The sequence below is a fragment of the Copidosoma floridanum genome, unplaced genomic scaffold, assembly GCF_036245765.1.
Source record: "Copidosoma floridanum isolate Cflo_tuat_1 unplaced genomic scaffold, Cflo_Japanese_pri ptg000004l, whole genome shotgun sequence".
NCBI lineage: Eukaryota > Metazoa > Arthropoda > Insecta > Hymenoptera > Encyrtidae > Copidosoma > Copidosoma floridanum.
Genome location: NW_028321881.1, coordinates 7,041,234 through 7,285,026, shown reverse-complemented (window position 1 = coordinate 7,285,026; position 243,793 = coordinate 7,041,234). Strand labels below are relative to the sequence as shown.

General features: G+C 34.1%; 2 protein-coding genes across 3 annotated transcripts; both read left to right on the top strand.

The window, feature by feature from the left end:
• The first annotated feature begins 461 nt into the window (after window positions 1-461).
• Window positions 462-1,418, top strand: LOC106641806 (uncharacterized). Its single transcript, XM_089595908.1, has one exon. It carries the CDS (start codon window positions 462-464, stop codon window positions 1,416-1,418), a length of 957 nt encoding a protein of 318 aa, XP_089452034.1.
• Window positions 1,419-11,778: 10,360 nt separating this feature from the next.
• grp (serine/threonine-protein kinase grp) lies at window positions 11,779-223,966 on the top strand. 2 transcript variants are annotated; one of them, XM_089595863.1, is made up of 7 exons: window positions 11,779-12,106; window positions 92,224-92,447; window positions 92,524-92,844; window positions 92,935-93,138; window positions 150,135-150,358; window positions 150,445-150,576; window positions 223,784-223,966. In XM_089595863.1, the coding sequence occupies exons 1-7, from the start codon at window positions 12,039-12,041 to the stop codon at window positions 223,958-223,960; spliced, it is 1,350 nt and encodes a 449-aa protein (XP_089451989.1). In that variant the 5' UTR covers window positions 11,779-12,038; the 3' UTR covers window positions 223,961-223,966. The 2 variants fall into 2 exon arrangements, with proteins under 2 accessions (XP_089451989.1, XP_089451991.1); XM_089595865.1 differs by lacking the exon at window positions 92,935-93,138.
• The last annotated feature ends 19,827 nt before the right edge of the window (window positions 223,967-243,793 follow it).

The window sequence follows — 243,793 nt, the reverse complement described above, 5'->3', positions numbered from 1 at the left end:
CAGCAAAATCAGTACGTCCACTGTCTTGTGCAGAACTTGCGGAGGCAGAAATCCGAATCTTTTTAATGATTCAACGTGATAGTTTTGCTCAAAAATTTCGCCGGTTGTCTCCCACTTCTGACAAACCAAAAACCAACACAAAACCTTTTTGACAGGGGACTCGCTTTGATGATCTACATCCGTTTATCGATGATAGGGGACTTCTACGTGTCAGCGGGCGCTTGAAGAAATCGGAGCTTCCATACAACTAAAAACACCCGATCTTGCTTCCTAGCAAACATCCTATCACCGATACGATCATCCATCGAACACATCATGCCAATTTACATGCTGGCATTCAAACTACCCTCTACGCTATTCGTGAAAGATTCTGGATCTTGAATGGAAAGGACCAAGTTAGGAAAATCATCCATCAGTGCATTGACTGTATTCGTAATCGGCCTAAAATCGCTCATGCTCAAATGGCCGATTTATCTGAAGTTCGAGTCAACGAATCACCAGCTTTTTGTCATACAGGGGTCGATTTCTTCGGTCCTATCTTGATCAAAGAGAAAAAAGATCGAAACCGGTCTTTCCTGAAAACATATGGTTGTGTGTTCATCTGCCTTGTATCCAAAGTGGTACACATCGAACTAGCTATGGATTTTTCTTCCGAAGGTTTTCTAGCTGCTTTTCGTAGGTTCGTTGGCCGAAGAGGCGTTCCAGAACAGGTCTATTCCGATAATGGCACAAATTTCGTCGGCGCGAACAACGAACTCCGTGAAATCTACGATCTGTTTTATACCTCCGAGTTCAGAGAAGCGATAGGAAATTATGTTCTATCTATGAGAATCGTGTGGCATTTTAACCCACCGTTATCTCCCTACTTTGGCGGGATTTGGGAAGCTGCTGTAAAGAGTTTTAAACATCACTTGAAACGCATTTTAAAGGATCACAAGCTTACATATGAGCAAGTTAACACCTTAATAATCGAAATTAAAGCGATTTTGAACTCGCGACCTTTATGCCCTCTTTCAGCAGATCCTAATGACCCTTTAGCGATAACGTCAGCACATTTATTGATAGGCCGCCCGTTCAATGCCTTACCCGAGAAATCTTTGCTTTCAGTGCCAGACAATCGACTCTCTACTTACAACTTTATTTCCAAGGCCAAACAGGACTTTTGGAAAAAGTGGCACAAGGAGTATCTTCACGAACTCCAGACTCGCCAAAAATGGCATGAATCGACAGCTGAGTTAAAACCTGGATCAGTTGTTATTCTCATGGACGATGTGACGCATTGTGCTAGATGGCCACTGGGTGTGATTCTCGAGGTGTTTCCTGGGAGCGACGGTATCGCCCGCGTTGCATTGATCAAGACTGCGAATGGCGTGTTTAACAGCAACATTACTCGTCTTTGTATGCTTCTGGTCAATTAGCTTTACGAAAAAAAAAAAAAAAAAAAAACACTGTACACATGTTACTTCTAGAATCATTTTAAAATCTCTCAATCGTTTGTGCTAATTTGTCTAATCAGCGAAGCAGTCCCTCCAACGGAAACTGATTCAATTTACTTGTCTAGTCTTCGGCTGTCAAGTTACCGAAGATTCTCGTTAATTTCAGTCATGATTGTTAATAAGTAAATCTGTGTTGTAAGTTTGCGGTTCATAAGCTAACTCTTGTTATTATATTCTGTATTTTTTTTAAATTGATGTACCAATCTGCTTCACATCGCTACTTTGTTACTCTGTGTCGCAGCTTCCGCCGGGAGTATGTTATGTCATAACATGAACGGAGTGCGCGTGCGCAATGTGTGAGTGAGTTCGCGGCGTGTTCGCATGCGCGCGATGTTTGATGGCAGCACTGCTCTCGCGCTGCTTCCACTCGATCCCACGTATTCACGCACATTTTTACTCAGTCGACTACTGTTACTGTTAGCGTGCGGAGCTCCCTCGCGCATCTAATCGTTCTGATCGTTTCGATTATCGTTATTGTTATAACTGCGAATCAGATCGAGGATCCAAGATTCTCAGTCGCACCGCGACTTTAAACCTGTTTTTTTATTACCAACCAAAACGCAAGACAATGGATCGCGCAATTTATTTTCGATCCAACGATCGAGTGCCTCTTAGGCATCTGTCAACGCCTTCCGGGCAATTCAATTCGTGTCCTTGCTTTCCAGGCATTTTATCAACGCCTGTTGAACAATTTATCGGTTGGTTTTAAGTGTGTGTGTATGTGTGTGATCGCGGGTGTGCAGTGCCTGTGAATCTTCGATGACAGGGCTGTAGCTGTACAACCTCGCGGTGATAGTTCGACCGATAGTTTTTCGCGCCCGAACTGTAACGGCCATTTTGAGTGGGTACGCGAGAGTGCGATACATTTTGCGTGCGACACGGACGTCACTCCGTTCTCTTTTTCCACGAACTGTTTACCGTTTTTTTTTGCTTTAGCTCTAAATTTTCATTGTATCTTTACTTCGTCTGTATTTTAATAAATCAGGGTTTTTTATACCGTTCCGGTTTCTTTTTCCCTTAGATTTTGTATTTTATCATCGCTTTTCTTGGTAATTTAATTATTCGAATTGCATTTAAAGGTTTAACAACATAACTGTTGGCATGTACGACTTTTCAATAGGCTGTATATATAGTATGTGAGACAGCGCCACAGGCAAGGTGATACTTGCGGGCCCTGTAGTCAGTACAGTGTAAGCCACCGTGCCTTCCACACCTCTCGTCGTTTCTAGATTCATTGTCTTTGTCTGATAAGTCGGTTATAAGTCTGTAAAGTCTGTGAATTGTATCTGTTGTGTTCTACGTCGGTCGGCAGTTTTTATTAAATAAACTTTTTGTTTATCTTGTAATACTAGTTTTTATTATTTCGCGCACCCCCTTTACTCACACCTCTACAGGTTACGGGCCCCAGACTCGCTTCCACCGCGCGTGATCTTTGTTTTGTGTGGGCGAAAGTGATAAAAGGGAGGATGGCGGAAAGGGCTGAAACAGCAAGAGATGGACGGGAGAGTCCGATCGAGGAAGCGGCCGAGAGAGTGACTCCTGGTGACCAGACCGAGTCCGTTGTCGACCAGGCGTTGTCGACGCCGGTCGAGGAAAGGGGAGCAAATTTGGACGCCGGAACCGAGATCAGCGGTAGGTCAACACTTTGTCTTTTTCTTGAGTGATGCCTAGGTTGGACGCTACGACGTCAGGTCAAAAAAGGGGATTTCTTGTGCATTCTGAGAAATGCGCGGGATTCCAAAAAAAAACACGTGGCGTCGGTAGCGCGACACGCGCATGCAAGAGCGGGGTGGATCGAGAGGGGGACAACATAAGGCAGCTGAGGAAAGAGTTCGGTCTCTCTCTCTCCCTCTCGTGATGACGCGAGGCTTTTTGACTGAAGGCATATTACGAGGCCGTTTGTGTTTTGTTTTCGTGCTTTCTCGCGTCTCTTGTTCTTGTCGCCTCGACTGTTGTGTGCGCGTTACAATATAAATGTCTGAACTGGGAAAGTTTGAACGTGTGTTGGCAGAAAATTATATATGGCCTTTTCCGGTGTTTTTAATTGATTGAACTCTAGGCAATAAATATTCAAGGCGGTTTTCAGATTTAGTCAGAAAAGGCTGATATTTTAAAAGTTTACATTTTCTTTTAGACGAGCAAACTATCGATGCTCTGTCGAGAATATGTCGGGGAATTTCATCCCAAGTCAAGTCAGAGGGGCGACAACAAGCTGCTATCTTGTTGGTGGATAAAAGGGGAATAATGGCATGTGTCGGGCAAAGGGATATTCCCGCCAAAGGTGTGTAAACGAAATTATTTTCCGTGTGACTCGCACAGTCACGTTAGACTTGTGTTCGGTCGCGCGCGGCTGTGTGAGTGCCCAGCGTGCAATCGTGCTTTGTGTTCGAGCACGAGAATACGCTTCGGGCCACGTTGACTAGATTCGGCTTGCGTTCGGTCGATTTCTAGTTGACTCCCTGAAAACAATGTCCGTCTTTTGTTTTAGATTACCTGATCGGTGACGATTACAAATACATCGTTGAATTCCTTTGTAAAAAGGGAGGCAAAGTGACGTTGCCAGAAAATCTATTCAGGGAAGACGGGGAATGCGAGGAACCTGCTCGTGATAAACCCGGGTTATTTGAAAAGTCGGTCGATGTGTTTAAAATGTCAGATGAGAAAAAGTCCGAAATGTCAGAAGTCCGAAACTTTGATGAGATAAATGTAGACAGTGAAAATCTTTGGCAGAAATTAGGCGGAAATGAGTCTGTACACGAAGCACCCCCCTCTTCCCCGTCGCGCACACCGGAAAATACCCAACTTAAAATAAAGAAAGTGCAAACCATTGAAAACAAATATAAATGGATAAACGTCAGCAAAACGAAGTTGCATATGGCAGATAAACAGAAAAATGAAAATTTTTCAGAAAACACCATGCTGGCCAGGTTCGACTCAATGTTGGCCGCGATTAGTCAGATGATCGAAAGGCAGGAGAAAGCAAACGAGGAGGCAAGGAAGGCAGAGGAAGAACGGGCAAGGAAGGCAGAGGAAGAAAGGCAGGAGGCTGAGAGAACAAGGGAGGAGATATTTATGGTCATGCGCAATTTTGACCAGAGGTTGTCCCGGTTGGGCGAGCGGGTGAACAGGGTCGAGTCATCCGAGGCCCAATCGTCAACCGGGGCACCCCTGCAGTCATCAACTCCTCGCAACGACAGAAGACGGGTGAGTCTGCAAGACAAATTGAAAATGTTCTTGAATGACACAAAAAATGAAAATCTGTCAAAAGGCAGCGCGGAACTTCTCGCGACAACCATCAGTCAAATACATAAATTCGGCCGTGATACTCAACACATATACAATTACCATCTGTCTAAAGATATGAAGTTCGAAGTTTTTCTCGATAAATTTAAGTCTGAACTCCGGTCTAAAGGATTATTATATGTCATTGATTCTTCGATTAAAAATACGGAATTTACTAACGAAGACATGATCAAAGAAGACAAATTAAAAGTCAGAGATATTTTATTAAATAGAGTAACAGAAAAATATCATTTAAGAACTTTTCATCTGCAAGATCCGGTAGTAATATTAGAAAGTCTGAAAGAACTTAAAAAGGGGGAGACGCCCCTTACAACGGCCGCGATTCGTAAAAAATTGCATGAAATTAAATTTTACAAAGGGAAAGAATCCGTTGCTAAATTCATAGAAAAATTTGAGGAACTGGTCAGAAATTATGAGACTGTAAGTACGTCTGGTCCCTTTTCTGAAGAAGAAAAGCGAGATGCTTTTTATACTGCCGTAATCGGAGCGGTACCTTGCGTGCAGGTGACAGACTTTACGCTTAAAATGCAAAGCAGAGATGGAAAGGGTATGACATATGAAAACCTCATGTCATACATGTTAAAGGTCGAGTCAGAAGGCCTAGCAGAAGCCACTGGAGGTCGCCCCACGAGGGCAGCTTTGACTGCCTCTTGGCCCCAGGACCGTCTCCGTTGCTTCAACTGTGATGACTGGGACCACATGGCTGACAAGTGTCCGAAGGCAGGTACCGGACTCAAGAAGTGTTACACGTGTGGCACGTTCGTGTATGACATCCCGGCTCACAAGAGAAGCAGCCCGAGATGTGGTGAGCAAAATAAGTCTGATTCATGGGATTTTAAAAGGCAGGGCCGTAGAAGTCAAGGGAATCGAGGTGGCCGCGGCGGTGGCCGTGGCAGTGGCCGAGGCCGCTCCAATTCCCGAAACTTTGGGCAGAAAAGGGACTCTAGCAACGTCAGGGACGAAAAAGATCCCAAAAGGCAGAAAGTTTCTGACCAGGGCCGGGAGACGAAGGGAAAACGAGATGCTTCAGGGTCAAATAAAGGTGAGTCTCTGACGTTGATCGAGCCCCCCAATACTCTGTTTTCAAGTTCTGCAGGTTGGGTAAATAATTCAGAATCGGATGGAGAAAATAAAATTAAATTTATCGCTGATTCGGGAGCTACTGATCATTTTGCGAAGTCAGAAAAATTATTTACAAATATTGACAGAAACAAAATTGGTAAAATAAAATGTGCAAACTCAGACTTATCCGCAGACTTGAAAACGGAGGGAGTGGGAAATTTGCTGCTTAAAAATTGCAATAACGACGTTGAGTTGCAGGGAGTGGTGTGTGCTCGCGACTTGATCGGGAATTTATTGTCGCTTCGGAAATTTGCTGATATGGGCTTGTCAATCTATTTAGATGACAAGGAGATTAGCATTTTCGATCCTAATACGGAAAATGTCTGGATATCGGGAATATATGAAAAACCCTATTGGAAGGTTGAATTTGTTAAGTCGGACAACAAAAGAATGAAAGTCTTGACGGCTGAGTCAAAAGCACACACTATTCCTGAAAATTCAACTGCAGATATAAAATTAAATAATACGTCGGAAAATTCAGAGAGCTCGGTCGGTAAGTTAAATAATGACAGTTTTGAAGATGTATTTTTAATAAATGACAGAAAATTTCATGAAGTCGGAAAAGTCCTGACCGAAGAAATAAAAGACATTCAAAGTCCGTTTAGCGAAAATTATAAAAAATTCAAAGATAACAACGGGGCCATGCTGTGGCATGTCAGACTGGGCCATGCTTCGTTGGGGTATCTAAGGGAACTGCAGAAAAACTATCCGGAAGTAAAAAGTCTGAAAGAAGCCATATTTGATGATGTGATTAAGACTTGTGATGTGTGTTTAAGAACAAAATCCCAAAAACTGCCTTTCCCTTCGGTACGCGAACGAGCATCCCAACCTCTACAAATAATTCATTCAGATACAATGGGAATTATTAGTCCACCCTCTTACCCAAAAAGATACAGATTTATTTCGGTATTTATTGATGATTATTCCAAATTTGCAATTGCTTACCCGATGAAAAACAAAAGTGATACGGGTGAATGTTTAGATAATTTTGTTAAAGGCTGTAGAAATCTTCTTGGGTTTGAAGCTAAAGTGTGTTATCTGAGGTCTGATCAGGGTACCGAGTACACGGGAGGCTCCGTGCGAAAAATATTAAATGACCTTGGAGCTGAACCCCAACTGAGTTGTCCGGATACCCCTGAACATAATGGCACGTCAGAAAGGCTGAACAAAACAATTCAAATGAAAGTCCGAGCTCTGATATGTGATTCGGGACTCCCGGAAAACATGTGGGACTTGGCACTAAACGCAGCTGTATTTGCGTACAATCGTACTCCGCATCGCTCAAATAACATGGAAATCCCTTTAATGAAGCTGGCTCCGAATAAAAGGACAGACCTAAGTCAGATGAAAAGATTCGGCTGCATCGCGTATTTGAGAGTTCAGAGAAACACTGAAACTAAATTCCATGCAAAAGGGAAACGAGCAGTTATGGTAGGATACACGCCGACAGGGTATCGTCTGCTTTGTCCGGACGAAGGAAAGTTTTATGAAAGTCGGGACGTCAGATTTAACGAGCGTTTTGTGTATGGAGACGTTTTTGGTAAAAATTCAATTAAAAACTGGGAAACTGTGACTGTAGATATTAAATTAGACGAGTGGTTTTTAAAATTTGAAAAGGAAAGAGAAGAGACAGTGTCATCGGAGGAAGCGCCCCCGGTGGTACAACGGAAAAGAGGAAGGCCGAAAAGGCTGATAGAAACAATGGAGGCCAACTTGGTCCAAGAAAGTCGTGTAAAGGACGTCAGCTTTGCGGGCTTAGCTCTCGGGGAAGAATTAACAAAAGACCTAATTTTTAAGAACGGTGATACTGAAACGTCAGGAAATAATGCCATTTATGCGGAAGATCTAGTTTACCACTCTTTGCTGGCAGAAATAAATAAAGATCCAGCTTCATATAAAGAAGCAATGAAGGCCGTGGATAAAGAAGGCTGGAATCAAGCCATCCAAGAAGAACTTGACTCAATGGCAAAGAATCAAGTCTGGAAGTTGGTAAACAGACCTGCAGGACTGGTAAATGGTAAACGTCCGAATATCATCGATTCTCGATGGGTTCTTAAGAAAAAGGTAGATGCTCAAGGATGTGAGAAACACAAAGCACGGCAGGTAATACGGGGTTTTAAAGATAAAAATGAGTATGATCTTACGGAGACTTACGCCCCGGTGTCAAGACTGACTTTAATAAGGACTGCTTTGGCTGTAATCAATAAATTAAATTTAGATACATGTCAGCTTGACGTTAAAACGGCATTTTTAAATGGTACTCTTGACGACGAGATATATATGGAGTTACCAGAAGGTTTGGTCTGTTCCGATCTGGAAAAACAAAGCAAGGTATGCAAGCTTCAGAGAGCCCTCTACGGCCTTAAAGTCAGTCCGAAAAAATGGCATGAAAGATTCTCTGAGGCAGCAACGAAAATAGGTCTGAGATCTCATATCTTGGAACCTTGCCTGTTTACTTGGCATGAGGCAGACAAAATCCTGATATTGGTTCTCTATGTTGATGACATGCTTATAGCAAGTAATGATTCTGGCAAATTGAAGTCTGTGAAGGAAAGACTGCAAAGTGAGTTTGAAATGACTGACCTAGGAGAAGTTAAATCGTTTTTAGGCATTGAAGTCAGAAGAGACAGAGAAAACCAAGTTCTAACTTTAACCCAGACCAATTACATAAATAAGATACTTAAAAAGTTTGGGTTTGATGATTCTAAGCCAGTGAAAACTCCTATGGTCACAGGTCACGTGTTAAATCAACAAAGAAAACAAAGAGAGCAATCAGAAAGGCAGATTGACTTGAATGAGTCCAGATCGACTGAAAGCGTTCCCTACCGGGAGGCTGTTGGGAGCTTATTATATGCTGCCAATACTGTACGTCCGGATATAAGCTATGCAGTGAATGTGCTGAGTAGGCATCAAATAAGTCCGACTAACGAAGACTGGAATATGGTTAAAAGAGTGTTTCGGTATCTGGCAGGGACCAAATCTTATGGTCTAAGATATTGTGGAAGGCAGCAAGGGCTGGAAGCATTCTCCGATGCCAGTTTTGGCGACTGTAAAGGGTCTCTAACCACAAGCGGTTACGTAATTAAAATCTTTGGAGACTCAGTGGCATGGAGAACTCACAAACAAACGTATGTGTCTTTGTCAACATGTCAGGCAGAGTATGTGTCGCTCAGTGAAGCATGTAGAGAAATGATGGCAGTTGATAATTCGATTAAAATCATACTGAATAATACTTTGTGTCCGGCAGATCTATGGTGCGACAATAAGGCAGCTGCGCAAAATGCTAAAATTATAGGCAGTGGTAAATTAAGACATATGACAGAAATTCATGAGCATTATGTTAAAGAATGTGTAAATTATGGTAGAGTAAACGTGTCAGATGGCTGAATACTAAAGAACAGATGGCCGATATATTCACAAAACCTCTACCGATCGAGCTCCATGAAAAATTTGCTAGCAGAATCGCGAACAGCTTTTGCGAATCTGACTGGTAACTAATAAGTTGTCTCTGTTTCAGATAGGCGATAAAGGAGCCATGGATTACTTGGGTGCATTCCCAGAGCCGTGGAGCCGAGTCAAGAACACACATTTATTTGTCTATTTATCCATTTTAAATTACAATTTTTGTCTAATATACTTAGCTATCTTAAGTCGGGAGGAAGTGTTGGCATGTACGACTTTTCAATAGGCTGTATATATAGTATGTGAGACAGCGCCACAGGCAAGGTGATACTTGCGGGCCCTGTAGTCAGTACAGTGTAAGCCACCGTGCCTTCCACACCTCTCGTCGTTTCTAGATTCATTGTCTTTGTCTGATAAGTCGGTTATAAGTCTGTAAAGTCTGTGAATTGTATCTGTTGTGTTCTACGTCGGTCGGCAGTTTTTATTAAATAAACTTTTTGTTTATCTCGTAATACTAGTTTTTATTATTTCGCGCACCCCCTTTACTCACACCTCTACAATAACAATGAATAAAAATAACGCATTAAATCAATCTTTTGAAATTAATTGTAAACTAAATTATGAACTGTAACTCAACATCTCAAAATTAGTAATCATTCTTATACAAATTTGAAATTTCAACACAGCTACAGTTACCATCCATGGTAAAGTGGCCTTATAGCGTCAAAACACAAAATTTTGTAACTTCTTTTTATATGTTTCCTACAGTTTACTACGTTGCTTACAGTTTCTCAGTTTCTTACAAATATACGGTAGAATACTAAAAATTTTGTAGAAAACCCATCCCTGGAAATTACAGATAGAGATATCTATAATATTCTTATGGTGACAAACTGACAAGTCAGGTTGTAACTATAGGGCTAGGAAAAGTATAGCAAAATTGACTTGTAGAAAATCTAAAAATTTATGCATAATAAATATTAAATAATTTAGATATTCATTATTATATTAGGTCTTAAATTTACATATCAGTACTGTTTTAAACTATTTATAAAAAAATGTAAACGAAGTAACTGTGCCAGGTAAGATATTTAGGATCAAACGTTACTCTAAAAATCCCATTTTTATTTAAGCCACATATTTTTATTTACTTATCGTAAGAATATTAGCTCATTCAAATGCTGAGGTGACAAGCGGCCCAGGAGTGGTATTTCATAACTCGTTTGCTGTACATCAACCTATGCTACAACATAAGCTCACACAGTAAAAAAAGTTACAGAATACCACTCCAGAATCCTGTTTGCATTATTTAAAGCACTAACTGTTTTGCATAGACATTTAAGAAATATAGACGGCTCGTTGTTAGTTGTTACGTACGGCGCTGAAGCACAAGTAGAAGGAGATACAGCATCGAACGTGGGCACTGGTCTCTTTCGCACATTGCCAAAGGAAGAAATGTGTGAAAGAGACAGATACCCACGTTCCATGTTGTGTCTCCTACTTGTGCTTTAGCGCCGTACATGAAAACGGGCAGTCTATATTTCTCATATGTGTATGCTGTTTTTAGGTATATGAATTCAAAACCAATAGACGAAGAGCTGAGGCCGAAAGGTGGTCAAAATTTTAACCAGCCGCCACTTTTAGCAAAATTCAAAAATCTCATGATTCGTGGATACTTGAAATATTTTGGTCATATTTTATTGCGGTCAATAGTTATGTGGTAATTTTAGTTGTGCCACACGATGTTTTTTAATCAACCAGCCGCAACTTACACCAATAGATGGAAAATAAGAAGTTGTTAACTGAAAGTGCCATTTGCGACAAGATTAGAATGCATCTTGTACCCGAAAATCGACTTCAAAAAAATTAAAAAATTTTTTTTAATAAAATAACTCCGTTTTTTAAATCAGCGAGTAAGTTTCAGCTGATAAAAATTGTGTGATATACGTTAGGTGTAGCCTTTCTGTAAACTGTAGTTTGTATCGGTTAACAAGCAAATAAAATAATTTTTTTTATCGCCCCATATCTCGGTTCTCGATGAATGGGGAGCATTAGTTAAAGCGGACGAAAGGTTAGAAATTGCTTCTACTGCAATGTTGTCAAGTGTCATCCGATTATTTTGATGATGCTATAATTACGCATCATTGCTCTAACTATACTACCTGTCTTGGCTTGCACCGTGACCTTAAGGCTGCAGTCACATGGAGCGCAATAGAGCGAGCAGGATAGGAATTTCTTCGTAAGCGGCTGTGTTAAGTCTATTGCGCCGCGCAATAGGGCTATTCTGCAGCGCAATAGACTTAACACAGCCGCTTATGGAGGAATTCCTACCCTGCTGACGTGCTGACCCTGCTCGCTCTTATTGCGCTCCATGTGACTGCAGCCTTAGAGACGTCAGCTCGATTCTAAAAAGTCGATTTTTTTTAGTGAAAGATCGACCTTCGACTGAGGTCAGAGTCGACTTTTTTAACCCTAGTCGTAACATATGTGAATCAGTGAATGGTACACCGGGGGTTACTCAAAACCGGCCTTCTTGTATTCTAATAATCTTTTGAACTCAACTCCATGATTCATATTAATGAACATTTAATTTTTCTTTATGCCAGAAGACCATAGATATAACGAACGTTAATCTTCTATATTAGACACACATTATTAGTAGCGTATTGATGGAAATGGAATTGAACTATTATTATCATTAATTTGAAGCGTAACATGAAAATGACAGAATTCGTAGATGGATGGATTCTTGGTGAAGTATTAGGTGAAGGTGCATATGGAGAGTAAGTATTGCTTCACAATTATGTGAAGTCCTCACTTCGTAATTAGTTGTTTATTTGTTAACTAGTAAATATGAAGGATATACTGACACCTTTTAATGATAAGTTAAACATAACAATATATGAAACCTGTACTTGTTGAAAGAGCATTTATTTATTCCTAATAAGTTGAGTATCTATACAGTATGGCAATAATTAATTATACCAACCCTGTCATCTCAAGTTAAAAAAACGATACGTAGTTTGAGATGTAACAAAGTCGTATAGTTACACCTCTCAATTTTACTTAATTGAGAAGAAACCCGGTTAACTTAATTGTAAGGATACCCTAAGGGTAATTTATTTGACGGTATGGCTGCTGGAACTTGTCTGCTAGTTTCAGCTTCCCGATTTCAGTACAGAAATCAAGAATTTTTGCAAGGTATTTGACATGCAAGTGAACTTTTTAACAGTACTTTTTAGATCTACCATCCATTACAATAATAGCTTGAAAATATTCATGCAATATTCTTGATGGCATTGAATTCTTACACAAATTCTCTGATGAAGTGGAAACTAGACGACAAATTTCAGCAGCAATACCCTCAAACAACAAATGCTATCTTGAGTACTCTTTAAACCAAAATGTGTACCCCTTTTTTAACTAAATTACAAAGGTACCTAGTCTAGTTTTAAGGGTACCCTAAGTAGAATTTTTTTATTTGACGATATGGCTGCTGGAATTCGCCTGCTAGTTTCAGCCTCATAATTTTCTTCTGGTTTTGAAAGTTATCAAAATGAAAATTTTAATTGTGAGCACCTATCTAAGAATTTATTTACTTTATGTGCATCTTGTGCAAAAAAATTACTTGTAATGAGATCATTATCTGTACACTAATTGAATTGAATACATTACTTAAAAGAAAAAATAGTATGATACCATATTGATAATTTTGTATAGTAGGGAATAGGTCACAAGAACAAAATTTTCTACTTAAAGTATTAGTCTCCTTTTAGTGCATCTGTTATACTTTAAAAATATAGCTTTCTCAACAGATAAACAACAAGCATGCAGATGTATTAAAAAATTAATTTGAATTATTAAAATTTTGGAAATTTCTTCATATTATATCATAGACGTAAAATGGTCTCTGATTGGGACAAAAAAGTATTAGTAATATAATGTATTTTTAATAAATAGCTAGTGCTAAATTTTATATTGCTTATTGTAACAATCTATACAAGAACTTGCAATAATTTATTATTTGCCATTAAAAATAAATTAATGGTAAGAAATTTTGCCGCAAAAATGCATACATATTCATATGTTACGTCGGCGCGACGAATTATTTTAGTCTAAGCTTGCGCTTAATCACTCTGAACTCACACTGGGCGCGTAGGTGTGACGGATAGTTGAATTACGTGGCAGAGTATTCGAAAACAGGGTACGAATGTTTTCAAGGAAAGGTAATTAAGTTGCAATAACTCGAAGCGGTTGTTGTGCTGCAACCCGATGCTCTCACTTGCGGTGCGACTAAGAGTTGTCAATATTACTCAGACCGGCGTATTGAAGATTTCCCGTTCGCGATCTAAAAACTGCCAGTACCGTCACACGTAAAGGTGTCGTTCTAGAGTTTACGTAAGGGAGCAAATTGTGGTTTAATTCGCCACCAGTCTACAAGCCACCAATACTGTCATGAGTAATGGTGTATGTTCTAGATGTTACGTGTTGAACAGTCGATTATTTATTTCCCGGGGATCAGAGGGTACCGAAATACTGTCGTGACTATAGGTGTGCACGTTTGACTCTATGCCCGCGCCGAAAAGAATAGAAGGAAAAGAAATCGGAAACATTCAATAAATTTTACTTTACACTTACTTTTATTTAATTTTTTATAAGGAAACAATTGTACATGCGTCAAACCAGCGCGGGATGTCCGAAATCAAAATACAAACCGCGCTCATGGAAGTCCAAATAGCAAAGGTGGACTCTGGCTACCCAGTCGACCGTTAAAGGATAAAAACAAGCTGTGTCTTCACCTCATAGTAGACTGGGAGGTAGTAGAGGCAGACTCTTACTACTCAGTCTTATACCGTTTGACGGGTGAAAATACAAGCAGTCGATTAATTGTTTGTCTCCTTTTTTTAACAATGCAGCTCTCTGTTCTCTGTTAAGAATAGCAAGAGCCTTAAAAATTGCTTTGTACTTTCTTTCACAAAGAGCTTCGTGAGACTCGTCTATGTCTACTAAATACATTTTGAGAAGCTTGTACGTTAAATACCACGTAATGGTGGTTGCGACGGTACGGTGACGTAGTTAATACTTACACGTTTACATGTTTGTATACTCATATCTATAAATGTACATCTAAATGTAAATCTACACATGTGTTTTTTAACTTAGTTTCCGTCCGAACTCGAAAAAAAGGGTATAGTCTTCGTCCGGGACCAAAAAAAGGGCATAGTTTTCGTCCAGGACCAAAAAAAGGGCATAGTTTTCATCCGGGTTTGAGAAAAGTGCATAGTCTACGCCCGGGCTCGAAAAAAAGGGTATAGTCTTCGTCCGGGACCAAAAAAAGGGCATAGTTTTCGTCCGGGTTTGAGAAAAGTGCATAGTCTACGCCCGGGCTCGAAAAAAAGGGTATAGTCTTTGTCCGGGACCAAAAAACGGGCATAGTCTTCGTCGGGGACCAAAAAAGGGCATAGTTTTCGTCCGGACTAGAAAAAAGGGCATAGTCTTCGCCCGGGACGTCGAAAGGGCATAGTTTTCGTCCAGGGACAATTAGGGAATAGTCTTCGCCCGGGGCGTCGATATGTTTGAGAAAACCAAGCGTTGGCCGCATGCATGCGTCATGGTCATGGTCAAAAGTTTGATGCCGACCGCAATCTTCAGAGCGCTTCTTTATCAGCGCCACTGCCTTCCAAGCTGTAAACTGTCGCTGTGAACTGTATACAGATATGTGCATATGCGTACATCAGCGATAGTTCACAGCTTGGCCGGTGGTGGCGCTGATAAAGAAGCGCTCTGAAGGTTACAGTCAGCATCAAACTTTTGACCATCGCGGCCAACGCTGAGAAAACCATCAATACTACGGATATGAGATTAACTGTGTTGGAATAATATGTATGCAAACTTTTTTGTCACAGATCTTTCCTTCTCTCTCTCTCTCTGTCTTTCTCTCGCTTTTATCTTAACTAGCCCTTTCAAAAATATCATAAAATTGATAATGTTATTATTAAAAGAGATAAAAAAAGCAAGTGACTTACCTTTCAAGACTTTAATTATCGTGGTTTCTTCTTCTACGACGTTGGTATATACTATATGTTTAGTATCCAAATTTTATAAGAATATATAAAAGTAGGGAAAAATAAAAGGTTTCACATTCATGTTGGAGAAAAATTCTATTTATTAACAAATTTAAAAAATTATTATTACAATACATTATATCTTTATCTTTCACAAGTGAATACCAACAGACGCACACCAGTTATTTTGACAATCATCATCCTGTATTGCTATCACATAAATATCTGTTATTATATTTGTGTTAATTTTAAACAAAATTTTCGCAATAGTAATATTCTTAAATTCTTGAATATAATCGTTATACTCCACAGAACCATGATAATTTATCACACTTGAACTTTTAAAATGACCTATAAATTTTACATGGAACATGCTATCTGAAAGTTGTTTCATCATGTGTATATTTTTTCATACGATTGGCGGTAGGCGCATATCTGCTTTTTATTTTTTAATTCTATCAATGTGTGAAACAATGAATGCCACGATAAGCCTTGCAACGTCTGGCGAAAAGATGGAAAGCGTACGCATTCGGGAAATTTACAAACTTTTTAAAACATAAATATTCTGATAAAAAACAGAATGTCTTAATCATGCTCAAGAAATCTATAACAAACAAATTAAGGTATCGAACTAGTTTAATCAAGTAATTGTCATATACATACAAACAAATTTTTTTTCAGAATTTATTTTCCAATAATCTTAGTTTACGTCTAGGTTTAACTACGTCAATCCATCAGTTTTGGTATGTTCTTTTTATCAAATGACCTTGTCGACATTTATAAATTATACCGTCATCCCGGTGCTCTTTATCTAAACGTCAGATTTTATGAGAATGAATTCATATAATACGATTTGTATCGATTAGATGCAAGAGTTCCAATTTTCTAATATTTAAAAAAGTATGCGCATCTAACAGCTTATTATGCAGTACAGCATTTAACTGATGGTCGAGTTCCAAATTTTCAACAGGTTTTTGAACTCTCCATATGACGTTTGATTCGTTAAAATACCTCAGTACTCTTACACATTCGAAAGACATCTTAAAATAATTAAACTTAAATAGATTTTCATACATTTGATGATACGTTTAAACTTTTCTATTTGCTTTGAGTTTAACAAGTGTATGTAAAAAGGAGTGCCATGCTAATCCTTTAAAAGAGAATTTATCGGGAGGATACTACTTGCACGTTTTCACATGACAACAGTACCGATGACAATCATAATTTCTGCCAGCACAGACTTTTTTGATTACACGTACTGTATCTGTAACAAAAAAGATTTATTCATTTTTGTTTATTTTTTATAACAGTCAGACTTTCAACTATCGTATTTTTAATTCTTATTGTGTTATCTGATCCTACATTATTTTCATTCCATCGTTTGTCCATAGTTACAATAGAATCGAAATATATTTTTAACGAATTTTCGTAGTTTAACTTGATACCCTTAACTTTGCATACGTTATGAAAACTCCCCAGTAGCTGTACGGACGCAGTATGCATGAAATTTAGGACCTTCCGAAACAAAGGTCTTTATATATGTTCCTTCGCCATACACCTCTCATTTATCAGTTAACTGTCCCAATAATGTACCCGGTACACTGAAAAAAAGTTGGAAGCGACGCTCACCCAAAATCCCTCTAGCGGCTCACCCAAGTAATTGGTTCGACTGTTCTCCCGGTTTGGGTGAGCAGTTCACCCAAGACAGAAAAGCAGCAGCACCAAGATCTTGAGTGAGCAGACGCCGCAATTTTCGTTAAACAGCTTTACCAAAATACAATTGACTATTTGTACACCTCTGTTCATCATTATTTTTAATCACATATATTAATTTTGTTTCAATCTAAATGGGAGATACGCAAGATATGTAGATAAAAAATTTTGTAAGCATAAAGAAATCATTTAAATTTTTTAAAAGTACGCAAAGCTGTATACGCTCGATCGAATCAAGTTAAGAAAATACATTTAAAATACAATTTACAAAGCATACATGTTATAATTAGTCGTTATTAAAAGTAAAAAAATATTTACATAGGAATTAATTAGGTTACACAAATAAATGTTGTTTTTTTTCGCATGTCATTGGTATTAAAATTAGTATTTTACTTGCTTTCAATCGTCTAGGACTCTTATAAAAATTGAAGTAGAACTGATTTTCTTTGATTCATTTGTTAATACTTATTAGATTCATAAATTTCATTTACTGATACTTACGTAACTAAAACTTTTTTTTGTGCGTGTAAAAGTAAATTAAAAATAATTTCTGTAATTGAAGTGGTTATGTACATGTTCAAAAAAAATTTGAAAATCGTTTATTAAAAAATTTTTATTCACTAAGGATAAAACCTATTTTAAATTACAAAAAATATTTTGTTACAATATAATGGTTATCGCTAGCTCGTATTGAAAAACACGTAGCTACTTTTGGTATATCATTATACTTAATTATTTTACTTAAATAACTTATTTTTTCTACAACGTAAGCATGAAAATGCTCATCAAAAGCTATTTCATTGTAAATTTTTACATCAAAATAAATATCATCATTATATACTATTATTTTGTGAATCTCTCCAAAAATTTTATCAACCAACATCTCAACTACAATAAAAGAGCCTATTTTATAGAAAGTACCATCTATATCAATGTAATTATAACATTCGATCTGTTCCGCATTATTAAAGTAGCTATTCATCGGTATTGTGTAACTGCTTTTATCAAATTTTCCAAATTTGATGTTGTTTTCAATGTCATAATTATAAAACGTTTTGCTCATTTGAAGAACTTGTTTTGTAGTGATTGTTTGCATTAAGTTTTTACTGCCACTTACTGATTGAGCACCTACTTTAATTTTACGATGATAAGCTTCGAATCGCATGCACCATAAATGGACAGGCGGTCCATTTTTTAATAATAATCTAGGGTAATGTGTGAATACGTGGAATTTAAATGCTAATGATCCGTATAGCTTTAAATACAAAGTATGATGATCGTTGATTAATTTTTTTAACACATTAGCATCTGGTCTCGTGATGCGAGGGGACATGATTATATCCATAATGCGCCTTAAACATTTATAAAAATTCCAATGCTCATCATCTCTATCAATTTTATCACCAACGAGAATTCCAAAGAAATTTAAAAATGTTATGCATTCTGCTGCCGACATTTTCAAACCAGATTTTTGTTTTAATCTATTCGCGGAAATTATTGGAGGCTTATTAACACAATCGTCACTAGTAAATTTTAATGTTGCAATCTTCAAATTCAGGAATTCTAAGCTGAAATTGTTTTTTTCAAAAATATATGTGTAAATTAGTGACTGTAAATCATCAGTACAAAGACCCTCTAAACAGTCATGCATCATATCTATACTAATATTATCTAGAATGTGAAAGTCATTAATATTATTAAATGTCCATTTTTCTTTAATACCACTTTCTTGTTGATTTAGTTTTAATAAATCTAATTCATAATTTTCTTTGGTCCTCAGTAGCGCTTCATTTTCTTCAGTTAAACTTTGTATTTGTTCTAAGTTAGCTTTACAAATTCGACAGCAGTAAGAAGTATTAAATGATTGAATAAAACCAAACATAGAATTGAGTCCAAGGTTATCACCAAGTACCAGTATAGTTTGAAATTTAACGTTTGTTACTTTACCATCAATATTAAAATTAATTCCTTTAGTTTGAAGTATATTTAGTTCATCAATAACTATTTGAAAAATATTTTGGTTAGAAAATTTTTTTATATCTTCGCTACTAATGAGTATAGAAAATAAAATACTACGAAGTTGTGACGCTATAAATGGAGGCAATGTGGCTATAGAAATGTAACCTGCGCCAAACTTATTGGTACCACTATGGCTCCCTAGAGCGTTTCCCGTTTCTAACTCGTCAAAAAAATACAGTAAAGGAAGGACTAATTGATTTGAAAACTTTTTCGCGTACTTAGAGATCCACAAATCTCCTTGAATTATGTTGGATATTATGATGTGTTCTTTTATTAAGTTATTTATGTAAGTAAAAATTTTTCTACACATACCGGGGATTTCTAAAAATTTTTGCAAGGACGTTTTTAAAGAAACACACATTCCATACCGTGGTTCTGGTACATAAAGTGTACTATTGCCGACAATTTTTTTGTTTAAATGCTGACCAATAAGAAATTTTTGTGGATTAAATAATACCCCTCTATTTTTTAAAAACGTAAATCTTCTTGACTCCGTCATAAAATCTTCAAAGATACACTCGTATTCTTTAAAACATAGATCTAATTCTGAGTTATTTATATTACAATTATTTTTTTCCAATAAAGTAATAATATCATTCTTTAAATTGATTAATAGAGCGTTGCGAATAAAATCATTCATAAAATCAACTATTTCTTGTACGATTTTGCGTGGGTAGTTAGAATTTGTATAGAATGATAAAATGTACTTCATGAGAAAGTCAAATATTATTATTTCATTCATTGTTACAATGACTTTGTTCAATTAAGAAATATATAGGAACTTACAGGTTTTGACAAACTTACAATCACAATTACACTTGTTTTTTTACCTCTTGTCCTAACTTAGTCACAGCTGCATAACATTTTTTGATTGGAATTTGAATCGTGTATTTAGATATGAACATCCAAATATAATCTGTAAGATATGGCCATAATTCCAAAGCAGTTAAACATTTAAAACAAGCTTCTACAGCTTTAACCAACGTAGAAAAATAAATTTTTTCCCTATTTAAAACTATGTATACGTATTTTATGCAATCTACTTCACCCGTGAAAACAATATATGGATGTACAATTTGCTTATTAGACTGAAGCCAAGATTCAAAATCTAAAAGGATTTGTTTTTCTGCATTTATATCCTAAAAAATAGATGAAAACTTATACCAAGGTGTAATACTCCAATTTTATACGAAGAAGCATGTGCATGGATTGTTTTAAATTATAATAATAGACACTTGTATAGAAATAAAAATATTATAATCTCAACTTAATGAGTTTGGCAAGTAATGCAAGAACTCATTTGACTACTGTTTTAATGAATCAAAGCATATTATGCAATTTAAATACTTTTAATATGAAGATCGCCAATCAAGAGCAAATTATGGGTATGTATATATATTGCCACACACTATAAAAGTTTCCCGCACAAGTATATCGTTTAGTAACAATCGTGTCTACAAATTAAAAATATTACCTTAATTTGTAAAATAAATGATTTCTGAATTTCGCCTTTACTTATGTTAACGGATCCTGTAGGATTCCTTACAGATTTTGCAACAGTAATGCAAATGGGCAGCAACAGCAGGGCGAGGTCATCATTATGTTTTTCTACGGAGAATGAAAGACATTACATGTTATAATTGTTGTTGTATATAAAGATTTTAAAAAACCATAGAAAAAGGCAGCATCATACGTGATGTAATTCAATTAGAATAAGTAGTGTAAAACTGCTTTACTTCAACAATTTTAGATTTTTTTAAATAAAGAAGAAGCTTTGGAGCTATGGTAGGCCACCTATCTGAGAATGCTGTGTTGTACACTGACTCTGAAATGATGTTCGAATCTTCTTTAGACGTTTCCAGGCAAGATATTCGTTGAAAATCTGATTCTAGCTATATAAAAATAATAATTACTTTTTAAGTTGGTTTTTGCCAATGCACACGAAAATAAAATCATTTACTTACCAACGAGACGCCCCATGAAGTGCAAAGGCATGGAAAACTTTTAAAGTATTCATTCAAAAACTCTGTGCTTCTTTTTTTGTTATTAATTATTCGATACCTCTCAGCAAAACTAGCTTTCCATTCTTGTAATATAACTTCTAAGGATTGGTTATTTGTATCTTGACTTCTAATAGAATCGTAATTTTGATGATCTGTTATCACTGCGTAAATTTATAAAATATTGCCGTTAAAAAATTAAAAATATTTATTTTCCAATACTTAAATGGAATCATTCTACTCACATGGCTCCAAAACATTATCTTGGGGAGATTCTCCCAATTGGCCTGTAATTCTCAATCGTGTTCTCCAGTATTTGTACGTATCATATAAGCAACCTCCAGCACTTACTACTTGCTTATTTTCACCTGTGTAATGTGGTCTGTACAAGTATTGCTTATCCTCGCTTGGAAAAAGTTCAATAAACTGTTGACTGAGCTCACAGAATCTTTCGTTACTTATTCTGTAAATAAATTTTACACCTCAGTCCAAATATTTTATTGTTGAAACTTGTTTTTATTTAATGTCACAATATGAAGGAAAACTCTTTGAACAATAAATTCTTGAAAAATTAAAATGTTATTTGGTCAATGATGCTAATAATACCTTTTTTTCACTTATCACAAAATAAGCACACTCAGAGATTAATAACTATGAGTATATATAAAACGATTTGAACTATGAGGCTTCATAGTATTATTTTATCTTAGGCATGAACATCACCTTTTTTCAGAGTGACGATGAATTTTTAGTTTCAACAATCATACAACTTACTTGAAGAATGGCTCATTTTTTTCCAATTCATGCAAAATAATAATATCTTTTACACGATGATAGTCTACTTTATTAGTTTGAACATATAAATCTAGAAGAATTTTTCCTAACATGCCCTTTGATAAAATTATTTCATACAACTCATTTTTTACGTATTCAGTACCTATGTAAATAATAAATAAAACATATAAATAAAGAATTTTTTTAACGTGTTATGAAAATAAACGTCACAAATTGGTGAAAAAGGTTGTTATGAATTTTACGTGAATTTGAAAGGGAAGTATCTTCATCAGATTTTTGTTGAGGTATGGGATTATGGTGTGAAGCAGGTATCTTCTCTGAACATGAATTATTAACTTCAACCTCAGCTTCAACTTGCATTTCTTCTAGTCTCACATTCGATTCATCGTTACCATCATCGTTAATCATAATCATTTCGTCATCTTCCACAAAAGAATATTGAGTATTACCTAAGGAAATGTAACATGCCCATCGAAACTTGAATGGAACCTTTTTTTACGTACCAGCAGTAATATTTTTTGCATTTTTTTCATGTGAAACGCATGCATGCTTGCTGTTATGTATTCGGAAATACACGCTTATGTAAAAACATACGTTGTAAGTAATTGACTTGGCATGTTATTTGTACACAAGTAATGATATACAATAAAACAAAACTCGGACTTTGAACAAGTAATAACTGCCACAGAAAGCTAACCTTCAAATACAGCTATTAAGATTCACCTTACACAATACACATATACCCAAACTGTTAACAAGTAGATATCACTTACTGAATTCCGCAGTGCTGACAGGAATATCTGGCGCTTCCATTGCATCATCCATAATAAAATAATTAAACTTAAACAAACAACAAGCTATAGCGTAATGTGTTGATCTGACGGTTCCATCCAAAGCTGCGGCGTCTGCAGATTTTGAGTGAGCGTCGCTTCCAACCATGCGGCGTCTGCTCACCCAAGGTCTTGGTGCTGCTGCTATTCTGTCTTGGGTGAACTGCTCACCCAAACCGGGAGAACAGTCGAACCAATTACTTGGGTGAGCCGCTAGAGGGATTTTGGGTGAGCGTCGCTTCCAACTTTTTTCCAGTGTAGGTGGTTGATATTCACTGACATTTTCATTATTGCTTGTAAATATTACTGAGTCTGTATTATAATACAAAATCTTCTATCGAGTTTTTCCAAGTATGAGTATAGTTTTAAACGTGCTTGAGCTGTCGTATATGCAGCTTCAGCAACGTTTTTACAGGATGAAGAAAGTGCTACTTTTTCTTTATATTGCCACGTTACATACATACCGCTGTTATTCGCTGGTAGACAATTTTCTATATACTTTTTATCATCGCATAATACCTTTAGTAATTCTTTATAATCATTGACTATACTAGTTTAAGGTAAATTTCCCCTTTGACCGAATTTTCCTTAAAACGAATTGAAACATAATTTTGCTACAGAACGCAGACCCGAATTATTTAAATGTTGCAGAAATCTAACTTAATACCTTCTTTATGGTCGTAATTATTATTGTATTCTAGATTTGTTTTTCCGTCTCAACTGTACTGGGCCACCCACTTGCTTGTTTAATTTTTAAGAAAGTGTCTATGTACTCTGTAAATAAACCACCACTTTAAGAAATAGAATCGTATTTAGCAACTTCATATTGCTAAATGACATTAATTTTTAATAATTTAGACCCTAGTTATAGAGCTTTTTTTATTTCGACGGATACACACATACCTGATAAGCCCTTTCTGACACTAATTCGTAAATACATTCTTCCTGATAGAATGTTACCGTACACACGCGGCACAACCCAAAAAGTAAACGACTATTCATTTTTGTTGTAAGTTTAATATAAAAGATATTTTGTGGCGGTGAAATGGTGCATTTTACTATACCCTCGACTTTTTCTTTAAAATATTCACAGTTTTTCCTTGATAATACTAAACAGTCATTACCAGTATAAATTTTTGGATGTCTAAGTGAAAATGTACCTGTCTTACGAATGTAAGGGTATATATAGTGAGCAAACGTTTAAATATTTCATCCTTTCATTATCACATTAACCGTATAATGTGTAATGATATTCCCCGTACGGCCACCGTAACAGGCATCTCGAGGGTTTGAAGTACAGATTTCCGCAATGGGACGATTTCTCATATGGTCTAAATACTCGCTATTGTTTTTTGGGATTGTTTGTATCGTTTCGTGAAAGTTTCAATATTATTCAATTTTTGATATCGATCTCTAAGAAAACAACGAATACAACTATAAAAATAACACCCATGAAACTGACACACAGTTCCTTTCGAATTTGTTGTTTCTAATTGAGGTTTTAAATAACCACCAACGAGAGGACTTTCTATTGGACGATATTCTCGCGATCTACCTGCATGGATCATCTCTACATTTCTTAATTTTTCTTCCCACAAAAGCCAGTGGATGCATTTCTTAGAACATCCCCCCTGTGTGTGTATACCCGGTTGCAGGAATAATCCCGATTGTATCTTTTTTATGATCGGTATGTGTACACACGTGTTAGCGGTATCATGTAATTCTATAACGCTTTTACACTCTTTGCAATATCATGCTTACCTTTAGCTAAGTTTATAAGCTTGTCACATACATAACAAATTCTAACTACATCGCTTATGCTTCTTGTCGCTCTTTTGTGATTTTTTGTACGCGCAAATGACCCTTTTATCTTATGAGTTTTACAGCATTGATCTCTGTAAAGTTCTCTCCTACAATCATTACAAGATTTTTTTTAACGTATCGTTGGTGTCATTACAATTTGGTGACCCGTTGCATACAGGGCAAACCGATTTACAAACATGCTTACCTACGCGCTTGTCATTTTTATTGAACGTTGCACAAAAATACATTGATTTTACGATTAAAAAATCTTTAATTGAGTTATAGTTTCCTACGTCATCATAATACATGATATTTATAAATACTGTGCAATATGCTGCTCCGTCATGAGCACCGTCGTATCTAAGAGCTGTATCATCACCAAAAGACTCATATACAAATATCCTAATACATACGTTATATTGTTCAAAATATCGCAGAAATTTAGAAAATTCTACATACCTATACCATTGTTGATTATTTATTTCAATCTCACACTCTTGCATTAATTTAATAGCCTCTGGCTTTAGTTCATTTTAGGTTTTAATTTTTTTACATTGTTGGGACCAATTAGTTGAATAATTTTTCATGGTCAAAACTTTACCACATACAAGAGCCCTAGCTAAACATAGATTATATTTATTATTTATCAGCAAAATGCCTTTTTTACTTAAATTATTTAATACATCTTCCGGCGCACCTCACCCTTAAGGGAGTTTGACATATGTAACTTTAACTACCAAAGTTTTCGCCATGTCAATGATCTGTTTGCTTTGTTCGATTTTGTCACACAAACCCCAGATATCGTCGATACTTATTTGTTTGATAAGTTTGTAGTAAATACCCGCCGATCCTTCGGTTAACGCGTACGAGTGCAAGTTTATTCCCAAAAGATGAATACTAGAAGAGTATCTCTTTTTAATAACAGTTATAAGTTCATGAAAAGCATTCTTAACTCACTCTAATGTGTTTGCCGTATCCATAGGGTTAGTAATTTTGAATTTTATATCGCGACATACTGTTTTAAATGATTTTGTAAATTTTTTTTATCGCTTTCTAAAATTATATATATTGTACCTCTTGACGTGTCTGGTTCCTCCTCGGTCTGCACAGCGCCGCTCGCCACGCCTCTTCCATCTTGATGATCATGATGCCAAGGGGGATGTTCCTGGGGTTGTTTGATAGGAGCACTTAAATCCATCGGTTCTATCTGTAGAATACAAAATAGCTTTAAAAATAATATAATACAAGGTTTTTGAGAAATACAAAATTTATTAGTTAAGGTAAATGTCCCTATCAAGGAATATTGTCCCTATGGCAGAACGATTTCTTATTTTTTGTACCAAAATTTTTATTGCTTATTTATAAGTTTACAAAAATTACAATAAATAGCTTAAAATATCTTTAAAACTTTTTTAAAAATTTTATCTGAATTCACCGATATGAGAAGTAAATAAAAAATAATTTAAAAACGTGCACTTTCTGCATCTAAAATTTACGAGGATAAGTGACACTTTCTATGAAGAGAGAGGATTTCTTTACCCATGCTGTAATAATTATTAAGCATTATATGAGCTCGGAGTTAAATTTTTTTGCATGTATTGAAGCTATACTTTCGATTTATATGTATAGTTTGATGAAAAACTGAATATTTTTATTAATTTTCGCATGTTCCGTTCCATGTTCATTGTCGGTCAAAATGTACATAAGAAGGAACAGCCAAAATAACGCGTTCCTCATTACCTGCGTAAACAAGACATCTTGTCCCCATCGTGAAGCACACTTTACTGGTCGTTATTATAACGTATTGAACAATTTCGCAGTGTTGAAAGTACTATTTGTTTGTTTAATAAGATCAGATTTGTCATTGCTCATCTTAAATTAATTGGTAAGTAATGTTAAATCACAATAACTTGAAAACATAAAACTTAACCTTAAAACTCTATTCAACATAAAGTATCACTTATTTATTTTAGATTTAAGTATACAAAAATGGCAAACATGGGTGCCAAAAAAACAAAAAAAAAATAAGCAGAGCCTTTAAATTTAAACTCTCCTGAGATACAGTTGCATTTCGACGCCTCGTATGAAGACCAGCACAGTTTAGATTTTGCAATGTTATTTTAAACGGGAAAATCTGAACTGTACGAATCTTCGTGCGAGGCGTCAATATAATATTGAACCTTAACTTGGTATTTTAGACCCCTACAAATTATTTTGAATAATCACACAAGAATTTCAAAAAATATCTTTCTCTCTGTTTCTCTTACTTTGTTTCAAACACTTCAAAATAATCCAACATACACGAAAGCAATAAATCTTTGGAAATGCTTAACAACATTTTTACACTGCCTGAAAAGTGTTTGCCAACAAAAAAAAAAGGAAAAGTAAAATTTGTCGCTGCATGCAAATCTGATCCGTGGTATAACATCCATAAACAAAAGGAAGATAAGGAAGCTGAATAAAAAAGATGCAAGAAAAGAAGAAAGATTTAGTTGTTAAAAAAAACAGATATAGAAATCAAGGAGATCGAAATCAAAATATTACTAAAAACAGGTGATGGAAAAAAAAATTGCAAGAAGAAAAAAAGTCTTAGAATGATACAAAGAAAGAGTTAGACTTGCAAATTAAAGCTATTTTATTAAATATCAAACAAGAAAAACCGTAGATAGTTTATTATAATTTATTTGAATCTAAGATTTTATACTGAAATGTACTCAAACTGGAAATATTTTGATAAAAAAAAATTTAACTAATGTAAAAAGGAAATAAGAATAAACAATAATTTTTAGTAATAAAAAGAAATAAATAAGAAATTTATAAAATAAAAAGTAAATCATATATATTTTACCTTGTCTTACCCCCTCTCATTTATTATTACCTTTAAATTACGTATAAATAATTTGAAAGTTCTATGTATATTGATTTCAAGTCATGTTCCGCGATAGGGACAATGACTGCGGAACAGTGCTGCCTAACTACTGCAGACGTTCCGTTTAATGTACATTTTAATCACCTTCTTATTTATCACATAAATTTTTTAATTCGAAATTTTTTAATTTAATAATCGAAATTTTATGATCAAACATTAAAAAAAATTTTTTATCTGTAATAAATGTAAATCGGCACCAAAATTCGTTCCGTGGTAGGGACATTTACCTTACCTGTGTGTTGGTGTAATGTATTGTAGTTAAACCCGACGAACCGGGTGTCGGTTCGAATACCTCTTCTAGCGAGCAGTCAGACTGGTTTTCTACGCAACGTTTTAAAATAAATATAATTTAAATGTTAAAATCAATGATAAAAAAAGACACGCACGTACAAGTTTTAATTTACCTGGAGATATTTTTTTCTTCTTGTAAGAAAGTCCCACTCTTGACAGTCTAGGCTTTTCATCGTCCAAGGGGTCCTCCTGCTTTCTCTTAAGTGTACCGTTAACGTTTGGAAAATTTTCGGAATCTCTAAAACATATGTTGGCAGCTAAAAAAGTATTTCGTTTGATTTTTACCTATCATATTAAATTTTTTAAGCATACAAAAAATTTTGAAAAACTACCATATATTACCAATTTCATTGTACGCCTTGTACATTTCCTATATTATACCGATGTTCCTAGCGTTAGACGGTAGACACTGTACTACTGCTTGGATGGCTATAGGACTACTAATAAGATCAAAAAGGTACAACACAACTGCGTGCACTCCTGCCAGGTAAACGGAAAAAGCTCCTGCAATACTTCTATTAATTCGTTAACAGTCTATGCAGGTAGCACGTCGCTAAACCACTTGTCGGTGTACACTTTACGCACATCTTCCAATACGATAGTCGTGTATCGCGCACAAGAACACAATAGCTTAAACAAAGCAGCGAACATACTTTAAGCATACACAAAAAATACAGTGTACAAAACTTTGAAGTAAATTGAAAATGTTAAAAACTTTGAACAAGATACGACATCTAAAGTTATATCAGCGTATCAGCAAGAAAATATGATTCGGCTGAGAGTGTTGGATAAGGACTGAGTTACTTAAACGTTTTCTTTTTTTCTCTGCCTACTTCTATACTTCCCCTTTTCTTTTTCGCCAAAATTTTGGCCAATGTATGGTAAACGTAAAAGGTGTACACAAGCAAATCACTCTACTCTTGTCAGTGCATGGGAAATTGTCCAGGATCAGTATGACGTCAAAAATTACTATCGAGAGACATCACGCACTTTTACCGCTATTACTTATAGTTCTTCATTTTTTGAAAAAGATTAAAAATATTGTTGCTGAGGGACAGTAAATAAATTGCAGCTGAGGGACCATTGCGTACTTTCCAGCTGTTATCACTTACTCTTATTTATATTTTAAGAAAGAATGTAGGAAAAGCCCTACATCTATTCGCGAATACTTGTTGGATGATTAAAAGAAATACCAATATAGGTTGACGCTCGTGTTACAGCATGTTTTAGCAGGTTTATTTTCGTAGAATTCTACGTGATAGAAATAAATGATGTACTATCTATAGGACATCTTTACGATTCATGTGTCTACAAAAATTCGAGAGAAAGAGTGCAGCTGAATTGAAAGTTTTTACCGTTAGGGTATCATTTTTTCATGAGACTACCAATTACCCTCACAGCATAGATAACGGCAGACGCGTAGAAAACGTTTACGTTGCTTGCAAGTGCGTATTTCTTTAAATTTTTAAGCAAAGTGTTGTTTGATTTAAATTTACTGCGACACATCGATCTGCAAAATGGATCTATTCATACAGAAACAAAAACATTTCTTAACGAGTGATAGTGATAAACCAGGATCCAATTTTGTTGGAAATACAACAGGCATTGGAAGCGCTATCATATTAACTACAAAAGTATCGCTTTATACGTAACCACTCCACAAGACGGCTACGAAAAAATTCGTTGTGGGGCTTTGCTACAATACGCATCATCAGTGTTTCGAGCCTTCCTTACAGTTTCCCAAATATCAGTTTACTGGAGGTGTAATTATAAATGCGCATGTATGGAGAGAACTTAAAGATCATTTTGCTGCTATAAATGATGACTTTAATGATAAAAACATCAGTCAAATAAAACGGATGCAAGTGGGTAATATTGAGTTGATATTCGCATCATCTTGCGCCCTCGGATCACACTTTGCGCCCTCGGAATCACTTTGGGCCCACGGGCAAAAGTTTTTTGCACCCTCCAGGCCCAAAGTGATTTACCGGACGCAAAGTGTGCCCATGGATACAAAATTGGACTTTGCGCCCTTGGTAAGAAAAACATTATACGCGACTCGGGCACCAACATACAACAATCGTGCCTTTCGGGGGCTCATGTTTGTACTTTGTGCTCTAGTGACGTAATGTACCATTTACCGACCTAGCAGTGTTAGTAGTCGAATTCAAATTCCGCACGAAATCCGGCTCCATTAATTACAAATTTTGGGGGTTATTGGTTTGAATTCCCCACAGCTCCGGTCACGTGACGTCTGTCTAAAATAAGACCCCGGGCCAAGCCTTCGGTGCCGGACGTATGACATATGTATATACCAGCCGTATGACATACATCGATGAAACTGACTGGCAATATAGTACCCTTACTACTCTAGTGACTATGTGTGGCACGCAAGATAGTCAAAGGCGGAAAATATTACAGTATTCTGCAGTTATTTCCAGATGATAAAATTTTTTTCCTTTCTTCAATTTTGTAATTGCACTTGTTTTTTCACATAGAAATACATACGGCATTACCAGTCTAAAACCCCTTACGTAAAGCCGTACATGAAACCACATGTAATGCCGTGCGTCTGCTTTCCTGAAGTAATTATTTTAAGAACTCCGTCATCCCATAAAAATACCTTTTGACAAATCACAAAGGTAAGTTAAGTTTGATGTGTTGACTTAATATTTTAAAACGAATTTCTGAAGCCTTGATACACTGGAAATGAGGAGTATTTTGCTTACTGAATCTGTAGCCTTAAAAAGTTCTGAAATCAAAATTAAAAAACGGTAATGTTTTTCTTTTTGTACTACATACATTTTGTATGACTCTCGTAGTATAATGCTGTTTAGTATTCGTACTTGAATAAAATCAAATAAGTAATATTGACTTTTGACTGGTACTTCCTGCAAACCTCACATCAAATACATTAATGCCTTGCGATGTCGAAAGTTTATGAAAATATTAGGGCAGAAGTGAATATTACTCGGTTTTATTTTGTTAAAGAACGAGTACTAAACAGTATTATAGTACGAAAATCATACAAAATGTATGCTAAACAAAAAAAAACTTTACCTTTTTTATATTTTGATTTTAGAACTTTTCAAGGCTACAGATTCATTAGGAAAAATACTATTTATAGTCAGTGAATAAAGGCTTCAGAAATTCTTTACAAAATATTCATTCATTACATCAAACTTACCTAACTTTTTTTGTTTTGTTAAAAAGTATTTTAAAGAAGATATTATAACTTTTTAGGAAAATACTGTTTTTTAAATATTTATTTCAAAAAATATAATAACATTAGGCATTGCTCATACTAGAAAGTACTGAATGTAAACAAAGCATGTACAACATAGCTACAGTGATCTTCAATGGTCCTACAAAATTTCTACTTAAAGTGTTTCGCCAGTCAACCTGAATGTCTCACGAACTGGATGAAATTTTGAAAGGTTGTTACAGAAGTTCCAATGTACCTACGCTCAAAATTTCAGACCCGCTTAGCGTGGAGAATTTGGCGTAAAAGTTCTACGAAAATTATACTTACAAGCCGGTTGACATACGAAGGGTGATTGATTTTTATCAAACCAGATAAATATAACCATAAAAACGCTCATGACAGTAAAATAAAAATGACAGATTTATAGCTAAGATCATGAGCTTTCTCCTCGTACTTAAAAAGTTGATGCTAAGCGTGGATTTTACTGAGATATTTAATGGAGAAGTGGATTATTTGTTGATTTTATCGTCTTTTTACCTATGTAAGGTTATATAGCATTTTACACCTTACGCTTCTTGCGCATGCGCACAACGAGAGCGCAAGATCTCGATGAATGTATTGTATGTACATGTATCAAGTTGCTTCTACTGTGAACAAACCCACTGGCGAACCACCTTAAAGTGGCTGATGTTAAGATGTTTTGTATATATAAATGTGTGTAGAGCTTTATTGCACAAATAACTCATAAATTTTCCGAATGAAATATATAGTTTTAAGGTTTCTTTTTCTCTCTTTTACTAAACCACTTTATTGTATAATTCTTAGCAATTTTTTTCTTTAAACTAATTACAGAAATTAAATACTCTTTCCAACAAAATTTTAAAATAAAATAGTTTGTAATTATACGCATCAAGACTCCCAAATGTGTCATTTTTTCAACTAGCTTTTATTCTTATGTCTTTTTTACGTATGATAAAATCCAAACATACCAAATTACAGTTTTTCAATAACTAAGTAATACTCACAACATATTGTTATTATAAAAATACGTACAAAAACCGTAAAAGCGATTTACAAGTTACATAAAAATTGGTTTTTATCACATAATTTCTCATTTTACTACTACTTAGAACATTGATTAGCAATATATGATTATTAACTACCCAAATCGCTGAGTTAAATGAGTCTTAGGTGTACAGTTTGTTATTCGGGGCACTTCGAAAAATAGTAAGAGTTCCTATATTATCGATCAGATTATGTTAATACTATTACAGCTGTGTTATATAAATGATTGTAAGTAGCTGATTTACTGAGCACCACGTAAATCAGTAAAATTCTTGATTAGATCTTTGACTTATGACACACGGTTAAAAGAAATGAAAAATAAGGTTGTGTTTTAATTATCTATCATCTTATTTTTCTCCTTGAGCTCGAAATTATGTTGCCAAATGTGGGCTTTATTAATTATGAAAACAGTATAGTTAAGTGGTAATACGTTTCTTTAAAAAAAAAAACCGTAATTTTTTTAATGAATTTAGTTAATTAAGTTATTACTTAAATGGATCCTATTCTTAAAGTAGAAAAATTAAATTTTATTCGAATTATCCATTATTTATTATCTATAACTAGCGGCCCCCCCCGTCTCGGCTTCGCCCGAGCTTACTAAATGAAACACCGTAGTGTGTTGACATGTAATGTGAAACGTTTACAGTTACAAATTTTACATCTATTCCTGACACTTCTCAGAACAAAAATCTTCTTATTAAAAACATATTTGTTCGCAATCCATACAGTTTATTTGGTCAAGTAATAAGCTGTAGAAACTAAAAAAAAATTTAATCATGCTGAAATGTACCGTGAGTTCCTGATGCCATAAAATAATCGTTGGCTATAAGGAGCCGTTAATTTGCAGTTTCTCACGTATAATTTACGAAAAGGGCTATTTTTAAAATCTGTTAAGATTTTAAACTCCAAAAAAATATATATTGAAAAAAATTTTTTTTCTCTCATCCCACAACTTTATTACCAGAGGAACTAAATCCTGGAGATTAATCTTTACATTTTTCATTGCCACTTAAATACAAAAACAGTGGCTAAATTCTTTTTTCTTTCATAGCCGTTTGGTTCGCCCAGCACAGACCTTGGAGAAGATTAGTGATTCCTGGTTTAATGGTTAAAGTCGAGAGGATAATATAGGGTCGTCGGTCACCGGGGTTCCCAGCCTTGCGATGAACAACTCTGCTCGTGACGTCTGCCAGTGAGTGACTGACTTTGTTTAACAGTGGCTGGCTTTACATAGTTTTTTAGTTGACGAATAACGTTTCTGGAAATGGTAGTAAAAATGTATTCGTTGGCAAGGTAGTTTAAACTTATGTGGCCCTTAAAACAACAGATGAGATTGATGGTTAATTAGGGAACCACCTACACCCCAGCCTGCAAAGTGTTGTGTATACAAAAATAAAAAATAATGTCAAGTACACTTGACATTCACGCATGCGCACGTCCCGACTATTTCCTAGATTATTGCTGGATGTACAATTTCTATCAATCAATTATGTATATTAACGAATCTGTTATCAAACTCAACGAAGCAATTAAGAAGAGGTCAAAGGCAGTTCATTAGCGGTAGAAGCAATTCAAAGTGTTCCGTATTTATTGCGTAATCACCTGTTAAAGATAAGCCAATTTTTCTTCTTAAAAATATTTTTTTTTGCTATTTTGAGACAGAAGCAATTAAAACTTTATGCATAGGTCGTCGAAACAATTGAAAATATACTACTCTTTAATTTTTCATTTTTGTATACACAACACTTTGCAGGCTGAGGTGTAGGTGGTAAGTAGGGAACGTAAATACTTATATTGGCCCTGAAAAGGGCCAGTTGTGAAATTTCCAGTTATTCCTTATTATTATTCTTGATGATGGAGAGCCAGCTGCGGGTAGCTTGATTCTTACTCTTGGAGTCTCTGTGCACGGAGACCGTACATGAGGAAGATACGATGCTGACCAAAGAATATCTCGTCTTCAGGTTGTTCCCCGGATAACCAACTGCTCATAGTTAGTTGAGAAAGCTAGCCTGGAGAATACCTTCTCTGTAGGTATGCCGTTGGAACGACCACTAAGAAGTTGACCGTTGTGGCTGCCCGTATTCTTTAGGGCTGTCTTCCCTAGCTTACATTTGTAGTAAAAAATTCCCTGGCGGCACCAGGCCAGATTGTGGTACGGCCACATAACTCTGAAGTTTTGGAGCAGGTTGTGCTCTGGCTAAACTCGTCTCCTGGTACTCCACCGGAGACGTTATCGGTTAGAATAAAATTTTTATTGGTAGCACTCGTCAATCCTGGTGGTTTAGGGTGAAAGTAGACCTAGGTTACTTGCTTATTGGAGAAGAACGTCGTCGGTCACCGAGATACCCAGCTGCACGACTATAATCTACATTCTGATGCAACTCAGTGACATGCCAGTAAACGACGGCGGAAATTTCCGAAACACTCCGGCGTATTATAACCACACTTATTTAATTCTGTTGCAGGTAGCTTCGATTTTATGTCGACGCCACCTAGTGGATTCTACTGAACTAACGTGAAAAGCTGGCGTATTTTTGCTAAACTTTAAGCTTATTTATTGCTATTGTTATTAAATTTTTCAAGATAAAAACTATACTAAAACCATCTGGAAAGTGTCAAGAATCGGTATGCAAAATTTCAGCAAAATCGGTGTACTAGTTTTCGCGGTTAGCGATTACAACGGTTTTAGCGACTTTGCTTTGTATAATAGTAAGATTTATATTTATTGTAAAAATTAAACTCTTTCTACAGCTAATGCGTGTTTACCTACTACGAAGACCGTTGAAACGGTGCAAGTAATGACTTAACACCGTTATTGAAAAATTTTTAATTTATCGATGATAATTAATTCATTCATTACAAATTTTACTTCAGATACTGAAATTAATGTGTTCACGTTTAAGGAGCACGAAATTTAGGGTCAAGATGATAGGAAATTGATGTATTCGAGGTATAAAAATTTTCATGCATCGTTTAATATATGCAGCCAAGTAAGTATCCTACCTTAGCAATGCCACGTCTTGTTTGGCTTTGTTCAATGGTTGCGGGTACACACACACGTACATACGACTTCGATTGCCCACCTTTCATTATTTGTGTAACTTATGAGACGATTTTACCATAAAAGAGTTATTTACCCACCCTCTCTTTTGAGGTATCTTTGTTCTTCACGGGCTCCAGCCGACAAGCAAGCGCTCTAACATCTTAGCCACTCAGAACTCCCAACGCTGCGTCATATCTACTGTGGCATTAGGAAATACCTATAGCCAACATCACACTGTTGGTAACTCTGCTTAATTTTGACAACATGCCGATCCCAATTATACATAGGGAAAATTTGGCTTGCAGCTGACTTAATGATAAGACCACTTTTCGTAAAGGCTGAGCCAGGAGAAATTTGGGAAATGAATTTGAGGGTTTTGAGATTCACTGGCCTCATTTTCGTTGTTTTAACGAATGTAAAGCCTTATTTTTGTAAGTAAAGTTGTGAAATGTAAATAAAGAGACTGAATTAAATCAAAATACATCAGGCATACTGGCAATAATACTCAATTTTTGATATTTGAAAGTTCGAGGATACAAATCTGAAGTAAATAGTAGCGTGGTCGCCAAGGCTCTGTCTGCTTTCTCAAACTTACCTTGTCGCGCTCCCGTGCGATTTGCTATTAGTATTTTTCATTATACTGTATTTTTTAATCTTTGATTATAAATGTGTGGAATGTCAACTTTCTGACTTATGAGAAAATGAAACGAGTCCGATGCAAGCCGCTTACTCAGAGCTGCTGATGTGAGATTTACAGAGTTTCTAACCAGGATTCCAAGCATCAAGAATTGCCCTAACAAATCAATGCACAGTGCACAAGCACATCTAAATACTGTATGTACATTTTATATATACAGCTGCAGCACATGGACGTGACCTCATATATCATTATTTAACAAAAATGAATGCTTACCCAAGTTTTTGCATAAGAACACTCTGCAGGAAAAATTGATAATGAAATTAAGGAGCCCATCTACGTTGAAAAAATAGCTGATGACTGTTTAAAATGACAGTAGCTTTAGAACTAAGAGTCTTTTTTTTATGACAATCGTTCTTGTAGGAAAATCCAAGTGTCTTTAGCGTAAAAGCATAGTTTTAGCAAGAAAACACTTTCCAGAAAAACATTATAAGCAAATTAAGAAGCCGCACCGATACGATGGCTCAGTGACAGAGTCGCAGTCCCGTCGATCACCGAAGTTAAGCAGCATTTGCCGTGGTTAGTACTTAGATGGGTGACTGTTCAAGTTTCGCCGTTTCGCCTTCGATGTTTGCTTCGTGGATAGATTGACTGTTACTTTGTCTCTTTGACATCGTGAGCGGGAGGTGTGTCAAATTTCTGCCCCGTTGTCTAAGTCTGCAGCTTAGACACCAGGTCAGAAATAAGGCAGATACACCGGGCTCTTGCGGGTTAGGTTTTTCTGACGTGATATTTTGTGGGGTTTTCCTTATCCACATGACAATCGTCGTGGGCGAATGCGGAGCAGTTGTTAGGGCCCTTGCCCCTTCCAATCCCATCCCAATTCCTTCCCAATCCCAAATTTGAAGTGCCCTAAGTAGTGCCTTTCCAAGAGAGCCTGACGTAAAGCACTATAATATAAAAAAAAAAAAAAAAAAAAAAAAAAAAAAAAAAAAAAAAAAGAAAGAAAAAAAAAAGTAGGAAGCCCTTCCACGTCACTGCCAAATCAGCCAATAACTACTAAAAATTACCGTAGCTTCGAAACTAGAGCGGTTTTCTTCGTAAAAATTATTCTTACAGTTTATTCGAAAGTCTTAAGTGTTTAACCAAAGTTTTAACGAAATAACACTTTTCAAAAAAAAGTTACAAACAAATTAAGAAGCCCTTCGACGTTACCGCCAAATTAGCCAATGACTACTACAAATCACTGTAGTTACGAAATTAGTACGGTTTTTTTTATTAAAAATATTAAGATACTTGAATAATCTTAGTGTCACAAAGCATGTTCGAAGTTTCAGCAAAAGAACACCCTCTGGCAAAAAGTTATAAACGAATTCAGAAGCCTTTCCATTCAGACGAACAGCTAATGACTGCTAAAAATTACCATACTAAGTCTCATGGTGTTTGGTTAATAAAAATTCCCTTTATGGTTAATTCTAGACTTACAAAACAGCATGTACAGTTATGGCAAAAGAACACCCTCTAAAAAAAATGTTAAACAAATTAAGGAGTCTTTCCATGTTGCCGAATTAGCTAATGACCATCAAAACTCGCTATAGCTTTAAGGATTATAGTGTTCTTTGTGTAAAATCGTTCTAACAGTTATTTTTATTGTCACAAAAAAGCGTGCAAAGTTTCAGAAAAAAATACTCTCCACAAAAAAGTAATGTATCTAAAGTTTCAAACGTATGAATCCAACGAAAATTCGAAATTTTTTTTTTTCGTTTGATAACTAAAATAATCCACAAATATACATCAAACTAACGGATGATTATTGACTGTGTACTTCAGTACAACTATACCTCAAGAATAACCACACAATCTCCCGAATGAGCAACATAACCTCCATTATTTGTGTGTATAAAAGTTCGAAAAAAAGTAAGGAATCCGAATTTTTTGTCATTAGTGTTACATTAGACAATAGTTCTGATGTGAAATGACGTAAATTATTAAGTCAACGTATAATTACATTGCTACAAATATTTTTGACGCCCGCAAGTCTAACCTCACCCTGCTATACATGATGAAAATACCACATTATGTAAAAATTAACATTTTCAGCGATTCTCTTCGATTTGTCATTGATAAAAGTACAATATAATTTGATAACTTTTTTTCATACACTACCACAACTAATGCATAAGTATCTCTCCATCCGCCGTCATAAACTTTATCAGTTTCCGTGCATTTACAGCCCAAAAATGCCAAAATTTACACACTTTTGGTGGTATTTTTTCGTTTCCCAATGTTATAAATGTAAAAAAAACTTTCTTATTATCCTTATACACCAGTACAACTATAGTACAAGCATTTTCCTCCGCAATCGTAAACTCTATCAGCTACATATATTCAGGACCCAAAAATGCAAAAATTCATGTTTCTTTGGCGAAAGTTTTTCATACGCCAAGGATAAAAGTATAGAAAAGTTTTTTTTTTGTACTCATAAATCAATACAAGTATATCACAAGCATCTCCATCCGCAATTATGACCTCTGTCAGTTATGTGCACTTAAGGCTTAAAAAATGCAAAAATTCACACATTTTCGGTGGTACTCTTCTAGTCGCCAGTAATGCAATACAAAAAAAATTTTTTAAAAACTTTTTCTGCGATTATACAACTGCAGCAAAAGCATTTCTATCCGCAATAATAACCTTTATTAGTTATGTACACTTAGAGCCTAAAAAATGAGAAAAATTTAAATATTCTAGGTGATAGTTTTCCATTTGCTAATAAAAAAATGTAAAGAAAAATTTGTTTCAAAACTCCTTAAACACTGATACAACTTAAGCACTAGCATCTCTATCCGCAATTATAATGCCTATCCGCTATATAATATGGTTGTATCAGAGTATGTGAAGTATAAAAATTTTTTAAATATATTTCTATCATTTGCAAACAAAAAGCTATTACCGAAAGTATTTAAATTTTTTACATTTCTTAGGCTTTAAGTCTACATAACTGATTGAGGTAATGATTGTACAGAACGATGCTTGTGCTGTATTAGTGACTACTAAAAGTTACTGTAGCTTCCAAACTAATACTTTTTTTTTTTTTTACAGAAAATTTGAATACTTAATCTAAGCGTCACAAAAAAACGTGTGAAGTTTCAGTAAAAGGACACTCCAGTTACAAGTTATGAACAAATTCAGAAGTCACGTAGACGAATCAGCTAATGACTGCTAAATATCACTAAAGCTATTAGACTAATGGTGTTATTTTATGAAAAATCGTTTTGGTGGTTAATGCTAGCCTCAAAAAACAGTGTGTACAGTTATGATAAAAAAACACCCTCCAGAAAAAGTTGTAACAAATTAAGGAGTCTTTTCACATCACTAAATTAGTGAATGACCGTAAAAACTCACTATAGCATTAACAATAATAGTGTTCTTTATACAAAAATCTTTTTGATAGCTAGTTTTAGTATCACAAAAAGCTTGTTAAGTTTTAGCAAAAAAAGGCTCTCCAGAAAAAGGCTTGGTCACATTTTATTGTAAATGTCTTGAAAGTTACAGAAAAAAAATTCTTTAGTGCAGTAACAAAATTTTATATTCATAATGGTAATCGTCAAATTTGTAAACTAAATAATCTAGTTTTGAATTTGATGATAAATAATTTGAACTGCAGCATATATATAAGTTACTCTTTGTGAACGAATGACCCTCCCAAAATTGGTTTAATTTATTTAAGTTCTGTAGGTCGTCAAAAAAAAGGTCTGAGCATCTAGTTTTTAATACTGAGTGGCATATACATTGAGTCAACATTCCTGATCCAATATGGCTGCCTGAACCACGTAACCTAAAGATTTTCTTCAATAAAACTACTTTATATTTCGCAGCATGGACCCTGCAGGAGTCAAAAAAGGCTTTAATAGAAAGTCTTGAGCTCTTCTATCAAAAAAAGGAAAAAAAAATTTTTTTTCTGCTTTAAAATTCAAAATGGTGGCAATAACACGTGACCTACAGCTTATTTTCAAGAAAACTACTATAAACCCCGCAGCATAAACCCTACAGGGGTCTTAAAAGGCCTAAATAAAAAGTCTTGAGCTCTTCTATCAAATGTTGTGTAGAAGAAATTTTTTTTGCTATAAAATATAAAATCGTCGCAATAACACGTGACCAACAGCTTTAAGGACTAAAGCTTTTCTATTAATAGTTGTATAAAAAAAATTTTTTGTCTGCTATAAAATCCGAAATGGCCGTAAAAACACGTTACCTACAGCTTTTTTATTCATAAGCTACTATAAGTCTCGTGGCATAAACCCTACAAGGGTTTACAAACCCTTAAATGAAAGGTCTTGAGCTCTTATATCAAAAGCTGTGTATTTCTTGTTAGCTGTACAATTTAAAATGGCAGCAAAACACGTGACCTACACCTGATTTTTACTAAAACTATCATGAATATGCTGCATTCACCCGACTGGGGCCTACAGAGATTTGAATGACAGTTCTTAGTTTCATTCTCAGAAATCAGTCTGAAAAGAGTCTTTGTTACACTTAAAATTAAAAACGGCGTCAAAAACATGTGGCATATGCGTCTTTTTAAACAATTGTAGGATACAAATTTTTTTGTTTTACTCAGGTCCTAATAAAGCTGCAGTAATCATTTATTATATACGATGATTGTGTAAACTTTGAAAATATATAAATGCCGTGGTTTCAAACTTGACATGATATTATTAGTTCTACACTGATGTATCAAAGCTATAATACAAACAAATAGAGGTATACTCTAAGTAAAGTATAGTTTTATGATTTTTTATATTATTCATTGTCAATATGGCAGCATTAACCACGCTATACTAGTATTTTTAGTATGAAACGCATTCCAATAATCATTTTTTCTGGTTTATAAGGATGTATAGTAGCAGGAAAGAGATATACAATGTTATTTAAAATAAAAAGTATTATATGATAGTCTCTCGAACGAACTCGTAGCCAAAAACAAGTTATATTTGAAATTCCTTGACTAACCCAATAACTGTTGTCAGATATTTTTATAATGGTACACAACAGAACTTATGTTTTGAATCATGAAATTAGAAACAGTTATTAAATTTTAAGGAATACTAATTTATTTATACAATAGTTCGATGCTTTCACGCGCATCCGAATATTTTTTCATAATCAATTTGTTTTGTTAAACAATAAAAGCATGGTTTATTGAAATTTTTTGTAAACCCCTATAGGGTTCATGCTCCGAGATTTACAGTTCACTGAAAAAAAGGTGTAAGTCACGTAATTTGGCATCATTTTAGATGTCATATAAGACAAACTAATTTTTCTATTCGATGTCTTTCTACAGCGATTTTGCATTTTATAGCAGACAGAAAATTTTTTTATACATATTTTGATAGAAGAGCTCAAGACTTTTCAAATAAGCCTTTTTAGACCTTTGTAGGGTTCATACTGTGAGTTTCTTAGTAGTTTGATTGAAAAAAAACCCGCAAGTCACGTGTTTTTACGGCCATTTTAAATTTTACAACAGACAAAACATTTTCTTTATACTTTTTTTTGATAGAAGAGCTGAAAAATTTTAATTGAAGCCTTTTTAGATGGCTGTAGGGCTTATGTCGCGAGACTTATAGTAGTTTTATGCAAAAAAGTCTGAAGGTCACGTGTTTTAACGGCCATTTTGGATTTTTTAGCAGATGAAAACATTTTTTTTATACACCTTTCGATAGGAGAGCTCAAGACTTATTATTCAAGCCTTTTTAGATCCCTGTAGGGTTTATGCAGCGAGGTTTATAGTAGTTTTCTTGAAAAAAAGCTGTAAGTCACGTGTTATTGTTGCCATTTTGGATTTTGTAGTAAACAAATAAATTTTTTTCATACTTATTTCGATAAAAAGGCTCAAGACTTTTAATTTAAGCCTTTTTAACCCCTGCAGGGTCCATGCCTCGAGGTTTATAGTAGTTTTATTGAAGAAAATCTGTAGGTCATGTAGTTCAGGCAGCCATATTGGATCAGGAATGTTGACTCAATATGTATGGCACTCGGCATGAAAAACTAGATGCTGAGATCTTTCATTTGACTATCTACAGAACCTAAATAAATCAAATCAATTTTGGGGAAGTGGGGGTCATTCGTTTACAAAGAATACCTTAAATGTGTATAAATACACATATGTGGAGACCATATATTTACAGTTTTTATCTATTAACAACAATATTTATTTATTTATTTTACTAATGTGCTAAAGACCCAATTATATAAGCTTACAATTTGGTTTGTAGTTGTATCGCCGGGCGTAAACAAGAAAAATTTTAAATACGTAACAACATAACAAAAAACCATTTGAAATAAAGTTTAAAAACTTCATATAAAGTAAAATAAAAGTTGACTAACGATACAAAACCAAACGAAGCAAAAATCTCAATGTATTTAAATAATGTAGTAACGGGATGAAGTCTAAAGAAAAAAAAGGGGTAGGATAATAAAGACGTTTAGTTCGAAAGGCTTTGTTGAGCAGAAATAAGAGTGTGAAAATTTGATTTAAAATGTAATATATTATCAGTGTTAGGTAAATGTTGAAAGTTGGAGTTAAAAAGTTTTCTTGAGTAAGGTAATGGTAAGTAGTGTAGGTGATTATTGTGTAGGTTTGCTCAGCCATAGTCCGAGCTTTTCTTAGATTGTGGTGCAGCTTTTTAGATAAGAAGAGAGTAGATAGCTTACGTCAGTGTATGTGATTATGTGTAGGTTTGAATGAGAAGAGGCAGTCGTGTTATTAATGTAAGAATTTTATGGATGGTAAGGAAAATTTGTTTAGTAAAAAGCAAGTAGTTATGTTCATAACTAAAGCATAAATAAGTTGAGGCAGGACCAGAGATTTGAACAAGTGTATGATGGATTTAGGCCTGATAAAATCATGTGTAGACCTATGGATAAATCTTAGGGTTCTTAGAAATTTGGCAACTATTTTGTTAATATGATTGTTAAAGTTCTAAGTAGATTTGAGAGTAACTTCTAGGTCGAATAATAATATAACCTTATCAATAGGTGCGCCAGAAATTGCGTAATTTAAGGAGCTTGTAGTTTTTGATTTGGTAGCTGATAGTATTTTGCATTTCTTCTCTTGAACAGTGAAACCATTATGTGTGCACCAGATGACAGCTCTGGTAAGATTTGTCTGAAGGCCGATAAAATCAGAGTATTGGTTTTTCTGTACAATTTTATATCATCAGCACAAATCAAGCAAGATAAAGTGGAGAGAGCAATGGAAAAATATTCATGACCATGGAAAAGAATAATGGACTGATGTGAGAGCCCTGAGGAACACCAAAAGAGGTGGAAAATTCTTCAGATGTTGGCCCAAAAACTGTTACCATTGAGGTTTTGTCGTAGAGAAAAGAGGCCAACCATTTTAAGAAGTTGCCCCCAAGACCGAAATCAGTAGCTCTAGATAGTAGAACATCATATGGCACCCTATAGAATTCCTTGGCCATGTCTAAAGAGATGGTAATAACTTGACATTCCTTTTCAAACGCTGATCAAGCAAAATGACTTAGAGTAAGTAAATTAGTTGTAGTGGAGCAACCCTCCACAAACGCATGTTCTTTATGACAGATTGAGGTAACGCGATAGGGGACAGTCTTTGGTGGATTAGATGGTCAAAAAGTTTAGGTATCGAACTGGGTCGGATTATTGGCCGAAAACTGTAGGTAAGTAAAGGATCACCTGACTTATAAATCGGGAATACATTTAAGGATTTCTTAGCATTACGGAAAGTGCCTTCACTGAGTGATTTAGCAAAAAGTGAGGCCAAGAGGGGAGATAAAGAATGACAGCAATTAATGATGAATGAAGTAGAAATGTATCGTGGTCAGAAAGATTTGATGGTTTTAGGTGTGTAATGGTGGTGTAGCTTTGAACAAAGGAAAACAATAGATCTATATTTAATGAAGTGTATAGCGTAAAGAGAGAGAGAGAGAGAGAGATAAAATGGTGGAGTTTTTAAAAAATGAGGAGAAATATCTAGTGAATAGTTGACATTTATCACGAGGTCATGCAGCTGTCTTCTGGCCTAAGTGAACAACGTCAGGGATCAGGCTAGAGTCAGAAAGGGCTCAAATAAAGCTCCAAAATCGATGTACAGGCCAAGTTTGGATAATAAACGAAGTCCCGATACAGAGTACGAGATAATATGACACGTTTATTTATTCAATCTATGCTTTTTGAATTAAATATATTCTCTTAGTAAGTTACTTGATTTCCAAGCAAGGTGTGCCAATCTCTTTCAGCGTATCAGCCCCAGAAACTCTTAAGTGAACCATATAAGAGACTTAAAACTAGAAACATAATGTATTGGAGTCAATTTATTAATAATTTTGTAAATAATATTTTAGAAATATGAAACAGTCATTATGGGTTTTATCACGAAACAAGTTGGTCTAATCGATATCACTCAATGCACTATATATATATATATATATATATATATATATATATATATATATGTGTATATATATATATCAGAGTAATTATTACGTTTGAAGTCTCTGTTCTCAGTTATGTTCACTTGTTTGTGTATACCAATGTTAGATGTATAAAAAGCACTATGTGAGTGGTGTTGGTTTGATGGTAGAGTTATTTCTAGTGTGTTGGCAATAGCTATTGATTGAGAAAGGGGAAAAAGCAGATCTAGGGGTAAATGAGGGTATTATTGCAGGGTTTTTTTAGTGGTTAGCTTTAAACGTTTGCCTAAGAAATTCAGTTTGTCCGTAGTGTGTAATAATATTCGGTGGTAAGTGTAAGCAGTTGTTGAAGATCAATAGCGTTGCAGGTATGGAGTAATAGGGTTGTTGGTCCATAAGATATTGGACAAGTTAAAGTCACCACATATTATGCTTGCAGAAAACAAATTCATCATGGAGTACCTCCGTAAGGTCACAACACTACTTCAGCTACTAGTATATAGCTAACCTCTGTTTGCTTCATATGCACCACCACACATTCTAAATTATGATCAATCGGTACTCTACTTTATGTAAGACGTTTGCTGACCGCTACAAAAACACCTCCATCACGTCTATGAGATAACTCTACCACTTACCTATATTGTCTGTAAATAGAGTAGTAGTGCAGTGGTAGTTCAGATTCAAGAGTATAAGGTTGAAGGCCATATTTAATTATTTTTTTCAGTCAAGGATTTGCTGCGTTATGTTGTTTTACTTGGTTCACCAGTTTAGCAAGACGTGCACATTGGTCCTTTGTCTTATCAGTTGATATGGTTACTTCAGGTAGTAGCTTGGTCCTTTATTAAATAGAATAGCTTATGTCCTTATTACTTTCCATAGCAATAAAGAAAGGCCTTGGTTTGGCAGGTGTAGGGATTTCGCCTAGCCGTAATACGTAATCAATAGTACTAACTCCAATTTTTATAAGCATATAATTTACCCATACAAAATCAGTAATAGAATGAGTCATGGATTCAGCAACATTGTATAAGATCCTGTTCGTAGACCTATATATCTAATCTTCAATCTGTTCAATAAGCCCATCGGCGGGTTGAACAGGTGAGTAAGTAGAATTCTCTAGTGTAATAAGTCTGTTATGAAACTCAGCAAAGCACTGAACTGTGGGTTGAGCAGTCCCTCAAATACTAAACCTTCTATTGATGCCTTAAACTGTGCTAGATAAAGCTTGAATTTTTTTGAAGCCTTCATTCAATGTCTCGATATTTTTAAACAAGGCATTGCTACAATCAACCAGCTTATTGTCAAGTGTAGTAATTTTTTTAAACATTGAGTTAGTACTCTGCTCAATAAGTTTTTACGCAATAGTGTGCGGAAAATAGATGTTTTCCGCACTGATATTAGTGTGAAAAATCGATTTTCCCACATAGTGTGCGGGAAATATTTTCCGCTCAGTGTGTGGAAAAGGTGTGTGGCAAAGGTTTTTCCGCACAAGATTTAAAATGGCAGAGGTTTCCTGGTACGTACAAAAAGCTTTACTAAAAAAACACTCTTTTGTTGGATTCCTAGTCAAAGGAAAGTTTAGGAACGATGACAGTGATTTTCTTATCTTAGAGCAGCGATAAATACCAAGAGTAAATGTAGTTCTGTGTAGTGTACAAGAACTATGATAGGCTTGTGTGCAACTGCTGCACCGTGTGCTGGTTCCCACTGTCTTTTTACAATATCCACAGTTGTCTGAGGACATGCAGTCATATAACACTAGAAATTTCCTACAGTATAAGGTGTTGTATATAACGCCACCAACACACACACACACACACGCACACACAAACATAGAGAGTGAGAGAGAGAGAGAGAAAGAGAGAAGATGTGTTTCAGTAGTTTCAATGGACCTCCTGTCTCACATTATCCCTGGCCAATTGTAAAATAAAAAATACAAAAATAAATTTCAAATGAAAAAAAAAATTAAGAGTCTGCCTTCCTCTTACGAGAACATTATGTAGAAGAATGCGATAAATATGGGTTTATAGGAATCAAGTGGATTGCCTCTAAAGAACAAATTGCCAACATTCTAACTAAAGCCTTTTACTGAAGCCTTACGAATTACATAGAAGGCAGACTCTTAATTTTTTTTTTTTTTTTTCATTGTAAATTTATTTTTGTATTTTTTATTTTACAATTGGCCAAGGATAATGTGAGACAAGTGGTCCATTAAAACTTAAGAGAGTGTCGGAATGGAAGTTCATATACAGCAGAATCTGTGCATATGTGTAAATACTATGTGTGTACACGTCCAATTCTGTAGATCGGGCGCGTTGAGTTGATTGCTAGCCGTTAGCCAGTAAGCACACGACACGATAAGCTCAGTAAAAAACGGTAAGCGGTACAATAAACACGACAGCACCTTACAAATAAAATCTGTTCTAATTTCTTAATTAAGTGTTCAGTGGTTTTTCCTTTAGTTTAGCTTTGTACTTTTCTCCAAAGTCTAAGAGCCTTGCGCAGTGGAATTAAGTATGCCAACAGAAAGAGATCATTTAATAATTATTTTATAAAAGCTGAGATGTGAAGATAATTTTTTTCGTTAACTAAATTTTCATTGCACTTAAACATCTTACAATTAGTATAACAAAAATTTTTGGTAAAATTTTTATTTGTCTTGCAGTAAATTTTTTTTTTGTACAAATTTACTTTCAATAATATCGTCATCCTTACATTATGTAAGTATTCTACGTACCAATAACTTTCATACTGACAAACAAACAATTTCACAAGCTTAAAAAATATTTACATGGCTATCGACAAACGAGTCAAATATGTAACAATTCAATTGCAGATTGATTTATATTTTGAGTGCTTTCATCAGTTGTAATTGTTTTAATTCTTTTAATAGCTGCTTTTATAACATGATTTAAGCATACATTAATAACTGTCGATTCGTTATTAATAATAGACTTTTCAGCAATATTACACATAATATCCAGATAAAAACCTGATTCCAATTGTTAAATGATTTACAAGACAATTGGATGATAGCTTTACTTAAACTTCTACCTGTATATCTAGGTACGATTGTTTACTTCGGACAAAATGCTCATCAGTAATCAATTCACACACTGCTGTAGATGGACGGACTGCAGCCCCTTCCGTAATAAGTGAATGATAAATAATTTTTGCTTTTGATTCAAATGGTTGCACAAATACAGATTCAGTAGCATCAAAATGTAAACTAAATTTTCTCTCTTTAGCAGTATCAACAAGCAATAAAACTACTGTTTTACACTAAGTATTACGTTGAACGTGGGGTATGTCATATATACACCTGTATAAAATCGTTTCCATACTGCTCGTTTAAACTTACATCGTCTATTAATTTGTTTCTTAAATTTAATAAAAATACACACAAATTATTATTTAGACCAATTTTTCTCCCATTTGGAATTCAATTTACGTTAAATTTGTGCTGATGGTGCATTATTTCGATTTCCACTAGCGAATTGGTTTTTAGGTAGGTTAGTCAGCACTCTACCTGCTAAAATGTATGCGTAGTTAAATTAGAACTTTTTAGCTGTATCAATTTTTCAGTCACCCTGTATAAACTGATGCTCACAAACGTCTGCTGAATTATTATAAGAACCATAATTCTTGACACACACAATGTTCTAAACATCAAGTTTTTTTATGTTAGGGCGTTACTTCTCGCAGTCTATGTCTTTCTACAAATATAACATATTTTTTCTTAAAAAATGTAAGGTTCAAATTCTGTAGTTCATCCATTTTCAAACCTACCACCACTCTTTCAAAATTTAAGTAGAAATAATTTTATCATCTTTTGTTAATTGAAATAAATGCTCTTCAAGGGTGTTTAACAATAAGTTATCAACCTTGATACCATCCTCAAGATTCGACTAGCTGTTACTCGTGTCATAATTATAATCAACTTTATGACAACTTATTTTAATATTATTTGTACGACTGGTTGTGGGCAACATTTTCAATACGAAAACCCTTTTTATCACACGTCATTCAGATCCTAAAGTTCTGTTTGCACGACAATTTCCGTTTTGTTGTATTTTAGTACACCAACTACTGAAACACATCTCTCTCTCTCTTTCTCTCTCTCTCTCTCTCTCTCTCTCTCTCTGTGTGTGTATTTGTGTTGGTGGCATTAGATACAACACCTTATACTGTAAGAAATTTCCAGTGTTATATGACTGCATGTCCTCAGACAACTGTGGATATTGTAAAAAGACAGTGGGAACCAGCACACGGTGCAGCAGTTGCACACAAGCCTATCATAATCCTTGTACACTACACAGAACTACATTCACTCAGGGTATTTATCGCTGCTGTAAGATAAGAAAATCACTGTCATCGTCCCTAAACTTTCCTTTGACTAGGAATCCAACAAAAGAGTGTTTTTTTAGTAAAGCTTTTTGTACGTTCCAGAAAACCTCTGCCATTTTAAATCCTTAACAGGCTAGTCTACCGCAGTCTTTGGAATACAATTTAGATATGGGTGATCCAACAACACTTGATATAAAAAAACTTATTGAGCAGAGTACTAACTCAATGTTTAAAAAAATTACTACACTTGACAATAAAGCTGGTGGATTGTAGTAATGCCTAGTTTTAAAGTGTGCTTACTTCACAAAGTATTTTAGGAATGTCCATAAACCTTCGGAGGATATACTGCTTGGACCAGACCCCTGGCATTGCAGATTACCTCAATAAAGACAAGTTGAGAGCAGATCACTTTTTCTACGTGAGCTTTACCACCCTTATTTGTAAAAAACAGCTTATACTTTATTTCTTGAAAAAAGCAGGCCTGTAATTTTTACCAAGTCTCCTTCGCAAAACACCTTTTTTAAGTAATTTTAAGAAATGTTGTAGTCTTCTCAATCTGGTAGGATCTAGTCAAACATATTTTTTTTGGCTACTAAATTAAAAATATAAATAATTTTTTATGGCCAAATAAAATTAAAATGCAACACTTATTCTTAAAAAATCAGACTTATTGCATAATCTGTTAGTGGACGTTAATGCGCGAAGCACGCAGGAGACGGAACGCACTAATTTGGTCATAAATAAACATGTTTGTATTACTGGATTAATTAATTCAATTGTATGAACAACTAAATATATTTCTTTGCATGTTTATTAGTTTATTTCAATAATGCATACGGATTTCAAAATTTTAACCATCAAATTGTTTCATTATATTAAAAAACGAGTTGTAAAATTATCAAAAGAATCAATCGCTAAACTTGTTAATTTATAAGTCACACTTTAACTTGTATTCAGTGATTCTTTGATCAGTGATGCAAACTTACATCATTACTGTTTCAATACCTCAATTGCACTTGTTAGAAAAAAATTAATGGGTTTTGTATTACTGTTATTTTCTAATGTATAAGATCACAACATGAACTATCATCGTCATTTCAACTTACTATTTTTAATATCAATGCAGTTTTGCAAGAATATTGATATTTAAAAGGAACTAAAAATAAATTTAACGACTATAATGATGTCAGTCTAGTCTTTTCAGTCCAATTTCATGGGCATCCATAGTCTCGAACTACGTTAAGGAGTGGGGCACCGAAAAAAATGCCTATCAAATGTAATTTTGGCGATAGCAAATAAAGCAGAAACCGCAACAACCTTATTTTTCAGCATCAAATACGTTCGTGTAGTTTAAAAAACAACGGAAAAGTACAGCAAGAAACACAAGGAAACTTCGAAGCAGCAACATCAAACAGTGATCAATGTAAGATAGTTATCAGTAATATAATACATACTGAAACTTGTTAATGATAGCCTATTAATTCCGTTTCAACCAATAAATGATTTTTATTCGGCTTAATAAGAAAATTAAATAACTGATTTCATTCACATCATTAAAATTTAAACCTTAAAAATCGAAATTATTTCATGTCAGCATAATTACTTTCAGTGTGCGAGACTCTTTGGACTAGGGATATTGTGAGTATGTAAATAATGACTAATAAACGTCACAGTACACTTTAAAAAGAATATAAGATGAGTTTAGTATACTTAGCTGTATTTTCGTTCTACAAAAGCTTACAATATTAACTTAACTGTCTTTAAGGCACACTCTGGTTAACAGCTTGTATACGACTAAATAGGCCGATGTGCAGCAACGGTCAAGCATTTAGAGATGACTTATACATATATACAGGTGGTGCTCTGAGTAAACTCTACTGGCCACACTCCCTTTAGTTTCACGGAGCGCCAATCTCTAGTTGACTTTAGATGATTGCCTTAGTACTAATTTGTACTTTTTTGTTTTATTCAACATTATTAGGAATCATAAGACAATAGATAAAAGGAAATATATAGTAAAAGTTACGGCCTTTTTCTGGTAGTCTTCCAAGGCTCCTTTAACGATTGATGCCTAAAATAGATTTAAACAATGAAAATTAGTTTTAAAAGATATAGCTAAGTTTACTGTCCAATAATGATGTCGGTCACTTAGCAATTTTCCAATCCTTTCTCATGTTATTTAATTGGTAAAGATTTGGTAAAAATGTCGGCAATCTGATCTTTAGAAGCTAATTATTTGATTTCTATAAACCCATACTTAGCACATGCTTTAACATAATGTTTACGCACTGATGACATGTGTTGAAGTTAAGTTACAGCTGTCACGGTGTTTCTTAGATCTATGAGTTCTTAGCACGATGGTTCAGTAAAAGACAGAGCAAACTCAGATAATTTGTGAAAGAGGAGGTAATTCAAAATTTGGGTTGAGAAAGCAGTCAACTGAGATTTGGCTTGAAAAAAAGCCAACTCGGGTTCAGGTTGAAGAAGCAGCCAACTCGAAAGTGATTTTTTTTCATAAAGTTTTGTCGTGGTAGACTGACATTCAGAATAAAGTTATACCTACATGAACAAACAAAGATTTTTTAATAATTTAAAGTTTCAGAAAAATAATTCATCTTGTTTTAACAGAGCGTACTATATTAATTAAATTGTGTTATCTACTATTCTGCTGTGACTATAGGAGAAAGAGAAAACGTTAAATCAACATGATTGTAACGTTATATGCGAACGTACATACACATAAATATACTTTCAAAAATATTAAATTGTACTGTATGATACCTTTTCACTTTTGTATAAGAATATCACTGTTCTTATAAGAATATTATAAAAAAGGATGCTGCGCTGACATAAAATAATTGTACTTAGTTATGAGGAGGAAATGAAAAAGTATAATAACTCTGTATACTAAAGGTAAAAAAAAAGACTGAAAAAAGTTTTAAAATACAAAAAATTACCTTAAAATTTTTTAAATAACACTCAAAATGATTTGGGTCCACAGTAATCATAGAATTACATCTAATCACAGCAGACTTGTATAGCACATAATTTAATGAGTATAGTGCTCTCTATTACAAAAACGTAATTTTATTCATGAAACACTAGATTATTAAAAAATCTTTGATTTGTTTAATAGGTGTGAATTTATTATAAATGTCAGTGCTCTAACGACAAATCTCGTTAAAAAAAAATACGCCCGAATTTGCTGGTTCTTCAACCCCAACCTAAAATGGTTCCTTTTTTAAGCCAAATCTGAGTTGACTGCTTTTTCAACCCAAATTTCGAGTTGGCTCCTTTTTTAGTAGTTATCTAAGTTTGCTCTGTCTTCTACCAAGCCACTAATATGTTTGATTGTGCATTTTCCAGGATATTAAATCGCCAAACAGTTTTATGACGTATCTACTTGTCGTGTGTGAATCTTCACAATCCGTAAAGCTTGCATCTGAATAGACAGTCATGTTTTTAGTGTTTTCTTTCACTGACAGTCCTTTCTTTATAGTAACATTGTTATAGCCATCAGCATGTCATCTACATACAGGTATAGGATTAGGAACTTGTCGTCGTGTCTTCACAGAAGGCAAGGCTCACTAGAATGTTCCATTTGTCCTATTTTTGTAGCTGTCTTGAAAAATCTTTTATACTAACGTTTAGGACTGATTATAAGACGGTACACAAATTTTTTTAACTTGCAAACTTTGGTCTTCCTTAGTTCTTGAGCACAAGGGATACCGTCTGGTATTTTCATTTATATCTCATCCTTTAGTGTACCATTCAGGAACGCAGTCCTTACATCAAGCTATTGTGTTTTTAAGTTATATTTGTTGATTACTGACAATAATATTCGGTTTATAGCCAGTCAGGAGACTGAGGCATACGTTTTTAATTAATCTTATTGGTTTCTGTCTGTAAATCTATATGTTACTGATCTGGCTTTGTTTTTGTTTTTTCAGTTATTTTCTTTGTTTTTAAAAACCCATTAAGAATCAATTGTATTCAGCTCTTTGTCTTTATTATCAGTCGTCGGTTTGTCAACAATCTTCCAGATATTGTTGTCGTTCATTGATTATAGATCTCCTTCTATGGCTTTCTGCTGTTCTGTAGTATGCTCGCTCTTTAGAAATTTTTGATAGCTGGTTAGGTATTTACAAATTCCAGCCAACAATGCATGGTAAGTTATCCGTACAATAATCTATTATCATTTGTTTATTCACGAGTGTTAGAATAAAAGCTTACATATAGTGCCATCTGTATACATGTATTTAAATATGCTAACAGGTTATTGGCCCAGCACGCTTCCACTTCTCAGGGTTCTTAGTGACAAGTAATCTCGGGCCAGAATTTTATGTTTCCAATCTCTTTCTCTCTCTCTTTGTGTCTCTTTATGTCGACCAGGATTGGCGTGCTTTTTTCTATTTAAAAGAATTTCTTTATTTCTCAAATAATCATGAGTAAGAGTGAATAGAGCGTTCCACTCGAACCCAAACTCGAGGTTGAGGTAGCCTCATAAGAATCGGGAAGTGGGGCCGAAAGCAGCGTGGAGTCACAAGGAGTGTCACCGCAGAAAGGGGTGACGAGGGATGGCGAAAAGGGATGACGAGAGGAAGACAAGGGCACGTCCATAAAGGACGCAGCGTGCTAAGTTAACAGTAAGTTGTTTCCTTTGTTGTAGTTGCAAGTTGTTGAAGACATGTTTGCATATATGCGTCGCTTCTTTTCTATTCGTTGCCCCTGGCCGATTCTTGCCCCAGGAAAGGAGGTGAGGGGGCGTTGAAACGGATTGGCGATGCCGCACCATGATTGCTGACGTGGGTTGCTGGGGCCTCAGGTTGGAACCGGGGACGCCTAGTTTTGTCTGTGCATCGGAACATCGTCACCGCGTCGTAATCATGGCGATCGGCTCGTTTCCTCTCTGCAGTGCCGAAATAGGCGTGCATGTGTTGTGTCTACATACGTGTGTGAACGCATGGGCAGCTCGTACGCCATCTTTTCTCTCTCCAACCATATCCTGTCGTACCAGACAGCATGTGTTCTGCGTTTTTTGTGTACGCCGGGGAGGGGGGAGGGGCAGCCTGACTTGGCTGCTGCTCGCGAGCGTAATGGTTGCATATATTATGTGCGTGGATAACTGTGATGCTTGTATATTTCCGTTTGTATTTCTTTTTGAAAGTAGACAGGTATACTCAAGTAAACTTTGTTTTATTTTAGATGAGTATGTGACTGACGCGTATATGCATCTTTTAACTTGGTGCGGATATTTGCAGAGAAAATCTTGTAAGGGAATAACCCGTAAGACTAGATGACAGATTATTAATATACGCAAATAATAAAAAATCGATTGCAGTCACCTCAAAGAGTAATTTTGAGCCATTAGAGTTAAATAAAATATCACATGCAATTAAAAACTTTAGAAGCGTAATATTTCTACCTACTAAAAATACCGAAAGTTAGAAAACTCTTGGAAGCTTGCACGCGCTTAATTGCTCGCCAGGGTAATCAAAGAAAGCACCATCTAAAACGTCAGAATTGAAAAAGACTGAACTTCTGACTGATGGAAATACAGATGATGAGATTGTTGATGAAATGCATTTTGGTTAAAATGATGACAGAACCCTGACAGAGAAATCAGCGATCCTAGCTGTTCCATAAAAGCTGGAGATCAGGAAAGACGTAAAGATTGCCTTAAAATATGACCGGGAAAAAGACAAACTTGTCATTCAAACCCAGATTATTTATAACTACTCTAGACAGACAACTGATGACAGTGAATTTCTAGCTAAAAAAAGTGCGGCTACGGAGGAAAAGGGGAGTCTGTGGTGCCGTATAGGCTGACTGAAGGAAAGACAGAGGACGGAGAATCTGACAGCAGTGCAGACTACGACCGAGAACGTCCATCAGATAAGGGCTCTTGAAGAAGCAGTGTTGGCTATCTACAGCTTGTCTGAACGACTAGAGGCATTTATGACAGCGCAAAAGGTAGGTCAATTAAATCCTTAAGTAGATGCCTTTAATTTTACTATTGTGTATTAATTGAAACGAGACCGCAAATATAAAATTATTATTTTCTCGGAAAAGCGCTTTGATTTCACACTGCATGACAGAATTACTGACCTTGATCAAAGTAAAAGGTTTCAACTTGAACTGTTAAACATAGATTTGTCTTCTCATTACGACTATAAATTAACCCCTGAAATGAAGGTAGAACCGTTTCTTGCTAAATTGTTTTCAGAATGGAAAATTAAAAAACTACTATATGTATTGAATGATAATGTTGAGTTTTCCGCATTTCTGTCCGCAAAAGAATTAGATAATCATAAAGAAAGGGTACGACGTATATTAATTATTATAGCAGTCCTTAAGTGACAAAAATCATCAATGTCATTAATTATAATTAATGACATTGATGATTTTTGTCACTTAAAGACTGCTTATTATTCTAACCATAAGAAACTGATCGATAAATTAAAAGAAATTAAAAGAAATGAAACTAACTTGTCGTCAAATAAAATCAGTCGAAAACTGTAAACTTTCCGGTATTTTCCTAATAAAACGACAGGGGCAGACTCCATTGACAAATTTAAAGAGTTCGTTAAAAGCTACGAAAATTTATGAGGGAAATAATCCGTGTCCGAGGAAGAGATACGTGACGCATTCGATACAGTCATTAACAATGTATCACAGATTGAAACCATTGACACCATGATCAAAGACGCGTAAGAAAAAAAAAGACCTATGACCGCTTAAAATCTTTCTTTTTGAGACCGAATTCGGATGACAAAGAACTGGAGCAGCTGGAGGAACTGCTCCTGCAACGACGCTGAGGTTGCACCAGCCAAACTCTACCCACGATAATGCCTGGTGTTAACAGTGTAATGACACTGGGCACCACTCATACAATTGCCTGGTCAATGCAGAACTAAGAAAGTGCTACTCTTACGGAAGGCTCAAAAAAAACTTTGTGGAGCACAAAAAGCACTGCAAGGGTGCCTTAGTAGGTGAGAAGAAGATTGGGATCTTATAAGACAGGAAAATAAAGAAGATCATGGATCAAAGAACACTCCAAATAAAAAGGGAAAAAGGGAACATGACAGTGAACAAAAAAATCAAAATAAAAGACAGAAAAAGAACAGTAACAAAAGTAAAAAAAATGGAAATTAAACTAAAAAACAAGGTAAAAACACAAATGACAAGAAAAATTAAGATACAGAATATAACAAGAAGGAAAAGACTGTTTTTAGGCAAAGCGATGTTGCCTCTTTACTGTTTTCAAGATCTGTGAATAACCTAAATACTGACAATTACAACCTAATTAAATCTATTTCTGACTCAAAAAAGACCGACCTTTTACTGAATTTTCGGCTGGTATTTAAGAGCTTGAATCACGAGACAGGCTAAATTAAGTGTGCAAATAGTAATCCTGTAGCAGACTGGAAAATGAAAGGAGAAGGTACAGTTGTTAGGAGAAACAATAATAATGACCTGACACTTAACAACGTGATTTGCTCCAAATCTCTGTCAAAAAACTTACTCTCTTTGAGAGAATTCGTATATTTGAGCTTGGCTATATAACTTGATAACAATATAATCGACATATTCGAGCCGACATCTAAAGAGTCATTTACCACAGAAGTCTACCAACAGCCGTACTGCCTTGTTGAGTTGAACGTTCACGACTAAGAGCGAAGTAAGGTTGCCAGGAAATTTGCAAACCTAGTGGCAAATGGCTTGGGCGAATATATATGGTATAAAACATGAAGCAAAGCTATAACAAAAGACGGCAAACAAGACAGAAATACTAGTAAAAATGATGAGCAAGAGGAAGTTACTAAGAATTCAAATATGCCACTTCCCATAGCTTAAATACTCTTCTCTTACTTTAAATACTCAAATAATGACCGTAAGCTTCTAAATCCAGATGAAATAAATGTGGGAAATGCACCCACTAATCACAGTTACAGAACTCTTTAACAGACAAAGCCTATTAACAAAGCTATCTTATGGCACGTTTCATAAGGACATGCTTCCCTCAATCATCTTAAAGCGTTTCAAAAGAAATTTCCAAATAACAAAGATTTGGAAAAAATTATATTTAATGACAGTATATCTATTCGTAACGTATTTTTAAAAACAAAGTTCAACAAACTCCCAACAAAGACAGTAAGAGTGAGAGCTAAGGCTCCTTTTAAACTCATTTATTCAGATACTATGGGTTCAATCAGCCCAACCTCAATTTATAAACGCTACAGATTTGTGTCGGTGTTTGTGGACGATTACTTTAAACTGACCATGGCATATCCAATGGAAGCTAAAAGTAATACAGGAACAATTTTGTTCGAAGCTCCAGAAACATCTGAGGGTACGACGCGAAGTTCTGCTACCTTAGGTCTGACCAAGGAACAAAGTTTACTGGTGGATGACTAAGGCTTGCAACGTTGCGTGCAAGAAAAATAAAAAATAATTTTTTTTTTTTTTCTTAAATAAAATGCTTTAAACTCTTCAACAAGTAATAAAAAAAGGCTTCCGTCAATTTAAAGATCATAAAAATGTACCATTCTCATTATATAAGAGTTAAAAGATTGATTTTAGTGTATTTATTAAGTTTGTCATTAAAAAACAGACCAAAAATACCTATATTCCAAAGGAATCTGATATCATAAGCTGCACGCCACTGATAATGTATAAACGTACACTGATATAATGAGGTACATATTAAGAAGAGGAGTTGCTGAGACCTCGATGGCGAAATTGGTAACGCACTTTCCCGACAAGAAAAGAGTTCCACGTTAAAGTCCTGGTTGACGTGACATTTTTTTTTTTTAATTACTACTTATGACAATAGTTCTACAAACTGTAGTTTTAACTGAAAAACTCAAGTTGCTTTGGCAATCGTGAGTTGTATAGAAAATGTCGATAAATTCCAATACTCGCATTTAATACTTACCCATCGAAAAGTGAGAGTAAATTCTAATATTCTAACATACCATAAGTACACTGATACTATTAGGTTTATATAGAAGTAATAAGTTTCAACAATTTTCGTCTTCCGGAAATATTGATTTCGAGTGTAGTATTGCAAAAATGACCAAAAAATCCAGAAACTTAGGAAAAATTTATTGTCATGGGCTGTACACCGCTGAAAATGCATAGACATTTATAAAAATATATTACTCAGTACATATAAAAGTAATAAGTTCCAACAATTTTTGCCTTCCAGGATTATTAATTTTGAATGTTTCATCGTAAAAATGATCGAAAAATACAGAAATTTAGGGAAATTTATTGTCACAGGCTGAACGCCACTTATAATACATAAAAATTCTTTGATATTACTCAGTATATATTATAAGAGTTACCAGTTCCATTATTTATTGTCGTTCGAAATTATTCATTTTAAGTTTACCATTAGCAAAAATACCGTAAAATACGTAAATCGAAAAAAACTTTATTATCACAGGCTTTACGTTTCTCATAATGCATAGACATTGATTGATATAACCTAGTACATATAATAGTTATAAGTTCGAATGATTTTGATCACCTAGAATGATTTATTTCAAGTGTTATATCGCAAAATTGACCGAAAAACAAAAATTTAGGAAAAATTCATTATCACAGGATGTACGCCACTAATAATGCATAGAAATTTATTAATAATACTGAGTACATGTTATAGTTGTGAGTTCAAATAATTTTCGTTTTCTAGAATTGATAATATTGTTATTGCAATTGAAATATTGTATCTTCTAAAACTTGTTATTTACTAAGTTTGTCATTTAAAAAAAAAACTAAAAAATACCTGCATTTCACAGAAATTTAAAATCACAAGCTGCACTCCACTAATAATGCCTAAACGTACACTGATATTAAATGCGAGTAGTTCAAGTTATCGACATTTCCCATCCAACACACGATTGCCAAGGCAACTCAAATTTTTCAGTTAAAACTACAGTTTGTAGAAACATTGTCATACGTAGCAATTGAGAAAAGTGCTACCTCGACCAGGACTTGAACTTGGAACTCTTTTCTTGCCGGGAAAGTGAGTTACCAATTTTGCCATCAAGGTCTCGGCGACTCTTCTTCTAAATTGCTTTACTTTGTACTTTTTGGGTGATTTTTTTAGTCCAACGAATTGCTCATATAGTATGTAAGGATATTAGAATTTACTCTAATTTATTATTGGGTAAGTATTAAATGTGAGTGACTGAATTTATCGACATTTCCCATCCAACACACGATTGCCAAGGTAACTCGAATTTTTCAGTTAAAACTACCGTTTGTAGAAACATTGTCATACGTAGCAATTGAAAAGAAGTGCAACTACGACCAGGACTTCAACGTTGTACTCTTTTCTTGCTGAAAAAGTGCGTTACCAATTTCGCCATCAAGGCCTCGGCGACTCCTCTTTTTAATTGCTACAATTTATACTTTTTTCCGCAATTTTTTTTTTTTTTTTTTTTTTTTTTTTTTTCTTTTTTTTTAGTCTCACGCCTTGCTTATATGGTATGTAAGGATATTATAATCTACTCTAATTTATCGATGAGTAAGTATTAAATGCTTGGTAGATATTGGAGTAAATTCTAATATTCTTGCATACCATAAAAGCAAGGCTTCGAACGGAAGAAATTGCCGAACGAAGTATAAATTGTACTAATTAGGAAGAGGAGTCACCGAGACTCCGATGGCAAAATTGGTAACAAATTTTCCCGGGAAGAAAAGAGTTCTAGGTTCCAGGCCTTTCGATGCTGTATTGGACGCATCAAGTGCAATCTTCTGCCTGTATAAAGTCGAGCTCAGGACTGTTATACCTCAAAGAGGTGGTTGAACACAAACAGTCCAATCACCTAGGCTGTTTAAGTACCAAAATATTTTCTGTGTATAAGTGGCGTACAGCCGGTAATAACAAATTTTTCGGACATTTTTCCTATATAACCCTTGAAATAAATAATTCAGAAAGACAAAAATTGTTCTAACTTATAAATCTTATATGTTGTAAGTAATACCATCTAATGTTTTTGCATTATCAGTGGCATGCAGCCTGTGATAATAAATTTTCCTTCAATTTCTGTTTTATTTCTGACATTGAGAATTCTGGAAGACGAAAATTTTCGAAATTTATTACTTACATATGTATCAAGTAACATAAATAAATGTCTATGCATTATTAGTGGCGGACAGTCCGTGACAATAAATTTTTTCCACATTTCCACACTTCTCGGTCATTTTTGCGATATCACACTCGAAATTAATATTTTTGGAAAACGAAAATTGTTAAAACTTTTTACTTCTATACAAACCTCATAGTATCAGTGTACTTATGGTATGTTAGAATATTAGAATTTACTCTTACTTTTCGATGGGTAAGTATTGAATGCGAATATTGGAATTTAATGCCATTTCCTATGTAACACATGACTGCCAAAGCAACTTAAGTTTTTCAGTTAAAACTACAGTTTGCAGAGCTATTGCCATACGTAGAGATTGAAAAAAAAAATTGTCACCTCGACCAGGACTTGAACGTGAAATTTTTTTCTTGCCAGGAAAGTGCGTAAACAATTTCGCCACCGAGGTCACGGTGACTCCTCTTCTTAATTTCTACAATTTACATTTTTTTCGGTGATTTTTTTAGTCCGAGACTTTGCTCATACGGTATGTAAGAATACAAGAATTTACTGTAATTTATCGATGGGTACGTATTAATTGCGACTCATTAAATTTAGCGACATTTCCCATCCATCACACGATTGCCAAGGCAACTCAAGTTTTTTAGTTAAAACTACAGTTTGTAGAAATATTGTCATACGTAGCAATTGAAAAAAAGTGCCACTTCGACCAAGACTTAAACCTGGAACTCTTTTCTTCCCGGGAAAATTTGTTACCAATTTTGCCATCGGAGTCTCAGTGACTCCTCTTCCTAATTAGTACAATTTATACTTCGTTCGGCAATTTCTTCCGTTCGAAGCCTTGCTTTTATGGTATGCAAGAATATTAGAATTTACTCCAATATCTACCAAGCATTTAATACTTACTCATCGATAAATTAGAGTAGATTATAATATCCTTACATACCATATAAGCAAGGCGTGAGACTAAAAAAAAGAAAAAAAAAAAAAAAAAAAAAAAAAAATTGCGGAAAAAATTATAAATTGTAGCAATTAAAAAGAGGAGTCGCCGAGGCCTTGATGGCGAAATTGGTAGCGCACTTTCTCAGCAAGAAAAGAGTACTAGGTTGAAGTCCTGGTCGTAGTTGCACTTCTTTTCAATTGCTACGTATGACAATGTTTCTACAAACGGTAGTTTTAACTGAAAAATTTGAGTTACTTTGGCAATCGTGTGTTGGATGGGAAATGTCGATAAATTCAGTCACTCACATTTAATACTTACCCAATAATAAATTAGAGTAAATTCTAATATCCTTACATACTATATGAGCAATTCGTTGGACTAAAAAAATCACCCAAAAAGTACAAAGTAAAGCAATTTAGAAGAAGAGTCGCCGAGACCTTGATGGCAAAATTGGTAACTCACTTTCCTGGCAAGAAAAGAGTTCCAAGTTCAAGTCCTGGTCGAGGTAGCACTTTTCTTAATTGCTACGTATTACAATGTTTCTACAAACTGTAGTTTTAACTGAAAAATTTGAGTTGCCTTGGCAATCGTGTGTTGGATGGGAAATGTCGATAACTTGAACTACTCGCATTTAATATCAGTGTACGTTTAGGCATTATTAGTGGCGTGCAGCTTGTGATTTTAAATTTCTGTGAAATGCAGGTATTTCTTAGTTTTTTTTTTAAATGACAAACTTAATAAATAACAAGTTTTAGAAGACAAAATATGCTTTAGTTATTGTACGTCCTTTTTTAATTATTTCGTTTGTCCTGATATCACTGATGGCGTACAGTCTTTCTAATTAGAATGTCTCGAAGTTTTGGTTTATTACGGTCATTTCTATAATTTAATATATAATATATTAAGTTTTCGAAGATGGGGTGTATATAATTTCAGTTATTTTATTTTATTCAAACTTAAAATATAGTTTTGGTATTGATTATTTTTTATTTTTTAAGTCGTTTGTACATGCGTATACAGCCTGTTTCATGCTTGTTGGGTTATTTTGGTCATTGCTATTTCGTGACGGTATCATAGCGAGAAGCTGTTTTTTTCGTGGTTCTTATGAGTCATTTCGTAGACAAATACTTACTTGGATTTATATAGATTATACGAATCTTTCTTTAATAGTTGTAAAGGCCTAAGCGGATTTTTAACGCTTATACACTTGAATCAATCTTTAAACTCTTGTATCTTGAGAATGGTACATTAGTATGATCTAACAATGGATGGGATCCTTCCTTGTTACTTGTTTAAGCGTTGAAAGGATTTTAATTAAAACAAGAAAAAGAAAATATCCTAGAACATTATGGAGTCCTCTCTAGAGAAAGGCTTCACAGTGGCAAGCGGATCCGATGCATTGTTGGTGCAGAGAGCGTCAGCTTAACTGGCAAGGTGTTCCACCGGAGATTCTCACACTGTTCCCATGGATTCAGGTATGATATCAGTAAAAAGGGTTGGAAATGGGTGCGACAATACCCCCCCACACATAGGTGGTGAGTGGGTGGCTCCGGCTACTAGGCCAATAGGCTGTCGTGGTTACCCGGTAAATATATATATCTCAAAAGCTAAGTGACATCCCACATATCCTACCTATAAATTTATTCGATTCATATTCTTTGTCATGTATTGTAAGAATAATTGTTAACTGACCAAAACATATATTCTTATTATTAATTTTGAGATTAGTAGAAATTAGTTATAATCACGAGTACATTCTAATATTTAATTTAAAAAAATTATAGGAAACGTATTGGAAAAATTATTACAACTTTACGATGACAAATAACTATATGTCTATTTTTTTCTTTTATCTCAGTCTGATAGAGAAGATAATTTTACTTTGATGGTAGGAAACATTAAAAAAAATTGTTTCATTTGTCGGATACAATGCGTCCAACAAGAATGGATTGTACATATATAATGTCACATCAAATGCACGGGACAGTATGGTAAAAATTCTTGTTTTTCTCTGCATTATATGACCAACAATTAGTGCATGTATTAATTCATATATCACAATATATCACAGCAAACATGGAAGTACTTAGGAAGCACGAATCACGTTTAACTCAAGTAGTATGTATATGTATATGTATATGTAATTAAGGTGACATATTATATGTATGCATAAGCAGTGGTTGATTCCATCAGCAAAACACAGAAAAATTACCGTATTTAGGGGGTTGAGCTGAGTCAGAGATAGGAGCAGCGGGGATGGGTCAGTTGTTGCCTCGAAACCATACAATTGTACAAAATGTTGATATACTATTGGAGCTTTCCCCCTCTTGTATGCAAAGTAGGAGTCGTATAGTTAAAAATAACTAGTTCAATTTGAATCTTTAATTATGTCTTATGTTATTTCATACTTGAAAAAGGAATGCATATTGCATACAAATATTTTTATGACAAGAAATAGAGTTTTGGAACAAAAGTGAAACTAAAAAGTTCTGTTAAAATTTATAACATTTTCGTAACATTTAAATATTGAAATTGAAATTTTACATATCGTGTTGAAAATAATTATGACTTTTTACAGTATAATAATGTCAAAATTCAGAAATAACTATAGAAAATTATACACAAAAACTATTATAATTCTAAATAAACAAAGTTGCAAGACATGACAATTTCTTTTAGAAAAAGAAAAATTTGTCACAAATAGCAATATAAAATAAAAAATAATAGTTCGGGAAAAAAATGCGTCAATATAGAAAATAGATACAAATTAAAAATGTTATATGCACATAATATAAATTTATAAAAACTAGCTATTGTAGCAAACGTTTTTCTGAAAAAATGAGGACATTATACATATAATTGACTGTCAATAAATCATTACAATTGTTTGTAAGAGAATTAGGTGTCATGTGACAAACTTGACCTCAAATTTTTATGTAATAATTTCCTATTTTTCTTTACTTACGAAATTATCACCAAATAATGCAAACAAATAAAGATTATTGTAATATCGAATCAAATATTAAAAATTGTCATGAATTATGTTGTTGATTCAATTTATTAGCATATAGACTTGAAACAGGCAATCATATTCGTCCACGTTTATAACAACAATATTTTTGTCTTCCACATTTCCAAAATTTTGCACACCAAAATTAGTTATGTTAGTATTCTAGAATACTTGTATTTTAATTGAGTATCAGAAACTTAGCCAAAACTGGAGAGTTCGAAATAATTTAACATTAGGTTGACTCAACATAGTGTCTCCTACGGACTCGGAGTGTTTTTTTTTTTAAACTAATTTTAAATTGCATCGATAGAGTAACAGTTTTCTAAATGTTTCAAACAGTTGACAGAATACTTTATAATACAGTTAAAGATACTGCTATTGCTTCAGGTTTAGTGGAACACAGTATCCACATTTATAATATTTTGGAATAATCATGTAACGTTATGCTGCCATGCCAATTGAGAAATATTTTTGCGTGGATTTTAATGTTTAAAAAAATTTGAAGCAAAAGTTAATGGGAAAAGTTTAAACAACTTGTTATTAAAGATTTCAAAATAAGAAAAAAAATGCTTTAATACAGCAACGTTTAATTTTTAAATTAAAAGAAAACTCACATAAATTCCAAAATAACTCTTTGAAATAGTTAAAAGAGCATTGCGTGATTGATTTGATATAAATATCCACTTTAGTGATAAATTAATTGTTTTAGAAATATATTTTAGACAGGTTCTTCTTGTTTAGGAGAAAATAGAAACATGATTATACAAAAAAGTGATTAATAAAAAATAAACTCATGTTAATACTAATATTCTTGGTAAAGATATAAACTTTTTAATTAATAACATTATACTTCAATAAATAGTGCTCTAAATTTGGATATAAAACATGACTGTATTTTAATAAAAATTCAAAAATGCTAATATTTTGACATCCTTCAGGTTTTCTCTTTAGGGCTACGTGGTATTAAAAAAATATAAAAATATTTGAAGATAATGTTAATTAAAACAAATATAACATGAAACTAAAAATATACAATACCAATTCATGTTGGGGGATATAACAAATAATTACATTGCACAAAGTGTGCAAACAAAAATCAGTATAACATAGCTTGTGGATAATTTAACAACGCTAAACAACAAAACTGCATAATTTATACATACATAGATAAAAACCCTTTAGGTAAGGTGAAAGTAAGAACATGGTATAAGAAACTGTAGAGGCTTAATACTATGTCAGGGACAAACAGAGAGGGTGTAAAAAACATTTGAATAGGATGGTTCATACGTGCAATACGTGAAAAATAAAATTATGCAGTAGAAACAAACTAAAAATAAATGGACTTGCAGAAATTTGTGTTTAACATCAATCAAAAACTTCTTATGTACAGGATTTGACTTTTTAGTACCAAGCTATCGATTCACATTATTATTGTGGATTGTAATATAAATTGTCTCAAAAAATCACTTTCTGAATTTAGTCTTCTCTTGATGCAACATCCCTACTTCGTCAAAGTCAAAAGAGTATCGAAATTTATTAGAATATAGAGCTATTACAGACCTAGGATCATGTTTCTTAACTGATCTAACGTATTTATTTATGTGAACATCTAGTTGTCTCTTGCTCTGGCCAATATAACAAATTCCACACTTTAAGAATACAATTTAAACTATGCCACTTAAGTGTGATAATATTATTTCACAAGAAAAGTTTCCATCCAATAAATATACAAAATACAATAAACATGGTTTTAATTCTGCTAAGTCATATAAAGAGAATCTTCATATTTTCAAACAGTTTGAAAAAAAGGTTGTTTCTAAATTTGTTAATAATACAACATATGTGGACCTTCCTAAATATGTACAATTTATTCTTCGACTCTTTCCAAGATTTAATTCATCCACCTTAACTTAAATTCAAATATGACTTTCAATTTTGTGAAGTTTATTTTCACTTCACACATGGCTTTTTACCTGTTTTATTTATTTACTATAGAATTTTACCTTATTTAGTGGTAGTCCAAAAGGTGGTAAGGGCGTTAGAGGGGTGTTGTGTTGAATGACTCTTCAAAATCACTGGATAATATATGAAGGTACATATAAATATCTTTCTATATTATATAAAGTTATCTTAGTGGGTCTGTGCACACATCTCCACACCCCTGCTAACCCCTCACAGAAGCCTTCTATGCCTCTCTTCTGAGAGTTTAGTGCCCCCACTACCCCCTATAAAAACTTTGAATGTTTTCAGGAAACGTTAAAATTATCCTTTTTCTGACTCGCCCACACCCCTTTTCTGGTCCAAATTGTGGGTGTCTCTTTAACAGGCCCCCACACTGAAACTTAGTGAAAATATGTAGCAGAATGATACATATTTATTAACTTGCTAATCCCATAGCTCCCCTACAGAAACTTGGATGATATTGTAAAGATACTTTATCATAGGGTAATTATGAGTTATTAACCCCCATATTCCCTCTACACCCCTCTCTCCCACATTATCTTAAAATTTTTTGTGAAATGACTTCCGGATAGAGTCAAGACAGGCTAATCTTCCACCCCCTTTATTAAAAAATCGGAATTGTACTTTGATACCTGTCATTTTTATATTTGTCTATATCTCACCTCCACTGTTAAGTAAATTCAATTTGTGTTTATTTTGTTTCATTCGTCTCTGTTTAAATAACAATAAAATTGATTATAATTAAAACTATTTGAACAAATGTAGTTTATGAGGTAGAAAGGCTCGATGCTATGTTGAATTACATTACGTTTAAGTCTTCCTATAATATATACTTATTTTAGTTGGTATGTCTACACCTTTTCCTCACACCCTTTTCTAAAAACATCTTGGTCTACTGTTTTTTGATGCTCACCATAAAATAAGGAGAAAAAAAACTTTTTCATTAGGGGGATTCTTTTCTATATGAAAGAACACCCTAATTCATTTCAATGTAACTATTCCTTTATTTTTATTGTCACCTGACATCTTTCGAAATTGTATGGTCCGTGTTTATTGTTACTTGGAACAGTAGAGAATTTTTGATGCGCAACGTGCATTCGATGGTGCCAATTTTAAAATTTTATTGTTTAAACAACGCTTCATGTACTTCTCTGATTCAATTAGCTACTGCACTCAGTCGTTTTTGTCAGGTAGATCTCAAGCGGCTAAATTGTTGGATGGGTCTATGTCAGGTTGGCTTGATCGGGTAGCTGGTGTCCCACAGGGTTTTCTCTGGGGACGTCTGTGAAGTTGGCACGCCACTTTTTCTTAACAGCTTTCTGATTGGCACAGGAATTTGCAGTTTTTTTGCATTTAATTTGCAGATCAAATCCCAATCTTGCAGTTGTTTATAAAAACAATAACAACTAAGGCACTGCCAACTTCACAGGAAGTTAGCAGTCCACTTACCTCTGCAACGATAATCAAGCCGACTGCAAAATTCTGCATGGGCTAGGAATTTGCAGTTTTTTTGCATTTCTCCGAATTGCCTGATGCCGATTTTGACAATCCTTTTATTTAAATTATCAATAATTATTGCTGATACTTTGACGTGTAACAAGACAATTACACTTGCATGTAAGGGCGTCTTACTGTACAATTCTATAGGATGAAGGTTCGATTAAAAGCTCAGTATTATTACCGAGACTCTCTAGTTTCTTACAGTTTTTGTCAAATGTTGATAAGTTTTGTTGGTTTAAAAAAAAAAATTATAACCTGGAAATTCTAGGTTCACTCGATACATATGTGATAATAATCTTTAAAAATCTAGAATTTTTCATTGTACTGTCATGCAGTAACTTTTCAGGAACATGTTTACGAAATTCCAGATCAAAAGATCAAAAAAACATGAGAAGCAGTTAGGTGAAAAAAAAATTTTCGGATTTTATTCAGTACCTCGAGAAGTGTTGCAGTAAGATTTGGTGGGTATGATTCTTTACAAAAATTTAGTTTTACAAAAAATTTTGAAGAAAAATTTGATCGTCTTAACAAGCAAAAATGAGACAATAGGCAAATGTAGTAAAACATTAAAAATAGTGCTTGGAGTGATTTAAATGTAATGAGAATCGCGTATGCTGCAGTTTTTTATATGCTTAAACATTTGCTCCCAGTCTGACAACAAAATTTTTAAATGACGGCTTAATACAAAATTGTTGAAAAAATTTTTTTTACCAGGTTACTGCGTTACCCTTTTGGCCTAGTCACTGGGGCTACCCACTCACCACCTATATGTGGAAGTGTATTACTGTACCCATTTTACCAATCTTCGAACTATTGTTATACCTTGTCATAACCATGGCCACAGTGGAAATTTCTCCGGTAAATTACCTTGCCAGTTAGGCTGTCTCTCTCGTCACACCAATGGTGCATCGGTACCACTAGTCACTGTGTAGCCTTTTCCCAGAGAAGACTTAATATTTTAGGACCTCCACTCCTCGCCGGTTAACCCGGCGCTCTCTGCCAAAGCATCGCATCCAGGCTAATTAGCATCCCTATAGATAAGCCCCATGTTGCAGGAACCACTCTTCACCGGTAAGGCCGGCGCTCCATGTCCCAGGGCCTGGAATCGGATCCGCTTATTTCTGCCTATAGCCCTAACACTGTTTCGCATTCACTCAGGCCCGAATACCTGTGGGGCAAGGAAAAAACTCTGAAATCACTCTGACGAAAAATTCAACGGAAAAACCCGCCCTGAAACAGATATGGCTTGATAGGAACTTAAACCGATGAAAAAAATTTTTGAAAAAATTTGGATTCACCGAGAATCGAAACCACAACCCTTAGAACGGTGTTGTATCAGTACCAAGCACTCTTACCATTGAGCCAACACCGCTACTTTGCAAAATTGTTTATTAAAAATTTCGATTTCTGTACACTTAGTACGATATGAATCTGTACTCTTGATACAATATGGACATATATAAATCGAGATCTACTTTGCTGCAATCGGTACATGTATCTAAAAAATTTTTAGCAATCCCTTAAAAATCAAGATTTCTATATAAATAAACAAAAAATTTTTTGAAAAATCCTATTACCAAGAACTGTAATGTCATCGCTTTGGAACATGAAGCTTGAAAACAAAGTGCATTCAATTTTGATGGTAAAAGCAACGGTACAGTTATTGATAATTTAAATAAAAGGATTGTCAAAATCGGCATCAGGCAATTCGGAGAAATGCAAAAAAACTGCAAATTCCTAGCCCATGCAGAATTTTTCAGTCGGCTTGATTATCGTTGCAGAGGTAAGTGGACTGCTAACTTTCTGTGAAGTAGGCAGCGCACGTCGTTATTTTGAAAAAAATAAATAAATGCAAAATCGACATCGGGCTATTCGGAGAAATGCAAAAAAAACTGCAAATTCCTAAACCCATGCAGAATTTTGTAGTTGGCATAGTTGTCGTTGTAGAGGTAAGTGGACTGCTAACTTCCTGTGAAGTTGGCAGTGCCTTAGTTGTTTTTGTTTCAATAAACAACTGTCAAATTGGGATTCAAACTGCAAATTAAATGCAAAAAAACTGAAAATTTCTGTGCCAATAAGAAAGCTGTTATTAAAAAGTGCCGTGCCAACTTGACAGACGTTCTCTGTGGGCTCATCCTATTTTTGCTCTTTAGAAATGTTTTGCCCTCAGTTTCATTGCATTGTAAGTGCCGTATATATGCTTATGAATTTTCACTGGTGTGTTATGGTGCTGTGTTTGATGTCTCAAATATAGTTTCGATTGTCAATTCTAATCTTGGTTATGTCTTTAATTGGTGAAGTAAAATTTTGATATTTATATCGCTAAAACTAATGTGGTTTGCTTCTCGTGCTCATAAGATTGGTGTCAGTAGTATAGTTAACAATGCACCCTCTCTTAATAGTAAACTTATGAAATTATATGCATCAAATTATTTTCTTGGAGTCATTTTTGATAACACAATTTCTTGGAAGCCCTTTCGCAGTCAAAACTGCTAGAAAAAGTTACGCATCACTGACACGGCTCTGAAGATATCAAGATTCTTTGCCTCGTTTGTTGAGATTAACCTTGGTAAAGTCCCTAGTCTTCCAATATTTTAAATATCATTTCAGTGTTCTCCTAAATCTATCAAATTTTTGTGTACTCAGTTGTCGCACTGTAAAAAAGCTGCTTAAAGATTTGTTACAGTAGTTAAGAAATGTGACCATATCATGCCAACATACACATCACTATGAATTTTATTTTTTCGCGAGCGTTGCATATACCTTGCTCTATGTTTATTTGGTTCCATTTTAAAATCTAAAAAACCTTTATGCTTAGAATTGAGATTGCAGTTTAGGCCTCCCAATGATCGTGGCAATCGGGGCCAATCCTATTACGATTGATCAAATGTTATACATGCACTTACTTTTACGATGATGCATTTTATATTGCCACACCACGTACATAGAACAATTTGCCTACCGATTTGAAATCCTTGTTTAATTGAACTATTTCTGGATCTTACCTCCATAAACATCTATTAAATTCTGCTTTTAATTTATAATTGTCTTCCATTAATGTATCGTTTCACTATTTTGCAATGCGTAAGTTAGTTTTTATTGACCGTTTGTGATTATTTTTATTATTACTATGTTTTATTAGTTATAATCATAATTTATTATTACTACTATTATTGTTTTTTCATTTTTTAAAATTTTTATTACTATTATCATTATTATCATTATTATTATTATTATGATTATTATTATTATTATTGTTATTATTATTATTATTATTCTTATTGTTTTTTATAATAACAACTGTTTCTAAACTTGTTACACCTTGTACGTTGTTGCTTATGTGCCAGCCCAACCATCATATTGTTTCCATTAATTAGCTCAGGCGATATAAGGCCTTGAACTTTTAGTCTTAACAATAAATCCAAATTCATCTACAATTTCCAAAAATAAAAATATTGAATAATTCAAAGGTAACATTACTTTGACTTTTATATATAAATATATCTCCCTATATTATATAGTTATTTGTGTGGAGCATTCCACATATCCCCCCCCACAGACACTCTACAGCCTCCTACATACACCCTCCACAGCCCCCCCCACAAATAAGCTGAAATTCAACCGTTTTCATCGCTAGTTTGACATTTTCTATCTTTTTCTGTAGACTCTCCTACAGCCCACCCACAGCCCCCCACACAATTTTTCCTGTCCCTCTACAGGCCCCCCACACCATTTTTCTTACATCATGTAATGTACACTTGTTAAATGATGAAATATTAATAAGTGACTTTCAATTTATTACCATAAATATTGCCGATTTATCTATAAAAATCATCAAGTACAGTCAATAAATTATGTAAAAATCGCTTTTCAAACAAAATTTTCTATTTTTGTATTTTTTTGCCTTTCTACTTAAATGAATAAATTTTTTTTATTTTTGCATCTTGATAAAGCCACATATAATTGACCAAGAGAAAATAAGGGTTTTTTTAAATACAAACCTACATTATCGAAACTTTGACCTTAGATTTGCTTATTGTCATAGCAAATGCCACAACAATGGGAAATTGTTTACGATACAAAATAAACGGTAATGTTAAGGAGTTTCCTGTGTCGAAAGTTATTCTTAGAATGAAGACTCTATTTCCATTTTTCTCTCCAGTTATTATTTCTCCTTCTATATTATACTGTAATAATTTTGTGATTTGTTAACGTGTTCCATTACAGAGTCCATCTGATATACTTCAATTTCTCAGTAACATTACTATTGTATCAATTTTTAAATTTAGTTTATGAGGTGGTAATCCTCCACGAACATTGTTATAACATTTACACCGGAAAGTTTAAATAAGTATTATCTTCTGATTTATCGACCCCTTTATAAGTTGCGTTTTCTATACTATAGTAAGTTTTAATTCTTCCAGTTAATTTTTTAAGAATTTTATTATTCAAATAAGAAGTGTTCTCGTTATGCGATGTAAGTATAACACTATTCATCGAATAATTATAGATATTAGAAGATATTTAAGGGGGCTCCTTCGCGAAAGTCCCCAAACAGAGATGTATTATTTCTTGTAAATAAAAGTCTACTGAATTTGATGGTGGTCTAAATTTAAATTATATTTCGAATGGGTCAAAATTTTGAGAAATCCGAGCTCAAAGTTGTAACTATTAGCACGTGTTCCTATGGGGCAGCGTGAAAAACAATTTGTTTTCGTTTATAATAAACCTAAATTAAAAGTCCCAGCAGACTGAATATATACGTTTTGTAGATGAAGTCTTCCTCTGTAATATGCTGTATTAAAAATTGTGGATAAAGGACCATTTTAGCGAGATATTTGTGATGGAAATAAATAAATAGTGTCCGGGAGGTCAGGAGGTCACGTGGGTAGCAGACGTACTTGTTCACGACATACATATATACCATATACCTATATATTACATCGCTATACTACACCAACACAGGTGGTCTGGTCTGGTGGTGTACCCTCGTATGCACTAGACTGGTCAAAGCAATAATTAATTTTTCGTACAAAGTTAAACTGCACACATAAATATCATTTTTCCCACTTCATACATTATTAAAAATATCATAATGATTTTCAGACACATTTGTTTATTGAAAAACAAAACTTTATTTTTTGTTTGTCTTTGACCTCAGCAGTAGTCGTAGGAGCCCCCTTAAGAACATACATCATTTGAGATGCAATTTTTAGGAATGTTGAAAGTTTTTATTTCCCCTTCCCCAATTTTTAATAAAAATTTTTAATGAAAATTCTTAATCGTTAGAACCAATATTGATATCTAATTTTAAAATTTGGAATGAGTTCCATAAAAATAAAGATTTAATAGTTTGTTCAAGTATAATTTTTCCGTTACTGTTTTTTATCACTGGGAGAATCTGACAAAAACCACCTCCTTAAATAATTAATTTATTTCCAGAATATTTTTCAGTATTACATAAATCTTTTAAAGTTCTGTCTACGATTTCCAATGCTTTTTTTAGAATCATTAAAGCCTGATCCTAAATAATTAAATCAACTTCTCTTAATTCTTTTCATCCAACTCGAATTCTAAAAATGCACTTTCTATATTATTTTATATATATAAAGGATGTTTAAAAGTTCTATGACTGGTCATCCCCTTTAGAAGCAAAATTAAAGCTATGCCAGTCCATGCCATTGACATGATTTTTTCATTTTGAGAAATACAAAAATAAATTAACGTTTCATATGAATAAGTTTTTTCTGACCCTCCAGGACCATCTATAGAGAAAATGTTATTTTTTTGTTCGCAAATAATATAAAATATATTTTTCTGGTTATTATTCAAACTTTTATACATCGAGTTAAACAGTTCTTTACTGAAACGTATTTCATCATCTATATCTTCTTTTTCACTCTCCATTTTTTTGGTCTAGGTAAATAAAAGCATCCACATGATTTATCTTTTGATTCTAAAATTTGGTTATTATATCAAAGAGCTAAATTATCTTTATTATTAGGCAAACCCTTTGTAAAAAATTCTTTGTATGTATTCCATATTTTATAACTTTAAACGTTTTCTGAAATTAAAGACCAATCAAAAAATTGCCTTAATTAATATGGAAACATAACAGCAATTGCTTCTTTAATAATTTAATGAATTTTTTTATCATTGTCTATTAAACTCATTAAAATTGCAGTATCTTTAAAAGTTTCATAAGTTATTCCTTTATATGTTCTTATGTCTTCGAACGATGTTGAACCAGTTACTTTATTTAATACAAGTTTTAAAAAAAATCTTTCATGATCTTTTGAAGATACAATATTTAATCGACCAATTGCAATATTTTTTATTATAGTTTTCCTCCAAGATTTATTTTTAGTTTAAGATTACTATTTGAATTTTCATATGTTTGAATATCGTTGTTCGAGATATAAACTATAACGTGAACATGTAATAAATCTGAGAAGCTTTTAATTTCAATACTTGTACCATAAGTTCCACTTTTTGACAGTGTGTTAATATATTCATCACTACTTTTTACATTTTGATAATAATCGTTTCCTACTATAAATTCATAATAACTTTGCCATTCATTTACAACATTATTGATTACTACAGAACAAGCTCTCATGTGGAAATTCTCGTCACTATACAGAAAATAAGAAAAAGTTCTGAATAAACAATTTCCGTCCCCTTTGACGCTCTTTTATATTGTTTATTTTTAAAAGTTTTAAAAACATTAAATTTAATTTTAAATCAAATTTTAATTGTACAAAGTACAAACGACTTTTTAAATTTACAGTGTGGAATACTGTAAAAAATTTATTTCCGTGTTTGTCATTGAATCTGAAAATGAAAAATTTTTTGCCGCCCTCGGGTGGTTTTCGAAGGCTGGTACTTCCTCGGGCAAAAAAACAGTTTTCCGATACTCGTTCAAAAAGTCTTCTTTACGAACCTCGTTACGGACCTCGCCTTCGGCTCGGGCCGCAAACCTCTCGGTTCGTAAACAAAGACTTTTCAAACTCGTAGGAAAACTACTATTCTATACATTTATATAAATTGATAAAATATAGAATGCATAATAGTAACAAAAATAATATAAAGTATATGTTATATAATATTTAAATAATTTATATGTGTTTGAAGTAATTGAAACTTTTTGTTATTCAGAATGTAATCAATAAAGAAATAATGTATACCTTTTTTCTGTAAACATAACAAAGAGTTCCAAAAAAAACTCTCAACGTACTACAATAGTACCTACTGGGCGGTGTGGAAATTTACTGATTTATATATAAAGCTAATGCTTTACGATGTAAATCAAAAACTTTTTTTCCTCACGTAATTCTGGGCACCAACCTCTTCCCACTAATAGATGAAATAAAGACTCTCCTTTTCAGTTAGAACAGTAGGAGGTTGGCGCGCGAAGCGCGCAGGGAGGCGAAGCTCCACTAGTATATATATATAAGAAGTTGACTTATGCAGACTTTATATGCGTTTAAGGGATATGTTAGTTACATTGGCAAGTTATTTGGACTGTCCCCATAAGTCACCTTTAGTTAAGCCACACGCACACACACTTGCGTATATACTTACATGAATATATCGATGGTTGAGAGGAAGACAATTCCAGCGTGACATCACTCCGTGTTATTTCAAGTGGAGTGACGTCACGCTGGTGTCTTCCTCTCAACCATCGATATATATTCTTAATAGTGGGGCTTCGCTCCCTCCCCCCCTACGCACTAACCCCCCAATTTTATAAATATCAGTAAGATACTCTATCATTCTACTTTGCCTTATAAAGTTAAAAAATTACAAAATGACGAAATAAAAAGTATTGTTGAAATTAACAAATGTAAAGTTAGAGTATTTTTGAAAAGTGAAAAAAAAACATTTATACATTTAGAAATTTCAAAATGATGTGAAATTGACTTTATTTTTCACGAGAAACTTTTATTCAGGTCATCATGATATTTTAAAATATCAAAATTTTAATACTACCAATGATTTAAATAGAATAATAATTCAATTATAAAATTAAAATAAAACAAAAAACAGTTATACGTAGATCAAAAATTACGACAATATTAAAAAATTAAAAAGTTATTTTAATAAAAAAAAAATTGTAGGTGACTGAAAAAAATTATTAAAATTTTTTTTTATAATACTCTTGTGTGATGATGATTATTATTTCATGCTAGTAAGATTATTAATGATGGTAAAAAATATTGTCATTCAGTGGCAATATTGAAAAGCTTCATTTATAGAAACGATTCCTTTGTAAATGTAATATTTAGTAACAATTATATTGATTTGATGTCACAAAGTGGACTTTTTGCTACTGCAATTGAAATTCAATGTTTTGTAAAAATGTTCCATGTATACATTAAAATAACAATTGAAGATTTAAGTCACGCTATAATTTTTGGTAATTATCCTAGTCATTAAGAATTAAGTATATCATTTTCTGGTGACATTTATTTTGGTATAGTTACTTTCAAGACTTTTCAAAATTTCAAACATAAAAAAAAAGAATTTAAGAAATTATACATATGATTTATCAAAAAAAAAAAAAGTTCAAAAAATAATAAAAACTCATCGTAATAAGAATTATGATCGTTTTAGTACAACGAATAATCATATAATAAATCCCAAGTGGAACCTTTTTTGCTACGGTGAAATGAGTTACAAATGTAAGTATTCTTCAGTAAAGTTTTGGACTGAAAAACGTGAGGAATATAGCTGTTGTTACAATGGCAAAAACTTTTTGATTCCTTTCAGTGAATATGACAAGAAACTGAAAAATTTTCTTTTTTATGATAAAACCTTAGAATACTGATTAAATAATACAATTATATGTTTAGTTTTCCATAGTTTCTAAGTTGTAAGATAGAACAAAAAGTTAAATCTATTTATAACATAATTATTCAAGGATATATGATTAATCATACACATATAGGCGATCAAGTGGCAACTAAACAAGAATTAAATGTATGTAAGAACAATATCCTGATTAAAAATCACACAAAAATCTTGACTTTCATTACAAAAAAGGCTTAAACCTAAAAACTATAAATACTTAAATCAAATTGCTTATGTAAAAAAAATTCCTAACTATAAAATGGTTTTTTGAAGAAAAAGTAAAAAAAAATATACCAACTTTAAATTTTTAACTGCTGGATGTAGAGAAATTATTGTTTCAGACTCAGGATTACCGGAGAATTTAAAAATATGTGTCTATCCTAAGGATTTAACAAAAAACCATCCAAAAAAAAATATCCTAATGAACTCTCTTATTTTGTTGATCCAATGGTTTTTTTGATTGATGTTTCCGTCAGGCGACTAAAGATGTAGCACTTATTACTCTAAATATTGTTTTGATCATGATAATAATAATAATAATAATAATAATAATAATAATAATAATAATAAAAATGATAATAATAACTGTTCGAAATCGAACTCAGTAAGATAGTGGACTGTATATTTTTTTTATATCGCACGCCAGATTTGGGGGAGCGTGAAAAAGGATGTAATTAAAGGACACTGTAATAATGCACAACACACTTTTGAACACTTTAGCCGTTTATTATAAAAAACAATCTCTCTATTTAATTCTACCTTAACAAGTCAAAATACTTGCTTACATGCAAGATAAAAAAAGGCAGACTAATATTTTGAGTCAAACTGAGTAATTACGTGTCAATCTAAATTGTGAATCGTTTTCGTTACAATAATCTTACATAAAACGATACACGTGAAAATTATAAACACGAGCGCAAAGCGACTTACTGAAAAGGGCGTTTGAGGCTGACAAATCTCATAAACTAAATCTTCTATTTACATCAGTATAATTTTACTGATGTTGCACATAGTCCCAAGGTTGATAGACAGAAGTGTAACGAATGTATATCAATAACAAGTCTTAGAAGGGCAAAAGGGTGGATCGCATTCCACTTACAAAAATTCTAAATAATGAAAGGTTTTTTTTTTTTTAATATAATGACATTCAGCCGGTAACAATCAGTAATACTGATGTTTTACATAGTCCCAAGGTTGATGGACAGGCGGATGGAATAACATACAATTAAGTATCATGTGTTTAAAGCAGTGGAACGCTTTCCACGTACAATAGCAAATAATTCGAAAAATAAAATTAAAAAAAAACTAACAAACAAATTACTGATAATTTTATATATATTTTCGCAATTTTTGTAACTTTTAGATATAAGATTTAATAATCATAATAGTAAATTAAAGAAAATAAATTAATCTAAATAAGACTAATTATTATTGTGTCCTGACTCAAGCTCAAATACGGTACGCAATAATATTAGTTTGTGTATTGGCCTTACAAAACTAGATGAAACGGTTCTAATCTTGGCAACTCTGACAAGAGACTTGGCATCCTTATAGACTTCAACAACCATGCCTAAAGGCCATTTACCAGGTGGAGAAGACACGTTTTTTATGAGCACGAGATCACCAGGCTTAACCGAGCGTTGAGGATTCAACCACTTGCAACGACTTTGTAAAGTAGAAAGGTATTCAAGTGACCACCTTTTCCAGAAGACTTGAAGAGATTGTGTCACTAGCTTCCAGCGTTCAAGTGGCGATACCTTTTCAGTAGAAATATTGGGCTCTGGCACAAGAAATGAAGACCTCATGATCAAAAAATGAGCAGGGGTAAGAGGATCAAGCTCAGAGGAATCATCATTAAGGCGAGCCAAGGGCCGAGAGTTGAGGCATGCCTCTATTCTACAATTCTTAGAAATAAATCTGTTAAAGGCAGCTATAAATGCCTCCTTTGTATAATCCTCCACAACTTCAAGATGTACTGCACGAGTTGACATGCAGATGAAAACTGCAATGTAACCCTTGAAAGTTCCTTTACCCTTGTGTTTTGACAAGCGTATTGGAAAAGGGCCAGCATAATCGATCCCTGATTTCTGAAAAGGAGGACTCTGAGTAATACGAGAACAAGGCAATTCTCCCATTAACTGAGTTTGTGGTTTAGACTTGTATCTTTTACAAGTGATGCTACGAGTAAGCTCAGCTCTTACAGTCCGTCTACCACTTACAATCCAGTACGTTTGACGGAGTGTAATAATCGTCAACTGCACTCCACCATGTAAAGTTGATCGGTGATAATAGTCAATAAGCATGAATGTCAACTGATCTCTATCTGTTAGTATCAAGGGATGTTTGGCATCATCATCAAGTAGGGCTCTACTCAATCTACCCCCAACTCTTATCAATCCGCAGTTTATAAACGGCGTAAGATTAAGCAAACGGCTAGATCGAAGTAGTGGTAAGCTGTCTTCTAAACTACGATCTTGATTTTGAGTTAGTACCTTGAACTCAGCGGAAAAGTGACATTGTTGATGCTGATTAACTAGACACAGTCTACCACAATCAATTTCTGATGTTAAAGGTGAATCGAGTCAACTTCAATAAAAGTATACAAGTCTATAAACTGTAAACTAGCCTGTAAAGGGGGCTTAAGATCTCCAGCTATATGTAAATATGAATTCTTTTGTTTAACTTTATGTAAATAACGGTAAGGAAAACGAAGGCAATATGCTGTTACTCTTAGCAACCGTTCCCACTTGGAACAACGAGTTATTAGAGTCATATAAAAGGACTCAGAACTATTTACAAAACTATTTACAGAAGGCATTGAACTATTTACATTTATAGAGGTTGGGGCAATCATTTCTACTCCAAACTCTGGATAATTAGGGTGCAATTCATGAAGAATCTTAGGGCCCTGAAACCATAATATTTGATTCAGCAATTGGCCCGGAAGAACACCTCTAGAAGCTACATCAGCTAGATTTTGCTTTGACGTGATATAATGCCACTTAGCATATGGAGTCAATTCATGAATCTTTGAACACCTATTAGCTATCAAAACTGGCCATTTGGAAGGAAGTCCATTGAGCCAATATATTACATTCCTAGAATCGGACCACATGTAACTGGTATTTCTTTCAATGAATTAACATCAACGAAATGACTAACTACTGTGGATAACAATTCTGCAGCACATAGCTCTAGTCTTGGAATACTTAGCGCTTTAATCGGGCTACTTTCGTTTTGGCTAATTGAAGATGTACAAATATCTCACCCTCGCGTACAACGCGTAAATAAACAGCCGCTGCATAGGCGTTTTTAGAAGCGTCGGCAAAACCATGAAGTTCGAGAGATTCACAGTCTAGCGAAAAATGATTCCATCTAGGTATTCGAACTTCGTTCAACAAAGGTGTTTCATTTAACCAATGAGTCCAGGTTTTAACCAAATCAGGTGACAGAGAATCATCCCAAGACACTTGCAACAACCAAAGAGATTGAAATAGTATTTTAGCAAAAATTGTCGTTGGAGCCAACCATCCTAAAGGGTCAAAAAATTTTGACAAATGCGCTAACAAAGTACGTTTGGTCCAGCGAACGGGTGTGTCAACGTTTACTGTAACGAAAAATCGAAACTCGTCACTACTAGGATTCCAATACAAGCCTAAAACAGAAACAATTGGTTCATCATCACTTAGGATCTTTGGCTTACTAGATAAGTGGCTTACTGGTAACTCAGCTATCAACTCAGATGAATTGGCTGACCATTTTCTCAGTGGAAATTGACCTAATTCACACAATTCAATTAGTTGCTGACATTTAAACTTAGCATCTTCTAACGTATGGCTACCAGACAAACAATCATCCACATAGAAGTCTTCACAAAAAACTTGAGCAGCTATAGGATAAGATTCAGTGTAATCCTTGGCAAGTTGTCTTAAATCACGTGTGGCCAAGTAAGGTGAACTTGTCAAACCAAATGTAACAGTGTTTAAGACGTAAGATCGAATAGGTACAGATGCATTAGGTCTCCATACTATGGCCTGAAACTCATGATCTTCAGGAGCTACCAAAACTTGTCGGAACATTTTCTCAATGTCAGTAGTAAAGACAAATCGGTAAAATCTCCATCTAATAATAATATCAAATAAGCTAAGCAACAAATTCTCTTCAGAGTGTAAAATGGAATTGAGCGAGGAACTAGAATTACAAGAAGCTGATCCATTAAAAACTACTCGCAACTTGATGTTTTTAAAAACTCTATGATGAGGTAGATAACAAGCTGCTTATTTGTCAACCGGTAATTCCTTCATATGGCCCAAAGATAAATAATCAGACATGAATGCTTAATAAGCATCATGTAGAGACTTATTTATCACAAACCTCCGTTCTAAATGGTGAAAAACTGCCAACGTTGATTGGTACGATTGTCTTTGTAGTTCAGGAAAAGTTTTGGGATTAACTTTGAAAGGAAGCCGTACAACATGACTGCCTGTAGAATCTCGAGAATGTGAATTGATGAAAATCTCATCACAGGCTATCTCGTCTTTACTCAAAATTTTTCGAGGCTTGAGAGGTTCCTCAATAATCCAAAACCGCTGAACTAACTCATTAAGCTGAGTTTCCTCAACATTAACCATAACTAATAATTTTTGTGACAAGTTGGATCCTGAACCAAAGGGTATCTGACCCGACAACAACCAACCAATTTGCGAAGCAGAGGCAATTGGGTAGTCAGGGGCTAATTTGCGAACTTCCTGACCGATAATAATTGCATGGACAGATGCATCTAACAAAATATTAATTTTATCTAAACTGTAAAATTCTGGATCTGCTAGAATTACATCCTTCCCATGATCTAAATTTGCCAAACAACTACCTAGAGGTGGTTCGTAGGAAGAAATTTTTGGCACGGCTAACGCATCAACAAAGTGCTCAAAACCAGACTCAAAATGAGGCCTAAATTTGAAAGCAACAGACTTACTAGCGTCCATGGAAATTAGTCCACCCACTCCTGACAGAGTCGTACTTACTGATCTCGGTTTCAAATGCAGCATATCACAAAGAGATTTAGTAATAAGACAACTCTGTGAGCACTGATCCATGAGAGCTCGTACCAATATGCGAGATCCATCAGTGGCATACACGAAAACACGAGCAGTAGCTAAAAGCACCTTGGGTGAGACGATTTTATTACTACTACATGACTGTACATTCACACTAGACTCTGAAGAAATCTGAGCTTGGTTTTGTACAGTAAAGGAGTTAGTCAAGTTATTTACAGATTTTGTTTGCTTATTTTTTGTAGAGACAGATGTAAAGCTGGACTTATCCCCTCTGTGCATAATAGTGTGATGCTTTTGGTTGCAGTGTGAACACTTACTATTACCAGAGCACTCCCAATTAAGGTGAGGACCAAAACAATTAACACAGAGACGACGGTACTTCAGAAATTTTCATTTATCGCTCCACTCCTGTGATTAAAATGAATCACAAGAGACGAGATGATGTTTGTGATTACAGAATTGGCAAACAATAGAATCTGAAACAACTATCTGATGTGCAGTAACACCAGATATAGGCTTACCACTAGAAGATCCCATATTTTTAAAAGGAGTAGTTGCTCAAATATTTACAATCTTATTAACAGGTTTACAAGGAAACGATTCCATTGTAATGATTTGTGCCGAAATGAAGTCTCGTAGTTGACCTAAAGTAGGAGGATCACTGCTACTACCTAACATTTTTTGCCAATCTTTGTTCGTTAAAAATCAAATCCACTTACTACAAGAGCGATAAATATGTCAGCATCTCCTACTGCTCTCTCTCTAAAGATATCAAGGAATCAACAGAACTTATCATCTCCTTAGATAGCCTCTCATAGCTTGACAACTGAGAATAGTAGTTGTATACGTATTAATGAGACGATGTTTATTATCATGATACCGGGTTATGGTATCCCAGGCCTGTATATAACTCTCTTTAGACAAGGATATATTTTTAATGAGGTCTGAAGCTTCACCCTTTAGATGCGCCCTAAGATGTTGATATTAAAAAATAGCTGGTAATTCTTGCTTCCTATGGACTATAGCCCTATAAACATCGCGAAAATTCTCCCAGTTAGCAAAATCACCATCAAAATATGGCAAGTCTATTGGAGGTAAAGAAGAGAAACTCTAAAACGAACTACCATTGGCATTAGTAGGAGGTAATGTGCCTGTTGGATTCGAATGATCATTAAGCGAATTGAAAAAATCGTCAAAATCACCCTGAACTGAATAAACAGTATCCTCTCCCACTTCAAAGCACTCATTTTTAAAATAATCATGAGTTGTGGGTAAAGGTTTTATATTCATAATGTTATCATGAGTGGATTTAAACTGTTCAAAAGTATCTCTGAGTTGATAAAGCCTAGAGTCAGCCTGACCCCTGGTCATTTTCACCTGGCCAAGTTTCTTAAAGTTTGTAAAGGAACCTTTAATTTTGTTAAACAGTTTAACTTGTACCTCATAAAGGTTATCCATTTTGATAAGGTAAATTTCAATTCAATTAATAAATATTCAATAAATAAATACAAACCGCGCACCGTAGCCAAATTTTAGTCAGACACAAGCTAACTAATTCAACAATAACGCTAAACGACGGTAGTGTTCTTAATTTTTACAAGTGCTTACATAAAATAAGGTTCGCAAAAATATATTCAAGTCAATCGGTAACAAAAAAAACAAAAAACTATAAGGAACTGATGTTACAAACCAAAAATATACAATTTTACAAACCGTGTAAACAGGACCAAGTATTCGTAGTTATGTTGAGTTCGAAAGACCTGCAGTGCTTGACAGCAGTGGTGCCGACTCAATAGCCTGCCGAGACAGGCAGCAGCAAACGCTGACGACGAAAGGACCCGTAGAGCCAGCAGCAGCAGTTGTCTCAATAGCCTGCAGAGGCAGGCAGCAGCACACGCTGACGACGAAAGGACCCGTGGAGCCAGCAGCAGCAGCGGTGTTGTCTCAATAGCCTGCAGAGGCACGCAGCAGCACACGCTAACGACGAAAGGACCCGTGGAGCCAGCAGCAGCAGCGGTGTTGTCTCAATAGCATGCAGAAGCAGGCAGCAGCACGCGCTGATGACGACCAAAGCACGAGCAGAAGCAGCGGTGTTGTCACAATAGCCTGCAGAAGCAGGCAGCAGCACGCGCTGATGACGACCAAAGCACGAGCAGTAGCAGCGGTGTTGTCACAATAGCCTGCAGAGACAGGCAGCAGCACACGCTGACGACGAAAGGACCTGTGGAGCCAGCAGCAGCAGCGGTGTTGGCACAATAGCCTGCAGAGGCAGGCAGCAGCACACGCTGACGACGAAAGGACCCGTGAAACCAGCAGCAGCAGCGGTGTTGGCACAATAGCCTGCAGAGGCAGGCAGCAGCACACGCTGACGACAACGGAAGCACGAGCAGTAGCAGCGGTGTTGTCACAATAGCCTGCAGAGACAGGCAGCAGCACATGCTGACGACGAAAGGACCCGTGGAGCCAGCAGCAGCAGCGGTATTGTCTCAATAGCCTGCAGAAGCAGGCATCAGCACGCGCTAATGACGACCAAAGCACGAGCAGTAGCAGCGGTGTTGTCACAATAGCCTGCAGAGACAGGCAGCAGCACACGCTGACGACGAAAGGACCCGTGGAGCCAGCAGCAGCAGCGGTGTTGGCACAATAGCCTGCATAGGCAGGCAGCAGCACACGCTGACGACGACCGAAGCACGAGCAGTAGCAGCGGTGTTGTCACAATAGCCTGCAGAGACAGGCAGCAGCACACGCTGACGATGAAAGGACCCGTGGAGCCAGCAGCAGCAGCGGTGTTGTCTCAATAGCCTGCAGAGGCAGGTAGCAGCACACGCTGATGATGACCAAAGCACGAGCAGCAGCAGCGAGTCCCCTAAATAAACAATGGACTCGCTCGCACCCGACGACAAACGAACAAAGAAAAGAGAGAAAGATATATGGCTATATGTGTGTGTGTGTGTGTGTGTGCGTACGGACTACGCGCCGGCGCGTTGACCGCGTCAGCTTTGTCGCCCGAGAACGTGAAAAGAAGCCAAGATGGCCGATAAAATGACCACGTGTCTTACACAAAAGGAAAATGTCCTACACCTATATTTCACCTCCCCAGCATCCGGCTCGAAGGGCCATGTTCGAAATTGAACTCAGTAAGATAGTGGACTGTATATTTTTTTTATATCGCACGCCGGATTCGGGGGAGCGTGAAAAAGGATGTAATTAAAGGACACTGTAATAATGCACAACACACTTTTAAACACTTTAGCCGTTTATTATAAAAAATAATCTCTCTATTTAATTCTACCTTAACAAGTCAAAATACTTGCTTACATGCAAGATTAAAAAAGGCAGACTAATATTTTGAGTCAAACTGAGTAATTACGTGTCAATCTAAATTGTGAATCGTCTTCGTTACAATAATCTTACATAAAACGATACACGTGAAAATTATAAACACGAGCGCAAAGCGACTTACCGAAAAGGGCGTTTGAGGCTGACTGACGATAACCGCAGCAGCAGCAAGCTGCTGGACAAAAGTAAGTATAAACAGAGTCTATTGGTGTATTAATAGACGCGCGCACGCTTATGATTGGCCCTTATAGGTAAGAGAATATTTTAAAGCGCGAGATTTCAAATCTCATAAACTAAATCTTCTATTCACATCAGTATAATTTTACTGATGTTGCACATAACATAACAATAATGATAGTAATGATCATAACGATAATGGTTATAATAATAATTATAATATTATTATTATTAATAATAATTATTATAATAATAATAATACTAATAGTTGTAATGATAGTTATGATAATAATAAGAACGATTAAGATGATCCTTCTGTTTCAGTATTATTCATCTAGATAATCGTACAGATTTAACATAAAGTATTTTATTTATCCATTGTATGCCAGAAGAGTATCTTAAAAATTTTTGCTACGTGCACACTTTACGATGCAAATAATAGACCAATTTATTTAAGAAATAATCAAACAAACTGGGGAATTAAATGTTATGAAGGTTCATAAGATGCATTAAAAGTAAAACGCTTAATTATATTAAAACATTTTGAAAATGAAGAGAAAATTGGAGACGTAGTTAAGGAACTTAAAAGAAGAAAACATTATCAAGATGCTATGGTTACAATCAGAAAGTGTGGTAGACTAGATTTATTTAAAATTGTATCGTGCAATCCTAAATGGAAAGGATTGAAAACGGTTCTGGCTAAAAAAAAAAAAATATCTTAGCTTATATTCACTCAATAGAGTTCCAAAAACGTGAACTACCGCATGTACATGCACTCATAACATTTCATTCTAATGATGAAATAAGTACTCCTGACGGTATAAATAGTGTAATATCTGCTAGGATTGCTTGAAATAGCAAAAAAACTTACAAAATTAATTATCAAACATATGCTCCATTTTCCATACAAATTTTATAATGCAATGTTCAAATTTTTTGAGAATTTAAATAAAACCCGAGCGCCATAGCACTATCTGAAAAGTAGTGTGGAAATGTGCTTACAAACATATATATAGATAAAAATGTTATTGAGAGAGTGATGGAAAATTGCTGTAAATGGTACGAGTACTTTGGAGCTTTCTTCAAACTGTTAGGAGTGTTAAAGGGGATGATGCACCAAGTAATATAATTTAAAATAACAAAAATCGATATAATTTTACCTTAAAGATGTGGCTGGTGGGTGTCAGGAAGGAGTTCTTTAAAATTGTTTTGGGTTATACTGTTATTACCTTATAAAATTGGGAGGGGTCTGAGAGGGTCTAAACAAAATTGGGTTGGGGTATACTGTTATTGGGCTATAAAATTGGGTGGGGAGGTGAGGGGGGTTAAAAAATTAAATCAACTAACACGGGGGTATTAATGGGTCATGGGACCCACGGTAAGAACGAAGTTCTTTTAACATGAGATGGGTATGGACACAATTTCTCAGGTATCAAGGGGGTTGCCAGACCCACAGGAAGAACGAAGCTCTGTAAACGTTAGTACTGCATTCATGTTGCTTACTAAAACAAAAACTTGAAAAACGGATGAAAAAAAAAAAAAAACAATAAGTAGTTTAGTACTTACGATGGTTGATCAGTAAGAGCTAATTTAGGAGTGAGAATAAAAACTCCAAAGTCAGGTGTTAGTTTAAGCAACGTTTCGTTGGTCTTAACGCCAACCTCATCAGGCTCACTTTATTGACAGAAAAAACACAACAAATTTCATAAATTATATTGCAGGGCCAATATTTACAAATATCTACATTAATGCAAAATTAATTGTAAGTAAGTAGTCACGAATAAAATAGTAGTATAAATAATTATCAAATTGAACAATTACTCACGTCCATATCGTTAAGACGATCGTTACAGACTGTTTACCTAGATGTTATTGGTTGCCAAAAATACATAAACCTTCCCTTTCATTTAGACCAATTATTTTATCCATTAATTTTGCTGCACACACACTCGCCTCAATTCTCTATAATTCTCTTTCTTAACTATTTGAAAAACCTTCTTCACATTTGAATAATAGCGTTGAACTTATAAAACAAATTAAAAATCTTAAAATACCGGAAAATCATATTTTTATTTCTTTGGATGTTATTTCTCTATTTACCAATATTTCGTTAGAATCAGTCATAAATAGTTTGGAAAAAAGATACATGCAAATCCACAGATTATCAAAAATTCCTTTTCATGAAATTATAGAATGCACAAAATTTTTTTTCAATAATGTTTACTTCACCTTTCATAAAAAATTTTATAAACAGATTTTTGGTAGCCCTATGGGCTCTCCTGTCTCTCCACTATTCGCTGACTTAGTTTTAGAAGATCTTGAGACAGAAGGCCTACGCGTGTTAGAAGAAAATCATAATCGCGTTTCCTTCATATATAAAAGATACGTCGACGACACTCTCATATGTGTACATAAAGATCAGGCACAATTATTTTTACAGATTTTCAACAAACAGGACAATCACTTAAAATTTACCTGCGAAGTAGAGAAAAACAATTGTTTTAATTTCTTAGACATAACAATTACACATATCTTTTAAAACTTAAAAATAATCACGAATTGGTACGTCAAGCCAATTTCATCGAATAGATTAATTAATTTCAATTCTAACCACCCCCGATCTTTAAAAGTCAATGCAGTATACAGTTTGGTTGATCGAGCTATTCTTTTGTCTGACAAATCATACCACAGGAAGAATATTCTCATGGCAAAAAGAATTTTACGTGATAATGATTATACTTAACTTTTCATACAAAAATATATCAAGAAAAGACTTTACCAAATAAAAAATACTAATAATGACAATAACAACCTACGTGATAAAATAGAAACTTCTATTCCATAAAACCCTGTATTCTTTAAATTTTGTTTAAAAATTTTGAAAAAATTAAATATACAAATTTACCCTATTATTCAAAATGAATTAGACAGTGTTATCATTCTTGGGAAAGACAAGATTGATAAGCTCGATCAAACCAATGTTGTGTATCATTTTGCATGTGATTCTTGCTCTGCATCATATGTAGGTGAAACAAAGAGAGCATTGAAAAAACGCCTGAATGAACATAAAAGTACCAAGAAAGATGAACTTGTTGTCGCTTTACACATGAAAAAATTCAACCATAATTTTAATTTTTCTCTAACAAAGATTCTAGACCGTGAACCTAATAGACAAAAAAAATTAATATCTGAAATGCTATACATACACTTTACTAATTACACTATTAATAAGAAAGAAAATACCTTACTTCTCAATAACATATATAAAGATTTTATAAGTAATCTTTCTAAATAATACAATGTAGTTATGTACTGCTGTTATCTATATTCGTAAGAAGCGTACATTTACTGTTCATATGTATATGCGTAAATACATACATGTTTGACACATACGTTATTCGTTCGAGGCACCCAACAGTCTGTAACGATCGTTCTAACGATATGGACGTGAGTAATTGTTCAATTTGAAAATTATTTATATTACTATTTTATTCGTGACTACTTACTTACAATTAATTTTGCATTAATGTAGATATTTGTAAATATTGGCCCTGCAATGTAATTTATGAAATTTGTTGTGTTTTTTCTGTCAATAAAGTGAGCCTGATGAGGTTGACGTTAAGACCAACGAAACGTTGCTCAAACTAACACCTGACTTTGGAGTTTTTATTCTCACTCCTAAATTAGCTCTTACTGATCGTGTATTTATGCACTAAACCTTAAGAAATCATCTATTCTATACATGTTTATTTTAATTTTTTTTTTTTCTTCTTCTTCTTTTTTTTTTTTTTTTTTAGATGTATTTAGAAAACAAATACATTATTTATAAAACAAATACATAATTAAATGTATTATCAGTGAATACATTTAAAAATGGAATGTTATAGTTACGAACCGCACCATAAGTACAAAAAACCGAGTTCCTATAGTCGGCAGCACTTTTTTTTAATTTTATTTAGAATTGTAAAAGAAAAAAATTCAAAGTCAAATAAAAATTATTGTGGGAAAATAAAATTAAAATTTGTTTAAAAATTTATTGCTTGGGAGTGTGAGGGGGAATGGTGGGTAAAGGTGTGCAGAAGAGTAACACGGCACGGTTGGCAGATATACATATATAGTGGGGAGAGGGGAAGTGTATGGAGAACAGTAGGTAAGGGGGACGTGGTAAGGGGGACGAGGTAAGGGGGGAAACTTGAGAGGAAGAGATTCTGGGTAAACCACTTTCGTTTCAAAAAAAAAAAAATCTGTCGGTTTTAAAATTCCAGCCCCCCGAGTAACGTGACATAAAGAACTTCGTTCTAAAAATAATTTACCTTAATTCAAGTAAGACAAAAACTAATAGAATTTTACCTTTTTTAGAGTGTGGCTCAGGGGGGTGGATGCGTAACATCCCGAGTTGATACAGACGAAGTATATTATAAGTAAAAACTCAATTTATCTGTTGAATTTGTATATGGTATATTGTGTACATACACAAGCTCATATGATAAGTGGAGCTCAAAAGTCACTTATACGCATGTATGTGTAACAGCCTTGAGGTAAACATTTCATAATATGCTGACATATAATACGACTAGCCTCGTTGTAAGAATGCATGTATATATTGAAATCGTACGTCACATGTATGAATGCATTAATTTGAATTGTATGTATAAATTAATACTCTTCTTGTGCATTGATTGTCCATCAAGAGAAAAAATTACTTTTCCGCCCTCGGGTGGTTTTGGGAGGCTGGTACTTCCTCGGGCAAAAAAGCAGTTTTCCGGAACTCGTTCGAAAAGTCTCCTTTACGAACTTCGTTACGTCCCTTGCCTTCGGCTTGGGCCGCAAACCTCTCTGTTCGCAAACAAAGACTTTTTAAACTCGTAGGAAAACTACTATTTCTCACGTCTGTCACCTGTTCTCTAAGGTTTTGATCTATTCTTGATTCCCATGACTTGCGAGTACCTTACGTACGTATAGCGTAACGTGTTGGCTGCAACATCTTACTGTCCACGAACTCATTCCTGTAGTTTAAGGAACCACTGAAAAATACTGTTCAAAGCATTAGGGGACTCTGAAGCAGAAGTAACAAAAATCAGTAATAGATGTGAGTTAATTATTAACGATAAAGTAAACAATGAATCTTTTTCAATTGACCCAAGTAAATTGTATTTAAAAGAATAAATTATTTTGAATTGTTTCAATAAAAGAATCCATTAATGAAAATCATCTACATCAGGTAAAGAAAGATTTTTACGATACTAAAAAAAACAAGTAAAGCTCATGAGCTGAATCCTCAGAGACAACACGAATGACAATACAATAAAAAGTTGAAGACGTTACTCAAAACAAGTCTGATCGTAACAAGTGGAGAAAGGGCTGAGAGGGGGCTCATCAAATGCGAGCGGTGGGTGTCAGTGGGGGTGTAAGGGGGTTATTGAAAAATTCAACCCAATCGAAATAACGTACAAACTGTTAGAACACCACCTTATTGTAGGGGAAGCTGAGGAGTGGTGCAAGTTTTGTTGAATGACCCTCCAAAACCACTATATAATACAGTACGATTTTATATATAATGTACATTGTATGTGCATTCCAACTTTGAGACTAATCGTATTACGTGTATAAAAATATGTCATATTACATATCTCATATGATATATTTTTATACCTTTTGTAGAGATGCCATTTGAACTTGCGTACTAACACTATAACATCTTGCAAAAATGTCATAAACAAAATATGCTTGTTCTTGTTGTATGATCTGTCTGTATCAATATGAAATGTAACAAATAATTATAAAGAAAGCACTATTGTGCTATTTTTTTGTAAATTTCATCACTCTAAGTATTGGGATCAATTCAACTCATAGTGATTGCAGTATCGCTTTATACTTGATATTGTTATGCGTTGGTAATACTGTAAGTATTATTGCTCGATGTTTTGTATTTAATCGGAACTTTTAAATAATTGCTTTTTGTCTCTAATAGTTACTATATTTAATTTGACTGTACTTTTTGACATTTTTTCAATTTTTTCTTCAAAATTGGGGGCTATTATTTCAAATGTTCAAAACTATTTTAAAAGTTTTCATGTTTCATTGCGGACTTGAATGATCTTGTAAAATTATACATTGTATTTATCGAAATTTTAAAATGTGTTTGTAAATTTGCTTTTGAATATTAAGTCTTGTTTATTCTGATAATTTATGGCTCTAGTTACTATTTGTGACTTTTATGAGAAAAATATAGTGTACATAAAGTGATGAAATTTTATATAATGAAACAAAATAAGATTCTCAATAATTTTTTTATACATTTTTTGCATTTTATTAATGACCAAAATCATTCTTACAACTCAAAATAGTTTTTAGTATGATAGTTAATAACTAAAAAGGAAGCCTTCCATGAAGTTTTGATGAATTTGAAGTCGTAATTGCAAAGAACAATCTATCTTACATGTACGACACAAATACAAATCTTGTTTTTAATGATAATTTAAATCTAATTCTTTAATATCGTATTTATATCTCTATACGTATTTTGATTCGCTTTTACTTCAATCATCATTTATTGTAAATGAATATTTCCACACAAAACGTTGAAAACGAATTAACTAAAATTAGCTACGTATATGGAAATATGCCCTCTTCCGCTGGGTTTGCGAACCGTTAAAAGTGTTGACTCATTCTGCCATCTGCAATTGCCATGTACAAGACTCTGCCAGTCTATGTTTTTTCTCAGCATTTTGTCTGCCAGTTCAGTAGGAGTGCGAAGAAGCTTCTTTATTTTCACCACATCTTTCGCAACTTATGCATTTTACTTAAGACTCATGTGGTGAAATTGCCGTATTTTGTATTGTATTGAACTAGTTGTTACTGTTTATTTAGCATTAGATCACTGAGTGCACTTAAGCAGCAACGTTCGTATTTTAAAATATATTAAGACTTCGGAAGATGGAATGAAATTATTTTTAAAATAAGTTTTCATAACAATAGCTGTTTTGCTCTATTCGAAAATTGAAGGTGGGTGTGAAGTAGTTTTTACGCTGTTTGCTGTGGCGGCTTAGTAAAGCATGATGTTTGCGCTTGCTAGGCCGAGCACCAGGCAAGAGACAGGATTTAGTTGGCCAGGCAAAACCACTGACACAAAAAAAGTTATTTCGATGGATTTACACTTTATTTATTATTAAGTTCTTACTACCTTCAGTCAAAAACAAGGCGTGCTCAAGTTAAATGAGACTTTTGCAAGCGTGCGTGTCTCGGGCGCCGTGCAATCATAATTTGAAGTGCTCATAATGCCCAAGACTCACGAGTATCTGACATGATTGATGATCAATGGAAGCCGATAATTGATCCTCAGCAAGCCTGAAACGCTCTAAATGTAAACGGCCGTAACAAGTAGTGATAAATGTACGCAGAAAGAGAGGGGCCATGTAAAATAAACTGAAGAAGTGGTAGAGGGCGAACCTTGAGGGCTTACATGTAAAACTTACGTCATATGTATGGCATACATTTATTTAAAAAAAAAAAATATATATATATATTTATATAACATGATAAGGTGACAAATCCAATTTCTCATTCTTCCAAGCACGTTTAAGCCGCAAAAAAATAAGAATGATTCTAATTTCTACATGTTACAAAATTTATAGCTAGTTTTTACACACATATATTTAGAAAAGTTACTAATAAATTTTTTAATTTTCTATATTTCTATAAATTTTTAACTTGGACATACAGTTTTAATAATTTATTTGATTTGTAGAGTGCGGCTGGTCATAAATAAGGTGAATGGGGAAGCTGTAGCCATGAAAATGGTTGATCTTAATAAACATCCAGATGCACGATGTAATGTTCGTAAAGAGACAACTATTCATAGAATGCTTTCTAATCCTAATATTATTCAGTATTTCGGACAGCGCAGTGAGTTAAATGTTGAATATATTTTTCTAGAGTACGCGTCTGGTGGAGAACTTTTTGATCGGATCGGTATGATGAGTCTGTTACATATCTTTTAAAAGTAAACCTTCTATTTTAAAAATTTAAGTACATTTATGTTATACAGAACCAGACGTTGGAATGCCACTCGTAGAAGCACGGAAATATTTTAGGCAGTTAATAATGGCTGTTGAATACTTACATAAAAGAGGTGTTGCGCATAGAGATTTGAAACCAGAAAATTTATTGCTGGACGCTCACAATAATTTAAAAGTTTCTGATTTTGGCTTAGCAACTGTATATCGATTTCAAGGTAAAGAACGCCGCCTGGATAAAAAATGTGGAACTTTACCTTACGTAGCACCAGAAGTCTTAGAAGTACCGTATAATGCAGAACCTGCTGACATTTGGTCTTGTGGTATTATCTTAACTGCTTTACTAGCAGGAGGTAATTTTTTCTATGTGGATTATTATTTGAAGTGATTCTTGTATTTTTTTTTCTTCTTTTTTTTCAATCAATGAATTCTTACATTATTAGAGTTGCCTTGGGATCAAGCTTGCATGAGTTGTTTGGAGTATGTTGCTTGGAAGGATTATAAATATGAACAGCTTACACCATGGAAAAAGTTAGATGAACAATCATTATCACTAATAAGAAAAATCTTGAACCACATTCCATCATCACGATACACATTATTTGACATAAAAAGACATATTTGGTACAACATTCGATTTTCGGAAGGTAGTAAAATTTTATTGCATTCAAGTTTTTTATTAAAACTATTAATCATTTTTCTTACAATTGGCAGTACACTGTTATTGATAATTGACTGTAACGTACAGAAGTATAGGTGAGACTCTAGGCGTCCTCTCCTTGCATCTCGTAACAAAATGCCTTAGGGCCAAAGGAAGAAACGAGAGAGCAAAAAAAAGGCTTTTGGGGAACTTTCTTTGCCTTATGAGAGCGATATCTTGAATAATGATCTTTAACGTAATAAATATTAATCAATTCCGTGACGCGTCTCTTTACCAATCTCTTTTCCACATAACAGTTTTAGTGCTAAGAGTGGGGTACGATAAAGGTCAGATTGTTTTCTTATTTTTCTTAATTTAGAAATTAATTCCGCCAAGAAGCACACACAGTGCAGTGCTGTGGAGTTATGACAGTTAAAGATCGAAAGGCCCTGGATCAGATCAAAGACGACATTGCCGGTCATAATCTACCAGCAGCGATGATAACAGATCAGCAGTCAACAGGACTAGGGCACTGATTAAAATATATCTTATTATCAAGGCAGACAAATGGCGAGTGCTGAAGAGAAATGTTGTTCAACATATTACTCGTGCTGGTGTGCATATTAACTATCACGTGAGTACATAAGTTAAAAAAATAATTTTTTTCACACATTTATTACTTTATCCGCTTTTATTTTATGACGCAAAAATTCAACGAGTTGGACGGAAACAAGAAGGTACAGAGACCTGAGGAAAAAGAGAAAGGTGTTTCTATGAACATAATATCATAAATCATGGTGGGCACTGAAAGCAGGCAAACTCTCTACCCTTCGTTTTCTCTTAACTGCCGCAGCAACGTAAAAGGAATCGAATATCAGGACCTAGCCACAACATATAGCCTAACGAACTCTATTAAAAGAGACCTGAAGCGTTAAATCTTCAGATTCAATAATTCCATGCGTCTACACTGTACTACACTGACTCAGGGCAAGCTGAATTTTTCGAATAGGAGCATGGTATATCGTGCGAGCAAACCAGATACATTTAAGAAAATCCAAACTGCAGACACAGCAAATGTGTATTTTTTTGAAGATACTTACTAGAACGCTGCAAATGGTAAGGACACAATAAATGACGATAGGGCTGAGATATGCAATTTATTTAACAAAGGAAAACAAGGAAAAGATATAAGGCAATAAATGCTGAAATTAGAAGTAAAACCAAGTCAGTATGTAAAGTTAGACGTGTTAGATGAGAAAAACTAGAGCAGTAGAGGTGGTGGTTTTTGCCACAATGAAAGCAAAATTAATAAGACAACTTGGAGAAAAGAAGTAGATAATCTACCAGGCAAAGCATCAACAGTCATTGTAAAAACGGGGGCTCTGATAAAAAAATAGGAAGGCTAAACTAAGGAATATGAGAGTAGACAAGGCAGAGGTAGAGAATAACGGCAGTACGAGACAGAAAAAACGTAGTTAAATAAAAGAACGGTGAAAATTTTAGGCGGCTTAGGCGAAATAAGTAGGTCCTCAAAGAATGCCAGGAAATTCAGACATTTTTTGGTGGCCTCACTTACTGGCTTACATTAAGAGTGGAGAGGCATGAGGAGCATGAGAGTGGAAAATGATGGAAGACGTCACCTAGAAAGCTGAGTTAAAAAAATAAGCAAAGAACTAGAGTAAACTCAATACGAAAGAGTTCAAGAATTTTTTGGGGGAAATTTCAAACAGATATAGCACTATAAATGACTCAGATACTTTAATGACACAACTAAACGTAATCAAACAACAACATTAGAAATCAATTTACTACAGCAGGGGGGTGCAACATCTGTACAATAGGCTGACGATGCTGTACGGTTTCAACCCGAGCCTATTGCCAATTAAAAAAATAGTGGACAGTGGGTGCTTAGGTACCTAAGTATGAAGTTACACTTCTATGAAGTTATATGAAAAACAATACCATTAAGAGTATAAATGAAAATACCTTCTATGAAACAATATTGTGTACAAAGGTCGTGCAATTATCGTATAGATGAGTATACCCACGTTGATTAGGTACATACTTATAAAACACATACATGTTTTCAATTAATATTTTAATATTTAATAAATTAACGACTATAAACAATATATTAAGGCACAATACAATATAAACAACTCAGGCTAGTCAGTACAAGACCGTGGGCTTTTATCGAATTTTCCGATTATTTTAGAACAACTTCCATGTCCGTTTAGAACGTTATCAGCTATATATTTTTTTTTACATATGTTATTTAAACATCAACCGTATATTCAAAATAGAAAAAAAAAATACCAACAAAAAACAAAAAATTGCAGATTGTTCAACTATACCTATACCCTTTTTCATATGTTTGATTTAAAAAAATCTCAAGGTAACATATAACCTTACAAAAAATTCACGTAATATTGTATTTATATGATCTGTTGAAATCTCCCAATTTTTTTGGTACAGAAGATTACTTCTAGATAAACCTGTTGAGTTTTAAAAGAAATTTATAATTTAAATTTTTTTTTTTTTTTTTTTTTTTTTTTTTTTTTTTTTTTTTTTTTTCAACAACACAAGAAAGAAGGGATCAAGTATGCGTAAGAGCATGTATGTAAGTACATCCATATGAGAAAAACAATTGATTCTCTCAATTCTCTGAACTTTTCCCCCGGTAACTATGTGAAGAACGTCCTTAAGTCTAAAAATCACTTAATTCGGGAATGGAAAAATTGTGAAAGAATAGAACACAAAAAAAATCCATTATTTTATTTGCAACATACAAAAATTTATTTTTCAATTTTTGAAAATTTTGAAAAAATAAGCAAGAATTGTATAAACAGTTATATATTTATTCTGAAAGTAACAAATTAATGATAAGTAAATAAAGGTTTATTAATACACAGGAAAGTTGCTCTGCTAAAATACTTTAATTTCCAAGTTTTCGAAAATACATCTATCTTAAAAATTGATTGTAATAGATAAATTATTAATTTTTTTAATTTATAATAAAACCAAATAAATAATTTTATAGTAAACGAAAATTTATATCAAAAATAAGTAACGAACTACATCATAACATGCAGTAATCGAATTTTCTATGTTGGGACCGCTCTAAGGGCCTCGGCTATCGTAAAGAAGGTTGGGGGTTCAAATTTCTTTGGAAACTAGCTACTTTTTTTAGAAATTGGTTAATACAAAAAGAAATAATAAATCATTTAATTCAAAACGTGTGGTGTGGTGGCGTTGTGTATTGTGGGGGACTGAAAGTACGTCACAGGAAGTGGGAAAAAGGGGGAAGAATCAAGCAAAATCTACTTTCATCACACTTTTTTATGAGGCCACAAATCTAAAATTGTTAATTTACCTTCACGCATTATGCACCTATAGAAGTATAACTTTAACAAGTCATGAAAGAAATCATGAAAGTGGAGGCAATTAAACACTTTACTTACGGCTAGCATCGAAGATTAAGGTGCAGAGTTACAAGTTTTAACCCAAAGACCCTCTGTGAAGCAATAATAGAATCACTGAAAATCGAAAGCGACCTTAGTTTACGGTACGTAATACTAGTAAGGACTAGTACGCATCCTACGTACAATAATGCAACTACTGAGTGGTGACCACTTGTCAACCTTGCACGGAAAGGAGAGAACATGGAAGAAGTCACTAGTGAGACACAAAAAGCAGTAGCAGCAAACGAATGAGGCTGTATATAATGCAACGGCTAAATCGGGCATTTGGTTGAAGAATGTCGAAAACTACTTGTGTTAATAAACAACAGAAAGGCTTCAAGAGAGTTAAAATAAAAATCGAAATGAGAAAAATGCTGGAACAAGAGATAATCACGCTTTTTACCTTCCTATATAGCTCAAATACTTTAATAGTAGCAAAACAACCGGGGCCAAACAACGAAAAAAGGTTCAGATCAGTCACAGATTTTTGACTCCTTAACGAAGTCATAGTAGGTTCATGTTACCCGCTACTGTTTCAGAGAGACATCTTAGAGAACCTAGCATTGGTACGTTACATCACTGTAATAGATCTTTAATCGGGAGTTTTTCAGGTAGAAATATCCAAAGATGCTAGATATAAAACGGTGTTTTTGGGTCCAGACGAGCATTATCAATACATAAGGATACTAATGGGGCCAAACACATTTCTAAGGGCAATTGCATAAGCACTCGAGGGTTACAAGGTCATTAAATGGGAGTGTAGCTTGATGACAATGATTTTTGCCCCGGACCTTAAGGAACACGGAAAACGATCTATGAAACTGTTGGAACGGCTGGCAGCTGCAAATCTTACTACTGAACTCTTTCTAGATTACACTGTAGGAAAAGTTTAAGTGGCCAGAAGTTACCCTTGACTGACCAACGTAAAGAAAGTAAAACAGTGTCTGAGATTTTTAGGGTACTAGAAAGCAGTTTATTAAAAATTATTTACAAATTTTTCAACCTCTATAAAGACTTTAAATAACGGGCACCAGATTTCAATGGGGCAACCAAGAGGAGGAGGCGTTCAGAATCCTCGTGGATACACTGTACAGTGGACCTGTACTCATCATCCCAGATTTAGAAAAATCATTCACCGTGATAACAGATGCATCAGACTAGGCGCTGGGTGCAACCCTCAGTCTAATGAGCAGTTTAGACCTTATTTATATGGATGCAAGTTTACAGTGATCACGGGTCACGAACCTCTGAAACATTTTTACTCAGCAAGGCAACCAGATGTTTGGTTTAGTAGACTTAAAGCAGAACTTCAAAGTTATGAATTTAAAGGCATACATCACCTGAGTATACTAAAGAGGCCAGCTGACCCGCTTTTTTGGAACCCGATAATACACAAATAGGAAACCAACTTAGAGTGTCCTAGTGCCAGGAAACGAAAATGAAATAACGATACTAACCTTTACGAAAAGAAATTTTTCGTAATTTTTTAATCACACCACAAAAGGCAGATATGAGAACAAATACAGAAGTGATCACCGAAAAATAGGAAACATAGTGGGAAAAACAATGTAAATACGGAACGGGTTACTAACCCTTTAATGGACATGGAAGAAAAAGGGACCGGATGCATATATATACATATATGTATGATATATTAGGAGGCAAATCTGATGAACTTTAGCCTAAATTAGTTATTGGTATTGAAAGACGCGATGGAGAATGTAGGCCAAGAATAAGGATTGATGTATGGGATCCTAAGGATTTGGTACCTGTAGAAAAAGTGGCATTACAGATGAGAAGGGACGTGAATGACATTCTACACAACTGGAACGAGGAGATCAAGTCACATCATTATGAGACCTAAGCAAAAAGTGAACTTTAAGAACCATTCAGACCACTACACTACTAGATAAGTGGTTGAAAACTCTAAGAGACAAAATGTGAAAGGAAACTTGTGAATGCGGACAACCTGGTAGAATCTTGGTAAGAATGTCAGAAATACCATCTGGCCTGCCTGAAAACTGTTCCATTGTCTTATATGTGCATTTAGTCTTGACCGGGTAGCTGTGAATAATACTGTTTAGTTCTTATTTATTACAAAAATGCAGAGAGTCGAAGAAGACAGAATTGATATTACATTTACAAACAGCAACAAATGGTAGTAAATTTGATCTCTTACATCCAGAAAGCATCAGTGAAAACGAACACTATACTTCTCTTAAACATGCCTCTCACACAGTCAACTCTCATTGTTAGCCAGAAAAAGGGCTGATAGAACATTACCACATCACCAGAAAGGGAGACCAGGAAAGCGGAAAAGAAGATAAGAGGACAGACAGGGGGAAACAGGAAAAAATTTTAAAAGGCCGCTAGGAGTGAAGCAGGACCAAGTGAGGAAAAAACAAGCCTAGATGAGCACACTAGAAAATGAATGAAAGAAAACATATCAGTGATAGGAGACAGCTTTGACCACGTCGAAGTACAGGACAAGGGGGACACCAACGATTTGATTAAAGCGCTTCGCGAAATAGATAGCTAAAATGAAAAATCGAAGGGCCAAGATAGTCCCACATCTACCATACATGGGAAAGTATAGAGTATGTAGGATGCGGTTATCAACCGATATTTTACCATGGGCACCAAGGGAAGAGGAAGATCTACATGTACTATAAAAACTAAACAAGATTGAAGGCCACTCATTCAATTAGTTAGACAATCAAGCGCTTATGACAGTGACAGAATGGTATTTAATACAAAGGCCATAGGCCATCTCGTGCTCTGCACGAGAAAAGACTCATAATCTGACACCCATAAACAACGAAGAAAGAAGCGTTAGAGAATCAAAAGTGGCAAATCATAAAAAAGTTACCATTGTGCACATGTATGTAAAGTAGAATTTCGACGAAACGGCGCTTACATTATACATTACAAAGTGTATTTAAACCCCTTAAAAAAGTAGTAGTGGCAAAAAAAATTAAAACGATTAGGATCGTCAGAGACCTAGTGATCCTCAATCTGACCCAGTGGAAATACTTTGTCGATAATTTTGAGGAAATTTTCAAAGATATTATACCAGTAACGGTACGTTACACGAACACATTAGTAATCCTACCAGCAGATCAAAGATCCAAAATCATGAAAGAATACTACGTGGTGGCAACATGTGGACATAAGGGAATGAGCAAGACATAACAGAATTGCTAAAGACTTCTAATGGAGGAACACGCACTCAGATGTAAGACAAGTCATTCTGGGATGCAAGTCATCGTGCCAAACGAAAAAACTCAACATTTATTGTTGGGTTGGAACACTTATTTCATGAATGAAAGCATGGATGAACTTGCTAGGTGGTTTGAAACAGACAAAATGGGCAGCACAGTATGAACTTATACAATACAACGGACCATGAGGGTGTGGCATACGTACCACACGAACTTATTTAGAGACAAAAAGCTAGAACGCTACCTAGTATCAAACTGCTACCGAAGGCCCAGACTTCGAACAAATATTTCAAAGAGTTAGATGAGACCCTGACAGAAATTAGAACTATCACAGCAATAAACCGAGTTAAGGTGAAGTCGAACGTCCCGAGATAGGACATATATACATATTTCAGATTCAGATACGCAGGCTTACGAAAAAATAAAAAAAGAACTTAATTGGGAGGTGAGCATAAACAAAACATTAATCTATAGTAGAATCTGCACATTATAAATGAAAAAGAAACAACAAAGTGAGGGAAAGTGCGCGTATGGCACTCTTTAATAATAAAACATCCTTTAGTAGGTGTAGAATTATCTTAGGAGTCAAATATACAGATTCTTAATTGTAAAATACTAAAAATACAATTGAAAAAAAGTATGCATTTATGAAGAACAAGCATGTGTCATTATTTGTACTCTATGTTTTAGTGTCGTAAAAATTAAAAACTAAATTTTTTTATCTTTCATAATTAATTTAAAAATAGAAACCAACAAGTTATACTGATTTTATTATTAGAAAAAAAACCTGGCCTAAAGAAATGCTTTGTCGATAAAAAATCCTGAACAAAAAAATTTGATCTGTAACTTTTTTAACGCTCAAAGTTTTTTTGATTTTGGAGAAATCTTGAGCGCTGCATGTATAAGCTAAAAAAGTATGATTCAATTCAGTGTCAACTTGGCTGCTGCATCTTCTGTAGCCTTTCTCCCCTCTGCCATGTATACTTTAACTCCTATACTTGCATTGCATGCAACGGAGCATGAATAGGGTATAGTTTTGACCCGCCGCCACCGCTTGCTGTCCGGTGGCCCCCTCCTTCTCACTTATTCTTACAGTAAAAGACAAAAAAATTCTTACAATTGTAGAATTTTAATCGATAGCAAATTTTTTTCCCTACACGCTGATATTTCTATTTTTGGTGTGTCTATTACCGTTCACAACATACAGGTTCAATAAAATTTTAAGCACGTTTTTTATTAAAACGCTGATCGTTTTATGAGCTTATTTTTTTTTCTTATTCCAAAGTATTGAATTATTTTGTAAGTAAAATTGTGATGATTGTCATTCTCAAACAATCAGTATGTGAGACTTAATTATCATCAGTAGACTTTCGAATAAAATAGTTGAAAAAAATTTTGTTAGTATTTCATTGTCAACTTTAAATGTTAATATATAGCAAATGATTTTATCAGTTTGTGTGATGTACGCAAATGCATCAAAGGTTATATAAAGTACTATTAAAAACATTTTAAAACATCTTGTTTTCAGTAGTCATGTGAGAAAACAAGGAGATAAGTGTGGTTGTATCGAAGGATGTTAAAGTTGATGGACTTAAAACTATTATTTGATGGCGAAAACATTAGTACAAAGTAAGGTTTATAGAAATCAGTGGCAAGTAACAGTTTGGTATTTCCTTATAATTCAGCTGTAAAAAATACATTGCTTCCAGCACTATTTGTTTGTTTGCTAATGCATGATCGAATTGACCGTGCCAGTAAAATTAGCTGCAAATAAAATTTAATGAATATTTTTTTATTAGTCTGGAGATTGCTGTGAACTGCATGCAAGTGTAGCTGGTCTACATATTACAGTTGTTCTGCTTCTAAATTACGATTGTATAATCGCGCTTGGCTACATCTGCTTCGTTAATTAGCATGCCTCTAGTCTTTGCTTGTTGCCCATCTGACATATGCGTCTCATGCATACAAGTAAGGGTGGGTAGACCGTTCTTGGCATAGTAAAAGTAAACGCTCATCAAAACAATGATCCATGGCAAAGACACATAATCGATATTGTTGAATTATTGTCAAACATTGAAAAAATAATTATATAGGTTTCTAGGCTCATTACTCAACCTAACATGAATTTTTTTATTAAAAGTGAAGTAGTTTCAGTGAGTATTTTAACACCATTAAAACAAATAATTATTAATTGAGTTTTTGATTAAATTATAAGATTGTGTTTGAATATAAGCAATACTTAATTCTTGTCTCTATAATATTAATTATAAGGCAATACTTTGTTATGGTTTATCTGTATTAACAGCTTCAAGAGCTGACAACTACTAACCATTACTCTACGTTTTTTTTTTTTCTTTTTTTTTCTCCAAATAAATTGTTTGATACGAATGATGTGTATAAAAAACTTATCTCAAACTTATTCTTCTACTGTTAAAATAGTGACTAAGTACGTTAAGTTGACATGGAAACAAACGTGTGCTGCAGTGAAAGCTTCCTGCTACACAAACCCCACCAGTGTGGACAAATTTACTCCACATTCATTCTTTGTAAATTAAATATATCTAGTGTTCTACCATTAAAAAAAAAATAAATAAATACTTAGAAGGAATTTCATTTTTATTATTCAATTTAGATAAATTCATTAGTCTATTTGTATTACTATTCAATGATTTTTCAATCCTTTACAAACCGCTCTCGAATAGAAAACTTCAAAACTTTTTTTTTAAACTGAATAATTGTTAAAAAAAGTAAAATCATTAATAAAAAGCTTATACGAGTGATTTTTTATTAATAATTTTTATTAACAAATCATTTTAATAAAAAAATATTCAGGTAGCTTAGCTCATTTGAGTGGCCAAAAATGACCCGTGTTCTCCTGACGTTGTATCTTTATTTCAATAGGTAGGAAGGAACCCTCTGGCTATCCATGCCCAAATTTCATTTTCACTCATGGGTACTGAGTGTCAAAAAAAAAATCATTTTTATTTCGTGTTTTTTACTCATAGTAAGCAATGTACCATTTCTCTGGGATGCCGAGGATCATTAACGTGACATGTGAGCGTGGCTGGTGCATGTTTGTACCTCAGTGGTAATGATAATTCTTTTTTTTCTCATGGCACTAAGTTTTTTTTGCACCTATAGGCATACTTTGTGCCAGGTAATTAATCTGCCGTGCTTTGTACCCATACTAAGAAATAATAATTTTTGTCACATAAACGCAATAGTCGTCAATAATATGACATGGCTCAAATGACCTACGAAGAAAATCGTTTCTGTAGCGAATTATATTTCTTGTGATAGCGAATGAAACTTATTTCATGGCCCTTATAGAAAAAGTAATTCATAAAAGATGGTAGCAAGTCATCAGTGGTTGTAAAGTGTTCATGCAGGCCCAAAAACTACAATAAGATCTTTCAGTAAAAAAAAAAAAAGAAATAATAGCTACCAGGACAAAAATGTAAAAAATGTCACTAGGCGATCTTAACGGAATGTACTACTATTTATAGAGAATTATTGGTACATTTAAACATTCAATACATTCTAATACTATATTTTATTTAAAATGACCCAAGTTATTTACAAGGATTAACTGTCTTGCCTAATGATACTTGCATTCGTGACAACAAGTCTGCTAAAGGTCTTACTTCTTATATTTAAACGACGTATGCTTATTTACTTTATACGATGAAGTAATACGTTACTAACTTGCATAAAATAGACTTTATAAAATAGGTTTCTCAACATATCCGAATCTGACTACAACAGTCGAATAACTGCAGACCAATCGATGCAAAGTATTTTTTTTTTCTATGTTTACATATGTATTGATCACTTAATACATTACTAATATGTGGAATTTTATAAAGATGAGATCGGTGACTTCCACGTGCTACAGATAAAACCAACGCAATTCAAGCAATATACATAAAGTAATTATTGATATGAATAATCTTATTATGTACGTTATTATCAGTCAGCCTACTTTGCTGAAACAGAGACTATATCTACAAAAATACAAAACAAAAAGAATACAGTCTCATACTAAATATTACAGAACTTACAGTACGTCAAGTTTCTTAAAGATCTTAATTAAAAAAAAGTTACTTTAAAGTCTCCATAATGAGTCCATATTCAGTCAAAAAAATTTTTTTACATCACACTTCTATTTAAAACAATAATTTTATTTTATACACAACATGATTACTATAATATAATTAAAAAATAAAACTCCTGAGCTTACAGTACCTGCAGTACTCTATACAGCTTATCTATATTGGAGTCGATTAAATGTCTATTTAAAAAATTTATACAACTCATGTAAAATTTTAACTATAGTAAAATTTATTCTCGCTGTTTTTATTATATGAGACGATTATCTAACTCAATGTATAACTTAAGATATTGCAATTCCTTACTTTTTCTTATTTAATTCGCCAAGATTTTGTAGCTTGCACGGAATATATACACATGCTTAGTAAACTACAATTTTACACTCACTTTATTACAATGTACAACGTACTACACATAGTGTTAAATTTTTGTCAGGATATTCACAACTTAATTAGCATACCATTAACCTCATTTTTGGTTAGTTATATTCCACACTGCCGTTTTTACTGTCTGTTCGATAGTTTTCTCATAATTAACTTCACAAAATTGCTTGGACACTTTATACCATTACGCACACTGTCAAAATGTACACTTTTACCAACAAGTTTTATACTTTCAACTTCTTTGAAACTATCGTTTTTGTCATTATTGACAAAATTTTTTAAATTTTCTTCTCTTTTCTCGTCATAGACATTTCTATAAATATGCTGTTCTTGTCCCGTGCTTATCTTGGTGGTATGATCTACGCTCCCCATAGGCAAAAGTGAAAATTAAATGGTTAAATGAGCAAAATTAAGAAAGCTGACAGTTTAATCTATTTAACTGAAGACACGAATCTAATAGAAACATCAACATGTTATAATATTTTAAAATATAATTTCCAGTTTATAAAGCCAAGTATAAGTATTTATTTTTACATCATATGACAGACAAATATAGTTGAGAATATGAATATACCTTCTATAAAACGAAATTGAGTACGAAGGTGGTGTAATAATCGTTCGACTGAGTGTACCTACGTTCATTTGACTTAGTTTCAATAAATATTTTGATACGTAATGAACAATTGATTATAAACAAAATATTACGGCACAATACAACATAAAAAATACATAATCTGGCCAGTATAATATTGTAAGCTTTCATTAAATCTTCCAATGATTTCAAGAAAACTTTCTATCGCCTACGCTGATTACATCCTTAACGTCACGCTTACATGGGTTGCATACATACTTATTACTACTTCATATTTAATACCACAACTGTAATAGTATACAAAAAATTAAAAAAAAAATATCCTGACGTACCACTGTCACTAATAAGGTAGTATTACATGTCAGTGAATGTCCCTTGAAGACGTCCATCACACGTAGGTTTTTTTGACACATTTTATTTAAACATTAAACGTATATTAGATGATCTGTAGAAATCTCTCAATTTTTTTTCGGTATGAAAGATAAATTTTAGATGAATCTAAAAAAAATTTGTGTAGGTCTACTCCTTGCTCTTTTTCAATAACACAAAAAGAGGTGGAGTATGTGTAAAAGCGTGTATGAAAATAGGTCCATATGAGAAACACAACTTACTGTCATCGTGCGTTGCTGAATACATTAGCGCTTCTCTGACCTCTCTGAACTTTTCGTCCGCTGATTGTCATAAACGTCCTTAAGCCAAAAAATCACTTTGAACACAAATGGAAATACTGTCAAAAAACAAAACGCAAAAAAATTAGTTAATGTATTCATATAATACAAAAACCAGCCGTGAACGGTCTACGGACCCCCGGTCGGAACGAAGCTTCATTCGCTTTTTTTGTAGACGTTAGCTATGTACAGTCATAATGTATACCATAAAATATCAAGCTTATTAAATAAAAGAATTAATGATGAAATAAATTAATTATGTATAAAATAAGTAACGATGATTTACAGGAACATTAAAAAAAACAACACATTATTAGGAGTGAATCGACCAAAAGAGTTAGTGATTTGGGTACATAGTAGGTTCAAGTGCAGTAATAAATTTTGTTTGGTGTTGGCACATGTTCTATGAGATCAGAGAAAAATAAAAACATGAATTGTGACTGTGTCAACGCAACAGCACAATAATTCTAGTAAACCCACCATAAATTTTGCAATGACACTTGAAAGTATCACTTTAAAAAATTAATTAACAAAAAACGAATAATTATTCTATAATTTTATAAATAGCCTCTTATTATGCAACGTTATATCTATTTTTCACGGTGACTTTCGAATTGATATGGTAGTTTTTTTTTTTTACGCCAATCGGAAGCTTTTCGGTTTAAATAATTTTTTTTTGCCTTTTGCTACCATAAGTATGTTATGACAATAAATAATAAATTTTCAAAGATGTATATTCTGTAGGAAACTTGATGAAAAAAAGGTTGACGGTCATATAGGGTATCTGTCCCAATTGTAGATCCTGTCCCTATCGTGGACCCGTTTTCACATTATTAATAATAAGTTAAACGAGTGTTTCAATAGCACAATGAATTATTTTTTAAGTTGTTATTTTCTCTCTAATTCACCATACTAATGACAAATAATAGCATTTAAATAATGTTATATCATTAAAAAAATATATTAAAAAGTTACACAACGCTTTTGACTATTTTCTTCATCATGCCTTGTTGAAAACCGTAAGATACTCATATTTTTGAAATGCTGTATAAAAAATTAGGAGTATTATTTGAACTCAAAAAATTGTTTAATATATCAATAAGACTTTCAGAAAAATTATAAAAACAAATTATACTCCTAAAAAGTACATTTATACACATAATTAGACCAATACACCACAATACAGCCATGATTATCGGCTCTGTCTCTATTATGGACCCTTATTCCGCCAGTATTGAGTGCACACATAACCTTCAACTTCATAACTTCGAGCTGTTGTTTTCATTCTAAAAGTAAAGAAAGAACAACAAAAAATGCCTCTTAAAAAATGCACCAACAAGACTAAACAAGTATAACAAAGTCATAAAAAATGTAAGATTACTATAATAAAAAAAAGTAATAGTAATTATCACAAAATTAGTTTTGTATAAAAATTTGTTCTTAAAAACTTATCTCAAAAAGTGCCTAGTCATATATTTTGTGAAAAGTGTGAGGAGTACTTATAAATAAATCTTAAATGTTTATTTAATTACATACAAATTTTTTTTTACATTATGGACAGGGTCCATAATAAGAAGGTCCACATTATTGGCAGGGTCCACGATTGGTTCTAAGTCCATCGAGGGGGTCCATAATACGGACAAAATTTTTTTTTCTTGTTTCATCATTAAAATAAAAATAACAAAACTTTGAAAAAATAAAAAAATTTGATGTTGTTTAAAAAGAATCAAACGACTTATACGTTATTATACAAGGTGTAGTTCTATTGACCGTTAGACACAAAATAAAGTTGAGCTCGAAATTTTTCTTAAAGGGTCCATAATTGGGACAGATACCCCTAATCATTCTATGAGCAATAGAAGCGGAGATATAAGCAAACATGTATATAAAAAGTTAAAAACTGATCATAAATTTTTAAATAAATTAACAAAGTCAACTTCTGATTTGGAAAAAACTATTTTTTCCGTATTCCTGGGAATATTCTGTTGGGAAAAGATCAATTTTTCTCTACTAAATAACATAAGATTGAATCGTATGTTTTGTTTTTGGGCACTGGACTAAACAGCCACTTTTATAGCCAGTGCTGTCTGTGCAACAGCGCGTGGTGCCAGCGTTGGGATATAGTTCCTTTAAAATTCGGGAAATCTCTAGGCCTAACCTTCCTAACGTGGGAAATGACTAGATCTGAAACGAGCCTCTGGTGATATTATGATTGTTTGTGGAACAGATCTATTCTTCTGAATCTGTTGGTAGTTCGTCGGTAGTCTCTTTTCGTGTTTCGCCAATCGATACTTGAGTATCGTAGGTTGATAACGTACATTACTGTGACTATCATTATAATGTACTAAAAATAGCTAGCCTCCATCCACTCCACATTAAGGTGGTCATTCACGCTAAACCCGTTGTCATTAATAAAATTCATAATAATAACGATTTTATATAATTATTTATAATTAAAGTATGTTCAACAATGATTTAAGAAATGGTATCTGTTAATATAATTGCAACGATCGCTTGAAACTAAAAAGAATTAAAATTAGTATTCAAAAGTTTTAAGACATGTAGTCGTCTGTTTTTTTTTTTATAAAATACTACCTTAAAATATTTAAACCTAAGCACAAATAGTACTATCAACAACAGACCAATATACCCTCCCCCATAAACAGTTTTGCATATAGCAAACGTTACATAATTTTTTTTGCTGTAAAATAATTTCATGCCTTTTTTTTATTTTAATGGATTCGTATTTATAGAAAAAGACAAATTATGTTGTAAGTATTTCAAATTGTTATTGTTTAGATCATTTAGCTATAACCACCAATAGTTGTAACTACATCCCTGCCTGCAACTATCAGGTGAAATCTCACCGGAAATCTTAGGTACGTATCTCATGACAAAAACTTACCTATGAACATATATAGAAAAACAGCTTTTTAAAATTGTTCTGAGTTCATATTTTACAGATTAAATAATTTTTTTTAAATTTTTAGGTGACATCTTATCTGTTATTTTATCTGAGAAAGCACCTAAGATCTTACCTGAGAATTAAAGATATTTATTTCATTTTTTAAAAATTGACATAAAACACTATTAAAGTTATGCATTTCGATGTACCATCAAAATAGTAACGTCATTGGGGTATCCTTAAATACTGTAAAATCGTTTTGAATTTTTTTTTGTTTGATAATACTAAAACATCTCACCTAAAATCTCAGGTTACCTTTTGGCATATGATAATTACTGGAGATATCAAGGGAGATCTCACCTGGTGATCGTAGACTGGGATTAAACTACAAAGTGGCTATTAAGACCTACAAATTTCAGCTATAAAATGTGGGTGCTTACAGCATTAAATTTTGCGTGAACCTTGAAACAATAAAAGTTGTTTTTAATCTGATTTTTCTAAAGGTATATCAGCAGTAATTGGCATGATCATCCGTACTACAAAAAAAAGGTAGAATTCCACAATTTCAATTCTTCTTTATCGATTTGGTTTAGAGAACTTGAAGCTTAGTTTTCGTGTTACCATACGGATAATACCACCTGATCCATATGATGTAATTTAAAAAAACAAATTTAAAAATAATTTACGTATTTGAAATTTGCGCAAAATTTGTAGCTATAAATACCTACTAGTAATCGCTAAAATTCCAGGTTCTTACAGTTACTTTGAAGTCAAATACAGTTATAGTTGTTAAAAGTTGAGGAGATTATGTACAACTGTGACTATACGTAGAAATATTTCACTGAAATGTAACATACATTTCATATCACACCCTCATTTTTCTTCATTTTTTTTTTTACTTTTTTTCATTCTTCCTACTCTTTTCCATTGGCCGTTTTTTTTTCTTCTTCAGCATCCGACCCTGTGCTTCATTTTCATTGCCATACTCAAACACTTGAGTTTGCAGGCTTGTGGAGCTCCTAAAGTTTATTGCTGTATCTGAAAATAAGGTGTTACATTCAGTTGGAACATCTTCTTGATGAAACACAACTATATGAAAAAGGTACCCTCTATCACAAGAGCTAAAATAATTTTATTATCTTCAATCTATCATATACTTGTCGAGTTTTTTTGGGGTGTACAATAAACATTCAACAAGGACATAGTAAAAACTGTATTTTTTACATTATACTTTCGTGTCAAATTTCTTGGAACTCCTGGATGGTTAATTGATCTTAACAAATTACCATTTTCTTCACACATCAAAATTTTTAACTTTTTTTTCCATTTCCATTTTTCTTTTATTAAGTATAATTTTTGAGGTCACATTCCCCTTTTTTTTATATCTATACCGCTTTTTAAACTTAGATAATATAAACTTCACACTGACTAAAAAAGAACTCGGTGAGCGGTCGGCTTTATGACCGTTTCTACAACAGCCTTTTTTCCGACGTCAAAAATAAAATTATATTACAAAATATCTCTAAGACTTATAGAAGTGAAGTAATTAATAATCCAAAAAGGGCGATTTTTACGGTTTTTAATTTTTCACGCAAAAAGTAATTGTTCGAAAATTATTCTTAAACGCCCATCAATTCATTTTTTATTAGCACTACAAGTGTATATTTTTTTGTATTCTAACTGTCTTTGTTTAAGCCCTTTTTATGCCAAAAATTCGTTTTCGGCATCTTCTCAACTTTTTTCCAACAATGTTACTATTATATTGTTAGTAATATATTATTTAATTTTTATTTATTCCAGATATTCTACATTGCATTCTTACAATTTTCCTTATATTTATTGCGGTAATAAACTCCACGGCAATAAGGTTTTTGAAAAATTCAATGATTTTTTGCTCCCATCCCTGTATTTATATAATTGTTAATGTATTCTAATAACGTACTTTCAGGAGCGCGTGGTGGCTCGGTCGGCTGGTTTGTGGGATGACACGCGGGAGACTGCGAGTTCGATTCCTGGCTAGCGCGTGACGCTCCTGAGCAAGTACCTCTGTGATTTTTCACATGTGCTTTTTCACCACCCCATGCTCCTCGTGAAGGGTTTGGGCGACCTTCTCGCAGCAAAAATTGCCTACTACATAGATCCTTCGCTCTCGAGGTGGTCTATGTGATATCATCACCGTACCAACAAACTACAAAGTGTATCTAATAATGTGTAACCAATAATGTAATATGTAACCATTACTTGTAATATGTAACAAACATAATGCAAAAATGTGCCTTACTGTGTATCAAGGCTATATGTACTCGTTTACAATAAAGCCTAAAAATAAATACACTACGTAAGTAAGTATTTATTAAAAAAAAAAAAAAAAAAAAAAAAAAAAAAAAAAAAAAAAAAAAAAAAAACGTACTTTCAATTACTCCTCGTCCAACAGCTATAATGCTTGGTACAACTTCGTTACATTGCCGCTGAAAAGCCTTCTGACGCCTTCATTACACAAATCTACCACTTCGGGGACCTTTGCAGTGCCCACCTACAACTTTGTTCTTTAAATTTTACAAATTAGTAGTATTCTTAATGTACACTCGATCGTATGGAGCTAAAACTAGCCCCAGGTTGATGTAGCCTCACTAGAGACAAATCGTGCCTGAGGGGCCCTGGGGCTAGATTATTTTTTTTTATTAGCTTTATCCAGTGGAAAAACGTAACAAATGGTTGTAACTCTACGCAATCTCTATAAATTTTTTAAGCCATGAAGAGCCGCCAGGTTTAGAAAATGAACAGTTCAGGTATGTACACATGCGTATTCACACAAAATAAGAAAAAAATTATTTATTTTGTTAGAGCTCTTGAGTCGCATAAAAAATGAATAGAATACAGTTCTATTACTTCGACACATAATTTTTATAAGTTTTTGAAGCCGTACAAGGCCCGCCTGGTTAGAAAAAAGAGGGCTTTCCGTAGGTTTATATGTACGTGGAAAAATAAAAAATTGCAAAAGAATTTTGAACCTAGTTTTGAGTTTTTCTGCCGGACAAACAAGATATTTTTTTTTTTATTAAACGTGGCATCAGAGCTCTAAATAAACTTAAAATTATTTTCCAGATTTTTTTTCCATATACATACGTATCTATGGTAAATTCTTTATTTTCAAAGTCGGATGGCCTTTTTTACCTAGGCAAGTCCGTAGGGATTGTGTATAAAAGTCAGAAAAATGTATTTTATTTATTATTAACGTAGCACAGGAGCTAAAAAAAAATCATCAACTTTTTATTGATTCTTTTCATATACGTGTTTATACGTATCTAAAAAAAACTTTTTTTTTCTCGCAGATTTTCTTTATGAATAGAAATATATTTTATTTATTTTGAAGGTGGCACAAGAGCTCCAAAAAAATTGTAAATTTTTTTCCGGTTTTTTTTGTACAATGTATCATGCATTTTGTACAAATGCTTATACATGTATCTGCGCAAAACTCTTAATTTTCCAAGCTTGTCGGCCGTTTATGGCTCAAAACCTACAGGGGTTATGTACATGAGTAATCAAAATGTATTGTATTTATTTATAACGTGGTACAAGAGCTTATGAAAAGTTTTCAATTTTTTTTCGACTTTTTTGTTCACGCGTATGTACAAATCTACGAAAATCTCTAATTTTAGAAAGCAATTATTTTCAAGCAACGAAATTCGGATCTTATCGCTTAAAAAAGCATTAAATTCCAGTACCAGACATAACTAGTCTCATTTAATTTTTATTTATTAAAATTTTTAAGCTCTTAACGAACCAAATTACGGTTCTGAGTTATTACTGTGTAAAAGTAAGTTTGTTTTCGAAGAAGAGATGAAATAAATGCGGGTGTCGAATTTACTTCATAGTTACATATATTGATGTTGGTTCTAAATTACTTTTTAAAAATTAATTAAAATTTTTACTTTAAGAAGCTCGCATTTCGTTTACATTTTTATCAAAATCTTATTTTTTGGAATGTGTGTCTTTTTTTATGAATGTATAAACCAGAACAAAAAACAAACTTTCACCTTGTCTTTCAAAATTTTGGTCTCGATACACTTCTCTTCTCCCGATGTGAGACTGCTTTTTCTCTAAAATAACATGTAAGGCAGTTAATTGTAGGATATAGTTGGTGTAGAAAAAGCTTCATGATTGTTCGACGATTTCCTTGGAGCCCATGAAAATACGAGGTACTTTGAAATTAATTTCCAGCGCAGTAAAAAAAAGGTGACTTTCTTTGGTAACTAAAAGTACAAAATAATTCTTAAAATTAATCTCATAACATTTTTTTTCAACTCTATTCAGCCTTCTTCTGTAATAGAATGACTCGTATGATCTTTGTACGTACTACATTATCGGTACAGAGGGGGTTCATTTCCATTTTTTTTTTTTTTTTTTTTTTTCATAAATACTGTAATAAACTATTAGAAACATAGAGTTGTGTCAAGTAATAGAGTTTTTTTATAAACTAACGAATAATTTACAACATAGTATCCCATGAAATGTAAATCTTTGTAACCCTCATCATGTAATTAAATTCGTAGATCATCTGTTATCAGGCTAATTAGAGTCAATTTATGTTAATGCATAGATAACCTATTATTTGTGGCGTACCGTTAAAGAGTGTAGCCTTCAGAATGTCTACTCTACTTTTTCGCTATAGTGTGTCGAAAATAGGTATTGACCGCACTGCTTTTAATATGAAGAATCGATTTTTTATGGAATTAAAGCTGGCGTACAAATGTGTATGAATTACAAATTAATAATTCATAAAAAGATTGCGTATGAGAAATAGAAAGTCCATGTATTAATTTATTACAAATTATTTTGTCACATATATATATATATATATATATATATATATATATATATATATATATGTGTGTGTGTGTGTGTGTGTGTATATACTAGTGTGGCTCCGCCCCCCTGCGCGCTCTGCGCGCCAACCCCCCCTTTCATTGTGTTATAAGTGTATTTTTTTCAAAATTAGGTTTGTATTAATATTTTTTAAGGCCTTAAAAAATGATAAAATTAATTGTTAGTATGAAAATAATATGTTAAAGTATATTTTACAGAATTCGGAAGACTATGGCATTTTTCGAAAATACTCGGGAATAAATTTTCTACGCTGGAGTATGATTACTGTTTTGTTTTTAAAGAAATATGAAGAACAAGCTGCTAATTTCAAATAAAAGTGGTAAAGTTTATATAGACAGAGATATGTGCCCTTGACATTTTGTTGGTAAGCTTTATTATTTCTTCTAGTGGCTCCCTTCTTTAAATGAGCTGTCTATGCTGTATGTGTCAATAGATATTTCTAAGCTCTTATAACTATATATGCCCCCTGCGCGCTCTGCGCACCAACCCCCGTAATTGCAAATTAGATTTACGGAGTATGGAAAAATACCCGAATTATAATAATTGTTACTTAAAATTTATATATGTATTAAATGTATATTGATCATAATTAATTACATGAATTTTTAACAATCACTTTTTATTTTCCCTCATTAATAACAGCTTTTTCTATGGGATTAGTAGAACACGATTTTCAAAACAATTTAATTTTTAAAGAAGCATGTAACGTTATGCTGCCTTTTCAACTACGAAAATTTTTTGCATGGTTTATTATGTCTGAAAATTTTTTTGGTAATATTATTTGGAATAAATACAAAAAATTTTTCATTAAAAATTGTGAAGATGATCAAAATAAAGCTCGTTTACATTTAAACGAAATTTTTAATTCTGAAAATGTGTCTTGTAAAGATTTCAGTTTACCAGAACCAACAGAAACGATGAGAAAAAATATTGATACTGACAATGATAAAAGAATATTTTGTAAACATAAATCCATGAAATGTTTTTACAACTCAATCATCAATGATTAATGTCGAATTCTTCAAGAAATAATGAAATTAAAAAAAAAAAATTTTTTAATCGATGGTCCTGGTAGATCTGAAAAAACTTTTCTGTACAAAAGATTAATTTATTATTTTGTATCAATTGAAAAAAAATTCTTACAATGGCTTAAACAGGTATTGCTTCTATTCTGCTTCCAAAGGGAATGACCTCTTACAGAACTTTCAGACTTCTTTTGGAATTAAGCACTATAGAAAGTGCATTCTTCCAGTTTGAGCCAGATAAACAAAAATACGTAATGTAAAAGTAATCATTTGGGATAAAGCTTCTATGGTACCGAAAAAAGCGTTAGAAATTGTTGATAGGACTTTAAAGATTTATCTAGTGGTAATAAACATTTTCGAAATACAATAATAATTTTAGGTGGAGACTTTCGTCAAATTCTCCCAGTAGTAAAAAACGGAAGCAAAATTACTATTGTTCAAGAAACCATAAAATTTTCCAATTTTTGGCCTTTATTTAATATTTTTTATTTAAAAAATACTAAACGTTCAATTGATAAAAGATTTTCTTTATTGTTACTGGATATAGAAAAAGGCAAAATTAAAACTTTTATAATTCCTCAGCCATGGAAAACAAATGATATATGTTCTTAAATTTTTAATAATGATGATGTTTCTTTTATAATTAAAGCTATATTAACATCTCACAATAAATACACTCACTTTTTAAACAAAAAAATTTAAAATAATATGGTAAGAATATTAGTAACGTACTATAGTATTGATAAAGCAAATCACAAAGGAGTAGATTAATTAGACGATAATATATATACTTATTTCTCTACAGAATATTTAAATAGTAGTAAACAAAGTCTTTTTACACGAATTAGATTCAAAAATCAACGCTATTGTTAAGTTAATACGAAACTTAAACATATCTGAAGGACTTTGCAATGGTACAAGATTATGAATTACAAAATTATTTAAGGGGGCTCCAGCGAGCACTGGTACCAACCCGAAAACTATTCGGTTAGTTGGTATCACTTCTGTGAGTATATATCTATTCATACGTGTATATATAAGCGAACACCATAAGATGATATAGATATATGTATGATGTGTCCGTACCTATGGTAAACAAACAGCAGCTTCTGTCACATACAGAGCGTTTTATTTAGAATTAGTTTTTTTGTGTTATAAAAAATGAAAGAAATCACACATCACTGTAAGAGTCATCAAGACTTGCAGGATGCTGAAATGATTTTGCAACAGCAAAAAAGAAATAAAAAAGTAATTGATGATAACAAACAAAAATTAATATTATTAAAAGGTATTATTAATGATAAGATAATTTATAAAATGGCCAAAGAATCGATATCAATAGAAGTATTAGTAGATGCACATAAAAAAGATCCTACAAATGGCATCACCTCATTATTATCTATGAGTGTAAATAATAAAGTAAGAGTTACTTCAAATAAAAAAATTATTGACGCAATTTTTGATAAAATAAAAAGTAATTGCAGTTAAAATTTTTCAATGTTCTATTTTATTTAAAAAAAACAAGTGTAAGTAATCTATAGGAGAACACGATTAAAAAAGAGTTACAAATGACATGAAACTTATGTAAGTACATGCAGTGTTATTCTGAAATATTCAAAAGCGTGCGCCTTACAAACAACAAGATGACATCCCGTCATGACCCTGCTAATTCAATGACTTGATCAATACTTTACAAAATATATCAAATATTTCCAGGCTTACCTATATTTTTGAAGGTACCATCTGGAAGCTGAGATGTTTTTCTATAAAACAGTTACAGTCCTGACATGTAACTCCTCAATTATTGTTAGAAAATACCGATGTTTTCACGTTGCTCTATGAGAGGCTATGTATAATGTACGAACTTTAAGAGCAAATATCTCAAAATTTTCCAGGGTTAGAGGGGTAAATAAGGACACCGTTGGAATCAGCGTGTTTTTATCTATCGATTAAGCTACCTGTGACCTCCTTACTCCTCCCGCTGGAGCCCCCTTAAATACAACATCGAAGCTGGAATAATCTCAGGTAAAAAAAAGGAAATAAAGTCTTTAGTCTAAGTATAACACTCAATACAAACAATTCTTCTGCACTACCATTTTGATTGTACAGAAAACGATTTCCATTTATCTTAACTCTTCCTATGGCTATCAATAAATCTTAAAATCAAAGTTTTGATGCCTTAGAATTGTACTTCAGACAACCATTATTTTCTAATGGGCAATTATATGTTGCACTGTCTAGATGTTGAAACCAAAAAAAAATTTTTGTCCCAATTGAATCAGAAAACAATTTTGAAATCAAAAATATTGTTTGGAATGAAATTTTAGAGTAACAAAAAAACTATTCTATAGTTCATTACTATTTTTATACTCTCTTGCAAATTTTATCTTTTATCAAAAAAGCAAATTTCAGTACCGTCTAGTACCCAGATTTATGTAATCATAAGCAATCCGTTTTTTGTTACATGTTTTCAGATACACCATCATGGATGCAAAATTTTATGAGTGTGATAAATGTAACTCAAAATTTTCAAATCAAGAGTGTCTATCATCGCACGAAAAAATTCACAAAAAAAAATTTTTTGTATGTGATCTGTGTAGCATTATAATATTAAACAAGAAAAACTATTTGCGTCACACAAAGGAATACCAAAACATTGAAAAAATTTTTAAGAGTATTAAATGCGAAAAAAGTTTAAAAAGAAATCATCACTTACAGAGACATTTGAAAAGTCATGAAAAAAACGTTCAAAAAAATATTTGTCAAAATTGTGGAAAAGGTTATGTAGGGTTAACTTTATTTTTTATTTTTATTATAAAATCATTTGAACAAGCTCTAACACCTCAAAAAAATTTCGGTGCTTTCTTGAGATCCTAAATAACAATTTTAAATTTACTGAGTCAATATTTAGTATCAAACTGTCTTACAATCATGGTAACAAAATAAAGTGAATTTACGGGTGTACGGTAGAAGGTGCGTTTACCCCTAAAAGCTGAGCACCTAAAAAAACATTTTAGAGTATGTAATCAAAATAAACATCGTAAGTAAAATAATTGTAACAAAATTTGTTGTTCTGGTCAAATATAATTATATGGGAAAATTAGACCACCTGTAACAGTAAATATACAAAGCCTTACTAATATATTTACATTGTATATGGGGAAAATGGGGGGGGAGCGGGGGGGAGCTATCAAAAAAGTAGGATTACTGGAAAAATGCAAGAAAATAAAAGAATAACTACCTTATCGGGCGGGAGCTGGGGGGGTGGGGGGAGTTCGGGGGAAGCAAAACCTCGCTGTAACTCTTACGACTTTATGATATAGGAAGATATATATATATATATATATATATGTATATGTATTTTTGTATATTGTGTTATGGTTCAGTACGGTTTTTTATTCCTAGGGCTCTTTCTGGCTTTCGCTGTAATAAACCTTTTTGCTTTAACCGCATGATACGCAAGTTTTTCGTGCGAGCCCCTCGCAAAGTTCCCCTTACACGACTTTGTCATCCATCCTACTGCTTACTATTTATAGGGTGCAGTAGTTGTCTCAATCAAACCCCAGCTGCAATTAAGTCCTGATGAAAGGATATTTTTCAATAAACCATCTAACTCGATATACTGACTTTTGTTTAACTGACAGTGACTTTACCCGATGAGCTGGTCAAAGGTTGGCTTTCCTTCGAAAAAAAATCCCCCAGAGACCCACACATCACCAGAAAATCGGATATTTGGTTCAAATATCAGATAAGTGGTTTTTCGACATCCCGGGTACTCATCCTATTGAAAAAGGTTGCTAAAAAAATCTTGATAATTTTTGACGGTATTCAAACCCACCACCTCTCAAATATTTCTGGCTAAAAGGCTAGCACGTTAACCACTTAGCCATTGAAGCTCTATATCTCCATATATTATAACATTTATAGTTTATAAAATTTTGTGTTTGCAAATCTCTTGATGATATGAATATCTTGAGGTTAAATTGAACATTAATTAAGACAACAACTGTACGATCCATTTCAAGATCGAAAACACGACATGAATGAAATTTTCTAATTTTTCAAAATCGAGATAGTATCTAAAAAATTATCATATGGTCTTGTTTTGCCGCAACCCTACCCAAAAACTCTGCATCACCGTCTAGTATGCATGTTTATTGTACAATACACTTTTTTTCTTACAGTACAGAGCTAGGTACTTAAAGGTTATCTCACCTGTCGAAATACAAAAATACAACCTTTTGTAAGTTGCTTCAATTCTCTTGGAGCTTCCGCTACTATAGCTTGCAATGATTTTAAAAAAATTTAAAATTCAAAAATCTAAGTAAATAATGTAATTTTTACTAAGGTACTGAAATATTTTCGGGTTTTTCGATATCAAACGTAACCTTAAAAAAATCGTAAAAAATCAATAATGAATTATATTCAAAACAATGCTGAAACAAGGATATAACTTAGAAATGTTGAGAATACTTAAAAATGTTACAAAAAAAAAATTAAATATAGTAAGCACCAAAATAGTACATCAAAAATAATGTTTTAGATGTTTAATAGAAGTAGAATAAGTTAAAAAAAATAACACCTTTGCTTCAGTATAAATCGACCTACGATCGGTTATCTGGAAACTCTTGTCTACAAAGTTACATTTTTCAATATAATTATTTTTCTTTAGCGTACAAAAAATTTTAAGCTTGATTTGAGAAAATTTTCAACAATTGAGACTGACAATCGTACATTACTTTTTCATGGTATGATGGTAGCTCACGGCAACAGATTTTTTGTTAAAGTAAAAAATTGAGGTTGCAGTATTTCTAATTCTAAAATCGTTCACAGTGATGACGTCATGCCCCTTCCTTAGGTACAGTTGGAATGTGGCCTTCGCTCGAGCGTCACTCTACAGTTAATACACTGAGAACGGTTGTACAGGTGAAAAATTTTATGTAATAAAGAAAATCAAATAAGACCAAATGAAATCCACTTCTGAAGGTAAGTAGAAAATGTAAAAAAAGTACTAATTATCAATTGTTAAGTAGTGAAATAGGGAAAACATAAACAATAGTGTCATTTTTTCACATAATTTTTCCGAAAATTAGACTTTTTAAATGATACTGCATTAAAACGCTGCAAAACACTGCTTTTAAACCTTATTGTAATGATAATTAAATATATTATCTACCAAATAAAACAAGATGCAGCTGCTAAGAGCTGCCTATTCATCTTTCATGCCGTTTTTTCGAAATCAAACCGATAGAGAGCGAGAGAGAGAGAGAAACGAAATATACACATGGTGCGTTTTTCTTTTATCTGAGGCTTCTACCTACAGTTTACTGTGATGGAAAATGGGAGAGTATGTGCGTGTACAAGAGTATGTATATGTGAGTGAGTACAAACAGTGGTTAAAACGTTGACAAACCAAAACAAGGTAGTGGAACTTCTAACGATGGCAACACAGCACGATTATTTTTCGAACATCATGGGCAATCTGCTCAAATTCTTGGAATTGATCAAGATATTATTTATCGGCCTACGTCATATTACAAGCAATTTTATGTGGATATGAAATCAATGTGAACAAATTCAAGCAGTATTGCAAAGAATTAGCTGAAAGTATCGTACATGCATATGATTGGTATTACATGCCTACCTTAATGCATGAACTTCTAATTCACGGCTCAGACATCGTTAAACAATCAATACTACCCATAGGCCAAATGTCCAAGGATGCCCAAGAGGCATGTCATACATTTTTTAACATTTACCGCATTGCTTATGCAAGAAAAAACTATCGGCAAAAAACAATGGAGGACGTTTTCAAAAGATTTCTGATTTCATCCGATCCTTACATTTCTACTTGCCAAAAATTACCAGTAAAACCACTTAAGTCTTTATCACCTGATACAATCTATTTATTATCAGGTCCATCTGTACATAACGAAGAACAAGAGCCGGAAAGTTTGAACAGTTCCTCTGCCTCAGAGTCAGAAGCAGACGTAGATGTGGATTTCTACGAAACCAATTTTTTATTATAACATAATTGACCTACCGATTATTTGTAATTAAAAATTTTTTGTATATTTAAATGCTCAATAGAAATAAAGATTGTTATGAGAATTTTCAAAAATATTTCTTTTCTTATAACATAAAAACTCAAACCACGAACTTTCATCAATTACAAGTTTTTTTTCAAAGCATTAGCACAAAATATTTCAGAATATAATTTTTAAAACATTTATTCTTATAACTGTTAATTGTGTAAATTAGCGGAATCCCAATTTAACAATCAACTTTTATTAGTGATAAACAAAAATATATATTTTACATTCTACAATGTACATACAGATCGTTTTTTTAATTTCTCCATTTTTAGCTGTATTAGGTGTGGCGATATCCCGCCATCTTGATTTTCGTAATTCTGACAATGGATTCGTAATCAGCGACCCCAAGAACCCCCGAGTACGAGATTTATGGAAGATCGTTAAAGTTTTCGAATTTTGGCCGAAAAGTGCGGCCTTCAGCCACGCTGTGCGCTAACACATACGTTTTACAGACAATATCAAAGATGTAATGCGGGATGTTAGTCGTTCACGGTGTAAAACAATATTCAGAAAAATGAAGTGGTAGTTCTCACTTACAACACATTCATAAAAATATTCAGAAAAATATACTTATTACTGCGTAGTGTATCTCAATGCACCATAGGTATGAATCACAATGTATAAATGATACTACCTTATGTACTTGGTTTAAATAAATTGAAGATCAGATTTTTTAACGTTAGGACAGAAAAAATTCATTACTATTTAACGTTCCATAAATCCTTCATTCTCATCGCTGCTAATTACGTACAAATTTTAAATGATATTTTAAGGTTAACATTTACTTCGTACAACTTCTTACAAACTACATAATAGTAGAGAAAATTCATGAATAGTTAGTATTATTTTTTTACATGCCATGTTACAAATACCATAAATGTACCTATTAACAGTCAATGTTGCTCTTAATGCTAGCTATGTTTTTAAAATTATTCGACCATGGCATTGAAGTAACACTATACGGCAACATTTCTCTTCATAGCCGAATTTATACAAAATACTTTTTTTTTCTTTCTTAAAGTTTTTATTATCATTATAACTGTTATAAGGTTTATTATTTATATTAGTATTTATTTAGAAAGTGACAAATTTAAGTTAACCCCCCTCCCCTTTACATTCTTCTCTTATTGACGAATCTTAACAAAACTGGTACCAAGTAGGTAAAATTACACGAAAAATCTAATATCGTTATCGATATTAATGTTGATTTCATGAATTAAGAAATAATTTTTTCATTCTTTGCAAAAAAGTTTTTTGGTTGATTCTGATAAGATGGTGTTAATCTTTGGCAGTTTCCACAGTTATTGGCGCTTTTCCGCTAATAATTTAACATGAATAGTCGCCGTAAGCTTGATTTAAAAAAAGGTAATAATAAATTCAAAAATCTGGTTATTATTCGATGTAGTCGCAGTACTATTAAGCTAGTGCCAATTAAATCTAACCTGTAAAGTAACATACGATGCATGCGTGCACGTATTATCATGTGGTTTTAATAACCTGATTTCGGCGGCTTCGTTTATATTAAAGTGAGCGCGCGGTGGCTCGGTCGGCTAGGTCGTGGATTGGCACGCGGGAGACCGTGGTTCAATTCCCGGCCAGTGCGACTTTTACGGGCAAAGTACCTCTGTGTCTTTCACATGTGCTTTTTCACCACGCAATGCTCCTCGAGGAGGGTTTAGGCGACCTTCTCGCAGCAAATTTGCCTAATTCCCCCTACCCCCCTCCCAGTGATGGGAGGCCTCCCATCCCTCTTCCCTTCCTTCTCCCAAGTGCTAAGTGCCCATTGTAGTGCCCTTATTAAAAAGGAGCCGGACGTAGAGCACTATAATATAAAAAAAAAAAAAAAGTTTATATTAAAGTCTTCAAGTCTGTCTGTTAATCAGCTGATCATTTTTTATCGGCTGTTATATATCATCAATTATTCGTTTAAAATTAAACTCTACCGTTTTAGAGACCACCTTATTCGTCGCAATATTCCGTTGTCGTTCCCAATCTTGGGAAAGTTTGAAATACGAGCCGCCTCCTCTTGCTACTATCCAAGTGGCTGGGTATTCCCGTGAACTACACCAGTCCTGTTCCTACTCCTCCCATTGCACATACGACTCGTGCGATGGATTGACAAACACGAGATCGGCTCTATCGGTTAGTCCTCACATCTCTTTACCATCCTGGTGGTCTTGCAAGTTCACAGAAATTTAATGGATGAGTGATAGTCAGTCTTTTTTAAATTTAAAATTATTAATTTTTTTTTCAATCAAGTTTTTATCATTTAATCAATTGACTTGATGCAGTATCTTATCAATGATTTTGTTAAAAACATTAATTATTGTCGTTTCAGCCTCGATATCTTGGCATTTTCGTTTGCTGCATTAATACCCTGCTCTAGCCCATGCCCATCGTCCTCCTGCTATCAACTAAAATTACTCTATGACATCGGATGTACATCGTATCGACGTTTTGCAGTGGTTAAAAAATGTTTAAAACACTCTTTTGTGATTTCAAGCTTGAAAAAAATCGTGCTACTGATTGAATATTATAATTATTTAACATCTTCATACCTCTTCAAGGCAGGCGAGTGCAGTAGTTTAGACTATGATGCATTCAAACCTGCATCGTCTGTCCATGAACCAATTAAGTGGCCTCGTGGCAGTCATCACCATCAACATCGATTTTTTTATCTTTTTCGTTAACTCCAAGCGGTTGGAGGTCATTAAAAATGCTTCTTCCACACTTGGCCCACAGCACTTTGTCTAGTAGCTTTAACATCTATTTCAGTGGGTAGTTTGTGCAGTGGAAGATTAAGATGTAATTGACAAAATAGTCTTTCTCGAGGCTCGAAGAAAACGATTGCACTAACAGCTTAAGCGACACCTTAGTATACAGTTCAGCGCACTTGTACGGATTCATGTTCATGTTGATCCTCGGCTTCAAGGAGTACTTGGACCTGAAAGCGCCTAGCACTTTTCCCTGAAGTAGTGCTTTGAGTAGCCAATCGCTGTCCCCATCTCAAACCACTTCTTCTCGTTCGGCAGAACATTCATGCTGCTAACTTACACGTTTCAGTAAAGCTTTAATAAGCTGCAAAGCTCGACGAAAACGTCGACATGTGATCAAATAAGGTACTGCAGAAACTGCTGAAAGACCGTGGACATCATGAACCTGGACTTCACGTGCTAGTTGAAGCACTTGCATTTCACGAAGCACCTCATCACGTCCACCACGAGGTCAGTAGCCCTACCGTATAGATGGACAAGTATCTTGTGAGGCAAGGACAGCCCTAGCGCTTATGTTCTGATTGCTCCAGGCGAACAGTAGCAGCAGAGTCTCCGTCAGACCGTTGAGTTAGAAGAAGACCCAGTAAAAGCCCTTGACCTTTCTCTTGTCACCCCTGCATGCAACCACAAGACAACTTTCACTCTGCCAAAGCTCATGTACCTCAGTTGTCTTTGATTAACTGCGGGTTACGATCGTCGCATCTTCAGCACCTTGTTTGTCTTTATACCTAAAGATTTCACATTTTCTTTTATTCTCCATTAAGCGCCATCATGCCTCAATCTTATTTTTTCGAAGATAGCTGTCCTCCTACAATGCCTGTTTCTCTCACTAACATACATAAGCTTGGGCCAACAGATCCTTCATTGTAATTTTTAGTCCTACTCCCGTACTAGGCGATGTAAATTTAAAGTGTTTTAGCGCACGCTATTGGTTACCGTAATACTGTTGTAATTTAGTAGTTTAGTTCGTTCCACTGATAAAGCACCACGTAAATTTCCTCATAGTAGCTCTAACAATCAAAGCTATAAAAAAAATTATTTAATACGACGCTCGTTACCATACTCGTTTTAATACTAGATGAAGCACTCATTGCACTACGTGGAATATCGTTGTAAGTGCCGTTACATGTTTCCGTACGAGTGCAGTAGTAAATTTGGTCACGAGTGCTGTTCTTCGTATCATTACGAGTGATACAATAGGTATCTTTACGAGTGCAATAGCAGGTATCGCAAAAAGTACCGTAGTAGGTTCCGTAACGAGTGCTGTATTGGATATTGTATCGAGTGCTCTTCTCAGTATCGTACTAAGTACAGCAGTAAGTATTGTAACGAGTGCAGTAGCAAGTATCGTAACAAGTGCTCTATTAGATATTATATCAAGAGCTCTTTTAAGTATCACAACGAGTGCTGCATTAAGTATCGTAACGAGTGCAGTAGCGGGTATCGTACCAAGTGCCGTAGCAGGTATCGTTACAAGTTCCGTAGTAGGTATTTCTATAATTGCGGTAGCAGCTATCATAACGATTGTCTAGCGGGTATCTTTACTAGTGCAGTAGCAGCTATCGTAACGAGTGCTGTAGTAAGTATCGTTACGAGTACCGTAGCAGGTATTGTAACAACTGCCGTAGCAAATATTGTAACGAGTACCATAGCACGTATCGCAACGAATGCTGTATTGGATACTGTATCGAGTGCTCTTGTAAGTATTGTAACGAGTGCTTCAGTAAATGTCGTTACGAGTGCCGTAGCGGGTATCATAACAAGTGCAGTAGCAAATCTTATAACGGGTGCTGTAGTTAGTTTTGTATTGACGGTAGTAGCAGGTATCGTAGTGAATGTTCTAAGTTTCGTTACGGATTTATTACTGCTTATTGTCTGGTGATTTTCTAAAAATACATAAAAAGGAGTTTTCTTTTTACCAATAGTTAATATAAAACGAGTGTTGATGTAGCGAGATGCCTGGCTTGAAAAGTATACTCCTGAATTTATATTTATTTTGACAATTGTTTATTTTTTTTAAATATCTTACGCAAGCAACGTCAAATCAGACAGCCAATGGTCTCAGCCATACGAAGCAAGTATTATTAGATTGACTTTAGATTTTCTTAGAGTTATTGGAAATTCAATAGTAGTGTTATATGAAAAGTTTCATTCACTTTTTTTATAGCATTACTTTTTAAATCATTTTAAATACACAATTTTATTTTCATAGCCATATCTGAGAGAGGTTTTAGAATTATTTCTCAAGAGGCGAAGAATTTTTCATACGGATAAATAAATGAAATTATTAACAAACAGAATATTTTTGTGATCAAACGAAGTCAAGATTGGCATGATTTGGAATTAAGACAATAAATAAGTTTCTTTCATTCATCGCCATAGTTTTAATGGTAACAGTAATCTTATGTATTTTTCATTCGGTCCTCGAATGGACATTGAGATAAGGTATAACTTCATCTACGAATATAGATCGTACTACAGAACAAAGACGTGAACAAAGGCGACTTAGGTTTCTCCAGTGCATAGTTGAAACACGCGTAAACAACGCAACTAATTTAAGAGTAGCCGTACGATTATTCCGAGAGCGGTTTACCAATGTGTATACGAAGGCCACAGTCCGCAGGTAACTTTACATTTATTTCATCGATAATCGTTAGTTGTGTTTTTATTCTTTGTTTTTTATCTACTTAATTCGCTTTTGTTTAATTAAAGAAAATTGTTACATTGTTCATAGATTTTTGGATGTCAAAAATCTAAAAATCCATTTTTCTAAAATTTTTTATCAGTATGAAATTTTTCAAAAATTTTTTAAATGAAAGTGAAAAAAGGAGGTAAAATTAAAACTTGCATCATAATATATATAGACGAAAATTTAAACTACACTCAGAGAATACCAGGAAGCTGGCGTTATTAATAGATCGCGTGCAGGGAGGCAAAGACCAGTGAGGGATGGCCCTTTGCACGAAGTAGTAGAAAGGAGTCTTGAAGAACGACCCGTACAAAGTGTACGCTCCTTTGCTCGAGATTTAGGTTTGACACATTCTAAGAACATTTATAATTTTTATATCAAACAAACCTATAGAAAAATTTACATGTAATTTCATCTTTAGATGAAAATCGAGAAACTGTCCGAAAAATTGCTCGAGAAACGAGATACCTATGCAGGTTTAGAAAAGTTCAGGCTCTTCATGACGAGCATAAGTTAAGAAGACTTAGGTATGCAAGATGGATGATTGGAAGGATCAGACGCGATGCTAGTTTCACTCGAAGAGTGCGCTTCACTGATGAGTTCGCTTTCACTAAACGAAGCACGTTGAATAGCCAAAATCATCACAGTTTGACTCAAGAAGACCCTTTTGAAACTTTTGAAATTGAGAATTAGAGAAAGTTCGTATGGAAGTATTTCGATAGAACTTTGGGTGGTAGGGATTATTGTCAGTTTTTTGACAACACTCTTCCAGGACTGTTGGAAAATAATCTTATCAGATTGCGAGATATTTGGTGGCAACAAGATGGCGCGTTCGATCATAGCAGTGCTCAAACCACTGTTTGCCTCAATCAAATGTTTCCACGGCAGCAAATAGGTGCAGCAGGGCTTCATCTGTGGCCTCCCAGATCTCTGGATTTAACACCATGCGATTATTGGCTCTGGGGCGTTCCGAAAGAAAGATATTAAAGAGAACTACCAGTGATAGCAGAAAACATGATGGCTAGAATAAGAAAAGAATGCGCTACCATTACTTCTCAAGAGATAAGAATCGCATGCAATTCCATGCGAAGACGTCTCGAATGTTTGATTGAAGAAGAAGGACATACCCAAATATATATAACATTGAAGAGTAACTTTCGACCATCAATTGTCTATTTCAAAGCTTTCTGGACTGGCCTACAGTGACTTCGCACCGACGCGCGCCGCCGCTCGTGCAAAAAGTACTTGTTCTTTATTGATTGATTCAATAATGGCTGATTTTTCAAACGATTTGAAAGCTTAGACATTGGAAGTTTATTTCTTCTTTAATACGTAGGAGCTAAAATTATATCCTCTTTAGAAAATTTCAACCCCCTTCCAGTCATATCAACAAAAAGTTACTTTCTGCAAACGTTGATGGTTTGCAAAAAGTTTATAATATCTCGATCTCAAAAATTAACTGAAGTTTCAAGACCATAATTCTCATAAAGTATTAAAGTTTGACCTCTCTAGCATTATGATAATGCGAGATATCAGATAAAAAAATTTTGCAAAAAAGGTTTTTACGCAATTTCCGAGCGATTCACTGATCCAATTTTGTTTATCTAGGGTTTATTGTTTTTGTTTTTTTATCGTGCACATTTTTTATGAAGAACTTTTTTTTGTAGAAGCTGTATTTTTGCTGTAGACAAAGAAAACTGGTTTTTGTCATTTTTACTATTTTTTGTAGCACTTTAGTTGACAGTATTGAGCAATTAAAAGTATTTCAATCTATTTGCTTTACTTAGGTCTCCACAAAAAATGTTTTTTACGCCCCAGTAAGAATTATTAGAACCAAAAATTCTAATTCAACCCGTCTAGTCGTCAAGAGATTTTAACTACGAATTATTCTCGGCTAGGAAAAGGGAGAGGATTTTTCAGTATTTTTTACATCGATATAACTTTATCAGGTGCGTGTGCTATTAAAGATCGCCTTTGAAGTATCTAAAAAACGTAAAACAAAACGATACGTTGTATTATTATTGAAATGTTTAAGCTTTTTTAAAAATCAATTTAATGGTTAGTATTCAATATTTATTAAAAAAAAAAACTTCAGAAATTTTTTCAAAGTTGAGGATTCCATAATAATTGTTGTATTTTTTGTATTCTTCATAGCAACATCAAGTACAAAAAAAAACTAACAATTAAAAACCATCAATCTTAATAGTATCAAAAATGAAGAAATTCACTTTCGTGACTTGGGGAAAAAGTGGAAGAACGAGTAATATTATTTCAACCACGAATTTCAGGATTAGAAAAACAAAGACAACAGCTTTTAAAGATTATAGACAGTATCCTGTCAGAGTAATCGAGAGTAATGATAAGAAATTTAGTATATTAACGTCCCCAATAAAACGTTGTTTTGTATGCCAAAAATTGTTATGAGCAAGCCATTCAAAATATGGCATACGTTTGCTACATTGGAAAGAATTTTGCAATTCGAACACTTTTTTACTAACAGAGTTTGTGTCGTCCCAGGTCTGTATCATTTTTTTAAATAACAGTTAATCCAGCTGCAGTTTTTAGTACCAGTGTCTTGACTGGCTAGGCTCTGTTCCGTTCGTTCCCTGCTACGCTCGCCACGGCTTCGGGGATATGTGACCTGTTGCTTCATCTTACCCCCATCTGCATTTACAGCCATCCGCACTCACAGCACTCGACACTAACCCTACCCCCTCAGAAGGCGGCTCGTCGCAAATGCTGCCGCTGAGCCCTCACGCAGATGGGGCCGCCGTGAATAATTATTATAAAAAAACTTTTAAGCTACTAATGACGGCTTACTGGCTGTTCACACATTAAAAGATCCTATAACTAGAGGTATCTATTTTTTCATCTCATAAATAATACATCTATCATTAATAATAACATTTCCAATATTGTATAACGAATTCCAGATTCAAATAACACTATAAGATCTAAAAAAAGTAATGGATGATGATAACGATGGTTATAATGGTGATAACAATGATAAAGATAATGATAATGACAATAATAGTGAATGCGATGTAGATGATAATAGTGATAATGAAATAGTGACAATAATGTTACTAACGATGATGGTAACGGAGATAGGGATGAAAATGGGGATAATGATAGCGGCAATAATAATTTATATATGCAAGGCTCATCTTAAATTAAGTAATTTCTTTTGAGCTCTGAATTAAACATTTATTTTATATTAACTTCAAGATAAATGATTGCTAAAACTCAATTTGGAATTTTAAACTAAATTAGATTTACAATATACATTTTTATCACTACTAATTGAGTTGAAGGATAATAAAAATAAATTGTCCATAAAACTTTTGAGATTGTCACGTAAAGCAGGCAGAGTATAGAGCCCCATATTATAATTAAATAACAAAATGTACTTGTTACAATACTCGCTCAACACTCGTTATGATAGCTGTTACTGCAACAATAAAAATACCCACTACAGCACTCGTTACGATATTTACTATAGCACTCATAAAATATCTACTTTTCCACTCGTTAAGATACCTGCTACAGAACACCTTATAAGATCTGCTACTGCACTTGTTATGATACCCGCTACGGCACTCGTAACGACATTTACTGAAGCACTCGTTACAATACTTACAAGAGCACTCGATACAGTATCCAATACAGCATTCGTTGCGATACGTGCTATGGTACTCGTTACAATATTTGCTACGGCAGTTGTTACAATACCTGCTACGGTACTCGTAACGATACTTACTACAGCACTCGTTACGATAGCTGCTACTGCACTAGTAAAGATACCCGCTAGACAATCGTTATGATAGCTGCTACCGCAATTATAGAAATACCTACTACGGAACTTGTAACGATACCTGCTACGGCACTTGGTACGATACCCGCTACTGCACTCGTTACGATACTTAATGCAGCACTCGTTGTGATACTTAAAAGAGCTCTTGATATAATATCTAATAGAGCACTTGTTACGATACTTGCTACTGCACTCGTTACAATACTTACTGCTGTACTTAGTACGATACTGAGAAGAGCACTCGATACAATATCCAATACAGCACTCGTTACGGAACCTACTACGGTACTTTTTGCGATACCTGCTATTGCACTCGTAAAGATACCTATTGTATCACTCGTAATGATACGAAGAACAGCACTCGTGACCAAATTTACTACTGCACTCGTACGGAAACATGTAACGGCACTTACAACGATATTCCACGTAGTGCAATGAGTGCTTCATCTAGTATTAAAACGAGTATGGTAACGAGCGTCGTATTAAATAATTTTTTTTATAGCTTTGATTGTTAGAGCTACTATGAGGAAATTTACGTGGTGCTTTATCAGTGGAACGAACTAAACTACTAAATTACAACAGTATTACGGTAACCAATAGCGTGCGCTAAAACACTTTAAATTTACATCGCCTAGTACGGGAGTAGGACTAAAAATTACAATGAAGGATCTGTTGGCCCAAGCTTATGTATGTTAGTGAGAGAAACAGGCATTGTAGGAGGACAGCTATCTTCGAAAAAATAAGATTGAGGCATGATGGCGCTTAATGGAGAATAAAAGAAAATGTGAAATCTTTAGGTATAAAGACAAACAAGGTGCTGAAGATGCGACGATCGTAACCCGCAGTTAATCAAAGACAACTGAGGTACATGAGCTTTGGCAGAGTGAAAGTTGTCTTGTGGTTGCATGCAGGGGTGACAAGAGAAAGGTCAAGGGCTTTTACTGGGTCTTCTTCTAACTCAACGGTCTGACGGAGACTCTGCTGCTACTGTTCGCCTGGAGCAATCAGAACATAAGCGCTAGGGCTGTCCTTGCCTCACAAGATACTTGTCCATCTATACGGTAGGGCTACTGACCTCGTGGTGGACGTGATGAGGTGCTTCGTGAAATGCAAGTGCTTCAACTAGCACGTGAAGTCCAGGTTCATGATGTCCACGGTCTTTCAGCAGTTTCTGCAGTACCTTATTTGATCACATGTCGACGTTTTCGTCGAGCTTTGCAGCTTATTAAAGCTTTACTGAAACGTGTAAGTTAGCAGCATGAATGTTCTGCCGAACGAGAAGAAGTGGTTTGAGATGGGGACAGCGATTGGCTACTCAAAGCACTACTTCAGGGAAAAGTGCTAGGCGCTTTCAGGTCCAAGTACTCCTTGAAGCCGAGGATCAACATGAACATGAATCCGTACAAGTGCGCTGAACTGTATACTAAGGTGTCGCTTAAGCTGTTAGTGCAATCGTTTTCTTCGAGCCTCGAGAAAGACTATTTTGTCAATTACATCTTAATCTTCCACTGCACAAACTACCCACTGAAATAGATGTTAAAGCTACTAGACAAAGTGCTGTGGGCCAAGTGTGGAAGAAGCATTTTTAATGACCTCCAACCGCTTGGAGTTAACGAAAAAGATAAAAAAATCGATGTTGATGGTGATGACTGCCACGAGGCCACTTAATTGGTTCATGGACAGACGATGCAGGTTTGAATGCATCATAGTCTAAACTACTGCACTCGCCTGCCTTGAAGAGGTATGAAGATGTTAAATAATTATAATATTCAATCAGTAGCACGATTTTTTTCAAGCTTGAAATCACAAAAGAGTGTTTTAAACATTTTTTAACCACTGCAAAACGTCGATACGATGTACATCCGATGTCATAGAGTAATTTTAGTTGATAGCAGGAGGACGATGGGCATGGGCTAGAGCAGGGTATTAATGCAGCAAACGAAAATGCCAAGATATCGAGGCTGAAACGACAATAATTAATGTTTTTAACAAAATCATTGATAAGATACTGCATCAAGTCAATTGATTAAATGATAAAAACTTGATTGAAAAAAAAATTAATAATTTTAAATTTAAAAAAGACTGACTATCACTCATCCATTAAATTTCTGTGAACTTGCAAGACCACCAGGATGGTAAAGAGATGTGAGGACTAACCGATAGAGCCGATCTCGTGTTTGTCAATCCATCGCACGAGTCGTATGTGCAATGGGAGGAGTAGGAACAGGACTGGTGTAGTTCACGGGAATACCCAGCCACTTGGATAGTAGCAAGAGGAGGCGGCTCGTATTTCAAACTTTCCCAAGATTGGGAACGACAACGGAATATTGCGACGAATAAGGTGGTCTCTAAAACGGTAGAGTTTAATTTTAAACGAATAATTGATGATATATAACAGCCGATAAAAAATGATCAGCTGATTAACAGACAGACTTGAAGACTTTAATATAAACTTTTTTTTTTTTTTATATTATAGTGCTCTACGTCCGGCTCCTTTTTAATAAGGGCACTACAATGGGCACTTAGCACTTGGGAGAAGGAAGGGAAGAGGGATGGGAGGCCTCCCATCACTGGGAGGGGGGTAGGGGGAATTAGGCAAATTTGCTGCGAGAAGGTCGCCTAAACCCTCCTCGAGGAGCATTGCGTGGTGAAAAAGCACATGTGAAAGACACAGAGGTACTTTGCCCGTAAAAGTCGCACTGGCCGGGAATTGAACCACGGTCTCCCGCGTGCCAATCCACGACCTAGCCGACCGAGCCACCGCGCGCTCACTTTAATATAAACGAAGCCGCCGAAATCAGGTTATTAAAACCACATGATAATACGTGCACGCATGCATCGTATGTTACTTTACAGGTTAGATTTAATTGGCACTAGCTTAATAGTACTGCGACTACATCGAATAATAACCAGATTTTTGAATTTATTATTACCTTTTTTTAAATCAAGCTTACGGCGACTATTCATGTTAAATTATTAGCGGAAAAGCGCCAATAACTGTGGAAACTGCCAAAGATTAACACCATCTTATCAGAATCAACCAAAAAACTTTTTTGCAAAGAATGAAAAAATTATTTCTTAATTCATGAAATCAACATTAATATCGATAACGATATTAGATTTTTCGTGTAATTTTACCTACTTGGTACCAGTTTTGTTAAGATTCGTCAATAAGAGAAGAATGTAAAGGGGAGGGGGGTTAACTTAAATTTGTCACTTTCTAAATAAATACTAATATAAATAATAAACCTTATAACAGTTATAATGATAATAAAAACTTTAAGAAAGAAAAAAAAAGTATTTTGTATAAATTCGGCTATGAAGAGAAATGTTGCCGTATAGTGTTACTTCAATGCCATGGTCGAATAATTTTAAAAACATAGCTAGCATTAAGAGCAACATTGACTGTTAATAGGTACATTTATGGTATTTGTAACATGGCATGTAAAAAAATAATACTAACTATTCATGAATTTTCTCTACTATTATGTAGTTTGTAAGAAGTTGTACGAAGTAAATGTTAACCTTAAAATATCATTTAAAATTTGTACGTAATTAGCAGCGATGAGAATGAAGGATTTATGGAACGTTAAATAGTAATGAATTTTTTCTGTCCTAACGTTAAAAAATCTGATCTTCAATTTATTTAAACCAAGTACATAAGGTAGTATCATTTATACATTGTGATTCATACCTATGGTGCATTGAGATACACTACGCAGTAATAAGTATATTTTTCTGAATATTTTTATGAATGTGTTGTAAGTGAGAACTACCACTTCATTTTTCTGAATATTGTTTTACACCGTGAACGACTAACATCCCGCATTACATCTTTGATATTGTCTGTAAAACGTATGTGTTAGCGCACAGCGTGGCTGAAGGCCGCACTTTTCGGCCAAAATTCGAAAACTTTAACGATCTTCCATAAATCTCGTACTCGGGGGTTCTTGGGGTCGCTGATTACGAATCCATTGTCAGAATTACGAAAATCAAGATGGCGGGATATCGCCACACCTAATACAGCTAAAAATGGAGAAATTAAAAAAACGATCTGTATGTACATTGTAGAATGTAAAATATATATTTTTGTTTATCACTAATAAAAGTTGATTGTTAAATTGGGATTCCGCTAATTTACACAATTAACAGTTATAAGAATAAATGTTTTAAAAATTATATTCTGAAATATTTTGTGCTAATGCTTTGAAAAAAAACTTGTAATTGATGAAAGTTCGTGGTTTGAGTTTTTATGTTATAAGAAAAGAAATATTTTTGAAAATTCTCATAACAATCTTTATTTCTATTGAGCATTTAAATATACAAAAAATTTTTAATTACAAATAATCGGTAGGTCAATTATGTTATAATAAAAAATTGGTTTCGTAGAAATCCACATCTACGTCTGCTTCTGACTCTGAGGCAGAGGAACTGTTCAAACTTTCCGGCTCTTGTTCTTCGTTATGTACAGATGGACCTGATAATAAATAGATTGTATCAGGTGATAAAGACTTAAGTGGTTTTACTGGTAATTTTTGGCAAGTAGAAATGTAAGGATCGGATGAAATCAGAAATCTTTTGAAAACGTCCTCCATTGTTTTTTGCCGATGGTTTTTTCTTGCATAAGCAATGCGGTAAATGTTAAAAAATGTATGACATGCCTCTTGGGCATCCTTGGACATTTGGCCTATGGGTAGTATTGATTGTTTAACGATGTCTGAGCCGTGAATTAGAAGTTCATGCATTAAGGTAGGCATGTAATACCAATCATATGCATGTACGATACTTTCAGCTAATTCTTTGCAATACTGCTTGAATTTGTTCACATTGATTTCATATCCACATAAAATTGCTTGTAATATGACGTAGGCCGATAAATAATATCTTGATCAATTCCAAGAATTTGAGCAGATTGCCCATGATGTTCGAAAAATAATCGTGCTGTGTTGCCATCGTTAGAAGTTCCACTACCTTGTTTTGGTTTGTCAACGTTTTAACCACTGTTTGTACTCACTCACATATACATACTCTTGTACACGCACATACTCTCCCATTTTCCATCACAGTAAACTGTAGGTAGAAGCCTCAGATAAAAGAAAAACGCACCATGTGTATATTTCGTTTCTCTCTCTCTCTCGCTCTCTATCGGTTTGATTTCGAAAAAACGGCATGAAAGATGAATAGGCAGCTCTTAGCAGCTGCATCTTGTTTTATTTGGTAGATAATATATTTAATTATCATTACAATAAGGTTTAAAAGCAGTGTTTTGCAGCGTTTTAATGCAGTATCATTTAAAAAGTCTAATTTTCGGAAAAATTATGTGAAAAAATGACACTATTGTTTATGTTTTCCCTATTTCACTACTTAACAATTGATAATTAGTACTTTTTTTACATTTTCTACTTACCTTCAGAAGTGGATTTCATTTGGTCTTATTTGATTTTCTTTATTACATAAAATTTTTCACCTGTACAACCGTTCTCAGTGTATTAACTGTAGAGTGACGCTCGAGCGAAGGCCACATTCCAACTGTACCTAAGGAAGGGGCATGACGTCATCACTGTGAACGATTTTAGTTTCTTGGAGAATCATTGCAGCCAACTCAAGGGTGAAAAAACCCTAAATAGAAACTTATTTTTTTAGACTTTCGGCCGCACTGTGCAGCGTGAACAGCTGATTCACTTGAGTTTCTTTGCTAAATGAATACTATGCACTGTCTTATATTCAAGCAATGGAATGACTAAGCAATGCGTAAAATAAGAGCTAAACTCAAGGAATCGTGAGACATTTTTACTCCATTTCCAAATAATTGTTTTACTTTAAACCAAAATTTGTCAACATCTGGATAATTACTGATTTCTTGAGGAAAACCGTAGTCCAACAGCTTTTTCTAGTGACTATTCATCGTTTGTATTGTGTCTTCCGTCAAATTTTTAAACGTCAAAATATTTTTTACATTTGTTTAGTTTTCATATTCATAGTAAAAGTTTTCATTTAATGCACTCTTTGCATCTAAACATCTAGTGTGAATTAAAATTGTCGTTAGCGAACTCACGCCGTTTTTTTATTTGACAACAACGCTCGATTAAAAATTCTTGACAGTTTATTCTTAATTGGGTACAGACTAGTTAGATAGCTATAGTTTATAGTCATCTAATGTTTTTTTTTTTTTTTAATTTTATTTATATTATAGTGCTTTACGTCTGGGTCCTATCTATAAAGGGCACTACTCAGGGCACTTAGAACTTAGGATAAAGAATGGAAGAGGAATAGAAGGCCTCCTGATACTGGGAGGGGGTAGGAGGAAATTAGGCTATTTTGCTGCGAGAAGGTCGCCTATCCGCTCTTTGAAGAGCATTGCGCAGTGAAAAAGCACGTGTGAAAATTCACAAAGGTACTTGCCCAAAAAAGTCGCACTGGCCGGGAATCAAACCGCGGTCTTCGGCGTGCCGACCCACGACCTAGCTAACTGAGCTGCCGCACGCTTATATCTAATGTTTTTTCCGCTCTAAGGTAGCTCCTTTGTCAACATATATATATTCGGGATTTGACGGTCATATAACCTCGAGCGATCATGACCGACTGCAGCAGACGACTGACGAGGCTGTAATATATTTTCCACAACGCCACGAAGTATACTCGGTACATAACTGTCAAACTTATTTTTACTCTTTTTTTTCGCAAATGTCTCTAGAAAATGTCGAATTACCCTCATTTTTGGCAACGGTATTGGAAAGAAGAAGGATTTTTCTACAAGTATGGTATAGTGTGATTTCGCTGCAATTTCAATTCTTTGAGATAAATGAACGCGTAACTCATTGTCTACTGCTTTTCCATAAGACCCCATGTTCATTATAGAAACTTTAAATCACAATTTTGTTAAGATTTTGGCCGATTGTTGGTATAAATAAAGATATCATTGGATTCGGCGGATTAAAATCTATTTAATGGTATACGTCTTGTTATGGTGCTTTTAAAAAGAAGCTACCTTAATACCAATATCAATATTAAATATATTTTAAAAATTTTCTTGGCTGTACGAATTTATATCTGTAATTGTTGTAGATGAAACATGTTCATTGTTGCTACACATATTTACTTAATCAATAAATAGTGATTGCATTATCTCAGCTCTTTCGAGTGCAATTAACGTTACATACTGTAAAGTCTTATTCACCGTAGAAATTTCACCTAAAACCATTTTTATAAACAATAAATAACTGTAACGCCCTACTATTAGGTCTTATAACTTTTCTAATATAAACTCTAGGGAGTCTTCCTTACTTGATCTTTGTGTGCTTTCACAGTTCTGTTCGACTTCATTTTTAAAGTACACGAGCAAGACAGAATATCTTCGAAGAATCCTTTTAATAGCTTCTTGATGTGAAAGTCACCTAAAAGGAATAGGTTTTTTTATTATGGGTATATCCAGACACACTCAATTTTGACACGCAAACCAATAATTTTTTTCTTTTTGAGCTTCCTCTTAAAAAGTTGTATACAGCATGAATTACACTCATGCACGGTAATTACTTCATTGCATTTTGAGAGCATAAATGTCCAAATTGATATTTAAACTTTGTCAGTGGTATACCGGAAATTAAATTCCTCAGTTTTGTTGCATCAGAACTAATATTTCCCTGCATAACGCTACAGGTACCAGAACAAAATGCTGAAATTTTACTTAAAGGGACTTGATACTTTTCAAAAAATGAGCAGATACGATTGACAATAGTATCTGCATTAGCTGAGACATACTCGTTCCCATCATAGAATTCTACAAGATCCCACAGAGAATCGCAAATTTTACTTCGTTGTTCATCAAAAAATCGAATTATTATGTTAATACAGTGATTAGTTGTGATATCAGTAGCTTCGTTAATTTGAATCGCAAATTATTGCTTTTTTAAGATATCTGCTAGTTGTGCCTGTTGAGTTGGTGCAATTACATAAATAATAACATGCCTTAGTTTTTTATTATCTAGATGAATACTTTGTAATATTTCTGAATCATGAAATGTGAATTTTAAAGGAGGAAGTAAATCATCTATTAAACAAAAAGGAAGGTGCTTTTCAACGAACGCAGCAGTTATTTTTATTACGGTTCTAATAGCATCAACAGTAGCATCTTCCACATCTAGTCCATAACTTTTTTAATGCTTGAGACACTTGCAGCGTTTATCTAAATTTGTTGTCTTTGCAGAAATAATTGTACCACACTTGTTGCAGTATGCTTTTTCAGAGTTACCTTTCACCACGCCAATCCAGCCCTTATATTTCTCATTATACATCCAAGATTTTTTGAACATCTGCTTATAGTACTTGAAATTCAAATTATCTTTTTTTTTTAAGAGTGATAATGTCGACACTATTGGTGTCTGCTGTAATCTCTGTACACTTATTTTATACAAGACTAGTTAGATCATCTCTTAAAGTCGTATTGGTTTTTCCTTTAGAAGCTTGTCTGTCAGATGCTATGCAATTATCTGCATAAGTAACTTGATCCGCATGTTTTACTGCTATATGATTATTTGCTTGACGATATGCTTGGTTTCTCATTGATAAAATACCGCTAGTTCTAGCATTCACTTCTGCCTTACGATCTTGAGACAATTTTTCCTCGAATCTATTCTTGTAATACTGTTCCCTACCATGTTTTAATAAATCTCCTTTAAATGGATTTAACGACAATTCGCATACCTAACAGTACCCTGCATTCTTATGTCATGTTTTTTAACCTAATACAAGGGAGGATCTTTTTCCCACTTAGGCAAATACTTAATATTTCATAATTTGCTAAAAAGGTCATATTTTCATGTCACGGTTATTTTAATATTAAATAGTAATGAGTAGTTAAGAAGACACATCCTTGAAGGAAAACCTAACGTTAATACTATAGCAATGCGTAATAAATGAGAAATGTTTGTTTCAAGTTAAAACATGTAGGGAAAAAGGCGTAATACTTAATACACAGTTCTGATAGAAATTAAAGCTTATGGTGAAGAATTCATGTATGATGTGTGTAAAAAAATCCCCGCAAATAGTAAGTTATGATGTTGTTGCGACTAGTTCTGTATCATATCAAACAGTAGTTTTAAATATTCATAAAATGGCCTTTCAACAAAACTGAAAGATCCAGTAAAATTATTGTATTAAATTATGAATTTCTTGACGGATTTTTAAGACCTTGTCATATAGGCAAACGAATCATATTATGTTAAATGAATCATCAACCTTTTAAAGTCAGTTAATTGCAAAAATAACATGGAATGACACTTTATGTCATAAATAGATAAAAGTTTGTCGTCATGGTATTAATGTATTTGGTGCGAGGCCTGTAGTAATATTAAAAAGCAAAAATTATCCACTTTGAAATGTGTTATTATAGGATTGAAAAGTAAAATACTACGAGTGTCATAAGAAATGTATAAAAAATACTCGACCAACTTTGCAAGTCTCATGGTTTATTAAAAATATTACAGTGCGTTTTCTCTGTCTGTATGCTTCAGTAATTCTCACTGAATTAGTGATTTTTCAAATCAAACTTACATGACATGTTATTTTTATTAATAGGTAATTTTTATCAATATATGAGCAAATCCCAGAAACTTTTTAATTTAAGACTAAACAAAGAAGATCTCTAAATTTTATAGCGCTCTCATGAAATTTGGTGTTGAGTCTTGTTGTAAAGTCTATAATCAAATAAAGTTATTCTTTTTCTTTATATTAAGTGCTCTTAAGGTTGTCAGCAATTGTTTAAAAAAAAAATTAATCTTTGAATTTTCGTTCGGGAAATTTTTTTTTGATGCCATTTAGCTTATTTTAAGAAAAAAAGTCGTTTAAATACTTTATATCAAGTACTTCTAAAAAAACTGAATTTTTAGTTCTACATTATCGTTCGGTCAATGAAGATAGAGCTGTTACAGTCAGAAAATTACTTCAAAAAATATTTTTGCCCGTGGGCCCAAAGTGATTCTTAAGGCGCAAAGTGTGACATAAGGGCGCAAAGCGGCAGTTGCACTTTAGACCCATGGTAAGAAATAGTAGTTTTCCTACGAGTTTGAAAAGTCTTTGTTTGCGAACCAAGAGGTTTGCGGCCCGAGTCGAAGGCGAGGTCCGTAACGAGGTTTGTAAAGGAGACTTTTCGAACGAGTATCGGAAAACTGCTTTTTTTCCCGAGGAAGTACCAGCCTTCTAAAACCACCCGAGGGCGGAAAAATATTTTTTACAATAATCTTACGAGAATTCGTGATATGCTACAAAAAATCTTGATTTAAAAAAAAAATCATATGTGTGACTTTTTTTACAATTATAATTTTATTTCTGGCATATGTAAGGGATACATACCTTCAATTTCAATGCATGAATTACTTTATTCAGGAGTGTAGTTTAACATAACATTGATTAAATAGCCATTGAACAAAGGCTCTAAACATGACATGTTCTTTGTTTTGCCATGGCATGACAAAATATTGAAAGATATGATTTTAGTCCAAGTAGAAGCACACTAAAAATCATGAAAATTTTTTGAAAAGTTAACTCTATGCAAAATTTCAAGCCCTCTGGTTCCAAAGTACTTTTCTGCCCTAGACCCCAAAGTGATTTACTAGGCGCAAAATTGCTCTTTGCGCCCTCGGTAAGGAAAAGATACGTGACTTAGGCACCAACGTGAAACACTTTTATATTTTGTGCTCTAATGACGTAATTTACCATTCTGCATATGAGTTTTGAGTGATAACAAAAGTGAAAAGTGTGGCCCGAGGGTGCAAAGTGGCAGTAGCACTTTATGCCCATGGTAAGAAATGATAGTTTTCGTCTAATAAGTGGAGATATGTAACGAGTGGTAGGCGTTGTGGATTCAAATTTTTAATGCAAAAAATAATTTTTCTATCCTCTGAAAGTTAAAGAATTTCTGCAAGTTAAGGTTACAGTATTAACTATCATTAAATAAGTTTGGAAAAGTCGCGGCATTAATTTTTTTTACAGGGGTTACATTTTTTTGGGGCCCATTTCAGATAGTGGAAAAGTTCCAAGCCTGCCGCAAATGGTACCTTCTTGCAACAAATTTTTTATTATTATTCGAATGGATAAGCTTGCAACAGTAATATTGTTTTAACTGTGTTGCACTTCTAATATTACAATACAACTCGTGAGTATGAGAATAGACCACCAGTTTTTAATATTACCCGACCTGTTCACAACTCACTAAGTTGTAATATATGTTATTGTAAAAATAAGAATATTTTCATATGAAGTAATTATTTTCTATTTACTATTCAGTTTCTAGTGTTTATTTATTACAAGTATTACTTTTTCTGAAAAACAGGCTTTGTTAATTGTGTGTGTATAAATATTTCTCTTATTATTATAAATATTATTAAAAAATAAGGTGCAATTGGGGAGCATGGTTATGCACGCCCGCGCACGAACACACACACATACATCTTTCTATATTATATAGTTATCTTGGTGAGGCATTCCACACAACTCCCACCACAGGCCCCCATTCACCTCCACCGCCCCCCCATAAAATAAGGTAAAAACCCGCCATTTTCTCCCTTATTTTGACACATCGCAGTTTTTTCCGAAACCTCCCACAGCCCCCGTGCAATTTTTCAGGAACCCCTACCGTTCCCCCACCACCCCCACACTACTTTTGGAGAATCTAGATCATACCGCATTTCTCGAACCTTGATGTTTATACAGACGTGTACGTGTCGTATGTGGATTAATTTATCATTTGTAATCTGCTTCATTATTAAATTACTTTAATACAAAACTGTCTTATGGCCATGATTTATCTCATCGTCAAGGTAAATTTAAAGTTACAATTGATTTACAGATTACCTTGCGCAAAGCATCATCATTATTCTATATTAAATTATAAAGTTAACTGTTATATTATATAGTTAACTGTGTGGGGCATTCCAAGCAACGTTTTACCATATAAAACCATTTATATTGGTAGTTAAAAAGTTATTCATTCAATCATGTTATACTTAGAGTCTTTTGAAAAAAATATAATTAAATATATCATAAAAATAACATGTCATATATATTTTTGTTTTGTAAAAATGTTTATTTCTGAAGAATTTCAATTAATAAGAACATGTTTTGTTTCTTACAATAAATTTTTTTGCATCCATTTTCCCACACCACCAAGAAGGCAAATAGATGGACTTCATACATACGCATAATTCATAACCATTTCATTTATTAAACTAAGTACGACCAGAAACCAATTTATGTCAATTATATTTCAATTTATTTGTAAGTATATTAAGTGTGTTAAGTTTTTTTTTTTGTAAGCGTTTATGATAAACTATGTGCAAAATGTTAATTTTTATGTGTATGTATTATGTTATTTTGTATATGAGTTGATAATACCAATACATACAAAAATTAAAATCACAGTTAGCTTATCATTAATACAAATCGTAGAAGTTTCCCATTAAGATGACTTATTTTATGAGTGAACTCATAAAGCCTATCAAACCACGAAGACTTAGGTCTATTTCTATTCCGTTTTAAATTAATGTTCAAATCTGTACAATGTATAATCATTCATGTACATAAATATACATATACATATACATTCATGGGATGTATTATTAAACAATAAATTTTGTCTATACATATAAGAATATCAAAATTATGTTGTTATTATTAGATACATTATTATTTATCATCAAAAATTTTTTTCCGAACAATATTTTCAATATCTAAAATGTTTTCTTTATCAATTAAAACGAAATTTCCATTTTTAATTTTGCATCTCGATAAAGCCACGCGCAATGGACCTTCAGAAAACAAAGGTTTTTTAAAGTATAATCCAACATCATCAAAACTTTGACTTTAAGACTTGTTTATAGTCATAGCAAATGCTATAACTAACGGGAATTGTTTTCTATATAAAATAAAATGTAACGATGAAGTATTTTTAGTATTTAATGTAATTTTTGGAATAAAAACTTTATAACCAATTTTTTTTCTCGTAATTATTTCCCCTTGTACGTTATATTTCAACAATTTAGTAATTCGCAATCGTGTACCGTTACATAATCCATCTGATATACTTAAATTTCGAATTAACATAACCATTGTACCTATAGCTAATTTAAGTTCATGAGGTGGCAAGCCTTCACGAATATTGTTTAACATTTCTATAGGAAAATTTATATAAATATTATTATCTGATTTATCAACACCTTCATAGGTTTCAGTATAGGTGCTGTAATCAGTTTTAGTCTCTTCATTTAATTTACTTAAAATTTTATTGTTTAAAAAAAAGGATATTCATTATGTGCAGTTACTATTACGTCGTTACCAAAACAGTTGCTGTAATTACTAAATATTTTGGTACAGACATTGTGTGTTATTCAGGATTAAGGAATGTCCATCACCACGTCAAATTTTGTTTTAGCCTTAATTTGTAATTTCTGCATAGAAATATATATATAAATTGAAAATGGATTAAAACTGGGCCCAAGCTTGACGCTTGACTGCCACGTCACATACCATGCCTGCAGCTTGACACCTGAACTGGCCCTTAAAAGTAAATACGGTGATGGCTTGGGCGCAGCTCGGTCTGACCTGACTTGACACAAATATCGCTGAGGCCAAGCTGCACCCAGGTATTTGAGATAATGTACATAAATTTAAATCAAGATAAATAAAAAATATTTTTTAAACTATTTGTAAACAAGAAGAAAAAGTATATTTCATAGATGGTCCTAGAGGATCCAGAAAAATCTACTTATGTAAGACACTCACTTATTACTTTCTTTCTAGAGGTAAAAATATTTGAAGAGGTAAAAGAATTTGAAACTGAAAAAAAATTAAGGCAAGTTGATTTAATGACATGGGACCCACAATGAAAAAGAATCAACAGCGTTGGCCTCAATGGTCAAAAGTTTGCTGCTGACCGCAACCTTTAGAGCGCTTCTTTATCAGCGCTACCGCTGTTGTTAACTACGTATAGATATGTACATATGTGTACATCAGCGATAGTTTACAGCTTGACCAGCGGTAGCGCTGATAAAGAAGTGCTCTGAAGGTCGTGGTTGGCAGCAAACTTTTGACCATCGCGGCCAACGCTGAGAATTAAAAAATTAATCACCAGAGGGCAGCATGTGATTATGAAGTACTACATCATACCGCTGGCATACGTATATTCCATTCGAAGCCAAAAAACGACTCGAAATTAAATTATAGCTTACTAAATAAAAGATTACACACTTGCTGGTTGTGTAAGTGATTGATGTCACAATCAAATCTGAAGAGGTTTTATACCATGTCAATGACGATAGCATATACGTGCATAGTAACACAGAAATACAGAGCCGTTATACGCACCGTTCGTCAGAATGGTTATGAATAAAAAAAAAATTGTCTTAATTTTCATTTTGTTTCTACCAAGTTAATTAGTTTTAGCCTTCCTCAGCTACTTTCCGCTGCTCTTAAGCTCCACGATATGACTTATTTAGAAGGAAAGTATTGAACCAATTCAAAAGTTAAGGGGTTGGCGCATGAAGCGTGCAGAGGGTGGAGCGTGCGCGCGCGTGTGTGTGCTGTTACATCAGGTGTCCGATCTTCCACGGATCTGGTTTTGATTCGTATACCTCAACATTTCAAATAATGGATCATTTGTAGCTGGAAGGTTACAAAAAGGAAAAAAAATACCAGTATTATCTTGAAGAGAAATTTAAAAAATCCTATGATTTGTGGAGATGTAAAATATTTTCTTTATATTTTTATTTTTAGGAAGTGTTTTGTTGGTACATAAAAAACGCTACCAGCAATAAATTGTTGAGTTAAAGGGCGTTAGTATCACAATCTATTAATCGCTGCCTGGTTTCGCGAAAGCTTATACTTATAGTTGCATTTCGATTTCAAGGCTGAATTCCTGTGCTAAACGTTATAATGCGAAATGACACGTTTTTGCTTAATTGGCGGAATCCTTGGCTTTTATTTGCTTGTTAATAATGTTTCTTTGTGGAGATTAACTATTTCCTGTAATTTACCTTTATGACTTGCTTTTACATTTTATTATTCCATTATCGCTATCTGATATTTATTAAAAGTACTATTTACACTATTGATAAAAACAGTACTTTTGTTAACCTGTCCTGCGAGGTAGCTCATCAATATTATAATGTTAGTCCACGCACAACTAGCTTTGTGAACGCTTTTCCATCTGATTACTACTAAAGTGTATTTACTGTACTTTCGTTACTTATTACCATGCTGGCCTTCAGATGCATTGTTGAAATTATTATATTGCCTACATTAATTAAAGTTTTGCGTATTACTTGTGAAGAAGCTAAATGTTTCTTAATACTTTTCCCATATCCTTATTTGTGACTTTACATGAGTGGCTCTGCATATCTTGTGCCTCCTTCATTAGATATAGTTTACTAAATATCAAATATAAAGCCTGTAAGATATTTATTGTAGTGTAAAAATAGGTAATATTACATAACTGTAACATTAATGTATCGTACCATAATTTGACCCACGGATGGATTGTGTACCAAGATTATAGGTATAGCATAGTCTGTTAGTGTGGATTGAGTGCGCAGGGGGTACTAAATCTAATTGAAATGTATTTATTATTTAGGTAATGCTTTTATTTAAAGAAAGTTAGATTAGAGCAATAAATTACACTCGGCGATTTGATTACAAATGTGATTCTACGTAATAAATAAGCGTTATTTTTTACATAGGAATCTACTTACATTCACTTAAAATCCATTTTGGAATCCAGGTACCTTTTATTTTTGTATGTTCGATAAAAATGATTTATCTAAACTCATACAGCTTGTGAAATCCACGTAGTTTTGAATACACTTTGTTTCATATTTTCTTGGGTAACAAGATTAACTTACTAATGAGAATATAACATGTAATATCGCATTGTGTTTATCTTAGATTCACTACTTAATCATACTAAAAAAGTTCTTTTACACTACAGATGGTGTACAGGCGTAGTAGTTAGATTGACATCCTGTTACCTTTTTTAACAGAAATAAATGCTTGTCCTCTTTCTACGCTATTACATTATTTCTATGATTCTTCCACTCACTCCATGATCTACATATGTAGATCGGCTACGAAATCGAACTTTTGACACTTTTCAGGTTTCAAAAGAGTAAATTAACACTTCATCTGTGTTCACTTTCGAATGAAGTGGCATACTGAAGTAATTAACCTGAATTCAACTACGGTGTTTTCATGATAGTCGACCTTATCAAAAAGTCTGCTTCACAACAAATAGCTTGAGGTTATCATGCATACATATAAATTTAAATTAACTAAATACAACTTGCCTGGTTTTGTATTGATTTAAAATTTTTTTCCTTATTTATGTGATTTTTGTGCATTAAAAAATTTAATTTATTTTTGTCAATACCTACACTTATTCACGAAAGTTCTTATGACGGATTTTTTTATGCCTAAACTAGACTAAATGAGATATAGTTTTGCACTTGTATATACACTAGTCAATGATAGTTTGGTACTAAAGCCGGAAAAAATTGAAAGTAGAAAGTATGATTCTCTCGTCATCGAAAAACTTAACAAATAGTTGTTGAAGTATAGTATACTTGTGTGGATCTACTAAGTAACATACGGTTTGGTTTATTCTTTAAAAAAGCATCAGGTTTCTTCAAATTGATATATGTATTTGTATCATGTCATGTAAGTACAAATAAAAAATCCATGGTATATTTCGACACAAGGCCCGAACCTTAGATTTTCTGGCGTGCGTGGCGAATGTCCGAGGCAAATCCGAAAACATTACGCCATGAACGCAAGGATATTTAACGTTCTGGACGTGTGTTGTATACAATTATTTTTGATGTTCCCTCAAAAGTACGTTCTATATTTAGTAATTATCAACATTATCTCTGCCAGTTAAAGCTCACTACTGTATGAGTATACCTATAGCTATGATTTTTAGTTTCTGATTATGTATAACGGTACTTAATGCTTGGCTTCTGCTGCTAAGCCAGTTATGGCTACGACTTAAGAGGTTATGTTTTGATGGCTGCCCGACTTTTGCAGAATCAAGGCGAAGCCGAGGTTCAGCTGGTTGGGGCGTACATCAAACACAAATAAAAAAGAGTTTTAATGAAATGAAATGATGAAAAAAAAAATTAATAATAGTGACTTTACTTTAATTGCTTTTACTAAACAATCTTTTAATTTTTGTTTTAAAAAAATCCATTCATTAAATTTTTAGTTTATAATTCCTCTTATAATCTTCTTATTTATCAGTCTCTATTTCTTGTTTATTACATTTAAGTAACACTTATACTGTAGTAATAGTGCTGTACTAGGAAAGTTTTCAATATTTTTAAAAATAAAGATTAATAGACACAGTACAAGTGTCAATGACTTAAGACTAATTATCATCATCACGCTTGTTAACAATGTCAAAAACACAGTCGTGAAAAGTGATTCTGATGAATTTTGACACCTTGGGTACTTAAAACTGATTTAGCATCATAATCTGTAATTTCATCTAATTCTATAACTTTTATTTTTCTTTCGTTTCAAGTTCGTATATCGTTGTCATCTGAAGTTTGATTAACTGTATCAGTGACACTTACTTTGTCGACCTATTTTATCTGAAAATCTGACCAATTTAAATAGAGATCTAATTTAACTTCTGCAGTCGTCAATTGTGCACTTGTTGATCGATTTTCTTGCATACCTTTGTGAACGATTTGTGGAACTTCATTTTGTACAGTTGTTGACGGCCTTTCTTGCTTAGATTGGTGGGTTATGTGATTGAAAATCATTTGTCGATTATTTAAAGAATTCTCAATATAACCCTGAGCTATTGCATCTGATCTCCACCTTACCATTGGTTTTATGGCTTGTATTGTTGCGCCGGACTTAGAAGCAAGAATTGCTACTGTACGCTGAAAGAAGTGACCAGTGTACTTTTGTGTATTTTGAAATTTCAAAAATGAAACAATTTGGCCTGGAATTACGCCTTCTGTGTGTCTTCCAATCTCTTGATGTATACACTTCCCAGTTTCATACCTAATCAAAAATCTGTTACTTGCATAATCTTTTGGCCTTAATACAACGTACTGTTTAACTTTCTTGTAAATAAATTCACCAACAAGAAACTGGTCAGTATAGTCATTTTTGCTAGCGTCGATTGAAACAAGAAATCTACTATTGCCAATGTCGTCTACATCTTTAAGCTTTTAATTACTTAACTCACTTCATCGCAATGCACCGCAAATACCAAATGTTAGCATAACCTGCAAGTATTAAAAAAGTGTAAGATGAAATAAAGCGATACTTAGTACTTAAAGGATAATTTCGAATGTAAATATACGTATAAATAATTATTACCTTTGTCGCTCGATATGTATGGTCTGACTTCGTATCCATGAAGGTCATTATGTGATTCAATTTCAACGTATACGATTTTCTGGGCTTATAATCCTTCATATTGTTTTTCATCAAAGCTTTTTAAATTTATAAGTTTGATATATTTATACTGTCTTTTCCGTTTAACATTTTACATACTCCATACAGTCCATAGAGTTGGTGGTGATAACCTTTCTTTTAAAGTATTAATATAAACATTAAAATTTGTTCATAAGAGTCTGAGAGAGAAGCGTTATTTTTTGTTAGGCAAGTTTTATAATTATTGTAGTTAAGCAGGTACCGATCACTCGACTTTTTTGGTACCGTATCGTTTTTTATAATCAGCTGCGTTTCTTGATCTAAGTTTGTAAAAACTTCCTCCTCGTCTGCTGATCCTTCTGATAAAGAGTTGCCCGAATCGTTCATTTTGGTGCTATGTAACGCAACTTCGTTGGACACAACTAAAATTAACATGGAAAAAGAAAAAATGTAAAATTTGAAAATCAACTGTTGTTTATTTACACACGTGACAACAGTGGGTGCGGTTAGGCTACAGTTATACGATGACGGAGAACGTTGAACGAACAATCGAGCAGTGATCAACCAAAAAAGAAACGCTTTCTGGAGCATATGGATACTACAAAGGCTCGTACTTTCGGGGAGGGGAGCAAGAAAAATTTTGTTTTACATAGTTAAACAACAATACCCAAAAACAACTCAGCTCACCGAGAACTTACTGATTTTAAATGAACTAGAATAAATTTGATATTATTGATTAAGACTTATTTTATTTAACATCAAATATAAGACAAACACAAAGCACGTAGTAATGTATTATTTATATATATATCAAGTACACCCTATTTGATTCCTGAGGGGTATGAGAAAATAGGTAAAAACAACTAGGTATCTACGTATGTAGAGGGTCTAAAGAAGGGATCGATTTGGGGTAGTTAGGTATCTTGAATATTTGCGTAGTGGTTGTAGTGGAACCGTAAGGGGGGGGGGCTGTGGGATGTTGGGGCAAAAATGTTGTGTGACAGATTAGGTAACTCAATTTTTTCTTATTTTATGGTAAGCAGCAGGGAAGGGGCCGGTAAGGGCTGTGGGGGGTTATGTGGTATGCCCCACACAGTAAAATACGGAGTATTATACGAAAATATACATGTATATATGTGTGTATGTAATCATATATTACCATCTAGATAGGACAACTATTTTATGCATACATATCCATAACGGAATCGTCTGAATACTGTAGTGGTTGAGATTCTTATTAGCTGCTGAGTTAAATAAAAAATGTTATTAACAACTTATTTATTATTCGTATCTTTATTGAAAGACTGAAAACACTACTTTAGAAAAATAAAATACCCCTAGGAATACTCTATAAAGTTTACATTAATTATTTTAGTCTTTTTTAAAAATATCGTCTCAGTAGTTGAGAATCAGCACTCGCATTCGGTCAAGAAACCTATTTTACACGGTCAAAATTGGGCTTCAAAACAATGTCATAGTTATTGCTTCTTTAAAATATTTTTAAATTATTTTTAAGAATTCGAAAAAATTTTGGTGGTCCTAATAAATGTATCTTTTATAAATTCGATTTTACCTTTAAAAATTACCGCCTGTATGTTTTTTTCAACATTAAATGATTTTCATTTACAAGAGATTTTTATGCTTCAACTGGCTCAAAAACAAAAAAATCTTATTTTGAATTGTTAGACTAAGTTTCATGTTTTGATTGAAGTGAATTCTTTACATAAATTTAAATAAAACTTTTTTCTACCAGACATTTATTCGTTACAATGAAAGCAAGCCTTAATGCAAATCTGCCAAAAAAAGCTTGTCCGATGATTTTTCCCACAGAAACGCTAATATTGTCTTGTGTATGTTTATTTGACATCGTATGAACGGGAAATTTTTCTAGTCAGTGGTCGTAATACTGCGATGTAGTTGTTGAATTATTGAAACTTTTTTTTGTTCCAGATGTAGTATCAGAACTCTGCGTGGAAAGTGATAAAAAAAATCACAATAAAAAAGAAGAAACATTCAGTTTTTCACAACCAGAATTGCCTCCTGTTGGCAATAGTAAAAGTGTTAATACTATAGAATTACGTGAAAGGACAGGCTTATCATTTTCACAACCAACAATAGTAGACAATTTATTGATATGTAGTCAATTACAAACAATTCAGACTCAAACTAGTCAGGTACCGCACATTTTACTTATTGTAATGTGTTACGTATTTACTGCTGTTATCGTTATTACAATAATTGTTACTATTATTATTTTTAGAATACTCTTCAAAATTTAGTTCGTCGAATGACTCGATTCTTTGTACCTTCAACATGTGAAAAGACGGTGACCATTATCACTGAAGCTTTGGAGAGAAATAATTATCATTTTCGTGTAAACAACTTTGGAATTGTAAGTAATATACTTATTATTTATTTATTACGCCGCAAAGTTAAAAACTACTACAATAATTATTTTTTACCGATCATTATAAAACTTTTTATCTCTCAGTCAGGGTTCATTAATATTAGTTATTTAAGATATTATGCACATATTCTTACACGTTCAAACCTAACTTAATCTTGAAGTTTCCTGTACCAGAATAGAAAGGACGAATTTCTTACTAGTCACCGCATTTAGTGCAGAAATCATTTGAAAAGTCCTATTGTCAGGGTTATTGACTATAAAATTTTCGGATGGCACGTTCTGCTAGGGAAAAAATCTAAAAAAAATTAATACGCGCATAGTGAATTAACAGTTTTTCTATGTAGTTGTGCAGGAAAAAAAAATGGTTGTATATTGGAAGCGCAGGGGTAAGTAGGCACACTGGTGCAGAAGTTTACAGGAAGCTCATCAAGTGTTACGATACACGTGATCGTCTTTGAACGTCGCAGAATCTGCGCTGCATGTGACAATGTGTACTTTCTACTTTCTTCCTGTACAGGTAGGATGAGAATCGAACTCAAACTCGATCGCAAATATAGAAACAATTGATAAGAACCGTGGACTGCTAGTCCAAATAACGTAGTACTCCGACATTGTGGATACTGTTGATTATATCTTTATTAATACTGATATAGTCACAGACCAAAGTACAATTATTTCATCTATTTTTAAACACTTATAACTAACATTTTTTTCCTACATAAAGCTTGAAGTACAGTGTTTTTTTGCAGATAAAGTTATTATTTGTCACAATTCACAGTAAAATACGAACTAAAAGTTTCTTCAAGTAAATACAATACTTTTTTAATATTAAAGCTTACTAAAAAGTGTTTCCCACTCCAGTCCTCCTCGCTAAACCATACAAGCGGTCACCCACTTTGCATCTTGCTTTTAATTCCCATTCGAGTGCTGGTGGGTGGTGGCACTTGGGACGCGTCCTTATGGGTGCATGAGAATCGAGTGCACTTATCACAATTTTCTGAAATTCGTCAAGATAAGCGTTGACACCCCCAGGCTCCACTCCGCATGCTGTTAATAGTAAGTACGTACATTTCTATTAAATTCAGTGGCGGAAAAATAACAGAAATCTCGAGCCGAGCGTGGTGTAGACGGACGGAACACGTTAACATTATAAATAATAATTAAGTAATCGTGACCATTTATACAAGGTGCGTTGGACGACCATAGCATCAGGATCCGCTCACTAGAGTCAAAAGACCACATCCAGCCAAGTCCTAAGGATGCGGTGACACCACAATGCTACATGTGATATCCTCCCGAACGTAGTGCGCAACTCCGCCACCCTAAACAAACTGTTGCCGTCCTGTAGTCGACGTAAGGCCTCTATTTTTGCGCATTAATTCATAGCCGGGTATATGAAATAAGGACGAACATTGCAAGGTGTGTACTCACCAGATCTCAGTCACCACGGCAATCACGAGCCAGCAGCCAAGGTAACCGCAAGGAGCAGCCACCCCTATCGAGGCAAGGATTGAAACAGTACTAACGTTGGAGAGGATATGGCAGCAGAGTGTAAATAAAAGGCTTTTCTCCAAGCACTAGGAGGTCTAGGGACAAGTGGAGTCCCTTCTAAGGTCTGAGTATTGTTGTACCTAATAAAAACTCTAACGGAGATATAAATAAACAAGCTAGGCCAAAAAAAGCAGGATCTTTAAAGTGGTACGTGTTTCAGCTACGAGCCTGAGAGAGATTTACATTCAGATTCTTTATTCCGTAGGCTAGAGACTCAGGGTCCATGTTGGTACACAAAGTAGAGCCAGACTGGCTCTATTGAGAACAAATAAAATCCCAATTGAGTTACATAGTAGTATTAAAGACAAAAATAAAAAAAAGTAAATAAAATGAATATATAATATAAATATTAAAGATAATAATTAGAATGTAATCTAAGGTAACACAAATAGATATAACAACAAAAATAATCTAAGAGCAAAATGGCATAGGATTGAACTAATTTAGATACTGAGATCACTAGAGTTTACAAAATCACCGATGAAACTAGTCACACTATCACTCAAAAAGATTAGGTCACTCCAAAATAAGTTTCTGGAGCCTAGTACTGAACGATGGTCTTGAAAAAAAAGCTCGAACATTTTTTCGAATCTGGTTCCATAATTTAAGTGCTCCTACTCTAAGAGCAGCAACAATCAAACCGAGACGTAGGCCTGAGTAAATCAAGGTGACTCACTCTCTTAGTAGAATGATTAGGGCACTTTAACTTTAAATAGCTTATTAAATAAGATGGAACTTCAGTTCTTAGTATAATTGCCAAGAAATACACAATAAGAAATCTTGATCTGGCTTCGAAACACATAACTTTAAATCCGTGGTAAATGGGCGTAATATGGTCAGATTTTTTGATTTTCTGATTCCAACGACAAATCTCAGAGCAGCACTTATGCACCTACTAAGTTTGACGGTGAGCTCTTTCGAAAGCCCCAAACATGAAGTTGGAAAATAATCCAAAATGGAGAATACTGGGGTTTCAACTAGCATAACTTTGATGCTTACAGGTAGAAAGTAAACATTTCTACGCAACCGAGCCAGTGCACCAAAACATCTGCCAGCAAAATCTGTTGTATGCTGTCTAAGTGTGAGGTTTGAGTCCAAAATGACACCTAGCAGTTTGATAAATGATACTAATTCTACAATATCTAGGCATCTTGATCTGATTGTCCGTTGGGCTCGCACTGAAATTTACAAAAGTAGCTCTACTGTTGTGGTGGCTTGGCTGTGGAATACGATTCCTGTGAGTATAAGGGTGGAAGGTACCTTGTCTTGCTTTGGGAGACGCCTTATGAGTCATGTCAATTCTATTGACCCACATCCTGAGGAGCTTGTAACGGACTACGGTAATTTTTACTGCACAAATTGGACTCATTATGTTGTTGATTATTGGGCATACTATGTTTTGTTATTTACTTTCGTAATTTTTACTGTAGCTTATTTTTTGTTCACTTTTTTTTGTTGTCTTTTGTGAAGTATGTCAAATTTATCTTGTACGTCAAAATTTAAAATCTGCTAAAATACAATATTGATATATTGAAAGTGAGCCTGTGTGGTCGTTAACGTTGCCTGTTACAAAGGCATTGTATAATTTTCTGGCTATTATTAACCCTGATTCCTTTGCTTGAATAAATTTTTTATTATTCTTGTTGTGGACTCCCTTACCACACCTACTCTCCCTCCACCCCTGCAACATGCTGATTCTTGTACACAGCGGTGGCGGCGACCAAATAACCTTATAATAGAGATAGACGAAAGACTTTTCTGTTGCCTTCGACCATTCTCAGAAATATTCTAATAAGTACGGAAATGTAGGGGGCTCAGGCTTGTTCACAACACGGGCGGTGATAGCGGTGGCAGTGGCAAAATAAATTAAGTACATAAAAGGATTGCGTAGGTGAGCTTGCTCCACCCTTATCACCTTGCAAAGTGCGAGGGCGTAAGATATTGTGTGGATACGCTTGCTTCACCCCCTTTACCTCCAATCTCGGGAATATTCTGATATTTTCAGATTCTTATACATGGTGGTGAAGGTGATAGTGATAGCGAAATAACTCTATAATTCGAAGAGTTATAAAGATAGAGTCCAGCTCCTAATGAGGGCACTACTCTAGGCAATGAGCACTTGGGGAAGGGAAGGCTCAAGGGATGTTGGAGGCCTCCTCTTACAGAAAGGTAGTGGAAATAACTATGTGCCTAAAATTCTCATGGTTATAAAATGATAAAAACCGTGGATATTTCACCTTGTAAAAATATGACTTACTTAGGTAAACTACATTACAGAGCTCTATGAAATCGTTAGTTATTATTTCTTGACAACCCTTCTTAAATTAATGAAATAATGTAAAAAATAAGTACAGGTTCTTAAATATTATCTGCATTTCATCATTATAGCCATAAAAAAATTATTAGAATATCTGTGTAATAGAAAACGTAGTTGATTTCATAGAAGTTTTTGTACAAAAAAAAACGGTTAATTTTAAATCATTTTTCAAGAAAATTTTTTTACCACTAAATTATTTTCTGTTTTTATTTGAGTTGATATCTGATTCTTGTTTTTACATGTTGATAATGCTACGTAAAGTAAGCAAAGGTTTTTTTATGCATAGACCAAAATTATCCTTACTTTAATTTTAAGGCTTATAAATAGTCATTGCAAAAGCTATATAATTTTGTTACTTCTATCAAAATACACATATATGTTTTCCAAATGGGCAATAAAATGTCAATGAATACGAATGAAAATATCAAATCATTTATGTATATTAAAGAGAAAGTAGTATAAAAATAAAGCCGATAATTATCACTGTGACTATTATTCTATTCGTTGTAAAAATATCATAAGTGCTACACTGAAACTGTGATTCTTTATCGATAAGATAAATAGTTATTTCCTATTCACATTTATTATAAATTTTTCTTTATTGTTTACCATGGAACAACTTGAGCTGATTTTCTTACAACAACCATACTAATCTTATTGTGAAACATTTTTGTAATATCTCTTTATGTACTAAAATTTATTTCTTTTATAATTTGTGTTATTTTATTTAAAAAAAAACAATAACACGTAAATTTAAAACTATTCGTTTTTAACCTTAAGGCCTATGGTTATACAAAAAAATAACAGTTTATTAACCGGGGATTGGCGAGTAAAGCGTGCAGAAAAGCGAAGCCCTACTAGTATATCTCTCCATATTACAAAAATATTTTGCCACTGCTGCCACCGCCGTGTACAAGAATCCAAAGATATTCGGGTACACTAAGAGGGGTTGCAATATAAGGTTATTGGGTTATTGGCAAGGTTTGGCAATTTGTATTATGTATTGATAAAAAGGGTGCAAGTGGGTTATATATAAAAATATTTGAAGTAATTTCGCTATTGCTACTACCATCACCGTTGTGTACAAAAATCGGCAGTGGAACATAGAAATCAATCTAATAGTGAATTCGACTGTGTACAAACAATGTAGAAATTTTATTTTGTAGAAATAATATGTTATCTTGATTTACTCACGTAATATCATGTAGGAAAAAAGTTTTATTACTTACTTGGTATGTTTGGTTGTAGATGGTTGGCATTTAAATTTTATAATTTTTAAGACAAGTTTTAATAGGTTAAAAGTGTTAAACTGGAAAAGTAAGAATAAATTTTTATCAAAGAATCACAAACAATAATCAGGACGTTTTTAATAACATAAGATCCTTTAAAATTATTTTCAATAAGTTGGTCAGATATGAATGAGAATCTGCTAATTGAAAAACTTTTCAATTATTTGTTGAAAGTTAGTTAGTCATGAATTACAAATGTTCTCCGGTGTTATTTAGACGGTGATTCAAAAAAACACTTTATAAAAATATTAAAATTAATGATCAAATCATAACTAAGTAATAATTGGTGTAAATTATAGGGGCAATGAAGCATCTATCAAGTTTTAAAAAAGGGTTCAAAATAAAATTATCAGAAATTAATAATTGTATTGTAAAGGCGTGCTTAGGATTTGCAAAGACTTTGGAACATACTTTATGAGGCGTCAAAACGTTATTATTGAGGTCCTAAAAAAACTTACCTGCGATTACACACAGGAATTTGGTGAGCGTAGCGAGCAAGAGTGTGAATTCCCCTATGATATATGGATATGTATGTATGTACATACATACATATTTCTATATTATATGGTTCTTTTAGTGGGAGTTTCAAACCCCGTGCCGAATTTTGTTGCCTCCTCCCACTGCCCTCTTCGTAAAATAAGGGAAAATTGTTTTTTTTTATTTCCCTTCTTTGTATCGACTTTATTTGTGTTCAAGTGTTATTTTTGCCACTACCCACGCGTACTCTCCCCAATTAAATAATTTTGTCTATGTTTGCAAGGGTTCGTGCACGCGTTAGACTATGTCCGTTAGCCTCGTGTCTGTTTTTAAGTTTTCTTCAGCCCCGTGCTCTTGATTTCCGATTTCCTTTAATCTATTCCTTTTTATCATTGCACTCATGAGCTCTCGTAATTTATTCCCTTTTATTCCTTTTATATCCTATATTATTTTTTCTACGTTTAAGTTTGAGTTGTTTAATTTGACTATTTAACTCTTGCCTTCCTCTAATCCTGGACTTAATTTTGTTTCCACTGCTTTAACCATGTAATCTTTTGATCAAAACTTTCTCCTCCTCTGTGGTGCTGAGAGCATGCTGGTTCCTTGCATGTAGGTGCGTCCAGTAAGTGCCTTTTAATTTGGCTAATACAATGGGATATTTCTCTGGATTTTTTATTGTGTAACCTAGGCTTAATTTTATTGCAGAAAGATGGTCTTCCTCTACCTCATCGACTGGTTCCGTCAGTGTGCAAATGCGTTTTTATCCTTTTTTTTTCTTTTGCATTTTTTAACGGTTTCCTGCGGCACTGGAGGAAAACTCTTACTGACTGCAGCGTATTTGTATGTTAGCTTTAAATATACCACGATGTCTGTTGCGTTACACCCTTCTTGTTCTACTTTTAATAGTGGTATTCTAAGAAAATCAAAATCCTCTTTTGTTACCAATGGTATATCTATATAGTATATGATTGCACCATTAAATAATACGGCCGCTGTCTCTAAAGTTCCCTGATTTCTTCCTTTGGTGCTGCATTTTTCTCTCCTGCGAATTTAAGGTCTGATCTAAAATGTCCTGCTAAGATTTTGGCTTTCGATACAGCTGTTAATGGTTCCTCTGGTAGGTATGTCACGTCTCGACTCTCGAAATATATTACATCAGTTGCTTTCCTAAATTTTGTTGCAAGTTCTTTAGCTATTTGTTCAAACTCTTCTATCATATTTGACACCTTGCCCTTTCCCGTTATCAAGTCTGCAAATATTTTTAACCTTTCTTTCGTTATTTTCCCTGTTTTTTTTTCAAATTTTTTTATATTCTGTACTTCTTTTTCATGATTCCCAAACGTTGTGACCGATTTTCATTCTGTTAGATATTTGTCCGTGTCGATTGTGATAGTTGGTTTTAAAACTATCAATTCTTACATTGTTTTCTTCTCCGCTACTGTTATTCAACTATCAATTCCTTGGACCAGTACTGCTCTGTACGCCTCTTTCATTTTTTCTTTCGTTTGTAAAACTTCGTCCGTGGTCTGATTGATTCGTTTCATACATTTGTTATTTCTTCTTGATATTTGTTACTGTGCACTTTCAGCTAGCTTGCCTCTGTGCCCGTAAAAACTGTCTTGACTTCTCGATTAGCTGACTCCAATTTACATACCATATCACTTTACACGTCAACGTAGCTGACTGGATTGTGCCCAGGTTTCCTACTACCAAAACCTAACGTTTTTTACAAGCAATGACAATAGCCAAAGCAATAATTTCACTACACAAGAAGGGTTGTATATTGTAAGTCAAACCACGAGTATTGTTCTACCCTTACAATGCGCGGTGCTTGTGCGCTGCTTAAAATCCACTTGCGTTATGATGTAATATTTATCGCTTTATTGTATGGTTAAAACCGAAGGACAAATAAGTACTCGTTGAATTGAATCATACAAAGCTGTTCACATTCAACATTTTTAAAAAACTTAAGCAAAGAAAGAAAAAAAAGAGAAAAAAAGTTTCCCCTCCTTTTATCCCAGTTTGTCAAAGAAAATGTAGTAAATACTGCTTTCTTCGTTAATAAATAGCTACAGTGGGTAGTAAACACTAAAAATACTAGCCTAGTTATCAATTCCTCATGTCAACGGTACTACCTTAGTATAATGCGTGTTTAGAGGAAGTGCATGTGTTGATTGAAATTTATGGTTCACGCGAGCAGATTTTTGTGTCCACTTTACTCTGCCGTATTATGAGACGCTGTGCATGGTTTATAATAAAAAAGTGCATATAGTGTTATAGAATTTTTTTTTCTTTATTGTTATGATCATCTTACCCTCATTCCCCTTCAAGTTTGTTCGTTTTGTTTCTTCCTATGCCGACTTCCTCTGTCACATTTTTCTGATGGGAGTGAAACGTAAGGATAGTTAGATGTTTTAGTTTTTTCTTTCTTTGTCACTACTTGCCCTGACTTTGTCGTGTTAAGTTCTCTCCAGTGCTTCCTGCTTCTTTTGCTTGCAAAGTATTCGGCGTCTGTTGGTTCTGGCGTATACTAATTTCGTTCGATACACTTTTTTTTAACGTTGCCCCTTTTTTTTATTTTTCTTCTTACATATAATGGCATCTTTTTTTGCAAGTGCATCCGTTTTTGTGCGCAGACTGTGCAATTTCCTGAGCTAGCCTCACGATAATCCGTGAGTTACGGGGTTTGTAAGTTCTGATAGCAGCGTCGGTGCTGTCCTGGAAAGTGCCGTCTGGAAGGAGGGCCCAACTTGTCGCGAGTGCTCTAACGTAAGTTCTTCTTAGGTTCATTTGTATCAATTAGTTTCTGTGTGTAACGATATATATATCTTCCTAAATTATATAGTCGTAAGAGGGAGAGTGAAGTATTGCTCCCCCCCGCTCCCCCCACCTCCCCCCCAAATAAAGTAGTTATTCTTTCATTTTCTTCCATTTTTCGAGTAATCCTACTTTTTAGCTAGCTCCCCCCCCGCTCCCCCCCACCTCTCCTCCCCACTCCCCCAGCTTTCTCATATATAATGTAAATATATTCGTAAAGCCTTATGTATTAACTGTTACAAGTGGTCTAATTTTTACATATAATTTTATTTCACCATAACAAAAAATTTTGGTATAATTGTCTTACTTACGATGTTTATTTTGATTACATACTTAAAAATGTCTTTTTAGGTGCTCTGCTCTTACATAACCTTTTCCACAATTTTTACAAATATTTTTTTTAACGTTTTTTTCATGACTTTTCAAATGTCTCTGTGAGTGATAATTTCTCTTGAAACTTTTTTCGCATTTAATACACTTAAAATTTTTTTCAATGTTTTGGCATTCCTTTGTGTGACGCAAATAGTTTTTCTTGTATAATATTATAATGCTACACAGATCACATACAAAAAAATTTTTTTCGTGAATTTTTTCGTGCAATAATAAACACTCTTGATTTGAAAATTTTAAGTAACATTTGTCACACTGATAAAATTTTGCATCCATGATGATGTATCTGGAAACATATTACAAAAAACGAAATGTTTATGATTACATAAATCTGGGTACTAGACGGCACTGAAATTTGCTTTTTTGATGAAAGAGAAAATTTGCAAGAAAGTATAAAAATAAAAATGAACTATAGAATAATTTTTTTGTTACTCTAAAATTTCATTCCAGACAGTATTTTTAATTTCAAATTTGTTTTCTGATTCAATTAAGATAAAAATTTTGTTTAGGTTTCTACATCTAGACAATGCAACATATAATTGCCCATGAGAAAATAATGGTTTTCTAAGGTATAATCCTAAGGCATCAAAACTTTGACCTTGAGATTTATTGATAGTCATAGAAAAAGCTAAGGTAAATGGAAATTGTTTACTGTACAATATAAATGGTAGCGAAGAAGAATTGTTTATTTGTAGTGTTATTCTTTGAATAAAGACTTTATTTCCTTTTTTTTCACCTGTGATTATTTCAGCTATGATGTTGTATTTAAATAATTTAGTAATTCGTAATCATGTACCATTGCAAAGTCCTTTAGATATGTTTAAGCTTCGTATCAACATAACAATAGCGTTAATTTTCAAATTTGATTTATGTGGAGGAAGACCTTCTTTGATACTAGTTAAATATTCTGTAGGGAAATTAATGTAAATATTGTCCTCTGATTTATCTACTTCTTTGTGAGTTGCTTTATCAATACTATAGTACGTTACTAACGTTCCTACTATATTATTTAAAAATTTTTTGTTCAAAACATGAGCGTATTCATTGTGAGATGTTAATATAGCTTTACTTATAAAAGAATCATCATTATTAAAAATTTTACAACATACATCATTTGTTTTCCATGACTGAGGAATTATAAAAGTTTTAATTTTGCCTTCTTCTATATCCAGTAACAATAAAGAAAATCTTTTATCAATTGAACGTTTAGTATTTTTTAAATAAAAAATATTAAATAAAGGCCAAAAATTGGAAAATTTTATGGTTTCTCGAACAATAGTAATTTTGCTTCCGTTTTTTACTACTGGAAGAATTTGACGAAAGTCTCCACCTAAAATTATTATTTCATTTCCAAAAGATTAATTAATACTAGATAAATCTCTTAAAGTCCTATCAACGATTTCTAACGCTTTTTTCGGTATCATAGAAGCTTTCTCCCAAATAATTACTGCTGTTACGTGGGTAAACCGAAAGGTAAGGAGGTGCTTCGTGAGAACGATCAAAACCTTGGAACCTTAAAGACCTTTATTCAAGATACTTAATTATGAGGCAAAGACGCGTGTGTGTGTTCCCGATTAATTGCCCGATCTCTCCGAGTGTTCTCTTCGCTCTCCCTGTCTGTGCAAGTCTTCCCTTCGTTCTGCCTGTCTGCCCGAGTATTCCCTTCGTTCTCCCGATTTTGAAGCTTGCCGGGCCTTATATTACCTCGTTCCCCTCCCGTCGGTACCCTCTTAATAGGGTAGCTTCGTGGTCACCAGGGGGAGTTAGTATGATATGCCTAGCATATCGTACGTAACACGTCCGAGGCCGCGACGTCGTCGCCCTCGACGACGCTGGCTTTCCGATGTTGGCGGTACTGAGCCTGTGGATTTGTTGCGAGTGTGCGTGTGTGTGCTGTATTGTACTCTGTTGTTTGTGTTGTTAATGTAGTTTAGTATCCTACACTCATTCTTTCATTATTTTAGAGAACCACTGTTTCCTTTACATTTATATTTTTTCTCTCACAATTATTCAGTCTCCTCTCATCGTGTGCTAAGTGTATAACAATATTGTTTTTGTATGCGCTTTGCCTTACATTACAATTATACATGAAATTGCCGCGAAGCGGGCTTCTGTTTACGACTACTTTACATTGAGTGTGGTTTTACAATGTGGTTTTTTTTTTTTTTTTTTTTTTTATACTTTCACTTGCGCTTATTTATTAAAAAAGAGAGAAAAAAAATTTTGTACAACCTTATCATCAAAAGAAAAAAAAATTTTATTGTCCTACGGACTGTGCCCCTCGGTATAGCCGAGCGACTCCCGGCTCTCATTCTCATTTTTTTATTGTTAAAATGGTATTTGTTGTTATTATACTTATAACATTACTATTATTATTATTATTATCGCTACAACTACCAGTTTTTTTTTTTTTTGACTTGCAGTGATTTTTTCGATACTACATACTTAAAAAAAAAATTCTTTCCTAGTTTAATAGTTTTATCCTTTAGACTGCGCCCTCCGATATAGTCGAGCGACTCCCGGTGCTCATCCCCGAGGCTCACGAATTCTAATTTTGGTCACCGACAATTCTAGTATCCGTCTAGAGGATCGCAGTCACCTTTCTGCTCTGAGTTCTACTGTCAGTGTGGTTTGAATTACTGCCAATTCTCGTGCTTCTTCTTGAACCTTTTGTTTTCCTGTGAACATTCTATAACATATCAGTAGTAGGGCCCCCCCGATGGAGAAGGCACTTATACATAAGAAAAAGAAGCCCCATGCCGAATTCATTAATCCTGTAATATATAAAGCTGTTAGCTATTAGTTACCAACCCTAATTTCTGTGGTAAATACTTGTCCTAACACTACTTATACTTCACTGATAGGTATTTATTTAAATGTATTACCGTATGTACCTTACCCTTTCTCTTATGTTTCCCCTTTATTTGGTTAGCGTTGAGCTGCGAGTGTGGCTCTCTCCTCACATATAAAGTATATAATAATAAACGTACATCTTCTAATTCTCTTTCTTTACTTTTTTTTGTACAATTATTGTAATTTATTTTAGTGTCTTTGTCAATGTGGGTATTTTTCTCCTAGTTGAAAAAAAATCTCCATCGTAAATATGTTTCATTACGTTATCTTTTATTTCGCATCGGCTCTACATCATAAGTCGCTTATTGAGTTTGTGAATAGTCGGATATAATATAATGCGCTCCATTTTGCCTGAGGGGTCATATAACATATTCAAGAACACTGTAGAGTCAAATAGTTTGACGATTGGTTGCCTTACATTTCACTAGTATATTTTTTTTGGTCGAGACAAGCTTGGAGGTATGAATTAAAAAAAAATCATTTTCTGGCAGTAAAGTTTTGACCCGTATCGTACATATTTCTAATACTTTTCACCCATACATTTTTTTATATAATGTTTCCCTCATACTCCTCTAATCTCTTTTCTTATGTGGACAGATTTATGAAAGGATTTATAAGGGTATTTTTTTTGTCAACAACCACTCTTGACGCCGTAGACGTATTTGCTGAGTTAGTTCGCTGCTTTTTCGATATTCTTTTTTTTTTTTTTCTTTTTTTTCACAACAACAAAGCTTTCATTTATTACTCTCTAATGTCTAGAGAAAGTGTACTTTTTAAGATGTTTGCGGGGCGACTGAGTTCTCAAAGCTGAGCTTCAACTCTACTTGCATTACAGCGTGATTTTTTTTCTTTTTGCGCCAGTAGAATCTCCGTGTGTGGTCCTTATGGATGCAATTTTATTTTTTTCTTTCTTGCAAAAGCAGGAGCAGCTCGCGTACACTGCTGCGCAATGTCGTAATGTAAGTGACAGCTTATGTGATTGCAAGCGTCTTTTATTTTTTTTTCAGTTAAGCATGCGGGTTGTAGATTCGTATGCCTTCTCTCCAATATCGACGACCTTGTTTGAATGAGGATGGCCTAGTAACGTTGTCCTTCGATGGCCAAGTTCTCAGAAACACTGCTGCACACTGGGTGTGGTCGATTTTTCCTCTCGATCGTCGAGCGGTGATCTGGGTGCATTATTTTTAGTTTTCCTTACATGAACGATTAAGTACTGGTCCTTGTAGTTTTTTGCAAAATTATGCTAACTTCGAGGTGGACAGTTTGACGAACGGGCTATTCGTTAATTTAGACGTGGTAGTCAATTCTATATTCCGTTACGATTATGTGTGGCGTTTCAGGTGTTGTGGTTATCAGTATATCATGATGGTAGGAGTGGGATTGTTTCTAATGGAGAACGATAGCAGGAAGTAAGAAGAGGAGGTTTAGTCTCTTATACTCAACGTGGGCTCGTGGGCCTTTTTAAAAAATAGTTTTATTTTTTCTGGAATTAGTTTATTTATTTTTTTTATCATGCCTCCATGCTCCTCTCTACCTAACAATAATTGCTAAAATTTTTTTTTTTTTTTTTTTTTATATATTTTTTTTTTTTTTACAATAACGAAGTCAATCGGGTAATTAAGAATAAAATTATTTTAATTTACAAGTATATGTCAGCTTATACGTCTGTTTTTTCCTTTTTATTTGTCTTTACCATGCGTAATTTTTACATTTGGCCTGTGAGTTAATTCTACTCCTATTAAGTACGTTTACTCACTAGAGAGTGCCACACGCGCTCCTCATTTGCTTTGCTCTTTTTTCATTCACATTACATCAAATTACAATTGATTAATACTATTAATGCTTTGTTCATGCGTACCTATCTATTATAGTTGTTGTTTTTTTTTTGCAAATCTAAGTCTAACGTATGTGAATATCTAGTTTGCGGCGCATCCGGGGCCGCGAAAAAAGTTTTATCGTAAACCTAATTGATCCCACTCTTTCCCTGAAATATTTTCGCGCCGCGTCCGGGGGCCGCGAAAATTTAAGTGAAGTCAAATGTTTAATTCCGAACTTCCGTGTTCTTCACCCTGTTCGCATTTTCTGGCGGTGCCTTTACCATGCATGCTTTTTTGATCTTATCTACATGCGATACTCTTATTTCGTCACCTATCTGTAATTTTACGTTTTTGTTAATATAATTGATACCTGTAATTTCATACGGGCCCTCGTATAGCGAATCATATTTGCCTTTCGATGGCTCTTTTAATATGTACGCCATTTCTCCTTCCATAAAAAATTTGGTGTTAAGTTTCCTGTCGTAGTAATATTTGGATCTATACTTGCTTTGTACCTGTTTCAGCGCTGCTATTGTTCGCATTTGTGTGAGGGTATCCGTGATTTGCTCAAAGTATTTGCTATACGTTTGGTCTGTTTCTACCCTTTTAAAGCTCGAAGGGATACGTGCTCTCTGTCCAAAGAGTAACTCGTACGGAGTGTACCCCGTGCTCTCATGCTCGGATGTATTATATGCGAGCATGCATAAAGGTATTAATTCATCCCATTTTTCGTTTTTGTCGACGTACGCCTTGAGATACTCGCATAGCACATGGTGCATTCTTTCTATTGCTCCATTACTTTGTGGGTGGAATGCTGTGCTGCCGATTTTATCGATTTTGAACAATCTTGCGAACTCTTCCATGGTTCTGTTCATAAAGTGTGTCCTCCTGTCTGATAATAATTTTTCTGGGGCTCCAAAATATGCCATAAAGTAGTTTGAGAGAGCTTTTACCGTCTCTTGCGCCGTTGCTCGCTGTACCGGCGCTAATACTATGTATTTTGTCAGCCAGTCCTGGATTGACAATATATGCGTATTACCATGGTCTGAAGGCTTATTTATTGGTCCATAAAAATCTATTGAAATTTTCTCAAATGGTCTGCTCGGTGTGTCAGTAATAAGCATCGCCTGTTTGGTTTTTACTCTTACCAGTTTTTTCGTTTGGCACGATTCGCATCCCGCCACAAATTGCCTAACTTCAGGTCTCATGTTTCTCCAGTAAAAATCCTTTGCTATCCTATTATAAGTTTTGTTGATCCCTCGATGTCCTCCCACCGTTGACTCATGGTACTCTTTAATAACTTTGAATCGTTGATCTACTGGTGGCACAACAAGCGTGTTTGTGTACAAAGTAATTATAATGTTCATTTCCTTGAAAATTTCTTCTAGCTGCTCGATCAAATACATCCATTGGTTTATGTCTAGAATCGCGAGGTCCCTTATTATTCCAATGTTTTTTAGACTATTGCTTTTCACTAATCCCTGGAGTGATTTTAAGCATATCTTGATGTCTGTCCGTAACGCCCTGTCATCGAAGTGTTTTTTCACGTACATGCGTACGACCGATACTTTCCTTTTTCTAGAAAGCATGGCGTTTCCGACCGCCCTCACTTTGTGATTCATCACTATTGGATCAATGTATCCCCGCTCGTAGAGCGCGTCAATTGTCTCTGTGTCCGGGACGTTTTCCACTACTGTACAAAAGGCTAGGTTGTCTAGGTATCTGAAGGGGTGATCTTCTACTTTCTTTACTTTTTGAAATGGAGGGGGGTCTGATCCATCTCCTGGGACCCATGGTGGCTTATCACGTGGTAGTCGGGTTCTGCATACCCTATATTTATCTAGCGCGCTGAAGTTCTTGAGATTACTCCCCTCCTTTTGATCGCTTTCGCTTTCTTCGACTAGAGCTTGGTTGAGTCCCCTGCTCTCTTCTTCGCTTCCCGAGGCTATTGTCGATGTGCTATCGGAATCAGGTGGTGGTGGAGGGTCGGGTGGTGGTGTATCCCTGTCCTTGTGCACCTTCTCTGTTGCGCTCTCTCCCTCTTTTTGAGCGAAATTTTCACTGCTCGTCTGTCTCTCTCCTTTTCCTGACTCATCATTGGAGCTCTCCCCGTTGCTCATACGTCTTACATCACTATCTCCTGTTTCGTGTCCTTCTTCGCAATTGCCCTGCTCACTGGTGCTGACTCTAGTATCGTTCAAATCTTTCCCGCCAGCTGAGCCCTTTTCACTATTTTCTTCGTGATCTGTTGTCGGATGGCTGCCTTCATCGTATTCTATCGAAGCCTGATAATAATCATTCTTGAGGCGTATGAGTTTAAATGTTTCCCCTTTTTTCCCTATAAAATGTTGAAAGATTGTTCTTTCTCTTGATAATTGAAAGTGGATGCATATGTTTACTTCATGTATTTGAGAAAATACAAAGGCGCATTCCCCGTCCCCAAACGCGTGGCTCTCCTTTAAGATATTTTTTGTGCCCTCTGGGTCTTTACATTTATTTATCCATTCCGAGCTAAGGAGCGTTTTTCTCAGTCTGTCCTGTGACATTTCCAATCCATACAAAAGTATGAGGCAATGAAAGAGACAGCTCCCGTCCCGGGGTACGTCGACTAACGTGAGCCTCTTATTCGGCTCTGCGCAAGAATCTCTACATTCACGAGTCTCCCTATCTTCTCCTTCGCTCATTTCGACCGACGTTGCATAATTTTTCCTTAACTCATTTGTTGGTGGCGAATCGTTCCTAATTCTCGTGTTCTCATTTCCTTTTTGGTTTTTTCTGTCCATTGAACTTTCTAATTTTTCTACTCGGTCATTTTCATCTTTCCATAGGTCTATTCTTAATCCTTGTTTACCTTCAACCGCTCGTTTTTTAACGTCAATTCGGACTTTTGCCCGAAATCCGCCACCAAGGCCGTCTATTAGGTCGTAAAGGTGTGCGTCGTGTCGGATTGCGCCGTTTATACGTTCAGTATTATTATATATGTTGGTGCCGTTTGTGAGCGGGCTATTTATCGTATGCTCGTCCCGTGCTAGCTCCTCTTCGCTCTCTTTTTCCTTTGGCTCGCTTCGTGCTTGGTCGGCTCTCTCCATCACTTCGACCTCCTTGCTTTTGAAAACGCCTTTCTCCGTGATCTCGGTCTTTTCTGCTGTTTCGTCTATTTCCGTCAGCTTTTTGATATCGCTTGCTTCTTCTTTGTCTCTCTTTTTCTCCGCCGCTTCGGCTGCTAGGCTTGCTTGTATCAGCTGCCGACCCCAATCATCAAGTTTTGGACTAAGGTTTTCTGAATCATCATTTGTTATTATTGGTGTTCCGCAGTTTGCAATTATAATATCTCTTGATGGACTTTCGTTGTGTTCTGTGATAGAGAATGGTGCTTGCTTCCTTGTAAGTGTGTCTAATTGACGCTTACGAGTTTTCCGTTCTTTTGGTCCCATTTCGTTTTTCTCGATTGCTGGTGTGCTTGTAGCAGTTATCCCTTTTCGAAAGCCCGGTTCTTTCTTAATGTAGCCCAATTTTCCGTCTGCTGGCCCTTGTGAAATAAATTCCCCTTTTTCTGTAACATCGCGTATTTTCAACTCGTTTTGATTCCGTAGTGCTTGCAGCAGCGGCGAATACCTTTTGCTAGGCTCCTCTGATTCAGAGTCCGGATCGCCGTTTTCTTGACCTTCTGTTCCCATATCTGAATTTTTTTCAATATTTTCACCCTGATATCGTTTCTTTTTCTGTATTACGACGTTCGAGTTTTCTGAGTCGGTGCATCGGATTTTTATTTTCTTCGGATTACCTTGAATTCTTTTCTTAAGAGTTGCCCGTACTTTATATATGCGCGCCGGTGGTCCGCTGCTATCAGCCAGTTCTTCATTCTCTTGTTCGTCCGCTAGCTGATATAGCTCTTGGCGTGGCCGTTCGGGATTTACTTCCCCTTCTTGTAATATTGGGTTTCGTGATAATGCGTCGGGTGGTCTGTTGTTTATACCTGGGCGGTATATGACTTTGAACTCATACCCTCTTAATTCCGCTTTGAGCCTATTGAAACGAATGTCTGGTTTTTTAGATGAATGAAAGTGTTGAAGCGGCTCGTGGTCTGTAACTACCGTAAATTTCCGTCCGTATAGGTATGGCCTAAATTGCTCTTTTGCGAATACAATTGCCAAAAGTTCTTTGTCGTACGTCGGGTAGCGGAGTTCACTCCCTTTGAGACAGCGAGACGCGTACTCACACGGTCTATCTTTTCCAATCTCTCCTTAACTCAAAATTGCTCTAATCGCGTAATCCGATGCATCCGTCGTAACGATAAAAGGTTTTTCTAAATCCGGGGCGATGAGTACAGGTCCGCTGTACAATGTATCCACACGAGTTTGAAATGCCTGCTCTTGCTGATCGCCCCATTCGAATTTCGTGCCCGTTTTTAGGAGATTTGATAGGGGTTGGGCAATTCGTGCATAATTCTTGATGAATCGTCTGTAATAGCCTACGAATCCTAGAAATTGTTTTATGTTTTTTGCATTTGTTGGTTGAGGGTAATTTCTAGCTGCCTCAAGTTTCTTTGGGTCAGTCATTATCTGTCCATTGCCTACAATATGACCGAGAACTTTCGCCTCTCTTTTTCAGAATTGACATTTCTTGGGCTCTATCGTGAGGTTGGCGGCTGCGAGCCGTTTTAGCAATTTCGTAAATCGTTTCCCGTGTTCCTCAAGGTCAGGGGCAAATACCATTATGTCGTCGAGATAAACTTCTATTTCATGGTCTTGCAATCCTGCTAGTGCTAGTGCGATAGCCCTTAGAAATGTGTTTGGTGAGTCCTTGCACCCCACAGGCATCCTTTTGTATTGGTAGTTCCCGTCTGGGCCCGAAAATGCGGTTTTATGTGCATCATCTTCGTGTATTTTTACCTGAAAAAATCCTGATTTGAGGTCCACTACCGTGATGTAACGTGCTGATGCTAGATTCTCTAAAATGTCACTCTGAAACGGTAGCGGGTAACATGACCCTACTGTGACTTCGTTTAGTAGTCGAAAGTCTGTGACTACTCTTACTCTTTTTTCATTGTTTGGCCCCGGTTGTTTTGCCACTATCCATGTATTTGAGTTATACGGGGAGGTGGAGGGTTCAATTATCCCTTGTTCAAGCATTTTTTTAATTTCGACTTTCATTTGATCCCTTATTGCTGGTGGATATCTGAATCTTTTCGCTACGATGGGTTTATCCCACGTCGTTATAATTCGGTGTTTTATCAGGTGTGTTGCCTTGAGAGGCTCACCGTCGAGGCCAAATACATAAGGGTTTGACTCGATCAGTTTTCTCACATGTTCTATTTCTTCCTTGTTGCAACCAGCTGTGTCTACGAGTTGCATTATTTTATCTACCCGTTTTTGTTTCTCTAGCTCCCCTTCGTTTTTTGTAAAAATTTCAATTTTTTTCTTGTCATCTCTTTTTTCTTTATCAAATAATCTTATCGTTGCTTCCCCCAAGCTTTCGACGTCGTCCCCTTCGACGTCTTCTGCGCGCTTCCGGTAAATTTCCTTATATTCTAGCAGCTCTACTTCCGGAACAGGGACGTATTTTATTTCGTAACTTGTATTAATGCACTCTGCGACTATTTTACCATTAACATTCCTGGCTACAAAGTTCCCGAACAATATTCCTTCCTCCATTTCTTGGAGGGGTATCCAGCCATTTTCTGAATTATTTTCGCTTTTTCTTATTCGCGCATAAATTACTTGCCTTGATCTCGCAGGTATTTTAAAACACTCCGGCCCTACCAGTGGTATCTCTACGCTATCCAATTTAATCATATCCTCGGCGGCGCTTATTTGGCCCCGGTATCGCTTAAAAATATCCCACCCTATGATTCCTTCCGCGTCAATTGGGAAGTCATGGGGGACTACATGTAATGTGCACTCTAATCCGTGCAACTGGGCCTGTACTTTGCCCAACGTTTTGCGTGCTCCGTGAGTCACGCCAATGATAGCTACTCGATACCTACTGTCTATTAGCATGTCTGTGCTCAAAAAATTAACCTTTACAATCGAAATCTCTGCGCCTGTATCCGCATAAAAAGTCGCCTTTCCATTCTTTAACTGTGGTCCCTGTAACTGGACCAATGGTGGCCTATGCCATGTTCTCGTGAGTTTTATAGTTATCTTGGGAAGCTGCTCTATTTCTTCGTCGCGCTCTGAAAGCTTGGGTTCATCATTATCTACATGTGTGTCTGGTGCCTTTGTCCGATTACTTTTCTTGCGGGCTCTCCTGCCTTTTCTTGTGTGTTTTCGGCTCCGTTTTATCGGAGTGGTATCCTGCTGTGCCGTATTACTTTCTATTTTTTCTTGCACTGTGTAAGTACTCGGACTGTCGTTGTGCGTCTTCTTCTCTACTATCTCTTTCTCCGTCTTTTGCAGCCTCTCTCTCACACATTCTTTCTCACTGGACACACTTTTTTCTATCTCTTTCTCTAGTTGATGCCCGACGTTTGGGGAGCACGCCGAACATCTTGCGAGTTTAAAGCTGCCGGTACGTCCCTCCTATTGTCATGGCCGTATGCGTTGTTTTCTCGATGCTGTGGGCCCCTTTCCCGTGTCGGCTCTTGCCTAATTAGGTCCCTATTATAGCCGTCCCTACTGTCTTGATTTTTATAGTCGTTCCCATAATGGTTGAATGATTCCCTGTTGTTGTTATTATACTGGTCACTGTAGCCGCGGTTGGTGTAATAATTGCTCCCTGTAGGGTTGTAGTTATTATACCTGTTATTGTAATAATTCCTGTCATAGTAGTTGTTATTTCTATTATTGTAATCGTTATTTCTATTATTGTAGTTATTATTCCTATAATTGTAATTATTATTCCTGTTATATTAATCCGCTGGGCTATTATTATAGCCTCTGTTGTAATTATTGTAATTATTTTTATTAAAGTTATCATTTTTACCCCTATAATCATAGGCATTTCTGTTGGTATGGGTAGTATTCACGGGTTGGTTATTTCCTTCGTTTCGCCGTCTTTCCTCTTCATCTATGTCTTGCATACGTAAACGACAGTCTCTCGCGTAGTGTCCTGGTCTCTGACAATAACTGCAATTTCCTTTTAACTCTCTTCCGTTGTCTCGCGAAGTTTTTCTGTCATTGATTACTGCTAGTAATTTTCAGCATTCCTCGACTGAATGCCCGGTTCGGCCGTCGCAATATATACAGCGTTTTACGTTTGCTGCGGTCCCTTGTGCCCCGTTAGTGATTTCTGTTGTGTTATCCTCTTTACTTGCTAGGTTTACTAGTGGCCCTCGCTCGGTTGTTGCCTTATTGTATGCAGGCAGTGCACTCACTGGTAATGCGTGCCGTAGACTGAGGTCACTCTCTATTTTTAATGCCTCTATGATTGCTTCACAGAGAGTCCTCGGATTTAAATTTGTGATTTTGCACCTGTATGTTGGGTGCAACCCATATGTGGATTGTTTGACTGCTTCTGCCTCCACGCCTTCCTTTAGGACCTGCTTTTGAATCGGCAGTAAGCTTGGATTCGAATCGTGCAGCATCGTGAGCCTGTTATATAATCGTTGTACCCTTCCGCCGTAATCTTCTATCGATTCCCGATTTTGCTGTCTGATTATCTTCAATTGTGCCATTAAGGTGTCCGAATTATTTATACTCCCATATCTGTTCGAAAGTTCCCGAAAAAATTTCTGGACCGTGCCGAATAAAGCCAATCTAGGCGCGAAATGCTCAGCTGCTTTTCCCTTTAGTCTACTTGCAATGGTTCCAAGGAAAAATAATTTATATTCTGGACCGATCATTTGAGCAGTCATTCTTACCATTCTTTCGAATAGCGGCAGATTGATTGGGTCGCCGTCGAAGAACGGGATGCTATTTGCCATGTGGCTGAGCGTGGGCAGAATGTTTTGTTGTAAATTCTGCGGTCTGCGTGGATGGTTATGATTACCCGTAGCTTGCATATTTTCTGTATATAGGCCCATGGTTGGTGCTATATTGTCCCTATCCCTATGTTCATTAAACTCGGTCCAGTTTGTGTAACTATTAGTCAACGGTGGTTCTGCTACCATAGACACGAATTCCTTTATTTTTCCAGGTTCTTTGTTCATATCCCTTAATCCGTCCCACAGCTGTTGAGCATGTGAGTCTCTCGTCCCGGAGTTTCTTGTGCCTTGAAATTCGTAACGGGGTGTAACGTGAATTGACCGCTCTTGTTTCTCTGGCATGCTCCATTGTGTTGACAACATATTTGTTTTATTTTTTCGAGTTCCACGTATTTCTTCAGTTTCTCTTAAGCTTCGCCCGAAGACTCGTTCATTCGAAAGAGGGTCCATTTCTTTATTTATACGTCCTGTGTTTGCGTTTGTGTCACACAATATGTCCCTTTGATCCCTTATCGTTGGTGACAGATTTCGGCTGGTCTCAGTGTTTGACACATGTGGCACGTTCACTTCCTCTGCTCTTTTTAGTTTTCCTTTTATCTTTGAAAATAAAGTCATGACTATCGCTTTTGTTTCTTCGTCCAGGGCGTCTAGTTTCTCGCACCCCTCGGGTTCCAGCTCCAATTCCAACATTCGTTCCGTCATATTTTCCTTTTTTTGTTTACTATTGGGCTCTGGCCTGTACAAGTCTGCCGTCATATTATTACTTGGGCCTTCGCTATCACTCTCTGACTCATGGATAGTGTCGCGTGGATGAATCATTTTTTTTTCCTTTTATTTTATTTTTTTTTTTTTTTCTCTTTTATGTATGTATTTCTATGTGTTGTATCCTCCTTTTTTGTTCTGATAAGGTGTATTTATTCTCCTAGCAACGGGGCTGCATTAAATTACCTGTGTCACAGCTTAGCAATAATCGGGTGGAAAGAGTAGTGACAGGCGAGATAAGAAAATAAAAGAGCAGCGTTCGTCTTTGCTACTAGCTCTCTTAAATTTTGGCCTTTTCTTTGTTTAGTGATAACTAGGAAGAAATATTATTTTGGAAATATCTGCGGTCTGTTTTGTTAATAAGAATTATAATAATGAAATTAGTGATGTATATGGGTGCCGGTTATTATTATTATATTATTATTTTCGGATGTTTCCTATATCTGTGGAAGCCTACTTATAAATTTCCTCTGTTTTATGTTTGATATGCCCAAATTTTCCTAATCTGCTGTTTGTTTAAGTCTGTTGTCTCGCACGATTTCTCTTCGGGTTCTAAGAGTGAGAAAAAAAAACGCCAAACACGGGGAGCGGACGTGGTAATAAATATAAATCCAGAAACAAAAATTTTCTACGACTTTATTTTCGCCTAATAAGTGCCTTCCCTCTTGTCCCCGGGGAGTAAGGTATAAAATTAATTTTATTATAAATGGACTTACGTTCTCGTTGATATGCACACCAGTAGAAATAAGATTTTGAAAATCATCTCTTTTCAGCGCTCGCCGCTTGTCTCCTTGATCCTTGATCCTGTGATTATCGGCAGTTGGTGTCCTAGTCCTGTTTCCCTGCGTGTTGATGTCACCGTCGCTTGCAGAATATGACTGCTCCTGTCCTTTTTGATCGTCTTCTCGGCTCCTCGATTTTTCCGTTGTATTCTCGCGGCTTTGCACTATGTGTGCTTCTCGGCGTGCAAAAAAAAATTTCGACTCTTACCAAACCCCACACTTAGCACCAAAACTGTTACGTGGGTAAACCGAAAGGTAAGGAGGTGCTTCGCGAGAACGATCAAAACCTTGGAACCTTAAAGACCTTTATTCAAGATACTTAATTATAAGGCAAAAACGCGTGTGTGTGTTCCTGATTAATTGCCCGATCTCTCCGAGTGTTCTCTTCGCTCTCCCTGTCTGTGCGAGTCTTCCCTTCGTTCTGCCTGTCTGCCCGAGTATTCCCTTCGTTCTCCCGATTTTGAAGCTTGCCGGGCCTTATATTACCTCGTTCCCCTCCCGTCGGTACCCTCTTGATAGGGTAGCTTCGTGGTCACCAGGGGGAGTTAGTATGATATGCCTAGCATATCGTACGTAACACTGCTACATTACGTAGGTTTTGTTTATCTGGCTAAAACTGGTAATAATACTCTTTTGATAATTCGAAAGTGTACGTATGTTGTACATGTTATGAGAGTTTTTCAAACAAGAGCAATTATAATCGTCATGTACATGAATGCAATGCGAATAAAAAACTGTGATGAAATGTAATATTGTTACAAAATAAATATTATTTACTTTCTAAATTGATTTTTCGATGTTTTTGAGTTTGGATAAAAATATTAATATATTTTAAGAACTCTTAACAGAAGTAGTAAAAAAATAACATTTTAAAAATAAAATTAATGATAAAAGCAGGATAGTAGTAGTGGTAATAGTAGTAGTAATAGTATTAATAGTAGTAACAATAGTAATGATAGTAGAAAGTAGTAGTAGTAGTAGTAATTTATAATTTTCTTACACAGATCTATCTCCAACTTTAAATTTAGACTTCAAGTTCTCTGTATATGTAAAAGAAAGAATTTTTTTTTCGTTGCAATTTAAGAGTCTAATTCACTGTCGAATTTTCGTTTAGACATTTTGTAACTTTTTAAAACGAATTTTCGAAGTAAAAGTAACCGGAGAAAAAAATATCAATGGGCCAAAATTTTGGTTGTAAAAATTTACCAATGGGCCAAAATTTTGGTTTACAAAAAATTAAAAGATAAAAAAAATCAACTCATGATAATGTTAAAACAAAATTAATTTGTGATTCTAACAATATTGTAATTTTGTAATTTTTGACGATATTTAAAATCTTTTAATATGTTGTCGTTTTAAATGTTTAAGAATTAGGCATTATTCAGGAAAAATAAAAAGTGATTGTTAAAAATTCATGTAATTAATTATGATCAATATACATTCATTACATGTATAAATTTTAAGTAACAATTAATATAATTCGGGTATTTTTCCATACTTCGTAAATGTAATTTGCAATTACGGGGTTTGGTGCGCAGAGCGCGCAGGGGGCACATATAGTAATAAAAGCTTAGAAATATCTATTGACACATACAGGATAGACAGCTCATTTAAAATAGGGAGCCACTAGAAGAAATAATAAAGCTCACTAATAAAATGTCAAGAGCACATATCTCTGTCTATATAAACTTCACCACGTTTATTTGAAATCAGCAGCTTGTTCTTCATATTTCCTTAAAAGCAGACCAGTAATCATTTCCCAGCGGAGAAAATTTATTCCCGAGTATTTTCGAAAAATGCCATAGTCTTCCGAATTCTGTAAAATATACCTCAACATATTATTTTCATACTAACAATTAATTTTATCATTTTTTAAGGCTTTAAAAAATATTAATACAAACCTTATTTTGAATAAATTACACTTATAACACAATAAAAGGGGTGGTTGGCGCGCGGAGTGCGCAGGGGGGCGGTGTACTTGTGTATATATATATAGAGTTAGAGTTGTTTATTTAGTACTAAGGACTTGGATGTCCTATGTAGTACAGCTACATAATTACAGTCATTTCTGGTACAGAGTCAAATGTGCATTATTAATACAAATTGGAGTGCAGAACAAAATAATTAAAAATAAAATAAGAATAAATAAAAATAAACATAATAAGTAGAGCAAACATTATGCCTTAATATGACGCCTGGTTACATAAGAGATTCATTTAGTTTTAGTAAATGAGATTTACAGTGGATAAAACAAATCAAATAAATAATTAAAAATGTATAAAATCCAATGAATAATGTATGCGTTTGTAAATTGAGTTACTAAACTGAATCAAAAACACACTAATAAATAATGATAGATTGCGGCAAACGAAAAAAATAACACCGTACAGCCAAGAAGCAAACTGAGCAAAGTATTAGACAGAAAGCCCATGATGTCAAACGGAGAACATTAAAACACAATATCACACACGAAAATTCCAAGCGACCAGCGAAGTCATGGTTTGTCTAGTTACGAGGCAGATAGATGCTTCTGCAGTAGAATCTTGAAGCAAGGGTAATTAAAGTGTCTTCTAATAGTCATAGGCAGGTTGTTCCAAAGTTTCGTAATGTGCACTAAAAAGGAGTGTTTGTTACACTCAGTGCGAGCATGCGGTATGATCAAAACCAATACGAAGCGTCTCTTGGATCCTGGGCCATCAGGGGGGTGAAGAAATAGTCCATCACGCAGATAACCTGGTACTCCCTGGCGAATATATATATTTCTTGCCTTTTTCTACTAGTCTATTGTGTTGTATGTTTGTTGGTGGGTTCCATCCGTTGATCGTACTCGAGGAGCCCAGCCCTAGATGGTTATCTAACGATTTGTCTCTGCTAGTGCAGAGGTATAGGTAGCACGGGGGTGTTGCGTGTTGCGACGTTAACTATTTGTCCGGGCGGTTGTTCGTAGCTGTTTTCCAGGACTGCCCCGGGTCCTTCTTTGCCTTCGTTGGGTTAAGTGGTCGGAACCCGATGTGACGTCATAGAGTCGGGGACGTTCTACATCGTTGCTTCAGACTATACGTGCCATGGCACTTTCCTTGCCCTAGTAGTCGATGTGGTAGTGGATGATTCTGGTTGATTTCCATTGGAAAGGTGGCCTTGCATACGCGAAAACAAAATCTTTTTCGTATATTGTTTATTTTCTGTTAGCTTACATTAATTCTCCTGTTTTTTCTTTGGGGTTTTTTTTTTTTTTTTTTTTTTTTTAGGTCTACCTTGCTGAAGGCGGGCTATTTGATGTTGCTGGTAAAGTGGCGGCGCCTCAATCTTGCGCAGGCTGCCGTGGTGTTCTTGCTTCTTGGCTGACGTTGCCTGAACTGGGCCACGTTTCGCTTGTGTAAGGGGTGCAGGGGGCTGCTGTCATGTGTCGATCCCATGGATGGGGCGGGGAAAAGAGAATGTTCATAAAAAAGAAATATAAAAGAGAGGGAAAAAAAATAACGACAGAAGTCGTGTAAATATGTAAAAAGCACACTTTTGTTAAAAAAATATTTACTGAAACCAGCAGCTTTCGAGTTTTAATCCACCGTTTCTCCGCTTATCCTTTGCGTGGTTGTGTTATTAAACTTTTCTTTTGGTTTTGAAAAAAAAATTTAGTTCTATTTTACTTTTGGTGTACGTTAACTCATCCATTGTTTCAAATAAGACACGCGTGTTAGTGTGTCAGCATATCTTTTCTTTCATATTGTACACGTTTTTATTTTTATATGTTTATATATATCAAATGCAACCTTTACTCAGAAGAGTGGTCGAATCGCAACAATGTGCGTATTTGTTATATAATTTTTTTTGTTACTTGATTGAAATACTTGCATTAGCTTAATACAATCTGCTGTTTGTTTTTTATTATTACGGCGTTGGTGTGAGTCCAGGATTAAAATGAGCAGTTAAAAAGCTTTTCTTTTTTGCCTGTGTATGTGCGAAATGATTTTCTATGTAGATAACTCTCCGAGTACCAGATGATCCAAGTATTCTTGCTTCTACCATGTTTTTTTTCTTTTTTTTTAACACTACTCCCAGTATTCATTATCATGAGCACCACTCTTGTTTCTTTGTAATCAACAAATTAGTTACATGAGGAAGTGCCATACGCCCTACTTTTGTTTAGTTTGAGTAATTTGACCTATTAAAGCCCTATGTTGTTATTATTATTATTATTATTATAATTATTATTATTATTATTATTATCATTATTATTATTATTATTATTATTATGCAGTCTTGCATAGATAGTATGTCTGTGTGAACTAATTTGTTGAGGGTTTACTGATGGGCCTGTGGGAGTCTTATAGAAATTTTTTCAAACGGTCTACTTGGTGTGACAGTGATGAGTATGGCTTGTTTTGTTTTAATTTGGACGAGCTTTTTCGTTTAGTATGATGCGCATCCCAGGATGACTTGTCTCACATCTAGACGAATGTTCTTCCAGTAGTAGTCTTTAGCGATACTGTTATATGTCTTGTTTATTTCTCTTTATCTGCTTATTGCCATCTCGTGGTATTCTCTGATGATTACAAATCTTTGATCTGCTAGTGGGATTACCAGAGTGTTTGTACAGAGCACCGCTGATAGTCTAATATCTTTAAATATTTCCTCAAAAGTATCGACAAAGTATCCCCACTGAGTTAGATTGAGAAACGCAAGGTCCCTAACAATCCCCATTTTCATTTTATTTGCTACTATTACCTCTTTAAGGGCCTTGCTACACTTTTTTAATGTTCGACTTAAGCACCGTTTATTCGAAATGCTCTTTTACCAACATGTGTATAGTTTTTATTCTTTTTCCATTTTTCATTTTAACTTCTACGCTTCTTTCTTTGTTGTTAATGTGTTTCGGATTAATGTATTCTCTCTCGGGCAGTGCATCTATGACCTCTGTGTTGGGTACTGCTTCTCTTATTCCTAGAAACGTTAAATTGTCTAAATTCTTAAGTGGCAGGCCCTCGATTCTATTCAGTTTCTGTAGTATAAGTGAATCTTTCTTCTCTTTCGGTGTCCATGGTGGCCTTCCCGTTGGTAGGCATGTTCTGCATACTTTATATTTTTTTATCGATGGTAAATGTATAACTGTGTTGGCTTTATTTTTGCTCTCTTTGCGCGTTATGTAACTCGTTTGCTTGCTTTATTTTTTTCTGTACTGTACTTTCAAAGCTGTCATCATCGCTGCTTGTTTGCTGTCAGTTCCTTTCCTGTTCTACCGTATGCTTACTTGTACCCATTGCTTTTTCAGAAAAATCTAGCTTCTTTTCTGAATCACTTTTGTCCTACGTTCCGCGCTTCCATCCGTCTACTCTTTCGTATAGCTTGGACCCATGCTTACGCTCCCCACTTCTCTTATTTCTGCTGGGGTCTCTCCATAGGGTCTCTACTGATCTCCCCTGATTCATGTTCTGTATTTATGGCACTAAGGACTTGTATACGAGACTTATGATGTGCATTTTCACTTACTTCTCCCCGATATAAATCGCTAAATTAACCTTCTGTCGTTGCAGTACAATGAGAGTAAATATAATTTCCATTGGTTAATGCAAAATGTACACAAATATTTTTCCTGAATTATTAAGAGAACGGATAAGTACAATCGCTGTTCCTATACATAGTTTGTAATTAAAAAATTTTTTTTTGCTTCTTCCGGCTGTCTGCATTTCTGTCAATAATTGGAGTTCTGCAGAATTGTCAGTAATTCATTAGTTGAGATATCGAGTTTGGATAACCATATGAGGCTCTGAAAGAAAAAGTTCCGAGGTTGATGGGATGGTATTTCTGATATTTTTGCCAGGCTACTACCAGGTTATGCACATTTACAAGTCTTTTTTCGCGTTTTGTCTTTAAACCATTTCAGCCAATTATCTGGGGATGCAACTTTTTCCAACTGCTTATTGCATTTGTTTTGTACTGCGTTCTCATTTTTCTCTGATTGAGCCATACTCCCCCCCGTTATGTGTGTTTTTGTTTACTCCTTTTCTTGTATGTAGCACTGCTTCTTCTATTGTTATTATCTTACTGAGCTTCCACATATCTATCCTAATTCCTGGTCTGCCTTCTGTAGCTCGCTTTCAATTGTCAATCATTACTACATTACTAGAGCCCGCAACTCATTGAAACTTCCCTCTAATTAGTCAAGTATATTCGGCTCTTCTTGTTTATCTGTAGGGAATTCCTCCACTTGTTTCATGTTTTCTCCTTTTTGTTCTAGATCAGTTTTCTGTTTTTCTGTAATTAATCCTTTATTTTTACTTGTAACGCTAGGTAATGGTGTGTTACAATTAGCTATTATTATTTTCTTTGACGTGTCCGTCGTCCGTTGCGTAGCTAAAAAACACGGTTGCTGTCTATGCAAAGTGTGGAGTTGTCGTTAATGTGCTTTTTGTAATTTTTTTTTGTTCTAATGTTGTTGGCGTGCTTTTATTAGTTATTCTCTTTCAAAAGCCTGGTTCTTTCATAATGTAGCCTTATTTTCCGTCTGCTGATCCTTGTGAAATAAGTCCTTCGTTTTCTGTAACTGTTCGTAATTTTAACCCATTTTGCCCCGTCCCACAGTGGGACCAAATCAAAAAAAGCTGGCCAAAATGAAAAAAAAAAAATAATACTGGATAGAGTTTTTTTTTTGGGGGGGGGGAGGGGTGGCTCTAGGACACCTCTAATAGTGAGGAATCAGTCGGAAAAGGTTAGATTTGTTTCTACAATCTACAAAATTTGCGGTTGCTGTTGACCTTTGTTCATTTGTTGTTAAACCCTAATATTTCGTCAAAAAGGTGTACGTATTTAAAGCGGTATACAAAGTTCACTAATCAAAAAATTGCAGTCGGTCCAAATGGAATAATCTGTAGAAGGTATGTAAAGTGTATAAAATTTTTTCTATGTATTTATCAAGCTTGTACATAGTGTCTAGTAAGCATCTACTATATGTAATTTTTATGAATGAAGATTGTAAAAATACGATATGTTTTGGACAAAAAGTCATATTGCACCCCTTTGCACCCCTGCAAAACTTATTGGACGTTGCTAGTGAAGATACAACGTACATGGAGAGATCTCTGGTACTACGGTAGTATGTATAGCCGCGTGCAACAGTAGTATAGTGCGTCGTATACGACTGTAGCGCCCGCACGCCACACCGAAAGTATATGGCTTCTGCTACCGTAGTATACAGGCCTCCGTGCAATTTTAGTGCGTGAACTATACTACCGTTGCTTCTGCCTTATACTACAGTTGCAACGCTGATATACTGAATTGGTATATTACCCCGCTTACCAACTTTGCTTGGGAGCCATACCAAATCGGTATTGACCCCAAGCAAATGTGCACACACACACACACACACACAAGTGTATATATATATATATGTATATGTACGTCGTTTGATGCGGCGGCGGCGGTGCTGCACTATACATACATATCAATAACCTCGTGTTTGCCGCTCGTTGGGATGTGTATATATATATATATATATATGTGTGCAATAAACAATATAATATTTTCTCGAGCTTCATACAGTATACCATACTACTATACACCGGATAGGATCTAATAAACGCATATGTGCACTGCTAAAAATAATGTATACAATAGGTAATTTTATCTGAAATGAAATAGTAATTAACTACACATACATCGTTTTCAACAGCTCTACGCGTTCTTAAATAGCCCTCAATAGTAGATTGCAAAAATAAGGTTCATGCTGATAGCCTCTGTCTCGCAAAAAAGGACTCGTATTGTATTAGGCAAATGAATGAAAGATAATCATAATGAAAAACATGTATTTTAACAAAAAATCATTTGAAAATTATTTGTATTTAGAAATAGCAACGTATATATTTTAACTATTTATTTTAGTCAATTACAATGAAATTATTTTCGTATAAATAGCAGTACGTATTTTGCAATCATTTGTTTTCGAGCACGTATTGGAATATGCACTAATGGAATAAGACAGCTTTGTTCAATCACGTACTAAAAAAAGTTCAAAATATCTATAAAACTTCAAAATAATCCTTTTTCTTGTCACAAAATGTATAAAAACAAAGCTTACGCCACCGCGTCGTGTTGTCCTCACGAGATAATTTTTTATATGCACATTCCATATATATGCGTACACATATAAAACTACACAAAAAATGTCGTGTATATATTATATACGCATAAGTATACATATAAAAAAAAAATATGCATATACACATACATTCTAACGAGCGTCAACACGAGGTAATTGATATATACGTATAGTAATGTAAAATAAAATATATGTTTAGTACAGCGCCGCTGCCGCCGCCGCCGCCGCATGAAACGACGTACATATACATATATATACACTTATGTGTGTGTGTGTGTGTGTGTGTGTGTGTGTGCACATATGCTTGGGGTCAATACCGATTTGGTATGGCTCCCAAGCAAAGTTGGTAAGCGGGGTAATATACCAATTCAGTATATCAGCGTTGCAACTGTAGTATAAGGCAGAAGCAACGGTAGTATAGTTCACGCACTACAGTTGCACGGAGGCCTGTATACTACGGTAGCAGAAGCCATATACTTTCGTTGTGGCGCGCGGGTGCTACAGTCGTATACGACGCACTATACTAGTGTTGCACGTGGCTATACATACTACCGTAGTACCAGAGATCTCTTCGTGTACTACTTCCAAAAAAAAAATTCTGCCCATAGCTGCCATTCCGTGTTTTAACAGGTTTTTTGTGAAAAGAGTTGTGATATCGAGTAAATAACTGCATAAACAGTTGATTGCACAAGTATATTATAACATAATTTTATTTCAATGTAACCTACACAAACGCATATACGTGTGCAGCAGTGTGTGTGTAGTATATACATATATATATACCTATAATAATGTACATTGAGCAGTAGCTGCGCAGTAGTCTTGAGCGGGAACCCGATTCCCGCGAAATATAAAAATACAAAAAAAATTTATCGCATAATTAAAAAAAAAGTACACTTAATTTTACAAGTATAACTGAAATTATAAAAATTTTTCAAACGACAGCCATTCTGATTTTCTTTATGGTTTAACAAAAACAGAAGAACAAAATATAAAATCAAGTACAGGCAGACCTTCCTCCAGTACTGCATCTTTCTCTGATGGAAGTAAGCGTCGAAAAACAGAAATACTACGGGCAGAAGTTAGTACGGAGAAGCTTGCTTATGCGGCCCAAATGAAATTACGTGCTGAGGGAAAAACAGATGCTGCAAAGGTTGTACAAGAAGTCACGACAGGAAGTCTATCAAAAGCAAAAATCTGCCGTGAATCCATGGGAATACCTGAGGGTAAAAATGTATTTACAGGCGATGAAGCACTTTCTTTAATCATTGAATTAAAATTATCTAAAAACTAATATCTTGAGCTGTGTAATGCTTGCGTAAAAAAAAGGTCAAACTCTTTCCATCGTATAAAATAATAACAGTTACAAAATAAAAATGCTATCCAAACTGTTGTATGGAAATGTCTAAATCGAACGTTGAAGTGGCAGTCCAGCCATTGCTACACCATACAGCTGAACGAATTTTACAATTTTAGATTGATGTTCTAAAAATGTTGAATGAGGCTGAATGCAAAAATTTTAATTTAATTACTAAGTGGTGTTGTGATGGAAGTTCAGGGCACAGTACATACAAACAAAAGTTTTCCGATGAAACATTATCAGATGAAAGTGTATTTTTTACTTCAATTGTTCCAGTACAACTTCAACATGTTAATAAAATGACCGGAAATACCGTTTTATATGGAGAAATCCTCGACCTTCTCCTCCGAGATATTGTAGACCTATTAAAATTGTATTAGCTTATGAAAATACAAAAATCTAAAAAAAAACAGTGGATAATACATCGAAGCAAATCAATGAACTCGTTTCTCATGATACTGTTATGGATGGCAAGCAAGTAATTGTACACTATGAAACGGTTTTATGTATGAAAGATGGTAAAGTTTGCAATGCTATAACAGATACATCTTCATCACAGTGTTGTTACTTATGTAAGGCAACATCTAAGGACTTCAATGAGATTGAGTCAATTTTGAAAACGCCAATTGATGAAAAAAATTTGAATTTGGGTTTGTCAACTTGACATGCTTAGATTAGATGTTTTGAATGCTGTATACATATTGGCTATAAATTGGCTATTAATAAGTGGCAGGTTTGCATTGCTGAAGAAAAACAAACAGTGAAGCTAAGAAAAAAAAATATTCATAAAGGTTTCAAAGCAAAGTTGGGTTTGATAGTTGATAAACCGAAGCCTGGATACAGAAGTTCAAATGATGGCAACAACGATAGACGTTGTTTTGAAAATAGTGAAACTTCTGCAACCATAACTGGAGTTCATAAGGATCTGATTAATCGATTTCACGTTATATTATTAGCTTTATCATCTGGTTTTGATATAAATGTTCAGAAATTCAATCAGTTTTTATTAGAAACAGCGAGAAAGTACGTAGCTCTTTACAGCTGGTATCCCATGCCTACAACAGTTTATAAATTATTAATTTATGCTCCTGTAATAATATCGCATTTAGTATAACCAATTTTTCTCGAACTAAAACATTACAAAATGTATTTTTGAGATTCTTGATAAACTCTGACCCGCACTTCTCTAGTTGTCGAGATTTACCTGAGAAATCATTAAAATCTATGTCACAAAAAGTTGTTGATCTGCTGTTACCATCACAAGTACAAATTATTGAAAATTTTCTACGCGATAAAGATTTAAGCTCTGAATGTTTGACATCAGAAGATGCAGATATAACTTTCACTCGTATTCAGAATGATCTTCTTCTGTAATTCTTGGAAAAAATAATAATTTTTTAATAATTGCATTTCTAACAAACACTTCTCTACCTCCCTAATGCACAGTAACTGCCAGACTAATGGAAAAAAATTATTAAAAATTTTTCTGATTTCGATTTGCCACTTATTATTTAACAAATATAAAAATATAATCCGAAATTTCAAGCCATATTCAACTGTTTTCTACAATTCTAATGGAAGATTTGTAATCAGCGACATCCAAAAACCCGAGTGAAATGTTTAAATATCATTTTCTGAAGTGTTTCACTCCTTGAAGACGTTATGTTTACCATATTGAGTCCGCCATTCTGAAAATCGCGATTCTGATACCAGATTCGTAATCAGCGACCCCGGCAACCTTAAAAATGATGTGTGACTTAAGTACAATGTGAAATATAGGATATTTTATGCAAGGAGGTGAAGAATTAGGGGTGAAGGGGGTAAAATTTAGGAGAACTGACATAGCGACCTCAGAAACTCCTGAGTGAGAAAGTTCTGATCAATTACTTGATTTTTCGATTTTTGGCCAGCTTTTTTAGATTTCGTCCCACTGTGCGTTCCGGTGGTCCATTGCTTTTAGCCAGTTCTTCATTCCCTTGTTTGTCCGCTAGCTATTGTAGCTCTTGATGTGGCTGATCGGGATTTACTTCCTCCTCTTGTAGTATTGGGTTTCGTGAAGATGCGTCAGGTGGTCTATTGTTCACGCCCGGATGGTTTTTAACTTCGAACTCTCACCCTCTTAGCTCTGCTTTGAGCCTGTTAAAACAAATCTCTGATTTTTTAGATAAATCAAAGTGCTGAAGCGGCTTATGGTTTGTAACTACTGTTAACTTGCGCCCGTAAAGATATGATCTAACTTGCTCTTGTACAAATACAATCGCCAATAACTCCTTGTCATATGTCGTGTAGTGCAGTTCGCTCCCTTTAAGGCAACGAGACTTGTACTCGCACGGTCTCTCTTTTCTTATTTCTCCCAAACTAAAAATTGCTCCGGTTGCATTATCTGATGCGTCCGTCATAAAAATAAAGAACTCTCCTAAACCTGAAGCGATGAATACAGGTCCACTGCACAGTGTATCTACGATAATTTTAAACGCTTGCTCCTCTTGGTTGCCCTATTTAAATGCAGCGCCCGCTTTTAAGACTCTCGATGAAGGTTTGGCACTTAGTGCTAAATTTTTAATAAATCGCCTGTATTAGCCTACACATTCTACAAACTGTTTGACTTTCTTTACATTTGTCATTCGAGGGTAATTTCTGGCCGCTTTCAGTGCCTTTGAGTCAGTTATTATCTGTCCATTGCCTACAATGTGACCGAGAACTTTGGCTTCATTTTTTGAAAATTGAGATTTTCTAGGTTCAGTCGTGAGATTTTCAGCTACCAACCGTTTTAATAGTTCCGTGGGTTATTTTTAATGTTTCTCAAGTTCGAGGAAAAAGACCATTATGTCATTAAGATACGCTTGTATTTTATGCCCTTGTAATTTTGCGAGTGCTAGTGCGATAGTCCTTAGAAATGGTGAGTCCTTGCATTCCATTGGCATTCTTTTGGATTGGTATTGCCCAACTGAGCTCGAAAATGCCATGTAATATGCATCATCTTCGTGTATTTTATTATGAAAAAATTCCAATTTCAGGTCCACTACCGTGATGCAAAATTCTGCTGCCAAGCTCTCTAAAATGTCACTCTGAAACGGTAGCGGGCAATATAAACCCAATGTAACTTTGTTTAGTAGTCGAAAATTTGTGACTACTCTCACCCCTTTTTCATTGTTTGGCCCCGATGGTTTTCCACTATCCAGGTGTTCGAGCTATATGGGGAGGTGGATAGTTCAATTATCCCTTGTTTGAGCATTTTCATTGTTTCGATTTTTATTCAATTTTTATTGCTGGTAGATATCTGTATTTTTTTGACACAATGGGTTTATCCAACGTCATTTTAATTCGATGCTTCATTAGGTATGTGGCCTTGAGAGGTTCTCCGTCAAGGCCAAATACGTATATTATCCACCCATTTTTTATTCTCTAGCTTCTCTTCATTTAAAAAAAATCTCGTTTTTTCTTTGTCATCACTTATTTCTTCATTAAATAACCTAATTATTGATTTCCCCAATTGTTGGATATTGTTCCCTCTAATGTTTTCTTAGTGCTTCCGGTAAGTTTCTTCGTATTCTTGCAGCTCCTCTTCCGGAATAGGCACGTATTTACTCTCGTCACTTATGGTAATACATTCCGCAACTATTTTTCCGTTGATATTTCTGGCTATAAAGTTTCCGAAAAATATTCCTTCCTTTATCTTTTGAAGGGGTATCCAGCTGATTTCTGCTTTGATTTTGCTTCTCTTAATTCGTGCATAAATAATGTATTTCAATATTGTAGATATTTTAAAACACTCTGCTTTTAACAATGATATCTCTACGTCGTACAAACTAATAACATTTTTGGCGACGCTTGCTTGGCCCCGGTATCACATAAAAGTATCCCATCCTATGTTTTTCTTCACGTCAATCGGAAAGTCATGGCGACGACATATAATGTGCACTCTAATCTATAAAACTACGCCTGTATTGTACCCAATTTGTTGCTTGCTCCGTGAGTCATGCCCATTATAGCCACTCGATACGTATTATCTATTAGCATGTCCGTTCTAAGAAAATTTTCCTTTATAATCGAAATCTCTGGGCCTGTATCCGCATAAAAAGTCGCCTCTTCATTTTTTAACTATAGTCCCTGTAACTGGGCTGATGGTGGCATATGCCGTGTTCTCGCAAATTTATAGTTGTCTTAGAGAGCTGCTTTATTTCTTTGTGACACTCTAAAATAGTGGGTTTGTCATTATTTTCATGTGTGTCCGGCGCCCTTCAGCAATTACTCTTTTTGTTGGCCCACTTGCCTTTTTTGTGCGATCACCCCCCCCCCCCTCTATCCCGCTGTGTAGAAATATCTTCGTACTCTGCTATATTACGGTCTATTTTTTCCTGCACTGCGTAAGTATTCGGGCTGTTGTTGTGTATTTCTGCCACCACTCTTTCTTGCTCTGCCTCTTGCGGCCTCTCTCTCGCACATTCTTCTTCGCCAGACACGCTCTTTTTCATCTCTCTTTGTAATTTATGTTTGACGGTATGGGACCACGCCGAACATCTTGCGAATTAAAAGCTGCAGGTGGGTTTCTTCCGCTGCCAGGGGCGTATCCGATGTTTTCACGCTGCTGTGGACCCCTATCCCGTGGTGGCTCGTTTCTAACTATATCTTTGTTATACCCATCCCTCCTATTTTGATTCTTGTAGCCATTTTTATAACGATTCAATGTATTACTGCTGTTTTTATTATTTGAGTCACTGTTGCCACGATTGCTACAATAATTATTACCATTGGGGTTGTAATTGTTATATCGGCCAGTCTAATTACAATTACCCGTTACAAGGCTCCGTTGGGCCATTGTTGTATATAATTATTGTAATTATTGTTATGATGGTTATCATTTCTGCCATTATAATTATAGGCGTTTGTCTTTGTATAGGTATTATTTACGGATGAGATATGCCTCACGTTTTGCTATCTCTTCTTTTCCTCCCTGTCTTTCTTTGAAAATTTCTTTACAAATATTTTTTGTTTTCTATTTTTCAGGGTCGTTCAATGTCTAGATTTTACTTTTTACAACTTTCCATAATCATTTCAAAAATATTTACTAACACGTAATTTTCACATATGAAAATAATACCAAAAGAACGATTATTTAATGGTTTTTATAACAATCATACTTCTATTGCTATTTTTTATGACTGATATATTATGACGAAAGTTTCCTTGTAAGGTTATTATTTTGTTTCCAAAATTGATTTTCAAAGCTTTTTCTCGAATCATAAAAGCCTCATTCCAAATAATTAAGTTAATTCTCTTAATTTTTTTTTCTGATTGTAATGCTAAAAAAGTACTTTCAAAATTGTTCGAATCCACAGGTACATAAAAAGTTTAATAAATGGTCATTCTTTTTGGAAGTAATATTCAGATACTACTAGTTCAAGTCATTGATAAAAAATTTTTTATTCGGAGAAATTAAATAGTATATTAATAACTTGTGTAAAAAGCTTTTTCTGATCCTCTGGGACTGTTTGTAAAATAATTTTTTTTCCACAAATAACTTTGAAAATATCTTTCTAGTAGTCATTCAATTTATAATCACTATTGGGATCAACAATTGTCATCATTCAATCCGTAAGATAAAAGTAAAAATATAGTTGCGTCGTTTAAAAATTTCATCTCCGTTAAAGTCAGTAAGAGTCACCTATAGTTAATGATGTCAAAGTCTTTCTGGCAATCAAGATAGACAGAGAAAAAGACGAAGACTCTGTCCATGCCCTTACAAATGTCATAGAAGATACGCAAAAGCTCTGACTGTGCTAAACCCACGCCGAAAGCTCGACTGATACGGTGACAAAAGTGAGTGGGCCTCCAGGTGCTTATGTATGTCCTCGTCTAGATAGTCGAATACCTTTGTAAAATGCGGCATGTCGACAATGAGACACGTATTGGTTCGACCGACCAGCTTAACCACTTTTGAAATTGGTACAATAGTTAATAGCCTTTAGAAAGCAACGTAGACGTACGGAATCAGACTGGCGTTATACAGATGTAACGAAAAGTGAGCGACAACTGTCACAATATCACTTAAAAAATAGAAGGACATTACATTTTTACTTGTGCTTCTTGTCTTAGCGATGCACTGCGAGATCCTCCTCCCCCTCCTGAACTTTATCCATCATAACCGGACAGATAGAAACGCCAGTAGTGGGTGCATCACAAAGAATATCCTTGAGTTCACTCATGGAGCAATGCGCATATGCACAACTCACAGAAGAATAATAGTCAACCAATCAATCTACAGGCAGACTCATCATAGGCGACGAGAGGCCATCTGCTACAACACCAAACCGTCTCAGCACCCAGTCTAAGTCTAGGTCTTCTGATTGCAGGTTGCCTGTGACAAAGATTGCTGAAAAAAACCGCACCCAAGCTTGCTGCATCACACGTTTTAGAGCCCTATAATCCACTATTTTCTCCTGCATCCAACTTGCATCCTGGGTACGTGATGCCCGTCTATTTAGCTAATGTCTGTAGCTTCGTCTTTTACTTATTTTGGCAGTAACCATAGCAGCAAGGTACGACGCTGCCTACGTTCACAAAAAGGTGCCCAAACGTCCAAAGGGCCAACAGTCATCTCCCTGAAGGCACTCGATGCTCCATTTACATGAGTTTCAAATAAAAGGTCATAATTATGTTCGACTTTCACAGCGTAATCACCAGATCACTCGAAAAAATTTGTTGTCGTGTCAATTGGGGATTCTGGAAACAGATCCGAGTAATTATTTTCCGTATGTAATTTTTCAGTTTTGATAGTATTAGTTTTGACCAAGAAAGACTCTTACGCTAACGGTCCATTTGTTTTTGCCAATAACGTGGCACCCCCTGGTTTTTTCCATGTTGGTATAACCTCAAGAATATCCTGATATACTTGCTACAAGTCTAATAGTTGACAAGAAAACGTAAACAACCTTAGCGAAAGAATGAGAGGTCTCACGAGGTACCCCTATGATTCCAAAGTCAGAAGAAGGCTGTTCCTTCGTGCATCCTTAACTGAGTTTGACTCTGCTCTAAGTTGGCTTACCTCGCTCATTAGACCACTCATATCAGCTCGAAGAACGGCATTATCTTCAGTCAGCCTCCCAACACGTTCATCCTGCTCGTGCACCTCGTTAAATAACTTATTTAAGTAATTGTTCGTTTCATGGAAGTTAATTTTAGACTCTTTTCTGAAACCACTACTGGCTGACATTCAGAAAATCGACCAAACAATGTTGTAAGAACAATTAAGTAATGACGGGAGCTTATGAATGCTATGTTATGGAGTCTTATCAAAGAAAAAATCCTGATGAAGGAATAAACTTACATAAATTTCTAATTCGAATGGTTCTAAAAATCATTGTAGAATACAAAACAGTAATATGACCAAGTACATCTGATCCAAGCCTTACAAATTATTCTTACAACATTACTTCGTTCAAAAATACTGCACAATAAAAATTGAATTTTACATTAAAAGATTTTATACTTTCAAATCATTGGTGAATGGGCCCAACTGCAGTTTAAATCAAATACGCTAAGGGAGCTATTAGTTGGATAACACCATGAGTACTAATACTGAAAATGATTATACATGTAGAAATTTATTTTAAATGCTGTGTATAGATATCTGGATGAACATCATCTGACGCCCAAGTTTTGAGATTAAAAATTTTCAAAATATTATTTGTTTCACAGTTTCCAAGAGGGTTGTATACTAGTATACAGACGCGTACAAATATTTGTTATTCATAGTAGCATCGCCGCGTTTTGTTGTTGTTGTTTTTTTTTTTTCATTTTTCTAATTTTCCATAACCACAATTTTCCAAAACCACATGAAGTATGAAAAAAGTGCCTTATCTTGAAGGGACAGCAAAATGAACAAAATAATTTTTTTTACCGGTTTCTTGAAGAGGTTGTGACAAAAAACGAAAAATGTTTGATGACTCTTAAAAAATTGTTTTTATTAAGAAAATTGTGCATACGTATAAAGATTTTTAATATTTCTTTTCATTTGTATTTTCCAAAAAAAAAAAAATTCAATTCCACAATTTGTCATAGTTTTTTATTGGCATGAGTTATTAAATTGTACATAAACTACCATGAATTAATCAAAGCTGTTTAAAACAATTTTTTTCCAGTTATAAATAAAGTAATTAAGAATACCCTGTCTTTTGAGAAAGAATAGAAAGAAGAAAAGTCACACAAAAAAATCTGGAAAATAAGTTTTATGGAATTTAAAGAGTGACCCTCGTAAGACCATATGTTAAACTGCAAAGTTTAATGAGTTTTTTTTCTGAAAAATACATCTAGAAGAAAATATTTAAAAATTCACAGGCACATATTATGTTCTGTAAAAAAGCGTGATTTTTTTTAACGTTATCGAACAGTTTTTTATTTTTTGCTTGAACCCTCTTAAATCATACCGAAGTATCTGCTCAAATATATGGGTCTTACGAAAAATTCTAACATAACTGAAAGTTTGCTTTTTAAGATGTATCTAAGTATAATGTATATACAAAAATTCGAAAATTTACAAGAACATTGCGTAAAAAAAATATTGGTGCTGCCGTTGATATTACCAAGGTATAAAGCCATTTACCAACGTGAAATTTAGATGTCTCTATTGATATAGAGATGATATCTCATGTTAAGTCCACGTTCCTTAATCGTGGTTATTATTTAGTAGAAGCATTGATACTCGAAAAACAAATTATTATCACACCGGTGTAAACACAATCAATACATAATAAATAGCTAAACGCTATTTGAACTAGACAATCCGATTTTTAGTACCTTTTCAAAAGCCGGCGCTATTATCAACATACAAAAGTGTGATGAACTTGTATTCGAACTATAAATATAAGTTTGAAAAGTGAAAATATAAAATTATTATTGTCGAGAACAAGTCATTTGTAGATACGAAATTACTAATCCAGTAGAAAAATGAAATTAGAAAACAAAAAGTTTTTCAAAGAGCATTGTTGTAATTCATAAATACAGTTGATTATCTTTGAAAAATAAAATGCATTTACATGTTTTTAAGGTGGCTTGGGTGATTTTGAAGGGTTTGATTAAGACCCCTGAAATTCTGGAATTATGTAAATTAAGTATGCCGAATTTATTTGTGATAAAAAAATACTAGGGTCAACCATTTAATTTTTATGCAACACGCTACTGAAATTCACCAATTAAACATGCAGTCTTATGGGAATTGTCACTAAAAGGGCTATATCTCTAAAAGTACTTGATGAACCTCAATAATTTAAATTGGTACTTATGGATTTTTTAACAAAGAATCTATTGAATTTTTAAAAATATAGGGTCAACCACTCAAATTCATAGTAAATCAAAAAATAACTATGAAATATTAATTTGGCTTCTGACTGTATATGTCGGTGCACATGCTCCATAAGTTTGGCAACAGTGCCTATAGTGCATTCATACGCGAAATGCAAAGGAGCAAAAGTAAATAAATAAATATTCGTAAACTCAAAATAATGATAGTATTCGGAATATTGATTGTTCTGACCACGCTTGATGAATTCTCGTTTTTGTTTGCTCGCAGTCGCATGAAGATTATACATTTTTGCATAACTTAAAAAAAAAAGATTTGTTCAAGACGGATGCATTTTGATGTATGAAACGACAACGCAAGCGGGCATAATTATAGCAGCCGCTTAAATATGCGACGTTGAAACGCAGGAACGTACCGTCAATATCAAGTGCCTCGGAACATCTCTCGATTTTCACAATTAACATTTCTTGATACCTCTGTGGCAATTTATTGATCTTGTATTTTTGTTTTATTAAAATAAGTACATTTATTTAAAAAATTACCGTCAAAAAGCGTTAATTTATTACGGGCCCTTATGGCACCTTACCCTAGGTACGACATCAACCGCCCAAGCCACCTTAATAATAGTTTTTTTTATTTTTGTAGAAAAAAATCTTTGTTTTCTATTTATGTGCCTTTTAATAATTGTGGGCCAATGAATACGCATACATAACTATTTTAAAGTAAATCACAATATGTACGTATCAATTAAACAATTACTATTCTCAATTATCTCAACTACTCCAAGACATACGTATATTTTCCGTACAAGTATTAGAAAAAATTATACTTATATAATTTCTGTAACGCCATTCCCACACTCTTATTATTGACTCTAATAAAGACCAATGCCAGCAAGCTGTGAAATTGTTAAGATCAGCAACAATACTACCTGCATGTGTGAAAGACTGGCACGTATTTCCAACACCTCAGGACACTTATTTCAGACAATATTTACTTACATAATAAATTGTTTATTCTGCACTTTATATTTTTAATGAAAATCCTATATTGTACAAATTCAGTAGAGTTGTCATGGCTTAGAGATTGGCAATAAAATCAGCAGTGGGCTTAACTTTTGGTGAAAAACTATGGCCCTTATTCCGCTCTGCTATTTCCTTCACATGTAGAGATACGCGCTTGTGGCCAGCTAACTTGATGTGCTGAACATCAAAAATCTTAGTCGTGGCTATCTGCGGGTCAGCAAAAAAATCGGCTCTGGGCTGTTGTAAAAAATAATTCATTAATGACATATGTTTATAAATGCTATAATCCAATCTCTTGTCAAATAAAAAATCCTGATGCAGGAATGAACTTACAGAAGCTCCTTAAATAGTCGTAAAAATTATACAAGGATAGAAAACAGTTATATGACTGAGTACATCTGATCTAAGCCTTACAAATTGTTCTTACAACATTACTTAGTTCAAAAATACTGCACAATAAAAATTGAATTTTACTTTGTCAGTTTTCATATTTTCGAATCATTGGCAGATGGGCGCAACTTGAGCTCAAATCAAATACGCTACGAAAACTATTAGTTAAGTAACACTTCGAATAGTTAGACTCAAAATCATTATGTACGTACAACTTTATTTCAAATGAGGTACATTAGAAATCTTAATAAACGTCATCCGACGCATAAGGTTTATAATTATTATAAGTTTCAAAACATTATAAATACCACAGTTTTAGAGAGCAAAGTATACAGTGACGTACAAATATTTGTTACTAAAATAAGGAACGTCACGTTTTATTTATTAATTTTTTTATTTTTTCTAAATTTTTTCTATTTCTTAACAACATTAGAATAGATGATTTTTAAAAAATTAATGAAGGTTTTAAAATATAGTTACACATATGCCCATACTGTTCTTAAAACTTTAAAAGATATAAAATTTAATACAAGAAAAAGTGCCATCGTATAAAGGGATAGGAATTTACTCGAAACAGATTTTTTTGACCGGTTTCTGGAGAAGGTTGTGAAAATAAATGAAAAAAATGTTAGGTAACTGCAATAAAATTGCGTCTTAATTAATGAAATTATACCTACGTATGAAATTTTTTAGTATTTCCTTCAGTTTGTATTTCCGAGTGAAAAAAATTATTCTATTTCCTAATTTTTCATAAACTTTGATGAAGATCAGTTGTTGAATTGCACGCAAACTACCACATACATAAATCAAAACTTTTCAAAGCAATTTCTCTTAGTTATAAATAAGCTAATTGAAAATACCGTGTTTTGTAAAACAGAATAATCAAAAGAAAAAATCTTACGAAAAAAATCTTGAAAATACATGTTTCGTAAAACTGAATTAGTGACTCTTGTTGTAGCCTATGTTAAACTGTAGAATCAAATTAAAATTTTTGTAATAGGTCTGAAAAAAATATTTAAAAAAATTTATAGGCACATATGTTTTTTAGAGTGACGTTATTTTTTCCTATGCCCGAACATTTTTCTTTTTTTTTGCTGCGACTCCCTTTAATAATATCAAAGTATTAAATCACTAATTTTTCCTGACAGACGTCGAACTTTCGAAGAATTAATCATTTTATTTATTTATTTTATACTCTGTCTTTTTCAGGTTGAAGAGGGCTTCCACCATACTTTCACACTTAATGCAGTTTTTTAAGTTTAACCAGATTTACTACATAATCTTCAACATCTTTTTATCGAACTGACAATAATTCTTATCTTTTTTACATTTAAAGCATTATTCAGTTCTATTCAATATCAACTATGGTTCTATTTTATTTTTTAATCATCTTTATTTTATTATTACTTAAAAATCTTTTAAAAACTCTGAGTCCCTTGCATAAACCTCACATTATTACTTTTTCTGACACTATGCCTTTCTATGATTACACCAACGATGACTCACACTTAATTTGACACTTTGAATTTTTGATTTTATCTCTCACTCCTATTTTTCTTTTGTATCTCCTCCAGCTTTTTTATCATTTTCTTTAATTCTGATTTAAGCCTTTTTATCTGGATGAAATGGGTGCATTCTCTCCGGTTGCTCAATATCTTTTCTCTATTCTTCTTCTGTCAAGCTCATTCTTTTTTCCGTTAGACATAGCTTCTGGTCCTCGAATTTCCCGCTTTATTTGTTCTACTTCTACCACACGTTACCTACCTAAAACTTTTTGTATCGTATCCAAGCCAGCTTACCGCTTATTTTCTCTTCTTCTGTTATTTTCACTGCTTCGTTTAATATTTCTCTCTCTTTGGTAGTCATATCATTGTCTATTAAAATGCCATGTGGTAGTAAACTTTCCTTCTTATGACGTCCTTATTTTTATGACTTTGCACCATTGCTACCGTAACATTGCCATGTCTATCCTTCTTTTTTCTAATAAGTAAGAACGAAGTCTTAGTTAGTCTCCTTGTATGCCCACAACAAACTGTTAAAAATATATTTCTCAATTTAAAAGTGGCATAATTAAATGCAAACAATTCAAAATGCGTAATATCTGTCTTTTTAAGGTCCTTGGAATCCACTGCTATTTCCTGAAATGCCTTTTTTAGGTAAAATAACAATGAAAATGATCGTGCATTGTAACGGCATTTAAATGCCTATAATATCCGCAAGCTCTCCCTGTACCATACTGTCTGCGAGCGCATAACCATTGTCCTAGCCTAAGGACAAGACGATAATTGACTAATCCTAGCAGAAATCCATGTTCAAAACTCGTTACTCAAGGCTTCAAGTTTGTCCGGTGTTGATTATGGGTTTTTTAAACGCTGGTAAACTTTTTTTGAGGATATTGTGTTGTACTTGATAAAGTTTTGATAAGGAATCACTTTTGTTACAAAGTTATTTTGAAAATTTTCGCAAAATACGCATAGCCGTGGAACTCCAACTGACTGATTGAATGCCACTTAATGCAGTTACCTTCAATACGCTTGAAATGTTTGTCGATTTTATGTCTACAAACTACCATACAAATTTTTAGGAAGATCGGATTTTTAAAAATTTCAGTATAGCTTTTGCAAACCCTAGCTTAATAAAAGAAATCACTTCCGTAAAATGTCCCGAAAAGATTTGTGGTGCACTTATAATCTACACTTTTCTCGGCATTATCTTCTCTACTAGTGAACTAACGACTGACCAAAATTTAAACCTTTTCTCTTACGTTTCATTTGCTTAAATAATGATGTTGAATAATTGTATTTTGCACTTGACCATGCGAGGATCGTAAAAGAGTGAGCCGCCGTCCTAGGCCACCCTTTCTTTCGGTAGCTCAGCTCTTGCGGCTTGCTCTTCGACGCGTGCCGCACAGCTACGCACACAAAGTACCATTGTCTTACATCATTGTTTTAGAAATGTTGATATTATAGAAAAGTTTAAACTTGTTGTTACTTAATTATCAAAGAAGTTAATACTATCATAATAATAGTTCATTACTGTACCAAAAACTTTTTAAGGCCATTTTACAAAAATAGTTTTTCTTGCAGTATGACATGGTTTTGCAAAAAGTGTACGTACAATTTTGTATAGTACTTGGAGGACGCAACAGCTAAAACTTCTCAAAATCTTAGCTCCTAATCTTGAAAAGAGAAAAGTTATAAGTTTCAAAAGTTATAAGATGAATCAATAGTTTTTTTAAATTTGCAGGACTACTACAAGACTAAACAGGTTCATCCACAGTCTTTTTTTTTGTCTTTTTCGTCTCATAAGCATATCAAAAGCTTTTTTTTCTTACCTTAATCTGAAGATGTCTGTCGCGAAAAACCGGTTTAAGACGTTTTTACCATTTTGTTTGGATCATTAACGGAAATCGATTTTTTTTCTTGGAACTCGAAATTAAGAACACCAAAAAGCTAATTCCATCATACTTGAACTAAGATTCAAAGCCCAGTTTTATGATTAGTTACATAAAACTTAAACGCTGTGACATCACGTTGGCTTGATAAAGCATCTTGAGTCGCGTGGTCTTCAAGAGCAATTAGCTTTACTATCAATTGAATAACTTATTCTGCTTGCGTGATCACGAACACGAAGATGGGATAAAATTTGTGTGCCATTAACTGTACCTACTTGGCAGCCGTAACTAGTACTCTAAAACTCCTAATTTCTTTGCACCATTATATACAACGGTACGATCATCTAGAAAATGGTGGTAGGCATGACTGAGCCTTTTGCTGGAGAACTTCTCCTGCTTCCCCCCTTTCTGTTTTGATTGTTATTGCGATTCATTATTTTGTCATCCCACATAACCAGTGACTTTTTTTTCTAAGGTTTCTCAATTTATTTTCAAGTTATTTATACTAAGATGTACAGTAGCATTTTAGTATGCAGTAGAACAGTTAGTAGCATACCCTATTCTATTCCAAGCATCGCTTTTTCGGGACACATTGGTCGATTTTATGTTATTTAGTTAAGCTAATAATCTCTCCATAAGTCGGGTCAAACGCTCCATGTCTTTATATTTTACTCTAATGTGGCGGTTAATCGTACAGTTTATTGATTGGTAGTTTCACTGTCTAGCATGTTGAAATAAAAATAAATTACATTATAACTGCACAGTCTTCCTTACGCTGATGCGTCTACTAGATACCTTTTTTTTGGACGCACAGATTCGCTATAATATAAGAAAAATATGGTTTATAGCGTCAGAAACTAAGTGAGCATTCAAGTTACTCTTGGAAATGACAATATTAACTCTGTATATCGTGTTTCTCAACACTAGTCAAGTTGAAAATTTAAGCAAATAAGACACATAAAACAGACGTGCTTACAAACCCACTGGTTTATGTAACGCGGTTACAAAAAACGTTAGCTTTTATAGCTTTATAAGTGTGTGCGTGTGTGTGTATATTATGTCCTATGTTTTAGAAACACGACGGTATTTACATTTATTTTTCTGCACTTGACTATTATTCCGGGCATACGTTCGTACCTTATTACGATGCAATTTTTTTGTGCAGTCTTGTTATGAAGATTTCTCAAACACGGCAATTGAGTGTAAAAATAAACTTCACTGCCAGATAAAGACGATAAAGCTGCAGGGCTTACATACTTATCGATACCCATGGTATTGCAAGCAAATAATGTAGGAAAACTTGGGGTGAAAGACATATTTTGACTTTTTAAAGTAGATAATGTAAAATATTTATCTCGTCGGTAACAATAGAATAGCCGCTGCTTTTAACACACGTGACTTTGTCATACGTCTCTGCCCTAGTGGCAACACAAAAAAAAATTATTGCTCCTATCGTTGAGACACCATTTTTACTCTGGTGTTCTGTTGGGATCACCAATTTAGGTGTAACATATATAAATATACTAGTGGGGCTCCGCCCCCCTGCGCGCTCTGCGCGCCAACCCTCCATTTCTAGTTTAAAATTAATTAGTGAAATAAAAAAGGTTATTTTTTTTTGTTTTTCTTCATCCAATCTTTAATCAAAAAGTAACCTAATCAAAAATATTGCAACAATAAATTTCAAGATAAAATATAAAAATTTGATTATTTGTATAATTTAGAAGTTAGTCAAATCATCAAAAACACGAAAAAATTAGCAATACCTTTGACAAATTAATAACTTATTTTAAGCTGGTCTTGGCACCTCATTTGCGTTCTTACTATTAACAGAGATTTGTATGAAGTAACTTGAAAATTTTTATTGTGTTTTTTTCTTATGAATTTTCAGTGCGTCTTCTCAAAAAAATAAGTAGCAGTATTTGCACTTGAAAAGAAATGAAGCGATAAAAAAAATTTCTGGTTGATAAAACAGATTCAATTTGAGATATGTATACTTTAAAGTGGCTCATCACCTTTTCAATGCATTTATATTGAAATCCATGGTAAAATAAAACTCAAAGAATCTACAGTTTAAATTATCTTTCTAATAAAATGGAGAAAGTACGAAATTGCGTAATAAAAAAAAAAGATATTACATGTTACAAGTCCAAAATGAAGGTTAATCTCGATACCTAAAAAAGCGAATTTATATCTATAGGTACAATCATCGAACTTGCTAATCGATGTTTCCAGGCGTGATAGTCTGATGTTGAACGAACACATAGTCCAGGGGTAATGGAGGCTAGTCTGCTACTAGGGGCGCTATAAGCCACTTTAAGTACAATTTTTTAATGCAACTTTCTAACAGCAAATATTTCAAATTTAATAAAAAAAATTGCACCCATAGAGGGTCTTAATTTAATAAGGCTTGTATTCTAAAAGCATACTGGTTTTAAGTATAATTCTTATCTTTGAAACACAATAAACTTCAAAAATTTAAATGAAGACCCCAGCAAAATAAACCCATAACTTATGACAAAGTTATAAGCAATGGTATATGTATTTAAAGAGCAAATAAAATAAGTAATGTTAATATTGTTTAAAATATTTAATATTAAAAAAGTTATTTTACACAGTAGTTCCAAAGTTGACCAAAAAAGGAATCCAATGTTTACGCAAAAACACAAAAATAATAGTAATACAAGATATTTTAGATAAAAAAAAATTATTTAATCTTCACCATACATATCACTGTTTATGACATTGTTTTTCATGTTAGTTACAGTTACTTTTATTTATAAATTTTTTTTTGACATAAATTACACGAATAATGTTTATCGTTTGAATATATAAGTTAATGATTTGATATATACTCTTTCGATTTAAAGGTTTTACAATACTGATCACACTTGAATAAACAATCCTCAGAATGTGTTACCAGTTGCCTCTCAAGATTAGAGTTTAAAGTATAAGTTTTCGTAAAAATACTACGTAAATAAGACTTTTCGGGGTCATGGCTATTTAAATGAACACTTACTTAAGTTTTTGTAAGAAACTATTTCTTACAAATATCACGTTTGTACAGTTTTGTTAAAGTGCATTTTTTAATGGACATTTAAGTTTCCCTTCTAAAAAAAATTTTTATGACAGATGTGACATGTATTAACAAAAATAAACAAATTCGGAAAAAAAAGTAATCATCTGTTTTTTGTATGTACACAAATATTTTTCAGGTTCTTTGGAAACGTTATGAAAATGAATGCTAGAAAAATTACAATGAATTTTTATTATAAATTAAAAAATTACATTTTTACTTATTTTTAGGAACACAAGGCAGTTAAGGTAAAAATATATCATTGAACTCACACAATTCATTAAATACAACTTGTAATAAAAAATTGTATTTCAGTTTGAAAAATTTATTGGTCTGCAATGTATGCTGACCGAAATTTTTGAACCCTGAAGAGTTAATAGAACATAAGAAGACACATCGAAAATTATTATACGTTTGTGATACTTGTAAAATTGTATTTATTTTGAAACAAAATTATTTTAGACATCGAAAGAAACACAGTTTGGAAAAAACAATTACGTGCATTTATTGTAATAAAACATTCAAGGGACTCACACATTAAATAGACATCTAAGAATTCCAATAAATATGAAATTAAACAAATCTGTACAAAATGTGTAGCAGGATTTTTAAGGTTAGAAAACTTGAAAAGATATACAAAAATTCACATTTTATAAACTCATAATGTACAATGTTTTCGAAATAAATTATAATTTTGGTACACGAGAAGTTTTTTTTTTATTACTACACGATATAATTATAAAAAATTTGACTATTAGACAAGTTTAAGACTTCTTAAAAATATATCAAAGTCACTTGTACAACACTTGAATTGATTCTTGCAATCAAAACAACTACCCAGCCAAACGCAATCATTTTCTTATCTGTTAAGGTTTTTTAAAAGTGAGGTAGGGTTGGAGAGGAATGCATGGGGGATGAAGGGAAATGTAATTATATAGACAAAATAGCAAGAGAACAAACGAATAACAAGGTATTTTGAGGGAGATAGAGGGGAATTATAGGCTGAATCCACTCGAAATAACTATATGATATAGGTAAATACACAGATATATTCCTATATAATATAGTTGTATTGATGAAAGTGAGTCCCCCCTGCTCCCCTCAGCTCCCCCTTGATTTACGTAGTTATTTGCTTGTTTTCACGTCATTTTTAATCAAACTATATTTGAGTAAGCTCACCCTGCTCCCCCTCAGCTCCCCCTTGCTCCCCCTCTACATCCCCCAAAAAATACTTATTTATAGAATGCTTTACCATCATAAATGTTAAAAAATATACGTAATTTAGTACCCAATTCATATCTCGTCTTTAGGATTTTTTAAGTCACTGATCATAGGTCTCCCTCTGACTTTTTGCTCCCCCTTACTCACTATATGTCTGAAGTACCATTATTTGTTTAACTTGATTCAACTTCTACATTTCAAATCTCTTTCTGGTCCATGATTACTTTACCCAAATATAAAATTCTTGATTACCTGAGAATTGTTTATTTACAAAAAGACGGAACTCAGGAGAAGGTATAATTAAATAGACAAACAGAATTAAGTTTTTGAAACAAGAACTTAATTTGTTAGCTTGATGTTGTGACATTTCATGTGTCATTTCAACCCATCTGTTCTCTTAAAACCTTTCCACATTTTTTACATGTTTGCTTTTTATGGTTTTTATAAATTAACATACGTCTGTTTAAATGTGACGATCTTCAAAGTTATTTATTTTTGAATTACTGAAAAATTTCTTGCTAAACAACACTTTTAATTTCCGATTTATTCTTGGATTCAATTTGAATAAAAATTCTTTTTGGATTCTTGCATCTTAATAAAGCAACGTATAATTGTCGGTAAGAGAATAAAGGTTTTTCAATATACAATCCTAAGGAATTAAAACTCTGTTCTCGTGATTTGTTGATAAACATAAAACACACTAATGCAAAGGGAAACTGTCTCCTATAGAAGACAAAAGGTGATGAAGATGAGGTGGAAGTATTCAATGTTATTCTGGGAATATAAACTTTGCTTTTTTTTCTCCCGTTATTATTCCTGCTTCTATATCATACTTAAACAATTTTGTTATTTTCAATCCTGTGCCTCTACAGAGACCGTCTGATATACTTGAAGTTTTTATCAACACTACTATAGCATTTATTTTTAATTTTAATTCGTGTGGTGGAAGACCCTCTCTAATATTATTTAAAAATTTTATTGGAAAATTAATATTTATGTTATCATATGTTCTATCAACTCCTCTGTGAGTCTCGTATTCTGCTGTTGTGAACCTATTATTAGCATGCATTGATAAATACACGAGTAATGTCGTTATTTTGTCTTCTTAATCTGTTAGTGGGGGGTTGGCGCGTGGAGCGCGCAGACGGGCGTCAGCCCCACTAGTATATATATACGGTCTTATGTATATATATATGCATAAGAGCGCGCAGTAGCTCAGACGGCTAGGTCGTGGATTGGCACGCGGGAGACCGTGGTTCGATTCCCGGCCAGTGCGACTTATCGGGCAAGTACCTCTATGATTTTTAATATGTGCTTTTTCACCACGCAATGCTTCTTGAGGAGGGTTTAGGCGACCTCCTCGCAGCATAATTGCCTAATTTCCCCCTACCCCCCTCCCAGTAATAGGAGGCCTCTCATCCCTCTTCCCTTCCTTCTCCAAAGTGCTAAGTGCCCATTAGTAGTGCCCTTATTAAAAGGAGCTAGACGTAGAGCACTATAATATGAATATATATATATATATATATATATATATATGCATACTTGCTGAATTTTGCCACATAGCGTTTTAGGCATGCGGCAGCACCAGAGCAGATACCTTGCGAGCGTGAGCTAGCTCCACTTCGAGTACGAATTTACGCAAAGCCAAGTGTAGTCGTCTTGCCGTCACACTGTACATCAACATACTTGCCATCATGTTACAATACATATAACAAAATAGCGTGTTCATTCATTAACTATGATGTATTCCATTGGAAATGAAGATTAATCGTGAGATTTTTTTTGTTACTTAAATTTTGTAACGTAGTTTTTGCTGATACTACGTAGAGCATATTGCAGTGTACAATTAAAGCACACACGTGCAATGGGCAATTGCTTGCCGTATACTGTGTTTGTGAAGTTGCGGTCAGAGGTGAAAAGTGAATTTAGTGTGCTTTAAGCAAAAGCTTATTTCTTGAGAATTTATAAAAATTAAAAGGTGTAACGGCAATTAATTCAAATTTAAGCAGTGAAGTCGACAAGATTAAGATGTAACTTAGTACAACTGCTAGGCAAGGCGTAGTTTGAACCATGAAACCGATTACGACAAGAAAGAAATTCGAGCTGTAAATTGGGCAATTAAAGCTAATTTGATAAACGAAGCATAGAAGGTAGCTCTATTCTCGAAAATGCTTGGTAAACAAAATTTTGCTTTGTTAACGAATTCGTGCATGGCAAAACTGGCTTCGAAACCTCTTAATCGACATAATAAAAAGACATTTGCAACCATCACCCATTGAAATCACAGATCGTTCTAAGTTCAAGGAAGGTTCACAAAAGGAGAGTAAGGCAATAAGTAAATTTTGTTAAAATTTAAAGGAATTAGCGTAGGATTGTAATTTTGCTTCCGAATCAAACAATTATCTGCGTGATCAGTATTCACTGCGATGCTTCTAAGAAAATTTTTTTACGTGAAGAGAACCTCACATTTGATGTGTCAGTCAAGAAGATCTTTGCCATGAACGCAGAAACGCGTTATGCCGCGGGCATGTTACCAAGGAAAATTTGGTGAATTTCGTTAAGTCATTAAGTCAGCCCAGCTGACGAAGAGGGTTACTAAGGGCCACGCAACTTTAAAGCAACATGAATCTCAAGGGAATGCGAGCACAAGTAACCAGTGACGCACAGAAGGGAAATTTATTTGTTTTTTTGGTGGTCACTCGAATCACGTTGCGTCGAATTATCAGTTCAGTGAGTAAGTTTGCCGTACATGTAAGCAAAGAGGTCATTTAGTGTGCGTATGTAAGCAAAAGCGTTACTACGTGCAGTATCAAAAAAGTTAACCAGTTATTTGGGGAAAACATTTTTATTAAAGATGATATTTACAATGAAAGTGATGTGAGCTTGTGAAAACTTATATACAATTTTTAATTTACCTAATACTGTTGTTCTACCTCCAAAAAAAAGCTGCGCTAATTTTTAGGTCTGTTGCTATTAAAAACAAAGTTCAGTCTAGTCAAACCATTAATGATGAGCAGGTAAGGCCCTCAGATAATGTTAAATGAGCAATGTAGGCCCTCAGATAATGTTAAACCTTTGAGGCGTTTTCAGAGCATTTTTAAATTGGTCTTGTATTTGGATTCATAACTTCTTTTATTCGTCACCTTTTTATTATTTTATTGTATTTTTCTTACGGAAGTAGGGTTGTAATATATGTAGATATCTTTCTGTATTGTATAGTTTACTGGGTAATGCATTTTATGCATTTTACATAACCTCCACAGACTTTCACTCACCACCCATTGGCCCCCCCAAAATAAGTTAAAATTCCGTCATTTTCTCCCTAACTTGACTACATTGCGATTTTTTTGGAAACTAGGACAAAAGGTAAAATTATAGTAAACAATTCAATAGCTGTACCTTATAATAAATTTCTATTGATGAAATGTAAGTGTTACATTAACGTTAAGTTTCGAACATCAATCTAGAACATAACATATATATTTATCACTACGTTCATAAAAGTAGTGACAGAGAATTAATTAAAACTCAAAAATTAAAAGACGACAGAACAGACACATTCAATTCAATGAGTTATTATATTGATGCTAGTTGCGTGAATCTAATAAAAGCAGCTTTTAAACTACAAGAATTCTCAATTTGTACTAAAAGTTATATAGTTATAAATTTAGCTTTTCACCTCAGAAATAAACAAAAATACGTTATGCACCAAACTAGAACAAGAAGACAAGGAAAAAGAGATTAATTTTCAATAGGGGTCACTCATAGCAGAGTGAATTCAGTACTTAACTACTATGCAGAAGATCGCTGGTTAGATTTTCGAGAGAAGCGATTTTTTTTCTCTTTTTTTTTAGGTTTAAGTGCAGGAAATAAATCAAAATTTAAAAATTTTATTTTTTTGTATATGCGCTTCGGTGGTTAGGTGTAGCGTTGTTTGATAAGTGAAATAAAATGAAAAATTTACTTTAGTTACATATTTTCTCAAGGTCATCAATCTAAAATCGTTAGCTATAAAATTCTCAAATGCCAATTTTACGTATGTTTTTCATGAATCAAATGGAAAGACTTTTATTTCAAGTAAAAGTAGAGTGTGATTATCGTTCGCAACCTCCAGGGGGGTGGAGTGCCATTAGTGCTTATATATTTACGTGACAGTAAAGCCGAAGCACTTATCATGCGCGGGAATCTTTTAATTTAATTGTTCGAAAATTACTAAGGCTCAATGAAACTTTTGATTATTTTAAGCATTTTAAGTAGTGTTTATTTAATATTGCACGTATGCGTAAAAATGGTTGGTAGTGGAGGTTGGAGCGCAATACAATTAAAAAGTGAAAGTTACAAAACTAATAAGTGATAATTTTTAATTATAAAGCAAAGTTCAATTTATTAGAGTTTTAGAAAATCCAACTGTTACATTAAACAAGTTATGCAAAAAAACTATAAATAAAGAAAGTAAAAGTGTCATGATTGGCGTTGAAAACATACATACACGTAGTTTACGCATGTGTATTCAATATTACCACGTACCGTCTTGGGTGTGTAGCAGCTCCAGAGCAAGTAGCTGGCTAGTGCAAGTAAGTGTCATGCCACTCCGAGTACAACTGTACGCAAATCCAGGCGTAGGCATCTTGCCGTCACTCTACACATCAGTATACTTGCTACTATAAGTAAGAATAAACGTGTGTCTCAAACTAGCGTGTTCATCCATTAATCTCAATACTTAACATTGGGTTCTATCTATGGTTCGATAAGAAGCTCGGGGAATAACTAAAAACGCTTTTGCAAAACAAATGATTCGTTCTACTAAAATAATACTTGCCTGCACAAAGTCGAACACTAAGCCTTTATAACTCATCGCTCTTCCTACTTTCTGATTCATACTGTCTCTCTTCCTCTTCTGTGGGTTTCTTTTTTGTTGTTCTATTCCATTGTCCGTATTGCTCAACTGAGTGGTACATAGCTCACAACTGTGTTTATAAATTATCCCTGCTAAAGCTCCAGAAGTTATTTACCTGGATCAAATGAAATGTAGATTTTACTACTAAGTAAATATATTTTAAAGATAAAAAGACTATATGGCACATATACGACTTAATGGCACACTCATACTAAGACGTATTACGAAGGCAGCGCTATTATTACGCCAAATGAAACCGAGCCCCACAGTTTTGTTTGTGCATACCAGAGTTCTAGCAAAAATAAAAGCTAAAAACTTAGCCATTTACGCTGAAGTTAAATAATGGGCTCTTGAAGGACATGTACTTGTCATACAACATGTTTTGCAGGTTTAAAGAATAAAACCCTTGTTTTTTTTTTTTTTTTTTTGTCAGGAACTGCTGGTCAATTTTTTTTTAATTTTAAAAATTATGATACTATTACACGCTTTTGAAACTAATTTCTGTGCTTTACAAAAGATAACGAAGTATTTAAAAAAAATAATGATTTCAATTACAATTATCTTTTCTAAGTCAGTATTCACTGACACAACCTTACAACGCCGTGTTTTACTCAATTTTTATCGCTTTATTTTCGTGTTGACTTAAATTTTGTCACTAACTTCAAGTAGACCATGCACATTATTTACAAATGTTGAAGTCATTATATTCAAACTGTAAAAATTCTATTGTAACGTGAGATTCTATGGCCTCAATGTTTTAATTTAAAAAAAGTCCGTCATAATGTTATAAAATCTCAATTTTCATCGTTTTAGGATCATAAAAATAAAAATTTTACGTAAAGCTATTTGAAAATTATATTTTTAGCAGGTTTGTCTACATACATAAGACGACTAATCGACCAACTTGCAATGGTTATCACGATATCAAAAACTAAGATTAGATCCCTTTGACTTACAGCTAGTTAATTGAGTGTTATGAAATAGTCGTTACAGACCCAGTATATTACTCTTGTAGAGAGTAATACGTCTGGATAATCATATTCTTATATCGTACGTATTTTGACCGATTAAGTTAAGAATTCAAGGTTTCTTTTTTAAAAACTGTATGTTTAGTTATAATAGACAATTCGATAATACATGTATTATAAGTGGCTATTATGTGTTTGACCAGAAATAAACTTTCCTCTTTCCTTTCAGCTTTAATAAGAAAAAATTTTTTGAGTACGCCGTAGCTCAGTCAGCTAGATCGTGGGTCGGCACGTGGGAGCTCAGTTCGATTCCAGGCCAATGCGACTTTTTAGGACAAGTACCTCTGTGAATTTTCACATTTACTTTTTCACCACGCAATACTCCTTGAAAAGGAGATAATCTCCTCCTACCCCCTCCAAGTATTGGTTGGCCTCCTATTGCTATTTCTTTCCCCCTGTTAAGTCCTTAGTGCCGAGAGTAATGACCTTAATTGGAGCCGAATGTATAGTACTTTAATATGAAAAAAGAATAAACAAAAATTTAAGTTTCCATTAATTGTTTGTACAGCACACGAAAAATTTAAACATAAAAGTGATATAATTAAAAGTTATATTCATAAATTTTCAGTTTTCAAAATACTTAAACTAATAACATCGCCTATTCCAAGCTTCTCTGTAATCTACTGTAAAGTACAATAATCAATTTCTTAAACTTGTTATACTATCTTCATTTCCGAGATTTTAGAAAAGTACGGCTTACCATGCATTACATAACCTCAAAAACAATTAGGAAGCTTAAATGAGTATTGTGAATTTTGCATTCCATCACCTTGATGTTTTTCCAGATTTCATTATATTATTTTTTTTAATTCAAAACTATCTATTTTGAAAAAAAAAACTTCAGAAAGCACACTGCATCATGCAGCCAATAGCGTCACTGGTGTCTTACAAAAAAAGTTTTGACTCTATTGTCATGTCTTCCGCTTACCTTTTACTGTGTAGCTTTAACGGTAGCTTTAACCTCACCAGCTTATACTGAATAAAACTAACAATTATTTTCTGACTTTCAAGACTCCGAATAGTCATGCATGAACATAAATACATTACTATCACGATTGACTTCAAAAATTGTGCTGTAAAAGAAGCAGCCTGCAAAGACAGCATGTGCCGTCCTGCTATCATTTACTTGTGGCTCTCAAACCATGTTTGTTGCAATGATGAAAGGTTAAAGCCCAGTTGCCTACTTCAAAGAGCATCTCAGTGAATTTTAATCTAAGCGCCACCACCGTTAAAACTGTAAACTAGTTACTAGTATTCGTATTTCTATACATAATGTGGGGACTCTGTTCTGTCAGCTAGAGAAGAGGCGTTCTCTCTCTCCCCGCTCTTACAGTTTCTAGGTCTCTCGCTTCGGCAAGCCGCGTTGTCGTGCCAGAGAAGTCTCGATCGTCTTTGCAAGTACAACTGTACAGCTTCAAGTGAGAAGCTTTGTATCTAACCTAGTAAATAGAAACCAAGTCTTGTTATGTTAACATGGTGTTGATTCTTCGCCCTTAAACCCTTCCTCTTCAAGCTCTGGACACGGCAGCCATGGGTCTGCCAGCACGTGCTTACTAAAGGCCAACACATAATTCATATTGGTGACCTTGACCGAAGAAGTTTTCTCTTTCAGATGAAGACACCAGTGATTAATCTTTGAACAGCGGCATTTTTCTTCACGTGCTGACAACGAAAAACAGGCAAGTTCTCTCCGCTCTCGTCCATCGCTTGGCTTTAAGCTTTCGGCCTCTTCGGCGCACCTGTTGATCTTGTACGCGACAAAATTGACGCCAGCCAACCAAAGTGCTTTCCATCCAGGGCAACATCATCCAATTGACACTGACATCATCCGATCTTCTGAGGTCATCTTTTCTCCTTGCAGCGCAACAGGCTCTCTCATCGACCATCAACGCAAGATTGCCCTGTCATCGACAATGACTCACCGCCGCACCCGTCCAGATCATCGCCCAGCCTCATTGTCTTGGCACAGTATCCCATAACAGCAGTTAATTTGGATCTGAATCAGTGGTGGCGTTAAAGTTGTAGGCTCTACTAAATTGTTACTCAGCTCATTAAATAAGTCTTGCTTGCTGTTGCTGTACATTCCATTAATGTTACTATTGTGTACATCAGCCTTGAAAGCTTAATCAAAGTCCATCTTACGTCCTTATTTCATCTTCTTACTATCGAAAGATATTGGATGTTAAATAAAAACACCTTCAGTTTCCCCGTTTTAGAACATAGAAAGACGTAAGAAGGTGAAATAAGCATTATTTCTGTCTCACCGGCTTACATAAAATAATGTTGTATTTTCTGCACAAAACAAAAAAAAATTATGTAATCATGATAGTTGATATTTTTTTTCATTATCATTAAAATTATTATTATTACTTTAGTTTTTGTTATTATTACTTTTTTTACTAATGTTTTTTTTTTCTTCGTCCAAGGTTGCCCAAAATGCCTTGACGCACGATAAAACATGGCACAAATCCCTTTCCTGTGTAGAACTTGCAGTCTGCCTAAAGATGTTGTTTTCCACTATGATGTTTTTAATGATACAGACTAAGTACCCACTAAACTGGCAAGACCTATCTCCTGGGGTGGTAAGCTCGGGATCTGATTTTGGATTGAAACTTTAAGTCAGAGTCATGGAGTGTTGACCATTGACGTGGTCTTCCATGTAGATATCGTTACCGTCATCATTTTGCCTTTTTTTTATTTTATCTGGTCGTCTGCTGTTTTGCGGAAACGTTGATTTCCGTTGCTTCCCCTTGCTGATGGCTTGGGTAAGTCACCGCAGCTTGGGTCTGCAATAGTCATCCCGCTTTTGTCATCTTAAACTCTATGTGCACCTTGTAGGCATATTACTCTTGGCTTTTTCTAGTGCCTTCCAAAATTCTGGGCAGCTACCACTACTTGCTCCGTATTTTGTACCTTCTGTTTCGCAAGCAAAACATTGGGTCTCCTCCTTGCAATCCTTCTTGTGATTATTGCAGCTACCGCATCAGAAGCATAGCTTCGACCGGTCCTCCTTATTGCAGTTTTGGGCTATTTATCTGGACCCCCGACACTGGTATCATCTGAGTACTTCAGCCCGTTTCCTTACTTGGCAGGTTGTAAGGCATTTTAACAAGCTCCTCATTCATTCTACAGTTCTGTCGTTGGTCTCTCCTGTGTTTACCAGAATTTTTTTCTGCCCTCTCTTATTGGTTTCTAGTACTGTCACTGTTTTTGTCTGTGGCGAGCAAGTAGGGATACTGCTTAACGCAAGTTTGATGTCAGACTTCTTAGTAATTAGATCCAGATCCCAGAGTTTAAGCGTTACTCTTTTCTTATCCTTTTTAACGGATCCTAGTTCTTTCGTGGCTTCATTTATACTGCTAACAAGGGTTCCTCTGTCCTTTACTTCTCTAACTTCTAAAAGATCTCAATTTTTAGTCGTAGTGACTCCTTTGACCGCGATCTCAGCTTGTTTCGGCTTGAAGTTGGTCCTCATCTTCTTTAGGACCTCGACAAAGCTCTGCCCTTCCGCTACCTTTACAAAGATCCTCTTTTTCCTTTTTCTGACCTTACGTTTGTAATTCCTGCTGCTATCTACTGTGATCCTAGGGACAAGGTTGTGGCCTTCCTTGACCTTCCTTCCTTTTTTAAGAGGTGGGATAGAAATCTCCTTCAAAGCTTTGGGGCTTCTATTTTGCTTGCCTGCCAGCACGCTGTTTATAAACCGTGTTTGGATTGAGTGCATGATCCTCTCTCCCACTTCTTTGATTGTTACGTCTTTTTTTTGGACTAAAATAAAGTTAGCTTTATTTAAGTCCTTTCGTGGTTTTTCTTTAACTTTAGGAGTAGGTTCACTACCACTTAACGCCTTCTTTAATTGGCATCGCCATTTTAGTATTTGTTGTTGTAACTGTGTCCATCATTACTCTGATTTATTTGCGAGTTTCGTAAATGCAAGGTTCTCCTTAGCTTGTTTATCCTATAAATTTCTTTTTGTTCTGTCAATGTACTTCATGTCAATCTCTAAGTTGTTAAAGAAGAATCTAATGACACTGACATCACTTTATTCACTTTCTTTGCTTAACAGCCTATTACCCTATGGCTAGACAAGAACATAGAGCTAATCTGTAGTTGTTTTTTATTCGCGTACTTCTCCCTTAGCCTTCCAGTTATAGCACTACAAAAGGTAGCCCGGATCATCACTACCTCCATATGGTTGCATGATGACGACACCTATCCTCCCGTTGGCACAGCTGCCAGTGCTGAGGATTCCGCAGCTCCCTACACTAGAAGTGTCATTGGATAATCCCTCTCAATATTGAGTCTTTCTGACATTTGAGTTTTTTGCGTTGCTCAATGGAAAACAGCGCTTTTCTTTTTTTTGTCCTATAGGTATACAAGAAAGTGTGTAAACCAGGGCAGCGTCCTCCTCCGTTTCCAGAAAAAAGTGCTATTTGCTTGGGCCAGATGGGAGTCGCCCCTCTCTATTAATCGCACCAAGGAAACTTCCCTGGCTTTTTGTGAAAAAGTATTTCATAGTAGGTGTACGTATAGTGCATGCTTATTGTAGTTCTCCACGAGTGCCCCAGAGGCAGGCTGACAGGCGAGTGAATCCCCAGCTAGCCCGCGAGTCCGGCAGCCCCGGCTGGTGTATCGCCATAGAGCCTCCTCAGTGGTAGTTTAACCGGTATTATTAAGCCCACTACGTCTTTATAAATGAGTTACACAGCCTTATCAGATGCGGTTACCTGGCATTACCCAAGTCTCATCGCCTGGCTTTACCACTACACCAAAACCCCCACGCCTTGAAGCAACGATGCCCACGGTCAACTCCGAAGGACAGCCCGTGAATGAATCTATGTTAAAGTAGTATACGTTTGGTGAATGCGCTGAAGGAAATGTTTTAACTGTTACTTAGCCGTATACGTAATGGGGTATATTTTTACGAGGCTTTCTCCTCGGCGTTTTGATCCAGATAACTATTTTATTTCGTTACAACCACCTGTGGGTACAAGCTTTAACCGCCATCATCATTATCTTCATTATCTTCATCATCATCATCATCATCATCATCATCATCATCATCATCATCATCATCATCATCATCATCATCATCATCATTATCATAATTTTTATTTTTATTATTATTATTATTATTATAATTATTATTATTATTACTATAATTATTTTTCTACCCCTCCCGCAGCCCTTTTACCTTTTGCCAGTGCTGTCCCTTAGGTCCCTTAACACTTTCTTTAATCGACTCTTTTTAATTTATTTAAATTGTTTTTTTTGATTCGCGGCTTAACTGTTGTTGGTTAAGTTTTATAATTAAGATGAATTATAAATCAATTTTACTTTATTAAATCTGCCTAATTTACAGTGTTAATATACAGTGTAATAAAAAATATCGTTTATAATCATACAGCACATCGCTATTGTTAATGTTCTTGTTAAGGAACATAAGAATGAGAATAACTTTATTGAGGCTGAGGACTCAGAGTTTATAGTAGCCAGAATATAATATAATGCCTGTGTACAGGCAACGTTAATTAGCACGATGGATCACTTACAATTTATCAAGGTAGCATTTTAAAGGCTTTTCGATTTTCACATACAAGATAATTACTGAATGATGAACAACAAAAAAATAAACGTAATAAAAGTATATGACAAAATGAATATGCCTGATAATCAACAATGTAGCGAGTCTCATTTTTCCAGAAAAAATTGCCGCAGTCTATCACAAGCTACTTAAGACAGTAAATCAATAGATTTGATATAATCCATAAGACGGCTCCTGAAGCAAGGTGAGGTACCCAGTCATTCACTGGCAGACGTCACGAGCGGAGTTGTCTATCGCAAGGCTGGAAACCCTGGACACCAACTACTCTGTTTCACCCTTTTGACTTAAAGCACCTAACCAGGAATCACTGATCGTCTCCAAGTTCTGCGCTAGGTGAACCTATCAGTGAAGCTATATAAGAGAAACAAACTTGAGCAAACGGAACAGTTTCGAACAAGCAAGCATAAACAACCAATCTCTTTACCTTGGATGACAGAAATGCCTGAGTTCTGTGAAAAAAAGGGGTGCTTTAGACACCAACGTCTCCAGCGTGACAGAAAGTAACGTTGGATAAGAAATCTGCAACAAGCTCTTCGCTTTAGACGTTGTAGTTTCCTCCCGATCAATCTGGTGCTACAACAGCAGGCCAGATAAAATTACCCTAAGGTGTCCAGGCAGTCACGTTTGCTGGAAACTTTAGCCAAGAAAGAGTTAAGCTCATTGGTTTTCTGTAGGGCCGTTGGACTTGGAACTACCTCGCCAAAGAAAATATTACAACTTAACAAAGTTGACAAAAAATAGTCTTTGGGGCTCACCAAAGTCCTAACCATGCCTATAGTCACAAGAGAGGAAACATTAAATGCTCTAAATGTATATAGTTATGAGCATCAAGAAACTGACACAGAACATTCATCGAAATCAAAACAGCGGCGTTGAAATCGACAAATAAAGAATTAGTGGATCTTGGGTAAAGCAAAGACAGAGGGTCAGCTAGTATTTAATAAATAAAAACTATCAATGCTGACCTAATCCTGTCAACAGAATAATCTTTGTGTTTGTGAGTTCATACCACTACCACAAATTTTAACGCATTATTTAATGTCTAACGAATAAAGTGTCGTGTTAAAAGTTTTTATTGCTAGCACTACTGTATAAGCCCACAAAACGGATAAAAATAGAGAAAAAACAGTAAGGCAAATACGAGACTGTTAGTAGAAGCTCTGCTTCTTTGCCATAGTAAAAAAATTAACTGTAAGAAACAGAATTAAGTATAATTATAAAATAAGGATATGTCAGAAACATTTTTTTCGTTAATAACGAATTTATTTAATATGTAAGTATTATAATTAATGACTTAAAGTTTTAATTTTTTTCATAAGCTCTTATGGAAAAGCATTAGAAAATAAGTTATGCATTCTTTTTCTAAAGAAAATAAAAATATTCGAGTAGAGAAATTATAAGCTTCTTTTAAATTTTTCTTTCATCAATGCTTATTTTTGAAGTGCAGCATGCGAGGTATTTTCTCGACATATTTTTAAAGAAAGAAAGTAAAAATTTATTGTAGACAGTGTCTGGTCACTAATACTTGCGAGTTGTAAAAAACAGTTATTATTATTATACATAAAAATTGCTGAAATATTGACCCTTTTCATCAAATATTTCTTGTTTTGTAAGCTGTAAAAGTTAAATACATGAAAATATGAACGGGTAAAAAATGATTTAATGAATCATCATTATAAATTAATCGTTTTTATTCTCATCGATTTTAGACTATCGATTTTTTTTTTTTAATAGCCCATCCCTAATGGCAGCTAGACCTTGACTGCCTAGGCTACACTCGTCTGTACTTATGTTTCAGTAATGTGACTGTCAAGCTTTTCATGTCTGTATATAGACAAAAGAGCTATCTTTACAGCTATGAACGTATTATATTCTGGCTACACTATATACACAGTATATGCACAATATAGGCATACACGCTCGCACGTTCTGTGTACGTAAGCCTTAATTAGGCATATTCGAAAACAAATTTCAGGTTAGTGCAGGTGACCCGTGTCAGCCTAAAATTCGCTTGCAAACATACCTATAAGTATAGGTATATCTATTACGCAATATCAGCACAGCAGACATCTTCCTTTTTCTCTCTCTCTCTCTCTCTCTCTCTCTCTCTCTCCGCTTAACTAGCCTTACCTCGGCTCTCGGTTTGCTTTGGCTTACCCCCCCCCCCGCCAACCCGCCTCCTTCACTCATCTGTTCTTTTGTCCGTTCTCACTTGTTCTATCTATTGTGCGAGTAATTGGGCAGCAAAGTAGGGAATTTTATTCTACGGTCTTACAGTAAAGAAGTAAGAATACGACGTAATTGATTTTTTTCTGGGTTAAACATGATGTATAGAATGTCACTTTAATACAATAAATGTACTCTACGTAACAGACAAACTTTCTTACACTTAATCGATTAGTGATAAACTTGTACGCTACGCGCCGTTGTAATATTCTCACCATCCCAATTAGTACTGTTACGTAACTCTTTATGGATATACTTTATGTATCTAGTAGAATTTGTGTGTATATATATGTATATATGTATGTGTACCAATAAAACCCATTTACATACAAGATTTACATTTTTTCATTTTTCTACAAGATTTCATTTTTGATCCAAAAATTCTTCTCTTTTGCATATAACCCAAATTCTGGCAATAGAGAAAAATTTTGTAAATCGTTTAATATACCTACACACATTAGTTGTGTACAAAAAACAGATAACTCAGAAAAAATTGGCCGGATCCAACAATTCTTATTCTTAATATTCGTTGAATAAAAAAGTTTTAAATAAAATGAAATTTTAAAAAAAGACATAATACAGTATTAATAAAGCAACATTAAAAGGATTTGGCCAATAATATCTAGATTTGACGATAATATCTAAATAATTTTTCTGATAGATGTACTAAATAATATTGGTAAAAGCTTATTACCTCATGAACTTGCTAAAAACATAGAGCATTCGGTATGTTGATAAAAAATTTGAATACATCAGATTGTTGAAGTATTGGCACAAGGTTAAAAATAACGAAGTTAATAAAATTTTTAATTAAGGCAGGACTAAAATTTGATGAAAAAATTAAACGAACAGTTTTCATCTCAAAAACCACTTGAAATACTGGAAATATACCTTTTTTACCATTCATTCTGTACAGAAGGCACTCTCTTAGTTTTAGCTTTTTAATGAATAATAATAAAAAACAAGATCATACTTTTAATATTGTAGGACTATATTTTAAAAAATTATTGTTTTCACATGGTCAATTATATGTTGCCTAATCAAGATGCATAACTCAGGATAGTGTTTTCGAGCGGAATGAAAATGAAAATGACGCTGAAGTATAAAATATTGCGTCAAACAAAACTTTTCCATCATTGAAAAATTGACTTAGGCATTGTTTGTTTGAATTACCTGCAGCTCTGTCTGTACGTGGTCTATAGAGCTGATTGGTTTTTTACACAACTACAGAATACTGCTGTATCCAAATATATATAACTATCGATCCCCCGTCTTAACTTCGTCCGAGACTTACTAAATAGAATACCGTAGTATGTTGACATGTACTGTGAAACGTTTTCAGTTAAAAATTTTACATCTATTCCCGACACTTCTGAGAACAAAATCGTCTTATTAAAAACATATTTGTTCGTAATGCATGCACTTTATTTGGTCGAGTAATAAGCTCTTAAAAGTAAAAAAACATAATTATGCTGAAAAGTACCGTGTGAACGTATGCCATAAAATAATCGTTGGTCTTTGAGGGCCGTTGATTTGCAGTTTCTCCCGTATAATCTACAAAAAGGGCTATTTTTTAAAGCTATAAAGATTTAAAACTCACAAGAAATATAGAATTATAAAAAAAATTTTCTCTTATCTCACAACTTTATTACTAAAGCAACTAAGTTCTGGAGCTTAATCTCTACATTTTTTATCGCCACAAAAATACAAATACATATTTCACCTATTTCAAAATCTAGAAAATTTAAGAGATGACTTTTAGAGTACGATGAAAAGCTGATCTCTCCCGCAATAGATTCTTTATTTATGCATTTTGACGCTGCTGTGTCCATCTCGATAAATGTTCTGCGTCAGTTTCTTGAGGCCCAAAATTGTATTTATTAGATAAATTTAAAGTTTTTCTTTTAATTCACTCTCTTGCGACTTTTAACATGGTTAAAACTTTTGTGAGCTTTAACGGCTGTTTTTCGTCAACTTTTTTGAGTTCTAATATATTTTTTGGTAAGGTGGTTCGACGTACGATGGCCCTAAAAAGAACTGGTGAGCTTCTTAAGTAATTTCTTTCTTGACTAAAGTTTCCAGAAAACGTGACTGCCTGAATTCCTCCGGCTGATTTTCTCTGGCCTGCTGTTGTAGCACCAGTCTGGTGGGAAGGAAAACTGCAAAGACTAAAGCTTTGGAGCTGGTTGTAGAGCTCTTTCCTAACGTCTCCTGGTATTATGCTGAAGACGTTGGTGTATAAGGCACCTTCTTTTTTTGCAGACTCAGTTGTTTTGGTTATTTAAAGTGAGTAGATGGGTTCGTAATGTTTGCCCGTTGAAAACTGTCCGGTTTGCTCAAGTTTATTTTTCTTTTATAGCTGTTAGGTTCTCCCAGCTCAGATCTTGGAGAGGATCGATGATTCCTAGTTAAATGCTTGGAGTCTATAGAGTAATGTAATGTAAGGTCTATGGTCACCGGGGTTTCCAGCCTTATAACGAAAAACTCCGCTTGTGACGTCCACCAGTGAATAACTGACTTGGTTTAATAGTGGCTGGCTTTATACAGTCTTTTATTATACTAATCGTTGCTGAAAGCGGTAGTAAAACTGTATTTTTGTTGGCAAGGTAGTTTAAGCTTAGGTGGCCTTTTAAAGAACCAATGAGATTAATGGTTAAATAGAAAACGTTGTTACTTAAAGTGGTCCTGAGAAGGGCCAGTGGTAAAATTTTCAGCTATTCCTTATCATTATTCTTGATGAAGGAGAGCCAGCTGCGGGTAGCTTGATTTTTATCTTCGGAGTCTCTGTATAATACGAAGACCGTGCTGAAGGGAGGTACGCCGCTGACCAAAAGAATATCTCGTCTTCAGGTCGTTCCCCGGACAACCAACCGCTCATCGTTAGTCGGGAAACTAGGCCTGGTGAATACCTTCTATGTAGGTATGCCGTTGAGACGACCACTAAGAAGGAGGTCATTGTGGCTGCCCGTACTCCTCAGGGCTGTCTTTTCTGGCTTGCATTTGATGTAGAAAATTTTCTGATAGCACCGGGCCGGATGGTTAAACGGCCACAAAACTCTGAAGTGTTGGAGCAGGTTGTGCTCTGGCTTGACAAGAAAAGTTGTCGTCGGTAGCCGAGCTACCCAGCTGCACGACTAACAACCTTATTCTTGATGTACTGCCAGCGGACGACTATAAGAATTTCTGAGACGCTCTGGCCTATTATATCCACTTTTATTTAATTCTATTGCAGATAGCTTCGATGTTATATCTATGCCACCTAGTAGATCCTACTAAACTAACATAAAATGCTAGCGTACTTTTGCAAAACTTTGAGCTTATTTATTCCCATTGTTAATTTATTTTAAAAAACTGTTCAAAAACCATTTAGGAAGTGTCCATAATCAGTATGCAAAATTTCAGCCAGATCGGTTGAGTAGTTTTCGCAGTTGTTGATTACGACAGTTTTAGCCACTTTGCTTTATATATAAGATTTACATATTTTTATTTTTTAAAAGAATTTTATTATTGATATCATGTGTATAGGAAAATAAAAGGACACGTAACGTAATACAAAAATTTTCTAAAAAGCCTTCTCCTTTCTAAAATTTTTTTTTTGATGGTTATATTATATTCTTCTGTCAAAATTCTAACAAACTGCTACGTTGTTTAACGTTGTAATACTTTTTTTATAGAGCACTTTTGATGTATATATTGTATAATGAATGTCATTTTCCTTGTAGGGCACATTTTAATGGTTCCACAAAAAGATTGATTAGCGATGATCTCCATTGTTGTTACTATTTTACCATAATATAAAATTGTATAATTACACGTACGTATATTATGCTATACACATATCTACATAATAACAACAAAGAAAAGATCAACGCACTTCTCTGTTTGCGTCATGGGTGGTATGGAAAAAATATAAGTATAATATACCACCTTGGATCAATATTTCAAGGGACCGTTGACGAAGATTGTATTTACTAAATCCTACACAAAAATAAAAAAACCTTTGACTCTGTATAAGAAGGGGCTAATAGGAGGCTAGAAAAGCCTGGAAAGAGAATGGGGGGGGGGGTAAGTAAGCGCAAAAACGAATTGAAGGGCAGTAAATGGGGCTGAGATGGGCCATAAAAAGCGTGAAAAAAGTGTAAGGAGGAGGGTAAGTAGGTGCAAGAACAAATTTATTAGTGGTGATGGAGCTGAAAGGGGGGAAATTAATGTTTTTCTTGGGTTAATTTAACATTAAAATAAAAACAATTTTGCCTTGTTTTGAAGGGCGCAAGGAGGGCTGTGGGGGATTTAAAAAAGCGTAGAAAGAGAATGAGGGGGAGGGGAAGTTGAAAGAACTAATTGAGGTGTGGCGAGGATGGTCGGGGGGTGTGACCAACAATTTCATTTGGTTTGTTTTACATTGAAACAAAAAAAATTTGGCCTTGTTTTGAAAGGGTGGCTGGGGGGAAGAAAATTTTTAAGGGGGGAGTGAGATGGGTTAAATGATGACAACGAGGGCTCAGTCAAAAGTTTATGGGGTTAATTTCATACTGAAATAAAAACAATTCTCTTATTTTTTGGGGGTTGAAGGGATGAAGGCGTCAAATTTTATGTGTGGGATGCCCAAGAAAGGTCGTGCGCACAGCTCCGCCTAAGTGAGTATATCGACGCCTCGGGCGAAGACTATTCCCTACTTCGAAGCCTGGACGAAGACTATGCCTTTTTCCGCAGTCGGGACGAGAACTATGCCCTTTTGTCTGTTCCAGACGAAAACTATGCCCTTTTCTCGCGCTCGGACGAAAGCTATGCCCTTTTCTCGAGTCCAAACGAAAACTATGCCCTTTTTTCTAGTCCGTGTGAAGACTATTACATTTTTTCCGAGTCCGGTTGAAGATATTGACTTTTTCTGGAACCCGGATGAAGTACAATTCATTTAAGGTCACCTTACATTTGTGTTTGTAATTAAATATATAGTCAAATATACTTATATAGTGGTTGTTGTTTACATTTATATAAATAATTGTAAATAGTAATACACCATTACAAAATAATAACACAAACTCAGGAATATTTTTATAAGCATGGTAATTTGCAATTAAAGAATATGAAAGACTCTTTTATATTTTACTTTCAAATTTATTATTTTTTCTACATTTTTGTTGATTATAATATAACTAATATAAGTATTGTAATATAATTATTAAAAAATAATTAAAATTTGTACATTTCGTGATATAGTAAAGTATAATATCTGTAAGCAAATTGAGAAAAAAGTCAACTTTTTTATATTAATTAATGTTTGTAAGACATGCATATTTGGATTACAAAGTATTTTTTAACACTTGAGTAAATTAGCAAGTTTAAAATAATTACAGTTATTGTTACATACAATTTACGGAATCTTTTAAAAAAAGCTCAAAAACCCCTTTTTTCAAAACACTTACCAAAACTCCAAATACTTAAGCCGTTAGACCTGCTAAGAATACTGATTACATGTTGTTTTTTTACAAAGGCGTCTGTAGATTCACGTACATGTGAATCTCGATGTGAAGATACAACTTTTATCGATATAAATATATACACAAGTATCAAGAAATCTGAAAATATTAAATCGATTTCAGAAGCTTTGTATTTGTGAGCTTTTTCCAGCGTACTAGTAGCTAGTAGAGGGGTTAGTAAATAATATTGGGGTATTTTTAATTTAGTTTTCGTCTGGACGCGAGAAAAAAACCTATTTTTAGCCAAGACTCAGAAAAAATGGCATAGTTCTCGTCCGGACTAGAAAAAAAGGCATATCTTTTGTCCGGACTCAAGAAAAAGGTATAGTCTTTGCCTGGGACTAAAAGAAGGGCAAAGTTTTCGTCCGGACTAGAAAAAAGGGCACAGTTTTCATCTAGGGCCAATTAGGGCATAGTCTCCTTCCGGAGCGTCGATATAGTAGTGAAATATATATATATATATATATATATATATATATATATATATATATATATATGTATATATAATTCTTGTATCTTACAGCCATACCTGAGGACTATGACTAATAGGCTTTGCATTGTTGTGTTACTCTACGTGTACATGCTATCGTTATTGGCATATCAAGCATAGATCAAATATGATCAGTCACTCATACAGCAATGGTACTGGCGTATTTTACATGGCTTTCGAATCGTGTTATAAGCAATTGGTTTCTTAGAAGTGCAAGCCTAGTATGTATCGATTGGGTCTAGAACTCGGAAGTCTATATTACCAAGCTCCCGACCCGTAAAAACCACAACCTAAATCACTTTGTTACTGTAGTTGGATATATTTATATTCAGATCTTAATTCTTTTGACAATTTTTATAATTTTACCAGTATAACCTCTTATAATTTAATTTTAAATTTTGTTAATATGAATTTGACATATCTCGTGCAAAGAATGACATTATAACTTTGCTGAGTTAGTAATGAACTTCCTTATTCCGTATTTAAGTTTTATTAGAGCATTTATTTGTGGTAAAGCTGTTGCATTTTCATTGTTCTAACTCAAAAAAAAAATCTTTTTTTCCCTAATTTATTGCTTTTCTTTTTAAAATATTCTGTACTCTCTATTTCCTTTCAGTCTTTCAATTTTGTGAAGAAGCTCCAAAGCTCTTAGCTGATAATTTTTTTTGTACCAGTTTTACCGTAAGTTAGACACTTCAGTACAAAAAAGTTTATTCTAATATCCTATCCACCTAAAAACTTATCCAATTTCATTTTCTCTTGATCTCTTTTTTCTATCAAGTTACATATCTCCATATCATAGGATATTTTACTCGTTACCATGTACTGAAAAAGCTCTACGCTTTTGTTAGAATTGTTTATAACTTATTTGGTTACTTACTATAACTGCCTTCTTTATTAAATGTTTCAACATTATTAAAAATTTTTAACAATCACTCGTATCCATTTCTTCCTTCACTTTTTTATATTTTTAACTTCTCTGCTCTACCTACATTGAAAACTAACTGATGCCCTCTTTAAGTATTGAAAAAAAATCTTTTGTAGCTTAATTCTATTTTGTAGTATTAAGCTAGTATAAAAACGTCCTTCTTTTATTAGCTAGTTTCATTGTATTTAGCATAGGTTCACGGATGATCATATTTTTAACATACGAATATTCATACCTCCTATATTACTTGTTTAAACCTTTTTCTCCTTCCCACCCTCCATAAAATTTAATGTAGTACACAACTTTGTCATAAGCTTTCCTTATTCCGTAACTTCTTTGTGATCTCTTTTTGAACTTTCATTCTAGCTTCCGTTTTTTCGTATTTGACTTTTTCTACTCAGTATTTACCGACTCTTATATCCTTAATTACAATTTCCCTACATCAACTGTGTAAGCAGCTGCGTCATAGTATACTGAAAGGATGTTCATTTATTTCATTCTTCTTTTCCAAATCTTTTAATCCACGATAAAGACGTTATCTACAGTGTATCTCATTTTTCTAAGACACGTCTGATGCATGCGCAGTAAATTTTTCTTGTCAGTCTCTCTTATAATCTCTTATTTAATAATATTTTTAAATTTTTTTAATACAAATGGATAGCAAATTATTCCTGTAGTTTTTAACTCCGTCTCTCTTTTCTTTCTCATTAAAGATACTATACTCGTCTTCCCATTATTACGTAATTATTTACCTTTTCTTACTTTACTTAGCAAAATACTAAGACGTTTTTTTAGCCACTATCTTCGTACAACCTACCTTTATCTGCAATGTTACCTACATCAACAGCGTTTTTCTATTTTATCTTATTTTAATATTCTATTCTTCTATTCTGTTTTTCTATTTTATCTTGTTAGTTCTATCAACAGATGCATCAAACTTTACTTTGCTTTTAGTCATGCTATGTACCAATTTCTTTTTTTTTTTTTTTTCTACATTTCTGTATGTAACTGGAATTTAATTACTTTCTCTTAACTATTAAACTCTTGTTACGACATCTTATCTGTTTTAAGCTAATTTTTGCATATACTATTTTTTTGCTATATTTTTCTTTTCTTCGCGATCGTACTGCGTTTTTATTAAATCCACTTGTTTTAGTGTCTTTAATAGGACAGTATAATTTTATTGCTCTTGACTTACTCGCACGTTGATTGCGTTTACCTAAAGCTTAAGTGACTCGTCACAAGCCCTAACTTAATGATTGCTACCGCTTTCGTTTAGCATAACATGCGAGAAATATTTGCATCTTACTTTAAAGGCATTTATCATGTTTCTTTCCCGCTCACACAATCTATTCCTTGTAGCAGTTTAAGCAACAACAGCTGATCGACAATACTAAAATTACACGTAAGTAATAAACATTGTTTGCACACGACTATTTACTTTCGTGCGACGTTGCCAAATTTGTTTTCTTCATACAACTCTATGTATGAATTTCTAGTAACGATTTCTTAGTTGTCATGTGACTAACGTAACAATTTCTAAAATCCTTATGTATCCCGTATTTTGTACTTGACTCTTGGCATTTTTCTACGATATACCTATTTAAGAATAGTTTAGTCGTAACTTTAAGTTTCACTTTTTTTTTTTCTTGTAATGTGCCTAAAAACATGTATTTCTTTAATAAAAGCATTAAAAAATAATTTTATCCTGTTTCGTTTATGGTTTTTGTAACTTTTTACTTATATTTGTATTTCTTATATTCCAGATCACATTGTCAACGGTCGATAAAAGGAAAATGCAATTGGTGATCAAAATTAATATCATTAATATGGATGGTAAAACCTTAGTAGATTTTCGACTATCAAAAGGATGTGGTATTGAATTTAAAAAAGAATTTGTTAAAATTAAGAGTCTCATAGATAATTTAAAAATGTTGGAATAGCATAGTTAGTGGTGTATATATATATATATATATATATACATATATGTATATGTGTCTTCACAATGTAATTTTAATAAAATTTTTAAAAAACTAATAAAAATTACATACATTGTTTAAATATATTAAATTTAAAAATATTAAAACTCTTGATTTAAAAACTTTTTGCTAATAGAAATTACAGTTATTTCTCTTAACGTACAGTTGGATACGCACGCGGCTATTTCACCTAACTTGAGAAAAGCCGTGAGGGGTTTCTTGACCCCTGGTCAGAATAAAGTCCCATTTGCTTTTTGGTAGACTTTTGCTGTATACAGTCATAGTGTATAGGATAAAATATCAAATTAATAAAGATAATCTAAAAAATTATCTTAAATTTATATGATGAAATACATCTATCATGTATAAAATAACTAATGATGACGTAAACGCTGAACGATCTGGGATAATTAACTTTCTCGGTTTAAAATTGTTGATCATTTGCAGCCACCAGTTGGAATGTTGTAGAAATGCCATTATTTGAGATAGGTTTATAGTAATTATGTCCCGTAATAACTTAATTTATTTTATCATCACTATCTTAAAACAGTACTAAATCATTTACGCACCTTATTGTTGTGAAAAAAAGTTGAAGATGTATTAATATTAAAGCAACGGAACGGTTGAACCGCGTGGTAAGTAAAAATACACGTATATATCGTGTACATAGTATAAAATATGAAAAAGACCCGCGTAGAAGGCAAGTCCTAGCATAAGGCATAGAACCTCTGCAGGCACTGGATCTGTCTGAGCAATTACTGTACAGAAAATCAGGCAAGTACGGGAAAATTATTAAACATATACACTTACGCTTGTGTAATTCTGACGGTACGTGGCGTGGGGAGAAGCTACTAGCCAAGTATAACCAAAGAAGACAGAAGCAAACAGAGCCACCAAATTCTTTGGCGCCCACGCAGGAAGGGAGAGCTGCGTACGGCAATGGATATACCCTTATACACTGCTGTATAACTATAGTTGAGTCAGAAAAAAGTATTGTATTTTTTTTTTCGGTCAAGCCCCCATGTGCTCAAAACTCATAACGCCAAAAAAGGAAGTTGTTTAAAAAAAGCACTTCAAATACTTCAAGAAAAGGGAAGACCAACGGACAAAGAAAAAAAAAATCACAAGATTAACAAAAATAATTTATTTTCAAATTCAGTTGTTTTTTTACAATGTAGTTAATACGCATGACACGCACTTTCTCATTTCGTTATTTGAGAATGTCTGAATCTTCCCGCTTGCGCCGTGAGCCGCTGCTATTACAAACCTTACGTTGCTGCAGCTTAGTATCAATCTTCTACTTTTTTTTCCTTGTATTACTAATACATGTATACTTATATTTGCGGACTAAAAGTACCGAAATCCCTTTTAAATTAGACTTAAGATAAAACATATTCTTTTGCAATTTCAACTTCGGAGGAGTAAAAGGCTGTTAGCATTTTAGCATAAGCTTCTTCACCTTTTTATTTATAAAATTAAGTCACAGACACCACAGAGCAAGACCTCTTGCCTTGTCGGTCTCAAGTATACTTATGTACTTCGTGCACGCTATGTGACCTTCCTATCAAAAGCCAAAACTCCGTATGAGGTTTATAAACACAAATTGGGCTTCATGGCTGCAAGCTTCGAATCTAAAAAATGAGGTTCGCTTTGGCTTTGTTTAATCATTTATGCAAATTCCGTCACTAATGTCAGAAATAAATAGCACTTATTCTACTTGCTCCTTACAACTCATCTTATCATAAACTATTAAAGGTAATAAAAGGTAGTAAAAGGTAAAGTTCATTTGAACGTACATAAAACAAATATAATATATAATTTGTAATTTTAGTCATTAAACAGCAATTAAATAAATCATACATAGAGATTGCAATTGACTCTACTCCTATAAATAATATATGCTTGGACACGCCCAAGCCCACTTTGAACTTAAGCTTGTTTGTAACTCACTAATTTTTGATATGCTAATATAATTTCTCCAATTTTCAGAGCATAAAAAGAGTCTTTGACGAATACATGAGTGCATAGAAAGTTTAAATTTTTTTCAAATCTACAAATTAGGATTCACAACTTTGTGGTATAATGTTAAATGTATACTATAATCGTCAAAAATTTAACTTTTTAAATATTTTTAAAAGTAGATAGGCTATGATAATTCTAGGTCACCTATAGCTGCCCCCTATGGTAGAAATAAGGATAGTACGATACTGCATCATAAGTGGAGGGAATATTATTAGACGAGGTATTAGATATCAAGTGGGGTCTCAACATTTCATTAGCATTTTCGCATATTTCTTACTTTCAGAAAATATTTTTGGTAAAAATATTTAGAATGAATACAAAACTGGTTTGACAGAGGATTTAATTTGTAATAAAAAAAATTTTACTCTCTTGCACATAATCTAAATTCTTGCAATTAAGGACAAGTTTTGTAAATCGTTGAATTTACCAACATCTAAAAATATTGTTTGAGCATAAAAAACAGGTCAGTTAAAGAAAATTGCTTTTTTTTTTTTAAAAAGTTTGAACCGTTCAAGAAAAGCTGAAAAAAAATAAAGGGGGAGGTGAGCAGGCGTAAAAACAAATTAAGGGGTGGCGAAGAAGGGCTAAAAGAGGGGGCAAAAAAGTGCAGAAAATGCATGAGGGGGGAATATTATTATTCTCTAAATAATGAAGCTTTAAATTGGATAACAGGTGAAATAAAAACATAATACAGAATTGATGAAGCAACATTGAGTGGAACTGACCAATCAAACGATAATATCTATTTCAATTTTCTGATAAAAATACCAAATAAAAATAATAAAGGTTACCACCTCATAAACATAGTTTAAAAATCAGAGCAGTCGTCATATTTATAGAAAATTTTAGTACATCGCATGATTTATCTAATGGTGCAAGGTTAAAAATATCAAAGTTAATAAAATTCTTTATTGAAGCAGAAGTAATATTTGATGAAAAAATTAAACGAATAGTTTTTATCCCAAAAACCACTTGAAATACTGGAAATATACCTTTTTTACCATTCATTCTATACAGAAGGCACTCTCTTAGTTTTAGCTTCTTAATGACTATAAATGAATAATAAGATCAAACTTTCAAGATAGTAGGACTATATTTAAAAAAATTATTGTTTTCACATGGTCAATTATATGTTGCCTGATCAAGATGCATAAGTCAGGATAGTGTTTTCAAGCAAAATGAAAATAAAAATGAAACTGAAGTATAAAATATTCTATAAGATGAAATTTTTCAATCATTGAGAAATTGACTTTGTCATTGTTTGTTAATATTCTCTGTAGCTTTGTCTATCTGTGGTTCATTGGGCTGACAAGCTTCTTACGTACCTACAGAGAAGTGCTGTATTCAAGTTTATATTTTTATTTTTTATAAATATATTATTATTATTTTAATATATATAGGAAAATAAGGACATAACATAATGTAAAGATTTTTTGAAAAGCTCTCTACTTTATAAAAATTTTTTTTAATAGTTTCATTATATCGTACCGGCAAAATTCTAACATATTGCTACGTAATTTTATGTTGCAATATTTTTTCATGGAGAACTTTCAGTTTATTTATTACGTTGTGCATGTCATTTTCTATGTAGGGCACATTTCTATGGTTCCACAAAAAGACTGATAAGTGATGATCTGTATTGCTGTTACTATTTTACAAGAATGTAAAGTTTTATAACAACACGTACGCATTTCATGTCATACGCACATGTCCATAAAAACAAAGAATAAGATCAAAGCACCTGTGTGTTTGCAAAAAACGTTGTCTCTATATGAAAATAGGCTTAGAAAAGGGACTATGAAAGCGTAGAAAAAGAGTGAGGAGGGTAAGCACGCTCAAGAACAAATTTATGGGGGGTGAGGGGGCTGAGGGGGATAATTAAAAATTTGGTTGGGTTAATTTTACGTTAAAATGAAAATAATTTTGTCTTCTTTGAGGAGAAGGGGTGAGGTGGGCTGTGCTTTGTTTTAGATTGAAACAAAATTAATTAAGCCCTAATTGAGGAGGGGGCTAAGGGTGGTCTGGAAGGAGGGAAGAAAAGTTGAAAGAAGGATTAAGGGGGAATGCAATGATAAATTGAGGGGTTAAAACAAAAAATTATTGGGTTGATTTACTATTGACATAGAAATAAGTTTCCCTTGTTTCAAATGGTGGCTGATGGTAGTCTAATATCAGGTTAGGGGGGGGTTGAGTAGACTTGTTCGTGCTTTAAGAATATTCACTAATTACATGGAAAAATCGTCCTAACGCTCAGCATAGTTCTGCTATATACAATTGCAATTTATGTTTGTCTACATATATATATATGCGTGTGGGTGGGTGTGTAGGTGTGCGCGTGCGTATGTAAGAAAACTATTTAAATTTTATTGCAAATAAAAATAATCAAAATATATTACAGTTCACATTGCTCATATTACACAAAGTCATTTATTTATAATACAAGTTTACATGCTTCAAAATAATACGTTTTAAACTGCTCCTAATACTATTTAATGATTTAATAAAAAATAACAAAATATCTATTATAAATATTCGTAAACCCACGTGTATTGAATAATAACGTGAAAATGTCACGGTTATAAAATGTATGGTCAATGTACTTCTTTATTTAGTTTATGGGCATCAATATGAGTTGACGTTTAAAGAATGGAAATCTTTCACACCATACAAATGATGAATTAAATTAAGATAGTACTTGAAACAATAAAAACATAATGAAAAACATCTATAATGATGAATCATACAAAGTGAAACTTAAAAATTGTATTTATTAGTGTATTGGAGGGAACGAAAAAAAAACAAGAGTTTTCCAGACCCTTTTAGGCATTTGGCCAGAATGTAGCAGCAACTTGAATAATACATCATTATTACTTCACGTAAATTTCTCTAGCATTTAGTAGGCACTAGGCAGGCTCCTTCTGGGATCTAGGCAAATACTTTCCAGGAACTTAGTAAATACTTGGTAAATATTTGGTGACAGGCTTCTTGCTGGCACTTCATAAGTAGTTTATGGGCACTTTCTTGTAACTAGGTGAATATTTTTTTTAAATTAGCGGAAACTTGACACGCTCCTTCTGGAATTTTAAATAGTAGTTTACAGGGATTTTTCATTAACTTAAAAGGTTTGTAGTAAAAATATGGTAGTGTGTACTTCCTTGACGTAGCTGGTTGATAAGTAGGAACTTCTCAGGCCCATGGTGTGTAATTTATGGAATGTAGACAGATACTTGGCTATCTCTTGGTGGGTACTTACCGGGTACTTGGCATGCACTTGACGGGTACTTACCATACACTTGGACGATATGTCTGGAGTACCTAGTGGGCACTTCCCTGGTACTTGAGGGTAGTTTCTGAGCACATGGCAAGCAATTTCTGGGTACTTGGCAGGTACTTCACGGGTACTTGTTGGTCATTTCCCGGATACTTGGTGGGCATTTGGAGGGTACTTGGTGGGTGATTCTGGCGCGCTTGATGGGTGCTAGGGTATCACTTAACGGGCACTTGCCGCTAAGTGCCATGGAAGTACTCTTCAAATGCCTATGAAGGACTACCCAAGTACCCACAAAGTGCCCTGAAAGTACACGCCTAGTACTCGGAAAATAACCGCCAAGTGCCCTAGAAGTACCCGTAAAGTTCCCACTAAGTGCCTTGGAAGTACCCGCTAAGTGTTCCAAAAATATCTGCCCAGTATCCAGCAAGTACCTACCAAGTGCCGCAGAAGTACCTTCCAAGTGCCCGCGGAGTACCCGCCAAGTGCCCGGGAAGTACCCGCTAAGTGTCTGCTAAGTATCCCGGACGTATCTGCCAAGGGTCTAGCAAGTACCCGACAAGTACCCACGAAGAGATCGCCATTTTAGAGAACTTTACGAGAAGTAATGATATGTATTATTCAAGTTGCTGCTACGTTCTCGCCAAGTGCCTAGGAGTCATGTTACCAGTCATCCTTCTATTTATGATGTTCAAAGATGTGACACATAGGTAACGGTACGAATGTTATTCATTCACTGGTTATAATTACTTTGAAAGACGAGAAAATACACACAGCCTTTTTTGATAGAATACATATATATACATATTTTGTGCTAGTGTTCGCTTGATGTATAAACAAGTATCACAACATTAACATTACCTGCAGTCAGCAGACGCTCTTGCATGCACGTGTGTGTACCTATGTATACAGTCCTCACTGCTTACTGACTCAGCTCAATAAAAATGTGACAATGCCGTACATTCTTGCAGGCACACCATAGCCTTCCAACCTTATTCAAAGGTAGTTTAAAATGTATTTTTAATCGCCTTCCATTTGAAAGCTATTCACCCCATACCATTTATTCGACCAGGGTTCCCTTCAGAAAAAATCGCTCCACACGCTCCACCGCAGCAATGTTACCGTTACATATCAGACTGTATATGCTTATTCACAGTATATGTTCACCCCTACGCGCTCCGCGCGCCAACCCCCCAAATTTTTTAATTTTAGTTACACACTTTATTTTCTTCATTTGCTTTACAAAAATGAATAAATACAAAAATCGTGCACTGTTGCATATAAATTACATTTGACAGACAAGTTACGTGGAAATTTAAATTTACTTACACCAACAAGAATCGATATAAAAGAAAACAGAATCACTAAAAAGTTGTTGTTTGTACTCAAATGATTAATTCAACTCATAATAAGTTGTAGATCACGTCACGATTTCTTAAATAATATGTTATTAATATGATAAAATTTTTTTTTTGATGCCTCAGGAGGTTTATGAAGAACATTTATATTCAGAACGTTGATGTGTTATTAAATTTTTCGTAAAAAAAACTTCTATCTATGGCATGGAGTGTTATATCACCAATATTACTTCCAAAAAAAATGAGCAGTAATACAACAGTTTGTTTACTATTAGATTTAAATAATATTGAAAGTTCGTTCTTAGAATTTAAATGTTTAAAAAAATTATTTAGAGAAAGAGATTTGATCACACTTGACGAGGCTTCTATGGCCGCAAAAAGCCTCAGAAATAGTGGAAAGAACATAACGCAATTAATGTTATACTGGAATGTAATATTGATGTTTGTTTAATCATCAAAACATTTTCTAATTTATCATTATAATCCTTTAATTTATATACAAAAGAATTTTCTGTAGTTCAAGCGTTTTCCACGACTATACATGAATTTTACGGTCAAAGCTTTAATAATATTAAATTATATCTGAGAAAACCACTGTTTTTGCATGGTCCATTATACGTCGCGTTATCAAGGTCCAAAAATGTAAATGGTACGTTCATTTAAATAGTAGGAAATGATAATTATTTGGAAATAAACAATATTACTTGGAAAGAAATTTTTCACGTTAACTATTTTAAAGTAGGTATAAAAATTCAACTTTTATACATCTGCAAAAGTATAAAGTTGTACGTAATACTATTTCAAAAATTATTTAATCAATGTATGAATGTATAGAATTAATGAAATGATTATTACAATATTGTTTTGTTACATAATAAGCTGAATTTTATTAATTATTTTACACTGCTGACTTCTGTAAAAAAAACAAAGCTATACTGTATTATTATACGCAGATATTATTTTTAGGTATGGTGTTTTGTTTTATCAAATATTTTTAATTGGAAAAAGTTTTTCTAAAATGACAAACTAAATTTGTTACATTAAAATTTTGAATTAGAACATAAATACGTTTGTACTAAAATAGTATGTACATAAAGTTTTTATATCATATTGAGTTTATATTGCACATATTTGTTTTCTCCTCAAAGTTGCGCATTATGTAGGTTGAAGACAAAATGGTAAACTTTATCAAAATATTGAACATATTTTTATACAGACGAGCACATAATTTCTACTTTTTTTGTGGTGAATAGCGCTACCAGCGAGGTCCATCTATTAAATATTCTATAAAATTATTCGTCGATTTTAAATTTAGTATGAAAATTTTATGTTATGCTTTTCTATATATATTCAATATGCAATGATTAAACGTATTGAGAGTTTAAGTGGCATAAAAATATACTTACTTTTTAATAATCAAATTCTAAATCATGTAAAAAACGAAATGATAACATGTTACAGCATAAGTCATGCTTACTTACAAAGGTGACGACAACTCTGATAGTGATATTAATATTAACTTCTAATTAAATTTCTGAACAATATTAATGAAGGCTTCTCGTCACAAAAGCTTTAGTTAAAAATTTGAACAATTGTTATGTTGATATGAAAAAATGCAATGAATAAATTGATTAAGAATAAAATGTAAAACAAACCAGCGCATCATAGCACTACCTCAAGGGTGGTGTAAAAATATGTTAATAAATTGTATAGATAAAATGATTTCTAAAGAAGTGGTAGAAACTGTCTGAAGAAGGCTAGAACAAATATAAAAGTGTTACTCAGACAATGTATTTAGATATCCTGAAGAGGCTGAGGTCGTTCTTTTGGAAAGTGTAAGAATAGTTGAGGTGGGGGGAGGGGCGTGCAAAAAACTAATGATGACATGATAAACCACATAGTTTTGCCTCATTTAGAAATGCAGCTATAGGATGGCTGGAGGTAGTTCTTTAAAATGGTGAGGAAAGCTTATTGGATAATACCTTTATAGGGTTATATAACAGTGAGCAGTGGCTTAGAGGTGAGGAGGGGGGCTAAACAATAACTTGACTGAATAGAAATAAGGTGAAACATGATACAATTTTACCCTATAAAGAATGGTGGCTAGAAGGGGCTGATTGGGGGCTCTTCAAAATCTAGCAGGTGGCTGAGGGAAGATGGTGGGGAGGGAAGTGGGGCTCGGCAGAATTTAAACCTAATAAAAATAAGGTAAAAACTAATAGAATTTCATATTATATAGAAGGGTGGCCGACAGGTGTGGAGAATAGGTGGTGGAGGGTTGTGTAGAATGTATCCAAAAGCACTACAAATATAATAAAGTGGCTTCGCCACTTGCACGCTTCGTGCTAACCGCAATATTTAATTTTAGAATAAGAGTTAAGTAACTTAATATAACTACTTTATTTTTAGCCTCAAGTTATGAGTCATATGCATTTATACTGTAAGTAGGAACGTATATTACATACAAATATTTTTATAACAATAAATAGAATTTTTGGAATAGCAGTTTAACAAAAAGTTCTGTTAAAATTTTTAATATTTTCGTAACAATTGAATGTAAAAATCTCAATTTTACTACTAATAATACAAAAAATTCAAGTAATTGAAATTTAACACTTTTTGCTAATAATTATGACTCATTGCGTCATAATAATGTCGTACTAAAAAAAAAAAGAATACTAGTAAACAAAAATTATTAATAATTACAAAAAAATGTTAGTGTCACAAATAGTAAGATAAGGTAAAAAAATAGTTTTAATAAAAGAATGGGTCAACACTTGGAACAGATACAAATAAAAATGGTTTTCACAAAAAATGAATATTTATAAACTTAAGCTATTGTGGTAAACTTTTTTTACACAAGTGAGGTCATTATAAATGTATAACTGACTGTTTAGAATTGTTAGAATTGTTTAAATTATATTAAAGCATAATGTCACAAACTGAATCAGAAACTTTTTAGTTAGAAATAGGTTTCTTCTTACTCACGAAATTCGCATTAATAGATGCAAAAATAAAAGATTATTATAACATAGAATAAAATATTCAAAATCATTATCGTTTAGCAATAGTTGCTTTAATTTCTTACCATACAAGATTAAAAAGGTTAAAATATTTTTCCACCTTAAGAACAAATTAAGTTTTGTCTGTCGCATGGCCAAAACTTTGCAATGTTAATATTCTAGACTACTCGCGTTTTAATAAAGTAATACAAACTTGGGTAAAACTCAAAAGAGTTCGAAATTATTTGAAAAAAAGTCTAGATAACAAAGCGTCCCCTACGGATTCCAAGCTTTTTTTTTTAACTAATTTCAATTCGCATTAATGGAGCAGAATCTTTCGAAATGTTTTTCGCATGATTTTTAATGTCTAAGGTTATTTGGTGCAAAATTTTTTGGAAAAAATTAAAACAATTTTTTATTGCAGATTTTCAAAAAGTGAAGAAGCTAGTGCCTTGTTGAAGCTAAATTTATAAACTCTCCAATTTGAAGAAAGATAGACCGAAAAAGCCTTAAAAATAGTTAAAAGAATATTATGAGATTTTTGCGATACAAACATTCGTTTTGATTGTAAACAATTGTTTAAGAAGGAGATTTTAGACGGGTTCTTCACAGTTTAAGGAGAAAGTAATAGAATCATGACTATGCAAGAAAGTATCAAATAATCATTAGATCATCATATCTTTGGTAATTTTCTCATATTTTACAACTTAATATTAATATTTGTTCAATTGAAAAAATATTTAAAAAAATTTTAGGTATTGGGAAAAAAGCTAAATCATTGCAAGTGCCAAATCAATAAAATACAACTAATGTTTATTTTGATTTTTTTTGTAAAGATATTTAATTTTAAATAAATACCGTTATCCTTCTTTCCACAGCGGATATAACTTTTTTTAATAGTAAAATTCTAAATCATTTAAAAAATAACTTATTACAGCATAAATCATGCTATTTGCAAGGTTAATAAATTTGATAGTAATATTTATATGAATTTTCTACTGCAATTTTTAAACAACATTTCTGAAGTTTTAAATTTATTTGAAAAACTAAACAATGTTTTGACCGTGTGAACAACATCTCTGCCCTCATTAGGTACAAAATACTTTTTTGTTTTACGTCCCTTTACGATTTTACATGTCTTTTGTTAGAGTCAGAGATTTTTGTACCTGATGAGGGCTGGAACGTCGTCCAAACGGCCGAAACGTTCTTTTGTTTTTTAAATAAATACAAAATATGACAGTACCACCATTGGTCGTTATTTTCAATCATTTACTAACTGTCATTAGATGACTTATTAAATAAATATTTGTGAAAGCTCATCTCTGCCTAAGCTTGATTCAAAAATCTAATCAATTGTTATGTTGATAAGAAATAATGCTATTAATAAACTTGTTAGGAATTAATGCGCCATATTACTACCTCAAGGGTCGAGTGGAAATGTGTTGATTATATAAATAAATTTATACAGATAAAATAATTATTGAGGGAGTGATGAAAAATATCCTAAGAGAACTAAACAAAAATATTTGAGCGTTATTCAGAGAATATGCTTAAAAATTGTAAGGGGCTAAATGATGTTTAAAAAAAAGTAAGGGAAGCTGAGAGAGAGGTGCAAAAAGTAACTTTACTAAAAATGACATGATAATTCATATAATTTTACCTCATTTAGGAATTCAGCTAAAGGGTGGCTCATGAAAGCTCTTTAAAATTGTGAGAAAGGCTTCACAAGAATATAACTAATAAAAAAAAGTAAAAATCAACAAAATTTAACGTTATTAAAAATGTATTTGAAGGGGATCTTTAAAGTCGAGTAGTGGGCTGTGAAGAGTAAAAGGGGGAGAGCTAAAAAAATCAACCTATTCGCAGTTTTGTTTAAAAATAATAGAAGCCTACCTTGTTAAGCAAGTAAGTTGTGTTAGATGACCCTCTAAAATTATTATACAACATAAGAAAATATATATTTGTGTGTATATATTTTCCTATTTTATAGTAATTTTTGAGCCATTCCACACGACCCATCTCCTCTTACTCTTTGCTGCCCTCCTTCATAAGATAAGGTTCTATCAATTTTTACGTTATTTTGATTGGGTTGAATTACTGTTTAGCCCCCTGCTGAATTGTACCAAGCCGCCGCGCCGACCCTCATCAGCCCTCTGTCGCAATAAGATAAAATTCTATTGATTTTTAACGTTGAGTTAAACTTTTGTATAGTCCTGCTCCACTTTTCCTATCCTCCCCTCACAATTAAATAGCCCATTAACTGGATCACCCGGTAAGCCCTCCTCACAACTTTAAAGAATTCCCAACAGCCACCCTTTAGCCACATTTAAAAATGGGGTTAAATGATATCGTTGATCACGTCATTTTCAGATATATTACTTTTTGCCCTTCCTTTCTCAGCTCTTAGCACTTCATGATAAATCCCTTCTAGGCCCCTCAAAATTTTTAAGCACATTGTTGCAGCAACTTTTAAATATTTGTTTGTTGTCACTACCTTGAGGAGTCTTATCACCTTTTAAAAAGTCAAGCTATTGCATCTGAAAAAATTTATTATAAAGTATTGCCCAACATATGTGCAGTTCAAATTTTAGTGCATGTCGTCGACAGAAATTAAAAGTAAAATACAATCGAAATTCAAAATCTTAGCATTGGTCTTAAAGGACTGCTACCCAATATTTTAATGTGTAATAATCTAATACAAACGGATAGTACTAGGATGATGAGCCACCTCAATCATTTCTTTTTTATAAAATTTTTTAGCACCTTTCCACACCACCCTCCGGGTAGTGCTATGGCATGCTGACTTTTTATTAAATTCTCAACAAGTTTACAAATTGCATTCTTAAAATATGAAAAGAAATCTTTTATCTACTCCTCTTTGCGCCTTTTATTTATGATAATTTAGCACTCTTGTAAACATTAGCCTTAATCTTTGTTCTTATTTTGCTTTATTTTTTGTTTTTAGATACACTTTCGCACCTATTAGTATTTTATTTAGATCTTATACTTGTTTTCAATCGTAGAATTTAAGTGAATTTGAGTGCTATTTTGTCAGTTACCAGTAACTATGTAACTCAAGTTTGCCAGATGGGGATCTTTCCCAAGGCATAATAAACTTCTCAAACACTCTCTCTCTCTCTCTCTCTCTCTCTCTCTCTCTCTGTTGCTTCAAGCATGATGGTGGGGATAGTGTGATCCCACCTCAGCAATAAAAAGGTGATCCTTGTGCTACTAGACATAAATTCTCCAAAATTAGTTTGATTTATTCAAGTTCTGTAGGTAGTTTAATAAAAGGTCTGATCATCTAGTTTTTTATACCGTGTGGCATATATATTGAGTCAACATTCCTGATCCAATATGGCTGCCTGAACTACATGACCTACAGATTAACTTCAATAAAACTACTATAAATCTCGTGGTATGGACGCTGCAGGGGTAAAAAGGCTTACATTCAAAGTCTTGAGCCCCTTTATCGAAATATGTATGAAAAAAGTTTTTTGTTTGCTATGAAATTCGAAATGTCGGCGATAACACGTGACCTATAGCTTTTTTTCAAGAAAACTACTGTAAACCTCGCAGCATAAGTTCTACAGAGGTCTAAAAAGGCTCAAATAAAAAGTTTTGAGCTCTTCTATTAGAAAATGTATAAAACAAACGGTTTGTCTGCTATTAAATCCAAAATGGTGGCAATAACACGTGACCAACAGCTTTTTTTTTCAAGAAAACTACTATAAATCTTGCAGCATAAATCCTACAGGGGTCTAAAGAGGCTTGAATAATAAGTTTTAAGCTCTCCTATTAAAAGATGTGTAAAAGGATGTTTTTTGTCTGCTATAAAATCCAAAATGGCCGTAAAAACACGTGACCTTCAGATTTTTTTTAATAAAACCACTATAAAACTCTCAGAATAAACCCTACAGCCGTCTAAAAAAGCTTTAGTTAAAACTGTTCAGCTCTTCTATCAAAAAAAGTAAGAAGAAAATGTTTTGTCAGCTATAAAATTCATAATGGCGGTGAAATTACGTGACTTGCAAGTTTTTTTCAATCAAACTACTAAGAAACTAACGGTATAAGCCCTACAGGGGTCTAAAAAGGCTTATTTGAAAAGTCTTGACCTCTTTTATCAAGCCATGTATAACAATATTTTCTGTCTGCTATTAAGGACGTTCATCATAATTAGAGGGAAAATGTAGAGAGTGCAGTGAGGAGGAAGCGAGCATGCGGCAGCGCTGGCAACTGTTTTGAATGCATTTGTATACCTATACATAGGTATCTGACACTGTCTTTTTATTTATCTGCAAAAGTAACTTGTCGATCTCTCTGAAACTTAAGAATAAGACCAGTATTATGGTATTGCGTCATGCAAAAAAAAAAATTGGAAAAATTCTACATACCATTTTCTCGTACATTCCATTTTTATGTGACTTCTCCGTAACGTAACGTGTTAAATTGAAGTTTTTTCAACATTCAATATTCAAAAAACGGTGTTGTGAACCGACCTCAAATCTTACATGTAACTTTCTCACATCGTTACGAGCATCCTGTTGTTATTTCAGGTAAATCGTACAGAAAACGCTGTGTGTGATAAACATCCCTAAATGCAAAATGGCTGCAAAACGACGTGACCTACAAATTTTTTACCATAAAGCTACTATAAATCTTTTGGCATAAACCCTACAGGAGTCTACAAAGGCTTGAATAAAAGGTCTTGAGCATATCTATCAAACATCGTATAGAAAAAATTTTTCGTCTAATATGAAATCTAAAATAATGCCAAAACACTTGACTTACATCTTTTTTTCAGTGAACTGTTAATCTCGGGGCATGAACCCTACAGAAGTTTACAAGAAATTTCAATAAACCATGCTTTTATTCTTCAACAAAAAAAATTGATTATTAAAAGATATTCGGATGCGCGTGATAGCACCGAACTATTGTATAAATAAAATAGTATTCCTTAAAATTTATTAACTATTATTTACAAAATGTTTCTCATTTCATGATTCAAAACATAAGTTCTGTTTTGCACTATTATAAAAGTATCTGACAACAGTTATTAAGTAGGTCAAGGAATTTCAAATATAACTTGTCTCTGGCTACGATTTTGTTCGAGAGACTATTATGTAACACCTTTTATTTTAAATAACATTGTATATCTCTCTCCTGCTACTATACATCCTTATAAACCAGAAAAAATGATTATTGGAATGCGTTTCATACCAAAAATACTAGTAAAGTGTGGTAAATGCTGCCATATTGACAATGAATAATGTATAACATCATAAAACTATACTTTACTCAGAATATATATCTATTTATTCGTATAATAGCTTTAATTCATCAATGCAAAACCAATAATAACATGTCAAGTGTGAAACCACAGCATTTATATACTTTTAATATTACGACCTGAGTAAAACAAAAAAAATGTGTATCCTACAATTTTTTAAAAAGACGCATACGCCACATGATTTTCACGCTATTCTTTATTTTAAGTGTAACAAAGACTCTTTTAAGACTGATTTCTGAAAATGAAACTAAGAACTGTTATTCAAATCTCTGTAGGCCCCAGTCGGGTAAATGCAGCACATTCATGATAGTTTTAGTAAAAATCAGGTGTGGGTCACGTTTTTTTCCACCATTTTAAATTGTACAGCTATTAAGAAATACACAGCTTTTGATATAAGAGCTCAAGACCTTTCATTTAAGCATTTGTAGACCCTTGTAGGGTGTATACCACGATACTACTAGTAGCTTATATGTAAAAAAGCTGTAGGTCACGTGTTTTTACGGCCATTGTGGATCTTATAGCAGACAAAAGATTTTCTTTATACATCTTTTGATAGAAAAGCTGAAGACCTCACATTTAAGCCTTTTTTGACGAACGTAGGGCTTATACCACGAGACTTACAGTAGTTCCATTTTAAAAAAACTTGTAGGTCACGTGTTATCATCACTACTTTCAACTTTACGGCAGACCACAAAATTTGTTTTATACATCTTTAGATAGAACAGCTAAAGACTTTGTTTAAGCCTTTTGAGACCCCTGTAGGGTTCATGCTGTAAGATTTATAGTAGTTTTCGTGAAAAAAAAAGCTATTGGTCACGTGTTTTTGCTGCCATTTTGAATTTTATACCAACCAAAAAGAACATTTTTCACATTTATTTTAATAGAAGAGCTTTAAACATTCTATTAAAGCCTTTTTTGACCCCTGCAGGGTCCATGCCACGAGGTTTCAAGTTGTTTTATGAAAGAAAATTTGCAGGTCACGTAGTTCAGACAGCCATATTGGATTAGGAATGTTGACTTAATGTATATGCCACTCGGTATTGAAATCTAGATGCTCATACTTTTTTTCGACTACCTATAGAACTTAAATAAATTAAACCAATTTTGGAGAAGGGGGGGCATTCGTTCACAAAAAATACCTCATACATACACATATATCTTGCTTGCCAGAGTCCTCTCTCTTCCTCGTGCTATCAGACAAGGATTTAAGCGCCCATTGTATGTGTGTATTGATGTATGTATGTATGCTAAACCTCTAGGGCATACGATCGAGCTTTCATATACCCGCTCATGTATACACATGCACACTCATGTGCCGTAATGTACATGCTCATACGTTACTTTTATATGAGCACACGCGTACACATGCTATTGCACTTGTGTATGCGCAAGTGCATGAGCTCTCGGACGATGTCAGATTAGTATATGTATAATCTCAAAATTTTATGTGAATAGCAACGTTGCTTTTTCATGTCCACATGCCGTCGTTGTAGAGCTTAGATCTTATTTGTCCTCCGTAATTACAAATTCTATTAACCTACTAATCATAGGATATTTTCTCTTATTTGTTAGAATTTGACTATTATTATAACTTATTTTTGAATTACCAAGCGTGCAAGCTCCGTCTTTTTTTCGTACACCATAAATTGGATCTAATGGGGCTTATTTTTTTTTTTCATCCTATATTTGAAGAAACAAATTCATCAGTTAGGTCATTAGATAAATCATGGTTATGACCATCTTACTCGACTGCCGTGTCATAGCCTACTAAAGTATAATCCGTGGTAACACCGTCGTCACCAGTACTATGACTAATTGGTGTATGAAATGTTTGAGTTTGAAAAGTACGTTTGGCTAGCTTTGCAATACGACCTTTTGTTATTATTTGCTTACAAGAATACAAAGTTATAAAAAGTAATAAAGTTAATTTATACATTGTAATGAGGAAAAATAAAAAAATTTAAGTGTTAAACAGATCTATAAAATTTACCACTTCATACCTATGAGATGGTTAACTAGCTGAGCTATTGAAGACTTGCACATTACAGAGCACAACTAAGATCTAAGTTCTGCAACAACGGCATGTGGATATGAAAATTTTTTTGGTCGCTAAGCAACGTTGCTATTCACATAATATTTTGAGATTTTGAATATACTAATCTGACATCGTGTGAGAGCTCATAAACTTGCGCATACTTAAGTGCAATCGCATGAGTACGCGTGTGCTTATATAAAAGTAACGTATGAGCATGCATGTTATGGCATATGAGTGTGTATGTGTATACATGAGTGGGTAAATGAGAGCTCGAGCGTATGCCCGAGAGGTTAAACATACATACATACATAAATACACACATACAAAGGGCGCTTGAATCTTTATCTGATAGCATTAGGAAGAGAGAGCATTCTGGCAAGTAAGATATACACTTGTCTTCGTATGTTATGTAGTTGTTTTTAGGGGACTCAGCCTCCAACACCCCTCCATCCCCTTCATAACCCTTCATCCCCTTAAAATTACCTTGTTAATCGTTTGTTTTCTTGCTGTTTTCACAATTTATTACATCCCCCACCCATCCACCTCCATCCCCCACTCTGCTCTGCAGTTAAAATACCTCTTTGAAGTGTGAGAGTATGATTCCATTTTGTTGGGTTCTTGATTTAATTGTGCCATTCAATTCGAGGGTAGTACACGATATATTTTTAAGATGACCTTACTTTGTATGACAGCATATAAGATATATTTTTCAGATTTCTTAAAATTGTGTGATAGTAAATTTTTTGAGAAAAATATCCTGTAGTAATAAAGAAATATATATAAATTTATTTTGAAAAGCTTTTACACTATGAATTTACGAATTATGATTTTTTGTATGTCTTTTAAAGTTTTCTAATTTTGAGAATCCTTTTCCACATTTTGTACATATTTGTTTGGTTTTACATTTACTGTAAATTTTCATACGTTCATTTGAATGTGTTGATCTTTTGAATTTTTTGTTACAACGTATGCATCTGAATGTTTTTTTTAAAATTATGTTTCTTTTGAAACCGAACGATATTTTTTTTTAAAGTAAATACAATTTCATGAAAATCACAAACGTATAAAATTTCCGATGTGTCTTTTTATGATCTATTAATTTTTTAGGGTTCAAAAATTTTGTTTTGCATACATTACAGATGAATGAATCTTTCAAAATAAAACATAATTTTTCATTACATGTATTTGTTATATCTGTGTGTGTGTATAAAATGTTTATTACAAAATTTTTCATGCATATTATAACTTTGACATTCATCTTAAAAATTTTTGAATTTTGGTCAAAAATTAATCTGATAAGATTCAAGGACAGGACAGCTTTTAATTTCGTACTAGAAACTCTATAATGACAAAAATCGTCGTGTATTTTTAATCACCAATTTCGGAATCATAAGAGTTTAACACTTTTATTTTTTGTGCTAAATACCATTTTGCTGCTATGTTTTAATAATAATAAATATTGATTAAAAAATATTTTAATCCATACGATGATACAGATATGTAAATTTCTTTTTTACAAAAAAGCTTTTCCAATAAAATTTCCATCTCTGAATACCTTAACTCCAATTATAAGTACTGTTTATCATATAATAAAATATTGTGATACCAAACTATATGTTGTGCATTTATTTAAAGTATACTGGAATATAAGACACATCATTAAAAAAAGTGAGCAAACTGAGTAACAATTAATTATTCATCTAACAAGTCCATCGTTGTGTAGATATTAAATTTAAATCATATGTTGTAATTAAATTGTCAGGTTTAAAATATTCTTGGGGGGTTGGCACGCGAAACGTGCAAGGGGCAAAGCCCCACTTTTCTATATAAATAAATATATATGTATATATATATATATATATACACATATATGTATGTATATATAATGCTTGAATCTATGCCTAGTAGCACAAGGATCCCCTTTCCACTGCTAAGGTGGTTTCCACACTATTCCCACCATAAAAAAAAGAAAAATGTTAATCTACTGCCCATAGAAAATTATCATATGGTTATAAATAGTAATAAACAACAAAACAACGAGTGACTGTGGAAAAATATATCGATGTCATGGATGACAATACAGAAAAAGGTGGAAACACATGAGAGAATAATGCGAAGAAGAAAAAAGTCAAAAGAGTAATGATTATAATTATAAAAAATATCCCTATGTATGGACTGGAGTGAGTCAAAACGAATAAATGTAAAGTGACTTTATCGAATCATGACAAAAATATTTCAAGATTACAAATCGTAAGAATAAAAATCTGACAACATTTATAGTCCACGCAGACTTTTGTCTCGTATTACAACCCATATGTAGTGATCAGAAAGCTATACAGCATCATATAACGATAAGTGTGGGATCTTACGTAAAGTGTAACTTTTACGACAATAAATCGCGCAACATGTGCTATGGACAAGTACATGAAAGTAGTCAAAATCCAGCTACTTGTTCGTAACAAAAATGCATGATATTGCCTTAGAGTTGTAAAAGATGTACTTTTTGTTATGTAGGTAGAAACGATCAGAACTCAATGAATGCAATCTTTAGTATCAAGACTCTCAATCAATTTCTGTAGGTTTCCACAATTTTAGAAATTATGGTGCACATTCACTCATACAAAAAGTTGTAACTTGTTTTTCTGAACGAGTATAAGTTATCCCGTAAACAAAAGAAAAGTATATTTCTTTCACTAAATATGTAGAGGAAACAAGTATTATCTTGCGTTTCATTGCCTTCGTGCATTGCTTCGTTTCGATTTTTTCCAGCTTCTCTTGATAAGTTGTCGTGATACTTGAATCACTATGAGACTTTAGAGAGA

What these genes read in the sequence shown, in the direction of transcription:
- LOC106641806 (XM_089595908.1), top strand. Translation starts at nt 462, where the DNA reads ATGGCCGATTTATCTGAAGTTCGAGTCAACGAATCACCAGCTTTTTGT.
- grp (XM_089595863.1), top strand. Translation starts at nt 12,039, where the DNA reads ATGAAAATGACAGAATTCGTAGATGGATGGATTCTTGGTGAAGTATTA. An exon ending in TTCAGACTCAAACTAGTCAG is followed by an intron (nt 150,359 to 150,444) that starts GTACCGCACATT and finishes TATTATTTTTAG; the next exon opens with AATACTCTTCAAAATTTAGT. An exon ending in GTGTAAACAACTTTGGAATT is followed by an intron (nt 150,577 to 223,783) that starts GTAAGTAATATA and finishes CTTATATTCCAG; the next exon opens with ATCACATTGTCAACGGTCGA.